The 251,953-nt window shown below is 47.3% G+C and overlaps 1 protein-coding gene across 3 annotated transcripts; it reads right to left on the reverse strand.

The window, feature by feature from the left end:
• Positions 1-20,379: 20,379 nt before the first annotated feature.
• Positions 20,380-237,824, reverse strand: LOC119403096 (transcriptional enhancer factor TEF-1-like). 3 transcript variants are annotated; one of them, XM_049418800.1, is made up of 13 exons: positions 236,948-237,824; positions 151,959-152,010; positions 115,765-115,924; positions 58,237-58,533; positions 39,480-39,607; positions 34,317-34,394; positions 31,135-31,175; positions 29,930-30,128; positions 27,596-27,658; positions 24,910-25,076; positions 24,109-24,190; positions 23,071-23,223; positions 20,380-21,701 (listed from the first exon to the last, which is right to left on the reverse strand). In XM_049418800.1, the coding sequence occupies exons 4-13, from the start codon at positions 58,349-58,351 to the stop codon at positions 21,588-21,590; spliced, it is 1,140 nt and encodes a 379-aa protein (XP_049274757.1). In that variant the 5' UTR covers positions 58,352-58,533; positions 115,765-115,924; positions 151,959-152,010; positions 236,948-237,824; the 3' UTR covers positions 20,380-21,587. The 3 variants fall into 3 exon arrangements, with proteins under 3 accessions (XP_049274757.1, XP_049274755.1, XP_049274756.1); XM_049418798.1 differs by having other exon boundaries at positions 34,317-34,451; positions 236,948-237,823; XM_049418799.1 differs by lacking the exons at positions 115,765-115,924; positions 151,959-152,010; positions 236,948-237,824 and adding an exon at positions 99,426-99,526 and having other exon boundaries at positions 34,317-34,451.
• Between the last annotated feature and the right edge of the window lie 14,129 nt (positions 237,825-251,953).

Raw genomic sequence — 251,953 nt, forward strand, 5'->3', positions numbered from 1 at the left:
GAACTTGACACAAAAACAAAAGGCACGAACAAGCACCGCGTCTTCTGTTGAGTTCGCGCTGCAAGCAGTTGTTTCTTTGCTCAGAAACCACATCCTGTGGAAAGCAGACACCACTATGAAAAGCTCAGCCAAGCCTTGCAGTCATGCGCAACAAGGAGAGATTAGAAGTGGAGCGTGAAGTTGCCATTTTCACAGGCACCCTCTTTTCATACAGGGGGGCTGTGCTCACTCTCTTCGCAGCTGTCGGCACCTGCTGTTTGACATTGAACAACACATAGCAGGCCAATATCCCACATAAATAAAGAGCGGCATTTGGATAAGATACGTTTCTTGCCACCCAGGTGCTGCCACACGCTGGCCCTGTGCTCTATAGTAGCCACACTCATGCACAGGAATGACAGCAGAGAGCAATCGTGTTTCATTACGAATGCTCAAGCTCATGACGTGAATTCTTTCCTCTATGCCATCCCTCCATGTGTACCTTCAAGCAAGCTGAGAGAAGAGGGGAAGCACTGAAAGCGTGTGACAATCCCTGTAACTCTATTCGTTCTTGACGAATTCAAGAAATTTTTGCGGCAATCGATTCGTGAGGCCCGATACTGAGGTCATTCGATGATTACTTGGAAAAGTGGTTGAGGAGCCCTTAAAGAATGAAGTAGTGGAACACTGCAAATTGTAATGGTAACTGCCCGCTTTCTTACAACTGTGCAAGCTGCTTTACACCAGAATGATATGTGCTTTGAGCAAGTTTCTAAAGGAAGTGATATCAACCATTGCAGTCAGTGTTCTTTGAAATCTGTTGCATCTAAAGGTAAACCATAGCGATTAAAGTGTGTATGTGTGCATGCTATTCACAGTTTTAATCACAGTTGTACGTGGGCTGTTTGAACCAGGTGGCGTCTTTGCTAGGACAAAACCAAGGGAAACGACAGCTGTAATAATAGTGCAGCTGGTCTACCAGAAATACAGCAACTGGGTGCTTGTGCCAGTCAAAATTTTGCAGGTAGTCAGATTCTAACGCAACAATATCTGGCAATGCAGAATTTACAGCACCACTACACAGAGCTTGTAATGCGGAGAAGTGGCCATTTCCAGCTTAATTTTCTGCTTTGCCTTGGCTGATGCAGCAAATTATTCTAGCATTCTACACAAACCAGACAAATGGCACATTTGTCAGCAGCGCCCAAGGTCACAGGGAATACCTAAACTTTGCACAAAGTTCCAATGTGCACTGTCCTATGTGTTGTCTTGCCTATACAAATTGATGGTAGGACTGCATTACATCAAACGTGCTGCAATTGTTATGCCTGTGCCCCGTGCTGCGAAGAAGCACAGGGCTGTGAAGAAGCACACTTGCAGCGAAGTGAGGTACGTAATAAAAATGGTACAATTAGCGCTAGACAGTTGCACTGAGAACCATGTAATGTATTGGACAGATGGTAGCGTCGACCATCTACACGTGAAGTGTATCATGACATATCAAATGGAACGACACGGACATGTAGTACAAAACAGTAACTCTATTACATTGAAGCCTCCCTCCAGCAAAATAGCTGCACCGATCAGAAGCTGCAGTAACAGTAACATAATTGCACCAAATCAAGTTTCGGGACTGAGGCCGTAGCGTCACGTAAATAATGAATTGTTGAATGCAGTTCCACCTCGACTACAACCGAGCTCGAGCTAAGCACTTGTACTGTGGTGTAATCATATACTCTGACTGGCCCATGCTCACACAGGGTGCAAATTCACAAAGGTAGAGTTCGAAGGCGAACGGCACACAAACACAACACACCAGGCAGAAGGCCTGGCCCGTTTAACTCATTTGCTCCGTCGCGCGGTAGAAAACACCGCAGGACAGCGAATGCAAAAACTTACTTTGGCGTTGGTTGACACCGGCGTGAAGCGCGCATGGCCGGCATGGCTTATGGCTGCCGATCAAGATAGGGACAAGTGGAGCTAGGGGCGTTCTTCTCCTCAGTACCTAGGCCAGTGGCCGTCTTCAGGGAGAAAAAGTGCCTAAAACAGGCGTTTCAGGCTCTACCGAATGGCGGCGCTGCGGTCGCTCCCTGTAGCGGCCACGAAAACAAATGTCGCATAGCTAACATTAGCGGGCGGGCCCGCGTCCTGTCGAGGTTACGTTGTAGAACACTGTAGTTGTAGGCACAGTACGGCCTACTCTGTAAGGCCCGTTCTTGCCTTTTCCGCTTGGACGAAGGAAAACGTTGCTGGAGCCAGGGTTGCGACCGCGGAGCGATGCCCTATGCCTTATTCTATGCTATAGTCTTATCATCCACCATTCTCGGCCGTCTGATCCCGTAGATAATGGGGATGGACAATAGAGTTTTCTACAATATTTACTAGAGGGAACTCTGGCGCTATTATTTATGGGAGCTGCAACGCATGGCTCTCCAGCCAGCATGGGAATGATGGGTAGTACACGGATTCGTCTAAACTTCGTTCTTTCGGCTCCGTTTGGCTCCGCGTCGCCTGCATCCGCTTTGTCGCAAAACGAAGTTCAGCAAAAGTCAGCACTTCCACTTCACCACTTTAATCTTTTTTAGGCTCACCATTTCAAACCTGGTCACGAAGTTCACAACGGTCTCTTCTTTTATCCGAAACGGAGGCCAAAACAAAGCAATAAATAAAGTCACATGTGCGTTGGAAACCGTAAGCACGAAGATTAGGCAAATCCGTGTACTACCCATCATTCTTATCCTTCCCATGGTGGCTCAACGATCGCAGCGCTATAGTTCCCTCTAGGTTATTGTAGGAAACTCTATGGCTCTGACTACTGGCCAAGCGTGAAAAGCACGAGAAACAGAAACACAGCCAGAATTTCTTTTTTCCTTTATTTTTTTTCGGGGTGGGGGGGGGGGGCGGTCCCACCCTACAATGTATGTTCGTGCCTGCATTTATATGTGTGCGTGTGTATACATAGCTTGCAAGTGACGTCAGTTCCTGTCTTCTGTCCGCCATCACCGAGCACATACGTCTCAGTGACCGCGCTGTGTTTACGTTCGTGCGCGGATCGTTCGGCGTAGTGCGCGTGTATTGATCATTTGCCTTGCGCTTATGACGAACGAGAATCGTTCAGGCCATTATGCAGCCTGCTGTGTCAATGATGACGCACGTAATGGTTGAAACAACTTCGCACGAGTCACCTACAGCGGCGCTCTTCGCCGCCTGCATTTTGCGGCGCTCAAACTGCATAGATTTCGTCGCTGATTGCTGCATAAAACAATGGCCCAATAACATGTTTGGCGCCCAGTCCGGGTTCGTCACCGAAGAGCTATAGGAGGACCTCCCGAAAACCAAGGCGCGATCGCTGTGTTCCATTCGGTGCTTCACGTTTCTACAAAAATTGACCTTGCGCATAACTCCGTGGTGATACACTCGGCGAAAAGGTGAGGAGATTCGGAAGCATAACTTGCCTGTTATAAGTGACACCCGTACATACAAACGTTGTGCAACGTCTGAGGTCCTTGCTGTTTACGCGCGCATAAGCCATGTGCTCCGCTTCTCGGACAGCCCTTTCGTGCGGTGGCACAAGTTTGTGATCACGTTTGGCAAACAGTACGTCCCCGCGTCTGGTTTTTCTTTTTATTATTGATTTACACTTCTCGTGGAGCAGCAAAATATCGCACAAATCACCGTTGCGATGTGCAGCGTTGACGGGAAAGACGAGAGCCGCACAGCTTGAGTCGGTGTCGTCTGCTGCCATGTGCTCGGTAATGGCTGCGCATGCCGCGAAATCGTATCCCAGAGTACCGCGGTGCGACATAGTTGCAAGTTAAGTATATACCAGGCCCGTAGCCGGGGGAGGGGGGGGGAGCTGCTATATACACACGCACCGAAATTTAGGTGAAGCAGGTGTTCTTACCAAAAATAAATACTGAAAATAGGTGTTTTTCTCAAATAGTCAAGGGGTTCAGGAAGTGCCCCCCCCCCCCCCACGAAAAAAAATTTCTGGCTACGGGTCTGGTATATACACACGCAAAATTAAAAAGTTTCTGGGTGGGGGCGGGAGCCCCCCTCCCTCCTCTCCGGCTACGCCACTGACAAGATGCATTGGCATCGCAAAAGGCAACGCTCCGCGACTGCACCCCCAAAAGTAGCAATGGTTGAACACGTGATCGCTACGTCAGAGAGCGCGGACGAAGCTGCGCCACAGAATTCCACAATCTATACTAAAAAATGGCAGAAGTTCAGGGAAAGGTGGAAGCTTGAAGAGATGAAAAACTCGTGAACACGGGTTGTCGCTGGAAGCGACGTTTCGACCAGGCGGGCTTGTCTTCTTCAAGGCTGCAACTGTTGCTGCAACTGTATGGCTGCAACTGCAGCTGCAACATTTGCAGCCTTGCGGAAGACAAGTCCGATTGTCGGCCTCAGCGACCCCCCGCGTTCACAAATTTTTTATCTCTTCAAGAAATCCTAGTGATTTGCGGATATCAGTGACATATGGAGAGAGAAGCAAACTTAGAGAGAATATCACGTCACGCATTTAGCCTTTGCGAGCGAACTCTGGAACGAAGGCAACCCCTCCGCTTCTTCCCGCTCAGTATCGCCCTAACAACTGACCTCCTTGAGAAAGAACTTATTGGCCTTGACTGTACACGATAGGTATCGTTGCGCTGGACGAGCGCAGTGCAGTGTTGCCAACCGCAAGGTAATTACCCTACTTGTAGCGTATTTTCGGAATTTTCCAGGCAGCGTGGGGTAGTAGGGCGGTAATGCGATATTCTTATCAGATGTAGGGCAAATTACACTTTTCGCTCGTCATCGAGGGAAAACTAGTCATCTATAAGCGAAATATGCAGACGATGGATTTGACCTCTCCGAGGGTGACACCCGAAAACTAAATCTTTCTGCGAATAAAATTGGAACTGTTTTAATTCACATGTAACCAGCACAAGGCAGAGACGAAAGATAATACGTCACACATCCCTGTGCTAGCATGGTATTTTTCCTCTCCGTCGTCTTTCATTCGTTCATTTCGGGGAGGCCCTAAATTGTTGCCACGGCGGTCGGTTCGAGTTATGTGGGCGAAAGCCTCACATGCCTCATCAACTATACGAAAAGTGACCGGCGGGGTCAGCAAAAGTGATGCAAAAAATCATCATCATATAATGACATGACCTCATGACGTCATGGTGAAGTCTCAGATCGCCACAATTTGTGACGTCACTGTGACATCACGTAACGTGAAGTCACATGATGACGTGATCACATGACATCGTCCCTTAGTCATAGGCGGGCGGGCGGATTTCCGATGCTGGTGAGCTGCAGAAAGCTTGCAATGCCTCTGATCCCGGAGGTAATGGAAAAGCACGCTAAGTGCAGAAATCTTTTGAGGACTGGGAGATCAATATGACTGAGGCATGGCATATCTGTTGTCCATGCGTGAGACAACCGTCGATTAACTTGCATAAAGAAGTAATCAAATGTCTTAACAGTTATTCTTCACATAGACCCCCACGCGTGCCGGATTGATAGGTTCGCCTGTTGTCTGGGCATGGGCAGAGAAGTTTTCGTGCCTTCTTTCTCTTACGCCGTTGTGCGCATTTGCAGTTGTTAGTCGGTGTTTAAGGTGTCTTCTTTCTTGTGTTCGTGTTTGCACGCTCTGCGTTTTAGAATGAATACTTACCAACTAGCTCAGCTCTCTGTTATTCTAAAGGATCAAAACGATCGACTGAGAAGAAATGAAGATGGCTTTCACCTTCGAGTCAGGCGAGTTCGGACAATGCGAGTTGTTTTTTTTTACGATAGTGTATGGATAGATGCTAGAACGTTCCCTGTATAACGACGCTCTGGCCAGCGTTTCACCAAGCTTTATTATTATTATTATTATTATTATTATTATTATTATTATTATTATTATTATTATTATTATTATTATTATTATTATTATTATTATTATTATTATTATTATTATTATTTATGTTTCTATTTACCGCCCAGCATGTCCCCTGCCTCTTTTCATGATGCCATGTCTTCCATTGAACTTGTGGTATCTTCTCATAGTGGGCACAGAATTATTGTTCTTGGGGATTTCAATGCACCTGGAATTGACTGGAGCACGCTTACTTTTTCTCATTACAATCATTTCATAGAGAAAAAGTGCAGCCTGCTCTTGGACTTTCTGGCGTTTAATTCCCTACTGCAACATAACTCAGTCGTCAATTCCAGTGGCAACGTCTTAGACCTGTGTGTGTCAAACGATCAACCCCTTGAAGTTTCCCGCTCCGACATCTCTCTTGTACGTCCGGACAAATTCCACCCACCACTTAACGTAAGATTATCCGCATCAGCCGAAACAACGAGATTCAGCAGTTACGCAAACAAATCTCCGAGATTTGCCTTCAAGCGAGGTGATTACACGGGCCTCTATCATCACTTGTCTACCGTTGAGTGGTCACAGGTTACTGACAAACCAAATGTTGATGAGCAGGTTGATCGGTTTACGGAGCTTGTACTGAGCAGCATGCGTAATTTTATTCCCCAATATACACCTAAACAACGTAAATATCCCCACTGGTTCTCATCTGAACTTATCAGTGCACTGAAGCATAAAGATCACGCACACAGGAAATCTAAATGTTCTCCATCCAGCAAGTGGAAGGAAGAGTTCAGCTTCTTTCGAACTCTCTCTAAACGCCTATATAAACGGGATCATAGTTCGTATATTGAATTCTTAGAAAAAAGCGCCTCTGACAGGCCGGCTGAGTTTTGGAAGTATGTACGTAAACGGTCCAGCAAAAGCGGAGAGTCCTTCAGACTACTGGACTCAAATGGGGTAGAAGTGCAGGCAGTCGCTGACTGTTTTGCCACGCATTTCTCATCCGTTTATAAGGCCTCAGACTCTATCACTGATATCAGACAACAGCCCAAGGCGGTTAGCTCATCCAGTGCTTTGTCGCTGGATGAAAATCTCATCTGCGAATGCATTAAGCGCTTAAAACCATCCTTATCATGTGGGCCAGATGGCATCCCCTCCGCCATACTAAAAGCTTATGGTAGTATATTTGTCCCAGTACTGACTACGATATTTAATAACTGCCTGGACACTTCCACATTTCCTTGCATGTGGAAAACTGCTCGTGTTTTTCCAGTATTTAAGTCGGGCTCTAAAACAAATGCTTCTAATTATCGTCCGATTTCTCTACTATGTGCCACATCAAAGATCTTCGAGCTGGCTCTTCACAACATATTGTCGTCTAGTGTGAAGAACTCATTGATTCCTAATCAACATGGTTTTCTCGCTGGCCGCTCAACTACCACAAATCTTGCTAGTTTCATGACGCAGATCTCCACACCTATTTCTCAAAGAGGACAGGTTGACGTAATTTACTGTAACCTGAGCAAGGCTTTTGACGTAGTCAGCCACACACTGATTATGGTTAAACTTGCGCACTTTGATGTTGACTTGTCAGTTGTGAATCTCCTGCAGAGCTATCTGCTCAATAGATATTGTTATGTAGCCGTAAATGGCCAAACGTCTTCTTTGTATAAAGTGACTAGTGGGGTCCCTCAAGGGTCGGTATTAGGCCCACTCCTATTTTTAATTTACGTTAATGATGTTTCTTTTGCCATTCGTACTTCTTCTTTCCTCTTGTATGCCGATGACATCAAGATTTTTAAGGAAATTCATTCAGTTAACGACTGTCGCTTGCTGCAGTCAGACTTGCGCTCTTTTTCCGAATGGTGCAACTGTAATAACCTTTCTCTGAATACCTCGAAGACAAAATTCATGTCTATCGCTCGCAAAACATCTAGCGTGTCATTTCAATACTCTGTCAATTCTGTGCCGTTATGCAAGGTTTATGAAATCAATGATCTTGGTGTTGTTGTTGACAGCGCATTAAACTTCTCTTCTCACGTTAAGCGTGCTGCTATGCGGGGCCTTCGTTCTCTCGGATGTGTTTGTAGAATATCTCGAGAATTCCGGTCTCCCATGGCCCTACACAAATTGTACACGGCAATATGTCTTCCGCAACTTGAGTATGCGTCCGTGATATGGAATGGCATTGCTCAATCCAGCGGTAACACGAGTCCAGAACAAATTCCTCAGCATATATAACCATCGCTTTGCTAAAAATGACTCTGGATCTCGTTCAAATACTGCTGAATTATTATCACTGCCATCACTTCACTGCCGATGAAATCGCTCTGATCTCTTATTTCTTTACAAGCTAGTCCACGGTATCATATCCTGCCCTGTACTTCTCAATTGTGTAAATTTTCGAATTCCGCGTAAGTTAACCAGAGAGAACAGACCGTTTCATGTACCCGCCTGCTTCTTCCAACACTCTACCGTTCACAGAATACAAAGTCTCTATATTGTTAATTTTCTTGATCTTGACGTTTTCATAGCCACAATCATTGTTTTTATCCGAGCTTTGCACTGTTTTGACATAGTGTGGCACAATGTACAAAGTCTTCCCTTCTCAGTCTTTCCACATAGTTGTATATATGCAATCTAATTTTTTTATTCCCCGTCAATATTTCTCGTGTTGTCTTATTTTACTCCTCCCCTTTTGTGTTCATTTCTCTTGTCTACGTGTTTTTGCTCTTTTTATTTCTGAAAACTGTCTGTATTGTATTGTTTATTTTTATTGTTTTTTTTGCGTGCGCCAGCACAAAGACCTAGGTTGTTCCTGGGCACGTTAAATAAATGATTGATTGATTATTATTATTAATTATTATTATTATTATTATTATTATTATTATTATTATTATTATTATTATTATTATTATTGAGAGAATAGACCGTTTCATGTACCCGCCTGCTTCCCCCAACAGTCTACCGTTCACAGAATACAAAGTCTATAATGTTAATTTTCTTGATCTTGACGTTTTTCATAGTCCACAGTCATTGTTTTTATCCGAGCCTTACACTGCCTTGACGTAGTATGATACAATGTACGAAGTCTTCCATTCTCCGTCTTTCTGCATACATGTATATGCGCAATCTAATTTTTTATTCCCCTTCAAATTTCTCGTGTTCTCTTATTAAATGCGAAGCATTTCTTAGCGAACCTTTGGCACTTTGAGCGTATCTATCTATCTATCTATCTATCTATCTATCTATCTATCTATCTATCTATCTATCTATCTATCTATCTATCTATCTATCTATCTATCTATCTATCTATCTATCTATCTATCTTATCTATCTATCTATCTATCTATCTATCTATCTATCTATCTATCTATCTATCTATCTATCTAGCCGCCTACGTCTGGGTGCTCTCATGATCGCCTCCTTAACTTGGTGTAGACCAAAATTGTCATGGGAAGGTAAGAGGATTTGACGAATATGAGTGTCGGGTCATATTCGTCAAACCCTTTCTTCCAGACACGTGTGGCACATACCCGTTTACCAAGGGCCATTGTGTACGGACATAGGCGTGCGCAGAGGAGGGGGGGGGCAGGGAGGCGGCCTCCCCCCCCCCTAGTCACATAAGAATAGGGGGGCGCAAAGTCTGCCCCATATATTGACCTAATAAAGGGGGGGGGTGCGCGATGAACCTCGCCCCTCCCCCTGAAGGGGAACCCTGCGCACGCCTATGTGTACGGGTATGCGCCAAAGGTGATTGACAGATCTACCTATGAACGGCGAGAACAGAGATTGGCAATATATGTGCGAGAGCGTCAAGCAAAATCGACATCGGCAGCGTTGACCCGACGAATGGAAATAATAAAAATTAGGATCCCAGTAGGAATCCAAACTAAGCATTCTGCGTGGCAATAGGTATTCTACCACAGAGCCACGCCAGATCTATGACCTCGTTTGGAGGAAGAGCCTAATAATAATAATATCTGGGGTTTAACGTCCCAAAACCACCATATGATTATGAGAGACGCCGTAGTGGTGGGCTCCGGAAATTTTGACCACCTGGGGTTCTTTAACGTGCACCTAAATCTAAGTACACGGGCCTCAGACATTTTCGCCTCCATCGAAAATGCAGCCGCTGCGGCCGGGATTCGATCCCGCGACCTTCGGGTCAGCAGTCGAGCGCCATAACCACTAGACCACCGTGGCGGGGCATGGAGGAAGAGCCTATGCAGGCATAATGGCGGTGCAACGTCAAATGTGGTTGTGGTGCTGGCCATCTAATGTTACAAGAAAGCAATAAACACTACATATGTACTCCTACGATGCAGGAGTCATATCAGAATAACGTTTGTGGTTCCAGTGCTGGCTCCCCTTTTATAGCAGTCTAATAGACATCACATTTGTATTCCTATGATTCAACAAGCTATATGGAAGCATTGTTCGACCGCGCAGGAATACATGAACGAAAGTAAAGTATGATATTCGCATGATTGCACCATAAAGTGCACCTATAGTTTTGATAATACTGATGTATGTACTCTAACGTGAGGGTCGACGTTATGTCGCACTGTAAGTTACCCTTTAAACGCCAGTGTTGTCCACGTGCCCGGTAAGCCCAGGATGTGCACACAGCTACTACACTTACAAAAACACTTCGATCCACCTCGTAACGCTTGGCTCAAAACCCAAAATACAGCATAGAACTACTGAGTGACTGCTTCGCATGAAATCGATTCCCACAATGCGTGGGATCTGCCGAATTTTTTTACTCATCCCCTTTTTTGTTCATTTCTCTTTGTCTACGCGTTTTTGCTCTTGTTATTTCTGAAGACTGCCTGTATTGCATTGCTAACTTTTATTGTTTTATTTTTGCGTGTGCCTGCATGCACAAAGACCTTACGGTTGTTCCTGGGCACGCTAAATAGATAGATAGATAGATAGATAGATAGATAGATAGATAGATAGATAGATAGATAGATAGATAGATAGATAGATAGATAGATAGATAGATAGATAGATAGATAGATAGATAGATAGATAGATAGATAGATAGATAGATAGATAGATAGATAGATTGATTGATTGATTGATTGATTGATTGATACTACTACAATTGGGGCTGGTATCTTGCCTAGCAGTATCGAGGTGCTCTTCCTATAAAAAGCCTTATAAATTCACAGCCCAACTTTCTGCGCTTAACGCATCTTAACCTTAGTTTTCCTGCTTTTTTTTGCTTTCTGCCTCTGTGAGTCGCAGTTTTTCGTCCATCGTCTTTGAAGTTTGCGCTAAAGTCGCATAAATGAATTACCAACTAGTTATAACTTTCTGCCTACTTTTTCGTCACTAGTCCTCCAGTCATCTTTTACTTTTAGCTGTCTGTTTACCTCTCCTTTGCTGTCCCTAAAACTCAAGGCTTCTTGTAGGCTACTGGCCTAACATACGACCGAGTGTGTATCGTCACATTCAATTCAAGCATGTTCCATCGTTTCTTTACCTTCCCCACGCATGTGAATTTTCCTTCTTTACTGAATCTCGCTTTATAACTTCGCGTTCCAAGGCAACCCGACCTCGCTTCAAACAGCAAAGCGCTTCCCCCTGAATTATCAGAAAATGTGCCCTTGCTTATTACCCTTTCGGTAGTTACCCACAGCCGGTTTTCTTTCCTCCGCTGCTATCCAATAAATCTTTTCCGCCTCTCTGACTGTTTATGAATAAAGCTCTTTGTGACAATATTGCTTACACTGCCAGCTGTATACTTGCTGATGATGAGACTCCTAGTTCTTTTTCTGAACTAAAAGTCAACGCTCTTCTCATACACACAGAGGAACGTTTTATCTTCCCATATGCTGTCTTTCGTGGTCCTTGTGCCATCTTCGACAAATAGCACCGGTGCGCACCGGGCTGCCCAGGCACTATGATGCTTGAACGAAACTGCACACCTTGGTGGGCACCGGTGAGATTTGAAGAAGATGCCATTAGTCTCTCCTCGAAACATCTTAAAAACTAATTTTCAAACTGCCGACTTGAGCGCCACCGCACGTCCGCATGTCATACAGTGAAGTGTAGTCTGAAGCGTATTACGAAGTAAAGTCTGTACTGTAGGAGTAGGGTAAAATGTAGGGTAATGAAAAAAATCGTGTAGGGTAAAGTAGGGTAATTTTGACCGTGACGTAGGGTATTTTCTGGAAACTGGTTGACAACACTGGCGCAGTGACGTGAGATCAAGAGCTGGGCCACTTCGCAACTCCAGAATCGGCTGCTTGTGTTGGTAATACTGTTCAAATAAACAAAGATGGCTACGATATACCAAAGGCCACGGCGGCACTTTCGCTTGGCGCATGTGCTGTGGTTTCTGGATTGTGGTGTTGAATGGCAGTGTTTCGGCTGTGCTTGCTACCACAGATTGTGCTATCGCGAGTGCTCGCTGTCAAGGGTGTTAACTGCCAATCACCTTATATTAATCTGTCTGAAGGATTTCAGAAGCGAAAGAATGGAAATAGTTCCGTTGTGTGTGTAAGCGCCCAGCGTGTTCAGCGAGCCGCATAGCGTTTTTCTGCTTCTTTTTTTTTAAGATAAAGAGCCTTTCAGGTGAGCCGGTTGTTCAAAGGGGCCGAGCGAAATTAAGCAGGTCGTGTCTACCGCCTCCTCTGTTACCGTGGGATGCGGCTATATCGTGATGCGAGAAAGAACGCCGAAAACAAAGCAGTTATTTATCATTTTATTTGAACGGAGAAACCACCTTCTGCTTTCTGCTCAGACTACAGCTACACAGAACGGCAATTCTTACATCGGAAGTGGCGGTTGGTCATGTGTATTGAAACGAAAAACAGTGCGAGAAGACACCGACGGAAGGTGATTCCCAAGTGCACCATTGGGCAGATTCGAAAAGAAGCCAGAACGTAAACAAAAAGTAGCCAGAAGGAGCCATACCATTATTCTTATCACCAAATCTGTAGCGAAACGTAACAGAAGCTTATTATTAATAGACTAAGAATAAATAATGTTAGCTAAAACACAGGATAGAATGCACTTTTTTTTTCAGTCGTGCTAGATCATTAAGTCCCACCTCACTTTCTCGTACATAAATAAATTTTTACAAGTTCAGAGCATTTGCCTATAGCTCAACTATAAGAGAGATACTCCTTGCCAGTATAATATTGGAACACGCTATTGGAACACGCTAAGATCATTCCAAGAGATCATATGATCTCTTGGAATGATCTTGGAATGGTCTTGGAATGAAACGTCTTGGAGTGACCTTGGAATAACATGAAGCAATGGGTGTGCTTTGGTTTTTGAGGGAGAGGAAAAAAAGGGTCTGGAAATTTTCTTTGCGCATGCACCGTTCGGCTGGGTGATGCATGTATGTATGTTTTACTTCTGATTAAAGAAGCTTAGTTGAAAGTCAGCGCTTGTTCTTCTCATTCCTGCCTGTGTGCGTCGTCTTGCTTTTCGCGCTGCTTACTGCCATAGGAAGCTTTTGTTTCTGAGAAACCCTAATGGATTCCCCAGTAGCTTTGTACTACATACGGGCGGATGCCTATTTTCCCTTTCAATATCCTTCCTCCTCCTTGTGGGATTATGTAGAACTGATTTGTCATACAGAGCCCTTTTTACATGTTTCACTTTGGAAACCTTCAGAATGATAGTAGTACATTATAATGTCCCTAGCGTCCACATCCCGCGGACGACGGCTGCTTCGCCTAGGCTAGCCATACGTGTCCTACTACGGTGTCTACTAATATTATCGTGTTTTTGCCACATTAAATCCAAACAATTACATTTTTAGGTAATGGGTACTGTGGCCACCGACCGCAGGGATTATTTATTGCATGCGCTCATTGCCGAGTAAGGTTATTATCTGAGACATCCTCCATGCAATGTTTTGTTTTACAACAGAAAAGCATGTGACTTAGCGCTATATTGAATTACAAGACGGCCGCCTATATTTTCCTCTTATGTGGCTCATTGAATTCGGAGAAAAATAAAAACCTACATATGAAGCAATGAGATCATCTGTATTTAAAAATACCATATGACACATTTCCAATAATCTCCTATGACAATGTGGGAAGCCGTATCATTCGTGTGCTCTCATATAACTAAATGAGTTACTGGACACGTGGAATATGCACATCACGCGAGAGTATTTGCTAAGGATTGCATTACCTGCTATATCCTAAATAGAGCATGAAAAATCCATGGCAAATTGTTCTCCTGTTTAACTTGCTGCGTTTAGTTCCCGTGGATGTTTCTAAAACGTCTGGTCACAGCATGCATAATTTCTCGCTCTATTTAGCAGTAAGCAGCATACTACCACATGGAACCATGCTGCCACCACCAACGTTGGCCACCACTACCCATCCCAAGGAAGCGAACAGACAATGCCAAGATCTGCAGGGTTCTTTTTATTCGCCCTACGCCGTCATACATATATATAAATCTATATACAACCGTATATATATTTATATATATGTACATATAAAACACAATTGGCAAATACTTTGCTTCATCACAAATGTGCCACATGTTCATCGCCTCTAATTAATATTAAATAAGCACTCCACAAAAAATGCACATCATATAATGACGCAAATGGATGCATACAAATGCAACTCAGCAGGGGAAATAAAGAAGACGGGCAAGCATATATAATATGTTTCACTGACGCAAGACATGCGGTACTAGTATCTACACTCCAGCATTTGAAAAGGCATTATGTTCTGCACTTTGCCTGTTCTGTTTGGCATGAAACATTAAAAAAAAGGGGGAAAGCTCTTTGGGTGATGCAGTTTCTGCCTTGTGGAAGAGTTTATTGCTCATTGAAAACCATGTAACGATACCAGGCACCTCGATTTAGACCATGTCCAAGAAATGTTTGCGGTATCGAACGATTTGATTACATTAAGAAAATGTCTCGGGCAACAGGCTAGCAAAGCGCGCTTCGCTCCATCCAAATCTTGGCAGAAACAAAGGCCAAGCAGTGACACTGACAGCATGTGCACTCAAAATAGACAAACACTGCCAAGGCAGTCTATCTCACGTCGACGTCAACAAGATGCCAGGCACCAAAAGCAGCAAAAGAAATTTCCCATTTCTCTGTGCAGAAAGATGACAATGAGAGAAAGCTGCAAAATCTGCGCCATCGTTCAGGCATGTATATAAAAGCAGCACGATTAAAAGTAAGGTAACCCACGGATCATGATGAGCTATTCTTAAACATATGGATCAAGCGTATGAACATGCCATATCTGCCACGCATCGAACAAAACTTCCATCACTTGAGCAGCGAGTGTATGTAATGACAACGCGACTTTTAGGACATGGAAACCATTTTCCTCAAACTATCGACGTACTAGTGCTTAGTTCAAGCCACGCCCTGCAGCTAATACGTTAAGCACAACGAGTTGTAGCTGCCATGAGAGCTGATGCCTAATACAATAAAATTAGCTGCCTAACATGCCTAAGTTAAATGCAACGTTATGCAGTCCTTCAACAGGCCGTGAAGCTGATTGCCATGAAGAGATCATAGAAGAAGGTTGACTGTCACTTAAAAGATTTGGAAAGACTCCTAGGCTTAAGCCCTAAAAAATGGACACCCTTCTTCATCATTGCGTAAAGAGAGAGCTTACACTGGTGAGGTCAAAGAAAGAAGTGCTTAACCCGTGGCATACCTGAAAACCCTATGAAATATTAAGCTCAGTACTATGTGTTTCAGATGCACCCTGGCCACCCTTAACACTGTGTACATTAACATATACATAAACATAAAATGAAGAATGAAGTACGTCTTTAAGTATAAGTACACTTAACTCACAACCTGATCTACCTCAATATTGCAAGATCTCTCATCGTGAAACCGCATAGAAGACAGTTTTGTGGATAATAAAAATTAATTCTGCCACATTTCATGCCTACACAAACCACTACGGTTACACCAGTTTCACTACTCCTAACAGAAACTGAGTTGACAATCTGATTCATCTTTTTCGATAATAAGCTTTAATTATATGTATGCAAGCTTGTTGTAGATGAGAAGTGTTCAAGATTCACGACATGTCCTTAGGACTCATTGTAGTTCTTTCCATTACATTGCCTTGCCCAGGCGGACTACACTTGGTCCTTAGCATATCTCTCATTTAGTGCACTGTGCTCATTTGATAACGTGCTACATAAACTGGCTATCAATTAGTCCATGACATTACGATCGTAGTTGTAAGTTGTGTACTGCATACATTGCCTCAACATCAGAATTCAGCAAATTGCTCAGCATGAATGTGCTCTACACAGTGCTTGGGCCACACAGAAACATGCAACAGCTTTTCGAAATTAGTTTTTGTGCAGGGAATTCTGCGTACAGCTACACAAAAGATTTATTGGCATGATACATGTGGTACTCTCATTTTATTTTTTCATAGCTCACAAACGTTTCCGAAACTAAAACTGCCCTTTGAAATGATTCTCGAATTTCTGCTAACTAGAAATTAATAGCTATCCTGGTCTTTCTGTAAAATGGCAAGATTGCCTATTAAAAAAATTTAGAATGTCAACAGTGATTGCAACTAAGGCAACAAGCCACCTGCTCCGTTTAATTTTCATTTGATCGCTTCCAAATGCAATATATAAGAAACAATATCCTTACTGTGTGAATACATATAAACGTTATGCAAGTTTGAATACTAAACTGGTATGCCCTGTTCAGAGTGAACTATACTGTGCACTGTCAAGTGAATGTTGCTGGCATGCATGAATGAAGTAAATTAGTGCCACGTATCCTGCCCTTCAAATCATTGTCTGAAGTGTGCAATTTCTCCCTTTCTATTATGAACGAAATGCTCAGTATTCAAGTTGAGAATAACAAAAACATCTCAACTTGAGGATGGAAATTTAAGCGTGTTTGTTGTGCACATTCTATGGTGAAAGGTGCAAAAATGACTACACACAAGAGAAACACACATGTCATTCTCATGTATGTCATCATCACAGCGTCTATCACCTCAGAATTTTCAACGTACATTGTTCCAAATGTAAAAACAAGGTCAAACAGGAACTGTTACAAAGCATACCAGAGATATTAAATACTCGTTCACCCTACATCACTGTGAAACGTCTTCAGTGAAATGTGTTGCAGAATAATTTCAATGCCAACATAATGCATGGAATACACCTCCATACCTCTCTCATTGTCAGCTCTCGACTATAATTTTCAGTGTAGATCATTTTTAATAAATTAGAAGCATCATCTAAAAACTCACAAACAAAAAGCATCCGTTGGTTTAAATGATTCGTAATTAGCATTGCTACGGCCGGAGTTGCCCAGAATGTACATATAGCTCATTCACGCTTCTGTTAGATAGCACTTTACCTTGTGTAAAGGCTGCGCAGTACATTTTTCTTAAGGAATCAAAAGGAACACGCACTAATTAAACACAGTATCAGTACATATGTGCAACTCAGGCTGACGGCAGCTAAAAAGCATGACAGTGCTAGTAAATATTACGATCTATGTTCGAAACGTGCAAAAGCTGCAAGGTTGTTGAATGAAAAGCACCACAGCAATGTCGCAAGACTTGGCTTAGTTCTCGTGCACGATGGAAAAAATGCGCGTAACAATGGTCCAGAATAAGAGTTGAGTTTTTTTTTTGCATAAATGGCACTCGGATACGCTGCGTGACATTAGAAAAATGAAAAAAAAAGTGATGGAAGCTACCTCTGGGAGCACCCCTTTGGCAAACGGTGTGCCCCAAGGGAAAAAAACAAATACTTCAAAACAACACCCTAAGTGTTACTGATGATTGTGGGCGCTCTCTTCAAGGGTGCCCAGTGTCACAGTAAATGGCATTTATCACGAAGATGCGCTGAAACAAGCCGGCAGCGGCCGACGCGGCAAGCCATCTGAGCTTTTGGGCACCCATTTGGCAACGTAACAAACCGTAACACAGAAAAAAAAAACATGACTTGAGATCATACAACGTCACATATCAAAACCTGCTGTGTTATATCAACTACAAAAACATACCAAGCTGCTTTTCTGCTTTGTAGTGCAGCATTATCTTATTAATGCAGCGACTCTGCATTTATATCGTGATGCAACAAAGCCATAACTTTTAGGAGTTTGTCAGTACAACGAATACAACTGCGTGCCGTTATTTCACTGAAATTCACATTGGAGCCGGCTTAAGTTACAGCACAGACACAGCTGGCTGCAATAAAAGTATTCCGTCATACCACACCTTATTATCAAACCGCACTAAACACGTGACTCGTGCATTTCAATTTTGCTAGGCTAACTTATAAATTATAGTTAAGGTTCGAAAACTCTTTCTGTGTCATCCAGTGGATTCCGAGCTTCGTCAAGAGCCTAGTTAGCAGTTGCTCTTAGCTTTAATAGAAGTCAAGCCATATAGATAAAAATTCGAGACACTTGTTTCCAGTATTGATGGCATAAAAATTATACAGCAATTCATGGTAGTAAAATATTTCACATTATGTACTGCACCTAACCTAAAGCTTTCTTCACCTCACAGGCTCTTGCACTACCTCCAGGATCGGCCCACCTTTGACGTCACCACATGGCATCACTCTTTAAATCATTGATGACGTCACAAATTACATTATGGATGCAATCGCCTGATGTAATTTTCGAACCATTCGCTTTGTCAATACCGGGCGCTGGCTTTTCCTACTCATGAGACAACCCTTTCGCCCTAATAATCATGCCGCTACGGGTTTTTTCATGGCTTCGTCATGCGTTTTCTCGCAAAGCAGAATTTGCATAGATTAAAATGGCAACGGCAGACTCTGCTGCATCAAATAATGCTGCACCACGCTTAGGGACAAAAGAACGAAATATGTAAACAATGAGCACAAATATCAACACTTTGCTTTAAAACAATAAAATGCACTCCTAGTGAAACTGAATATACTGCGGAGAGTAGAGCCAGACCATGAAAAGAATCCCAAGTGCAAAGTCTGCAAGGACATATTGCCACTACAAATAAAAGTAGTAATAAAAAGGTGCCACTGCAACACGCGTATGTTGTACAAGTTGAACCACACACACAAACCTCTGTTCCACATTTCAGCATGTATTATGCTGAAGTTTACAGGCAATCTTTACATGAAAAAGAAAGTATAAATAAAAATTGTTGCATCATTATGATGTGAAGATATATTTTTAAAGGTACCACATAGAAGAAAATGATTGCAGCAGTGTTCGGTAAAACTGCAACATTACCATCCAATTGCCTTTCTAAAAAAATCTGCCACGAAAGATAATGCATATATTATTGCTTGTCATCTGTATCCATCATATTATTGACAACAAAATTTTGATATGAAAATAAAGTTTTCACCACAAAGGTTCAGCCACCTTCTACTTTCTCTCGTTTCATAAAGTGCAGCTGTGTGATAATTGACAACTCATTTGTCTCTTTGACGGAAACGTCAATCTACACCTAACAAAACAACAGTGTAGCATATATTTTTGACGTTCGCATTAATTTCGCTGCATTGCTATTACAGTGGTGGAACAGCCATATATCTCCTCGCGCAGTTCCTGACACAGAAGAAGATAGAATTGTCCGCAACCTAGCACCGCTCTGCAAAATATGCAACTGTGTCATATCGCTTTTTCAAAACTGTTAGATACCTGTTAAAGCGTTGACGACAGAGGCACCGTTCTAATGCTTCATGTTTCCATTTACTTAACAAACAATAAGAGCAAGGATCGAGGGGCCCATTTCTTTATTAGCCACAAGCTACTGAAGTCAACCGATGTTGACGCCAGGGTGTCGGAACGAAATGTTTTTCCTTTCGGTTTTAGTTTCGTTTCACCACAAAAAGTTCCGTTTCGTCTCTGTTCCGAAACGAGAAAAAAAAACGTTCTGTAACGGTTTTTTTAATGCAAAAATTTGAAGTTAACGTAATCATAAAAACATTGGATTTGTGATATAGTTACTTGCCCTCCTCTTAATTAAGAAGTGGGATAGTGGCATATACATTTTGTGCGTTTCTTCTGAGAATAAACCAGTTGCGAGTGACGCTCTTTCCCTGTGCTGTTCGTCCTTTTTTCGGTGTTTTAGGCGTCTAGTTCTTTCCCTCATTAGATGAACCAACTAGCCAAGCAACAAGTACTTCTAAGTTACATCTGAGAGGCATTATGTGCACTTTGTGCTGTGGCTAATGACGATGAATTATGGCTGAGCCCTTTGTAACGGGTTGAAAGCATTCAACGACTCACTCCTTGAGCAATTCGCATTTTGTGACGCCAGGTTGCTATTTTACTTTTCTGCCACGCTATATAACATATCTTAACACGACTGCTTGCCCGACATGACGCCTGTATAGAGTATTTTTGCGAAGAAGTTACAAGCACCAGCGTGACACTGTGGTGGAATACTCGACTGCCACGCACAGCTAGGCGCGAGTTAAAATTCCATCCGATCCTACAAATATGTTTCTCATTTCGTTTTTTTATATTTCACGCGATAACGGTTACGGACACCGGCGGCGGACAACTATGGCGCCGAAATCGGCTGTTGTGATCTCATAACAGCTTTTGTTGTAACAAACTTCGGTGCCGACAATGCCCTCTCCACGCTGGCCTGCGTGACAGGCGCGCAGAAGTCCACTTGCGTTAATATAAACATCTCTGGTTGCCACTGTTTTCGTTTTTCGCACAATTTCAACATATCTTTGCGTTGGAATTCCTGCCTGAGGTACGCGCTAATACTGTACTCTGAGATGTGCATAATTGCTCGCGTTGCATGACCTCAGTTGTTCCGGATTGCCAAGTTTTCTCGTGAACCGAAAAATGATTTTAAAAATTTCGGTTTCACTCCGGGACAAAATAATAAAGTTTCGGTTACGTTCTTGTTCCCGTCAAAAATATCGTTTTTTCCGTTTTTCGTTTTTGGTTTTCGTTCCGTTCCGACACACTGGTTGACGTCAATGAAAGCATAAGGGGCATTACTTGTAGTCTTTAACTCAAGAGCAGTACCTTATGCGAAATCAGTTAAAGTGGGCAAGAACGATTTGCCACCTTTGAAGACCCAGTCCACAACCTTCGAATTACATGAAATTCATTCTTATGCTTCATTTAGCACTGACATGGGACGATTTTCCACTAAAATGATAGCACAAGTGCATTCTTTGCCAAACTGGCTGGCCATTCAACCACTGTATGCAAAAAGGATGGCCAATTTTCTTTTCTCTTCACATTTGCATCAATCGTCATTAATACAGCATTAAAACATTTTTAAAATGACAAGCAGAACTTCCTGCCACATTAACCAAGGAGTGGGGCGATTGAAAAAGACGCGCCGGGAAAGCATTAACCAAGAAAGTCGTCAATGTGTAACAAAAATTTGCAGGTAAGTGCAGAAGCATCAGAAAATACAATCGGGCGGCACTCGCACTCATATCGCAGAAATGACAAGCAAAATAAAAGTGCTCGAAAGCCGGGGAAGTAAAACAAAAAAGGGTTGCGAAGGCCCGACACTCGCGCACCGATAAAAGGAAGGCATAAGAAAGCACCAACACGAATTGCGGAAGGCTGAACCGAGGTCGAATCATCGCGGTGGCACTGCTATTTACAGATGATGCACTTTTTTTCTTTTATTTCTCTTCATGTCCCGACCACACAGGCACCTTCTTGTTTTTTCCATCTCTTATGTGGCGTCTGTGGGCGGGAGGCTGTGGTGGATGTGAGGCACTGAAAAACTGGCGAGGAGGTGCACCGAGGCACTCAGTCTTTGACGAGACGATAGATGTGATGCTGGGCTCCGTGAACACTGGTGGAGACCTCAAACACGTATGCGATGCACAGAAGCGTCTCCTGGGAGTCTCGATTGGTCACGACCTGTAACATGAATCGTTGGTGAAGTCCAAATCATGCATATAACGCTTGCAAATGCTCCGATTATAATAATATTATAACAATAATTTATTTTTATCACTATAGTGATGGAGGAGAGCTGTGGGTAAAAGCTGCTCTTCATAGGGGTCCTTTGGTTTAACAGCCTGGTTCTCGATTTTGAATTATTTATTTTTATTCAACTTTTTCATTTTGTAAGCATTTTTGTCGAGGAAAGCATAGCGAGACATTTTGTATAAACACATGTATAGTCGTGGCCGATATATTTCCTATTGTGTGTTGTGTCTCTCTATCAAGAAACAAAGGACACAGTTAACCACACTGAAATTACCCAAGCAAGCTGCAAAACTATTTCATTTAGATCTTTCCATGAATCAGCCATCCTGTTTCATGAGGGCATCACTTCTACCAAAACTGCACTATCTTCATGTGGTGCCTTAAGCACAGAGAAATTGTTCTTGGCAGTTTTGATAGACATGAAATCAATAGGAACGTGCTCTATCTTTCTGATTACACAAACTGCATAGAAAGCAAGTGCAGCCTATTTTTTGATATTTCAGGCTCTCATAGCCTTGAACAGCAGGATTTAATCATGTATTGCTAGCACAACATCTTAGACGTGAAATGTTCAAGTTGTTTGAGTCTCACATGGCGACTATTTTCTTTTGCATCCTCACAAGTTTCATCCTTCAAAAAAGCCAGCACAGCATGTATCAGCCATGAAGCAGAGCTCCTCCAGTGACATCAATGAATTCCCTATGATAATATGCATGCCGTGGCAGTTGATGCATGTGCGTGTGCATAGATTATATATATATATATATATACATATATATATATATATATATATATATATATATATATATATATATATATATATATATATACATATATATGTTGAGAGAGAGAGAGACGGAAGCTTTTCATTAGAGCAGCTGCTAGTGCACTCCAAATTGTTATTGTATCTGCCTTACTAAGTCACTGTCTTCAAAAGTGGCCCTGCTGTGAGGTATCTTATTAGATGCCACTGTCACTCGGAACACCCTCTAATTTTCTTGTGCAAGATTCACTGGCACTGTAAACCTATATTACATGTTTTCACACATGGTACCCGTCATAGCTAATGAGAAGACAGCCTCTGATGAAAGCTGAGTTCTCATAGTATGCATGTTTTTCTCGAATAAAATACCCTGCTGTGCCGGATAAATAGCTATGTCATTCTGTACGTTGCGAGCAAAGCACAGGGACAGTCTTGTCTGTTTAGTCTGAATAGCAAGTCAACACTGTTGAAAATATAACAACAAATTTTCATAAAACCAAGGTTTTCAGCCATGCAAAGTTCTTTGCTTCTTACCTGTAGTATTGTGAAGTTCTCGAGGACACTGTTCATCATGTACTTCTCAGGCAAATGCTTCAACTTGTGAATGAAGTTGATCATGTATTCGCACATTGGTGATCGATGAATTCTATACACGAAACGGCCATTCTCAAACCTTGCATACTCAGTCTGCAAAAAAGAAAGGACGAAGGAAAATTGCAAACAGCTTGTACAAACCATCCTGGCTACGTTATACAAACAATATTTTAAATAAAAATTATCTCACTTCGTCAAAGTGTGTGACGGAATACAAATGAAATGTTGTCAAATGTGTCAAAGTGCTAGCATGAGCACTATTGACTGCTAGTATTTAATACAAATTCTTTGTGTACCAGCTATATTTTAGTACATACAGCCTACACCTTCGTATAGTTTGTTTCACCAGTTAAAGTACTCAAACATATGAAAGGTTGAGCCACAAAAGTAATTGCATGCAATGCTCATATTTACCCAATTCCATGCAGCACTTGAATCTTATTTACTGAATCTGGTAAGAATGGTAAAGTATAAAGCAGCAGAAGCAGCAGTCTCCAGGAAGATTTCTTTCCTTTTACTGTTTGCTTTCGTATCACTCAGTGTCCTGAAGTTTGGCATGGCTTCACAGTAATAAATATTGAATTCATTAAGTAAAATTTCGTCTATAAAAGTAGCTTCAGGGCAAAATTAAGGGATACTGCGGTGAAGCCTGACAAACATTCTTTTCGACCACATGTAGCTGAATTAGTCAAGCCTGCCGTGTGAGGTATCTGTTGCTAGGGAATGTCTTAAAGGCAACTAAATGTTGTTGCTCAACAAAGCTGTCTGGACTAAATACTAGAATTTCAATCAGTCATTCATTGATTGAAAAAAACACATTTACAAATCGGCAGTTGTGGGCCTGCACTGTCATAAAACAGACCAGATCATGGTGTGCAACAAAACAAAAACCTGATCAGATTCATACTTTTAATAATTTACATGCACAATAATGTTCATGAAAAATAAAGTGTTACCAGTTGCAATAGCCATACGTACCTCAACTTTCTCAACAACCTGCTTCCCAAAGGAGCAAACCTTTGTGGAGCAAGTTATTGTCATGTTGTCATTACTTTCATATCTGCAAAAGAAATCGTAAAAATGTTATTAGGAATACTGTCTCATAGAAATGTATATATGCAGGAGACTGACAAGAAAAGCCCACCAAACATAATGAAACTGTTTTTCTGCATCCTGTAATAGACGTGTACTGCAGTTTCCCATGCGTTATATTACTACGGAACTGCGCACATTTTATAAGTACAATTCATGACTTTTGGAAAAACAGAAGACAGAAATAAGATTTAAGAAAGAAGCATTGTGTATGTTCCGGGCGTACATCCCATTCCTGTACTGTTTACACACAAGTGCTATCAATGATTCACTTCGGGGCAATTTATTTCAAAGATTTCGAGCATTTGTTTCAGGCAGCCCAACACATTGCGTTCAGGGCGTACAATTGTCTTTTTTGTGATATATATGTGCCTGGGCATTGAGGTTAAAGATGATATGTTGCCCAAGAAAACCCCACTCCCATGCTTTGCTAACAGCTGCTAAGAGCCAATGATCTACTATATAAACAAATACAGCAAATCAATGAAAACCTTCCTTGCTAAATAGTAGCAGCATAACTTTGTTTTCTTAGCCGTGTTTGTTTCACTATTCTTGAGGATTAATGTGTATCAACAGTTCGCCAAAATAATGACATTCCAAGCTGCATTGCAACAGTTGGCGATTCCATCAATGTTAATTGCTATGCGGCAAGCTGGTGTACGGGATGGAGCAACACCTGGTACTCACTGACTAGTGACGCCGTAGAAGACGCCAGCTTCGTCCTGAATGCTTGTGTTGAGATCGGCCCAGAACTTGACCAAAAAGAAGGCATCCTGGGGACCCTTGTCATACAGTTCCTTAAGGCCCCCCTTCTTTTCGGGAAACTTGTCATAAATTTGCCGTATGTCCACCGCCTTTGGGATACAGTAAAAAAGCAACCGTTGACAATGCAGAAAAGGACGAATGGAAAGAGGGGCACATTGCCATTAATATAAGGCTTCTTCGTGAATCTTAAAATGCTACAACGTTAAACGTGACCTTAAACACCTTCCTCATACTCAGTGTTGTAATACTCGTACATATTCATACTACAGCGAAATACACTCAATGCATTTCCTGTCGATATTGGATGATTTCTGCACAATCAGTGTCAATGCAGTGCTGACAGCATGCAAACAATTCTAAATTTCATATACTTTTTATACGATCGCTAATATATAGTACTATGCGATTCGTCTCATCACATGACATTTACGTGCTGGCTTGCCTATTACAGGCTACAGAATTAGCAACAGCAAAGAACACCAGAGGGAACAGAAGAATAAAAAGAACCCTCTGATGTCCCCTCCGGTGTTCTTGCACTGTGGCTAATCCTTAGAATGTTGTGCCAATGCACTCAGTCCTACACTCGGTCTGTTATAGACTATCCAAGCCAAGCCGATACAATGTTCCAAGTTGTGTATTGCTCTTCCAGAATATGAACGTTTCAGCGGATGTTATATGTATGTTGAGAAAGTTGTGTGTGTGTGTGTGTGTGTGTGTCAGAAAGACAGTGCAGAATTAAACAATGAACACCATTACATCATTTCACTGCGGCACCTTGCCTTGTCCATTCAGTATCCACGCGCGTATATGTGATGGAAATAACATTACTTTCAGTGTGGTCCATGCTTTGAAGGAGTGGTGACACAAAAATTCGGACACAATTTGACTTGCATCACATTAATGGGTGCATATAGGTGCTATCTGTACAATATGAGCGACAAATACAGCCTAAAAAGTATTTTAATTGAGTTTTGAAGTTCGTGAAAGTGCCGAATCGGAAATAGAAGCAAAAAGCGATGATGTCACCGTGCGGGACCTTTTTGTAAACAACATACGTCACGAGTTCTGGCCGGGTTATCGGAGGCGTGTACGAGACTGAAAACGCTGGTGGCGACACCTGATGATGCATAGCCTAACCAGAGACCTACAAATTAATATAGCAATGACTTACCCGCTTAGTGACTGTGTAAAGCATTAGCAGGGAGATAATCAGCAACTGACAGTATTCTCATTGCTTTTTTTGCGACAAGAACAGTAATGCGACGGATGTCGCGTTACTGTTCGCGTTACTGTCGCGTTGCTGTACACCACAAGATCTCGCTACCGGTTCCGCGGCTGCTGCTACTACTGCAGCCGTCAACAACACCGGTAACCAGGTATGCGCAAACGTTAGGAAGTCCAAAGAAACTAAAGCTCTCTGTTGCAGGGATCGTATTGCATAGTGGACAGATAACTGCTTCGGCATTCCAACGTGCGTACGTGGCATTGATATGCCTCGAGAACGCAGTGTTGCCCAATCTAAATACGAGTCAGTAAAGCGTACATCACGTCACTTGCATGTTATACATAAACATGTTAAAGGGACAGGGCGTGCAAACACGGACACAAGAGAGAAGTCAAAACATCACAAACGGCGTTTGTGGTGTCTTCTTTCTTGTGTCAATGTTTGCACGCCCTGTCTCTTTAACATGAATACTTATCAACTAGCTCAACTCTCTTATTTTAAACACATAAACACTGTTACAGGGCGACAATGTTGCGATTTCACTTCTTCGTTCGTCACTTCTCAACCTGCTACTTTACAAATGATCGAAGCGAAAATGTTTCAGCAGGTCTAATGCGGCGGCTGCTCCAAGCCTCAAGGAAAACGTCGCCTTAGTTGGACGACAACGACAAGAACAACATCGCAGCCACCGGCGAGATTTGCGAAGTGAATCGAGCTTTTCTGAGTGTTTTTTATACTCCTCCCAGCTCTTTCGTCCATCGCCGCACTAGGTAAGCAACGTTGTTTGACGATTCAGTAAACAAGCACTCGCAACGCCCAACGCAGCAGACGAAACAGCAGCGCTGACAAAACGGCAGAAGCTGGCCAGTGACGTCACTGGCTCTCGCGGTCACCTGATAGTATTTGTTAACGAGCAGGCCGACTACGTCACGGGGCCACCGAGTGTTCTTAGAAATTGAAACTGCTTCCGGTCTTAACATACGAACACATAATTAAACATTCGTCTCGCGCTGGGGCAAATGAGTTTCGTTGCCGCTATTATCGAGTCGGTAGCCACTGATTAAGAGCAAAAAACAAAGGTTCACAAGTTTTCAGTCACCACTCCTTTAACAAAAGCTTCAAGAAAACACATCAGTGAGTGACTTTGGCTTTCCTAGCATTACAGTTGGAGTGCTGGTTTAAGCTTGTGAACACAGCATGTAAGGGTGCTGAAAGATGGCATCGTCACCGACAAGAGGTCATCTGGAAAGCTGGACACTTCCATTACTAAAAAAGATAAGATAAATATATTTGCACGCAGTTTGTGCTCACTCATTCCCCACTGTACAACCAACTTGCCCAACTGTATACAATATTATAGCAAACACCTATAAGATGGCTCACCTCCAGAAGTGGATCTGTGTAGGTAGGTGGGCCACCAATGTGCACGAACAGATGTTTGTTACACTGCAATGGAAAGAATGACAACTTGTAAATGTGAAGGCAAGAGCTGCACACATTTCACATTAATAATGGAGAGCGTTGATAGAAAGCATTAATAAGCAAGGTTACCCTAGCAACTTATTTTTTTATAATATTTGTAATACATAAATCTGTCCAAATAACTTACTATATGGAAACTATGTGGGCACTTCTTTAAATTTTGCATGTCAGCTGCATCCCCAGTTGCATTGCTGTTATGTTTAGTTGTTTGATTATTAATTTAAGGTATCTTTCAGGCCCTTAGGGCATCAAGTAAGGCAGGTCATTATCAGCTCAGTGGTGTCCATCTTGCTAAAGAGGCAATCTGAAATTTCTCAAGTATCCCACCGGAGTATCATTTAACTAGATTGGAACTGCAACCTGCCCCAGAGCTGCTTGTGAGTATGGTGAGCAGCCCTGCCATGAATATCAAATTGTGTGAAACCTGCAGCGAAACCGCCGCGCTTCACCACACAGCTTCGCTGCTCTTCTATCTCCACAACATGGATTGACTCTGATTTTTTTTTTATTGTGACTGCAAATATATGGACACTCTTGGCGGATTTCCTCCCTTGCCGTCGTGTTCCTTATAAAATTCAAATCGATAGGATCACCCCGCGCGTCGCGTAGTCCACCTGCGAGTAAAAGCGCGCGAGCGCTGCCGACGAACACGGCTAGAGCAGAGCCAAAACGCGCCGGTCATCTCCGCCGCACGAAGGGTGCATGCGATAACATCACCCCGCGTGCGACCGGCTGCCGTCGATGGCTCCTCAAGTAGAAGAAACACCCCTCCCATCTTTCGTCGCACGAAAGGCGCACGGAGATATGAGCCGGAGGGGGAGCTGCATGTCTCCAAAATAAAATGTGTACTTTGACTTACATGCATGGTCGCGCGCGGCCGAGCGCACCGGATATTTCTAGAAGGGATCGGTAGACGCCTTAGAACTTTGCACGTACTGTGTTTTCACAGCTTCGCGTTCAAGCGACAGACAGCACGAGAAGAGATTCGCTCGCTGGAGCGGCCGTATATTCTTTTACGCCAGCGTTTTGAAGAGTCACGCCAGATAGGATGCTAAAAGAGTTAGTTGCTAGCGTTACTTCGTATACCATTCCAATTTATTGCTGTCGCATTCGTTGCTTCGTCCTTGCAGCGAAAGCGACTTTTTTTGTGCATTAACGCAATTTTTCCACATCCCGAAAGAGTTTTTGTAAAATTTAGTCCGCATACCAAACGCACCCCCCAAGTTTGCTTCTGTTTTTCGGGGAAAAAAAGAAGGTGCGTTCATTATGCGAGTAAATGCTCTAGACTTGCCGTCTGCGCTGTATTGGGCTGGAAAAAAACGTTTTAGTCTGTCCGCAAACTTTTTGCGTTAGATACCGTAGCCGTAAACGCGAGAGGCCGGATAGGTGGTGTCATCTGGCGTAGCCGAGATGAGCTATGGAAGCACAGAATTGTTATTGCAGAAACTTAGTGCTTTCTACTTTTCTGCTTGTGTAAAATAAAGCATGTCTATAAATATCGCTGCACGAAGCATCACAAGGTGTCGATACCATCGTCCGGTAACCCGATATTAGCGTTTCTTAGTCTGTTCGGTATACCGGTAACGCAAAGGTGTAGCGTAAAGCGGGGGACAGACGGGTCCGATTTTCCATGCGATCCGACGGCCGACGCCGCGGTGGGGGAGAGGGAATGGTGGCTGTACGATGCTATGAAAGGTCACCATTCCGGTTTCCCCTCCGCCGTGTCGGACGTCGAATCGCATGAAAAATCGTACCGTCTGTCTCGCCCTTAATACCAGATAGCGTGTGCCGTAAATGACACCACGTCAAGTGACGCCACCTATGGAGGATAGAAAACAACTAACAAACACGTAATCTATATCCTCAGAGATTCCAGGAGCGCCAATCACTATGCCTACAGCATCGATTATTTGAGTATCTTGAAAACGGTGCTGAAACGACACAAACAGTTTGCTGTCGAAGCTTCAAGACATTAATCGAAAGCAAATAAAAGCACCTGTTCACAGCTAGCGAGCTACAGTGTGCACGACGGTCATTTGATAGATTGAGGTGGACAGCAACCGCTTTCGCCAGCGCGGCCCTGTTTAACGGACGCGCGCACGCGCAGTTTTCCCGGACAGACTAAAAACCTCTATTCTGTAAATCCCTTTGCGTAGAAACCTCTAATTAATGTGCAAGGCCTTACGGATCTCCACAGCAGAGCAAAGAGGGACGTTATGTGGACATGTGAATTACCGTATCAGTGTCCTGCTGCAATTCCATGAAGGCGGAGAACTCGACGAGGCGCAGCTTGTGGGTGGCGATGGAGCGGCCCTCCCATGAGGGCGTCATGCCGCCATGCGGGGGAGGCAGCAGGTCAACGCCCGCACCGGCGCTGCCGGGGGGAGCCTTGGGGCTCTGCAGAGCATAGGGCTGCGACGCGAACGGCTTGACGCTGCGACAGCAATGGCGGGTAGAGTTTACATGTGAAGGACAGAGGTGTAAACATGCACCATGATTGCTTTTCTTTTAGCCTTTGTTTACTTTTAGTTGAGACAGATTAATAAATACCTCTTGAAGCATTAAACTATTCGGCTTCCTTCGATGGAGTACCAGATAAGGGAAGTGCACATAACTCGCGCTAAAAATTGTAATGCACAGGAGGCCAAGTAGACAAGATTCATTATAATAACATCTAATTCATTCAGTTCAGCATAGGCCTGAAATACTGAATTTTAAACCCGACAGTGGCGATATCACCTGCTTAGATTTAACCATAAAGCTAAGACCACTTAAATTATGCTGCAGTGTAACTTGACCTTGCAGTTAGGCGGTACCCAAGAGCCTACTTTTCGCAGTTAGAAACAGTATAATAACTGCAACACCAGCGGCACTGCACACATTTTGTAGCACAATGTGGAAACACACAGCTAAAACAAGGTACTTGGTCTAGGCTTTCAGGCATGCATTTTACTGCTGCAAGTAAAGCTTAATTGAAACACTTAATGAAAAACTCAATCAATAAATCTTTCTTGGCTCGTTAGATGTTTAATCCTGATTCACAATTTCCTAGTCTTCTACCAATCCGCCTTCGGAGACAGAACATAGCTAAGTTTTACAGATAAGCACTGGAGCTCGTTTCGAACACGAGTTCAGTAATGAAAAAAAAAATGTGGGCCTTGCAAAGTGTAATACTCCACTACAAAGTGAAATACGAAAGTATGACATGCAGACTCATAGATGGTTACCCGTTCTGTATCCAACTTAGATTGTGGGGAAATAAAAGCAGATACCAGCTAAGGTGGTACTGAATTTAAAGCTGTTAAGACTTTCTAGTTAAACAAAGGCTTTCAAAGCCATTCCGGGAACTCCTCATGTGGTCAGCTTATGCATGAACATCCCACGTTCTTACCCCCTTCTCTCTTAAATTGTAATGATAGGTAAATAATAAAAATTCTTACTCTTCAGAGGTTCCAGGCTGGCCAATTGTTGGCTGCCAAAACTGGAAATGAAATGGTAGTTGTTAATCTCAAGTTTATGCACCGCACAAAACACTGTTCCACCAACTACAGCAAAACCTCGGTGATACGATCGCGGCTGGTACGAATTTCGGGGTGATACGAACTTTTTTGTGGTCCCGGCCAAGTTCCATTAGCCTGCAATGTATTGGAGTACGGTTGTTGCGAACCGATTTTCACCCCGCGACGTTTGATACGAACGTACGCTAGTCCACAGGTGCGAACAGGTGCTGCCCGCGCTGTCGGGGAAGGCACGGCATCAGGCGCGGGCGCGGGCATGCGCGCTGCGCGACCATCAACGGTGCGTCGTTGCCTCTGAGATAGTTCGCGCGCATCTTGGATTCTTTTATGCTCCCTCGCGTTTAGGTTACAGATGACGTTGACGTCGCGTTTTTTTTTCCCCGACACGTTGACGCGTGCTCCTGTGCTCGAAGCAGCAGCGTCTTTGTACTGTGTGAACGAGTGTCTGCCACGTCGATGCAAGCCATGTCCACGCAATCAGACGTTCTATGAAACAAGACTGAAACTTGGGCTGCGGGTCTGTCGTGAAGTCTCATGAGAGGAGGACGAAGACCGCAAGACACGAAACGGACGGTCTCGTTCAAGGAGCTAGGCCTCGCAACATACGCGCACACATGCCAACTCTCCGATTTGCACGGGAGGCTCCCGAATTTTGAGCAAACGTCCCTATCGTGTGGGCAGGGCCATAAATCTTCCGAAAAGCACCCCCAACACCACCGCGATAAGAAAATAACAGCATCAAATGACAGCGATTCTAAAATTTTCTTTCCTTCATCTATCGCGTGCAAAGCGCTTCTTAGGTCACTTTCGCTGCAGTACTCCGGTGTCATGCAGAAAAGCGTGGTATGCTTAGGAAGGGGATATTAACGGTCACGGGTCACAACACATACGGTTCATTAATTACACACGCGCGCATGCACCGTATATTTACGAGTACAAGTATGATCGTTGACGTCTAAAAACTTTACTGGCAGTCATTCAGAGCTGTTCATGACGTCGCTGCGGCCTTGAGAAACACTGAATCATCTTTCCTTTGTCGCATACTAATTTTTCATGTTTTCTGGTGATACGAATTTCGGATGATACGAATATTTTTGGTCACCCCGCGAGATTCGTATCACCGAGGTTTTACTGTATATTGAATGAGGCTTTGATGTTTTAGCTCAGAAATGGAGCTGGAAGTGTAAACAATACACTATAGTAGTTAGCAATTCCTTTCAATGCACACAGCAAATAAGTTCCGTGAATATAACTCATGCCGTGATAGCATCACAAAACTGCATCCTTGCTGGCGAGTCTGATGTTGAATGAAGCTTACAATGGATAAGCTAATAGTGAGTACGATGATCGGTTACACTAAATTAAATGTATATTAACTAAAGCGTAGTACAGACAGATCTCAATTATTACACCATTTATTGCAAGTTAGGCACATGAAATGCTCTTCTTGTACTCACAGTGTCCCAATAAAGGCTCTAGATGCTTGAAATGTGCAAGCAATGTGTACATACAATATACATGCAGACTAGACGGCCATAGATGCTTTGCATGAGATACAACTAGTGTGAATGAGCACACTTTTAAGTAGCTTTTCTGAAGTCGACCTGAGACACCTAATTCAGAAGCGTGTTATTTGCAAGGTGTTTAGAAAGAAGTTATATGCTCAACTAAGCATTCATTAATTCATATTGCATTCATTTACAATTTACATCTTTCAGCACCTAAGAACACTGGAAAAGGTATACAATGTTTGAAAGAACACTGAGGTGAAACGATAAGTTTAGACAAATACATTATTCTCTGAAAACCCTATTGTATTCATTTCATCATCATAACCATATTATTAGAAGTTGAAGTGAGAGCCAAAGTTCTATTCTTGAATTCGGCGTCGAAATCTCAGCCCCTGAATGCAGTGCGACATTGCACGTTTGAAAGCCTTTTTTGTATTTTTCGCCATACTAGCTTGGTAAAATTTCTTGCAACTCGATATGTATAGTCTCCAGCTTGCTTAGAGCACAACGTAATCAATTTTTACCAATGAACAATTACATAGGGTTCAAGACACCACATAATCTATTACATCATGGGGAGTTGATGCTCGAACCTCAAGGCGGTGGCGCCCCCTGTGTTATTTTTGCACGTAGTGATCTTGGTATTGTGAGGGGGTAATTTTTATTGATGCGAGAGTAATATTTTTTTTTTCATTCACGACGTTCATTACATGATGAAGTCACCTCTTCTCCCCGGCATGTATCATCACGCATTGATCACCGACGTAAGGTAGCCGTTTCTTTTAGTAGAAGTTCGACTTTTAATAACTCATTTTTTTACTAGGCCTTGTGATGACTGGAACCACCTTACTGCTCTCATTGCTGACATTATTGATCATCAAAGTTTCCAGAGCACTTTAACAAACAATAAAATAACAATAACAATAACTAACAATAAGTGTTTAATACCAGTCCTCTGTAATGCTTTGGCCCTGAGGATACAATAAATGAAATCAACTAATCTAAGGCTTTTTCGAGTATATGACAGGGGCGTAGCCAGGGGGGGGGGGGGGGTCGGGAGGGTTCAACCCCCCCCCCGAAATTTTGCAGTTTTGCTTGCGCACATAGGCACGCACACATACAAACGCACGCACGAACATACAGTAAGTATGGTTGAATCCCCCCCCCCCGAAAAAAATTTCTGGCTACGCCCCTGGTATATGAGCAAGCATTTGAGCGAGTTGGTACAGATACATGGTCAAAACTCAAACGCCGACAACCGGAAGAACAAATAAGCAGAACACAAGCGTTGTTTCAACTACATTTTTTATTTAAAACGCAACATAAATAAGGTTACCTTACCATGGGAACAATATCTAAAACACGTGAACATAAGCCAGTTTTCACAGTCTGCACATGAAGGGCTTTTTTTTGTTGTTGTTGTACATACAGTCATCGCTTGTGTTCTGCCTATTTGTTGTTACTGTTTGGATTTCTCTAGGGATGTTTTAATTTCTATCAAGTTTTCCCGAATGCCTCGTGGGCAACGTCCTTTCGCACTCCAAAGCGCGCTCGCCTCAATGCCAGCCGAGAGCGATAAACACAGGCACTCACCGGCGCCCCTGTGTAGCTCACGGGCGGCACAAGGGAGGCTAGCCCGGCCTTGTTCTGCATGGCCGTGGCCGACACAATCTGCGCCGAAGACAGCGACGTCAGAGACTGAAGCGCTTTCTCCTTCGCCGCCGTATCCTGAAACGCCCGCAAGACAGCAAAATAATAAAAAAGGACGCCGCCGCAGCAAAGAGAGTGCTCTGGCGAAGATATACCTTTTGAAATAAAAGACGATCCTCACAAGATAGGGGCTGCGCGAAAGGCCATCGTGCGTGCTAAAGCATGGGAGACAACGCAAGAAGTTTTTTTTTTTTTTTACTGGCACCAGCAAATAGCGACACTTGTGTTCATAGGCGTGCGCAGAGTTCCCCATCAGGGGGGGCGAAGGTTCATCGCAGCGACACCCCCCCCCCCCTACTAAGCCAACGTTCGAGGCAACTTTTGCGGCCCCCTCCTCCTCTTAGGTGACAAGGGGGGTCAATGTAAGGGATCAGATTTCGCGCCCCCCTCTTAGGTGATTAGGGGGGGCGGCCGCCCCCCCCCTGCCCCCCCTGTGCGCACGCCTATGCTTGTGTTCCTCTTCCAAACACTTCCGGTCGAGCACTTACTTCCTGTTTTACTAATAATGAGAAAATGTGTCTTAAAAATAAAACTTAAAAACTCGATTGTTCTGGTTCAAGCCAAGAGTTAGATTGGAGACATGTGACATCGGAGAATTAGTTTACCTAAGATAAGGGCCAGTTAACTTCCTGGATAATTAATGATAAGTAATCGAACGACTTCACTGAAAGAGCAGACGCTTTTCTCGAGAGCAGCTGTGGTCGCTGCGGCACTTGGAATAGCAGATCTCAACCGCGCGGTGGTTGAGATCCGCTTCGGCAGCGCGACAAAACACAAGTTAGTCCAAGGAATGCATCACGGCACAAGACTGCCACTACCATGGGCCTAAATCAAGGATTAGGGTCGCTTCAATTTTTTTTTTCTGTTTCAGAGCCACAAACAGAAGCTACACCACCCCCCACCCTTCAGATAAGTCTGCCACAGGGGCGTAGCCAGAAATTTTTTTTCGGGGGGGGGGGGGGGGGTTCAACCATACTTTATGTATGTTCGTGCGTGCGTTTGTATGTGTGCGTGCCTATATACGCAAGCAAAATTGAAAAATTTCGGGGGGGGGGTTGAACCCCCCCAACCCCCCCCCCCCTTGGCTACGCCCCTGGTCTGCCACGAAGGTGCTGTATACAGAATGTATACACTATATCGCCGGTTGGCATGAGACTTAATACAGAAGTTTTATTGGGCGTGTGCGAGATGTATTTCTATTTGCGGAGAACCGCAACGCCGTAGTAGTCAGCGCCGGTAGCGCCACCTTGTGATTCCTCTACAATTGGAGCATCTTAGAGAAGTTCTTATGCTGCCTCAGCGCTCACAAAGGAAAAAAAAAAACAAATGCAGCACACACTCTTAATTGTTGTCGCCAATATTACAGCGATACCAAGCATAGCCACATAGTCAAAGCAATCGTGTAGTTTTTCCATTCAAACATGCTCTAGTTACCGTCATTGCCACGAGGTGGCGCCACCATCACTACTGCGCTTTGTCCCTCTATTTTATCGTCTGCGATTCAATTGAGAAAGGACGAAATATTCGATAAGTATTAGAGACCACTAGACTCTAGAGTGCGCACGAAGGTACGACATGACAACACAAACCTTCACACGGGGCATAGATGTAGTCAGGGAGCAGGGATACATTATAGGTGATTGGCACGTTCGCAAAATGAAATCCTGCCTATGCGCGTGACGCGGTGTTATTTACACCAATGCCATGCCTTGCGCCCGATATTCTTGAACACGTTGTGTCGCTGGAGACAACGTTTTGGCAAGTGGTCTTGTCTTCCTCAAGAGCTGCTGCCTTGAAGAAGCCAAGACCAGTAGTCAAAAACGTTGGTTCCAGCAACACCCCGTGTTCAAGAATATTCCATCTTTTCAAAGTCTCCACCTTCTCGTGAACTTCTCTCTTGTTTAGATTGCCGCCGACAAATTCCTCTTCCGCGCATGCGCATCTGCGACGTCGCAGTGTCATTGTGCCTCCGTTTAATGGTTATTTTTCGTCAACCGCATTCAAGTACAGCTTTCAAAAAGTGGCGATAAGCTAAAAGCTCCTCAAAGAGGATGGAAAACACGGGTGCCACAGTAAGCAGGCACGTGAGAGAATATTTACGACCAACAAAAAATAAGGCTCTGCTGTGACGTTGTTCGTATGCTAGTAAATATACTTGAGTATTTTTTTCTAATCTTTTCGGTTCACTTTCTTAGCTGCACACTTTGCGAAAAGCCTACCGAGAGGTGAGTTATTGGAAGTGGCTGTAAATAACAGCTTGCGATAGGCTGCCAACAGATCCTCACACTTCGTGTTTACGTTCTTTTTTTTTTTAAGGCTTCTTTTTTTAAGTGATGGTCTGTTTGAAGGTGCAAAAATGAAAAGGCGAAAAAACAGACAAAAAGTAACGGTGACAGGCGGTGACACGTGCCTTTAGCCTTGAGACCGAGTATGAATGATGTCGACCGTGCCAGGCGAGTCGTGTATGTAGTAAAAAGCCCCCACCGAGCGAACAAGGCGACGTAAAAAGGAATAAAAGAAAGCTTTAAAAAACTGGAGCTAGTGATCAGCGCGAACGAAGCGGTGCGTTCGTTGAGAGAACGCGCCCAAGTTTTGTCACGGCACGAAGCCAACTGGCAAATGCGTGAAGCTTGCTCGAATGAGAAGCAGCAAACAAAACCAAAATGAAGGTACAGCAGGGTGGGGTTAGGGTCTACTTACTGTTAGCGTTCTAATTCCAGGCGCAAAGAATAAAAAAAGGTTTCCGCGTAAACTCCAAAGTATTTCGAACAAACGCTCAAAACGAGTGCTTTGTTTCTGCGTTCGTGAAGAAAAATATGAGCAGTCTTTTCAAGGCTCCTTGAACTTAAAGGGACCGTCAACTGATTTTTCTCGACCCAGTTTTTTACAGCGCGACAGGAAGCTTACCCTTCGTAGCGTTTGTAGCTGCAGTGGTTTATCCTAAAAGCACGTAGTTATTTTATAAGCAGTATTTTTCGATCTGAAATGCTCCAAACACGCATGAAGGCTTGCTCCAACAACGCTGAGAATTGATAGCGATGCCGCTAGTCCTTGTGAAAGCTGTCGTTATTCTGCTTTCGCAGAAGTTACTGTAGCTATGCTTAACCACCTTTATTTTGAGCTTTCCAACCATTTTTGAAAATAGCAAGCTGTTACAATGAGATGATGTGGCTTTATACACCTTCTCAGTATTTGTACAGCGTTGTATGCGCTTGCACCCAAGGTAGCCTGCGCCTGTGTCATGGATGGTTTGCCCCGGCATGGGATCATTACGCCAAGCGAAGGCAGCGCCACTTTGTTGCATACAACTAACGCAGGCCTACATGTACATTTTTATGGAGTTATGCCTTTTAATATAAAGAAATGAACAATATTTCAGTACTAACAGAAAAGTCATTGAACGCATACACCATCAACGGTCACGTGACCGGCTTCATCGGACCGTTTATGATTTTGCCACCAGAGGCGCCAAATGTCATTTTTCGCGACTTTCAATGAAGAAATAAAAATATAAATCCACCTCTCACGAGATAAACAGGGTTGGTTTGAGTCAATGCGACGGACAATCTTTCCATCAGTGCAGTCATCTCATTTCATGTTCTGGGCAGTTGTCGGTCCCTTTAAAGGCGTTGAACAAGAACTTACCAAGAAAAAAAAAAATGCTGCTGCGTAGAAGACGTCGGGAATTTCGAAACACAAGCTTTTTGTTTCTTTCTTTCTTTCTTTCTTCTTTCTTTCTTTCTTTCTTTCTTTCTTTCTTTCTTTCATTAATTTATTTCTTCAGTTATTGCCCCTTTCAACAAGTGTTTTCAAGGCTGACTGGGTAGTAAATATGTCTTCTACTTTATTGAATTGCATTTCAGAAGTTTTTCCAGAAATTCTACTACTCCATTTCGTGGTGACACGAAAAATACGTAAATGTGTTTTTATCAGCATAATCTCGACTATGAAAACAACGAAACAAGCGTGCCGTGGAAGGATGGTTACTGAAAGCGTGCAGCCTGTCACCCCCCGAGGCTTAGCTTCGTGCCTGCCATATTTATAGAAAGCGGGTGGTTTGCCAGACACTTGCTTAGCACGGATGATCGACTGCTCCGCGGTACTCACCCAGCTGTACGGAAAAAAGCGGCGTGCTACAGACAGAGGCAGCCGAAACAGTTCTTTTTTTTCTTCGTTCTTGTGAGCCAGCTTTCTCTTATTCGTTCCGAGAGGCACTAACTAAGAAGTTTTCGTTCGCGAGTTTCACTGGAAGCGGTTCAACCGACCGTAAGGCTTAAGCGGTACTTTGAACAAAGCTGATTGTTCGACCGGCGAATGCGCACGTGCACTATAAAGAAGCGTTGAAATTGTTTGGACCTTACTAATAAATGAGGGGATTTTACGCGCAAAAATCACTACATGATTACGAGGCATATCGTAGAGGCGGGATCCGGAAATTTCGACCATCTGGTGTTCTTAACGTTCACTGATATCAGTGAACGGGCCTCTGGCATATCGCCTCCATCGAAATGCGGCCGCCGCGATCGAACCCACGACCTTCGCGTCAGCAGCCGAGCACTGGAACCACTGTGCTACCGCGGCGGAACTTGTTTGGAAATTCGCGTTCGTCTAAACTAAGTAACTGGACATTTCAGATATAGTCTGCTTACCCGACCGGCATTCGAAAACCATCTCTTGCAGTGTAAAATTGAGCACGAAAAAAAAAAAAAAAAGGAACCAGAAAGGAAAAGACGACAAATTTTCTTTGAACGAAGTAAAATCATACGCCGACTTATTCTGGCTTCTTCGATCATTTTCGCATGCGCCAGTGATTCAGGAACCCCATGCAGCTACCCATTCGCAAACTAGGTTAGGGTCGCCCCTAAGTGCTGTGCATTGCACCATAAGTGAGCCATGAGATCCTTCCGTTTCTTTCGTCTCTTCTTCTGGTGGTAGTTCGACGTCCACACTAATCACAAGCTTCGTGAAGACTGTATCAATGCCATTTCGATTTAATACAGTCTTCGAGGCAAGCACGCACAGACATCACGCATAGTTGGGACTCACCTTTAACTTGGATTGTATCTCCCGTGCTTTTCTCCTGGCCAGGACCTGAATGTGGCTGGACACCTGCTTCCGCGTCCGCGTCTTTCCCGTGCGCAGCTTGATGTACCTGGCGATGAGCTCATTGCGCCCTGCAGCAGAAGGTACCAAGATACTTTTACAAAAAATGAATCGCAGCTCACTCGTGTTTCGGCAGACAGCCCAACAAAACACATGTCTGTTGGTTACTGTTAACTTTTATTTTATTTATTTATTTACTAATTTATTACAGCGAGGCCGTCTCGAAGCGTCTGCAATAACTTGTCGTCATCGCAGTAATAGCAGTATAGTCACGCAGGTCACGTGACCAGAGGGAGAGTGAAGAAATATGATATGATGATGCTATATGATAATGATGACGATGGTGCACGTGATCTCGCTAGCCAATCACATACAGTCGCGCGCTTAAGTTTCGCTGTTCGACACTTTTCACGGTGTGGAACTGGCCGAAGTCTTAATTTATTGATTTTATATCGACGAGGAGACCTTTTCACAGTGCACTGACAAAGACAATTCGCCCTTTCGAGACTATGAGTTCAGTCTCAGGCTCATTTTGTTCAATAAGATTAAGAAACTGATTTTTTTTTCTTTTTTGGCTAAGCTGAACCAATTTAGTAAGCAGCTATGAAGTGTCAGATGGCCAATGTGGAACACACGTTGTTCGCACACATAAAAACGCAATGTCACGCAAGCTGTACTAAATTGAGCAGCTCTGAAGAGTTAAGGGCGAATATGAAGCAGCAGACGGTGTTCGCATGTATTAAGAGAAACGTAATTGCATGCTAGGTTGACACACAAAATATTTTGCAATCGACGCACAACATTGTACACTGCAAAGGAAACAGCACGGTTGAAACGTCGAATAAGCCTTTCCTCACTTATTCCTGTTACCGAAGCTCTTCTGCTTATTTCCATATATATATATATATATATATATATATATATATATATATATATATATATATATATATATATATATATATACGCGCTTCAGGCGCGTATTATGATGCACTGTCTGCAAATGCGTCAAATTCGCTTGGCATAAAGCAATCAGTAATACATTCCAAGGAAGAAAATGAAGGAATGTGTTGTTGTGTGCGAGTTTCAGTAATTAATATTATTTAGCGTGTAACTAAATACCTAATTATTCTGCAATCAGTCAGCTTCAATCCTTGCATCAAAAGAATCAAATATTAGGCCCAAAATGCATGCACTGTTTGTTTTTTAGTTGTAATTGTTTTTCTTTGAGCAACGAAAAAAAAAAATCCTCTTGACGTTGGCCCTGGAACACGGCTCGCCGAACGATCGTCGAACATGGTAGTGTCTCCCGCAAAGTGATACATACACTCCAGCAATAAGCAGCACAATGAAGTTAAATTACAGCTAGTTGTCCACTCAAGAAGCCTGCACGAATGTGCACACTGCGTTTCAAGTCATTTGAAGAAACACGCGGTGCATAACGTGCCGCCGAAGTTGATGTGCACAACTGTATGCACCGTCGCTGAAGATATATATATATATATATATATATATATGTTGCGTTAGCATGTGCGTCGAAGCATCGGAATATCGTATTATGAAGCCGCGTATACGGCGGCTCCAGTGACATCTTGTGTCTCGAGTTTTGGATAGCGCGACGAGCGGCGTACGCCCTCCTGCTCTCTCTGCGTAGTCACTCTTTTCTTCGAATGAAAGAGGATTCTTTTCCAGCTGGAGCTATTCGCGACTTCTGTCCTGAACCGTCGCTCCTGTTCTTTCTTTCTCAGGGTCCCCCTCATCTGATACGACGCGAGTCTAGTTGCGTCCTCTTGCTCTTCTCCTTACAGTCATTGCTATGAGCGTCATACTCCCTGCCTTCTCTTTCGATACGCCTTACAACTTGCGAGCACGCCGAGCGACTGTCTCCTCCGCATCTTCTTCTTCTCTTGCTGTTGCTGCGTCTGGAAGGAGCAACGCCATCCGCTTTGATCCTTCCTCATCCTTCCCTCCTCCCTCCTGTCTCCTCCGTTGACTGCAGTCCCTTCTATAGACGGCATCGTAGCGGCAGCATCCGTTTCCAAGGGATCGCCCGCGTTCCACGCATTCCACAGCCGGTCGTCGCGCCGCGAAAGCGTATCCACTCGCCGACGCGGCTCGCCTTCTTTTCCTTTCCGTCCGCAGCAAGGGGGCGTGCGCCATCCCGTCCTCTCGCGCCACGCTCCCCGCGTCCCTTTCGAGTCTCTGTCTCTTGCCGATCACTTCGCGCCTTTTTCGTATTCGTTGTCTGAATGTTTCTGTACGTACGGGAAGGGACTTGTACATTGACGCGCAGACGTCAGACCAACACAGAGGCTGCATGCGCGCCCACATGATGCGTATTTACGGCGCTTCTTCGTAGCGACATTGTCTAGCGTCGTTGGCGTGCGCATTTGGCGCGCACCACTCGCCTTTGCGAAGCGGTTTGCTTTTCTTTCTGACCGACCACTGCACCGCATGGTGGCGAAAGCTGATTTGAAATGTAGTGCAAACAAACCCACTGTCGTGCTAGCTGTCGATCGGCGTTGTGCGGGAAAGGCGCCGTTACATGCGCTCCATGTGGTTGTGTTGTTCGTTCTACGTACGTGCAACAGTAGCTATACGCCATGCAATCTACGGCCGGTCGTCGCGCCGCGAAAGCATATCCGCTCGTCGTCGCGACGCACCTTCTTTTCCTTTCCGCCCACAGCAAGCAGACGCCGGACAAAACACATAGGCTGCATGCGCGCCCACGACCGGCCTTTGACCAATGTTATTCTGTATCACGAATACGCCGCACAATATATATATATATATATATATATATATATATATATATATATAGGTGACGTATGAAGCCATGGTAGGAGAAGCCGAGGATGAAGAAATGCGCGTGCAATAGCATAAAAGCATGGCGTCTGTGCCTGTCTCATTCATTGTATTACATAATTGCTGGGGTTTTTCGTGCCCAACCCACGATATGATCATAGGCACCGCGCAGTAGGGTTTACCAGTCAGACTACAGCGCCAGAAGCGGATAAACGAAGCAATTTTGCGACGGGCCCGGTCGAAATGGAACACGATGCTCGCGTCTCTTTACGTATACTATCATGCCCCGTGCAAGACGCAAGCTTGGGGACTGTCCGCGGCTACTATAGCGTAATTGTCCGCGCTTCAGCTCGTTATCACTAATTAGGCGTCTTGCCCTTCTGCCTCGAGGTGAAACGCATGACCGGCAGACACCGTCGTGGGTTGTGCGCATGCGCAAACCAACGTCGATTGTCACGCCTCGGCTGTTCCGACTTTTCTAACATTCCACTTTCCCTCTTCTCTCTGGCTCTGTAAATGAGGCAACATTATTTAGCGTGGCGCTTGAATTTGCATAATGTCTGTAGGTAAGCACTCGTGAAGGTGAGCGCGAAATTAAACAGAATAATTACCGTCTAGGTGTATCCATGTCAGCGCGTAGACTGCGCGTGCCTTAGGTATTCTTGCAACACAAATTCGTCATTGCCGGTGGCTGCTAGGTAACATCCTCGGAAAACAAACCCTACCGAAATTACCGAGCAATACGTGCGCTACAATTGTGGCTGCGGATAATGGAATGCCAGCAATACCCGTGGAAGGCCTCGATCATTCAAAGGCTCCAGCTGTGAAAGCGGAAGGAAGTATTAATTTGTCAGCGGCTGAGATAAGAGAGAGATACTTGGAGTACTGGTAGAAAGAAAAAAAAAAACATGGCGTATAGACTTATAAAACCGCGGCGGTTACCCCATCCCCCCGAACTTTTGTTTTTAATTTCGCGAGTGCATACATACAAACACGCGCACGAACATACATAAAGGGTAGTTGACCTCCCAACCCCGAAAAAAATTTCTGGACATGCCCCTACACGTCGCTTTCTTTAGGCAATCGGTTCACGCCGAAGCCTACGGACAATATAGTGCGACGACTGCAAGAACAACTTCGGGGCCAGGTGTCACGTGATACCATGCGGTCGCCCTCGCTATCTAACCGAGCGAAGACAGCTGCGCGATGGCCTGGACTGCACTTCACAATCCGTAGTCTTATTTTTGTGCCTACCACGCAAGAAGTGAAATTGTTCACAATGCCGAAAGCACCTGGAGCCGTTTCAATTAAAATTCCACAGCTAGTCCTCGCAGAGATTTAACGCTCTGATATAGTTCCCCGTCGAAAAAAATGTCAATGAACAAAAAAAAAACGCTAGGTCTGCGCGGAAAGCGCAGCACAGTCAACAGCGAAAGCTGGAACAACGACATTTCTAGAGCCCGTTGTAAACTCTATTGGGGCTACTAATACAAGTGCAATAGCAAGGTACCCACTACGCCATAAATCGTAACTTTTGTGAAGTTTGGAAGCACCCACTACGCCGTTATTCGTCGTTCTGGACAGAAGCGAGGTGCCAGCTACACATCTGTAAGGCATTATGTGCACTTTGTTAATGCGACGGCTGATGAGGACGAAGAATGATGGCTGATACCTTTGTAATAGGTTGGAAGCTTTAAACGAGCCACTAGTTACGTAATTCGCTTTCTGTGACGACCGGTCGTTATTTTACTCTCCCACCACGCTATATAACATACGTGAACGTTAGAAAGAGAGAGAGAAAGGGAAAGAACTTTATTAAGAACTTGAGGAAATGGATCATGGGAGCCTTATGGGCTCCCTTGGCAACTGGGTTCCTCGCAAGTGCAACAATTGCACTTGCGAGGAACCCACCATGTTACAAATCGCCATAATTTTTGTGAAGTAGGGAAGCAGCCACTATGACATTTTTCGTCATTATGCGGAGAACCATGCTACCCGCTAAATACCTGTAAGGCATTATGTGCACTTTCTTGATGCTGTGCCTGATGACGATGAAGAACTATGGCAGAGCCCTTTGTAATGGGTTGGAAGCATTCAACAACCCACCCATTGCTCAATTCGCATTCTGCGACGCCTGGTTACAGAATTCGCGCTGTGTGACGCCTGGTTGTTATTTTACTCTTCTACCACGCTATATTACATACGTAAATATGGTTCCTTCCAGACATGGAGCCTGCATAGGGTCTTTTTGCAACGGAGTGTCAAGCCCCGGCATGGCTCTGTGGTATAACACTGGGCTACCACGCAGAGGGCCCAGGTTCGAACCCCGTTCCATCCTGGATATTTTTTCTCTTATTTCGCGCGATAGGGGTACGGATACCTGCGCCGGCGGACAACTACAGCGCCAAAAACGGCCGTTGTGAGCTCATAACGGCTTTCGCTGTAAAACTGGCATGTTATTCCGCGATTAATTATAAACCATATGTTAGAACGAGGAAATGCGCAGTTCGCGGAATGATAATCGGAAAATGGCACGGGCCCCGGCACTGAGAATTTAAGGACAGCATGTTGAAAGCACTTCCGGCGGCGTAATGTCAAGCTTATGTACTTAGCCTGTCGCTCACGCGGGAATGGCTCCGACAGGACCTTTAATGCATTACTGTAACAGACAGCGCACATACATTTTGCTATTATAGCACTTAGTAAGCGTAAGGTGGCGATAAGGGACGCGGACAGAAGAAGCAAACGACGAAACATCTACTAATGCAGGGGCGGCGCCAAAGGGGCCACGGGCTCTCCCCCAGAATTTTCTCCCGAGAGAAAGCATAGTAAAAACACAAGGCATAAGTTCCGACCGCGATAGTTTCATCAACCTAGGGTTCTTGGACGTGCATTTTAGCGAATTTGCATAAACGCTTTGCAGGAATGGTGCGAGGATCTTGAAAAGCTACGCCTAAGTAAAGCGATTACACTGAACGGTCTGAGTGAGAAGCTCGAAAAAATGAAGTAATTAACACAGCTCAGTAACTCCCACTAGCTATAACTGCTGCGAAGGGAGTCAGTGAAACAGTCGCCTCGTCGCACGAGAAAAAAAAAAAAAGAAGAAAGCAGGGTAGTCAGGGGATCGTGTAGAAACGGACACGATGAAAAGACCCGATAAGCAAGGAGCTCGCAAAAAAAAAAAAAAGTAAAGACCTGTAGATAGACAACGCCCTTGGTGCAAGCAGCGCGTGTTTCTCATCAACGTTACCGAGTACATGCCATACGAACACACAAGGCAAAGATAGGCGCGCAGCACATAAACAAGGAGAGAAGGACAAGCCCAAGAAGACAACGGCGTACAGTTCTCGCATTCAGGCGTGTCCGCGCGGCTCGAGACGCGAGCCATATGGTGCCTCAAACGACGTGGTTTGTTGAGGCCCTTTATAACTGCGGGAAGCATAGCACGGAATGTCGGCCGCAGACAGATCTGCTGCCCTCCCACTTTCCCTCGCTTCTTCAGTCTCTGCTCTTTTCGAGCGTATCGGGTGTCGCTGTTCGAAGGCCGCATAACATGCCACCAAGTAGGCACGGATAAAACGAAAAAAAAAAGATATATAAGAAAAGATCCCGTGCAGTGCATGTATCACGCAGCCTATAGGAAATCCCGATGGCGCCCTGCGACAACACACAAGCAGCGTGCGCGCCCAACCGACCGAAAAGGACTCGGTTTGTGCGAAGGATCCCGAGACGGCGGAACTTGCGCGCTCTGAACGCACGAGATGGTACCGGGAATTGAGGAAGTCAAAGACATTCATTGTAGGCACCGCTCACCGGTTCATTTATTTGATTACATTTTCTTTTTCTCTCACAATTGTACGACAAGCGCGTAGTGCTACTGGGGAGAAAGTGCGGCATTGTGAGTTTGTTTATTTTTTTTTTTTTGTGAAGTGACTTTACACCGCCATACAAATCACCTGTATACGAAGGCGCCTCTGAGCAAGTGTGACGCTCAGGAAATGAGATAAAATACCTTATTTTGACAATCACGCCGATTTTCGCATGGCGCACCTACTGAAATCGACACTAGCGTGACGTCAGGTTGCAATATCACAAAATGCACTATGGTGATGATGATGATATATGGTGTTTATGGCGCAAGGGCCAGTGATGGCCAAAGGGCGCCAAATTCCAGTATCTAGAGTACCACAAAGTTTGAGTCTATTTGCCTTTCCGGTAACACTGCATCGTTGTTGCTGTCAGGACACCACTCTCTCTCTGATTACCATTACTTTCACCAATACGGTGGTGCTTTGGCCGCCATTGGTGTCCAATATTGCGCCAACGCACTTTTAGGGGTAGCAAGAAACTAAACGCCAATGCAGGACCAATAATTATGCCAATATATGCCAACGTTGGGGCAATATCGGTCCAATGTCGGCATGCTCCATAGGTACCACCTCCCGAAGGGAACAGAATGAACAAACGTCCACTTCGTTTTTTGTCTAACAGAGACGTCATTAGAGGGTGAGACTGGCATCATTCCGAAGGCCACAATGGAAAAAGTTCAGCGAACGGACTCGATAACGAGGTAGCGCTGTGCTTAAACCGGCAACCGTCGCTTAGTTCTATACCGATGTCACCGAGTCCGCGATGAGGCGCTGCACCGGAATTCCTCGCAGACGGAGAGACAGCCAACAGTGTCTTAGATGAGTAATCATGAGAAGTTAGATGTGTCGCAACACTCGACGACAAACAACGGAGTCCTATAGCAGTGGTGTTTGAGGATGCACGCAAAAAGAATTACGTGATAAAACGAACGCGTACATTAAATCCAGCAGGAGTTAGCCCATAATCGCAAGAGCCCCTCGACGGCCTTCCCAAATGTTCCGGCAAGACTGGGGAAAACAGAGTTGTCGGCCCTCTGGTGGCGAAAGCCGGAAGCAAAGCCATCAGGGGACGAAGAATTGAGAACGACACAATCCCCCTCGCCCCCATCTACAGCGTTTGGCACAATGAAGGCAACGAACAGCCCGAACCCCGCGAAAAGCTACGAAGAGACACGGGAGCGCCCCGTACCCTCCCTAACTTCCCCCGCCACCAAGAGCAACGCGAGGGTCCAAACCCGAGCCCACGCCGGATGAAAGCCACGAGAGAACAAAGAAAGTCAGAGAATGGGAAAGGCGCCGGCTTTGGGGGCTGAGCCCTCCCCCTTTCTTTCCTATGATGGCTGTAGCCCAGTCCAGGTTTGCAGGCGAGCACTTCGTTCTTCTCTTAACGGTACACCCACCATCTCATCTCCTTGTGACGCTTCCTTCAATCTCTTTCCCTTAACGGTACCCTCTCAAAGCTGGGGTGCGCGGTCGGAGCCGCTCACGACCGAGCCAAGAGTGTGTCACGTAGTCACCAGGGGTCCCTCTCGGCGCTTCCTGCTCATGACGTCGACGCCGCCGTTGAAGAGGAGGAGGAGAAAGGGTGTGGGGAGGTACTCGACTGTACGACGCGCGCTGGCGCGACGGCGCTACCGCCGGAACAGCGTGGAATGCGAGGAATGTGCAATTACGCTCCGGCGCTGCTCACCGTAGGACGGCGCTGCGGCGCTAGTCCCGGGTTCTGCGCTCATCAAGGAGGACTCGCTCGCTCGCTGGCTTTGCCGGTTGCTGCGCGCGCGCGCGGGAAGCGGCCTATAGCCCTGGGACTCAGGAATGCGTGGAATGTCCGCCTGGCTCGATCACCAAAGCTCCGGACGGCGAAATATACGCAGCCCTGAGGGGTGGATGGGTTTCGCAAAAGAAGGGATAGAGGAGGGGGGGGGGGGGCGAAGAGAACCGCCCCGCGAAACGGTAGTACTAGGCACGCCGGACGCGAGTGTTATACGAGACGACGGTGATGAAAGTTTTTTTGCTTGCTGCAATATTATGTGTGTTTTTATTCGTTGCTTCTTCCTCTTTACGGGCATATCATTCGTCTCGACTTTCTTTTTTTGTCTCCTTTCCTTTTTTTTCTTTCTTGCTTGCGTGTCCTCAGTCTATGGTGCACCGTTTTCATTCCGGGAAAAGCTTCCGATTTGCTCGTTCTTTTTTTAACCTCAACCAATCGCTGTTTTTTTTTTTTTTTTTGCTATTTGTGAATCTTTTCGTTTATATGTCTCTCTCGCTTTCTTTGTTTTTATTGTTACCACTGCCGCGTTCGCATCTCGGACGACTTCTTCTGTTATAGAATTTTTTTTTTCTTTTCTACACTTTTCATTGCCGTCGCGCTTTGGAGCCGCCGACACCCACCGCCGTCTGGCGGCGCCTACACTCGGCATTGTTTCCATCTCTCCCGCTCCCTCTCATTTCTTTGTGCGCGCTCGACGTAAACCTCGTTCGCGTTTTGTTATCTCCGATTTCTATTATTCCTCCTCATTCTATCCTACTCTCTCTCTCTCTCACTCTCGGTGCTTTGGCGTATCTCCCTTGTACACCTTTGTCATCGCTTTTTATTTATTATATTTTTTTTTTTTTGCCTGCTGATGCCTTTCGAAGCTCTTCTTTCAGCGCCAGCGCGATGTCTTCCTTTCGGTCTAGCTTGTTTACAATACGGCGCTTTATTCGTTCGCTTTTTTGCCGTTTCGTTCATTTATTCCGGCGAGGTATTCGGTCTTCCAAAGCCCGCTGTGTTATCTAGTGATGCAGAACTATCGGTAAATTGACTATCGATAGTATCGATAGTTTTTTTTTTTTTTTGAAACTATCGATAGTGTAAACAAACTATCGATAGTGCTACTATCGACAAACTGTCGATAGTGCGATCTTTATTATTACTAGCGATATTACTGCCACGCGTGTTTATTGCTTTGTTTTGACGTATTCGTGTTCAGTTACCCACAAAGACTGTTAGCAACGTTTGACGCAGACCGTTATTTCAAGTATTTCAAGACCGTGCCGTAATGTTTGAGAAGCTTCACAATTTTTTTAGATAATTCTGTTAAGACTACGCGCCAAACACGTATAGTCAAGTTTATTCGAGAGCTTACTTGAGCAACAGCAATAAAGCTGGAAGGTTCGATGACTGATATATAAAGGACGACGTGTTCCACCGATGATCAGATTACTCAGAGGCTGACGACTGCTCCTGCCACTATTAGTGCGCAGCATGTATCGCTTGTATTTTGAGTTTTGATTTTCTGGGCACAAGTTCGCCCAAATAAAGAGCTCCGTATTTCCCGGTCTTGCTGCAGCATTCTCCACAGTCACAACCACTTGACAATACTATCGATAGTGGTGTGAATAATGATGATGTTGCTGGCCGACCATATTGCCAAAATATTTGCGATAACCTACTACTACCTTCGCTTAATTTGTGAGCAATTTTTGGCAAAGAAATTAATTATTTCCTCCGTAAAAATGGCGGAATATATGCATCAATAAACTCGTATCCAAAAGCAACCAGTTACACCTTACAATTAACTTCATGATATTTTTTTTATTTTGAAATCACGAAATGCAATATCAATTTGAAGCCGCGCAGTCCCACCACATGTAAAGGCTTCCTTTCCGCTACAGCTGAACAGTTTGACTTTATGATCATGTGTCAGCAAAGCACTCTGGTGAAGAACGCAATGATGTCAACTTTCTTGCCCTTCGGCCTGCTCCTCCGGCTCCACTATGTACCACGCGCGCGGAAAACCAAGTTTATTCTGCAGTGAGTCCGCGCTGTTGATTTTATACTATCGATAGTACCATCAAATTTTTTACTATCGATAGCGCTATCGATAGTATTTTTCACCATCGATAGTTCGATAGTGACTCAGCTATCGATAGTATCGATAGTACCATCGATAGCTCTGCATCACTAGTGTTATCGCGTTAAGCGCGGCCTTTTATTTCGTGCATGCTGCTAACTTAAAGAGTACTCTTTCTTTCCTTCGCCCTGTTCGCTTTATTCACTGCAGCCGTCGCCTGCGCCCTCTCACGTCCTTCCTAGCTTACCACTCTACCGCTCTTCTATTTAAGCTGGACTCCTGAGACTTGCTGACTGCGTCTACGGCTTCATGCTAGGCTTGTCTTCGTTTCAGGCTTCGTCCTGTCGCAATTCTGTCGTCCCGTTTCATCGCCCATTTTCCCTCTCTGTTTAGCGGTTCGGTCCTGCAAGCGACCGTAAATACATGTGTGTGTGTGTGTGTGTGTGTGTGTGTGTGTGTGTGTGTGTGTGTGTGTGTGTGTGTGTGTGTGTGTGTGTGTGTGTGTGTGTGTGTGTGTGTGTGTGTGTGCGCGTGCGTGCGTGCGTGCGTGTGTGTGTGTGTGTGTGTGTGTGTGTGTGTGTGTGTGTGTGTGTGTGTGTGTGTGTGTGTGTGTGTGTGTGTGTGTGTGTGTGTGTGTGTGTGTGTGTGTGTGTGTGTGTGTGTGTGTGTGTGTGTGTGTGTGTGGAAGGAAGGGGAGGGGGGTGCGCTTTTTTTGCAGGCGCTAATTTCGCAACATTTTCCCAAGATCTCGAGCCGGACAACTGATGATCGTGTTACCATTCGGAGGTTCACCATGCACACGCGGAATTGCATTACGTATGTCCTAATCGAACAGCACGATTTTTAAAAAAAGTAATAAGCATGAAAACAAAACGGAAGAAGCGCATTTACTGTGCGAGGCGTCGCAGGACAAACCCCGAAGTGTCGGCAGTGAAGATGGTGCAAGCTACGGACAAACTAAATGTAATTTTAGTTTGTCCAGAGAACTGCTCGCCGTTTGGTGCCCTACGACTTACCGAAGAAGCATGCGGGAGGCGCAATGCGGTAACGAGATCTTGGAGTTATTGCGCATGCTCATATAGAGTAACTACGAAATCTCATAATGCAATGCCCCCTGTCAGAGACACCAAAAGCTTATATTACCGTTAGCTACATATTCTAGTAAACTGCTGGACCACTGGCGCATAACACTGGCTGCGAAGTAATCGTGAATTCTCGCATTGCCTTCACAATTTTCTTTCGACAATAACATTGACGCGACACAGGAGTTATTCACGTGTATTCTAGTTGGACGAAACTCCGCAAGACGTCTCTACCAGCTATGCCACCGCCGTCAACGGCGCCGGAAATCCGTAAAAAATCACACCATCTCCCGCTAAAGGGGACCATGAGGCGATGCGAAACAGCGTATCGGCATGTCGAGCCCGCGTTTCAGAGGGGAAGTGGAGAGTGGGAGTGTAGAGGGTTTGCGCATGCGCAGTATGGGTGGTCACGCCGCACACCACCACCAGCACCCGTTTGAACTCCGCCATAAGATGCTTCGCATCTAAAACGAAAACTGTAGGAAGCCTAATTGAGTTATCTAATAAAGTTCTCTAATGCAAAGGGAAGGGCGTCAAACGAGAACGGCACCACAGGGTCGGCCCGCGGTGGACTTACACCGGACGCAGGAGGTCAAAGGGGAGAGGGAGACTCAAAGATGGGTCGGAACAGGCACGCATACTCGACCAGCGCACGATAAACCGAGGGATTAAGCGCCACGCGCGCGCACCGCAAGGCGTGTTTCGATAACCTTAGCTCCGCGGGTGCGGCGATCTGCGCAGCTTGTCTTGGGAGGCCTGTAAGACCCGGCCAACACAGAAAACCGGCGCCATAACACGCAGCACGCGAACGAGAGAGCATCCATAGCTGTTTTTTTTTTCTTTTTTTCGCGTTTTTGTGTTGGCGCGGGGAGCGGTCGTAGTTTCGTATCACGTCCAGCCATCGCATGCACGCGCCTGCCTATATCCTCGAGAGGCCGTTAAGAAAAACACGACACGTGCCTTGCGCGCGCGCGCGTGCGCACGCACACACACGCACACATCGCGGAAGCAACATCGCAAGCAAACCAGATCGGGACAATACACTGTAAAGCGTGCCAGCGGTGCTTGCTGCACGCTAGGACAGCGTATACTTTTGATTTTGCCGGAGGTACGTACACCCCGCCCATAGGCAACTGGTGCAAAAACACGTTGTCTTTCGGTCCCTTTGCAAATGGGGCTGCTGTGAGGAGGCCGAGTTAGACAGTACCTCGGAAACTACATTTCTCGATGTCACGTGCACTGAAAATAACATACAATGATCAATTAAATGCGCGCGCGATAATGGGATAACGTCGCGCACTGTGATCACGATAATGCCGAGGGCACCATCTTTAAGACAGCTCATGCGCGATGAACTGTCTTTGTGTAGTGTTAATAATATAACTGTCGGGGTTTTATGTCGCAAAGCCACGATATGATTAAGAGAGACGCCGTAGTGGAGGGCTCCCGAAATTTCGACCACATGGGGTTCTTTGACAAGCACTTAAATCTAAGCACATGGGCCTCTTATCATTTCGCCTCCACCGAAATGTGGCCACCGCGGTCGGGATTCGATCTCGCGACCCTCGGGAAATAGAACGACTATGGGGACGCAAGTGGATTCAGGACAACATTCACTGTGATATGCAGTCATATGCATCAAAGAGTTTGAGCAACCAAACAACGGCAGTTATATATATGAGAACACCAAATAAACGAGCAAACAAACAGTGTGCGAGGTAAATAATAATAATAATATCTGGGGCTTAACGTCCCAAAACCACGATATGATTATGAGAGACGCCGTAGTGGAGAGGGCTCCGGAAATTTCGACCACCTGGGGTTCTTTAACGTGCACCTAAATCTAAGTACACGGGCCTCAAACATTTTCGCCTCCATCGAAAATGCAGCCGCCGCGGCCGGGATTCGATCCCGCGACCTTCGGGTCAGCAGCCGAGCGCCATAACCACTAGACCACCGTGGCGGGGCTGTGCGAGGTAAAGGCCACATATCAGGATAAGAGGGCACCTACGGAACCGTTCCACAAAAGGCTGTCGAGGGGTCCGTCGCTCGCGCTCCTTTGTTTCGGCGCCGGCAAGCGCGAAGCCTGTGAAAAGCACGCGCGACCCTCCAAATCGACAATAAACCCCATCGACACCAGGCGGTGGGAAGAGGGAATATTTGACATTACATATGGACGCAGCATGTTGGTACCCATCAATGAGGATGGCAATGTGGGATTGTTGGTCTTGTATAATACTTGATGGTACGCTGTGTTGTGTGGAGTATGCCTTTCTTTGTCCTTGTCCTTAGTCTGCGCTACCATCAGATACCCATCATCCCGTAGCCAGAAATTCTTTTTTTTTTTTTTCAGAAATTGGTGCGGAGGGATCAACAATCCTTTATGTATGTATGTATGTTGCGTGCGTTTGAATCTATGCGTGCATATATAAACAAGCAAAACCCAAATTTTCGGGGGTGCTTTGAACCCCCAGCCCCTGCTACGCCAGCGCTAGCCATTCCCCCTCAGAGCGTAATAATTATACGCCAGCGTCAAACCTCGGCTCACCCGGCGTATTGCGGCCACTATATTTAAACAAAAAATAATGAACCTACAAACAACAGCCTGAGAGTGCGTGCAGTATGTATGTACTATTAGGTAGCTCGCCTTTTTCAACCGATGCACCCCTGCCCCCCTCCCTCGTAAAAGAATGGCATCACGTAGCGCCCTCGTGTAGTCACGTGATTACAGGCACCCAGTGACAAGCTAAACCGTGTTCGGTGTCCCTTTGTCCCTATTATGTGTCCCTACATATGCTAGCCCTTCCCTGGCTGGGAAATGTGCGTTTCAAAAAAAAAAAAAAGATACGGGTAGGGAGAGGGTTTGATGGCAATGCGGTACCACAGCGCGTGTCTCAGTGCAGCGGGACGCCAACGTCGAAGCACCCTATAGTTCTCTATTATTGCTGAGAACTTGTATTGAGAGTGAACTGCGGTTTCAGACACGCCTTTCAAGTCAGCGTAAAGAACAAATACATTTCGGAGCGAAAACTGGGGCAAAAAAAATTTTTAGTTGTGTAACGTAGGACAGAAGCTACATGATAAAAACTTTACTTGGGAAAATACGAAGTACAGGTGAGGACTGGGGGCTGGAAGAACAATGGATTATATACACGAACCATCTGAACAGAAATAAGTGTTTGACAAAGTGGCTTTTATTTGGGGGGCTAGTTGGTTAAATGCATCAAACGGTATCGCATCGCTAGAAGACACGGACGAGAGACGACTTCGGGCGCGCGCTGTGTCTGTTGTGTCTTTCTTGTCCGTGTTTGCTTGCGCTACGTTACCTTTGAAGGAACAAGTGCCTCAGAAAGGCTGGCCGACGTTTCATTATCTGAGCTATCTTCGCCACAGGCGGCCTCATCATACTTGGCGTGTTAGTTTTGAAAGGGTAAGTAGGTGACGTCATGTCACGTGGTGTCGCTGTCAGTGCTTCGTCACCGAACTAACCGTTTCAAAACTAACACACCAAAATGATGAGGCCGCCTTTGACGAAGATAGGTTCACATACTGAAACGACGGCCAGGCTTTCTCAGGCAATTATTTGCTGTTCAAACAACTCGTGGATCCTACAATCAAGAAAAAATACATAGTGGAACATTATTTTGAAGACAACCGCATACATGTTTGTATGAAGCCTTCACTGGTACCAAACCAGCGCTGCCTGGCTCTTGGATAGAGCTGGCTATCCGCTGTGGTAGCAATGGAACATCAGAGGTGTAATACTATGGCTCCGCCTGCTGAGACAGAAAAAGGTCCGGAAGGTGACTGAATAGGCATGTCACTCAGGCATAGCCTAGCCAACTATCAAGTATTGTTATCAAATGGTTCCATCCTTCTTGTACCTCCCTTTTTCTGCTTGTGGTAGAAATGTCAAGGACATCGCCGGAGCAGCCCGCCTCCGTTTCTTCCCACATCTACGTGACCTTTAGAACTTTTTTTTTTACAATGAGACGCGAGTAAAACGGTCTATTGCCACTTATTTATATTTATTTTACTCATATGCGTAACTGTTCTTTGGTGTACACTGCCAGCTTTGAAATCGTTCAATTGCGAGCATGGCTAGCCAGGATAACGTTATCTTAGAATCAGTAAAATCCAAAGTGATCAAATGCGCTCAATAGTAAAACGAAAAAAAAAAAAGCCTTTGAAGCCAGGGACTCAAAAAGGAGAAAGTCGGGTCGCACGCGTTGCGAAACACGAAGACAAGCCGCGACTACAGCACAAGACCGTCGACCTCTTTAGCGGGGAACCGCAAATATTCCGAGACCGCAAAGCGCGTCACCGATGCCGCGGGTTGACTGTTGGGCGTAATACACGAACAGGGACGAGACAGGAACGCGCTACGCGAGAACCTAGCCGACACACGCACACAAACACACGCGTACACAATCTCGATATAAGCATACTGCACACGGCGAACGATTCGGCTTCTGCGATCACGCCGCGCAAGTGCGTTAAACATGAAGGCAGAAGAGGGAGATGGGGAAAAGAATTCCCGATTTGCTCGCTCGGAACGCCAAGCGGGTGCCGAAGACTCGTGCGTAGTATATACACGGGCATCGGGACATATGCTCCGCGCCCGAGATGTTTCCGTTCCCTCTTTAGGGATCGGGGCCGCGGGAAAATGGCGGGAGAGAGGCCGGCTCCGCGGGTAGCGTTCCTCGATTTTGTTTTTCTGGGAGAAAGGGATCGGGGATGCCGAGGGAGTCCTTACGGAGCGTGTAGGCCGTATAGGTGTGCGTGCTCGAGGCGAGGGGGCAGCGCGTAGATGTGTATACTGTAGCCAGAGACCCCCCTCGTAGCGTAGTATCGATTCGGTCGTTGGGAACTCAGCGTCCCGTTTGGTTTCGCCCAATCCCAGGCGCGCCCGCCTCTCCGGTTCGATTGAGGTGTGCGGCTCCGATTGGCCCACGATTCCAGACTGACTGTCCAATGGGAAGACAGCGGGGGAGGAGCCCTCTGAGGAATGCTTTAGGTAAATTTCTTTTGTTTAACTTTTTTCTTGTATCTCCCTCCTGCCGGACAGCTATGGCCTCTTGTTCTTGTTTCATGCGACGACGCCTTCTGCTAGAATCGTTCCGGGTTACGAAACTGTGTTCAAGTGCGTTGGGTTACTAGTGTAGCTGTCATGCAATTTTTCCGTTTTTTTGTTCGTCGTCTCGTGTGTGGTTTCATGAGACACACGCAGTTTTACATCGGACATTATCAAGCTATCACAGCTTAGCGTGAACGTGAGCTCCAATATGCATTAAGAAGCTGGTTATTGGACCCACGTCGGTCCCTAAGCTCATAAAGCTCATGCAACACCCAAAGAGGGAGCAGCGGCGCTCCGCGTACGGAGCGAATATTCACAACCGGATGAGCCGTCCGTCCACTTCCAGAATATTCCGGAAACTGCTGAAGATATTGTAATGGAATTCCCGGACGTTCACCCAAGACGACTCATGGAACAGCCGTTTGGAATAAAGGTGCCTAAGGAAAGAAGGAAAGAGTGTGACTGACAGAACCATAGTCGTTACAAGCGGAGAGACCAGTTCATCATAGAAATGAAGACGTAAATCATAGAAAATATGGCGTCATTTCTTCCTGGGCATCTCATCCTTTTTTGCGAGCACGGTTAGGGCAACCATTAAGTTTCACAGACGAATGTTGGCACTTCTACGTTGCCTTCTACGAAGCACTTTTTTTATTTTAGAACATGTGCTCCTAATGTTGTTCTGGAGGAGAAGTGTAACATTCAGGGGCCGCACCACCTGACGACAGCGTGACTTTGTGGTCACGTGGTGTGCCACCATACTAGTGCGTGGAGAGGCAGGTTTTTCCTCCGTTTTGATACCAAGCGGGTTTGTAGACCAGGGCTAGTTGATACGGTCACATATAAGGCAGATGAAGCGCAAAAGACACTGAGACATGAAAAACGCTTAGTGTTTCTACTGCAAAACGGATCTGAGAAATCCCACAAAAGTGGCTGAAAGCAACTTGACCACCACCCGTATGTAGCACGAAGCCACAAGGAAATCCATACGGCTCTCTCAGACAGAGAGTTCCTTAACCGAAAAATCTGTTCTGATCCGGGAATCGAACCCCGGACCAACGCCTTTCCGGGGCGGTCTCTACCAATTGAGCTAACCAGGAAAATGGCAATTGGCAGCGAGATGGCGAATCAATCGAGTACTCGAAGTGCATGAAGACAGAATACTGCAGTTCTGCCGAATCCCGCAAGGTGGCCTAAGGGTTAAAGGGGTACTGACACAAAATTTCGCGGCCGAGATAGCCTGCTGGATCGATTCCCGTGTACGTGCGTGTACCATCTGCAAAATACCCACAGCGAATAAAGCTTGGAAGGTATTTTATATAAATTTTGAAGTTCGCGAGCGCGATCCAGCATTATAGGCCGCACCTGGTGCATTGACACCCTCGGAGGTGACCCGAGGTGACCCCCCTACTTCCCCTACGTAAACGTTTCAGCCGGTACAAGTTAAGATGACGTCGTAGCCGCCATTGCTGTTTTGACGCGCTTCCCGACGAATCGCTCCTCGCCAGTGGGTCAAACCTGAAGTGATTCGCCACGTCGAAAATTCCTTCCATCCCCGCCGCAAGAAAATCGTCGCCATCAGACGACAATGAGCCCGACGACGACAGAGCGCGCGGAAATGCGTCACTGTTCTGTGTGCTCACGTGACCGAGCGTTTCACTCGCTAGGTGGTGATAGTTGCACCCGGCGGCTTGTCGTTTTTGGAGCTGTGAAACCGAAACTGAGGCTGTGTCGGTAATTAGGAGCTTGTAATTATCTGTCGCGCGCTGCAGGAAACAATGTGCCGTTTTATGACTTACAGGCCCCCAGCAACACATTGCAGCAAAAAAAAAACGCGGGGCGAAAATTTTTGTGTCAGGACTCCTTTAAGAAAAGGAAAACTGACAACCGATTGGCAATTTACGAGCACCCGTTTGTTGTATCTCTCTGTCTCCTTATCGTCCGTGCTGTTCGCGCTTCACATGCCTTAACTATGTCAACGGATTTCGATTTAAGCGTGAAAAGGGAGGGAACACACGTGCTGTAGCAACTCACCATACATCTTGCCTTCGTCCGAGAGGATGATCTTGCGCCTTCCGCATGGCGGGTAAAATGGCGAGGGCCTCCTGGAAGCTCTGCTCGATGTCGGGGCTCCAGACGCCTTCGGCATCCGAGTTGGAGACGTCGTTGGCCCCTCGGCCCCCGCCGGACGACGGGCCGTCCTTGGAGTTGGAGTCGTCTGAGCCGGCGTCCGACAGGGGCGCCTGGGGCGGAGGAGGGGCGCCCCCGCCCGTCAGGCCGGGCCCGGAGTTCCAGGGGGACGAAATCTTGAACACCGATATGGGCGCCACACTGCGGTTGAGAAAGGAAAGAAACAACAGCACACAAAGCTCAGTATGGTCTGGTTCATTAAACTGATATATAATAAAATTGTCATGGCATTTAGAAGACTGTAGGATTGGACGTGCTGGTTCTTTTCTGCAATGATGTTGACAACATGAAAATAAAGTGGAGGAATCTGAAAATGTCCCGTTCTAGTAGAAGTGAAACATAGAACAACTCAAAGAAATTTCGCCATTTGGTACGTTTCGCATTTTGGTACGTTAAGCCTCTGGCCTCGTGGAATGACAACGTACTTCATTTTTAGCGATTAGGAACTATGTAGGTCACCGTCAAAATCTATGACATCACAGCGAGTCGGTGCGGGAGCATCAATATAACGTCACCGCCTGCGTTTCCTATTGGCGCGCTTCCTCGCTTTCCAGGCGTCTTCTCGCGGCAAGATATGTGTATTTAATACCATGAAAGGGTAGTGTACTAATACGAGAATCCCTCTTCACCGCAGACGTCCGTCAGTCGCTGCAAATGATACTTGTTGTCAACCATTAATACTGTGTCATCGGGCTTGCAGCCATACTGTCACCTCTTACGGCTTTCGGTTCAGGAACATACAGTAGCAGCGACGCTGCTAAAGACGTCTGAAGATGTAGAGTCTAACCACAAACACGTACAGCTACTGCAGCAGCTCCCATATTCTTAAAATGAACGGCGATGTGGGCGCGTTGTTTTGAAGAGTTTGCAGTGCAAGCACCTAGGTGCTGAAAGAAAAGTGACGCAGTGAGTAAGGAAAGCAAGGAGAAACGCACACGAGCGCGTCTTTGCTTCCCGAACATCACTCTGTCGCTGTTCTTTCAGCACTTACGGGCTTGCGCTGCAAACTCCTTTCAATTGCATGCTCTGCTTGACTAATGGCATGAAGCATTGATAACAGAGATAATCACCAACTTGAACCGCTTTCACGGTTTTGCACTTACAAGACCAGTGCAACGACACGGATTTTTTTTCCTTTTTCTCTCAAACAAATCGTAGTTGAACGAAACGCCACATGGTAGTTGAAGCATCGTAGTTGAACAATATGCCACAAAACACCACCAGCCTTGTTATTGCAGTACGCGATTTCGGTAGGCGGCAATCTGTGAACTTAAGATGTTTACAGACAAACTAAAGACCATGGGGGGGGGGGGCTCGGGGGACTAACGGCGCCCGATAGTACGAGGGCCACGAAAACTACACAGCGAACGATAGCAAGGCGCTGCAAAATTCTCTGGCTGGCTCAAAACCACGGGCGTCACTCGAGAACTGTCGCTGCTCAAAAAAGCCCCACGAATTTGAGAAATCAATCAATAAATGGGACAAGACGTGAGCGTGGATCTTGTTACTATGCATTAACTTTCCTAAGGCCCAAATAAATTTCGAAAAAAAAAAGAACTAAAGAAGAACGCATGTTTCTTGATGCACATCGAGCCGCGTGCAGCGATATGCACGTGACTCCTCGCACGTGCATATCACAGCAAGAGGTTGCGTCTGATGAGGCGATGCTTTGACGCACGTGATGAACCGACGAAGTCCCGAAGCTGCATGAAGTCGCCATCACGAAGTCAAGGAAACAACAAAAACAACAACAACAACGACAACAACAAAAGATATGAGCCACACGAACCGTGATTTCGATGACGCGGGACGAAAACTGCTTGCGTTTGCCCTGCAGCTCCCGCAAACAGAACGCTGTGTAACTGATCAACAGAACGCTAATCACTGTCGTCGAACACGTCCATGCGACGAACCATTCCACGTGCTTTCCTGTTCTTGCTCAATGACGCAATCTTGCGAGTCAGTCCGGTAGGTAACTTCATCCACTGACCGTGAAAATCTCTGTCTCTCTCTCTCTTTATGAACTCGACGTGACTTTTGAGAAAGATGGCTTCTAAAATGAACCTCCGAACCAGCAGCTCCTACCGACGCCTTTCTTCTTCAGCACTTTTTGCAGACATGAATCGTGCACTCAGCATACTGGTGACAACCAGTCTGAACTTGTCCAAACATGGCTACGACGCGTCGAAGAGAAGACGACCTGGCGTCATCACGGTAGAAGGTGTCGATTGGTCGACGAGAAGCGATTGTAACCATTGTGACCACAAAAGCCGAAAATGAGGAGGTGGTTGCAAATGGCTCCCCTACAGTGCTCCGCCGACCCTTCTGCGACTTCTGTCTGCACCTAGCTGTGGCTAAGCAGGCGATTGAGCTTAAGGACGCGTGTCAAATTTCCTTCGCTTTAACAGTCGGTCTAGGATTTCCTTTCACGTAGCTTTCGTCTATTGTCAGCGCGACAAAGTGTACACTATGAACAACCAACTGGCCCTTACCCTGTCCTGGGTCTTCGACCCCTTCCAGCTGTTGGGGAGTGATTCTATTTCTTTGAAAAAGCCAGGAACGACGGTCTTCTTTTCTCAAAGTGACAAGGACTTGCAGACCCAGACTTCTTTTATTAATAATTTCAGTGAAAAAAAAAAAAGACTCTTATTCTTAGGCATATTTTTAAATGAAGTGTGCAGAATATCAGCGCCCCTCTTCGTGATCTCTGTGTCCTTATAAAAAAAAAAAAAGAAATCTGACGAAAGAGAGTTACCGCTCGTGGAAGCCGAAACAACAACCCCCGCATCGCGCGTGCGCAACCATTCCTCTAAACGACAGCGCCTGCAGGATTCAAGCCGAGGCAGGTGCGAAAGCAAAAAGTAGACGTAGAGCGTCCCGTCTGGTGACCGAGTACAATGGAGTTTTCCAGGAATGACTACCGTGGCGCTTATTTACGGATCCCTAACAGCAACGGCAAGCGGGGAGACCAGGGAGACGCGTCACGTCCTTTTAGGACTGGCAATTGTCATGTGTTTCCCTCGCGTGGCGAATGTGACTGACTGCTGTGAACCATTTCGAATTTTCGACGACGGTTTGCAATACACGAGTCGTCAGCTGCCGGGCATTGCCCTGCAATGGAAACCCAGAGAAAAGTTAACCGTCTTTCATTCCTTCACAGTTGCCTTACAGGCAAGATCAGTCTAGCTCTCTCAGCATCTGTTAAGCGTCTCAGCACGAGGAAAACACGGCACAGTCATCAACAATCGTTGGCACCAATCTTCGCTCGCACAAAAGCGTTTCAGTACAGTTTCTTCCCTCGTACGGTCGCGGATTGGAATTCTTTGCCAAAGTCCATATTTGCATCCGATAATTTTTTTAACGAAATGCTAGAGTCACGTTTTGAATATATAGAGTTCTTAGTTCCTACTTATATTGTTCCTATGATATGCGTGTTTTTTGTTGTTGTTTTTTTTTTCGTTCCATTTGATGGCCCTATCTGGAAAACGATTTTCACTCTTTTTATATTGTGGCCTGTGTTCATTTTTGCGTTGTTTGTATATTCACTTTTGCATTGTATGTAACGCCCATCCTGCTTGAGCCAATCTATAGGCTTGCAGTATTCCAAATAAGTAGATGTGGCTTCGGTAGGCCCATTATTGTAGTTTGTACGAGATATTGATTGATTGCTTTATAATATCCCCAGAAGAGAAAGTGTTGCTAGAGTTACGGTTCATTAAGGTGGCTTGTTGGGCAAGCTGAGAGAGAGAGAGAGATGCACTATCTTTAATGGGCAAGCTGGTACAAAGTTCTAGGTAATGAGAATGCCAGTAGCATCACGAAAAAAGCTGGAAACCCCGAGGCAAGAAAAGAGAGACAGGAACGGAAGGGATCTCTGTTTTCTAGCCTCGGTTTTCTCCTGCTTTCTTTTGGTGCTGCTGGCATTCTCTTTAGCTAGAGCATAGCCTCCTCTATACTTTAGCCTCCTCTAGTATTGAGGAGGCTATGGCTAGAGTTATAACTAGCACGTGACGTCAGTTTTGTGTACGTCATCATCCAGCACACACGTGTCAGTGACCGCGCCGTGTTCACGTTCGTGCGGCGGACCGTTTGGTGTAATGTGCGTGTTTTGATCGTTTGCCTTGCGCTTATGGCGACGGAGAATCCTTCAGGACATTGTCCTGCATACTTTGACGAACTTGCAGGATCAACGCGGGCCGGATACAAAGAAAAAATCGCCCTGTGCGCCGGTGTGCATTCCTGTCAGCCACCCGTTGGTGCGCAAGCCGCTGTTGATGCAAGCCTGCTGCCGACGGTTACCAATGTCGACATTACAAATTACCTGGTATTACCGACAAATCATGTTTCACTGGACCAAACGAAGGCCTATAAGTCACTGGACTCACACAATTACTTTACTAGTGGATGGCGCATTAAGAGTTTGGGTCATAACAAAGCTCTGTTGGCGTCAGTAAAATTGCAACCTGCAATGAAGCAGCATTGACTCAGGAACTCGGATCCGCGGATGACGTAGTTGCAAGTTATGTATTCTCCCTAGGTGTTGCATACGGGGAGACGAGCGGAAACGTCTTTTAAATGAAGTTATTTATACCTTGGCAGGAACTGTCGGTTCCTCGTTTCTTTCATTTCTTCTATTTTGTGTGTGTGTGTGTGTGTGTGTGTGTGTGTGTGTGTGTGTGTGTGTGTGTGTGTGTGTGTGTGTGTGTGTGTGTGTGTGTGTGTGTGTGTGTGTGTGTGTGTGTGTGTGTCAGGAAGCCCCTTTGCTATACTATCGCCTTGTAAGAGTCCTTCAATGCTTCGGCTATATCTTCCTACATCCCTGAGCGCAACACGTTGCGTCACCTTGCGTGGAGCGGTCCGTGTGTGTATGTGTGTGTGTGCTACCTGTTCGGCACACCGGTTACGAGCCAGATTGCGCTCGAGATAGGAGAGGCGCGATAGCCCTGAAGGCGCCGTACGTACGCGGCGTGCGGCTGCGGCAAGGGCGGGAAGGAGAGCCGTGCCGCGTCGGTCTGAGTGGTAGCGCGGGAAACGTAACTACGTCGGACGGCTCCGAACATTGGAGACATCAAATAACCCATGACGTCTGAAGTGTGTCATTTGTGCAAGGCGGCGCCCGTTTCCGAACCACTCCTTTCGCAGCCGCACCGGCCGTCTTTCGCTTCCACCGTTGCTCGTCAAATCGTACGAGAAAACGCGCACGCCATCAGCGTCCGTGTTGGTAAAAATAAGTGCTCGACGATCAGCTCGCGCTTGATCGCGAAGCGACACGTCCGCCTTGCTAGGCCTACGCTCGGTGTCGTGGCAGGCCTACTCTCGGAGTCGCGAGTGAATGCGGGCTGTTGAGATGTTTGTCGCTTGCGAAGGCGTAGCGGCAATGGTAATAATGGCAATGGTATTGGTAAGGTTGTTTGTTTTGCAGTCAACGAAGAGGATGCGATGTCTTCCGAGCGTGCAAGCAGCCTGCGCACTGATTGCTCGTTCGCCCCCATGTGTCCTGAATCGCCGTATACCGCGTGCGGCGTCGCACGCGGATCGGATGCCGAATCGCAGTGTCTAGCGCCGCCGTACGCGCTGCGGCTGCGGCAAGGGCGGGAAGGAGAGGTAGTTGGTCAAACGGAGCTAAACCCTCCTCCTTTCCCTCCATCCCAGTTTCGATGCAGTGGCGACGCCACTCCAAAGAAAAAGACATAACAATACCGAGGAGACGGCGGTGAGTCACGCGAGCGACGCACAAACTGGTTTTTCTCTCAGCACCGGCAGCCGCCGTGCGCTCGGAGAAGCCGACGCTCGTCGCTGCCGCCTAGCTGTCTTGTCGTCCTCGGGACATCAGTTGCGCGCAGTGCGGCTGAATAGCGCTTTCAAATGCCTCATGAAACGCGAAAATTGACACTCGGCGTGGGCGTCAAACCGCTTGATGCAAAAAATCGCCATCGCATGATGACGTCGAATCCCAACAGTTGTGACGTCACAAAGGTACCGATCACGGAGGCAACGCAAAACCACGTGAGGTGCAGAGAGCTTTCAGACGGGGGCAAGGAAGGATCAGTAGATTGACTGAGAAGAAAAAGAAAAGAAGATGGCTTTCGCCTTTCTAGTCGTCTGTGAGTTTTCTTGCCCTCGACTTGTAATCTTATCGAAGTAGCGCCGTTGCTTGCAGCGATAAGCCGCCTCCAGTAAAACCGTTTCACCGATAAGTTTCCATGTCATGTGCAGTTTCGCGTCGGCTCTGCCAATTGTCATGCCCTTCGCCGTCTGAGATAAAAACAGCGGCACCTATACTCTGTTTCAAACATCAGGTGAAATGCTGTAGAAGCTATGCAAGGAGTATGTTCAGGAAAATGTACAAGTCAGCGCGTCTCGCGATTGGATTTCACCGCTGTAAAACGTGGCCTCCGTGAGCGGTTCCGCGTGCGCGTTACCGGGACTAATCGTGGAGGCCACGATACGAAAACAGAGACGCTTAGCGACCGAAAACAACGGGCTTTGTTTATTTCCAAGCTAAAGAGCCTCTTTATCTACTATTGAGTAAAAAAAAAAATCACATCACGGGTGGTACATTCATTCATTCATTTAAGTATTCCTTGGCGCGAACGCATCTACAGCGAGATGTCTCGTTAGCTTCCATAGCGTTGTACGCGATGACGGAGTATATAGATGGAGCTTATTTTGAGCGTCACTTTGGCGGACTTTCGTTACCCGGCGTCGCGTTTGGAGTCTTGTGTTGATGAGCGCGCTCCGAATACAAGCGAGTACGAATATACCGGCTTTAACTAAATCAGAAGTGTCAAGATGCGAATGTTCATTGCCGTAGTAGCATCGTTGTCGTCCCCCAGTTCAGTGCGGAGGTGCTAACGCCGGAAATACGTCGAAGATATGTAGTTGACGCTTGGAAGATGAAGTTGTTTCACTTTATCATTTGTATGTTTCAGCTGTAGTATATAGTGATTATGACGTAACTCTGACGTAAATTATGACGTAAATTTTATGACGTAAATTGAAAGGAATCACAGAGGATGAACCATCAAGTTGCCGCAGGTAGGGACCGAACCTACGAACTTCGGAAACGTAATACCCCATAAAATGAACTGGAAAGCCACCGCCGCTGTAGCTGAATTGGTATGAGCAACGGACGCGTTATCCGAAGGTTGTAGGTTCGGTCCCTGCCTGCGGAAAGTTGATCTTCCTCATACACGTTACTTCCTTTCGATTTATGTCATAATTATTACACTACGGTTAAAACACACAGGCAATGTCTCCTACACCTGCCTTAGTTTCACTGTCCGTTTCATTAAGGTATGTCTAACAAGAAGAAGTGAGCCCTCGATCGATCCCCACTCTTTCTTTCACTCTTGGTGATGGGTATCTGATCAGCGTGAGTATATACGTTCGCCCCTGAGGAGTCTCCGTGGCTACTGAGTCACTTTCGGTCACCTTTAATACGATTGCCGCACATCAATTACGAGACAACAATTAGCGTGTTACGCTCCCCCTCGGCTTCAAAATCCCTTGATTTCGTATGTTTGCGTGTGCTACCAAGCAACCAGTTTCATAGTGCGGCGTGGGAAAGGCAATCTAGGTCGTACCGAAGTGTCATGGGCTCATAGATCGTAAACTTAGTCCCCCAAAGTAATTAAACTGCATTACTAATTACTTTCTAACTTTATCTAAAAATAAATAAATTGCATTACAAACTACAACTGGCCGAAAGTAATGACATGACATTACTATTACTTTTGAAAATGAATGAAGTTACTTTAAAATTAATTGAACTAGAAATCCACGCTCGTGCACTAACTCATGTACACTTTATTAACAGCACGTTCCTCGAGGTTTGTTGCACAGATTAACTTGGTCCTTGTTATTTTTCTCTCCTTCTTTTGATCAATTCGTTAAGCCACAAAGGAAACGGACTGCTGCATTTTATTCAAAAGTAACTGGGAAGGTAATGAGTAATTCCTCTTCAAATTACAAGCTCGATTTAGCGCGAAAAATTAACACACGCTAGAAGAAAACACGAACAGACGAGGACGAGCGCTAGATTCACTAAATTACCAGTCCACAAAAGTAATTCATTACACTGCTCCTTGCAGCGTTAAACAGTTTAATTACTGCCAAGCCTGCATGCGCTGCACGCAACTTTGGAGAGAAGGGACGGCGTCCGCACACACACGTGTGCGGGGAAGACGGCGCACACCCGTTCCGAGCCATCACGAACGCCCCGTCCCGGCATCGACCCGCTGACCTCTGGTGAGCGGAGGCGAGAGTGGAAGACAGCCGCGGCACCCATACAGACCGGCTCTTTTTGTCTACCGCTGGAACAGTACTACGTACTACGAGTGCTGCTGTTCCTGCTTCTGCTGCGGGAGCCGCAAGCACCCACAGCTTACGCGATCAACGCGAAGTGGTTCGACGCTCACGGGTTCGCGTGATGCGGGAGGGAGGACTGTTTCTCTCTCTCTCTCTAAGTCTGTGCAGCAAATCGAAAGTTCGCGGGCTACTGTCAATCAAGTCAGCGAGGATAAAAATTCAGGAGCACCCTACCCTATCGGGAAAATGGGGGCAAGCGAAGCTTGCCGTGTCCGTGCCTGATGTACTACCTTTCTTTCTTTCTTTCTTTCTTTCTTTCTTTCTTTCTTTCCTTCTTTCTTTTTTTCTTTCTTTCTTTCACATTGCGCAATGCTCCCTCCTAACTGCTTCCATCCTCCATGCCGGGAAAAAGACCTTCGTCTACGTAGGATAGAATACTGGGCGAGTTGGCACATCCACATATTTAGCAACGCGACACTTCGGTTTGTACAGGCAACAATGAAATGTGGCAACGTGAAATGACAAGTCACCACGATAAAAGATCCGCTTGTCATATCAGAGAAAAGTGATCGTCGACAAGTACACGATCGAGAGAGCGTCAATTATTGAGAAACGGCGCATACAAACACGCAGGTGAATGGCGCACCTTTGAGGGCCCCATTTGAGCACACCTGCATTTCTGTGCACTAACCTGTGCCAGGTTTTTCACAAACTACGCTGCCGCCACCGCCGAAATTTGTAACTCACAGAAGCCTCGCATAAAGGTTGCCAGCTCTGAGGGGGACTGGTCTATCGTGGGCGAGTATTTCTCTCTCTCCGTTCCACGCCGTCGCATCGCACGCGCTAGACGCCTTCCGACGCGCCTTCAACGCGAATGCTAGCGCCGCAAAAGAAAGAGTGAATGAGAGAAAAGCGGGGGGGAGGGGGGTGTAGTGAGCGCAAACCGCGGACAAAACACTCCATCACAATCCAGCACTTCCAGGGCACCCAGCCACATTGCGCTGCTGACGCCGGCGCTGGTGTGCAACAACGCTAACGGCACGCTCTGTTGCCTCTCCGACGCAAGGGTGTGAGCTCGTCTCTGTGTAGGTTGACTTGAAGGGGAGAGGGAAATGATGAGAGAGGGAGAAACCGCAGTCGCTAAGCAACAGCGAGATGAGGGAGAGGAGAAAGCAGCCGAGATTTGAAAAGGGAGAGAGAGACATGACGGACTGAGGAAGTGTTTCGCCCACGCGGGGCACAGGCTTCCTTCCTCGCCGATGAAAAACCCGCGGTCGCTGGAAATCAACCAACCAGAGCCGGATGGGATCACGGCGGGGTGCCTGTCTTCTTGAGACCGTTGTAGACAAAGCCCACACTTGCTAAGCGAGCGCCCTTCGCGGACGAGGCAGAATGACACGTCTTGCTCCAGCGCGCCACCAATCGCGTCCAGGTCCAACTTCCCAATGGACATTCGCCTATTATACACACCAGGCACGTAGCCAGAGGGGGGGGGGGGGCGAAATTTTTATGATACGTGGTGTTTTACCGAAAATAAATAATGAAAATAGGCGTTTTTCTCAAATAGTCAAGGCTTTCAGCAAGTGGGGCCCCCCGAAAAAAATTCCTAGCTACGGGCCTGATACACACACACACACACAGTGATAGTCGTATGCAGGTATACAGCCAGTTTTTTTTTTTTTCATTGCGAAGGTTTGATTGTAATTACCCAACCTTTTATTGTAAGCAGCCTCAAATAACTTGAGAATCGAGCATTTATTTTGGGATGAAATCTACCTGGTCCTTTTTTTTTTTTTCAAGAAAAAACGAACAGCGCGCGAAACACTCCAAACATGAAATAGCCTTGACTCTGTTGTCAAAGCGAGTTTCGTTAGAAGAGTAAGATATGTGCAGGTCATGCTTCTACCCTAAAACAAATCATCCGTCAATTCCTCCATGTGACAATCATGGCTGCCTTGACATCCTGTAACCAGAATCGCGAACTCCTGCAACCGGAATCATGAACTTACGGCTCCACCACAATTTGGCTCGTACGAAATGTAACCAGTGTAGAAAACAAAAAACAAATGCAGAGCAGAGGCTATGTTATGTCTTACAAAAGCGAACACGCAGCAGTGCTGAGCGTTCAGACTACAGGAGCCGTGTGCCTTACGATGATCCACTGACCAGGAGACGCGATGTGGAAGAAACTGAGATAAGAGACGCAGCATGCGCAGCAGGACATTAAACTGCAGTGGGCGCTAGTAGGCACAGTCTATACAAGCTGCTGAAGTGAAAGACTCCGGAGGAGAGAGGGAAAGGATTGAAGAACTGGTATCTGGGGTTTTCGCGTGTCAAAACCACGATCTGGTTATAAGGCACGCCGCAGTGGAGGGCTCAGAAAATTTTGACCATTAGGTGCTCTTCAAGCTGCACTGACATCGCGCAGTACTCGGGCCTCGAGCATTCCGCCTAGATCGAAATACGACCGCTGCGACCGGAATAGAACCCGCGGCTTTCGGGTCAGGAGCCGAGCGCCGTAATCACTGTACCACTGCGGCGTTCGAAAGGAAGAAATGAGGCCAGTGATTGTAAGCGCAGTATGAATAGATCACACCATGCCTCAGAGAACGTTGGATTTCAAAGAAAAGAAGGAAGGAAGCTGTATACAAGCAATGAAATTTGTACAGCGATTCTTTAAATCAACTACAGGAAAATAGGTGAAAAATTCGTGAACCCCGGATGGCGCCGGAGACGATGTTTCGACAAACGGACTTGTCTTCTTCAAGGCTGCAAGCTTAAAGCAGAGAAGTCCGCTGGTAGATACGTCGGCTCCAGCGAAACCCCGTGTTCACGAATTTTTCATATCTTCAAACTTCCATTTTCCCCTGAACTTCTAGCCTTTTTTTACAGGAGAACAGAAAAGACCATTGGAGGTACAGTAGGCGGGACGGTCTAACTGAAGACGTAGGGTGTGCCTTTTCGAAAGAAGCGAAGGGTCCGGGACACCAACGCTCAGTAAAAAGAGCGTGCCCACTCAAGCTGCCCTCCGACCATGCAACGCAACGGCGGAAGCCGGCCAGTCAGCCCAGCAGCCAAGTCCCTCTGCCATCCCGACGCCCCAGCTAGAGCGGAGGACCAAACCGCGCTAGAGGGAAGCCAGTCCGTTGTTGGCTGCCGTCCGCCGCCCCGGTGTGACCCCCAGTTCAGGGACCTTCGAGACCTGCCCGCCCGCTTGGCGCTGAGGAACTGGAAGCGGCGGACGACGCTCAGGCGAGGGAAAGCGAGGACAAGACAAAAAGAAAATAATAATAAAGGCAGGAGTCGGCCGCAAAACCAGAAGAGAGCCGACGCACCCGCCCGCCCGCTTGCTAGCCGAGTCGACGCCAAGCCGGGCTGAGCTCATCGAGGCGGTAGATTGCCACCGTGGTTCCTCCTCTCCTATTTTGCTGCCAACCTCCTCCATCTCGTTTTACGCTTCCTCTTTTTCTTGGCTCAGACTGCACTGCTTGTGGGCACCGAACACAAAAACACAGAACCACCGCCTGAAACCCTCAACTCTTTGCCCGCTGCCCTCGCCATCTCTCTCTCTCTCTCTCCACACTCAGCCCGGCGGCGCAGCCAAAACTGGTTTTTATGGCAGTGATTTATCTTGCGAGGAAGTGAAAGAACACGATAGGAAGAGCAAGGAGGGAAGCGAGAGATGATAGAAGGAACAAGGGAGGGCAAGTGGAGACATGATAGGAGAACAAGCGCAATGGAGAGATGATAGGACAAGGAGGTTAGGAAGACAGGCAGTGGAGAAGATGCAGAGCGCTAGAGGAGTCACGTGCTGTGCATCTTTTTTTTCTCTCTCTCCCGCCCTCTTGATGTTGTGGCGTCTGCCTTGCGCTGTACCTGCATACGAGCGCGGACAATGGCACGGGGGTGAGGGTGTTGCCGTCATAAAGGCAGGGGAGGCGTCCCCAGACAAAAGGAGGCAAAGCGAGACAAATAGACAGACAACACGTGGCCCTCTATTGACGAATGGCATAGAGTGAAGCAGAACGAGGGGCAGAAAGAAAGAGGTAGTGGGGAGAGGCCAACGTGGCGGTTAAACCCCGACATCCAGAAGACGATGCCTTACCGCAGATACTATGAGGTAAACATTTTTGGTGAGCCCGCTATGTGGTAAACCCTTGGCCTACAAACAGCGGGTGGGCTGTTTAGGGGAAGAGTGCCGTCAACTTCCACGAGTCAGGATGGAGCGGTGCATTTCCACTATCGCAACATTAAGAAAGGGAAAATGAGCAACCACCCGTTTGTAGCACGAATCCATAAGGAAATCCATACGTATTCCTCAGAAAGAAAGCTTCTTTGTTGGCGAAAAATTCGCCTTGGTGCGGGGATCGAACTCGGGACCAACGCTCTTCCAGAGCAGTCGCTCTACCAATTGAGCTAACCAAGAAGCTAGCGATGACCGCGCGAGGGCGAATTCATCGACAACTCGGATCACATGGACACATGAACACAAAGCCCGGGTTTCATTCCCGGACCAGGACGACTAAGAAGCTTTCTGAGAAATCCGTACGTATTTCATTGTGGTATCGTTTTATAATCGGGTGGTTGCCCCTTTCCTTTCCTTAGCCCATCCGCCACCTTACGGGACTCCGCAGAAGTGATTTGTGATAACCGTAACGCTGTGTGCATTGTCGAGGGCATGTAAAGGTGTCGTATGAGAGCACGAGTCAGACATTTTGGACGTTGCAGGCTTCGGTCACGATCAAGCCGACGTCTGTTGGAGCTTGTACGTTCCATCTTCGAAACAGATCCAGCCACGTTCAAAGCCAAGGTTCATCGCCTGCAAGCCGTAGCCAGAGAAGCCCACAGGCGGTCACCCAGGCCCGAAACGTGGTTGGTGCCAGGGGCGCTCGTCCATTTCTTTTTGCGCAAGATTCTCAAAGCAATAATGTCATATCAACTAGCCCAACAAGCAGTCCTTCTTTGGTCCCAAGAGGACATCTTTACGGTACTTCATGTTCAAGGGTTTTCAAGCATTTCAATGAGAACTTCTGTCCCTGACGCCGCACAGCAAATTTGTGCGTGCAAAAGGTGCTAAAAGCACATTTTACGTGCACAACGGAAACGTGCAGACGGTGTTACACTCGTTCGACATAAAAGAAAAAAAAAAGAGCAGGAAAAAAGGAACAGGGATGCTAACGCCGTCAAAAAAATAAACCGTTCACGCGCGCAAAACCGGATGCAAGTGCTGGAGGGGCGACCCCCAGGCGGCCTCGGAATTTCCCGCTTCGTTGGAGACGAAACCAAAAGTCCGCAGCCGGTGCTGCAGGTGGCTTTGCGGAAGACGCAGGTGTCAGACAGAAAAGCTAGCCTTTTTCTTTTTTTTATTTACTTAACTGGGTGCATAGTTCCCGCTGGCGTGCAGCAGAGCGAGATCGCTAAGCGGAGAATGTGGGCAGCGCGTAACCACTTCATGCACTAGAGGCGTTTCCGTGCACGTGCGCCTTATCACTATAAGCAGCCGCGACACCAAACGCAGCACTACGAAAAACTATCTTGTTTAGGCGCTTGTGTTTCATTGACATGTATGTGAGCATTCCGAAACCTAGTTTGTCTCGCAGCTAACCTGCCTGACCTCAGGGCATTCCGAACTGTTCCAAGGTAAATGACCGAAAAAGGCTGTTGAATGAATGAATATGCTATGTGTTGTGAAATTTATGAACGGACACTGAAGAAAAACAACGTGGAGAGCGACGTCGTGGCAACGCGAAACTACGCAGCTCAGCAATGAATGAATGAATGAATGAATGAATGAATGAATGAATGAATGAATGAATGAATGAATGAATGAATGAGTGAGTGCGCAATTCAGCACACCGCACGACTAGTAGCTGAGAAACCACATCAAACACATTTTCAGTTTCTTCAAATAGGTCAGAACAGGGGGGGGGGGGGCAGCGGCGTAGGTAGACATTGTTTTCGTCCGGGGGCGCGGGCACCTCCTTGATCCGACATTGGGTCTGGGCAGATAAGTGAGGTCGAGTTTCATTTTGTGCTCTGTATCCCATGGGAAAAAAAAATTCTCGGGGGAGGGGGGGGGGGAGGGAGGACAGGCTCGGTGTGCCTCCCCCCTGGCTACGCCGCTGGGGGGGACCCACGCTCACCATTTATTTTATTTCAAAAAATTTTGGAATTTTTTGTATACGTAAAAAAACACCTATATTCATAAAAACAAAACGGCCGCCGTGACGAGATGCGTGTACCCCCTTGTGATTTTTCTGGCTTTACGCCACTGATCAAGACCATAGCTCGGTTGTCAGCTCTGTTACATCGGAAACTACCGGAAACCAAGTCATACCGATAACGAGTGTGTAGCCGATTTCTGAAGTCAACTGTTGTATCAACTTTATGCACCTTCGCGAGGAAAAGGGAACGAAAGCGAAGAAGGGGAGGCGGCTTCTCGGAGAAATTTCGCTCGGCGAAACCTGGCTGCATGACGTCATTTCCACCCCTTAGTCTATTTTCTTTCTTTTTCGCCTTTCCTCCATCTCTCTTAGGTCATCGGTTCCGAGAATTCGAGAAGCAAGACGACAAGGAGCGGCGGGCAGATGGGGCACATCATCGCCCAAAGGCAACAGCACCTACGTGGATGGGGAGGGGAAGACCCTGAGGCAAGCAAGAAACGCTCGTGCACGCGGCCAGTAGCGGGGAAAGAAACGCTCCGCGGCGGTGGTCACGGAAAAGCGGCCACCGCCGCCGCAGCACTCCTGCAGCCGAGGGCTCTGCCGCCGCCGTCAAAAGAAAAACACGCCCACAAGTGGAAGGGCGCACCTTGGGGCACACTCTTCGCTATCGGGCGCACTCTTGCAGGGCTGTGCGTCACCACTTCCATTAGTTCCGTGCAGCAGGAATAAATCGCGGCGTAGTAGAAACACAAGAACACGGAACTATGCATCCTTTCAACGAAGGCTCCATGGATGCCACCATAATCTCCACTGTCCTGTTGTGAATATGTGCGAACGGCCAAAAATGTACGGCCCAGGCTGTGACGTCGGCCTCTGTACTCATGAGCAAGAGTCCAGAAAGGAGGTGCTCCCTATCACCGTTGAAAAGGTCTACAGATGCGGGTGCACAGAGCGGCCGTAGGTGGCGGTGGCTAACACACCCTGGAGTTCACTTTTGCTGACCAGCACTACCTAAACAACGCTTTCTGCGTAACACTCCTGAACCCTGGTAACATGGTAACAGCCATGGTAACAGTCAGCGGTTAATACCCGTGTCACACGGGCGTTTCGAAGGCCATTGAACCAATGGTCCATTGACTCAACGGGGATGCACGCGCTGCCACACGGGCAGTTTCGAAGGCTATTGAATCAGTGGCCCATCGAGTCAACGGAGCACTCGAAGACACCACTGAAACTTCGATGGCCATCGAGCGGCGGAAGCGGAAACAGCGTCGCCACGCCCTCTCGTTCCCAGTGTGCTCATACTCATGATTAGAAAAGGGAAAATTTACCGAGTATACATTAAAAGTAGTGTGTTTGGGCGTTCTAACTCATTTACTAAAGTATTTGTGTCATTTGGAATGTAGGAATTGTGCATGCTCGCGATAACAGCAGCAGCTCATCCTCGGTTGCGTCGGCTTCCTCTTTCGCCGCTTCGATCCCAGCATCAAGCTGCTCGATCGCAGCCATGTAGAACACCACAGCGGCCTTGTCATATGCTTCGCGGTCCCTCATGACGGCGGAACAAGCACGTTATGAAACGAAATGAGTACACGCAACCGCAAAACCAGGCAAAACTACGTACTACGTGGCAAACCCAGAAAAGCGGCCGGACGCGTAAAGCGGTTGTAACGTAGCCACAGTTTCGCTGTTCAACAAACTTATAACCAACTCTGCTTATAACCAATAATGCACTTATAATTGTGTATAAACAATGTTTTTGATATTTTAGAACAAAGCAACGCACAAATGTGTGCTTTTAAGTGGATTTATTTTAGTTCACTTACGATGACATGAAAACGAAAATAAGATTAGCAGCGCCACAAAAATTTTGCGAGAAACACCTGAATCACTCAACGGCCGTTGAAAACCGTTGTATGGCAACGCGAGCACTCCATCGAGTTCAATGGAGTTGTAGCGTTTCGATGGCCATCGACTCAATGGCCTTTCAAACATGCCCGTGTGTCACTGGTATAACACATAATCTTCAGCACTCCTTAGCTAACACTCCCTGGTTAACAGTACTTTGCTAACACTTCTTCGTTGTCAGCGCACCCCTTTGGCATACCTTGGTAACAATCCCTGATTAATCCTACATGGTCAACGATTGCTCTTTAGCGCTACCTCGTCAGAGCTTCTGAGCTCCCTGGCTACCACTTCCCCGCTAACACTGTTTCAAGCAGGCTAGTCTGTGTTAATATTTCATGCCTCCCCGTTTCGTAGGGGACGTCAAGAGAAGTTAACATGGAACAAATTTACAAAACGCACGGCGATGCCCAAGAAGGCCGATGGGAGGAGAGCGACAGTAGCTCGAGTTAACAGAAATATGCGTGCGGCTTTTCTTTCATTTCCATTTCAAGCCTCAAGATGACGTCACAGGTTTCTGCGATCAGTGACGCCGAGGTGAAGTCACATGCTGACGTCATGATGTGACGTCATCGCTTCGTCGGATAATGTCGCTGTAACTCTTCTGTTTTAACCACAACAGTTAAGTTCGCCTTTACAACTTCTGTAAAGAAAGGCGATGCACAGGCTTCGAATAAGCGGTTCAGTAAACAAATAAAACGCAGCCTTTCGGCCGGCCAAGAGAAGGAAAGACGGCGCTACCGGTGGGCGGACGTCAAGAACCAACGGCCGGGACAAGCCTTATTTTCTCTTGCTGCAAAGACGCTGTCACGGCGTCCACTTCTGAGACGTCACTCGCGTGGGTAGTTAGTTACGCGGTCAGAGGCCGAACGACAGCTGCCTCTTCATTTGTATTTTGTTTTCACTTTTTAATGGTTCCTTTAGTAGCGCAACACTCAATTTCTCCCCAGTATCCTACATTCATTTTTGCACGATGTCTTGACGCGGTAAAAGCATACAGACACCACCCACCGCCACTCAATTTTTTTTTCTTCTCATTTAAGGGTCACGGCTGTCAACGGTTGACCCGATATCCCCGCGGGACACGAAAAGGTGCAGTACTTAGTCATCACTGAGTTAAGTGCAATGACCGCATCTGCTGCGATCAACGCCGATTTTCGATCAGCGTTACTTGACAAGTGTGACACTGTTTCGATACAAAGGCCACACCTCCTCTATTCAAAGCATCCCCACTTGCTTCCTCGCACGGAGATGTCTATATGGAGGCCACTTTATGCGCAATTAGAATTTTAAACCATCCCCAAAAAGGCTGTCTAGTATATATATATATATATATATATATATATATATATATATATATATATATATATATATATATATATATATATATATGAGAACTGTTTACAGTCTACCCGTACATGGCGAGCTGTGCCTTTCGTGGGGTTGCACGGGGTTTTTTTGTTTGTTTGTTTGTTTTCTCCACAAAATGGAGTACACGAAAGACAGCTATTGCGATTGCTCCTAGCCGCTTGAAATGGCGAGGAAAAAAAAAATAATAATAACCTAGGAAGGATAACCGCTGAGCATTGGGGCCACATTTGAAAACTGGATTACAGCGGGGGTGCTCGGTAGGAGGGGTGAAATAGAGCTACAAAGTAGGAATAAGTCAACTATAAAAAAGGTAAAGAAAAGGCCGAGTGCGCGCGCTCTGGGTGTCGGAGAAACACCTGTTGCCTCATGCATCTCCCCGAAGTTCCGGGCCATTTTCGGCGCGGTGCCGCCGTCCGATCGGGAAACACGTGCTACGGCGCGCCGTTTCTTGCGCGATACAAAGTAGTCCGGGATACATACATTCGCAGGCGTGGAACCTGCATGGACGCTCGGGTAGGACTGATAGTCAATGAACTGAAATTTGTTTGAGGGATGAGAACATACGGAACAGCAGTCGCTTTATTCTGGTGAACTCTTTCTGCGAGATTCGAATATGCGTGTGGCACCGGCGTAGACGGGAAGGGGGCGTTACACCCGTGTAACGCTAACGTAAAGAAGTTTGCGGACGAACTAAACCTCTGCGCAGTCGTTCAACGCGGAAATGACCGAAGACAGCCCTTCCATCTGTCAACTAACCTTGCTTGCGCCACTGCGCCTCACGGTGCACGCAACTAACGGAGCAGAAGCCAGCAGGAGGTTTGCCCCCAGAGGCTACCCCCATGCTGAGGGGCCGCCGTTACGATGTGGTCACCCTCCTACCAGCACAAACAGCGACCCTCCATTTCCCGTCGATGCACGGGAGCACTCTAGGTCAGAGGTGAGGGAGAGTGAGAGATACGATTCGCGTGGTGCAGCGTCAGAACGTCGCGAAGTACAAACTACACGAACGAACAAAACAGCGAAGCCGGGGAAGACGGCCCGGAGAAAGAGCGAGTGAATCCTCCTCCTTTCCTCTTCATCGCACAGCCGTTGACGTCGTCTCTGTAATTCTGTGCAGCACTCTTTCAATCATGGGTCCAATTGACCAATCGGCACTAGTCTAGCGTAACGGCAAGATGTGCGAATCTTCGCGCTGAATTATTTTAGGAGCCGTCCAGGCCTGTTTTATCAGCGACGACGCTGATAGATAAGCGTATATTCAATGAAGCCATAGCGCTGAAAACACAGGGAGCAAGGAAGACAGGACGTGCGCTTAATCTATCCGCTGTCGCCCTGTCCGCAGCGGACGTCTTGTCCTCTTCCTTAGTCCCTGTATTCTCAGCGATGTGGCTTCATTGAACGTACCGAACTAACTAGCCCAAAAGTCTGTACTCTCGGAAATCAGCGTAGTTTGGCAGCAGAGCTACCCTGACCGCTGATTTTGTTATAGATGGTCGTCAAGGTGCCCTTCAGACATCCTTGTAAGATCTTCGCTATGACTTTCAAAACTTTCGACAATCAAAGAACCTCCAATCTAGACAAAGGCGAAACGTGAACAAAAGGGCAATACTTGTGAAATGCATACAGCTCAAGAAACCGATTGATCACTATGTTGTTCGATTTCTCCGACCGTATTCATATCTACTAGTCACCCACCGACATGGAAGTACTCCGATTCCGATGACCTTGCTGTCCTTGTGAATGCAAACCCGCCCTTGTCATTAGGTCTACGGTATTACACAGTAACCGCCCAGGGCAGTTGTTTCTGACAGCTAAAACCTCCTTCTCCGACAGGCTACAATATTATGCTACCCCAGCGGAGATGAGGGAACACAGGAAGTGAGGCGAACTAGTTCCGGTTGCCTCCTAACCAAAGTACTGCGCAACGACACGGGGAACGGTAGATCAACGCAGTGATCCACCTAGTCACTTTCCGTCCTTACGTCAGTTGGTCACAACTGCATTAACATAAACATAACTTCGTTTATGCGCCAAATCAAAGTGGACAAAATGTATTGTGTCAAATCAAAATGTATTTTCGTTTTTCTGGACAAAGTGGAGTTTCGCCTTTTTGCGTCCGTGTCCACTTCGAGTTGGCGCAAAAACGAAGTTATGAATCACCTACACAAGACCAGACCAAGGTCACACCCTACCAACGTAAACAGTGGAATCCTCAATCTCTGCCTCTCCTTTTCTCCTACTCCAGTGTGGGGTAGTCTCCTAATCCAGTGTGCCTCCCCTTTCTCTTACTCCAGGTTAACGTCTCCGCTTTTCATTTATGCTTCTCTCTCTCTGAACGGTGTTACACTGTCAGCCAACCCGCCCAATCACGCAGACCATTTTCCCTGCAGAACGCTTCGCAAGCTTTTGCCCACACTGCACCGTTCTAGCGGAACAGATTCACTCTCTTTCCCTCTCCACTGTCTCCTTGGCGACGACGGTGCTGCCCCCACTCGTGATGCGGGCGAAACTGCGGCGGCGGCGGCCCTGATTGTTCTGCTTCCTCCTTCAACAAATATCGAAGCCGATCGGCGCAAACTGGTTTTCCTGCCGCCCCCCACCGTGCCTCCGCCACTTTATTCCGAGCGGGACAGGCCGGCCGCTCTCCTTGTTGTTGCATCTAAAGCGACGCTGATTCACACGCACATCGAGAGTGCGTGTACTCCACGAGGCAGGGGCACACGACCCGTTTGATGTGCGCTGCAGAAGACAAAGGCAGCCGCTGTGGTGATAGCACAGGGTCGAGATAGCCGCGCCGATAGCAAAGGCCACTGCAGTACAGTGTGTCTATCGCACCTGCCTAGAGCGATCGAATGCGCGGCGGCTGTGGACGCCTGCGCCGTCCACAGCTGCTACCTCGCGTTAGCTACAAGCTTCCGTTATTGCTCGAATTATGGCACAAGAACCTAGTATGCGGTGCGACTATGCTTGGCATCATTAAAGCGTCGGTCTCGGTATATTGTTGCGCAAAATGGTGGCTAGAGTGGCCGCCTGGCCGCTCTAGACAAGTGTGATTCCGACTGCACTATCACCGTATGGAGCATTCAGCCTTCATCACACATCTAGCAGTAGGTATACCACTCGCAGTTACCGTTGTCGGTATTGCTACTGATCGTGCGTGTGTTTATTTGTGTACATATGAATGCGTGTCTTGGCTGCGTTATTGTTCTGCTATCACATTAAACATACCATCCAGGAAGTACAGGAGAACGAGTCAAGTGTAATAGACGTGTAGCACGTTGTTAAGCGGGTCAACGCACTGTATGTCTGCAGATCGTAATGGATATCTGATAAGCGAACATTTCTACGTTAGTGGAGTGAAGTGGATTCGTCTATGTGTGTGTGAGAGAGTGCGTGTGTGTGTGTATGTGTGAGTGAGTGAGTGAGTGAGTGAGTGAGTGAGTGAGTGAGTGAGTGAGTGAGTGAGTGAGTGAGTGAGTGAGTGAGTGAGTGAGTGAGTGAGTGAGTGAGTGAGTGAGTGAGTGAGTGAGTGAGTGAGTGAGTGAGTGAGTGAGTGAGTGAGTGAGCAACTTTGGTCAGCGACAGTATCTTCCGGGTATGTACTTTCCAAAAGCCCTTTTGGTTCAGAGACAGCACCGATTTTAACAATGCCACAAGTGACGACTCTGACAGCAGTCATGACTGAGTAGTACTGAGACTAATCTTGAATCAGTAACGCTATCAAGAACGGTCCGCGATCCGCGATAGCCGAAGTTATTATTAATGCTTTCGGAGCAGATATCGCAATAGCGGGTCATGTCTCAACGTGCATGTTAGATAATTTCGGGACAACAACGGCAGCAGACGACATGACGATTTATAATTTCTTATCTGTGCGTCCATGGCCAGTGGACACCGAACTGTTCACAGTGATAACCTGGGCTGCGTCTTAAATATTTGCCGAGAAATTATCAGGCAACGCAAGCGGGCAGTTCCGGTCTAGTTCCTAAAGCGTCCGTGACCAAGCGAGGTGGCTAACTGGAAACGGGATTTAAAAAAAAAACAACAAAAAAAGAAAGAAAGAAAAACGCCGAAGTGTTTGCCTTCGCGAATTCGTCGGCCTATTGCTGTACGCTACTCCGCTGCGCAAGTTAAAAGGCTTCACGCTGCATTTTCCAAAGCCAACGTCGTAATCAGACCGTTGCACCTTTTGTTTGCGCATAAAAAAGAAAAAGTAATGAAACACAATGAGGTCGCGCTTAAACCTGCCGGGGTAAAAGAAACAGCAAGACCCGGCCCTCTAAAAGTCATTGCTCCGAACACAATGAAACCGCTAACGGCGCCTACCGTGCGCCTTGGGCACTTTCGGTTATTCCACGAGATGTGTGCGGCGAAGGCAACCTGCAATTGCGAGGCGGGGAGAGACGGGAGTAGCCTGAGGGAACGGAGCCGCCTCAACAACGTGAAGCGTATATACGGGCCCTATAAGTATACTCGGTGCGTGCTCTAATAGCTATCGCAGGGAGCCGAGTAATAAACAAAAGACTTCAAGATCGGGCCATTTCGAATGGTTCACTGAACTGCGACTAACCATTCTTTTTGCTGCCTGTGCGCTACATCAGTGACCTCATCCGCAATAAAGATTTCTTACGCTGGAAATGAACGTATAGAGGAAACGCTAGCCTGTCCTATAAGGGTAGTCACTGCGAAGAAAGTCGATCATTTAATGGGCAAGGATAACTGAGAAATAAAATCTGCATAACTTTGGCCATCCACGGTTAACGCTAAAAGATTAGCTGCGCTAATATTTATGTTAATGACATAATGCCGCTCAACTACTGGCCTAATAAAATGGCAACCATCGAAGCGGCTTCCGACTGCGATGTTGGCCTACTGGCCTGACACAACATTAAACTGACGTGCTGTCAATATAACGTATAGATAAAACAAAGAAAGCTGCATTTCCTCATGTCATACGCCGGTTGTGTTGGTGATGCAGGGAGCATGAGTATCGATGCTAAAACACTTGGCTACATGCCCAAAAGTAGACAAGGACGCAGAAATGGCATGCGCGGGAACTGGTCCATAACTGCCTACAGCTGAATTACCTATGAGTTTGTTACGACAATTATTCGCAGAGCAAGCCGAAGAAAAAGGATAACAGCGGTGACGTGGACCGAAGAATATAATATACACGACAACATAGACGTCCGACAAATAGCCTACCAGCTTTGCTGCTGCACTGCCAGTGTTGCCAAGGTATTACCGTTTTGCACTGTGATCAAACAAGTGTTGCACGACGACCAATCATGTATATAAGGACTATAAGCACTTTGGTGTGCGCTTACATAAGCGGCGCGGCACTCCGTTCCGGCCCAGAGGGCGCCTTATCGACGATCTCCACATTTAAACGTCGCCGCGGCCCGTATTTACGTATTAGGTGCAGCGTATCGCTCTTTAAAGAGAAGGGATTCGATTAAGCAAACGAAAACAAAGAAGTCGATTGAAGCTATCAAAAACAAACAAGACGTGTCTCTGGCGCCGGATTAACCCATCAAAAAAAGGGGGGAAAAAAAAACCGGACGGGGTCGACCGGATATTAGGATGTGTTTCACAGCATTGCAACATGTCGGCGTCGCATTCAATATTCCGCCACAGGAACAGCCCCGAGTTGCCCACCAGATCCGTGAGAAAACGACCGTTCCTGACCGTTCCACCGGGAGATTAAAAAGCCGAAGCTGTTAAGAGCAGAGAGCAGCGCAGAAAAGAAAAATAAAAGGATCAACACTGAGCCTAGTGTGTGTCCACAAAACTGTACCCCCCAGCACGCACACGCGCAGACACAAGAACCCAGTGTTTCTTTCTCTACGCTTCCCCGACATCCAGGCTGCAGAAGTGTTGGTCTGGCCACCAGTGTGCAAGCCCGGGGGGCAATTTTCGGTCGCCGCCCGCTAACGACACCGAATCGTTTGAACGTAGTAGTTTACCCTCGCTGTTGCGATCGCCCATACCTGCCTGATTTCTGTACGCAGAGCACGCCCGGCACCATCCACAACATGACCCCCCATCCCCCTTCCTTGCACACCCTTTGCTACCGCCATTTAGAACTTCCTACTCAAAGCTCCTGTTAAGGCGTGTGACGCATCGACGTAGATGTGAGGTTCGATTTCCAGGATGCACCGTGTCCAGAATCAGTCCCATCTCTCTTTTCCCTTTCCCCTCTTTTTTTTCTTTCTCTCTACACCATCAACACGAAACCCCTTCTTTCAACTCAAGCAGGACGGTCGTCGCGGCGTTCAAAACAAATGGACGACAAAAGGACACGAGCGGAGAAGCAAAGCGACGCCACGGCGACGACGGTGCAAGAAAAAAAAAAACAACAACCGACGACGAGTGAACCAAAGAGAGATGCAGAGACAAGAGGCCCGCCGGACTTCCTAGTGCGATTCTGGGGCCCCCGTTCCCACACCCGTGCTCGCTCGGCGCCTGCGGGGGCAACGCCGATGAAGATGGGCCCCCAGCGCTCTGCCAATGCCCTCCTCTCCACAATTTCACTTCTTGCCGACGACGACGAACGACATCCTCCTCTAACCTTCGGTCCCGTCTCCGCCGAATGCCCCGTCGCCGTAATCACGTTTCAAATTACCGCCCCTTCCCCGCTTCCTCCTCTACCCAAAAGGTACAGAGCACAGTGGATGCGGGTAGGTCTGGTAGGCAAGGGCCGTGATTGCGATGGCCGGACGATGGCGCTTGTCCCGTGTCTTGTGCGGTAGTCCTCCATGGAGGCCGATGGGAACATGTGGGTGCGGTGCCCCCATAGCGGAGACGTCGCCGCCACGTCTTCGGGGACGCCGAAAGAGGTTTCTTTGTGTTGTTTTCGTTTTCTTCATTCTAAACTTCGGATCGTATGTGGATTACCAGGTTGCTGGAACCGTGGACGGCAGATTCAAAGCCGGTAACTGCTGACGCATCCCCTTTCCAGCGGACGCAAGTGCGTGGCTAAGCATAACTACGATGAATGGGGCTAGTTGGTTCATGGTCATGGTAGGGTAACACAAACCACAAAGGACACACAGGACATAGTTTAACAGGACGAGCGCTCTTCCTGTTATACTGTGTCCTGTGTATTCTTTGTAGTGTGTGTTGCGCCCTACCATAAGCGCGTCGCTAAGCCATAAGCAAAAAAAAAAAAAAACCCAAAAAAGGACGTTCCGATGACAACCTGCTCCCACGAGCTCAGGTAGCGCCTACTGACGACAATGCACAATACGACGTCAGAGTATACCGCTAAGCATTCGCGCTAGCTAGCCTCAAAGCATATACCACTGGCGACACAGGCAAGAATTGCCGCTGATGCAGGCAACAAACTCACATGGGCTCGCAAAACAAAGTAATCGTCAGTAAGAACCAGAGATGAGGCTGCAATTCTGACTGCTTGAAGAACTGTCAAATTCATAAGAGAAATCCAGCACTTCCGGCCTTATCGCGGGGCGCTCCACTGTCGACATCGCCCCAATCCTCCTTCCCAGAATCATTCCTACTATAGGTCGTTCTGCTTTCTCAGCTCACTCAGAGCGCCGCTGTCAGCCGTGGGAAACCCGAGGCCTTCCGATGGGGCGCCTGTACACGAAGACAAACCTGAACAGCGTGCGCCGCGTACCTTCGGCGGCCCGTTCGGTTTTCTTCGCCCCACAACAGCTATTGCAACTTGTTGCCGAGACCGTCCGAAACCGCAACTCGACGCTGACGTTGATGTAGCGGGCTCGGGCATTGTAGAGCGGCTACAAACTGAAAGTATATAGTGTCCACTTACTAGAAGCTCCCTCCTTATTTGTAAATATAAAACGACATTGGCCGCCTGCACTCGGAATCAGAGGTATCGTGGTAGCTAGCGCAGAAACGTCTGGCTGTCGGTGTCGCGAGAAGTTCGGGGTATGCACCATGTCCTTTTCCATTGTTAACGTCCGTCGTGCCGATCGGACGATCACGACGTTTCGGCAGCGTCAAAGCCAAATAAGAGTGAATAGAAAAACATTTTTGACGGGTCGTTAACAAAACTAAGAATACCACAAAAACAATATCTGTAGTATTACATACAACGAATGAAACAGGCGCTACCGGTAAAAAATCGAATACCAACAAAAGTCAAAGAGAATAGAACCAGGGAACTCGGACTCGCCCCAAACTGCCCTAGCCGTTGGGTCATACCGGTGGTACCCCAGTGTACTCTTAAAAGTGCACTGAGTGCAGTTCCTGAGTAGTGCACTTTCACACTCTGAAAACACACTTTCACAGAACCTTGTGTCAAGATTGCACTGGGTCCTTCTGTAATCCCATTGGTACACGTGCCGTATCTTTTGAAAGATTCGCTTTGACGATTGCCTTCAACCCGCTGCACGAAAACAGCCTTCGGCAAAGTACGGCAGCTTTGTCACGTTCGATCTGCACGGGCATACACCGCGTGCATTTATCGAGAAGCGAAGTGACTGGACGCCGGAGGCGGCCAACAAAATAAACGGACGAGAAAAGCGGAGTCCCTCAGATACCTCGTCGTTAGACCACCGCGATACCAAGGTTGATGGAGAGAAAGCGTGCCTGATCACTTTGCGAAGCTAAGCCTCTTTTCGCTGCAGACGCTGATTGTGAGCCATGCGCATAGACGCTTTTCATCGCTAATACTGTGCAGCAAAGTGGAAGCCAGTGGTCGTTCATAGGCCGTTCCAGAAGACCGGTGAGAAGGCACTGCACTCAAGAACAACGTTCTGTTGCATTGAACGGAAAACTGCAGAGGCAAGGCTCGTGCACGAATATTACTACACTCTAAGAAAAAAAACAAAGAGTCATTTGACTCTTTTGTGAGCTCTGACTTGCCACGTATGACTCTCTTTAAAGAGACACGTGAACTCTCTTTGGAGATCTTTTTACTCTCGTCGGAGATTCGTGGGAACCAAACGAGAGTTAAAGTGTCTCTTTAAAGAAGAGTACTAATTTGGAAAGTCAGGACTCCAAAAAAAGAGTCACACATGTCCTTTTTTTTTTCATTTCTTAGAGTGTAGTCAGGTTGGATGAAATAGCGCTTTCTGTTTCTCCACCCGGAAACCGAGCGCTATAACATTCGAAAAAATTGTCAGAACGCGCACAATATCGTCGATTTCGCCATCTTGTCAGGATCGATTGGTTGAAAATGCTGTCAGGGCCACACTGGATTGGCTGAAGGCCACAAACATGGCGGAAACTCACAGAGTCGAGAGGGTTCCAGACACGGGAGACACTGCTAGCGGGGCCGAAAAATCGACGCCGAAAAATCGACGTTCCCATCGTGACAAAGTTATTGCAACTGTACGCACAGCTGCATATTGGCAACAGCCCAGAGGAGGATTATGGCGGGACGCAGGGAGCCTTCGTTGAAAACGTATATACCACCTAACCATATTGTTCACGAATAAGGCGATATAAACTTGAGGTGCAGTGATCGTCCACCGCAAGTCACCACCCCTACCTTTGGCAACTACTGTACGGATGAGTGTAGACATGCCCGAAGATGCTATCCTGCAAACAAAGTAAACGGCGGACATTGCTATCGCTTGACGGACGCTGAGTTCTACAACCTTCCGCGACGCCGTACCGCTTTAATGAGACCGGGAGAGAGTGGCGGCCTCCGAAGTGGTTTTGTCGATACTATCGCTCCGTCTCGGAAGACCTCTCTCCGCAAATGCGGCGTCTAGCTCAGCGGCTAACAGCCACGCAAATCCGCCGATCTTCTCGTGTTTCTTTTCTCTTTATCTTTTTTCTTTAAGCGGCAATGCGGTAACGCTCAGAAGGCCAGGCGAGGGATTGTTCATGATGTCGTTATCCTTGGAAGCGACGGTAATAGCCTCCGCGGCTTCCACCGTTATGTTCGCGCACGCCGCTGTATCATGGCCACCTAACTTCGTTCGCTATAGAGGCAGTGCTCGGGTAAGTTGATCGCGCTAGTTCTGTGAGAGCCCTAACGACTGACTTTCTATTTGGTGCCTTGGGACCACAAAATTGGAACCATAAGAAAGAAAGAAAGAAAGAAAGAAAGAAAGAAAGAAAGAAAGAAAGAAAGAAAGAAAGAAAGAAAGAAAGAAAGAAAGAAAGAAAGAAAGAAAGAAAGAAAGAAAGAAAGAAAGAAAGAAAGAAAGAAAGAAAGAAAGAAAGAAAGAAAGAACGGTTTCACTAACACCTTCAGTTGTGCGTCCCGAGTGACGCCTATGTGTGCTCTTTATTTTGTAGTCTCTACTTAACAGAACTTTTCGAAGGCCATTTGTCTTCGTCAAGCTGATTCTTGCAGTAAGCGTGATTTGTATGAATCTGCAACTTCATGTCAAGTTCTTAGAATGTTTGCAAAGTGTACGCAGTGTATCTTTAAGACAATGGAGGTGCAAAAGCTTGCGATTCTTTTTAAGGAAGTAATGAATAAACTGTGAGAGCCGATAGCAGAGGTGGGCGGCGTCTCTTGTCCGCGATGCCATAAGTCATAAGCTTATAGACCTGTTCACCGGGTGATCCTGATCTTAAAGACTTAAGCTCGTCACATGTGCCTTCCACTGCATGATGTTCTATCCCTTGATAGGTAGGGTATGGATGGGTTGCGCCCATAAGATAGAGGGTATTGTTTGCAGCGAAGAATGTATTGTAGTTAGATTAGGTTGCGTGCATAATACATGGAGTTCAAGAGGGCAGCGTGAGTCAATGCGCCGGTCTGAAGTTTCTGGAAGCTGCTATTCTTTTTACACTTTGCTCTCCGATGTCTTGTTTATCTCTAGCTACAACTTCGGGAAATTAGGCTTTTCAGCAGAGAAACTGCCCACATTGATTGGCGCTGCTCAGAATTAACACACATTTCCCACGAATCTTCGGCAGCTCATGGTCACTGTGACCACCGCGTCAAACGCGCAGCGCGCCACGGCGTGCAGTGACGTGTCCGCCACAGTCGGCGGCGGCTGCGGGGGTCAACCTTGACCACCAACGGGGCGAAGCAAAAGTACAGCAAAAGCCTTCGTCTGCTGCTGCAGCGGTGGTGGTGGCTTGGCGCACACAAAGCCGCGTTGTGACGCTTGCAAATGAAACCGCGCGGCAAGCAAATGGCGGCAGCGTTCGTTCGTATACCTACCCTCCCTTTCTTCCTTCGCCGACACACCAAGGGCGATTACGGTGCGAGGCGCCGCGAAGCTGACGGCATCGCCGGCTCGGCAACTGCTCAGGCGACGGAAGTGGGTCAGGGGCGACGCGGCGTCGGTGAAAGAAAGAAAGAAAGAAAGAAAGAAAGAAAGAAAGAAAGAAAGAAAGAAAGAAAGAAAGAAAGAAAGAAAGAAAGAAAGAAAGAAAGAAAGAAAGAAAACCGGTAGCTGAGCCGATTGTCTATCCCCCACACCGTCATGCGCGTGCTTGTAGCATGCGGGCTTTGCCCGCCACTGCCGGCACTATCCACCATCGGTTTCTGCTGTCAAGTCGAGGCCGCGCCAGAGTCGAGGGCGCTTTGTGTGCGATGATACACGTAGAGCCGACGATACACCGTGATCGTTCGCGTGAATCAGGTGGCAAAATTACTAAGTAAAATGTAATTAACTTATGTTACAAATTATAGCTGGCCGAAAGTAATGACACCCACTAACGTTACTTTTGAAACGTAGCGAAATTACTTCCAAGTTAGTTAAAAAACTAAGTCATTCAAGCAACTTTATTCAAAGCCTCGCGAGTTCGGATGCTACGTTCCAGCGCTTGAGGCTAGGTACTCAGATTAACTTTTCATTATTTCTTATTTCCTGTTTCGGTAAACTTTTGTACATCAGTCAAGCGGACATGCTATATTTTCGTCAGAAGTAATTACGAAAGTAATGAATAATCTTTTTTGAAATTGCTCCCTAGAGGTAATTGCTTACATTACTCATTACTGCGAGAAGTAATTTAATTACAGTAGTTTTATTACAGTAACTTCATTGCTGTCAAATCTGATACGAATAGGTGACGAATCAACGTAGAGAGACAACACTATACTGAAAACTAGTGTTTAACATGCGCATATTACTTCACACGCGCTAAGCTGCACGGAATTTGATGAAGACGTAACAAAAAAAAAAAAAAAAGAGGGGGATGGTGGTCTTAGTTGGACGTGTTGCTGGGTTAGTTGCTTCATACCTGCAGAACACAGAATCTCGCATCTTCGAACAGGATGGTGATGTTCAGACGCAAGGAATGCCCGTTTCGCAGTCTTCTGAACCGTCCCCGTCCTATATGCTCTGCCCTTATCTACACCAGAATTTTCAAAAATAAAAGAAATGTTCTGGGAGAATGTGGGCAGAACAATGTATGACATGGGAAAGGACACATAGCTATTGTGACACGCCAGCAGCGCGGTATCCTAGGCTGTATTTAGTATAACAAAACAAAGCTGTAACGAGACTCTTGGCAAATATCTCTGCCAGCCGCCAACAACTAATAACAGTGGAGGACGCACATGCCAGTCCAAAGAAACTCCTTTCAAAGGAGTTCCAACAGAGTCTGCACAGCCTGCGGAATGTTCAATAAAGTTATGTTTTGTAACTACCGCTGGCTGCTGTTGAGCCCCGTTAAGGTTGTAGTTAGGCTTCCCATCAGAAACTTAAATCATCTTTCCATGCGATTTCTCCCGCCTGCACTGCATGGTGAACACTGTGACGTCAGAGCTCTTTATCACAGTGGTTATTATTAAGTTATACATGTCAGGTCATGCTGCTGTACACGTCCGCTACTATACGTGGAGTAAAGAGAGGAATACACAGAACGCCAGTGTGCGGCGAGCGTGCTATCGAGGAAGCGCCGCTTATATCGACGGGTGCAGGCGAGAAAAACAGAGGTCAGACGTCTAGGCTCTACCACGCGCCGAGCATGTGTTCAGTGCGCCGTGAACGGCGTGAAGCAGCGTCAGCCTTCTTCGTCCACTTCTCTCTATGGCGCAGTTTGTGAGTGTGTGTGGTGTGTGCGTGAGTGAGTGAGTGAGTGAGTGAGTGAGTGAGTGAGTGAGTGAGTGAGTGAGTGAGTGAGTGAGTGAGTGAGTGAGTGAGTGAGTGAGTGAGTGAGTGAGTGAGTGAGTGAGTGAGTGAGTGAGTGAGTGAGTGAGTGAGTGAGTGAGTGAGTGAGTGAGTGAGTGAGTGAGCGCGTGCATGCGTGTGTTCATACTATTTGCGATTGAGTGATGTGTGTTCTTGTACATATTCATAGGATCCTGCATCTGCATGAAAGTGCATGTGTATCATGTGCCAACTGGCCCAACTCTCGACATTGTATGTAACTGTGTTCGTGTAAATGTGCTTCCGTAGATGCGTTTGTTCTGATGTGTTCGTTTATATGCGTTTATGCAGGAGCGCCTATGAAGACGCGGTTATGTAGTTGTGCTTATGTGCATGCACTCATGTGGATGTGCTTAATGGAGATATGTTCGTGCAGCAGTGTTTGTGACTGTAAATGTGCTTGCGGCGACGACCCGCAATGATCCGAGCCGCTCACAAGAAAAATTGCGGGCGGTTCGCACTAAGTCCCGTAAAGATTGGCTCAGCGAAGCACGGAACCGTCGCCGCTCGCACTCCCAGTCGACCGACACGTCTAGCTTCGAGATGCGCGGCTTCCTCCTCGGGAGTACGCAGCCAGGCTATGCACTATAGAGCGGCGGTTGCGCGCGATGTCTCTGTCGGTGGGCGTGGTTTAGCTACTGCGCACGCGCAACTTGGCCAGGTGGTGCAGTATCTGGTCGCTAGAGACGCGATGCTTGCTTTCTCTTTTTATCTTTTATTCGCTCTCTACTTCTTTCTCTCTTTCGCGTTGATGTTCTCTCTCCCTCTTTTTTTTCTTCCTGCATTTCTTTCCCTCTATCTCTCTATTTTTTTCTGTGCTACGCTTTACTCTCTCCCCTCCTCCTCCTCACCACCACATCTCTTCTCACGCTCACTTCCCTTTGCCACCCCCTTGCTAAACTATACTATACAAGGCTATGCTCTGCTAACGTGCCTGGATAGCCGAGTGGTCAGGACGCTCACCTTCGGATCGAGGATACGGCCGTTCTAATCCCGCCTCGTGAAGAATTTTTTTTCGGCAAGAATTTCTCTCTTCTCTGTATCCTTATTTCCGTCTCTTTGTTTGTTTGTTTCTTTTTCTCTCTTTGCCCTCACTCTGAGGTAGCCGCATAGTGGCACACACCCGTTAAGATGACGATAGTTTACTGCGATCGACTCGCAAGGAATGGTTTGCTAAACAGCTGCAGTGTTAAAAACTGTGACCTCACGCGTTATGTATCCAGACATGAACACTACAAACGGATGCAGATCGTGTGGCGAGGTTTCCACGCTTAGTCACATGCTGTGGGAGTGTCGGGGCTCAACAGACAATTCGAACAGTGCCGATCCCTCAGTCTCTCTCACCGCCAGCCTCCGCTCGCGCTGGAAGACCGCACTGATCAGCGCGAACCTGGAAACAGAACTCAGGGCCGTCCAGCGTGCCGAGGAAGCCGCTTCGAGACAAGGTATCGGTACCGCGTCCACGGCGGGAGCCCAGACACACTGAAAGACGCGGGGTTCGAATCCTATTGATTCAGCAATAAAGTTTACGTTCTTCATCGATCAGTGATCGCATTCAATTAATTTTCATGAATTATTCTGACAGTTACTTGATCCGCCATCTTGAGTAAACTTCTGCTACGGTATCATACGTATCCAATATTATTTTTAACTCGAATCACAACCATCGATTTCGTACCAGTTTTATTTTTACGAGACTTTTTTTCTGAACATTCGGAAAACCGAAAGCGAGTACTCGACCGGAAGTGCTCGGAAGGGAAACAAGAGTGTCATTCGGTGGTCGTGTCACTAATAGAAAGAGTGAGCGCGCATCAGTTGTCACAAGACGAGCGGCCGAAGACGAATCCAAAGACCCAGCCAACATACGGCTTCGGGAAGACGGAGGGAGACGGCCGATGTCGCAACGCCGGAGCAGAAAGCAGCGTTGCGCCGTCTCTGTAAACAAACACGGGTGTTTGCAAAACAAACATGCTTGCGCAAAAGACGATACCCGGAACGCTTTTCGGGGGAAAAAAACGGGGCTGGGATAGTGAGGGGCAACGTTGTGCATACGCTGTGGAAAACAAACAGGAAGCGCGTAGCGACGGTGCCTTCGAAAACCACCTGTGGAAACCCCAGCGGATGATGAGCCTCGGTGAAGGTGGTGAAGTCGCATCTATCGCGAGCGGAGTGCGTACGAACGCTGCACGGGTTTCAGTATTTCGAGTTCCAATTGAAGTACCGACAAGCGTTTCGAAGTACGAGTGCATCTTTATCGTGTTTGACGTACACGTGGCTGGTAAGCATAAATTCCGTTCACGTTTACCGCCATTACATAGAACATGACTCTGAAACACGCGGACCTTCGATCAGAACCGGCGTCCATATTTTATAGTCATTCCGGATAACAATAATCGTAGTTTTACGAGTCCTGACGCCAAATCCCCTTCAGGACTGGTCCATACATAATATGAGAAATGCCTTCTTGCAAGCGGAGACGTTTATTGAGATTTCCATCAAGCCCCGCTCCTGCACTGCGTTACTGCGGCCCGCCAGCTGAGGACAATTTCAGACACCTAATATAGAAGCTCCTATAGCAATATCTACAGGTATCTGCACTTCTGTCATACTTTCCTATTCATCTAGTGTAGGGTAGCAAACCGGATGTTTCAATTTCGGTTAACCTCCCTATATATATATATAGAGTGTGCGTAAGTTGCTCCCACGTGCATACATTTTAATAATTAATTAATTGTAGGCGTTTAACGTCCCAGAACCACGATATCATTATGAGAGACGCCGTAGTGGAGGGCTCCCGAAATTTGGACCGCCTGGTGTTTTTCAACGGGCACCTAAATCAATCTAAGCACACGGGTCTCTAGCATATTTTTTCTCCATCGAAATGTGGCCGCCACAGCCGGGATTCGATCCCGCGACCTTCGGATCAGCAGTCGAGCACCATAACCGCAAGACCACCGTGGCGGCGGGTGGCCCCACGTGCATTGTTTCCATAATGCAAACAACCAGTACTTTCCAGATTTCCTCACCCCTCCCCCACTTTTTATTCTTTCTAATTCGGCAAGGTCCATCCTTACCCATAACATCTCGTAACAACAGGTCATCGCCACACACCGCAGAGCTTGGCGTGACGTTCGGCGCAAGTGCGTGGTAGCGCCACATCTTGCCCCTAGTGGCGCGTGGGAGAACCGAAATTCCCACGATTACGCAAAGCAGTGAGGATTGCGAAAGGAATTCAGGTCGCGGCGCCGCATCCAAGCAAAGGACGAATCGAGGCACTCCCCGTCCTATGCATCTACCCATAACCGCACGCTCGCGAAACTTTATGTACACATGCGTACACAGGAAGTTGATAGAGCGCATATAATAACTACCCACGCAGCCCGGGGTAATTCCTTCAAACACAGCCGTGTCACTCTCTTCCAGGCGGCACCCGCCGGGGTGGTCTAGAGCTTATGGTGCTCGACTACTATAGCTGACCCGAAGGTCGCGTGATCGAATCCCGGCTGCGGCGGCCACATTTCGACGGAGGGAAAATGCTAGAGGTCCGTGTGCTTAGATTTAGGTGCCTGTTAAAAAACACAAGGCGGTTTAAATTTCCGGAGCCCTCCACTACTGCGTCTCTAATGCACATATCGTAGTTCTCGGGTGTAAAATCCCAACAATTACTATTATCTTTCTCAGCCCCAACCCTCCTCCCCTTCAATTCCCGTCTATTGCATATAATTGTCGCGCAGTCAAAGATGGGTATTTTTTCCTTTTCTCTCGGAAAACAAGTCCAGCACTTAATAATTTTTCTTTGTTTGCGAAGGGGTTTCCCCTAAAGCGAGACGCACACAAGCGGTGCTCCTTCTAAGAATACCTAATAACTTTAGCTTCATGTCGCCATGCCTTGCTGGTTAGTCGTGAGTGCGTAGCTGTAAGACATTGACAAACCACCGTAATTCATGATCGAACATACACAGATACACTATATGTATAAGGAAGATAAGACAATTAACCACCGCTGAACAATCTTGTTTGACCACTTACCAACAACCCCCCCCCCCTTGTGACGCTTATCCCTTCCCAAAAATGCAAGCGCATGACATTCAAATGCGTCATCAGCTGACATCCTATCGAAGAAAACAGAAATTCAATACAAACATCGTACAGCATATTATACTAAATTATATGCACATGCTGCTACAACATGTGTACGCTAACGACAAATCCTGCAACGAACAGCCGCCACGTTCCTCAGTTGTGGGCTATAGTTAAAAATCACAGCGTGTTGCAAGCGCAGAGATTATACCGCCAATGCCGTGTCACGGCGCAGTACGGCAATAAAGCGTTGCATGGGCGGCACCCTTTACACAATCTTGTACAGGATACACACTTCGTGCATCGGCAAAGGGATCAACCGCACGTTTGTGAGGTCACGTGTTTCGCTTCACCCTCCCTATATGTTTTGTTTGCAAAAACAAGTAATACTCTTCGACTTCCAGCCCACCAATTCCAAAGTGCGGAGGCGCCCCCATCTCCACCAAACGCTGCAAAAGAACCACCCTCCAGCTTTAAGGTCTAGAGGATATGGCGTGTTGAGCGTCGGCTTATCGCTGCTACGGGTCAGCGGATTGCAACTGTATTTTTCTCTCTTTTTTCTAGCGCGCTATCTTTGTGTCGTTTTCATTTTTCCGTTTTGTTATCTTTCTGCGCGCGCGCGCAACCTACACCACGAAGCCGCGCCGCGAAGTCAGCGGATTCGACAAGGGCCGAGGGCCCGGGAGCAGCGGATAGGTGCAGCCGTCCTCCGAACGAGGGTTAAAAACAACCGACTGCACTTATATATATGCACAGATCTTGAAATGTGCGCCTAGTTAACACAGACACAGTACAGAACGAATAAAATACAAACGCTGTACATGTACTGTGTCTGTGTTAAAGGGACACTAAAGAGCAAAATGATTTTTCTCATATTAGTAAAGTACTCTTTCACGATACCAAAAACACCCCGCTTGCTGCGAGAAGACGCTTAGTAAGCGAGAAAACGCGCAAAAACAAAATGTGGTTGGCGGCGCCACCTTGAAGTTTCCGCACCATTCTCCGTGACGTCACATGTTTTGACGGCGCCTATGAGGGACTACGTGTACAGTTCCTAATCGGTAAAAAAGAAGTACATTGTCCTCTGAGGGGGCCATAGACTTAACATACCTAGTTTGGGGTAATGTTGTTGACCCAATGGCGCTAAAATACGATAAATACACTTTGAAATCCGTGACGTCACGCGGGGAAATTTCGGCGCGAAATTTAAAAATGAAATGTTGAACTTGATTTTCTCCTCTGTTAATAAAGGTTAATAAACCTGTGATGGCAAAATTAACCACAGAGTTCTCTGAGCACAATTTATCGATCTAGGTCGATTCACTGTTTCTCTTTAGTGTCCCTTTAACTAAGCGCACCTTTGAAGGTGAATGAACACCAACTAGCCCACCTTGTAGCTCTCCTTTATGCATAGAGTTTCATAATAGTATGCACTACAGGAAAATCAGGCGCTAATGTCTATTGTGGCTGCAACGCATGACGCTTCAGCCAGCATGGTAATTATAGATAGTACATGGATTTGCCTATGGCTTCGTTCTTACGGCTCCGTGTGGCTTCGTATGGCATGTAGCCGCTTTGTCGCAAGACGAAGTTCACCAGAAGTTCCGCAGTCCCACTTCACTACCTTGGCCCCTTTTAGGCTCACCAATTCAAATCAGCTCACGAGGTTTCACAACGAGCCGTTCTTTTATACGAAAGGAAAGTCAAAACACAACAATAAACAAAGCCACAAGTGCGTTCTAATCCACAAGCACGAAGACTAACCAAATCCTTGTACTACCCGTCATTCCTATAGTGGCTGAACGATCGCAACGCCACGGTTCAAACATTCTAGGAAACTTTATGCCTTTATGGACTGCGAAAAAAGAAAGCTTTGGCTCCGAAGGCCGATGTCTGGCGACGGCGAAATAACACACGTTCGCGAAGGCCTTCCATAGAAAAAATGGCCTCGTATAGCCGAACAGCCATATCTTTTTCTACGGAAATGACACTTGAGCCGCGCTTGCGCGTGTGAATACACGGTACTCAATTACATCTTAATGGAAAGCCAACCTGAGGCAACGAGAAGTTAATGTAGACACTACAAAAGTTTGTAATGACTTTTGTATTCCTGAGAAAACGATGCTCACTGCCCTTGCAAATCCGAACAAACCATAGAGTCTCCTACAATATTTACTAGAGGAACTGTGGCGCAGCGATCATTCAGCCATCATGGGAATGGTGGGTATTACATGGATTTGCCTTGTGTTTTTCAGACGTTTTTCTAATGATATCGGTGAATCATATTTTCTTGTTCCAAATTCAAGCTCCGGACCTCGAGAACCCGTACAAAACAACAAAATCTCGCAAGGCTTGGAGCACGTGACGTCATCAGCTACAGCGTATTTTATACAAATCATATCCGCTTTCGTTTAAGCAGCTATCAACATAAAAAGAAAATTAACGTTCGATCCTATATGGCATGTTCATCGCCAGATCACCGCCGGCCCATTGGACGTTTGCGTCGCGCTATTTCGAAATAAAATAGCACACATTTAACTGTTCGTGAAACAGGTACACATATTTATGCATGCTCCAGTATCAAGACGACATCACAATTACGACCTCGCCTCAACGCCACGACTGATATGAGCCAAGTCGGCAGAAGCCAAAAAGACCCTGCGCGTGGGGACCATTCCCGATCTATCTGTCTCTCTCTCTCTTGAACACACACACACACATTCTCTCTCTCTCTCTCAGTCTCAAACTCCGTTACAACCTAGTCGAGGCATTATGTTGTTCATGGCGGCTTTTTTTTTTTTTATGCCGCACGTGATAGCGCGCATTTTGTTTTCACAGCCTGTTTGCTTGACCTCTTATACACGCTTCATCCCAGTCCTCTTTTTTTGCTTTTCCCCCACAGCGTCCGTGTGTTTGTGCTTGCGCGCTGCGTTTTTCCGGGGCTGTTTGTTTTATCGCCAAGAGAAGCCCGCAAACCCGATCTGCCGGACGGAGAGCTCCAGCGGAGGGCGGCGTACTCCAAACAAGTGACGTAATTCGCACGTGACCTCCGACGGCCAAGCCATCTGGCCACCCTGCAGCCGTGACCCATACTCTTTCACAAAACGGAAATACCCATGTGTACGTAAAACCATGCAGCGAGTGTTCAAGCTACGGACAGTGCCGGCACGCTTACGAGTTTCACAACCTGGCGCAACTGTCTGTCGGAGCTGAAACGCATGACGCTGTAGCTCTACCAGAAATGTTCCAATATGTTCTCTTTTACGGGCGTGTGAAGCCGTTCAAATGTTAGTTCTCAATCCTACGCGCACGCCACTTTAACAAACAAAACAATTAGCAATTCACCTTATTAAACGAGCCGGAGCGGCTAAGGAGGAGGAAGCGAAATCGTCGACGCGATATCAACACTCAACGCGTTCCACACAACCCGCAATGCTACGGCCAGATATGAACAAAAGAAGAGGCACTTTCCAAGTGTGGTCGCCAAAGCCGGTGAAGAATGCCGCCCGAGCGGCGAACAGGGGGCGCCACGTGCCGTTCCTCACGTTCACGCAATATACGAGACGCGTGAGAGGCCCGATGACAAACCCCTCAGGGCCGCCCTCATAATATATATATATATATATATATATATCGCTCCCAGCGCAGCAGTAGCGCGACCAGCTGGAGCGATGCCACGACCCGATAATAACGTCGTTCGCGCCCTCGTCTTGACAGATGAGTTTGCCGACTCCCGCGTTCGCAGCCGCATACATACATCACCAGCACCGTGCACAACGAGGGGGCGCTCTCAGCTGTGACGTATCGAAGGAGGGGCATCGCTGGCGCGCAATATGCGTACATTATATACTACGACCGATCCTCGATTGTCGCCAGGTGTACGCAAATACGTCTCTCATTTTTTTTAATTAGTTTTACAGCGAACCTATATCTTAGCCATGCTAAATAATTAAGCTCGAAATACCGCGTGATACGACGTGATCTCGCTAGCCAATCACGCAACACCACGCGTTTACGGCTTCGCTGTCGTAGAACTGGTTGTTTCTTTCTTTTTTTCTTTTAAGGCAATTAGCTTCCGGGGCCTTTTCCCTCTGCGAGTTCTCTTACAAGGTATGTGACGATGGACGAATTTCTGAACGAAATATACGCGAAAGCAAATTTTCGAAAGAAAACTCCTTCAATATTTCGGTATTGTACAAGGAAGAAATTCAGGAGAAGATCGAGGCTGGAGGAGACGAATATCCTTGAACAGGGGGTGTGTCACCGGGGCCGACGTTTCGGCAAGTGGTCTTGTCTTCTTGCTGCTTTGAAGAAGGGAAGACCACTTGTCGAAACGTACAGTACGTCGCCTCAATATTCAGAAGACAGGCCCACCTATCGAAACGTCGGCTGCAGCGACACCCGTTCAGGAACATAAAGAAGACAAGATCACCTGTAGTAGCATTGGCTGTAGCGATCGATACCCCTTGTTCGAGAATACTGAGAACACCACATGCCGAAACGTCGGCTACGCGCCACCCCCTTTTCAAGAATATACTTAATGACAGCTGTTTATGCTGGCTGGCAATGGCTAAATTTGCCTGATGTTGGCTTAACTGCAGACTAGCGTTATACGGCTCATGGCACCAGAAGCTCGACGATATATATATTTAGTCTATAGAGATTAATTTTAATAACTCGATGGTGGAGAGCAAAAAAATCACGTTCGAAACTAAGAACGAAACGTAAGCGTCGTTTAAGGTAGCTACTCGAGCACTTTACAGAAAATGCACGTCAGCACCGTCTCTTAGAAAGTGGTCCTCGACAACTCCGTCAAGGCATTAACGTCCACCGTTAAATACATTCACAGTGTACCGTCTAATTAAGGAGGTGGATAAAGAAAATCAAACACTATAAAGCATGGAGTGAAGAGGCGACAGTGTTGAAATCTTTATTATTGTAGGGACTAATCTATTCGAAGCTTTTATAAACGTAAGCTGCTATCCTCGCCAACGAGAAATTACTTGCTCATGCAGCAAACGCACGGCGCCGGCTGGGAAATAACTACTCGCTTAATACATCATCAGCGCACGCTCGCTTCACTTAATGGAATCCGCACGCTTCCCAGTCATCGCGACGACGGGCGCGTTTTCAACTTAGTGAGTCGGAGGCTTGTTTTCCGGTTCGTGACGATGCGAAATGAAGTCGTCCGCAGTCGCAGTTGTATACATGCATATATACATAAATAAAACTGCGCAACACTAATGGCCTAAAGTTGTGCCTGTCGTCGCAATCACAAACGCTGTTTCCCTAAGTGGCTGAACTGAAGAAGTTGGTGGTTGTCGTGAGCAACGCGATCTTTTATTTCAATTTGAAATGAAAGTATAATAAGAAGGAGGGGCAATTAATCACCTTACAGCGGCGGCGGCGCTGCATACATATGCGAAAAGTAAAGACAGAAAAAAAAAATAAACAGGCAAACACAAAGGTAAGGGTGGAGGAAAATGGATGTTGCCGCAGCATCATGAACAGCGAACGATGCCCGGAATATATAAGTTGTTTCAATTTGTTGCTGCCTTGCGATTGCCTTGCGCATTGCGGTGTGACAACAAGATGCCTAATATCGCTATATAAATATTCGGTTGCCCGCTGTGGCTGGGAATCGAACCCGCATCCTAGAGCACTTTACCAGCTGAGCTACAACGGCGGGTCAGCGAGCCATACGATTATTGTGACGTGACGGACACATTATACCCGAATGGTGCAATTGCTTTTACAGTTAAGATTTCGGTCCTGCTCCAGCGTGTTCACGATGCCTGAGGCCAACGTGGCGCCGATAGATCCACCGAAAAACAGGCGTCCAGAAATTACGACACAACTGGTGCTCTTTAACGTGCACTGACGTCACAGAGTAAAAGGGCCTCAAGCATTCGGCCTACATCGAAATGCGAACGCCGCTGCCGGGATCGAACCGGCGACCTTCGGGTCAACAGCCGAGCACCGCAACTACTGTACCACCGCGGCGGGGATAGTTGAGCTCAGCAAGCACGCGTACGGTATTGCATTTAACTAAGGTTTCGGAGTAGCGGCGCTTAAAGGCCTTTCATTGCAGCCACTACAACGTTTAACTGCGATGTTCTGTTATAAATATGCGAAAGTTGCGTGCACTCACCGACACAGATGGCAACACTAAGAGTCCATAGAAGCTCTCCAGACACTAGACTTGAGCAAGGCTTTTTTTTTATCACCAATGCGCGAGTGACGGTGAGCATGGCAAGTGCACGCGAAAAGTGATGTCGCTGATGATGGTAGATCACACGAAGTTCGAATTATCAGTTTTCTTGAATATATTTTTTTTTCGAGGCAGCTGGAAAACACCCTGTGGTCCCTAAGAACGTTATAGGCAAACAAAAGAAAAAAAATCATGATTTGCCTTTTCTTTATTGAGCAACTGAGGCAGACATCAAATGGCTGATCATCTTACTACAGCATATAAACCCGAATTTTCATCGGTTGTGTAGGGCTCAGCCATTTTTAGCCACGGGTTCGCATCAAGTGGGTCCAGCGAACTCGATAACATGCGACCTGTCATTGGACATCAGCCCCTAGACCCGCGCAGTGTGTCACTATTTCGTTCTGTAAAGTGTTTCTCTTTCTCGTGTTTTCAGCTGAGTCAAATACGCATTAATCGTAATCGATAATTAGTTTCAATCGCTGCTTAGCTTCGTGACCATTCTGTGTGTTCACCTTAGCCACGTATCTAACTTTCGTCGAGCACATGTCAAGGGTATAGTTCCGCCGAGTGTAAAGCTTTGTAAGGTATGTAAGCACTGCCAAGACGAGAGACGATGCACGTTAGCTCACATGCTCTGGCAATGCACGGTGCTGCGCGATGGCGAGCATCTCAGCACAGAGGACGCCTGGAGGATGGAAACCACCAGCTCGGACCGGGAGGTCCAAATCCGGGCTGTCCAGAGGGCCCGCAATTTGGCGGAGGGGCTCGCTCTTTCCGTCCCCACGTGGGTGCGGCCCGAGCCAACCCTCTCTCTTGAGGGGAATCGGCTCCTCAGGACAATTTATAAAAGTTCAGTCACTCACTCACCGACCGACCGACCGACCGACTGACAAGCTTTCGCATTGTCAAGCGGCAAGTACATAAGTGTCAGGTGTCAAGAACTGTATACAGCACAGCCGATGATGACGATGTGGTAGTGTTATTACCGCAAAGCCAAGGGTTGAAAGGCTTTTTTCAAATAATTTATATTCCTTTCGACACAAATCGAAAGCGGAGTCTGACATACGCTGTGCAGCCAATAGATTCGATTCAACACGATCGCAACCGAGCGCGACTTGAAGAAATTTATAAGACAGCTAAAAAGAAGGTAAAGATGACGTGATGAGATATCTCATGCGTGAGCAAACGGGGCGTGTCAGATAGATGACAATCGTTTACGTCAACAGTGAGGTGTACGCTATAGCAGTACCCCAGATCTTGAGCCATTGTTTCTAGAGAAAAATAAAGACGATAAAGAGAGAGTGTCGCAGGCAACGCGTTTCAATGGCTAATTTTATTATTTTTTTTCTTATATAGGCAAATCAAGGAAACATGTGTGAACGATTTCCAGGACATCTACCGCAAGTGCAATAACGAGGCTGCGGAGTCAGACATTTATACGAAGGTGCAAAATAGGAGTTTGTAACGCAGAGGGCCATAATCATTACGCCAGATGATGCACGTGTATAGCCTGGCTGGGCATATAAATACACCCGGTGTCACGCCGAGGAGTGACGACAGCTGCAGCGAGCTGCCGGCTATCGCTACGCTATGTTCTAAAGTTCGTGACCGATACATATATAGCTCTATATATACGCCTACACTACAAGGCGAAATGGCGCCAGCTGACTCGTGACAAGCCACTTGCGACGCAGGGCTGCAGAATTCAGACCCCCGGTAAAATGACTCCCCCTTTCCTCCCTGCAATAACACCACCCCCTCCCCCTCGCTTTTTTAACGTCCCTATGTAACTCCTCCACCAACACCACAACACGTACCCGTTTGCTCGCCTGCGAACACTATAACGAACTGTTAAGGCACAAAGAGCTCCGTGCTCGTAACATTTGTTCACTATGCAACAAGTTGCGACGACACGCCCTCACTAGTACTACCTCCACATCTGCTGCAACCAACTCCTACCCCTCTTTTACCCCTGGCGTCTGAGATGCGCATTGCAAGCACCGCCACCCCAGAGGCCAAAAAAAAACATATATAGAAGCAGCTGTCGGGAATAGAGATACAGGTTACAGCGCTCTTTCTCAGAGGCCTTAGAGCACGGCCCACATTTCACTCGTCTTATTCGTGTTTTCTTATGCGCGAGAGTACATCTCAGCGACCCCCCCCCCCCTCTTCTCCCATGATTTGTGAACGGTTTGGTGGTCTTAGCAGTCTTAGTGCACCGAAATGACTCGACTACAACCAGCATTGGTCCTGTTGTTCCTTGTTCCTTCTTACGATGTTACCGTACGCACATGCTACGGCTTCCGGTTCACGCTTTCTTACTATACAGTCCTTAAATATGATAAGATAAGATAAGATAAGATAAAATAAGATAGATAGATAGATAGATAGATAGATAGATAGATAGATAGATAGATAGATAGATAGATAGATAGATAGATAGATAGATAGATAGATAGATAGAATAGATAGATAGATAGATAGATAGATAGATAGATAGACAGATAGACAGACAGACAGACAGACAGACAGACAGACAGACAGACAGATAGATAGATAGATAGATAGATAGATAGATAGATAGATAGATAGATAGATAGATAGATAGATAGATAGATAGATAGATAGATAGATAGATAGATAGATAGATAGATAGATAGATAGATAGATCATTTCCTTTACGATGGCAATCTCCTCACCGAAACCCCAACTCGATTGTTCGAGTCGAGGTTGGTTGTGTACAGGCGTGTCTATCTAAAGGCCTAAATCTGAGTCGCGGCGACACAAGAAATGATCCGGGCACGCGCCTTTGCCGTTGCTATTATTATGTCGCTCCCCCCTCCTTTTCACTCGACGCGCGGATGCAGGAGCGATTTGCGTGACTCGCGCAACGAAACCGCCGACGCCGCCTCGCGACACCTGCTTTCGCTCGTCTCGTACAATCGCGCTGAGCCGCGGCGTATGCGTGAAAAACGAGAAAGCTTCGCAGGCACGTGAGACGAGCGTAGTTGCGAGGCCCTAAACAACCTCCGAAAACCCAAAGCACGAGCGCGTTCTTCTCTCCCGGCGTTTCCAGTCTCACCGGCAAAATTTGTGACGCCACCAGTCTGTTGACGTGACGTCACGAGGAAACAAGCTCTCGATTGGTCCATATACGAGGGACATCAGTTGCTAATTGTCTCCTACCCTGCTTCGCCCTGCATTCACACGCCCGCTCTGCCTCGTCTCGCATGACTATCGTGCGCCGAGCAACTGATTTCACTTCGTTTTTTTTTTTGCGTTTTCGACTGCGCAAGCGGAGGTAACAGCGTGTAGCCTAAAAGTGCGAAATCCTGATACGCTGATCGCTTTGTGCTGACATTTTTGACGTGTTTTACGAGGAAATAAGTGGCCTAGGGGGAGATGGCGCCTGTAATAATAATATCTGGGGTTTAACGTCCCAAAAGAGATGGCGCCTGTAGGAAGGGTCGTAAAGGCAAGAAAGAAGCCATTCTTTCGTCTTGGAACTCAGAGTTGTTTAGGGACCCTTTAAATACTATAAGGCAGTGTTCCTAGAAAGGTAGCGGAACCCTTCTTCTGTATACCTGACCTCTACTTTATTCGCTTTTCATCTGAATATTAAATGACACACCAAAGTGAAACACTGAATCAGTTTGAACTCATCAAATATCCTGTATCCAACAAAGCCTGGAAGCGTATACTCTGTTAGGATACCAGCATATTGTGCATATCGTGTCTCTTCTCAATGCAGTTCTCGAAGAGCAACATTGCATCGATTGCATAACTACCAAGGACGTTTCCAGCACTGATTTCCTGACGTAACCTAACTTTCTTTTCCTACGCAAAGCGGTGGGCACACGAGCCATATGTGTCGGCTTCGATTCGAGGATGAATTTCCGTGGAAGGCGGTTGGGGGATCGTCTTCAATCGAATTGCATGGATAGGCAAGGCACAAGCATCGATGTTATATATTTAACGTGTTCGATACAATGCGGGATTCTGCCATCACGTAGAATGCTGACCGCGGGAATCGAACCCGCGTCCTCGTGCTCACGCGGCTTAGGTTCGAATAAGAGCGGCGAACAAACACCCATAGACAGCGTGTCTACAGGGTGAGGCCGCGGACAAGCCTGCGAGACAAAAAGTGCTCCACCCACGACCAACGCGCAACATAAATTGCCGGGTTGCAAGCAGCGACAAGCGTGTGGTGAGGGACGCCCCAAAACGCCGGAACAGGGCTGGCTAGCTCCATCATGCAGGACGCCCACACACTTTCAAACGCGCACGGCCGGTGACGCTGTATACGCGCGCAGGCGGTCATTTCAATGGGCCGTCTCGCACCACTGAGACCCTCAACTGTACAGTCGCGAGCGAAATCCTACAGACAACTGGAGTGCGTGCCAAACTTCGAGAGCGTGTAATGCACACGCGTGTCCTTTTCTATCTTGCAATCTGCTCGGTCGCTCGTTTCAATCGGGCTAACATTTAAAGTACCCCAGGTGGTCCGAAATTTCCGGAGTCCTCCATGGCGTCTCTCATAATCCTATCGTGGTTTCGGGACGTAAGATCCCAACAATTATTGTTATTATAAATTATTTCTTTCCTGCACGTCCCTTGTACGATAGTGCGGCCTGTTCACGAATGCGCGCAGGTTGGTGAGAGTGCTTCGGCGGTGTGCATCCACGGTTGTTAGGCGTAAAAAACAGGAGCCGCGTAGAAGGACGTCGTAGGCATCCGGCCATTGTGAACGGGAGACGTGGCGGGCAAATCAATAGACAGGAGCCCGCGTCGTACGGCGTCGACCGAAACGCGCTGCTCGCCTAAACCCAATACACCGCGGCGCTAAAGAGCCCACGCTCGTCGTCAGTGTCTGCCGCGTGCCATTGTATCGCCGGCGCCGGCGCGCGCGTTGCTAAGGGCAGGCCCGACGATGACGACTGTACGGCACGTTCGGCCGGATGCCCGACAGGCCTGCTTCGACACTTAGGCGCCGAAGCGGTCCTGAGCGGGCCCGCACTTAGGCTGCGAAATTTAGGCTAAGACATTCACCGCGGGAAAACCTACAGCACAACACAGTTGCAATAAACAGTGGATGAGGAGGACACAAGCGCTCCTCTCCTACTGTCTGCATTATAACTCTTTGTAACTCACCTAGATTGAAGCGCCCTCGAGCCCCACCTGAGCAGGCAAAGGCGAGTTTCTTTCTGCATTGTAACTGTACCTGCCAGGTTCTTTTTTCTTTTTAGATTTATGTTACGATTTTTATTATTGTGAGCGCTGCGATTGTTCATTTGTGGTCACTTTAGGGTGAGATTTGACTTCAAGAGACGAGTGATCGAAAGGTGACAAGCGGGGCACAGTCACGAAGATATGCTGGGCGCAGGTTAAGAAACAACTGGAGTTGATTCACTGGTACTATTAGGTTTGTAGTCTCGCCTGTAACATTACACAGCACATCATAGCAGCACGTACAATCATACCGCTACACAGAGCATCACAACAGGAAAACACAGACACACGAGCGCTTAAATTTTGCTTGAGACACATAGTGACGTCCTGTACACTTCTCGAATTTTTGACAGTCACCGCTTTCTGATCCGATTATCGCCGTTGTCAATATATGTCGCTCGGGGTTTGCTAAAACGCGCTTGTCGTGCTGTGGCATTGCATAATTACGCACCTTCTCGACGTCATAGTACCCCAAGGTGGCGACCAGAATGACGTCAATGTAAACCACCTTCTTATTCTAACGAAACCGGACACTTCATTAGCGAGTCATCACCGGGCAGTCATTCACCTCCTAATTGGAACGGCGGTGGACCGACACCTGGTCTACGTTGTCACTCGGGTTTGAGGCAAGCTCTCATCTTTCCATTAGCGGTTTGACGTATTAGCAGCAGCAGAAAAAAAAACAAAAAAAAAAAACCGGGAGTGCTTGCAAAGTAGAGAGGACCGGCGCTACTTCCTATGGATATCAAACACTGCGCTTTCCCTCATCACTCATTTTCAAGCTCATCTCGAGTTATACGGAGGTCACCCTCCACGTACGTACCACCAAGATCCTCCCATCTCCCAGAGACTGATCACGTTTGTCCTCCATTAGACGTCTGTCGACGCTTGTTCAATCTGTGGCCTCCGAGATGTACTATCTCGGACCACAGTTATCACGCGTGACAGCTCATCGTAATACACAGGACGTTATCGTATAAGCTCTAGATTAATGACCACGCAAGAGCACGCTAAAACAGTCGATATCAGACCAAGCGCCTAGTCGCGATTAATGCCTTCCTCCTTCAACACTGTGCAGCGTGTAGTTTGACGCAATTTCCAGCGAAGCAAACCGCCATGTAGGACTAAGCTGTGTGACCCGAATGAAGACCCCTTTATAAGTGACATTCATGCGACCCCTGACGCCTTAATACAGCAACAGGGGGCGCGTGCGCCTAATTGCACACGTCACACAGGGAGCTGCAGGCCACCGCAAGGCTGCGCATGCGCAGTTGTCCGCATAGGCTTCTTCCTTCAGCGTGGAAGCGGTGAACGCAAAGAAAAAAAAAAAGGACATGTAAAGAAACAAGTACGCGGCGTGCCACAAGCAAAGCAGCAAGAATAACCCTAAGGTGTTTCAAATCGAAGTAGTCCTGTCGTCACCTGTCTAATCTATACGAATCTGCACCAATAGGGGCAGCCCACCTTTCGGAGCGCGATGCGGTTACTAAGGTCGATTCACTCACGGTAGCGACGATAGTGCTCAGCCTCCGCGGGCACAGAGGCCGGAAGCTTAAATAAATAAACAAACAACAAAGCAAACAAAGACGCACGAAGAAAGGCCGTAGCGCATACGTTTAGCCATGGCAAGACGGCGCCATGAAGGTCCTGTCAATAGCGCAGCGCGACATGATGCGTGTTGCAAAGGGCGATGAAAGAAATTAATGACCTAGAATGGCGGCTAGAGAGAGAGAATGAAAGAGTTTGTTCCAATACCACGCTCCGAAGTCGCTTAAGAGATCGGCTGTTCATCTCTATGGAGTTTTGTCAGTGTGTGCTTGTTAGTTCGTTTGTTTGCGCATGCGTGTGTGTATGTGTGTTATATCAACCGTGTGCGTTTTATAGAAACTGTGTGTGTACAGTACCTGTGTGCTCCATAGCAACTGTGTGTGTGTTACATATGTACTGTGTGCTACAATGTACGAAAGAAGGGGAAATTTATGGGCTCGTTTTCTTTTGCTGGACACAGCATTAATTAGAACTAACAGTCAAGAAAGCCAAGGAAAGTACAGGGGATGTTATTTGTAGTAATTATGACGTAAACGCGAAGAAATTAAAGCGGACGAAAATTTAACTTGCCGCCGACAGGGACCGAACCCGCGAACTTCGAATAATGCATCCGATGCTCTACCGAGCTATACGGCGGCGGTCATCCCCCGTCCGTCCACTTTACGGGGTATATATGTGCACTTAAACCTCGGAGTGTTAGTCAGCGCCGCTAGTAACCACGACGGCGAGTGGGGATCAACCTTTTTCTGCCTGCTGGCGTCGTGACGCCAGCATGTGCTACAAAGTGTGTTATGCAACAGCTGCGTGTGTCATACAGCAAGTGTGTGTTATATACAGCCACTGTTTGTGTGTTTATAGAAAGTGTGTGCTACACAGCAAGTGCGTCTTTACAGCAACTGTGCGTCGTAGCGACTGTATTTATTATATAGCAAGCGTGTGTACAACAACTGACGTGTGCTGTGCGTGAAGAAGCCACTCCTTTCAATTCTAGCCTGTCCCGAGTGAGGCGACGCTATACACTGGAAATATGACAGCATACCTATAGGGCCGAGCAAAGCCTACGCACTGTCAGGGATCATCAGAACGCGAAGCACGCAACAGCTGAAAGTGGGGCCCATGCCAGCGACCGCGCCTACAGGACCGGATGAAGGATGCAAACGATAATGAATTATATATATATATATATATATATATATATATTTTAAAAGGACTGAGTGTTGGGCGAGTTGGTACTCCATTACTACGAAAAAACTGCTGCGCGAAATAAACAGGGACAAGTGAGACACACGCACAAGCGCAGTGCGTGTGTCACACGCACAAGCGCAGACTGCGCTTGTGCGTGTGTCTCACTTGTCCCTGTTTATTTCGCGCAGTTTTTTCGTAGTATATATATATATATATATATATATATATATATATATATATATATATATATACAGAATAAAATTTTATAGTGTACCGATAGCTTCATGTTCGCCTATACCTGCAGAGCCTTTGCGGCTGACAAAAATATTTGAGAGGCTGTGAAAAAAATAAATAAGAAAAAAACCCTAGAAAGAGCCTTCCAATAACTGATCGACAGGTATCGATCAACCTGGGAGGTTCGGCTTTGATATGTACGCGATGTCGACAAGCGAGGCGCGGTCGCCCGTTGAGCTACATCCTGGTTAATGACAGCAGCAATACGGCAATGACGTCACTGCACAACGACAAAATCAACAATAACAACAACGGCTATGCTGAGGAACAAGAAAAAAAAAAGACAATGTCATAAGCTGATACGCCACTAAAAAAAAAAAAAAACTAAGTTCAGCGAGAAACAGGTGTGGCATCGTGTCTATAGCAATATTAGCAATTGCGAGAGACGCCGTAGTGGAGGGCTCCGGAAATTTCGACCACTTGGGGTTCTTCAACGTGCACCTAAATGTGTGGCATCATGTCCTCTAAATAGTTTGTTAACAACGTTCGCTAAAATTTTCACGTCGAAATAAGTTTTTATCACTCACAGTGCCTCACAGGAGATTAGAGGTTCAAATGTATTAGGATGAAAACTCTACCACCTCATCTCCCAGCTACGACTAATCTAATCGACGCGACAGTACTTCAAGGACAAAAACACCCGTCAGAACAATTAACACTGCGTTTTTTTTTTCTTTTCTCCCCAGAAATTACAACTCTTCCATTAAACCAAGATAAAACAAAATTTCCCAAATATGCACTGACATGGTCACAAATTCTATAGTCGGTGACAACCAGAGTTGCCAGTTCCCGCTGATAATAAGCGGACTTGGGCTTCTTTTTTTTCGCCGAGTTACTTGCAGAATTTTTCAGTCGCTTGTTGCGTTTTTCGGACTTATTCGCATTTTCCCAACAACTATAGTTAGTTTAGTGATCCTAACGTTCATCAATAGCCCGTTTGTCGTTCACTCATAGCGCGTTTGTCGATGACTTTGAGTAGTTGACTGTTGAAACATACGCTGTGGGATTCAACAAGTGACGTTAATCATTCCCTGTCAAACGTGCATTCAACCGAATGGAGACTACCCTGGAGACAATGTTCAAAGTAAATATGTGCTTTCGTTCATAGTTGCAGATATTTTCGCTGTACAAAATAATTATAAAGTGATTTTTTCAACTCCCCTTCGTTTATGAGTGACATCGTTTTTTTTTTTTAAGATTAATTCAAAATGTTTTCAAGGATGGGAAAATTCATTAAACTTCCAATTCTTTTGGGCTTCTTCGCCAAAGTCGCGTCGCTTTTTTTTTTTTGTCTTCTTTTGTGATGAATATTTGCCCGTTAGCTCAGTAGAATCTGGCAACGATGGTACAACCTAAAAATAATTGCAAGCTGCGTCCACAGCCGTCGTGTTCCACCGAGAAGTAATTTGCATAGGTGTCCTAGCCAATCGCATGTGCTCATTTACGTGACGTCAGGCACCTTTCGCGTACTTCAGGTAGCGATTTTCCCATACAGACACATCTTCGTGTCGCTGGTTTCCGGTCGAAATCTCGAACTTCCACCCAAATTTCAGCAAAGATTGCGACATCGCTGCTCAGAAAACCATAATATCTTAAGTAGGGACGACGAACTTTCAATTCCTAATGTGCGCAGTATTCACATTAGCAGCGAGAACGTACTTACGGTCAGAACGGAAACCACCTAGCCCGACTCTCTTGCTCAGATAAATGGCATGCGCGCCACAAACCTCGGGGCGGAGCTCGAATTTTTTCTAGGTTGGAACCGACTACAGGAAGACATCATTCTAAAAAAAAAAAAAAGAAAGCACCAGAGGCGCGCGTTTTAATCCCATATTAAAGTGCGCTCAAATCAGCATATACGAAAGAGCTACGAACAATTTGGTCAGCGATACCTTGATCCCTATTTCGCAGAGGTTGCCTTTGCAGAAACGACTTGAGAGCGCGCCTCGAAAAAAAAAGAAAGAAAGAAAGAAAGAAAGAAAGAAAGAAAGAAAGAAAGAAAGAAAGAAAGAAAGAAAGAAAGAAAGAAAGGCGGCTCGTTATGAAACTCATCTCTGAACTGCCCACGCCCGTTTCGCAATTCCGAAAAGTCCATAGGAAAAAAAAAAAAACGAACGAAAAAAGTTAAAGGTCAACCAACCCTTGCCGCCCACGATAGGAGGCAGTGGTATGGGGGAGGACGCTACAGACACGAAACGTTGTAATAATAATAATTGTTCCGGTTTTAACGTCTCAAAACCACGATATGATTATGAGAGACGCCGTAGTGGAGGGCTCCGGAAATTTTGATCACGGGTGTTCTTTAACATGCGCCTAAATCAAAAGCACACGGGCCTCAAACATATCGCGTCCATCGCAATGCGGCTGGCGCGGCCGGGATTCGATACCGCGACCTTGGGGCCAGGAGTCGAGCACCCTAACCACTAGACCACCGTGGCGTGTAGAGGCAGCTTAGTTCAAACAAGTACGTACAAACACGCGTGACCTGTAAAGGGTGACCAAGAAGCGTAGAGATTGTGTCAATCGAACAACGACAAAGACCTACGGACATAAAGGCGTGCGCGAAGTCCTACTTCAAGGAGAGGGGGAAGGGGGGGGGGTGGCTACTCCTTTCTAACGACACTTAACTCTTTGACACGCTATGTGCACAATTGTGTGCACCACTTTTTTTGCTATTTATAACGACTATAAGGGCTAAGAAAAAGCAACATACATTGAGCCTTCGATCAAATGGACCCACTGCATAATGAATTTATCAAATGTAACTTCCTCGTGTGCACTGTTGCATATGATCACATTGCTTAAGGCACTAACATATTCGACGAGTCACTCGACGTGCCGCTTTCCGCCACCCACATCAAAAGTATAACTTTTCTTTACGCAAGAGCGACCGACTGATTCTGTGTGTGCAGTGTCATGTGCTATCTTTCTCTCTCTCTCTCTCTTTCCTCTCCATCTTTAATCTCCCCCACCCTGTCCCCATGTGTAGGGTAGCAAACCGGTTGTCCTATACTGATTAACCTCCCTGCCTTTCCTTCTCTATTATTTCTTCTCTCTCTCTTCTCTTTGCTCAACACGGACGTAACCGAAAACGAATTGGCACTACATTCTAGCCTGAGATTTCATTCTATTTATGCAAACACGGAGCACGAATGGCTTCAGAATAAATATCTATTTAATTACAAAGCAATTACGAATGGTTACTATAACACATAAATTAACGTATTACGACCTTATTTTTGTTGCAATAAAATATCGAGTGCCTTGAAATAACGTCGAATCGATTTGACGCATTTGCAGACAGTTCCTTCATAGGTGGCGTCTGAAAAGGTTAAGTTCGCAGGCCCAAAACGGAATCGGATCGTACAAGACAGTGTATATTTCAAATCATTGGGAGATGCCTCGCTCCAGAATCGGGAATTAAATAGGCTGATTATGACTACGACGATGAGGTGGAGATATTTTCTCGACTATAAAAAAAAAAGAAGAAAGTAAGATAATATCCAGAATCGACGCGGTTGAGAAAGAGTGCCTTCTGTCTCTTGCTCTTTGAAGGTCGTAGTTCGTGGAATACTCTTCCGAGGTCCCGCGTGGAAGCTTCCGTGTTCGGACCAACAACCAAGATTGCACAAACGGAACCTTCTCTCCACCTCTCTCATCGTCGCAAACCCCCTCCCCCGCTCCTCCTCTCCACTCGGGCTTCGCAGCTTCTCGCCACGAAAGCGTGCGTAGGTGAATAACGAAGAAGCTGCGGGACGTCCAACGTGGGAAGACGACCTTTTTGTCTGCGGTCTCTTATTTCGCCTTTTCAAGATACACCGGTCGCCGTAGAAAAAAAAAAAAAAAAGGCTGCATTTACCCGCAACGTGGTTGAAAACATTCGTCACACGCCCACTCACTCGGAAGATGGGACGCACTATGGAAGTGCAGTGCGAATGCTACGCCGTTATAGAAGTTCACGAACAGTATAAGGCTCCCGTTTCGTCAATTTTAAGCCTTACTGCAGGGGCAGGGTCATTCGCAAGACGAATAAGCGTTACGAAATTAAGGCTGATTATTTCGCACGACCACTATTGTGTCCAATCGTTTGACAGCGCGTGGCTTTGTCGTAGTTATTTTTACAGTGAGACTGAGTACAGTGAGTACCGTCGCCCTCCCAGTAGTAGTAGTAGTAGTAGTAGTAGTAGTAGTAGTGGCAGTAGGCGTCACGCAGGTCACGTGACCAGAGCTTCGAAGACGACCTTTTTGTCTACGGTATTTAGCCTTTTCAAGATACAGTGGTGGCTTTGATCAGAACAACAACAAAAAAAAATTCGGTAGTTACTCACAACGTGGTTGAAAAGATTCGTCGCGCGCCCACTCACTCGAAAAATCTGAGAGAGCGAGTAAGTGCAGCGCGAATGCTACGCCGTTATGAAAGTTCGCGATCAGTATGGCTCGCATTTCGTCAATTTTAAGCGTTAGTCTTGCTTCCGGGGCGAACCCTTCCGTGGGACGAATAAACGTTACGAAATTAAGGCAGTTTCTCTTGCACGCCCACTGTCGCGCCCACTCGTCTGACAGCGCGTGGTTTCGTCGTAGTGAGTTTTGTTTTCGGTTTCCCAATGTCACTGCACGTTATATATTAGGAACCCCAATTGGTCGAGATTATCCGAAGCCTTCCACTACAGCATCTCTGATTCCCAAATAGTTTTGCATTGTTGAACCCCACAAACCAATCAACCATCAATAATAATAATATTTATTATTATTATTATTATGATGTGAGATCAATGATCTAGGTGTTCTTTTTGATAGCACCTTACACTTTTCTGCTCACGCTAAGCGTGTTGCTTTGCGGGGTCTTCGCACCCTAGGCTGTGTTTGCAGAATGTCTAGAGAATTCCGTTCTCCTGTGCCCTTCCGAAAATTGTACACCGCGCTATGTCTTCCTCAACTAGAGTATGCATCTGTGATCTGGAATGGCATTCCTAATTCCAGCAGCAACGCCATTGAGCGAGTCCAGAAAAAATTCCTAAGCATTTACAACCATCGTTTCGCTAGAAATGACTCTGGATCTCGTTCTAACGCTGCTGGATTATTATCATTGCCATCACTTTGCTGCCGACGAAATCGCGCTGATCTGTTCTTTCTTTACAAGCTTGTGCATGGTATCATATCCTGCCCTGTACTGCTCAACTGTCTTGAATTTCCGAATTCCACGTAAGCTGACCAGAGAGAATAGACCTTTTCATGTAACCGCCTGCCTCTGTGAACATTCGACCATTGGCAGGATACACGTCTTTACAATGCTTACTTTTTGGAGCTCGATGTTTTTCACAGCTCCCAGTCGTTGTTCTGCTCGGAGCTTTGCACTGTACTTACATAGCCTTGTACACTGTTGATATTTTTTTTCTGCCTGCGCATAGTTGTATATGTGCAATTTTGTAACGTTTTTTATCCCTGATATTTTATTATGAATGTTTCCTTTGTTTTTTTTTGTTTTTTTTTTTTGTTTTGTTTGTGTGCGCCAGTACAAAGACCTTACGGTTGTTCCTGGGCACATTAAATAAACGTTGTATTGATTATTATTATTATTATTATTATTATTATTATTATTATTATTATTATTATTATTATTATTATTATTATTATTATTGGCGTTCTACGCCCAAACTCACGATATCATTATGAAAGACGCCGTAGTGGAGGGCTCCGGAAATTTCGACCCCCTGGGGTTTGGAGTAGTCGAAGGGAGACTGCTTGGGGTCTGTTGAGGTTAGGGTGCGGAGGAGGGTAAACCCTTCGCGCCAGGTAAAAGAATTTAGTGGTGGGAGACGCTTCTACGCAGTCCCGCTCCCAATGATCAGCTCACGGCGGTCCAGCGGGCCCGCGAGGTGGCCGGCAGGCTCGGCTTGCCGGTCCCTACGTGGGACTGAGCCGGGTGCGCGACCCAGTCGCGTTCTGCAGGACGCAATAAAGTTATTTTCCTTCCTTCCTTCCTTCCCCCTGGGGTTGTTTAACATGCGCTAAATCCAAGTACCTCATGTTTCGCCTCTATCGAAATTTTAACATGCGCTAAATCCAAGTACCTCATGTTTCGCCTCTATCGAAAATGCAGCCGGGGGATTCGATCCCGCAACTTTCTTGTCAGCAGTCGTTCACCATAACCACTAGACCGCCACGGCGGGTAAACCACTCATTACTGGCTATAAGCCCGAACAGGTATTGCATATTAGATATGTTTAGTATGAATTTTTCGCCCGCTCAATCGAATCGAACTGAAAACGACACAGTCGAAAGAGCTCACGTGCTGGTGCATTCAGTCCTGCCTGAAGCGCCATAGACGCAAGCCAGGACAACATACAAAAGGCTCTACGACGCGAAATAGAAAATACAGAGCCCCCCACCACAGGCTTTCTTCTTTTTTTTTTTTTTTAGAACACCACAGCTCTTCGCCACACGCGTCTGAACGCACCAATGCACTCGCTACGCAAACGCGACGCCGGCCCTTTTGAGAAAAGGCTTGTTGTTCCAGTCGACTAGTCGCATATGCATGCATACGCTCGGTCAAGTTTGTCCGCGCCGCCGATGGTTCCGCTTCAACTGCGCTAGCTGGCGGCTTATTGCCAATTTAAAGTATCGGGAAGAGAGAGAGAGGTACAGCTGAAAGAAATAAAAGAAAAACGCAGCCCCTTCACGGCGTCTTGCACAATGGCGCATGGGCACAGCGGGAAGTCCGTTCTTGCTTTGTTTTCAATTTTTTTTTCCCTACAGACCGCCCTGCCGGAACCCAGAAGGTCGATGCCACGGAAAAGAGTGAGGTCGTGGCTATGTCACGAAGAGGTATACGTCTTTAATCTGACTTTATCATATATATATATAAATTGTAACGGAGAGGAAGTACTCTGGCGCAGAGGCAGCATCATCGAGTGTGCAGCAGAGGCTCGAGCTAGCGAACTGCTCTCGGTGCATTGCGCGACCAGCGACCAGCTACACACTCAATAAATCGCCTTTATCATATATATATATATAATATATATATAATATATATATATATATATATATATATATATATTATATATATAGTGCGTTCAGTTTTTTGTGCCACTGTGACGTCATCACGCGAGAAAACCACAAAATCCCCCAACGTCAGAAGCCAGGCACAAGATTTCATTTCATTTTATTTACCCTCAAGACCTGGAGTATTACAGAGGGGAGTGGTAAACAATATATACAAAAGTAAAACAAAACAATATATACAAAAGATGTCCGTGAACCGAACGCGAAATCGTCTAAGCACGGCTAGCGAATTCGATATGGAAGTGATTAGACGATATGGGTACTTAGTATATAGCTACACATAGTATATAGCTTAGACAATAGACAGTTATAGCTTAGCGGGCTTAGCGGAATAACCGGGATCGATATGCGCATGCGCAGCCCACTAAACGACCCGTAGCGTTTACCGTACTCATGCTATTTTTTTTAGATTTAGCGTTACCGTGTTTGCGTGGTTAACGTATATATAGTATAAGTATAAAACATGGCGACGGTTTTGGACGTCCGCTTCGAACTAAATTTAGCGTTGATGTGGAGCGATTCACTTCTTTCGCAGCAAAGGACTGTGTAAAATAGCTTCGCTTGCCTTCAGCCAGATTCGACGACCAAATATTACCGATAACTTAGCGGAGTTTTTTTTTAGATCGCTTCCCACTTCGAACGTTTCTATATAGACCTAACAAGAAAATAGATCTAAACAAATCTGCAACACCTGAATTTTCGCTTTTGGTGCGCGGTTCATATTTATTTACTTTTATCATAGCTAAAAAAGTAGTAACATTGCAGCATACCGGGGTAGGGGTGAGCGTAATCCGCTAGCTGACGCCACCGTCACAGCCTGGGCACGTAAACGCTATCCCGCTATACTAAAACGCGCTGTCTGCAACGAACATTTGCGGCACGGTAACGCTGTTACGCTAACGCTAAACTTAAGTTGTCTAATATGGGTGCTTATAGTGTACAGCGAGCGAGTTCTCACCTGCAGGTCTACAGGAAAACCGTGGAAGCTGCCGTTTCCGCCGCCCAGACCTCGATGAGGCAGCAGCCGTAGTCCTCAGAGCAAAGGCATGGACGGCCAAGGAAGCTGCCAGATGCGCCCGTTGTCACAACACTGCCAGCGCTACTGGACGCTCGTGCGCCTGCGCACAACACGAGGCAAACACGACATATAGTACGTACCATGATGAGATAACAGCATCATGTATACCTCGTACCAATTTTAGCTCTTTTTTAGAACAGTTCCTGCATGTTATCGTGGTGATTATTTAAGCTTTTTCTTTATTCTGGGAGGTTCCCACGAATCCTTAATGGCTATGCTGACGCTCGTGCGTTTGCGCAGAACACAGGGCAAACACACGCACGACTATCGTATACATACCGTGATGATGTAACAACACGAGTACACTTTATACCAACTTTAGCGCTGTTGTAGTGCAGTTCATGCACGTCATCATGACTTACGGTTTTTCTTTTTTTTTATGCTGCAATGTCCCCACGAATCCTTAAGGTCTTAGCGCCGCGCCGGACACTCGTGCGCTCGCACAAGCGTGCCCGTTGCAGCGATATGACCTTCGTAGCCACCAACAACATTCCACAAATTCCGCCATATCATCAATTTCTATCTCAAACATCGAAAAAATATGGACGTTGCGCCTCAAGCGGATAGAAGCATCGTACTCACGCCAGAAAAGCATCAATGTCGCCGGCGACAGGAAGCAGGGAACAAAAGATGGACGCTGAACTATCGGTCCTCCAATCCTACAGAAGTCTCCGGAGAAACAAACTCTTCTTCAAGATGACGTTAGAAGCACCTGTCAAGCGGATGACACCCTCTAACCTATATAACGCATCTAACTTCACTCAATTTAACGTTCGCAACAAACCAGATGTCAAACGGTCCCCACACAATGCTCGCAATCCTGAGGTAACTCCCTGCAACGCAGTCCAGTCGCCGACTAAGTGAATGCGCGACTAACGCAAGAGACGCGAGCGCTCGGCTCTCGGAGAACGTCTGGAACGCTACTACGACGCCCGACCGTATCCCATTCACAGCGACGCGGCCGCCGGTGAGCGTACTACTAAGCAAAGAGTAATAAAATGAGGAACCAGTATAAGAAAGATGATACAAGCGAAAGGGAATCCGAAGGGGAGACGCCACCACCACCAATATCGCCTTCCCAACGGCATCAATGAACGCGTAGCTCTCCTTTCGTAGTAAAAAAAAAAAAAAAAAAAAAAATCGTAGTAGTATTTGTAAGAACGGCACATCGTACCCGCAGCAGCTGCTCCAGGGTTGCTCGAACACGACTACGCACCGTTTAGTGGAATGGGCGAATGAAGTTGGGCGAGAAGGGTATTTCCGTGCACCCAGCGCGATCTCCAAAAACACCCTTCCCGTTACTCCTCAACTTCCTGTGTTCCCAGGAGACTACCCCTTTTCTCACAGGCAGTCCGCTAGGTGGCGGCCTCGTCTCTAACCCAGCTCTTCCCTCTCTCCCCTCAGGATCGTGAAACCGGCTTCTAGCTTCAAACCTTCTGCCCGTTCTAAATTTTTTTTTTCGGCATATCGATGATGCACTTGCGATGTGGATGGCATTTAACAATGAAAGAAAGCATGTGTGCGTCTGGGTTGAGCGGCGGTGCAGGAAAGGGGGCAGAGGGGAGGGAAATGGGGGAACACCTTCCTTTAGCGTGTGACACAAAAACTCAACTAAGAAAATAATACGAAGTTCAGAAATGAAGACGCCGGAAGGAATCTGTTCGGCAGGTTGTCGAAAATCCCGTGCGCGTGCAACCTGGTGGCGAGTCCTTTCTTCTTCACTTCCGGTGCACCCCCTCCTCCACCCCGACCGGAAGTTGCGCCGGAAGTAGCCTTGAATCGGGACCTCCCCTCTTGATTTTCAAGGCCCGCAGTCTACACTTCGCAATGCAATGAAGAAAAAGCGGGAAAAAGGTGGAGACACGGTGCCCAAGATTTCTCTGCACCGAGTCGTCTATGAAGGGAAGAAGCAAAACACGAAGAAAGGCTACAGCGCAACAAGGTTAAGGCTGGGGTGACGTAGCTAAGCGCGAAGGTATGAGAAACATCGAAATGCTGGCGGTGGTACGGAAGGCCACGTGTGAGGCCGTGAAAAAAGAAAGAAAGAAACGCTCGACGAGGCTCAATGCGATTTCCCCATTGCGGGATGAGAAGTTAAAGGGTGAAAAAATCGCGCGCTTCGTTCTCGAGGGAAACATTGGGGGAAGGGCGGATAAGAGGGGGGGGGGGTCAGTTCCGAGGCTGGCTTGGGAGCCTCGACTTGGAAACACAGCTGCTCCCGAGGCCAATTTCCGGTTGAGTAAATGTTACGTGAACGCGACGACCCAGACGTTCACGCGGCGGTTTCTATTATATGAGTGCCGGTGCTTCGCATATGCCTGTCGATTTCCTCGGTTATGTGTAACTTCTAAACAACTTTATTAGTGGCACGAGCCAAGAGTGACACTGTAGTTCCTCTTCCAAGCACTTCCGGTAGAGCACTTCCTTCCGGTTTCACGAACATTCTGAAGACGTCAAGGGGGATAATTGACACCCACCCGTTTGTAGCATGAAGCCACGTTATCCCTGTCACAAACCGTCCGCCACCTTGCGGCATCCCGTAGAACTCACTTGCAGAACTCAAAATGTGTTTTGAAGAATAGAATAGAAATCGTAAAATTGTTCGCGAATGCGCGAACGCCAATTTTTATAGCGAGCGACTGGCGACAAATTTAGAGGGGCTAGCCATTTACAGTGCACACGCATTTATGTGAAACAAATTGCTCGGGACCACCAAAATGCATCGCTGTACGCGATAGTTCGTTGTACAGGCCACGCAATGCAACTCTCTCAATGTATCATGATCAAAAGGAGTCCTCCGTTATAAAGGCCATTTAGTTGTACAGGCATTCGACTATACAGCAAACCATAATACGCCCTTTCACGATCGTCTCTACGTATCTCTGAATATACATCGATAAACATCAAACAACGCCTTTGTGTTCCTGACAACTACGGCCATGTCTCAAGCCGTGCATTCGTATCGACTGCTGCTTTGCATTTCGGTATCACTCGTGAACGGTCTGGTGAATAAACATTGCACGAGGTTACACTTCGCGTGGCACGACGACAAGATACCGGTACTCATCCCTGCTGCGTCGTATGTTATGTAATCGACCGCTTCACAAAGGCTTCGCTTTGCAGTGATTCCGTAGCGTTCGCGTTGAATGTGTGCCATTTCTGCAGACAGTATCTACATGAGTTCTTCCACCCGTATTGTGTAACAGCGTATGACGAATATTTCTGACCGAATTCGACTACCGCGTTTAATCGCAGCAGTGATTAGCAGTGGCTAGTTGGCTAAATTATTGCAGATACAGTTTAAATGTTTTCCTAATGTCGTCATTATGGGTCATTCAGCTATTTGAACATCGTACCGTATGCATTCAATTGGACCGATTTGCATACCTTATTGAGGAGAAAGTCTTAAATGTGCCGCTGCTCTGCCCCTTGGCAGGCGAATGAAGTGATACAAAACGCCACTTGATCTAAGTCACCGATGACGTCATGCACAACGTCACAGTTCGTATAAATTTAGTGCCGTTATCATGAAGTCACACGATGAAGTCATCGCAAGGCATCGTTGCTTGGTCAAAGGTGCGCCGATCCCGGAAGCCGGGAGGACGTGGTCGTCCACGTAAGGTGCTGAAGACTTCAGCGGACGGGGTTGGCAAAGCAACACACTTAATTTAATGCGTGTCTCAGCACACTGAGGTTCGTTACGTCTTGAAAGAAGTCTGGTCTCGGATTGTGTAACTCAATGCATTACAAAGTGGGCAGCGGGCTTTCAGCTTCAAGTGTTAGTGTAACATGCAGCACAATTTTTTTAATTTTTTTTTTTTGCGTGCCTTGCTTGCAGCATTAAACGCAACATTCCTCTACAGGGCCCATTTACAAAGTACAGATATAAGCTCTGGCAGAAACGGGACGAAAGTGAAATGAACTTCGTTTCGATTGTAAGTCCATCGCTGTACACCGTGATACCTGCCCAACGCCAGTTCACTCACCGGGAACTGGCATTGTTTCGACGGTGACCGTGGAGCGAGTTTTCTGTTACAAAAGGCAGTCGCCGCCCGCATTCTGACACTGCGTGCCGAAGCCGCCCTTGTCCCCTTTATGTCACCCCCCCCCCCCCCCCCCCCCCCCCCGCAACACACCCCTCACACTGAACCCATTCATGAGACAGAAGCACCCTGCTTCCTATGCAATAGTGCGCGCCCCGCCACTCAACGCCTCCGGCAACAATGGGTCCCGACAGGCTGCTGAGAGCGGAACTGATGGCAGCAAAGAGATGGGAGGATGTGACTCCCGTTACAATAATAAAAAACAAAAAGCGAACTGTCACGCAAAGCGGCTGGCTTTCGGAAAAAAACGAAGGCGCTCCGGAGTGTTCCAATAAACGCCTTAAGTGACACAAAACGGCGATATGTTGATTTCGGTGGTTTAGAGGTAGTGTGACGATGGAGCGTTGTAGCTTGAGCGTAAACGCGTTAGCGGAATACTCGACTGCCGAAGATTCATGCTGAGTATTGTTTCTTTTATCACGGGCTTTTACGCGAATGATTTCTCTTTTTTGTATGTCGTGAAGTCTCGTACCTTTCTTTTCTGTTTACATCCATTGTCACGTATATACATAATCTAGTATTAGAACCACGTTCTCTTGCATTCTCTCAGGGTAAATACACCTCAGTACTACTTCAATAAGGTCTTTTAGCGGTGCCAGTTTACGGTAGGTACGAAAATGCTGTACTGCAGTGGTCGGCACGTCACAATTTGAATATGTAAGATCACCTCAACTCTCATCATCATCGTCTATTTGAGTCATCTCATCATGCTACCGTTCTAATCTAGTAAATGGAGAAGTTAAAAGCGCTTTTTGACCGTGCCTGCTACAACACTCTAATAGAGCGTTTCGGCAACGCCGGTTTACCGAACGGTAAGTAACGAAATACCGCACCATAGTAATTGACACGTAGATTGCTAGCCTTGCTAGCCGCGCGAGTTTCTGATCGTTTACGGTAACTTGACGAGATTATCAATCGGGTTAACAGAGGTCTTGCAGACTGAAAAACTTACGTGCCGACCACGACGGTACGATGCTTCCGTACTTACCGAACGGTAAACCGGCGATGCTGTAAAAAATATGCGTCTCGCGCCTACAATAGCGTATAGTTCGAAGTTTCCAAGTAAAAGCCTGTGCCGCTACATCACGTGTTCTTTATAACCAGAAAGGCCGCATCAGATATCGTGGACAGTTCGCCGAATAATGTAGCTCCGCCATCTGGGTTGCCCCGCAACGTAACACAAAACTACGCACGGGAAGGGGAGAGTTGGGGGGGGGGGGGGGGCAGCAGCTACTTTAAGAGCACCGCGGTCCCATAGTGATACGCTGTTCCCCTTCCCCTTTCCAGCATGACACGAACTCCCCACCCACAATCACCATTCCGAAAGTCCTCCCTTTCACTGGGGCGCCATTGTGCCACAAGACTGACTGACTCCGATGCCCCAAGCAAAGTTTCATAAAGGGGGGGGGGGGGGTGTCACAGAATGGAGGGGTTGGGTCCGCGGCAGAAGATTGTACGCACTGTGACGCTCCTCCCTCCGCCTGCTCTCATTGTCACAGATCAGAATGGCCACGTTTGGGGGTGCGGGGGTTGACATGAACTTGTCCCCATTTTGAACAGAGCTTTGCTCTCTATTTTCAGCACGCACCACCTTCTCGCCCTCTTTCTGAACGTGTATGAATGTCGCGCTCACATAAGCCCCAGGACATACACACCAATATTGCCTCCCTCGCCCGCCAGGTGGCGGGACTTGACATCCCGCACGGGGCGGCCCGTTCGCGACATTCGACTGGATGCACGGCTTTCGTTACTCCGGCTGCAGAACAGCGTGGTGAGGCGGAGAGATAAGGTGACGATAAAAATAGAAGACAGAAACGAAACGAAAGCGTCGGGGAGAGGAGGCGAGGAATGTCTAGATGAGGGAGGGGGAAAATTCCCTAAAGTAAACATCGTCGATCAAGCCACGCGTGTTTCCGCTTCGCGCGGCTTACGTTACCAGCCTGAGCCCCGTTCAACCCCTGTATTCCTTTTAAAACGCGACACTAGGCGCGCATTTTCTTTTTGTTTTTTGTTTTTTTTTGAGAAAGAAAGGCCCTTGCTGTGCAACCGTACGCCATGCATGCGCAAGCGATCCGGCCAGTGAGGAGGGGTTGGCATTCTAACGGTTTCGGGGGAGGGAGGGTTGATTTGAGCCGCCAGCGCTGAACAACAGCGGCGTCCCCTCGCAATGTACGTGAAAAACAGCTGCTTCGCATTCCACGTGCTATGACTCCCGCTGGCTTACTGCTAGTGCGCGCTTTATTTTTTTTATGACGTCACACATTCAGGTAGGGGAGAATCAACGGTGAGTACATCCCGAACAGCTGCTTGATGGGAGCAGGCGGCGCGTTGCGTGGGGCAGCGTAGATGCTTACGCTACGGGGGACTCGGAAGTCGAGGAACATGGCTGCTACACTAAATAGTAATATCTGGGGTTCTACGTGCCAAAACCACGATATGGTTATGAGGCACGCACGTAGTGAAGAGCTCCGGAAATATCGACCGTCAGTTTTTCTGTATCGTGCGCCGACATCGCACAGTACACGGGCCTCTTGCATTTCGGCTCTATCCGAAATGCGACAGCCGTGGCCGGGGTTGAAACCGCGACCTTCGGGTCAGCAGCCAAGCGCCGTAACCACTGTACCACCGTGGCGGGCTAGCTGATATACTAAAGGCGCCTTGTTGTTCCAGTGTGTCGGTGCACTGCGGGCACGGTGTGGTTGAAGCTTAATGTCAATTCTGAGTGTACATAGTGCCTTTGCGAATAGCTCAGCTTGAGCCGAAAAAGGAAACGATGGGCACAGGCAGCACTTTTGGGAGAGACGTGGAGATCAGAGTTTTGTTTCTGGTGTCACCCACGCTGAAAGTTAGCCCTGATTCACACACAGAATTCCTGGAATGACGGACAGTGCTGCGTGCGATCTTCTCGGAAGCGAAAGGAAAGAGCGAGCATTTCTTCTGCTGATGTCCCCTGTTTGAATAACGAGACAAATTGTTTCCAACTGGTAGATCCGCCGCCTTCTCTGTAGGCACTACTTGAATCCCGTCCCCATCGTTCCGGCTCCCAATGCAGTGAATTTGAGAACGGCTTTGCCTGAATGGAGTGATGCCGTCCGCTCGCGCGAATACGAGGCATTCTCTGCTTGACACCCCTTCACTCATGTCTCTATTTCCTTTAACATTCACCCTAAGTGGGGTACACAACCACACGCTCTTCTTGTAAAGCTGCCTTCCTGCCAAATTGATTATTGTTTTGTTCGAAAGAACTGGAAGTTGGGTTAAGTGACACTTGTACTTCTACATGAAAAACAAATTGCGGGGTACCCAGGACGAATCCCTTCTTTGGAGCACCATGAAAAGGAACATCCAGGAAGTTATTATACAAGAGATGCGCTGAGCGTGATGTCCATCTGATCAGTGAAAGTGCGGTGATGCAGCAGCGTTAGAAGCAAAGCGCACAGGACGTGACACGTACCGCAGATGCGAAACATTGTACACGAGCAAGGAAGTCGCAATGCAATGACAACGCCAGATGTTCATCGTGTTATCCAAAGACTGGATGGTTAATGCGTATCTTTTTTTTTTACTTGCAACATAGAAGTCCTTCACAATTTGAAACACTTGACAGATATATGATTAAGCCAATAATGTAGGCAGCCTGACATGAGAAGCGGTAATGAGGAAGCCTACACTGACGCAACAGCATCATCAAGAACAAAAATTAAAATAAAATATATATCCGCAGCACTATATACGTACAAAACATAGCCTGCGATCATGAAGGCTGCACATATCCAGCGGCAAAGGGAAAAAAATTAGATATTACATAATTTTTTTGTAGTAATGATATGCATAGAGGAGCAGGGATGACTTCAGCAAAACTCTCTTTCATCAGACTAAGCGACAACACCGCAGCAACGATAACTTTGTATGAGCAACCTGCTAGAATGATTGGTATACTCAAAGAAGAAATTAGACTACCAATTATTTTCGTTTTTTACCCGATTTCACCAGTACTAAAGAGCTGTAAAGTTTTCGTGGATTCTTCGACCGAAACGAGGAGAACGTCACCAGTGCGCATGCGCAGTTTCCAGCGTCCCATATAAAGCCAGATTCCCTCGATCGGACAGTTCAACGCGAGCTCCGAATTCCCGCAATACCTCGACGAGATTCCCTAGACAAAAATGTAGTCACGCACTCGTGCCATCCCATTAGCAGAATTCCGGGAACTCGCCACATAGGGAGGCCGACCTTGAACCTACATCGACGACCCAGTTATCCGAGACCACAGAAAGACACCATGATAGCGCTCGCGACACACACGCACACACACAAACGCGAACGGGAGCAGCAGAGGTCTTAGCGCTGGGAAAGACCAACGCAATGCCCGTGGCGGAGAGGGTGGGAGTGATGTCAGCAACGACGATAACAAGAACGCGGCCTCTGCACAACAACAGGTCGTCCGCCAGCTGCCCTCCGAACGACCACAAACATCGCCAATGTAAGGAATGAAATACATACCAAGCAGTAGCGCATACGACGAACCACAAAAGCCGTGGGCTTTCGAGGAAAGGCCCCACTCCCAGGAAGAGGGCACGCACGCACGGAATCGCGACCCGACCCCTACGCACAACGATGCACACAGGACACAGACAAGCCAGCCGCCGCCATATGGCACGCCAGCCGTCCCAAACTGCCCAAACGCGCGCGCAAGCGCGCGTCTCAACCCGCTTTCCCATTCACGGTCACTGCGGGGGGAAAACAGGGAGAGAGGGAAAAGAGCGCGCCGGCGCAAAATCGCGGGGAACGCCAAAAACGCGGATTCCGAGCGTCCAAAAATTCGGATATCGCGAGCAGCGCCCCCCCCCCCCCCCTTTTTTTTTCTCTGGGTAGAAAGGAAAGCTGAGATGGGAAAGAAGGATACCGCATTCACCAGATTCAAGGTGTAGAGGAGAGAGTGAAAGAGGGTGGAGCAGGGGAGAGTAATGCGAAAGCAGCTACGTCGGCGAAACGATCAGCGCTGGTGGAGAGTGGAGGGCAGGAATGAATAGCGAAGGAATGGAAAGGGAAATAATGGGAGTGGGGAAATGGGGGACGGCATTCAGAGTTGGGCGGAAGCACTGCAACGGTTTTAGGGGAGAGGAGAACCGCGGTACACTGTCGTGAGTTCGGGGTTGCGGCCAGTGTAAAACTGTGGCGCCCGGCCGACTTGCTGGGGCGGCACAGAATCCGGGCGTTCCGAAAACCACCTGGCGTTCCCGAAATCGGTGAAAGGAAATGCGTCCGCGTCTAAAGAAAAAAAAAAAATCAGGAAAAAAAAAATCGGGGGACACGAAAGAAATAAAGGAGGTGAGGGTTACGGGGGGGACTGAAGCACGGCTTTTCTCCCCCCCCCTCCCCCCCCAATTCCCCCCGTCAAAGAGGTGCGGCTTCGTACAGAGGGGCGCTCGCTCACTCAGTGCATAGTACACACCCGTACAGCGGCGGCCGAGAGCAGTCGTGATCGGCTCCGAAAACAGCGAGGAAAAAGCGCCCTTACAGCCTGCCGGATTGTCGTATATGTGCCAGAAAGCCGGCGCACAGACCTACGGTCTTTTCCCGCAGCTCTTTGTAGTAAAGAGACGTGGAGAACGATTTCTCGCCGGTGACCCCGGTTTCTGTACTTCTACCACTTTTGGATTTATTTGTTTCTTTATAGCGATAACATAGAGCCCAATTCGCCCTTCAGTAAGTGCAGCGTTCGCAGTCCTCCCGGCCGTGACTGGGGCCCATTTCCGGCCACCTCTCTTGGACTTCCTAAGTTCCGGGAAGAATAGGAGCCTACTTCCACCTGTCCATTGCTATTCTTTTTTTTTTTTCCTTCGATTCGTTCTGTGCCGACGGTGACCTTCACAGCTTGTTCATTGTGTTCCGGAAGAATGCGCGCTTGGCTTTGACCTGCGGACCCTGCAGTGTACGCATTTTTGATGCGTGGTGTTTCAGTAGTAGGTTTGGGTTCAACCAAAGACAAAAAAAAAAAAAGTAGGTGTAAAGCGAGAGAGGTGAAATCAATTGGGACCTGGAATCAATCATATTAAAGAGCATTTACCGAAAGCCGATACCCAAAATTTAATCTTGCAAGAAATTAATATGAGAAATGCTTAGAACTTTCTAAATATGTGAAGGCCAAAGCCTACTTGGACCCATAGCGACGTGGAATGAAGCTCTGATAAGATGCATGCTTGGCAGAGTCAACGTAGCGGGCCCCGTGAAGTGCACGCCTCCCACCCTTCTTCACGGCCTTATATGTGCTGCTGCCCGCACGAACGGCACAAAGACGAAGTGGACGAAGTAGAAGCCTAGCTCACGCGCTCACTAGCCTTTTTTTTATTTTTTTACTAACGCGACGCTGTACAGACGATGTACACGAGCAGATCGAACGCTCGCTTTTCTTGTACCACATTTTCCGTACTCGACACAACCTTGAAACATGTACGTTTAAGGCTAAAGCCTTAAAACTTCCATCGGGAAGCCGCTAACTGCGGACGTTAATTGTCTGAAAGCGCTGATCGTCTAAAACCAGGGCTAGTGTTGGCTACAGTTGGTTTTGTGTTGCTAGTACATGAAATTCCTCAAGGGGAACTGTCCTGCATGATTCGCATACAGAACCCCAGTTCCCCTTGAGGAATTTCGCGGAACCTTTTTTTTTTTCGTTTGCTTGAAGAAATTTATAATGAAATTAGAATCTTTCCTCTTCACGAATTTTTATAATTGTACGACGAAATCTTTGTTTCCAAGATGACACGTTACTCCTACTGCACGGAGAATTTCTCTCTAGGTACACCTGCACGGCGTATAGTGCTGGAATAGGATGAAATATTGTTTTTTTTTTTTTTTACGAGTTGCGGCGTTCGCACGCTTATTTTGGTAGCTAGCTTGGATAAACGAATCGACCACAACTCAAACAACAGAGTCGTCAGAGGCAGCGCGCGATATTGACCTCGAATTCGGAATAATGTTCGCCGCTACGAAGCATATCCGGGAGTTCGGTGCCAGAGGCCGGCATTTAAAAGCGACAGTCACAATGGCTTCGCGCCAACGAATGGGTCGGAAGACAAAGATGGCTGACTTCGGTATCAACGCCGGGACTTGGCAACCCCCTCGTGTCTCGTGTTGAGCCGCCAGATGCTGGGTTGCAAGCAGAGCGTCCGAGCCGCAAGGTCCACTCAAGCTCTCAAAGACTAATACCCCTGTCACACGGCACGTGTAATGACATTCGCAGTAAATTACATTCATACTGAATGTCACTGCGGTCTTGCGTTCCGCTATACGCAAGGCGCTTTGAGTAGAGCGGAATAGTGGACAAGCTAAATACCTCTGCTCAATCCGCCAAGGTGGTCTAGTGTTTACGATGCTCGCCGGCTGACCCGAAGGTCGCGGGATCGAATCCCGGCCGCGGCGGCCGCATTTCGATGGAGGCGAAATACTAGAGGCCTGTGTACTTAGATTTAGGTGCACGTTAAAGAACCCCAGGTGGTCGAAATTTCCGGAGCCCTCCGCTACGGCGTCCCTCATAATCATATCGTGGTTTTAGGACGTTAAACCCCAACAATTACAAAAACCTCTATTGCGTTAAGAAATTCCCGGAGTGGCTCGTTAATGAGCCAGGACTACGTGCTGCCGAAGTTTAGAGTCCATGTATGTTCCAACAACGGCATTTGCATTATCACAATGGAAAGAGTGCGAGTCTAAGCAATCGAAAAACGCCGCACGCTGGTGCAGTCGCTGTTCTGGCACGTCCGACAGGGCAGTGTGCTCTTCTCGCGACGCCGTACACGTGCCTGACACTGGTGCATTCTTCTTTTGAAAAGCCTGCACGGAAAGGGAGGTATATACGAACGCGGCACCGATTGCGTCACCGTCAACGCCGACACACAAAAGCGCCAAGCTGGTTCGATGAAGCCTGTTTGCTCAATGGGCGTGCGGCGCTCGCCGCTCGATATCCGTGGGCCCCGTCAACGGTGCCCGGAAATTACCCGGCCGTTCAGCCAATGGAGACGGCAACGTGTCCGCAGGGATGTTAGAAATATATATCGACGGTGACAACGGCCTGGACTTGTAATGGACTGTTTTGGAGCTCCGCTTTTGTCTCCCACGCGGTGATCAATCCATTGCGAAACTGTCAGTTCAATTCGCTCATCTAATTTATATACTAATAAATTTTTAAGTCGAAAGCCTTTAGATGCCGCGTCGAACGCGAAAATTGACCGTCGGGGTCAACACAAGTGATGGAAAAAATCAGCATTCCGTGATGACGTCGCCATATGACATCATCATGACGTCACAGATAGCCACAATTTGTGACGTCACCATCACGTCATATGGTGGCGTCATCATACGATATCGCCGCTTGGTGAAAGGTGAGCCGATCACGGAGGCAGTGCAAAACCAGGTGAGGTTTAGAAAGCTTGCAATGTCTCAGATTCTGGAGGCCGTGCAGAATCACGTTACGTGCAGAAAGCTCTCGGAAGGGGGCGGGGGGATCAATACATCGACTGAGCAGAAAAAGAAGAAAAGAGCTTTCGCCTTTCACCCACCTTAGGCGAATGCATAAGAAACCCTGTTAATTTTTTCTTTCGTTTCCTTTTTTTGTGTACATTCTAAGGCCGCGGACAGCGCTGACTGTGTCGTTCGGCTGCTGATCACGAAGTCATTAGTTCACCTCGACGAATACACGGTCTCATTTACATTGGAACGCTGAAATACATTTTATCTATCTATCTATCTATCTATCTATCTATCTATCTATCTATCTATCTATCTATCTATCTATCTATCTATCTATCTATCTATCTATCTATCTATCTATCTATCTATCTACCTATCTATCTATCTATCTATCCATCTATCCATCCATCTATCTATCTATCTATCTATCTATCTATCTATCTATCTATCTATCTATCTATCTCGACTTCAAACAGATAATGTCGCTGCAGCCAACGTCCCTTAATAAACGAGTCCTGGCGCGATTTTAGGACATCGCAAAAGGGACATTTTACGTTTCCTTGGTAAGCACTGCACTGTCAACATTCTCCACACGTCGCAGTCAGACAGCAGGTATTGAATATTTTACTTTGATCTTAAAGTTTTCGCTACTTAGCATCTGCAAGCCAGCCCCACCGAAGTGGACATTATCCTGGCGACGAGCCAACACAGTTCCACTGAGTTTGCGAATTCTGTGTCCTGCATGCAGCCTATACGGCAGAAATCACTGTCGGGGTCGCTGGACGTCAGTTCCCTACTCGTTGATTACGTGCGACCCGAGCAGGTGACACATCTGTCGCTAGTACGTCGCGAGTTGCTGTCTCCCCGTGACGTCACACTGCAATGACACGTCACTGCGAAGCCGCCCCCTCAACATCGAAACCGAAAGTGTTTTTTCTGTGTGTGTGTGTGTGGTAGCGGTATTAAAAATATATTCGATGCATTCTCAGGCACCACAATACTCCGTTTAGGGTTCTCGACGCCAGTGTTTTTGTTTAGCGCGACTATCCGAGAATATTTAGCATTCGTGTCGGTGCTCCTTTTAACCCAAGAATACAAACAAAAGAAACAGCCGCCATGTATAACGCTGTCGTTGCTTCATGACTAACTGATAAGGAAACAACAAAGAAAAATCCCGTTTACTGAATCAGAACAGTTTTACTAATTTGCGTTGTGAGAATCAGGCTATGTTTGAGTGGCAGGTTTTCAGGCAGCAATGTGAGCATGAAATATCAAGCCAGGCCTTCGATGGCTAATTTTCATCCCACGCAATATCAGGCATACGGTGGTCAAATCAACAGTGTCCTTCAAAATCCATTCCATTAGCCTTTTAAAAAGGTTCTTTAATTTTGGCTGTCATTAAATGTCAACGTACCGAATCCACCTGCAGACTAATTCACATGAACTAAAAAAAAATATCCAAGAAAAAAATTCGGGTGGACGGCTTAAGAGAATTAAAGAAGACTGGAACGCCTCCGCATGGCTCTGATTAAATTTTTCTTTTGCTGATATCGCTTCCTGCGACGCCCAACTTCACAGACCTCCCACATGCTTGAAGTTATATTTGTATACCGTGCCGACTTCAAATTCTACGCTCTGTGTTTTTATGTTTTTCTTACCGGCTTGACTGTTTTTTTTTTCTTCTTTTCGTGGTAAAACCTTTATTTTTGTTTTGTTTTTTAAAAGTCATAGAGGCGTATGTATACACACACACTGCAGGTGATGGCGTTGACCTTTAAAATCGGCGGGGGGTTAGGGGGGGTGTGGGTGTTACCACGGAGGCGCCGACGCTGTGGAGTGTATGTACAGCCGCGGCCGCAGGCGCCTACGCGCAATAGCGCGAGAGGATTTCGCGTCCGCAAGGTCCTCACCGTGTGTATCGCATAAGCTCGCGTATAGCCTAGCGAGGTAGTCGCCATACTCCCTACTTTCGCAATAATAATAATAATAATAATAATAATAATAATAATAATAATAATAATAATAATAATAATAATAATAATAATAAGACAAGATCACGCGGTTCCTGATGCATTTGCCTAAGACGACTCGAAGGCGAAAGCCTTAAGGCTTGAACACACGTACGCGTTGACGCGCTGCAACGCGTTCGGATGCTCTACCAAATGCGAAAATTGACCGGCGGCGTCGGCGTCCCACGTCGGCGGCGTCAACACGAGCGATGCAAAAAAAAAAAGGATCATCACATTGTGACGCCATCACATGGCATCGTCGCTTGGTCAAAGGTGGGCCAACCATGGAGGCAGTGCAAAACCACGTTAGGTGCATAAGGCTTTTGGGGTGCGGTGGGCAGGATCAATACATCGGCTGAGAAGGAAAGGGAGGTGGCTTTTGCCTTCGAGTCATCTTGGGCAAATGCAGTTAGTTTGTTCTTCTCACTCGATTGTGTTCATAAATACCCCCCTTCGCCCCCCCCCCTCCCTCCTCGAAAGCTTTCTGCATTTTAAAAGGACTTGTTGTTGGGCTAGTTGGTCACTTGTCATTTTGAAGAAAATCTGCGCAACTTGGCATTCACTCGAAACACGCTCACATTCACGCACGCATCCACTCAGTAAAACACCCCGCACACGGCGCTCACTACCAACTGTTTATTGTGCGTGACCGATCATCCTATATATCTACAGTACGATGCGCAAGAGCAATGGACAACAACGATGCGCATGTGCAATGATCTACGAAGTGAAGCGAGATCCAGCAACACCTAAGAAAACAACAAAGAAAACAGTAAAAAGAAAAAGTAAGCAGAGTCTGCATTTAACGTGTTTTGCACTGCCTCCGGAATCGGCCTGTACCATTGACCAGTCGATGATGCCATGAGATGACGTCGGAAATTCCGGTGACCTGGGGCGTCACGATGACGTCGTATAGTGCCGTCATCACATGATGATAACTTTTTTTTTCATCATTCGTGCTGACGCCGACGGTCCCTTATCGCGTTTGATGAGGCATCTAAGGCTTTCGTCTTAACAAAAACACTTCGGTATCGGCGCACGCGTGTGTCACCCTCGGTCGCTCCCCCGCTTAATTCCCGCAGTGCCCTTCGAATTGACACATGAACAGCAATGCTGCCATTTCAAGAGTGCGGCTAATAGGCGAGCCGCTGCGGTAGGGAGACGCGCGCGCAACGCCCAACACGATGAGAGGCGATGGTGTCTGCGCCGGCGGTGCCCATGAATAAAAAGGTCAGGCGTGCAGCGCCTTAGTGGGGAGAGAAGGACGCACTGCTGGGCGAGGAAGGCAACAGGGGTAAAGGAGAGGGAGGGTTCGTCCTCCGCTTCTTGATTACGAAGGCATAAAAATGAAGCGGCGCATGAGTCATGGGCGCCGTACGCAGATTTTGATTGATTACGTGTGACGTACCAAAGGTCAGTTGAGAAGCAAAATGAATTGCGCAACTGCAGCGATGGAGCTATAGATAGATGTAATGTAATAGAAGTACGTTTTTTTTTTTTTTTTAACTGCATGTTGTTTAGGAGATGTTAGCGCTTTCATATAGCGCCGGCTGCTCCTTTTCACCGATAGTGGGATACGTTACGTGAAAATCACAGCAATGAATAAAAATTACATAAATGAGCGCATGGGGACAGTTCATGTAGGAATTATGTTACATTACTGCGAGAGACGCCCCAATGGAGAGCTCCGCAAACTACGACCAGTCTGGGGTGTATTTAGCGGGGGCCTAAATCTAAGCACACGGGCCTCTAGCATTTTGCCTCCATTGAAATGCAGCAGCCGCGGCCGGGATTCGATCCCGCGACCTTCGGGTCAGCAGCCGAGCTTCATCCGCCATTAGACCAACGCATGGGGCAGTAAGGGGGTTAAGGTCATAGGGACATTAAAGAAAAATGAAAACAAAAGAACGAATTGGCAGGCTACTCAATCATGATATTGAGATTGTGTGGAGACAATGGTGCGTGCTATCAATAAAATCAATCAATCAATCAATCAATCAATCATAGCTTATTTCACCAGAGAAATAGATAGCATTCGGGGCTAATAGCTGCTCTAGGCAGCCTGACTGTGTCCCTACTCGCCTCGGTGGTACAGTTGTTACGGCGCTCGTCTGCTGACCCAAAGGTCCCGCGTTCTATCCCGGCCTCGGCGGTCGCATTTCGGTGGATGCGAAATGCTGGATGCCGGCCTACTGTGCGATGTCAGTGCACGCTAAAGAACACCAGATGGTCCGAAATTTCCGGAGCCCTCCGTTACGGCGTCATATCGTGGTTTTGGGACCGTTAAACCCCAACATTTATTATTATTACAAATTGTAAGGCGGTGGTATGATGTCATGCTTCTGCCCATGTCACGTGACCCCCACTTGTTTAGCTGCAAATATACACTCCCGTGTCAAGGAAAGGGCAAAAACATTATCTTAAAAGAAGAGGCCGGTTCGACAAGTGGGTTGCTTGTGAATTCTGCGCGCGATCTTTCTGATCTGGCCGCACGAAGACTATTTTCGCAACGGATTTTCTATAACGCCCAGCGCCTCGACAGAAGAGAGTCACTATAAAAGGAAAAATCACGTAGGCAAGGTTGCGGGAAAAGCAAACACTGCCCAAGGCGATTCCGACGCGCACGATCTAATCAGCGCAATCTGTGTTCCCGTTGCCACCGAAAGGCAATGATTAAGGGCAACTGAAACACAAGCACGCGCGCCGCTCACACATACAGACGGCACATACACATACACGCGCACATATACAAGCACACGAACAAAACACAGGTCAAAAGAAAAGTCATAGTAACCGGATCCAGTTTTACACATGAAGCAGCGACGCAATATCACTCGCGAGGCCATGAGCTGCTAATTTCTTTTTCTTTTTTGTCATCCTACAAGCAAGCAGTCAGACGGGCGAAACCTATTTCGAGTTGCGCTGACGGTCGGCGAAGACGCACGGCGAAACGAGACCAGCGTTAGCAGCTTTAAACGACTGCGCGTAGCGAAAAACAGCGCCCCGGGTACCGAACCATGGCCCCTTCTCCGCGTGTCTTACAGACGGACAGACATCAGGCACACGGCACGCTTCAAACAAGGCTAAACAGAAATAGCTGGAAGGACTGAGCGACGTTCTAGGTGCTTGTGCACGCGAAGACCTTCGAGCGTCTTTTGAAACGAGCCCGCGGAACGATAGCGTTAATGTCGACAAGCGCAGCTGGTCAACGTCCTAGAAAATTCGGCATGCAGCTTATGCGGCTGTGAGGGGACGGCTGAGCACATTCTACGCCACTGCCCACCATACCATACTAAGGCATGATCTAAAAGCCGAAATCCGCGGTCTTGATGCAAGACCACTACCAGAAAGCAAGATCCTGGGACCTTGGACCACTGTCTCGTGCACGCACAAGGCCACGAAAGCCCTACTGTGCTACACCTGAAGAAGACCTGTACTTCACGAGCGTCCTGTGAACTACCAGCGCGAGTTCGGGTTGTGTGTGTTCACACTAACTGTTCATTTCTTCATTTTCTTACCCTTGTTCGTTCTTCTCTATCCTATCTATTATTACCCCTTTCCCTCCCCCCACGTGTAGGGCAGCCAACCCCAGCCCAAAGCTTGGTTAACCTATGTGCCTCTCCCCTTCGTTTCTCTCCCCCTCTCTCTCTTCCATCACGTAATGCTGCGACAAACGGCGAAGAGTAAAGTTGATTGATTGATTCGATCGATCGATTGATTGATTGATTGATTGATTGATTGATTGATTGATTGATTGATTGATTGATTGACTGATTGATTGGTCGAATGATTAGACGATTGGTCTATTAAACATGCTGGATCAACAAAGAAGTTACGAGAGTAAGCTAAGGTAGTGGGCTAGTTGGTTTTCCATAATTGTTAAACTGTGCTAAGGTTACAGGGTCCTCCCTGACTTAGTGTATCCTGTAAATTTAGTGCGATTTAACAATTAAGCTATGAGAGACACGGTATGTTAATGGAGGCTTCTGGGTTAACTTTGGTCTCTCGGGCTCTCTTATAAAAGGGACACTATGACACTAAGTTGGTTTGCCTGGTAATCCGTACATATTTTTTATGTTACTTTCCCTTTAAGAAGGCTAAAAGGCGTTGTGACCAGGCGAAGCACTCGGCTGCAGACTACATAGCCGCCCGCTAGAAAGGGAGCAGCCATAATACAATCACCACTTTCACGATCAACCTAGCACGACCCAACTCCATTTCGTACACACGACACGCTAAAGCCGCACTGGTCCAGCTAGGCAGCCGTCCTTTCACAGGGAACGACGTCCTAGGGCACTGGCCTACCCGGCCTTCAGCACGAGCCACTCTGAGGGCGCTGTTGCAATTACTTCGACAAACCGAACTGAATGACAAATTAGTGACTGTTCACAGGCAACGTTGGTGTGTAGTACTTGGACGGTGCTATAGTCATGACTTTGTAGTGTGGTCACAGAATCATCTTCTCTTTCATTCTTTTGCACCCCCTTTCATCTTCCTAAGTACAGGGTAACGAACCGGAGACTTCCTATGGTTACCCTCTCCTGCATGTCTTTTATCTTTATCTCACTCTCTCTAAAACGCTCCAATTAGGAGGCGCAGTTTACAGGAAAGAGCGGTCAGCATGCAGAACAAAGAAACTTCGTCAGCCTCTGTCCCCCGCTTCTCCGCTCACGTCTCTGACTGGAGCCGCGAAAAGTGGTGAACTGAGACGAAACACTAGGACTTCAACAACATGGAATAAAACAAACAAAAAAAAAACAACAAAGAGACAATCGACTCGCTGTGCTAAAAGTGAAAGACAGCGGAGCACCGGGGAGGGGTTGCAGGTCGCCACGAGTAAGAGCCTCCGGTCCGCAGAAATAAGACTAGCCTCGGCAGTTTTCCACACGCCCGCGCCAATCCACCCCGTGAGACCACCCCCTTTTCCACCTCTATACACCACCTACACGAAGGCTCGTAGCTGGCAGCGGGTGCGGCTATATCCGTCAAGGCCTGTCGAGACTGCGCGTCTCGGCTCCCTTCAACTCTTCAGGCACAAAAGCCATGGAGCTACGGCCTCAGTTTGTGAATTCCTGCGCATCTGTCTGTGTGCAGCAGCCAACGTGTGTTTGAATATGCATTGTCGTGTGTGTGTGTGTGTGTGTGTGTGTGTGTGTGTGTGTGTGTGTGTGTGTGTGTGTGTGTGTGTGTGTGTGTGTGTGTGTGTGTGTGTGTGTGGTGTGTGTGTGTGTGTGTGTGTGTGTGTGTGTGTGTGTGTGTGTGTGTGTGTGTGTGTGTGTGTTTTTGTGTGTGTCTTTTTGTGTGCGTGTCTGTAAGTATGTGTGTGTACTCGTATCTGTAAGCTTGAAAGTGTGCGCCTCTGTGCGCGTGTGTACGTGTATGTATGTTTGTGTCTGCTTCAATGTGATGTCTGCGTGCTTGTGTGCAGGGCACTTGAATATACTGTGCTTGTGCCTGTGAGCTTAAAATCGTACGTATATTTGCGTGTGTGTATGTGCGCTAATGGGTGCTTGAATGTACACGTGTTTGTGTCTTTAAGCTTAAAAGTGTGCGTCTCTGTGTGCGTTTCCATGTGTGTCTGTGTCTGCTTCAATGTGTATGTATGTGTGTTTGTGCGTATGACACTTGAATGTACCCGTGCTTGTGCCTGTGATCTTCAAAGTGTACGTCCGTGTGTGTTTGTGCATGCTCGAATGTGTATGTGTGAATGTTTTTCTGCATTCGTGGGCGCTTGAGTGTATGTTTGCGCGTACTTGAACGCGTTTGCCTGACGGCAGTGGATGTGCATAACTGCATGTGTCTTTGTAAAAGCCTGAAAGCATCAGTGGTTGCGCCTGTGTGTATGTGCATACTTGAATGTGTCTAGGCGCACATGAATGCATGCAGTTGTGTGTCTGCACGTGTAAACGAATGTGTTGCTCGTGTCCGCGGGCGTCTCGAATACATGGCGTATACCTCCAATGTAACTGCGTCTCTGTGTTACTATTCGTTCCCTACGATGGCAGGAAGTAGATGGCATGAATGTTGGAGCCGTCCAGCCCATATATACGCATGAATGAATGAATGAATGAATGAATGAATGAATGAATGAATGAATGAATGAATGAATGAATGAAACACTTATTGCAAAATTACATGTACCGTAGTTATCAGGCTGTGGATCGGCGATACCAAAATCGTGCCGACCAAGTCTTTCGGTTGCCTAGGGAACAGACGAGCGCCGTTCCCCATGGCAACTAGAAATCGAATGCCTGTAGGTAAACTAGCATTTAAAAACGGTACAGTCATATATCTGGCCGGAAACTACACGGACTATCGGTGCAGCAAATTTAGATCACATCCTGCCTGTTCCCATGGTAACGGTAATCTTCAAAAACATTGTACCACATTTCTTTAAAATCGCCGGCGCTACAGTGAGACGAGTTTCCACGATAATTTTCGTTCTTCACCCGCCGTGGCTCACGAGAACGTCTCCTTAGTCGAGCCCACGTTAGGTCGCGGGTTCGTACTCAGAGACGTTTGCGCAGAGTCGCCTTTTGCTCGATAACGGTCGGCCGCCGCTTGCTGTTTGATCTTGAAAGTTACAGCGCGAATGCGTACGCACACCAGGTACAGTAAAGCTTTGTAGTTACTGACATCCAACCATATCATTTGCCGCGGAAGTCCGCATGACTTTACCTATTAAAAAAGACAGAAAGTAACAAAAATTACGCGCAAACACATGAGCGAAAACTTGAAATTAAAAACGCCACAAGACGTATAAAAAAACTTCGCTTTACAGTCAATATCATACGCCTTCACACAGTAGCAAAGAACATTAGTGATAGTAAGTTCTGTAACAACTAATCTGCTGTAACTTTCCATCGACAGTTGGACGGGTTCCAACAAACAACAGCTTCGATTTGGACGACAGCGCCATTAACGCGTATTTTTATAGCATCGAACGCGTACTTTTATAACAGCGATGTGCGGTAAGCCGATGCGATGTCTTTCCATGATACAAGCAGTGAGTTGATATTTCCTCCCAAACACGAGAACGGTCGTTCAATATGAAAACGACATACCCTAAGAATCACACAACGAACTTTCCATTTTTTTTTTTGTTCGCAGTAAAGACCACCCACCTGGTATCTATGACGACACAACGGCAAGGAAACACACGATAAGGAACCAAACAAAGTGACAAAAGGGACGAATCGATGTAGTTTCAGGACACGCGCTCAGTAAACAACGAAACTTTGAGGAGGCGGCCGGCTCCGAAGAAAAGCAAACTTCCAAGCGAACCCGCCACGATCGGCACTAATTGTCCGGAACCAGACCGTTCTCAGGAGGGGGGCGTGTCTAAAGCCCGTTGTGTTGCAAATCGAAAACGAGCCGCAACTCTCCAAACGCCCCCCCACTCGAGCCATTTGCACATTGATTTCGAATTCGTCCCCACTTAAGCGAGAAAAAGGAAGAGCGAGCCGCCTCCGGCAATTTGTGCGCGGAGCGTAGGTACATCTATAACTCCGCACTTCTCAAATCTGTTGTTGTACTACGTACCCATGTTGCATGTTATCGACCGTCGCACGCCCTCAGTAACATCCCCTAGATGGCGCTTGATATACGTTCCCCAGCCGCTCCAACCAATCACGCCCCGTCGTTCGCTGATTGAAGTAGCCGAAGTACGGAGTAGCAGACGACGCGCCGGAGCTTGGTTGTTTGGGCTGGGGATTATACTGCTGAATATTCGGCGGTGGACTAATCACTCTGAGGACTACTGAAGTCCGCGGCGCGTGCGGTGGGGGTTGAGGCGAGGACAACAATAAAGGATATAAATGAGAAGCCTTAATGAGTGTTTTGCTGCCGGCCGTAGGGGCCATTTTCCGAAACAGGCTCCTGTTCGTGCTAGACCAGAAAGGCAAACAAAGCGATCCCTCCGCCCTCTGGAGATAATAATCTCGGGCACGCGGGGTCGCTTATCTTTCTTTCTTTCTTTCTTTCTTTCTTTCTTTCTTTCTTTCTTTCTTTCTTTCTTTCTTTCTTTCTTTCTTTCTTTCTTTCTTTCTTTCTTTCTTTCTTTCTTTCTTTCTTTCTTTCTAGATCTGCATTTGGGATCGAGTGCATTTCAACCTGAACGTAGAATAGAAACATGTACAAGTCGTTTCAGCGTAAGAGATGCTACTGTTTGAAAAGTGTCGACGCTTATCGAAACTTGCGATAAAGAAGTTTGTACAAGCTTTCCAATAAGCTGATGTCTCATCGTTCGCAGCAAAATACGATTTGTTTGCCTACATTTTCTTCCATTCGCATGAGCGCCTGTCCTGCGCGACGACATTAAAAATGCTTTATTTCTCATTAGTGTAATACTTAAGCGCGCTTACCCATGGGGAGAATTACATTAACGTAAAAATCAAGTATGCAATTAGTGTGCACAGAAAAGAAAAGAGAATACGATCAACATTTGTCTAAATTTAAGGAACAAACTTGTTGAATCCACGAACAGCTAGAGCGCTCGGGGACATAGTTTAATATATGAGTGTGTCAAAACAATACCTCCGGATTTAAAAGCCGATTAATGAAGTTCTGACGTTTTGTCACCTGATGCTGGCCCCCCTTGAGATCCACCTCAAGCGACCGGAGCCACGTTCCCGCAGGGATCGTACCCACGACGACACAAGCCAGAAACAACGCATTCTTCCTCCACCATTATAGGAGTTTGTAGTTAGTTACGCTTAAAGGTCACCAGTATTCGGCGGCGCATTCAACAGCGACGTAAGATTCTAGGTTTCGCGGATGTGAGAGCCGGTATGAATGAATGAATGAATGAATGAATGAATGAATGAATGAATGAATGAATGAATGAATGAATGAATGAATGAAGGGCGACGACCACTCGACGCTGACTCAACAAAACACTGCAGCCGCAATCTGCTGCAAGAGGTAGCTTATAATCAGTAAAAAAAAAAAACAATGAACGAATGAACAGCGACTATCGCTCGTATAACCTAGCAATAACTAGGTTTACCACCTACTAACCACCTAGGACCACCGAGGTCCTAGGTCATAACTAGGACTTACGTCCTAGTTAAAATCTAGAAAAAACTAGGCAGCGTAACGACGGCAGCGTAACACAGTTCGCTGGCTCGCAACCTCCCACGGCTTGCCCTGAACTCTGCGCCAACATGGGCAACAAATTTAACGAATGCTTTATTCAAAAGCATTACGCTTTTGACCTCTGCACCATGAACGGAAACCATAACCGTTACGAATCTTGGTTCCGATTTCAAGCTCTCGGCTTCGATTTATTTGTATGTATTTTGCTTTTGACTAATTTGTTGTGTTTTTTTTATACATCCATAGAATCCCTTCCAATCTATCATGACAGACATGATGGTGCCTCAATAAAAACGGTAGTATTTTTTGGTTGGCTTCCGGCGTTCAAAGCGACCGGAAGTGAGCAGTGAGGCGTATTCGAACACACACACACACACACACACACACACACACCACACACACACACACACACACACACACACACACCACACACACACACACACACACACAGACAGACAGATAGATAGATAGATAGATAGATAGATAGATAGATAGATAGATAGATAGATAGATAGATAGATAGATAGATAGATAGATAGATAGATAGATAGATAGATAGATAGATAGATAGATAGATAGATAGATAGATAGATAGATAGATAGATAGATAGATAGATAGATAGATAGATAGATAGATAGATAGATAGATAGATAGATAGAAAAACATTGGAAGTGAGATTAGAGAAGGTCGAGGAGTGGTGCGTTGCTGGGAAGCCTGACATCGAAATAAACACGCGTGGAGCAAACGCTTATATTCCCGCTGCGTGGAACTAACGTACAAACCAAACAAAACAAGCGAGGGGAACGGTCAACGGATAAAACTGAGTTGAGTGCAGCGACTGAAAGATGTAGATAGATAAATAAAAAGCGTAAAATTACGTCCTTGGTAAACTCGATCGTCGGGGGTCTCCGAGGGAGAGAGAAGATGCTCCCGGTCCATTGAGTGGCTGGGAACAGCAGTTCCGGTTGTTGAGCTCTCGTGACTCGCCTCTAACTTCCGGTCGCAGCGAAATGTCTTACGATTCTCTCTCTCTCTCTCTCTTCTTTTTTTTTTCTTTTTTCTTTGCGCTGGCTCATCGGTGTTTACGACTGCCTCCAGCCTCTGCTGCCTTTATCATTTTGTTTACTTTTCTACGCTACTCAGGTACTTCGCTTCTTTCTTTTTGTTTTTGTTTTTCACTGACAGCAGAAATTACGTTTTATAATGTCTGGCCATTCCCGGCTTCTTATTACTAAGAACCTAAAATCGAGATGAGACCAGTGAGCCTTCTGTCGTATGTGTTCCTGTGTTCCTGTGCGTCGAATGCGTCTTTGTCCCGTCCGCTGTGAGGACAGTCTGCAAAATGAACCCACCCAGTTTAGGGTATTGCATAAAAGTAGATGTCATGCTCAAGTATGACGTGAACCAAGTGTCACATCGTGCCTCATGCATTCGACTAAGACCAATCGAAGGTGAAAGCCATCTTATTCTTCTTCTTCTTCTCAGTGGATTCTACTGATCGCCCCCTCCCCCTAAATTTTTCTGTCCCCCAACGTGGTTTTGCACTGCCTCTCAGATCCGAGGCATTCGAAGCTTTCTGCGCCTCACGTGGTTTTGCAGTGCCTCCGTGATCGACCCACCTTTGACCAGGCGACTATGCCACGTGATGACTTCATCACGTGACATCACGCTATATCAGTAGGTCTCGATATCTTGACTGCTCTCAAAACACGTGATGTACGCGCATGCAGAAACGCCTGGAAGACGGTTACACTGCATTGACGCAGCGGTCGCTGAGGTTCTGCCTCGTAATCCAAAACAGGAACGTTTGAGTGTGTAGCTTTTTAAAATAACAAGTTTTATTATTTTTTTTTGTCGGAATGGCTGATAATGTTTTCCAGAAAAAATGCATTGCCTGTCTATAGTCCTTCATCGCTGATTCATTGTTTTCTAACACATCATAATCACTTTTACTCCCGAAAATAGAAGCTTTAGCACTGATCACGCGCTCGAAGGACCCCGGGCAGCTTTCCGGCACCGTACATTACGCCCGCGAAGCGAGATAAACAAATGCTCCATCTTGCGAAAGAATCCAGCTAGGCGGGAGGTATGCAACAACGCTAGTGAATGAAAAAAAAAAACTAAACGAATAAAAATAGCGTCAGTAAGCGCGTACCGCGTTAGCGTCGGCGCTGTGGGAACCCATCACCGTCAACGCGAACAATGCCCCACGTCGACGACGTGAAAAGCACGGCGCGCGCGTTCAAAGCACGTGCGGGCAGCACACGTACGAGCGTGCAAGCGTAAACATGCATATAAGCCAGCACACAGAAGAGAGACGGCAGCTGAAGGTTCTCTGCAGACAGAGGTTTGTTGGTTTTAGTATGTGGAGCCTGCATGCATGGCTTCCGAGATTGTGGCGCTGCGTACTGTACACCCTAAAATAAAAAAAGAGAGTCATTTGACTCTCTTTTTCTACATATGTGACTCTTACATGTATAACTCTCTCTAGAGGGACACGTTGACTATCTTCAGAAGAGTCGTAGATTGTACGACTCTCCAAACAAGAGTCAACTTGCCTCCTTAAAGAGACTCTATGCATGTGAGAGTCACATGTGTAGGAAAAAGAGAGTCAAAGGACTCCTCTTTTTCTTCTTTTTTTTGTGTAGGACACCACGCTCTGCCCGATCTCTGAGTATAGCCAGCAGACAGCAGGTACATGGCCACTGAAGGTCTCTGTAGGGCAATGGTTCGTTGGTTTTAGTATGTGGCACCTACATGCATGGCTTCCCAGATTCGGGCACCACGTACTGTAGACACCGCGCTTCACCCGATCTCAGAGCGTAAACAGCAGAGGGAACGGCCGCGGAACGTTTCTGTCGACAAAGGTTTGTTAATTTTAGTATGTGGAGCCCGTCATGCATGGCTTCCGATATCCGGGCGCCGCGTACTCTAGACACCGCGCTCTGGCCGATCTCGGAGGCTATGCTTCACGCATGGAATTTCCTACAAAGGCGGCACGTTTGAGAAATTATTACATTGACTCTGTACCCATCTAATGCGCATTCTGAGACAAATTGGAAGATCGCGATCTCATTTCAACTCTTGACTGGCTCGAAAGGCTGCTGCGGCCTCCCTGATTGGTTTAAAATGCTGCCGTTAAGGCATTGAAAAACGCCAGGGGGCGCCGACTAATGCGGACGTCTAAACATCGGCTCCCGCTTGTTCAAAAGCTTTCCGTCGGTAATTTAGCTATGTGCTTGGTGCCTTTTGCTCCAGTGGACGCCTAAAGACGTGAGGACCACGTGGATACCAAAATTGTGACGGTGGGTGGACCTTTTACCGACTTTTGGAGGAACTTTTCGCTCGACCAGGCCTCGGCTTGTTAAGCCTAAGTTAGGTTTAGCTAAGCCTAACGTTAGGCTTAGCTTGTTTGTGCGACTCAAGATGGCTATGCAAGTCACTGTGCAAGGGGAGGACATTTCGCCCGAAGAATTTCAGTGTGCTGGGTGGACAACGGCGCTTTCGAAGCGCAAGTCAACTAAAGAGTCTCCGCCTGCGGCGGGCGTTCCAGTTACCGGCCCGCCATATGGCAAGAACGTCGGCTTCCAATCTCCCGCCAACGTGAAGAAACGCCTCGCCGACGCGTCGAGGCTGCCTCGCCTGCCAAGGGAGCATTTTCGAGTCATCGTTCGACCCCGGGGAGGCCTAAACGTTAAGAATACCAGTAACCTCAGGATTGCTCAAGCCCTCACGACGGCGGCTGGTCTTTCTGCTGCGGATACCACGGAAGACATCATTTGTCCTAATGCTATGCAAAACATTGTTGTGATTAGCACGCCATCGCCAGCCAACGCCAGGGCCTACGCAAGTTTGGAGGCCATCACCGTTGGTCAAACAGGTTACGATGTCAGCTCATACATCGCTGCGCCCGACAACACATGCAAGGGCATCATCAGAAACATCGATATGGAGTTTGATCACGAAGAGCTCAGAAGACTGATTATTCAGCCAAGGAATCCCAATGTTCTCGAAGTGAGGCGAATCAAGAATTCCACCACGGTCGTTATTCTTTTCGAAGGCCTTAAAGTCCCGAATTACATCATGTGTGGTCCCAGCATGATCAGGTGCACCCTCTACCGAAGGCAGACGGACGTCTGCTATGCCTGTGGTCGACCCGGCCACAGAGCCGACGTGTGCCCCACTCCGGAGAATGCGATCTGCCGGGGTTGCGGAATCAGCTCCCCTGGCGACCAGCACGTTTGCTCGCCAAAGTGCGCCTTCTGTGGAGGGCCTCATCCCACGGCCGACAGAAGCTGTAGGCAGAGATTCGAAGTGCCTTATATCGTCAGACAGAGAAGAAGGGAGCGACGCGACTTCGAGAAGAACTTTCCTCCGAAAGGTGGGCCGTCCGAACCGGCAGACAAGCCCAGGTCTAGAAGCACATCCCGAGGCACCAATGGAGGTGCGGCCAGGGGCTGTTCCCGGTCCAAAAGCCGTTCTCGGTCCAGGAGCCGTTCCCGGTCCAGGGGCCCGGCCGTTCGTATCCAGAAGCCTGCTGCCACGGAGACCGAGTGGGCCGACCGCGTCAAGGGATCCTCGAAAAAGGTAACGGGGGGCACGCCGCCAGAGCAAAACAATGATAGAATAATTCAGTTGGAAAGAGAGAACGCCGCACTAAAGCGGCAATCGAACAACTTCGGGCAGAGATGGCTGAACTTAGGAAGGCTAATAATGCTAAGAGCGAGGTTCCTCAACCTCCTCAAGTCACTAGCGTGGAAACACCCATGGAAGTCCCTATGGAGGCGCCGTGTCCTGTTCGTCCAGCCAAAAAGAGGGCTTTGACGAGGCTCGCGCATGACGAGGGGCTAGACAGTTTTACGACGGAGATCAGAGATATGTTCAAATCGCTTCGCGACACAGTAGCAATGGTTAATGTTAAGGTCGATAGCTTGGCTGACAAGTTCAACGCTCTGGACGCTAAGGTCACTGCGTTGGACGTTAACTTCTGTACACTGGACGCTAAGATCAACGCGCTCGAAACCAAGTGCGCGTCTTTCGAGCCTAGCCATGGCGGGTCAGCCTAAAGAGTTCAGGATTTGGCAGTGGAACTGCTGGGGGTTCCACCGCAAGAGGGCGGTCCTTCAGCAGTTCATTCGTTCTCACTCTGAGAAGCCACACGTCATTTTGCTTCAGGAGACGCTTTCGGATTCGGTTGTTCTACCGGGTTACAAATCGCACGCTGTTTATGGAGACGGACGGAGAGGCATTTGCACGCTCGTCTCTAAGGGATGCACCTTCGTCACGCATGATCTTTCTATGGACACCAGTAAGGTGGAACACTCGCTCGTCGAAATTATTCCGGGGGGTCAGTTAAAGTGTAGCGTTTTCATCCTTCACATTTATAGTTCGCCAAGGGACTCGAGACAGAGGTTCGCGACGCTCTTGAGTAGGGCTGCCGGCAGGGCCGGTGTCTCCCCGCTTGTGGTCGCTGGTGACTTCCAACGCTCCTCATCAAGCGTGGGGTTATCTGCGGTCCTCCCGTAAAGGCGACGACTTGTGGCAAGTAACGGCTAACCTGAACCTCACCCTCGCCACCGACCCAGCCTTCCCAACCAGGATGGGTAACTCTTGCGCGAGGGACACCACGCCAGATCTTACCTTTGTTAAAAATGTTGAATCTGCTGCTTGGCACAACTTGCACGTGGATCTGGGGAGCGATCATAATATCCTAGCTACTCACATCATCGTAAAGGGTAAACCCCTAAAAGAATTTGTTGTCACGGATTGGGATCACTTCCGGAATATTAGAAAAGAACGGGCACAAGCTCAAGACTCACCCCCCAGCCTGGACCAATGGGCCGCACAGCTCAAGGGAGACGTGAATGAGGCGACAAAAAAGGTCCACACGGATTTGAAAACTGACAGGATGGACAGCCGCCTCGCGCACCTCCTAGAGGCCAAGAAATCGTTACTCAATAGGTGGAAGGCGCAGAGGCTTAATCGTCGCCTCCGCAAGAAGATTGCAGAACTTAACCGTTCTATCGAGGACCACTGCCAGACCCTCGCCAGACAGCAGTGGGATGAGGTGTGCAATTCTGTCGATGGCCAAATGCGAATAGGTGGCAAGTGGAATTTGCTTAAACATCTTTTGAACGAGTCGAATTCCAAGACCAATCAACGGCAAGCCATTGCTAAAATTCTCCATGTGGCCAGACAGTCTGAATCTGAAGACGCCATACTGGACGGATTGGCTCGCAGATACCTACCTGTTGGCTCCTCGAGCTGTTCTGACTATCCGTCCTACACAGGGCTCCCTTGCCCTGAGCTCGGTGAGCCCTTTAACGCCAATGAGGTCTGGGAGGTTCTTCAAAACCTTAATGGAAGATCGGCTCCAGGGCCGGATGGCATCTCTAACAGAGCCCTCAGGAATCTGGAAGACGAATCCATCAAGTTCCTTACTGATGAAATAAATCGGATATGGGAGCAGGGTTCTGTTCCAGACTCCTGGAAAATGGCCTCGGTCGTCTTAATCCCCAAACCGGGGCGCCCTCTGGGTCTAGCCAGTCTTAGGCCCATATCCCTCACGTCCTGCGTCGGCAAGGTGGCGGAACACGTCATTCACAACCGCATCTCTAAGTACATCGAGAAGAAGGGTCTTTTCCCCTACAACATGGTTGGGTTTCGTCCGTCCTTGTCGACGCAGGACACGATGAAGCTGATCAAACATCAGATCATAGACGTGAACACGAGAGATGTTAGGGGCATCCTAGGTCTTGATTTGGAAAAGGCATTTGATAACATCTCTCACGCGCACATCCTAAACTCCATTTCAGAGCTTGGGCTGGGAGAAACTTTTCACAGATACGTCAGCTCCTTTCTCGAATCCAGGAAGGCCACGCTCAATATCGGGGACCTCAAGTCCGCTCCCTTCGCACTGGGCCCCAAAGGCACGCCGCAAGGGGCGGTGATATCACCGCTCCTCTTTAACATTGCCATGTGCAAGTTGTCCAAACTACTATGTCAAGTCAAGGGCATCAGCCACACGCTTTACGCTGATGACATTACCATCTGGTGTCCCGGAGGCAGCGAAGGAGAGGTCGAGACTGCCCTCCAAGAAGCAATTGATCAGACGGAGCTCTTTCTCGCCGGCACAGGGCTAAGATGCTCTTCGAATAAATCGGAACTGCTTTTATACAGGCCCAACAGAAAGGGAGCTAAGCCGAAGGACTGGAAGCCTTTATCAGAGGTGGACATAGTACTTCACACTGGCAGTGGCGCCCCCATTCCCAGGGTGGATGCTATTAGAGTGCTGGGCATGGTAATTGAGTCCAACGGGTACAATGGGCGGACCATTGCCAAGATTTCCACCAAGACCGAGAACATGATCAGGTTGATTAATAGGGTTTCGAACAGAAGGGGGGGACTCAGAGAGGACAATCTCCTGAGGCTCTTTCACGCATTCCTGATGAGTGATATTACGTATGTTGCTGCCATGCACGCATGGTACGGATTCGAAAAGAAGAAGCTGGAAACGTTGATCAGGAAGAGCATAAAGAGGGTGCTGGGCATCCCCGAGCGGACCAGCACTGAACGGCTCATGCAGCTGGGTGTCCACAACACCCTAGAGGAGATCATTGAAGCCCAACAAACTGCACAGCTGGTGCGTCTGTCATCTACGCCGGCTGGTAGGCAGATTCTGTCCGTCCTAGGTATCAGTCCTGCGCTTGTAGAGGAGCGCCGTCTTCAGCTTCCGGATGAACAGCGTACTGCCATTCAAGTTTCTCCCTTCCCACGGAACGTCCATCCACAGCACAACGTAGGCAGGCGCAGGGCGAGAGCCATCACGCTTCTTAAGAACATCAGGAACGATTCTAGTTCAGTGTGTTTTGTCGACGCCGCTCAGTACGGTCACTCGGCTAGGTTTTCTGTTGTCTCCGTCAATCACATGGGTTCTACTATAAATGCTGCATCGCTTAGGGACTCTACTCCCTCGAGAGCCGAGCAGGTGGCAATAGCCCTTGCCCTTTTGGACGACAGTAGGTCGCAAATCTTCACCGACTCCAGGTCGGCGGTCAGGGCTTTTGCCTCGGGTTCAATCTCTGCCGAAGCATTCAAAATACTTGAAAATAGGACACTTTCCCCACATACCATTACTTGGTTTCCTGCACATCTCGAACCCCGACTGGACTCCCTCGCAAACCTCAACGACATTGCTCACTCCCGGGCGCGCGCACTAACCCTCCGCGCTGGGGTGGACGTAGGTCCGCAGGTTGACTGTGGGGTGTTTAGGGACGCTTTACTTACATTCAATGAAGTCACTAAACACTACCAGTTGAGTAGGCGGTCTTTTCCTCCTCCACACCGCAAGTTGTCTAGACCTCAGGCCATCACGTTTAGAATGCTACAGACTAGGTCTTATCCTAGTCTATCTTTCCTCAGCATCGTCTCTTCAGAGGCTTTCGAGTCTAGCTGCCCTGACTGCGGGGAGATCAGTAACGTTGAACATATGCTCTGGCGGTGCCCCTCGTTACGGGGCCTAAGTCGGCTCACAGAACAGGATTGGGACTCTGCCTTACGAAGTGCAGAGTTTTTGCCACAATTACGGGCTGTCCAGAGAGCCCATGATGCGGCGGTGAGGCTAGGCCTCCCCGTCCCCACGTGGGAGCGGCCCGCGGCGTTGCTCTAAGAGTAGCGTTTCTCAGGACCCAATAAAGTTCTATGTCTGTCTGTCTGTCTGTCTGTTAAGGCATTCCGCAATCTGGCGGAGTTTCACAGGGTCGGGGATGCGACCAGACTTGACAGCAATGACATTACAGTAATGAAATCACACTAACCAAGTTACCTTTTGCTGTAGTGGATAACGCAATGAGTTATTTCACGCCAGTAACTTCAAGCAAGTTGCTCATGACTTTCCCAATCACTTTTGACTAAAATACATCATGTCTGCGTCCCCTTATGGCATAATAAATAGACCCCCCCCCAAGAAAAAGGAAAAAAAAAAACAACAAAGACAAGTTCATCTGAGTGCCAAACCACAAGCGTGGGAAGCTGCACAAAGATATGAGATTTCAATGCTGTGTACATGAATTGAGCATGAATGATGAACATTTGCTGAAGTAATTTCAAAGCAATTTCAATACTTTTCAAAAGTAATCGCAATGCAATGTCATTACTTTCGGCCAGCTGTAATTTGTATTGTAATTCAATTACACTTTAACGAATATTAAAAAAATGATTACTAATGAAATTTAATTACTATTTATGGGTAATCCTATCAGATCTGACGACGATGTACAGAAACGCGCTAGTGGCTTGCAAAGTGCATGTCTGCCGCTCGATACCCTCTCCAGGCGAGCCGTTTTGAAGGTCAAACCCCGGCGGCGCATCGGAATCGCGTTAAGCGAGAGAGTGTGGAGAGAGAGTTTACACGGCGCGCCGGGTGACGGCAACCTCACTGGGGAGGAAGATACGGCGTCGTCGACTCCTTTCGCGCTCGCAGCAGAGAAGCATTTCCGGACACCGCGTCGCAGACTGGGCAACAACGCGGTGGCGGCGACGGCTTTTCGCCGAAAGCCTCCGCCCGATTTCGCTCTCTCTCTCTCTCACTCTATCCTTTATTCGCCGCTGCCAAGGAAATTCGGTGCAGTAGCTTGCAGGTGGAGAAAGGAAATTTAACAAAATGAAGGCAGCTTCGCACTAGTGGTTCCACGTGTGAAGGAAGTGCGGAGCTTGGCGGCCTTCTTTGTTTCTTACTATTTTGTAGCGTTAGCTGCACTTGCCTAGCCTGAGCCGATTTCGCGTGGAGCGTCATGAGCCGTGCTGCGCAAGCGCGAGGATCAGTGATGTCACACAGCTGGGTCACCGGAGCTGGCATCTCACGCGCTCTCCGACACCGCCGCGCGCGGCTCGCCGCTGCTGGTCTGCGCGTTCGGGAGGAGTGTCGTCGTAGGCGCGGCAGACAGGCTGGCGCCGGCGCGCGCGCAGACTCCGCCACCGCCGCGCGCGGCTCGCCGCATTCGAGAGGAGTGACGTCGTAGCCATACACACAGTGGCGCCGGGGCGCGCGCAGCTGTTCGCCTTCGCTGTGCAGTCGCCGTCTGACGCTGCGCTGGGGCCGCTTGATAACGCCTCTGACTGGCGTTTGCAGGTGGGTAACGCCATGGAGAACGAGAGCGCAAATGCTGCTCGACGGCGCAGAATAGCCGAGAAGCTTATCTTATCGGATCCCGAAGTAGTTGCCTGGCAATTAGTGGTTCAGCGTACGAAGAATGAACAGAAGAAGGCTAATAATCCTCGACAATCTGGAAAGCTAAGAATAATCAGCCGAACCTTTGCTAACGCTACGTATATCCTGGCATAGCCGAGCTAAGCCACTGCAATTTTTTTCTGTTTCTTTTTTACTCTCTTTCTTCTTCTCTTTGTTTTTTCATCTCTTTTGTCTCCGTCTCCTTTTTCCTTCTTTCTTTCTGTCTCGCTCTCACTATCGATCTTCTTTTTGCTCTGTCTAATTCTCTCCTCCTCTTTCTTTCTGTCTACTTCTCTCTTTTTCTTTCTCTCACTCTGTTTGATTCTCCCTTTCTGTCTCTGCCTTTCAATCTTTACCTGTCTTTCTTCCCTTTCTTTCTCTCTCTCTCTCTCTTCATTTCTATCTTTCTCTCTCTCTCTCTGCACTCATTATCTCGTCCATCACAGTTATTGCATCCCACGCCGGACAAATCGGCGCACGTGTTCTGAGAGCGAAGGAGATAGATGAAGGAGAGGGCTAAAAGAACACGTGCCGGTTCACGATGATGACAATTTGTGTTTGCGACTATAACAGAGTTTCTCCGAGCTTGGAACAGTTCCGCTGTTAAGACCCCAGGGTCGCTTATGCATTCACCTAAGACGATTCCAAGGTGAAAGCCATCTCCTTTTAGATGCGAAGTACCTTATGGCAGAATTCAATCCGGTGGTGGTGGTGTGCGGCGTGACCACCCTTACTGCGCATGCGCATACCCTCTCCACTCACCCTCTCCCCTCCCCTTATCCACTTTCCATCTCCCCCTCCCCACTTTCCCTCTCCACTTTCTCTCTCCCCTCCCCCTTTCCACTCTTTCTCTGAAACGCGGGCTAGATATGCCGAAATTCTCTCTGCGCAACACCGCGATGAGCACCAGCGCATGCGCGTCCCCTGCCCCTCTCTCTCCTCTCCTACGCTGCCCCCCTCTTGCACGCCTGTCGACCGCAATCCCCGCTCGCCCTGTGAGAATTAACAGCCAGGCTAAAGGGAAGACAAGACGCGCGTAGCGTTCCCCTTCGCGTTCCACGACGCGAGGTTGGTAGCATGCCCAACGAACGCCAACGGAACGCGATCGTGCAAGTGCTCCGGCTTCGCATCGCCTCATGGTCCCGTTTAGCGGGAAATGGTGTAATTTTTTTCCTCTCAGCTGTTGCATTGATGAGTGCGCGGCAAAATTATTCCCTCCCCTTCCAATCATCCTGCACCCTTTCCGCACCAAAGAGCTGAGGGTCGGCCAGGCCTTGGTTCAACGGGCCCGTATCGTCGGCGAGATCATTATAGGGACTCCGTACTAGGGTTCCCTCCCACTTGCTCGGTATATATGTATATTTTTAATAAAATGTTTTTTTTCTCTCTCTCTCCCGTCCCGTTCGAAAGCTTTATGCACCTAACGTAGATTTTCACTGCCTCCAGGATCAAAGGTATTGGAAGCTTTCTTCGCCGAAGATTTAGGCGCAGGTTGCAACTTAATGTACACCTCCTATTTGGGCGCAATTTCTACACCAGATGGTAGAAAATTCCGCAACCCCTTTACTACGGCGTCCCTCATATCGTGGTTTTGGGACGTAAAACAACAACAATTATTAGTTTTTAATATGGTGGAAGTGTAGTTAACAAATAGAGCTCAAAGAACTTATTATTTATTGACCCTTTACGAGGGCACCAGAGATAAACAATCAGCTTACAGTGGCACATTAGTCCCTCAGTAGTCTATTAACGCTCATTCAACTTTTAATTATTACATTAGAAACCCAAGATGCCATTCTTTGTCACGCCGATTTAATGTGTGTGACAAATGTGTTACATGCAGATTTAGAACAAGGTCCCAGCCGAGAGAATAAACTGTGCAGACGTAGAGTCGCGAGGGACTTATCAGCAGAAGCCCTGAATCACGTGAACCACTTATAAAGCAGTAATTGTATAAAATTGTATCATAAAAAGGCTCCGTCTTCCACAAGCCGCGTTCCTCGTAAAACCGAACGCATTCTGTAAGACACCGATTCCAAATGCCTGTTTCATTTTGTACAGAATAATTTTTCCCGATAATTTCTGTTTCCGTTCAGAGAACTTCACGCATGATTTTTTTTCGCAAATTTAACGAAGCAGAAAAGGCTGGGCGAAATGGCCTTAATACGTACGTTTCAGCGAACCAGCAACGACAGTTTTTCCAATGCGTCCACGATGCCGGAACTGTCAACGAAAGAAAAGAGGAAAACGCGGTGTCACATATAAACATTATTGGTTCAAGAAACGTACATTGTAGGAAGATTTCTTCAGTAAAACAAAACAGGACAAAATTACCAACAACAAACAGCCGCACAACAGTAACGCAATGAGAAGTGGCGCCAAAAGAAGCTACTCCAGGAATATTTATTAAAGACAATATCAAACAAAAAGTGAGTGAGTGAGTGAGTGAGTGAGTGAGTGAGTGAGTGAGTGAGTGAGTGAGTGAGTGAGTGAGTGAGTGAGTGAGTGAGTGAGTGAGTGAGTGAGTGAGTGAGTGAGTGAGTGAGTGAGTGAGTGAAACAACTTTATTCGGTCCACAACAGACGCGAGTGAACTCAACGTCATAGGCCCACTCGGGGACCATCAGGTTAAACCTGACGGGCCTCGCGCGGGCCCTCTGGACGGCCAATTGAGGCAAAGGAGCAAAGCATGCAGTCCCAAACAAAAACTAGGTTCTTACACCAGAGCTGTTAAGCCTTTCGTTGTGCCGTGTGGCGACACCAGAAAACTATCATCATCATGTGCCGGCACGCACTCTCTTCATCGTCTTCTTCGTCTTCTGCTTCGCTCCTAAAACACGTTTGCCGGCTTCTCCGGCATGAGATGCAATAACTTTGATTTACGAGAGACCGAGTTCAGAAAGAGAGAGAGAAATAAAGAGGAAGAAAGGAAACAGAGGAAGATAGAGAAATACAGAAAAATACAGAGAAAGAAATAGACAGAGAGAGAAAGGGATAGAAAGAAATAGACAAAAAAAAGAGATAGAAAAAAGAGAGAGCAAGCAAAACCATGTTGTAGTATAATATAGAAAGGAGTGGGAAAGGAAAGTGAGGTTGAGGAGGATGGAAATGAGGAGGTGAGAGGGTTAAACATAGCATAGTCTTGTATAGCATAGTATAGTAAGGGGGTGAGAAAGGGAAGTGGAGTTGAGGAAGCGCGATAGGAGGAGGGCAACAACACCAGCTCAGCTGCTTCCTCGGTCTTCGTACCGCGAGTGCGTACCTGCCCCATTTTTTTTTGACGGAAACATGAAATAACTATGAATAAAAAAACAAAGTTTGGGTTAACATTCCTAATCCTGCTGCATACGAGAAAAGAGAAGCGGAAGAAAGCATAAATGAGTTCAATTTCCTTCAATTTGATACCAAAAAAAGATAACCTCATCGCTAAATATGACACCATGATAGAATTAACAATTAATTTCATTTCAATCAACTTTTAACACATCTACACTGCATATTTTATCCGTAGCTTCATGTGATGTTTCTTCCAGTGACTCTGCATACTGTCTTCTGATCATAGGTCTGGAAAACGAAAAAAACGAAACTTAACTAAGACTCGCTCACTAACTATCATTACAATTAGGGCTCAGTCTGACCCGTACGACAACGCACCCTTTAGCCTAGGCTTGTTCCCTTTCAGTTACTGCAGCGTGACTTTTAGCGAATGTTCATATCGCACTCCATGGTGGTTACCCAAACCACTTCACGCCTCGAGAAGAACCACCGACAACTTATTATTTTTTTTTTACCGCTTTTCTCGCGTTAAAGCCCTGACGTGACCGCGGATCCCGACTGCTTGAAAAGACCTGTTAACGAAACTTCGTTTTCTCACGCGAAAACTCCACGTGCGGCGCCGGTCAGGGCCCGCTGCACACAACTATATGGCCGTGCTAGCGAACGCCGGCGGAGTGCCCTGATGGCCTCGTCGCTGCTTATTTTATTGTGCATTATTTTATTCGCTTTCTTTCTTTATCGCGTTCGCAAAAGCGATTTCGTCTGGGTAATGGCGGCTTCTTTGTGCCTTCATTTTCACTTTTGCGGCGATTTCGCCCCTCTCTCCTCCCCACGACTTTCCTCCTCCCCTCCTTCTCCCCCGCCATTTCTTTTGTGATCGCGTGCGATGTTGCACGCAGAACACATCATCACCGCTGCGGTGATGCTCGAAACAGACAAAATGAGGAGAGAGATAAATACGTCAAAAGGACAAAAATACAGATCCCCAGAAAGCGCATCGCCGGGATATTTTTGTTATTGGCCGCATAGCTACGCTTTCTTTCTTTCTTCCTTTCTTTCTCTCTTTCTTTCTTTCTTTCTTTCTTTCTCTCTCTCTTTCTTTCTTTCAAACTTTCTTTCTTTTCTTTATCTCTCTCTTATTTTGCCGAATCTATCGACTGCGGTGAACCGAGGCGCGTCCGTAAACAACCGGATGCGATAAATTATCCCGAGTATGCATCTATAGCTCCGAGCGCCTAAACTTTTCGCGATGTACGGAAAATAACAGGGACAACCACGTAGAAGGGGTCAGAAGCGGCCACTGTATGCATGAGACGTAAACGGCGGTGTTCTGCACAAATGACGACTTCGAGGCCGGAATTGAATTTCTTGTTTCGCGTCGGGACGAAGGAAGCCGACCCAATGTGACCAGCCGCTGCTGACAACATAAGAGACGCAGCTATTAAGAATAACTAGAAAAAAAGTATGTCGCGCGGATACAACCCGCCTGCATTCGGAAATACCCATGCAGGGAACTTCTAGTAAGGATGGTAACTAACAATACACAATTAAACGTGATGCGCACAACTGTGTAGCAATGCTCATCCTATCCAACGTGCAACTGATGCAGTCATAGGCGTGTGCAGTGTTAGCCATGATAATACTATCTGGGGTTTTCCTTGCCAGAACCACGATACAATTATGAGACACGCAGTAGTGGAGGACTCCGGAAATATAGACCACCTGGTGTTCTTTAACGGGCACTGACATCGCGCAGTACACGGGCCTCCAGCATTTCACCTCTATCGAAATGCGACCGCCGCGGCCGGGATCGGGCCCACGACCTTCGCGCCAGCAAGCCGAGCACCGTACATACTAATATCAACGAGGCGGACTGTTCCCCATGAGTGCGGAGGGGGCAAGAGAGAGAGAGAAATAGATGAAAAGGAAGAGGCAGGGAGGTTAACACGGTGCGAGTGACCGGTTTGCTACCCTGCACAGGGGTGTTGATATAGGGGTCGGAAAGAGGACAGAGAGAGAGTGAGATAAAAAACACACACACACACACACGCATGCACACACATGCAGGACGTCCTATCAGAGCCGTTCTGAAAGACCGGTTGAACGCAGAAAGCGCATTAGCGCCTGCACAGCCTTCTTCTGTGACCTGTCGGTGGCGCAGGATTCTTTCTTCCGAAAGAGTTCGGTCGTCCAGTTTATCAAGCGCGTTGCAAAGCGTCTGTCTCTGCGAACAGTACTGTGGACAGTCGCACAGAATATGCTGAATCGTTTCATCACTTCCGCAGTGGTCACAAGCTGCGGTTGCTGGAAGTGCGGCTCGTTCCACTGAGACGTGGTGCGTTGGCGAGCAAGCACGTGGAGCTTCCGTGCAGCGTCAGTTCTGGAGAGCGGTATTAAGAGTTGATTGTTTTCAGTATGGGCGGAACGGGCAGCTTGATCGGCCCGTTCATTCCCGATAATCCCACAGTGACTTGGAAGCCACTGTAAAGTTATTTCGTGCCCTTTCTCAGTTAAATGGTGCGTCTCTTCTGCAATCTCAAATACTAGTTGTTCGTGCGGGCCGCGTCGTAGAGGTGACAGAAGAGACTGCAGTGCCACCTTCGAGTCACTGAACATAGTCCATTTTTGTGCCCGTTCATCACTAATGAAATGTAATGCGACGCGAAGCGCTGCGAGCTCTGCAAAGTTAAAAGACAACATGGGGCCTGACACATGGGGCACGGTTGAGTTGTCTAATGCAGCAGGCTGGGGAGCGACGGGTCGATGGTTCGAATCCCCGGTCGGGTGCTTGGGAATTTCTTTTCTTCAGCTTTATTTTTATTTTCTTCGTGCCTTTTTATATATATACATACATATACATATTTGGGACATGACGGCGACGGCAAAAATTAGCCGAGAGTGTCCATATGCTATCGCAATAAGAATTGAAGTGAAGCGATGTCCTGCTTCTCACAACGGCCTGCCTTTGGTCCCTGGCTTTCCGGGAGTAAAGATGGGAAGCAAGCAGCTCTCGGAATGCAACATTAGGGGCCTTTGGCCGCCATTATCGTCAAATAACCTGCGCGGCCAGAACCTTGCTCTTCAAATGATGACGGGACAGGTCCGAATGACTAAACGTATGGGGCAGACTTTTGCGACTATTCAAGTTTATTGCGTTTCTCAACTTCATTATCAAAAGCAGACCACAGAAAAATACTAACTCATGAACACTTATCTCGGAAGCAACAGACTCCGTTCACGAAGCTCGTGCTATGGGGTGACGCCCCGATTTCGTGCCGCAGCAAGAGGGCCGAGGCTCAACTGCCCATGATGCGTGCGCAGCTAAATAAGGGTAAGCCTAAAGCGGTGTATGATAAGCAAGAGGAGGCGTACATCAGCGCCAACTTGTGCAAAAGAGAGCGATAGCTCGCGCGCGAGAGAGAGAGCACGGAAGGGAAAGACAGGGAGGTCAGCAAGCGAACTTTCGGTTCGCTACCCTGCACTGGGTGTGTGAGAATGAGGAGAAAGAGGATATGAGAGCGAGAAAGTGAGCACCGTACGAGCACAGAAGGACTACGATTGGTCACTGAGACCTATCTTTCCCTGAGACTGCAGTGCAAGAGCAGCAATAGCTTTCCGCCCCATCGGCGAATGCGGACCACGATCAAAGAACCACAGAAAATGTTTCGCTAGACTACAATCAGCTCGCATGGTGCGGTCTGCAACGAAACGCACATGCAAAGAGAAGATGCAGGAGTGCTCGACAATTTCTTTAGATCTCACATGCAGAGGCGTGTGCACAGGGATGGGGCGGGGACAGGGTGGGCGGCCGCTTCATGTTCGCACTGCATTCTAATCGTGAAGGCCTCGTGTAGGAGGTTGCGAAGAGGGTTTGCGGCGCTTCGGTGAAGCATCACACACATCGCCCCCCCTACCCCTCTCCCCAACAGGGAACCCTGCCAACGCTTATGCAAGCATGACTGGGCAAGCAGGACCCTAAATTTCAATCTCTAAGTCATCGGCTCCCAAACCCGGCGGCTCTGTGCCAAGAGTCGTTCATAATTGCTTTCAAAATCGAAATCAAATTTGTTGTGTAAACTCGCGTAAACCATACCGTAAGCGGTAAACACGTGGGCTGCCGCGGTGGCCAGCGGTCAGCGATGGTTTTATAAGGCCTTTCAAAAGCCACTTGCATAACGTTTAATTACGCCCAACCCCGTAAAAGCTCCAGTTCTGTAGAGCGCGCCGCCCCGAAAACAACAGTACAACACCAAAAAGTCGCGCAGGAAAAAAAGAAACACCAAGAATAATCATGAGGCAAGCTGACCGGGTCGCTTGTGTACGCCCCGGTAACCACGCCGTCCAGACAAGACCCACACTTTCTTTTTTTTGTTTTTGGAATAGGTGAGTGGCGACGCCCTAGCGCGCCAGGTAAACCACCCGCGTCCGGGTACGCATAACAGGAAATGCAGGACTGGGTGCTTGTTGCAAAAAGAAAAAAGAAAAAATAGAAATTTTTCTTAAACGAGGCTGTGTTTGCTTGTGTGTCTACGCAAACATTGCCCACTTAATGTGCCCACCGAGAACCATTTAGAGTGCATGTGTACAATTCGTCGCCCACTTAGTGGCAAGAAAAGAAGAATCGCGCAATTAAAGACACGAAACGCAGGCGCACAGCAGAGACATGTGAGTCGTAGAAACTCTCGCGTTTTATGTTTCTTATATGTTCTTTCAAAGCGAGGCTTTCTTTGCGTAGCACAGACGTTGCGCCAGGGGTATACGAGTTTGGACGCGCAGGCGCCGGAAATGCGTCGGAAATACGCTCCATGTAGCTGCGCGCTAAGTGGGCTCGTTCTTCCAACGCATAGTTGTGGAAGTCAGGCAAGCGCATCTTATGAAACTGCGCTGCCGAGCTACAGTGAGCCCGCACGTGGCGTGCGAACATTCATACGAGCTTTCCATCTGTTTCAAAAATTTCTACAAATATATATAATTAAAAAAAATGATTGCAAGAATAACATGAGGAGGACACTTGTGCGTTATGCAATGACAGCGATACGCGCCACGGAACAGGCGTACTGTCAACGTTTCCGCGTGCTATGCACGTGTTACTGAATGATACTTTGTACCATTAGATGACTTCCTGTATCAAAACGATTTTTCGTTACCCACTATAGGAGAGCTTCAGACGGAGTGAAGGTAAGTGACAGATGATCGGCAGACCTTTACCCTGTATCACAAATGTCTGTGTTCATATTAATGTCGCCTTTTCCCCCCCCTATTGGACTCACGCATTTCTACGACACTGCCTTCCATAATGTAAAAATCATGAGGGTAATGCAAAAAACGTTACTGTCGAGTTTTAAGGCATGTATGTGTGCTTATATGTCTCACGACTCAAGAAATTTTCGAGATTTGGCGAGACTGGACGATAAACGCGAGACCTTGTTGGCGGAGGCATCAACACGATTGATGAAACCAACAACAACAGCAACAACCACAACAACCACAACTAAGTAATCAAAATCGGTCAGAATTAAGTGACGTGGTGATGAAGTGCATGTATGTGTGCCGACAGCGTACCAAAAGTCACATGACGTCATCCTGTGACGCCACAGATGCCAGAATTTGTGACGTCCTCATGACGTCACATGATGAAGTCATCGCGCGACATCGTCGCGTGGTCAAAAGTGGGCCGGTCCCGGAAGCAGTGCTACATTAAAGTAGCTGACTAGGCTAATTGGTTACTCATACTGACAATAAACAGAGCGAAAAAATTCACCGACGATTACGATACTGCCTAATTCGAATTCCGAGCGCAGCTTCATGTAGGGCCAACGCCAACTGTGTTTGAAGTTTCGGCTATCGGCAGTTGTAACAGTGTAACATTCGTTACATAATGCCACAGGAACTGCTAGCGCTCGAGTGCTACGCACGCCACTCTGTGCATTGCAGGCGTCGCGAAGCAAGCGAAACGCTGACAGCCCCGTTACGACAAGCGAATCCATGCAGCCTGTGTTCGTCCTGTACTTCTTTGTCCACTTTTGTTTCGGCGTTATGCTACAAGCCAGCCGAGAGTGCACGTGCCAGCCCTGCATGCGCACGAGCTCCGACCGAGGGGCCAGCGCGCGGGACGGAGGAAGAAAGCGAGGTTAGAGAGCAGTGGCTCGTGATATCGACAGACCCAGTGCTCACTCTCTTTCGTCTTCGTTCGCTCTATCGGTTACGCCACCGACGCCAACGGCGACGCCACTCAACGCAGGAAAGGGCGTCTAAGAGCTGAGCTCTAAATTGCAAGGTTATGAAAAGGAAACGCACAGGACAGGCGCTAAAGCAGTGTTAAACCAGTGCTAAACCATGTGAGATCAGAAATCCTGTAATGCCGTTAATCTCAGAGGCAATGCAAAACCACGTTAGGTGCATAACTATTTCGGGGGGGGGGGGGGGGGGGGGTGATCAACACAATCGAGCCAAATGACTGAAAAAGAAAGAGAAAAAGAAGGCTTTTTCGCCGTCGAGTCGAATGCAAAAGGAGGGTGTGACTTTTTTTTTTTTTTTTTTCACGCTTTAAACAGAATTTCGCCACAGTTTAAACAAGAAAGTCTCGGAAATTGCACATAAATAAGCAGGAATGAGAAAAGGTCGCCATCAGTAGCATGTTACACGGCCTCGCTGAACCGACAGCCGCCTTAATAGTCGCGCGACGGAATGAATCCCCTTTAAAACCTATATAACTTCTTATCGACACGTGTTGCGTGGGCTGTCGCGTTTCCATGGCTATAAATACCACCGACTTCTTATTGACTCGACGCGAGAATTCGTTCACTGATCAGAAACCGCACGAACGCGAGACGGGGATCGCGCACGTGCAGCGTCGGCGCCGGCAGCAGCAGCAGCCGTGGCGTTTGTAACCCGATAGAACTGGTTTTAGCCATGCACCGGTGCATTCATTTCCGGTCTTCCGCGAATCGGCTTGGCGTCGCGTCGCGCAGCGCGCGTGTCTGTAGCGCTCTTCTCTCCTCCTTCGCCTCTCGCGGGTACTGCGCCTCTCGTTTAGCGATCGCTTTTGTTTTTTGCTTCGCATCTGATCCGTTATTTTTGTTTGCTTGCAAGGTTCTCTCTCGCCCCCTCTCGCTCACGAGCGTCGCTCACCCGGGCGTGCATACATACAGCCTGTCCGTACAGAGTATACTCACGCGTTTGAAGCGATGATGGCGGAACGTGGTGGGTGACCCCCCGATGTGTTTAGCATCGAGGCGTCGGAGCGTAGGCAACCATGACGCGCCGGCGGTGACGTCAGTTTGCGGCGCTCTTGTCGTCGGTCGACGTTGTTTTGTTGTCCGTGCTCTCGTCAAACACAGTGCTATCCTGCGCCATCTTTCTGCCCACATTTTTGACACGCTGTACGATGAACACGGCCGACCGACTTAAACTACCGTATTTACTCGGTTACTACCGGCACTGGTTAGTACTGGCTGCTGTCGACTGACGTGATATGGCTAATGTCAGCTAGTGTTTGCATAATGGTGAATATTGACGTTGTAACAATGTCTTGATTTTACTGCGTCGTCTACCAATTCATAACTGCACTGCAAGCTCTCAGGCGGGCACCAAGCTGGCATAAAGGAAAGAGAAAGTCACGAGGGAGAGCACTCTGCCAAACACGATTGAAACTACACAGAGGAGAAGGAGGAGGAGGAAATGGAGGAAAGGCAGGGAGGTTTTGAAAGTGACGCCGTAACCTCTAGTAGGATTTAACCCGTCTTTTTCATTTTCCTGTGCTGCCTTCTGCCGTTTCGGTGTAGGGGACGGATGTTCGCGTGGTGATCCGGGGACAACCGGGCTCAACAAAACAAAAGCCTCCGAGATCGGAGACCCTACCAAAGATTTTCGCGACTTTCCCGCCAGGGAAAGGACGCATGCGCTGTGGCACCATGAGAAAGCCGTATTAAAGACTATATGCCCTTCACCCCCCCCCCCCCCCCCCCCCCCCCACTGGCTCTTGGCCGACACCCCTGACTTGGGAGATATTTGTGTCCTGTTCGCTACCCTACTCTGTGCCTGAAAGATATTAAGTAATGCTTGTTCGAATACGCTGCTTGCAGTGCACTATGATGTAGCGATCACGCGTTAATCTCTCGCTTCAATCATGTTGCGCCGTGCTCTCTCCTAAAGGGTTTCTTCCTCCATGCTTTCAGGGTGGTCCTTCGAGGAAAGAAGCTTGCCGGAGCTACCAGAAGGTCTGCTTGATTGAGCTCACTGTATTAGGCAAGCAGGCGACGTGTTACTCACGCGAGGCGCCATATGCGTACGTACAAGTGGCAGTGCCTCCCGGAAGCAAACGGAGTAGCGGGGAAAATTGCGGAGAATGAGCGTGATGTAATCCGGCCCCAGTAGATTACGTATTTCCCAGCGTGATATGCGATATGCGTTTGCGTAACAGCCGCCAACCACCGCATGCTCAGTTGTCGGCCACGACAATTAAATGCCAATTTACCACGCCATTCAACTTTTCTGCGTACCACGTTGGAGCACATTGTTCTAAGGCTTCGCAAGCAGGTCAGCGATGCCGGAAAGAATTGAATGAAACTGCGTTAGCGGCAATAGCGTTCGTATACCCACTAACAAAATATTACTGATAACACCCGAAATGAAGTTTGGAATCACCATTTCGCGACGGCCGAACGCAGTTTAATACGGCTGGGCACTGTATCACAGGTAGGCGGAAAAAAACGTTCCTATCTATCACGGAACAAATACTTTCGAAATCTACTGCGAACTGCGCCTGGATGGTCACCGTGTTGCAGGATGCATCAGTGACGCAATTGCAGGCAATGGGAAAATGTGAGGCGCTTTCACAAGCAAGCTTGCAAAGCAGTCAAGACGGTGAAATAGCGTTTGCATGAATAGCATGGTATGGTAAATAGCATGGTATGATGCCGTGCTTTTTTTACTACGAAGTTGTGTATGGCTAAACGGTGCGAAAGTGTGGTGGTCCGTCAGTGCGCGGAAAATATAACGAAGAAGCAGTGCTAGCATAAGCTACCTGGAAAGTTCTCCACGCTGGCACTAGTTCTTCAGCACATGACACCCGACCGCGGCACGAATCGATACCAATAAAACAATTTAGGTGTTCTGAATATCCTTTAAGCTATAACGTCATCAAATGCAGCGTTTGAATCACGCATTTCTTCAATGCGGCGATAGAGAAATGAAAAAGTTACAGCAGAAGACGCTTCGACAGATCCCCGCTCGTGATAAAACACCAGGTTCGTACGTTTCAGCTTCGCTGGTTATTCATCAGTACGGACTGCTTACCCGCCGTGGTAGTCTATATATTGGTTAGGGTGCTCGAATGCTGACCCGAAGTTCGCGGGATGGTCACTGCGGTCGCATTTTCCATGGAGGCGAAAATTATGGAAGCCCGTGTACTTAGATTTAGGTGCCCATTAAAGAACCCCAGGTGGTCGAAATTTCCGGAGCCCTCCATTACGGCGTCCCTCATACTCATATCGTGGTTTCGGGACGTTAAGCACCTACAATTATTATATTGCACCGAGTGTTTAGCGGCGATTATTTTTTCTGTATACGTGTGTGACGTCGGTTGCCCTGCTCATGAGCGGGCCGCAGCATTTCTCGATTCTTCATTCTCCAAATCCAACGCTATGCAAGAAAAAAAAAGAGGATAAAGAAATAGAAGAAAGCAAACGAATAAACGGAAAGGAATCGGAAACAGGAAGTGATCTGGCGGAAACGAGAAAGAAAGAGTAAGTGAAACGTCCACTTAGAAAGTGCTCAGAATTGCGAATTTCCGAGGAAATAAAATAAAAGTCAAACAGGGAGCGAAAGTCACAAGAGGGACTGAGTTAAGAGAGGAAAACTTAATACCGGTGGATAGTCATTACAACACGCGGAAAACGCATTTCCGGCGCGGAAGTGAGTTGACGGTATAATTACGCGAACGCTATAGAGCCGGAGCGCTTTGAAGTCGCGTTAGTGCAGAATATTGTTTATTACACGCGCCACACGCCGTGCAACGTTAAACGTGTCAGCGTAACCACACGATTTCTGTTTTTTTTTCCAGCAGGTGTGCATGCAATACACGCACGTGCATGTGTGTATGTGTGCGTAAACTTACACAGCGCGTGCGTCCGTGCGAGCGCGCAAGCGCGTTTATGTGTGCGCGCGCGTGTGTGTGTGCACACGCTTTGGATCTTTCTGAAGATCTTCTGGCACTTTACTCATTCAATGCTTACCAGCAGCCTCATAGAGGACGCGACCATCTTTTCAAGAAACACGACACCCTATCACGGCCGATGTGCTGCTTCTGGTATTGTGAAAAGGTAGTTCTCTAATACAGAGAAAAAGCTTTTAAAGCGAACCTGTACATGATAGGAGAAGGAAAAAAAATTAAAGCCAGTTCTCCGCCTGTGAAATCTCCGCAGGTGGTGGAGCTGGCAAGCAAGCTCCACCACCTGCGAACGCAAATCGAGTTCTGTCTTCACCATTTCCTTCCTCCTTTACTTTCTCCTAACCCCCACTTCTCTTTCCCATGCCCTTATATACTATGCAAGACTATGCTATGCTCCTTGATAAACTATACTATACAAGGACATGCCCCGTATTACCCTCTCCCCTCCTCCTTTCCTTCCTCCTCACCTTCACATCACTCCTCACCCTCACTTCCCTTTCCCACCCCCTTGCTACATCATACTATGCACCCTATGCTAGGATCTGCTTGGCACGTACCCGCTTGCTGTGGCGCATACCCGCGGAGTTTTCTGAAACTACGGCTGGCACAACCTCAAGCTTAAACATCTCCTATGTTAAAATGTGGCGACCCTTGAGTCCGTGAGTGCGCAGAAACGATAGCGAAGGAGCAACGCTAGCATACGATACCTCAAAGGATCTCTAGGGTCTCTCAAAGGGTCTCCACCTCATAGGGTCCCTAATGTCTCTCAAAGGTTCTCTACCACAAACGGTCTCTAGGGTCTCGGGTCTCTCAAAGGGTGGCCTCCACCTCAAAGGGTCTCTAGGGTCTTTCAAAGGGTCTCTCAAAAGGTCTCTACCACAAAGGGTCTCGAGGGTCTCTCAAAGGGACTCTACCTCAAAGGGTCTCAGGGTCTTTCAAAGGGTCTCTACCTCAAAGGGTCTCTCAAAGGGACTCCACCTCAAAGGGTCTCCAGGGTCTCTCAAAAGGTCTCTACCACAAAGGGTCTCTAGGGTCTCTCAAAGAGTATCTACCTCAAAGGGCCACTAGTTTCTCTTCAGGTTTTGTCAGTGTGTATAGCAAGGGGTGATACCCGTCGCAGCATGAATCACCACTAGAATCCTTTAGGTGTTAATATCCTTTAAGCTAAAGTCACCAAAATCAAATTTTGCAGCATGCATCTCTCAAATGTGGTGACCGAGAAATAAAAAAACTACGACAGAAGACCGATCAATCCCAGCTCGCGATAAACACCGGGGCCGCACGTTTCAGCCATCCATACGTAGTGCGTAGGCGGAGATCTTTTTTTTTTTTCTATTAACGTTATTAAGACTGTTATTTTATCTGACAATATTGCTCCGCTGCGCGGTCATTCACTCCTTCTCAGGCTTTTTGTTAACCATCAAGCTTCTGTCACATAACTTTACGCCAATACAACAGCAAGTTACGCCTTTTTCCTCAGCAGCAACTTACAAATACAACTTAATATCCCCCGTCTGACGTCACGCATCTCGTGTGCGTGCGAAACAGCGCAGATGTTCGCGAATAAGTTCGTAAGTAACAGGTCGAGGAAGTCGCGAGATTGGATTGAAAGCGGGAGGGAAGTCCAGCCATCCTGATTAAGACACGGCGTGGGCACGGCCCGCCTCGCATCTTTTCCCCTGTATATAGTATAATGCTCGCAGGCAGCCATACGGGCTGCCAACGACACGCCAAGAACCATTCAAGTCAGCTAAGTGCGGTCAGTCAACGACACTCGTGAAGTCTGGAAACTCTTGCGCGGTAGAAGAGGCGAGCACGCGTACGTGGCTTTAAAAAGTGGCTGCAGCGGACGCGGCAGCGCTCTACACTGGCACGCCATTGCCGCATCAATCACAGATATCGCAGGCCTTTCCCGAAAGACGCCCACAGTCAGTCACGAAAGTCAGAAGAACATCAAGAATTTCGAGCGCACGAAAGTAGTATATCAAATATATACTGTTCGAGTTTTAGTGTCGTCACGTCAGCGGAAGTGACGTACAACGATCTTGGAGGAGATATGCAGACTACACGAATGTGTCGTGTGTGTCAGGGGCATAGGTGGGGGGAGGGGGGTTCAAATTAACCGAAATTTTTCAATTTTGCGTGTGTATTTATATACACGCACAAATGCAAACGCACGCGCGAACATACCATGTATTACTGTTAGGGGGATTGCAATTGTGCCTGCTACGTGGAGGACAGCGTGCAAAATCCACCTGCAATTAGTGCGCAAATATGAGAGATGCCCCCGAAAAAAAATTTGTGGCTACGCCCACAGTATATGTGCGTGTTGTGTGTGTTGTGAGTGTAAGGGGCACACACATTCACACGCATTGCATTCACTTGCATTGTTGCCCTGTTCCTCAAGTTCACTTGTGATTTCATTGTAACCGACCTTCCTCAATGTATTCGGGCCTGTAAGGGTATTTTTCAGTAAATAAATAAATAAACAAATAAATACCGAAAACTGCTCCTGAATTCAGGTCCACTTCTCGCAGAATGATTCACGTCGGGAAAATAAAAAGGAGAAAAAGAAAACCATCGAGGAGAAGGCTTTGGCAAAGCGTACGGGACGAGATTAATCTACCGCCGGCCGCCGCTCAGCCTGGAACTGAGGAAGCGAAAAGACCAAAGACAAGGAGAAGCCAATCCGTTGATCCGTGCCGAAGCCAAAGCCGTCAGCTCACCACATGGCCACCACTCCGCCGCGAATCCATTTGGCCGCGAGAGACCGCTATAGATGCAATCGGAGCAGCAAGCGATGCGTTGGGTACATAAAAGCCCAGGCATCGCCGGCTGAAATCCCCGTTCCGCCGGCAGCTGCGAAGTGGGCTCGCTCGATTACGCTCAATATCTTCCACTGGGTTCTTCTTTCTTTCTTCGCTTCCCTATTTTGTTTACTCCTTCCCTTCCTTTCTTCCTTTTGTTCCTTCTTTCTTTCTTTCTTTCTTTCTTCCATTGGAGCGGCACCACTCGCTGTGGCATTCCTGGCACTCTGATCTATGTTCTGCGGGAAACAGATGAAAGCGAGCGGTTTGAGGAGAGGAAAAAACGCCAGGCCTGCGCGGAAAGCGCAGCACAGTCACTGCGAAGTCTCGAAGAGCGGCATTTCTAGAGCCCGTTATAAACTCTCTTGTGGCTAGTAATACAACTATACTAGCAACGTACCCACTACGCCACAAATCATAATTTTTGTGGAGTTGGGAAGCACCCGCCACGACATTACTAGTCATTCTGCGGAGAAGCGAGGTACCGTCTGTAAGGCATTACGTGCATTTTGTTGATGCGACGGCTGATGACGATGAAGAATTATGGCTGAGCATCTTCTAATGGGTTGGAAGCTTCAATTTACCCACTAGTTACGTAATTCGCATTGTGTGACGCCCGGTCGTTATTTCACTCTCCCACCTCGCTATATAACATACGCTAACGTGAGAAAGAGATAGAGAGAGGGAATTAACTTTGTTGAGACCCTGAGGAAATGGATCATGGGAGCCTAATGGGCTTCCTTGGCAACCAATAGAAGTGCACTTGCGAGGAACCCACTGCGCTATAAATCATAATTTTTGTGAAGTAGGGAAGCCGCCACTACGCAATTTTTCGTCATTCTGCGCAGAACCGTGGTACCTGCTAAACACCTGTAAGGCATTATGTGCACTTTGTTGATGCTGTGGCTAATGAAGAATTATGGCAGAGCACTTTGTCATGGGTTGGAAGCATTCAACAACCTCCTCGTTGCGCAATTCGCATTGTGTGACGCCTGGTTACAGAATTCGCGTTGTGTGACGCTTGGTTGTTATTTTACTCTTCTACCACGCTACATTACATATCATATGTAAATGTGGTTCCTTCCCGACATGAAGCCTGTACAGGGTCTTTTTGCAAAGCAGTTTCAAGCACCGACATGGCTCTGAGGTATAATACTGGGCTCCCACGCAGAGGGCCCAGGTTCGAACCTCGTTCCATCCTGGAATTTTTTTCTTATAGTGGTTACGGACACCGCTGGCGGCGGCGGACAACTACGGCACCAAAAACGGCCCTTGTTGGGATCTCATAACAGCTTTCGCTCTAAAACGCTCATTTCTACAACCCAGAAAGCAAGCACAGCGCAGCGTCGTTGAGGGAGGAGACAGGGCAGTGGAAGAAGAAAGCGGAAAGGAAAGGCCACCTTCACGTGAAATGCGTGCCCACAGCACCGAGCGCAAGGCAAGACCCATTAGAAAAAAAAAAAATATGGTAATCGAACTCAGAACCTCCGGGATTGGATGCGGACGCTCGATCGTCGCTGCAGTGATATCAGATGTAAGCTTCATCTACTGGCCTATACAGTCTATACAGGATTTTATTTTCGATTCATGGGCGCCGCCATCTTGGGCTGATAAGCGAGTATTTTGCCGGCTTTCTACGTCGTAATATGAAACGATCATGGTCATGAAACGTTGAACGTACCAGCCCAAGCGTTTTCGTGGGTGCTAGTTCACATCTACCCCCAACACCCCCACCCCAGGAAGATCCCCACACTCCCCCAGAAATTATTCCAAGCCAAACTTGCTCTCACTCCTCTTTGAGAGGCAGGCTCCGTCCGCTCCATTCGTCCGTCCCATGTGCGCAAAAACTACTGTAGAGAGCACGTGCCACGGAAAGTAGGCAAGGCCCAAGGCCCACTACTGACCAATGGTCCATTAAAAAGGAAGTCGTCCGCGGGCAAAAACATGTGCCATAGAAATTGGGCAAATCCCACTACTGACCACTGGCCCTCTAAAAATGAAGAAGGGAATTCACGAGCAGCGGGCACCTATTTAGATATATGGAAAGATTCAACCCATAATTGAGAAAGCCTTTAATGAACCGTCCGTATTAACTCAATCATAAACACCGGGGCGGCACGTTCCAGCTTCGTTGGTAAACCGTCTGTACGGAGACCTTGGGCTCTCTACTTTAATACTTGGAACGATGATTAAGAGCTCCCATGCAGTTTTTTCGGGACTATTTCCTTATTCAATCGCAGCCACATCTGCGTAAACGTATACACACACATCGGTCTTCCGTACACGTAGTTTCGAGGCGGCGTGTGCGTCCCGGTTCTCCGCGAGCGGGTTTTTTTGTTGTTTTTTTTTTTCTCTCCCGATAAATCAGGGTTTCCGCTCGGCCTAATCGCTCGGGTCCTTCCATTCGAACAAGACGAGGGCGGTAATGGGCAAAAGGCGCCGGCCGCATTACGCGAAATAGCGCACCGCCAATCGATCCGAGACGGTCGCGGCTGTAGGCGCGGGTTCCCGGGCAACGCTGCCGATCAACAGGGCAGCAGCTCCGCTAGCGGCCGGGGAAAGGCGTTTGTTGAGGCCCGAAGCGCTGCTGAAGCGAGCCCCGTGTGTGGTTTGTGCGAGTGTGTGCACTGTACACTGTAAATCACTTTGTACCTTTAAGGGACACTAAAGGGAAACAATGAATCGGTTCATATTTATAAATTGTACTCCGTAAACTCTAATGTCCTTATTTTCACAATCATAGGTTTATTAATAGAGAAGAAAATCAAGGTAAAACTCACTTTTAAAAGGACACTAAAGAGGAACAATGAATCGGCCTAGATCGATAAATTGTGCTCTGAAATCTGTAATGTCGTTAATTTCGCCATCATAGGTTTATTAATAGAGGAGAAAATCAAGTTCAAAGTTTCATTTTTAAATTTCGCGCCGAAATCTCCCCGCGCGACGTCACCGATTTCAAAGTGTACTTATCGTATTTTGGCGCTATTGGCTCAACAAAATTATCCAAAACTTGGTATGATAAGTCTATGGCCCCCTCAGAGGACAATGTACTTCATTTTTACCGATTAGGAACTACGTAGTCCCTGGCAGGCGCCGTCAAAACATGTGACGTCACGTCGAATGGTGCGGAAACTTCAAGGTGGCGTCGCCACCCACATTTTGTTTTGGCGCGTTTTCTCGCTTACTAAGCGTCTTCTCGCAGCAAGCATGGTGTTTTTTGTATCCCGAAAGAGTACTGATATGAGAAAAATCGTTTTGCTCTTTAGTGTCCCTTTAATGCTTAAGCACTGGGCGTGCAAACACGGACGCAAGATAGAAGTCAAGACACCACAAGACACCACCTGTTGCGTCCGTGTTTGAACGACCAATCTGTTAACATGAATATGTATCAACTAGCTCAGCTCTCTGTAATTCTAAGTTGCATATTTAAATTTCGCGCCGAAGTCTCGGCGCGGACGCCACGGATTTCAAGGTGCATTTTTCGTATTTTGGTGGCACTGCCGCAACGAAATTTCCTAAAACTTGGTATGTTAAAGGCCAACGCCGGCGATTTTTTTGGCCATGTCAAAGTAATGGTGCTTTTATGTTCCTGAGACGCTCCTGTTACCGCGCCCGATAGCAGAAATACTCGGCAAATTGGAGAATAATTTTAAATAAGCAAAAAAGCGCAGCACCGAAACCGAAACCCAACCGAGTGTACTGTCTACGTATGACGTAGACGTTGTTACGAACGAACCGGAAGTCGTACGAGGCATGCCGGTCACGCCGGCGCGGAGTATGAAAACTGTGACAGCCGGGACGACCAGCGAAGTGCCGGCCAAACCAACGCTGTCTGTCGCCTTGTGCACAGCAGACGCTCGCTGTAGCGGCCGAAGCGCCGAAGTTAGCGGTGCCCTCGGCTGCGTCCCTTCCGCCGCCTTCCCAATACTGACGTCACAGACGCAATGTTGCCAATAATTGTGGGAAGCCAGGAGGGCGTTTGCAGACAATCTTTAAAATTCATTTGCAAACAATCTGGGCATGTTTCAAGCCTGTAATTTGGCATAAATGACGGAAACGTGCAAAGGAACGTACCCAGCGAATTTCATTGAGATCCATCGACCACGAAAAATCGCCGGAGTTCGCCTTTTAAGTCTGTGGCCCCCTCAGAGAACAATGTACTTCATTTTTGCTGGTTGGCAGCTACGTAAGACCTAGTAGACGCCGTAAAAATTAATACATCACGTCATGGCGTTTGGTGCGAGAATTTCAGGGTGGCGTCGGCCCCCGCATTTTCTTTTGACACGTTTTCTCGCTTACCAAGCGTCTTCTCGCGGCGAGCGTAGTAATTTGGGAATCTGGAAAGAGTAATTAACTAAAATAAGAAAATTAGTTTTTATGTTTAGTCTCGCTTTAAAATGGCTTCGAGCACCCAAAAAACTCCTTTGCCAAGCAAGAATTTGTGCAAATGGGGGGTGTAAGGTTGTCATGCTTCCCCAAGTACAGCCTTTTGTTTTGCGCAAGGGTTATTTGATGTCTTACTTCAAGCTTATCTTAGGAGCCAAGTGTGTGCCCCATAGTGCGAGCTGATAGTTCGAATCCTCTAGTTAAAATTTCTTCCAGACTAGACGGGTTCAGATTAAGGAATCTCTGTTTTAGGGCTACGCATTCTTATTTTGTTGTTCCTCATTTTACCACGAATATACAGAGAAATGCCAACATCGAGGTCGGACAAAGAACAGCTGTAGCATTCAGACAACACGGGTCGGTCTTTCAGGCATGTCAGAACCTGTACTTCACCGCCCCATACCTTCTACTATGTTTACGTATGCAACTTACACCCCCCCCCCCTCCCCAACGAGCTTGATTTTTCTATTTAACATCTGTCTTCCTTCGATTGCATCGTCGGTTACGTTTATCGCCGCGTTTGAAACATTTTTCTTCTCGTTCGCCTATTGGACCGTCGCTCACGTGCACAATGGGAGATTGGCCAACATTTTTCTTGTATTTCCCCATTTCTTCAAAGAATACAGTGGGTCCGGCAGGTTTCCTTAACTTAGTTTAGATTGTACGCTCACAGTCTGTGAAGCGAGATCGTGCACCGAAAGGCACCTGCGTCAAACGTGAAGAGAAATAAAGACGAACAAAGAAAGCATTAAAAACTACAGGAAAAAGAAGCAGTTTACTCGCAGTCCACCTCGGGCACAGAACACCAGTAAAACCCAGGTTCAACTGAACACAACCCATATATATATATATATATATATATATATATATATATATATATATATATATATATATATATATATATATATATATACACACACAATGAAAAGCCCGCATCATTCATCTCGCTGCTTTTGCTTTTACAGCAGCGCCTCCGGTCTGCGGTCACAACATCCACGACGACCTTGCCAAGCGGCAGTCTTGAATGGGACTGCCCCCGTACCTTTTAGATGCTGGCGATGGGTGGGTATAGCTGGGGTGTCGAAGAGATGTCGGGGCAGCAGAGGGTTTGGGGGCGCAGAAAAGGCCACAGGTTGAATTGAAAGCGGGCGCGCAGGAGTACGAAGGATGCATGCTAAATGGGAGCACAGTCCGAAAAAAGGGCGGCAGTCGACCTTCTGGACAGAGAGCACAGAGGCATACGGGGTCTTCGGTTGTCGTCGTGTTATCCCATGGACTCTACATCTGTCCTTGTGACCCAATTTTGCAGGTAACTCGAAGACAAGAAAGAAACAAAATAAACAGAAGCCAAAGAGCCTCTTGACGCGACCATCACGACCGCATGCAAGTAGTGGGTGCAACTGCCGAAACATCGTCGACAACTAAACGACTCGGACTCGAAACAATGGGAGTAAGACTGGGTGAGACCGCTTAATGACTTATTCTTTTCGGCCTATCTTCATTGAAGTCGTTCATGGGAGGCTTGGAGCAGGAGAAGGCGGAAAGGGGGGCGGGGGGGGGGGGTGCTGGCGACGTAGCGATCACTGTATGGCAGCCGCGAAGCCCACTAAAAGTGGATATGGAACGTCGTTACGGGCGAAGGTCTGAATTGCGCGAATGTCGTGATCGACTCGTTTCGGCTTGCTCCACTGGTCCACAAGGGAAGTGAACAATGCACGAAGTCCGTGCCCCGGTAACGTTCCCGGAGAAACTCGGTAGTATTGTACGGGCGACGCAATGTGACATTTTGTTTAAACGGAGCGCTATTGTTAAGAGTGTTGTTAAACGCTTTTGGTGGCACCATATGAACTCGGTGAAGTGTGACGGAATAATATTAAAACGAATGAAGTGTTAATCATAAACAAGGTGTGAGAGAACAAGTGTTTGTCTATCTGTGCATGAAAATTATTTGCCCATACTCTATCCGATGTAATGTGACTGACATTCACTGTGTATGTTTCACACCCTACCCACAGAGATATTCTTTGTAAGCTGGTGAACATATGTGACACAGTGCTTTTGATTGCTGCTTTCTCTCGTTTGTTAATTCAACATCAATTTCGCGCTGTACGGATGGCCGGCTCCTAGCACAGCCTACTTTCCAATGTTTTCAAATATAAATTTTTAAAATGTAATAACAAATTCACACTATGCCCGGCTGGAGATATTTGTATATGTAATCGCAAAATACGAACGAGGAAAAAAGGAAATAAATAACTAAACAGGACTGAGCGCTGGGCGAGTTGGTACTCCATTACTACGAAAAACTACGCAAGATAAACAGGGAAAGGGAAGACACACGCACTAGCAGCCAAATAAATACAGTCCCGTCGTAGGATTTGATACTATCCGTTGAGTGCCACAACGACAGGAAGCGAATAGCCTCAGTAGTACGGTCACGCATAGGATCTGCACCAAGCATTTTATCAACGTTTTATTGAAGCCAGGCCTTGACCGTAGACTGTTGATAACCGTACATAAGAGTAAAAATACGCCCCTTCATACGAACGGAGTCACGTTTACTTTACTAACGTAAACCGTAACCGGATAGATTGGCGTCAAATTAAGTGTTGCCAGACAGAACGTATACAGCGCTTCACACGCCACCAACAAGCTGGCGACAGCAGAAATATCGTCTCAAGACAAAAAAGACGGCCTCGCCATTGTGCCAAGACGGTGGCGCGAAGAAGACGGGAATGAAGGTTGCATCCTCAGGAAAAAGAAAAAGCGGATGCAACAAAAACGAGATGAATGCTGTCCACACACAAGCGAGCCAACGCGGGCCCAGAAAGCAATAAAGAGGGGGGGGGGGGGAGTAAATCGGGAGTAAACAGGTAAAAAAAAAACTAAAGCGAAGGGGAGAAAGTTCTTCCTCCCTCCACGAAGCGCACCGTCCCATCCCGGACAGAGAGCGAAGGGCGGAGAAAATGCGAGGCATGCCGCCTCGTCTCTCGCTTCGCTGGGAAGTGAGTCGGGGAAAGAAGGGAGCAGCGAAAACGTGGGAGAGGGTGCGGTAGGGAGTTCGGGAAAGTGAAAATCGGGACGCCGGGTCAGGAAAGGAGAGAGGAGGCGAGGCTCCGCGAACGGTAGGAAGGCCGAGCGAGTCGGTGGCGTCGGCGTGGAGCGTCGTCACCGAGCCTGGGCTGAGAGGGGGATGAAAGAAGGCACTGTGCCGCCTTCAGCGTCGCTGGCGTCGGCGACGGCAGCGGCTAATGGCAAATCGATGCAGCATCAATCCGCGTCGCACCGCGCCGCTCGGTCCGGCGGGTCCCGGGCAGTCAGGCGCCTGCGAGCGTCGGGACAAGACGACGCCAGCCCAGCGCTGCGTCGTGCGTCGTCGTCAACGCTTTCTCCCGTTTTTTTTTTCTTGCGGCGTTGTCGCCGCGGCAAGGAAGATGAGGGTACGGCAGTGCGACGCCGCTGGTCCGGCACCAGCGACGGTGGCGCAAGGCAACGCGCTTGTAAGCGCACGCGTGCGGACTTCCCAAAGCGTTACAAGAGAGCAAGGTTCGGGACTCGGGCAAGAGAGCGACCTGTACCCGGCAATCAATTACAAACCCCCTCTGCAGTCTTGCGTAACTGCGCCGTACGGACGTGGACCTTTCTCGGTAGCTCGATCGGGCCGGGACCGTTACATTTGTGCGGGGAGTCGTTTGTTAAAGTGCGCCTCCTCTCTGTTACACTTCTCCCGCCACGAAAACGGTGAAGTGCGTCGCCATTCCTTTTATCTGATTTTTTTTTTTTTCAGTTCTTCGTCGTAATCTCGACGTTCGCCCTCCGGAATTCCTGGAGTTGGTGCAAGTGTTTCGTAACGCGTCGAGGAGAGTGGTGTATAGCGCCAACTCGAAGCGGGACATACCCCTTCGCAAGAAGACTTGAATGGCTTTTGTGCAACAAATGCGACCGCGCGCTATGCCTTGCCTCGCTTGGCAACCCTTGAAATAGGCTCGTCGACCATTCGATAGGATGTTCGGACGTTACACACTGAAATAGATAGAGGCGGTAAATCAATGGCCCGACTAGAGCGATAAATCAATTGCTTGCTTCGCCACGGCGTATTCTTTTAGACTAAGTGGCTGTCACTGCAAATAAACATATTGTCGTTTGGAAACGTTAGAAAGTTGCGATTGCTGCCCGACGATTCATTCTAGCCCACCCCCTACTGTAGCAATTCGTTTACTTGCTTCTGTAATGCTTTCTATTTCCACGAACACAGACACTTAACATGTGGGTCGAGTGCATGATGTGCGTACGGTGCATAGTGCTGCATTGCTACCGTCATCTCATATATATTCTGCGATACAGTCAAAAATAGACGCCTCCTTTGCCATCATACGTAATCGGGAAATGATAGCGCCATTGTCATTCTATAAGAACGATGGAGATTTTAGAAAAGATTCTCATTAACAGACTCTGCACAGCTAAGCCACGTCGCTGTGCCAAAGTAACACTTCGATGAAGAACAAAAAGAAAGAATCGCCGAAAGATCCAGCCGAAGAAAAAAAAAAAGTAAGCATCGCGTGAGGCAGCTATAACATGTCGGCTTTAAATGCTTCATTACCGATCATTCTCAATTCAAATTAGTACATTATTTAAATATCGTATCTAGTAGTGTAGCACTTAGAACTTATTGGAAAAATCCACCCACTACTTGGTCCCTGCATTGGGTGTTAGCCATCGTCTGAGATCAAGAAGAATACATAAATTTCGAGGGAAAGAGGGACGAAACAATGGAGTTAGCCTTTCATGATGACAAGCGTATTGCGTAGACGAAGTCTTCTTTGCTTCTCTTTACAGCCTGTCAGTATTACAGCCGGAGTCCTGGACTCGGGCTCGGGGGTTTCGACACCGGGTTCCCTGGTCACGCCCGTCTCGAGTGTTGTTACGACAATTGACGAGCCCGTGGCCGCGACGCGACAGTTGTTGCGACACACTCGCGAGGCTAAAAAGGGTTGGCGCTTCGCTTAAAGTAGTGACCCAAGGTTTCCATGCAAGAGAGGGAGTATCACTGCGATTAAAGGGACACTAAAGGCAAATAACAATTTATGTCAGAGTGAAAGCCCAATGTATGACAACTTCTAAAACGGCAATATTATCAACAGCAGTGCCCTACTTACCGAGAAATTAAGCTAAATGTATCACATGATGAGCGCCACGAGTGGGACATTTTCGAAGTGATCCCGATGACGTAGGGAAGTCGGCCTACAATAAATCACTAGTAATCAAACTAGCAGCAGTAAAAAAAGAACATTCCGAGCATCAAAAGACGTAATAAAATGCTGTTTGTTCGTTTCCGCTTGATTCATGGAAAACAAAACCTCCGTGGCGTTGCCATGGGGAACGGCGCGCGTGGTTCAAAGGTTCCGTTTTCGTCGAACTGCGCCTCGCCCGTCTCAGTGGTAGTTTCGGGATCGCGTACTGCCGTGCGTGTTTTGCGCGCTCGTGAAAGTCGCTCTGACAGGAAGTTCGACAAAATGCTGCATGCGTGTGATACTGCCGGATGCCCGAATGGTGCACAACGCCAGCGCTGCAGCAAGGAAACCGGTGTGTCTTTTCACTGGGTGCCGCGGAATGAACCCTTACGCTCGAAGTGGCTCAGTGTCATGCCATTGCGCCAGTGTGCTAAACAGTCAAAACCTCTGCGTGTGTGCTCGCTGCACTTTCGTACTGAGGATTACGAGACCAACCGCAACTTGGTTACGGCTTTGAATGTGCCCATCCGAGCAAGTCTTTGCCGCAGCGCCGTTGTTGCTACTGTGGGTCCCGCTACTTCCGCTCGGCTGCTACTAGTGTCGGCGGCCGCGCAGTAAAAGCGGGCAACGTTGGGCACGGCAGCAGTGACGTATGAGAGTCGTATTTTCAGGCGGGAGATTTGAAGAGCGCTAACGCGATGCGGACCACTAAAAAACGTGATTTTATTTCAAAATAGCACTTACCTTGGCACAAAAGCAGCACTACGAGGTTTCTGGACCGCTATTTCAACAATCACGTCGACTTAATATTTGCCTTTAGTGTCCCTTTAAGCTGCGTCAGTGTAGAGCAAGCGATTGCGTGGTTGCTGGTGCACGCCAGCATGCGTCAGCTGGAGATAGATAGATAGATAGATAGATAGATAGATAGATAGATAGATAGAGGATTAGATGATAGATAGTAGATAGAGAGATAGATAGATAGATAGTAGATAGATAGATAGATAGATAGATAGATAGATAAGATAGATAGATAGATAGATAGATAGATAGATAGATAGATAGATAGATAGATAGATAGAGATAGACAGATAGATAGACAGACAGACAGACAGATAGATAGATAGATAGATAGATAGATAGATAGATAGATAGATAGATAGATAGATAGATAGATAGATAGATAGATAGATAGATAGATAGATAGATAGATAGATAGATAGATAGATAGATAGATAGATAGATAGATAGATAGATAGATAGTCACTGCAGGCGCCTGGCAACAAAGCCTGAGCTGGTCATTCGTTTTTTTTTCTCATTGTAAGGGCGGTCGCACTGCTCTCTTGAATTTAAACCGTGCTGCGTGATTTGTCAAGCGTGAGTATAATCACTCTGCAGGCGAAATAAAGTAAGTGTAAGCCATAGAAAAGCTTAAGAGATGTGCTCATGTTCACGATGAATATCATTATTGAGTAAAGTGTTTACGTCTATTGGTCTGTTAGCCTGCAGTGTGACATGAGCTGTGCGTTTTGTTCTTGGTAGCACCGAGTACAACAGCTGTCACATGTATCGCGAAACAAACAGTTGAGAATGTAGCGCCACACCAGTCACCCGTCCCTTCCTTATCTTTTGTTTGGCTCATTCTTTCTGTGTTGCGGTGATTCATGAAAAAGTTATGCAACAATCATGTTTGCGTTACGCGTCCGTGTTGCATATCTCCACAGGAATGGCGTGTGCAAGAGGCGGCGGAATTCTTAAAGGGGGGGGGGGGGGGTCACCATCGTGGCAAGCGTTCCATACACACGCGTGAATCACTCCGCCGCGCAGCTCTGGAAGAATAAGAAAGCCGCAATAAGGGACGAGTGGAAGGGGGATTACAGGAAAGGCGAGATAAGAGAATTCCAGGTAATGATTTCCCGGCGCCTTATCTTTCACCCTGTCCAAGAGTAATACGACTCCGTCGGCTATCTCAAGTTATGGCTTCTGAGATTCCGCCCGCTTTATCTTCTTTTTTCTCTGCCGGTCGTTCAGAAACGACATCTTCAGACATAAAATTGATATCTCTCCCGAGACAGACGCGGCGACCCTTTCCCTGGTTTTGAACGGCCGAATCGCCGAAAGCGTGAAAGACAGGGGCGTAGCCAAGGGGGGGGGTTGGGGGGGTTCAAACCCCCCCCGAAATTTTTCAGTTTTGCTTGCGTATATAGGCACGCACACATACAAACGCACGCGCGAACATACATAAAGTATGGTTGAACCCCCCCCCGAAAAAAATTTCTGGCTACGTCCCTGGTGAAAGACGCGCGAAGTTGCGGTGAATATGCAAGCAGATCGGACGTGATGACAGATGCCAACATCTAGAAGAGCCACCTTCGAAAACTTCCAGCAGCAACACACAATGCTCGTTCACACCTTCAAATGGCACCGGTCGCGCGACCAAGTGAGTCGCAATGCGACTGGTGGCAAATATTCGCAAACGGCCACACTGGTCGCAAAGGACGTCAGAACAGGACGTAAGCTTATTTTGCGGGCAATATCAATGCAAGCAGACGTGAACTGCGTGTGGCACGCAGGTGTGAACATCGTGCCGCACAGGTGTGAAAAGGTGTGAACATCGGTCGCCTTGAGTCGATTTTGGATCGCCAGTCGCAAGTGGTCGCGCTTACCAGTGTTGGTCCCAGGTGTGATTGAGGCTATACAGTGCTCAGGAATTGAAACGTGGCATCAAAACTTTTAAGTGAAGCTTTCAAAACTCGCAGATTTCGGCGCCGTACGCAAAAAACACCTCGCGCCGCCGAGCGTACAGACATCAGGCCCTCGAAGATGCTCCGATCACCAGCGTACGCGCCGTTTCCCAGTAACTGAGGCTCTCTGGATCGTGGGCTTCTTGGCGATCAGTCGTTTCTGGTGTGGCAATGTGATCTTTTATCGAGGTCACTCGTCACTTCACATTGTCATATTTCAATGCTACCTGGATATGAACGCATGACCGTAGTTGCTGCCTGCAGCAACTGAAGTGTTCAGCTGCTAGATACACGGATGAAGGTCCCATTGCGGGCGTGGAGAAAGGAAAAAGTTAGGAGGGAGCATTGCGCAATGTGAAGAAAGAAAGAAAGAAAGAAAGAAAGAAAGAAAGAAAGAAAGAAAGAAAGAAAGAAAGAAAGAAGGAAAGAAAGAAAAAAAGAAAGAAAAAAAGAAAGAAAGAAAGAGAGAAAGAAAGAGAGAAAGAAAGAAAGAAAGAAAGAAGGAAAGAAAGAAAGAAAGAAAGAAAGAAAGAAAGAAAGAAAGAAAGAAAGAAAGAAAGAAAGAAAGAAAGAAAGAAAGAAAGAAAGAATGGCCGCGTATCTGCGTGCTTCGCTGCAAACGTCGTCGAAGACGATAGTCCTCTGCCGGCCGTACTATATGAGTCACTGGTCTCATCCGCGGCCCCCCGTGATGCTGTTCTGAGGGCCACTGCCAGGTGGCAGCACCATATCGCCGGCAGAGCTTTTTCCTGCATAGCATCGCATTTTCAGCGCCGCCTAAGAAACACTAGGGTCTTTAGAATTACATATCTATGTATTTTCTAGTAAAGGAACACACCACCTAATACTGACGTATTGATGTTGCGCCTCAGATATGCGCAATATTTGTTTTTTGATCGACAATGTTCACAAGTATCAACGCAGCTACCAGTTCAAGATGGCTGGGCGTTCAGCAAGAGCTTAAACTTTGGCCGGGTGGCTGAATCGTGTGACAGACAGACAGTAAGACAGACAGACCAAAATTTCTGCGTTCAAGTATCCCAAGAAAGACTATCTTCTTTAAAAGTAGCACGTCAGGCACGCAAACGCCAAGCTTCGCTTGCCCCCACTTCCTCATAAGACGAGGGCTCCTGAAATTTTTTGTCTCCATTTTCACAGGTGAAGCGTACATCTTCGCACCAGCAGTGTTTCATTGAATGACTGCAATGCCACCATACTTATTGCCGTCGACAGGTGAACGCGATCCATTAAGACCGTGATAAGGCAGCAAGTGCTGACGCACGTGTGACATTCTTGTCAGTGTACATGAGTGGCGATGGTCACGCGCACTTGAAAGCTGCCGCTCAAGTTAGTCACCTGCGTGACTCACTTCTGTCGCTTGCGTATTTAGTGAAGTCGGCGAAGGATAGCTCTGCAAGTCGGAAATTTGCTTCTGGAATTTAAAAGCAGTGTCATTTCTGCCGAGTCGTCTTCCTGCATTCGTCTGAGGTCACGTATATCAGTTAAATCATTCCAACGCCTCAAGTATATTCGTGTCGTCATTACGCTTCCGAGCCAACGGGAACGAACTAATCTGATGACTGTGCGCAACCTTAGCAGTAATCAGAATATTTGTTTAATTGACCCGAAGAAACGTCGAGGTCTTTTCTGTGACTAGAGAAGAGATAACCACCGAATTAAAGCTGTTTTCATAGTAATAGTATTCGAATTGTACAGTCTTACATCTTAACCATAGGAAATCTAATCTAACGAATCTAATCAGTGATGAATCACCACTACGCGATATTCCTGACAGGGTGTGAAGGTGATGGGCAGGTAACGTAACTGCAGCACAAGATAAACGGCATTCGTTAATATTACCTGCAAGGAAGTATGACGAACGGTGACCAACGGTCCTCAGTATATAATATTAGCGGGTTTCGTTTGACGCAAGCCAGCGGCAGAACAGCCTGACAGAGACACACAGTTCTGGTAGTCATCCCGCCAGACTGCGACATGACCTTTGGGATACGGTTTGGTAGCCGATCTCCGAGCCCATACAGATTCTCCGTTACGACGGCGAGACAGTTGACAACGTGACTTTTGCATGGCAGTACTGGTCCCAGGTCATCGGGTCACCGTCTTCGTCCGGGGGTGAAGGAGGCTATGCGGCCTTCGAGATGCGGTTTGTTAACAGATCTCAGAGCCAATACACTTTCTTCATATCGGCACCGAGACGGATAACGTGACTTGTAGATCGCGTGAAGAATGGAGGGCGTTGTCGCCGTGTTCGTTCGGCGTTGGAGGAGGTTTCACGGCCTCCGAGATGCTGTTAGTTAATAGATCTCGGAGCCCATACAAGTTCTTAACATCGGTGCCGATAACGCGTGACTTGTAGATCGTGTGGAGCATGCCAGCTAGGAGCATCAGTTGCGTGTAAGAAGGCAGGAAAGAGGTGGATGGGTTTCTTTATCACATCTCGTTCTGTCCGCGGCGAGGGTTGTCCGTAATTGCTTCACGCGGAGAGCAGCGAGGGGTTCTGGGGCGCGCTTTGCTAATCACCACTTTCCGGCTTAGCGCGCGTGCAATTAAAGCCTCTTCCCAACCGCCTCCAAAAGGCGTACGATGCGAATATGCGTGAGCATCCGGTTTACGTAAATGAGCGCTGAACTTGGCTATAAGCCTACCCCACGGCTCTCTCACTCTCAGCCATGCACGGACTGAGGACTGACCACACGGCTAGCCGCGTAATTCTATAGCATACGGGCGGGCGTGATTAAGTGCTCATTTCGAGGTGTTCTTCATATTTATCTTTTTTTTTTACGGTCGCTCTCGAATTACTCAAGAAGCCTGAAACCGTAAGCACAAGAACTACGCACGAAAAGTGTATTCGAATCACGTGGCCTCCGCCGTTTCCTACGAACACGCGCTCGTTCTCTCACTCGGAACGAGAAGACGCGAGACATTCTTGCGAAGGGGGAAAAAAAAAAAAAAGAACGCCGGGACGCTCATTCAGTCTATTGTTGTGGATCATACCTGTATAATCCGCTCCCAATTATGAAGGACATCTGCAGGTGGTATGTTGCAGCGACTGTGTACGGCATTGAGATGCTATGCAAGAGGACGAGGGTTCTATTCCCGGCCACGGGGGCCGCGTTTCAATGTGTTAGAAGACAGGAGACACAGATAGACACAGACAAGTACTCCTCTGTGTCCATCTGTGTATCCGTCTAAGCCGCGCTACATTCCTCCGATTATAAAAACATGCCTTGCGGGTAAAACTATGTAATTGCACATATAAATCAAGCAAACAAATCAACACAAAATGCACGGAGGCTGAGAAGCCGGGTTGCTTCAGTGTAAATGCGAGAAAATCACTGAACTTCTAAATTGAATGAGAACGATGTTGCTTTCATAACAGCAGATGGCCTGCACTGGCGGACACTAGCTAACCTTATATTATTATGTAGCCAAACTTAGCCGATGATTAGACATCAGCAACCATTCAGCCATATTTGGCTGGCACAAGATGTCCTTAGCCATTTGGCGTGGACATCGGCCATCGCTGCGCCATCACTAACAAGAATAATATAGGAGGTGATAACCAGTGCGAATGCTCACCAGTACTGGTTGTATTCGAGCAAATGCGGCATTCTGGGAAAACAGCGCGTACCGTTTCCCATTCAGACACCGCGGCGGGGATGAGTGCTAAGGTGTGCTTTCGCATACAAAACGAAATAATATCAGTTACAGGGTAATAAGAGACGAGACGTTAATGCTGATAGCAGAACACGCACGACGAACAGCATTACGATCTCAACAGCCCCGTATTGCGTTCCCTGAAAGCTCGTCTCTGCCCGCGCGTTGCAGACGTAGACAAGCCCGTTCTCTCTCGCCCCGCTCTTACGCAGCCCCGCGTGCGGAGACGTTTCAACCGGCAGAATAACCATCGACGCCGAAACAGTCAAAGAAAAAAAAAACAAATGAAGCAAAACTGTGCGAGCAAGACCAACACCGAAGCGCGCTTGCTCTAAACGCGTCCACCTAATACGCGCGTCCGTTGGGAGGCGGCGATCGGCCGCGCAGCGGAGCGAGGAGAAACAGCCGGAAACCCTTGACCCAGTTTGAGCCTCAGGAGAGAAAGAGCCGAGCAGCGCCTTTGCGCTAGACCGCTCTCGCGGTCCTCTATGTTGCGTGTATAGTTGTCTGGCGCGACTCAGTGCGGCGCTCACGTAGCTGGACTCGCACGACACCCGAGACCGAGATGAGACAGAGAGAAAGAGGGAGCGAGTGAAAAAGAGTATAAGCTGGTTGGAGAGAAGCATGCGCCCTCGGTGGTCAGTTGTTGGAAGTAAGGAGCTGGTTACCGCGTCTGTTGTTCGACGTCCTTTATCGCCCAACGTCCCAACAATGGCGGATCCATAGGCTGAGGGGGCATTGCTCCATCCCACTACGAAATCACAATCATATTGTGATTTCTTTGTGTTATTGTTATGACTGTGAATTCCACAATTATCACCCAGCACTCGGTGTAGCTTGCCAGGCGAACCAGCCAGGATAACGTTTACAGCCTGTCATTATAATTTCAACGCTGTCTTATTTCGTAGAAAATCCAAAAAAGGCAGAAGTTCAGGAGAAGATTGAGGCTTGGAGAAATGACAAATCGTTGAACAGGGGGTGTTCGCTGGAGCCAAACGTTTCGACAAGTGGTCTTGTCTTCTTCAAGGCAGCAACCGTCTTCTTCAAGGCAACCAGTTGCCAAGGGTTTTTTTTAAAAGTTTCGAATATTGATAACCGAAGCGATTCGATTATCAGCATAAAATAACTCGTCTTCCACATCGTTGCAAGGAGCGATAAACATCGTAAGTACACGGAGGCACGATCTCTGCCTGCCCGACGAGCGCCCCATCGTATGATTTATTGCTGGTGCATCTCGACGTGCAGCACTGTTGGCGATCGTGTACCGTACATTTTCAACATTATGCGGCCGTGCCGTACTACCACTCGTTCTGCGGGACCACTTTGAAGAAAGGCAGTTCATGACTGGTGGCGGATGCACCTTCAGTCTGGCAAAGCTTTGCCCATGTCTCTTCCAGTCACTTCTGTTCCAAGCGAGGTGCCTTTTCAGTGGCAGGGGGGGGGGTGTCTCTGTTAGAAGGGAGCCCTGCATGCCTGATATGTGGAGCGCATCCAGAAAATGTGCATATTTGCGTTGTGATGTGCGACAGTGTTCTGGAGATAGCAGTGTATGTTGTGTTGCCAGTCAGGCGTTAATCTCGTAATGTTACTTATTGCCCTGGCGATCCAAGCCCCTTCCCCCCGTCCCCATCTCCACTCTGCTTTCCTTTTTTCATGAATGCGTAAATCGTCTCTTCCTTCAAGGCCAAACCCCATATACGCGAAAATGCACGCGACAGCGACGAGCGACGCGACGTAGATCGTCGTCGCGCAAGCGGTCGCTGGGATGGGCAAACCCCATTCACGCGACGGCTTCAGCGAGCGATCTCCACTGTTGCTGGCATGAGGGCGTTTACTCGTGCCAAAAGTGGCCCGTAGTCAGCGGTATGCAATGTAAAATACGATGTTTTGTTGCTTAAAGGTACATAAAATGTTTATCATTGTCTTGCAGCATTTTTTTCGATCCCATCACTGCTGCTACGTGCCGCCAAGCCGCGTCACAGACGGCGCGGGACTTGTAGTTCCCGTCCCTCAGGGCACGTTCGCGTTCAACAACGTCAACGTTGCGCTCGTCGCCGTTGGCCATGTTGATGAACGTTGTTGTTGATGCGCGTCGATAAGAAAGCGGCGGCAATCAGCAGTACGTCACTGGTGCATCTTGTTCCGGTGTTTTGCTATTGGCTGCTTGAGCACAGCACTTCCGGGCGACGAGCGACGGATTCCAAATCTGAAAAACCGAGCGATCGCGCGAAATCGACCACGCGACACGTCGCGCGAACGGCTCGTTTCGTCGCTCATAGCATCGCTCGTCGCTGTCGCGTGCATTTCCGCGCATATGGGGTTTGGGCTTAACTCTACAGCTCAAACTAAAAAAAAAAAAAAAAAAGCGAAAGCAGCGCTCCCCAACGACCACGTACGACGCCACCGTAGGGGTTATCCGTCGCGCGTGGCGGGTTACGACCGTTCACAGCGTGGCGCTGCTCTCTCTCTCTCTCTCTACGCTACATGAGTTACGCGAATGAAAGCTGTAGACTGCTCTTGCTGCTCTTGGTTGGACGAGGGTGGCACATAAGTAGCCTGTGAAGCCAGCGAAGTGACACGCAGAGTACATAAACATGAGCAATGCCAACTCGAGGCGCAGCGGGAATCGGTACGAACGCGCCACGTGCGAAAGCGTGGCTTCCGAGATGGCGTGCACGCCACAACTCCGTCGCAATCCCGGAGGTCACAAAATACTACACGCATTTCGTCGACTTGCCTACAGGAACCGTTAAAAATAACTGCTTTGAGCTGGAATAGATTGGATGACACTTGATGTATTACCTGAGCAACGCCCGTGTAACACCTGGTCATCACGACGTAGTAACACCGAAGTAACACCTGGTCATCATCATCACGATACACCAGCTGCTAATGAATGGAGAAATACTTGACCTGAGTTCGTACGCGCTGAAGAAGCAGGAGTAGCTAAAGAAAAGTATCGAGCCATCCAGCGTCAGCGCCTCTTAGCATGCGAAAATTGGTCTGTGAATCAATCAATCAGCTAATTATTACGAATTCAGTCAATGAAATCAGCGATAGCGCAGATAAGTCATGGATGACGCCGTTGGTTTTGGAAGTTTTCAACAAGAAGTCTGGTGAAAAAAAAAATGCGAACAGACCTTTTTTTTTAATAGTTTGCCAACACTAACATATACAAAAACGTCAGTAAACGAAAAATGTTATTGGTCTGGGATTTTGTAAGAGTCAGGAACCTAAACCAGCTCACAGTTAATAACTTCGTTTCTGCTTATCTATTATTCGTAGCAAAACGAACGGCTTGTGAACTTCCTCCAACGGCTCAACTAGCTTACGTTGCGTCACAGCTAACCTTACTAAACGTATACAGCCACCGAAGCAATGAAACCAGAGAAACTTGGGAAATTTACGACAAGTTATTATCCGCAGTCTGGAAACCTTTAGCGGGGACCACCCTCAGTCACCGCCTTCCAACATCGCAGCCATCTCCATTTTTTTTTAACATCCGCTACAGAGTACAAGATGTGCACCGCGTACGGGTGTAACCTGCATGTCGCTTTCGGTTTTCCGGTTGCCGGTGATCCGATGCAGTCGGCACGGCGACAAAATGTCTCCATCGCACGTACACTCCGCTTTGCACCAGGGGAGAAGATTTGAATTTCGACTCCTCACGAGAGAACATGGAGAGAGCAACACCATGTCTGAAAGCCCTAGGAAGCATAACCCTTTGAAAAGAAAATCTGAGACAAGAAAAAAAAAACTAAAATAAAAAGCACTCCCGTCACGCCACGCCAGGCACGGTGGTATAATGTGCCAGTTCGCCAAGCAAGCTCGAGGACGCTTGAGTTGTTGGCTCGACGCCTCGATTTCATCTTTGCAAGTTTTGCCGGCCGGGAACGGAACGGGGTGTGAGGCAAGCCGACTTGTCTACGGCCAAGGCAGCGAAGACGGGGTGTGGTGAGTGTCTAAGGTGTCGGTGGGCATTGGAGCGTGTGGCTTCCGCAGAAGCCAACTCCTCCACCTCTGATGTCATGCAACTTTCTCCTGCGTCTGCACTACCGGTGGCGCAAACAAAAACACACAAGCACCCACCATGTCACTACGGAAGGACGAGAACTTATACACGCATCGTATTTGCAACCGGCCATCTTTTCCCACGTTGCAGCACTTATCAGATTGTTGGGATGGCCGGAGCAAACGAAGTGCTACAGTATGGGGGAAGCGGAAGTGTACGGCGGGGCACTCGCAGTGACTATGCGATGCCGACTACAGTTCTCGCCCGTGTACCAGGATTGTACATGCCACTGGACCCCCACTCATAGTTCACGGTGCCCCTTAATCGAGGCTTGCCTCCTGATCGGAGCAGTGACTTTATGGCTGTGTTCCAACTCTGAACAGCATCGTAGACAGTCTACACTGACAGCTTAGAAGACAGCCTCGAACCCGAGTCGTCAGAGTAATGGAACCTGTCTGGATGACGTCTGTGCGACGTGACGCCTCCTCGCGTCAACAAGAGAAATTTTTAAAAAAAGAATTCGAATTGTTTTTTCTTTAATTCTTTTCGTGTAAAAATCCAACAAGAACATTACGTGGCTTAAACATAGTGCCCCCCCCCCCCCAAAAAAAAAAGCTCCTACTTGTGGGTAGACGTCCATACCGCCAAGATTCGAGAATTCTGCTGAGCCGCCATCTTGTCTGGACGGTAAAGTAGCCTGCGTCTCGTATTTGGCCGGCTAGGTGAGAATTGGAATGGGACTTAAAACGGCCGCTGTCCGCTCGGCTGCCCATTTAGCCGTCTGCGGTCAGTATTGGAACACACCCTATGTACTCAGTCTCTTCCGACAGAAATCTAAGCTAGACTTTTATATGGACATGCCACAACTCTATAAAAGCGACAGACGGTGCAAATAGTGTTTTAGCTTTGTTCGCCGTCTCTTTTGTTTAGAATTTGGTCCAGGTGTTTTGCCGTTTGCTTGAACAGACCACTCGACCATCTCCGTTTGTCCATTCAACTCGTTCGCAATTGCTGCTCGGTTGTTATGACATCCCTGAGAGCACAGACTCTGCTTCCAGCAACCTATATAATACGCCAGCAGCGCGAGGCACTGTAGAACAGCAAAGCTAGCAAGCCGGACGCGTGTTCCTGTTATGTACGGTCGACATTGCTCGGAACCGTGGCAGGAGAAGCCTATATAAGTTTGTCTGACCACACGACGGTCAAAGCTTGCTTGCAAACTGGGCTTCTAGGAGGTATTCCCCATTCGTCAGTGGTGACGTTCGAAAGCAGAGCACTCCGAGAGATCTTTCTACTGACGACGAACCTCGCTCTGCGATCCCTCTAAGTGTTTGCTGAACGTGGTTATTGCTGCTACTGCCTTTTCGAATACCTCACACACACCACCGTTTTGCAAAGATCTGTAAGATGGCTTTCCTGCAAGTTCACAGAATACTTCTCTCGGTGTAAGTGCGTTCACCCCTCATCATTCGTGCGAGAGGTTCCCGAGCACCACAAAGGTTCGTCAGTATTACTGAGTGAATGTCACGCCTCACAGCGTACAGAGAGAAAGGGAGAAACGAAATAGAGCAAAAAGAGGGGCTAGGGTTTACTGGGAAAATATTTTGCGCTGCTAGTCTGTCGTCGAGGCTGTTTGGTTGGGAAAATATACTTGCTCGCCCAAGCGGGGCAACATTTTTGCAAAGTGTGTCTCAAGTGTCCCCGGGTTGACTCAGACCCCGTTCTATTAGCGCAATGTAACAATGCCCTAACCATAGGGTCCCAGTCGTATGCACGCCTCTCTCGCGACAATGTCAGTAATGGCTGGAGGGTGTAGGGGATAGGAGCTAATAAGGCTGCAAAGGGATATTGGTACGTCTTCATCTTGTAATGCGATGACAGGTATAACACGATCCGAAGAAAAAGAAAGACATCACCCTGTGTTGTCTTTCGTTTTCTTCGGTCCGCGTCCATACCTGGAAGCGCAATACAAGATGAAAGGGATGGGAGGTTGCCTTAGCGTAGCAGGGGTCAAGAACAAGCGCATGAGAGAACATGTACACGGGCTCCAGCGTCCATTAGGGCAAAGAGCACAGGAAAGCTACTGGCGAAAACAAGTCAACTGACCTCACTGCATTTCGCTGTCACGGTCCCTTTGCGTACATTCTTCACCACTGTTCAAAGAGCAACGATCATACATAGTGACTATACCCTTGACGTACTTGTGCGTCGACGTCACTTAGTGTGCGTACGCACAACCTCCTGCTTGCCCTTTCATAAGCGAGGAGTCCTACCTACGCGTTATAAGGCTAGCTCACTACAGACAGTGTGCAAAGAATCGGAAACGTGGTTACCGTTGAGTGCGATTATTCTACTCGGCCCTCAACACAGCAGTGACGTTTACACAGGGTTGTACACCCTGATGTATATACGGTATGACAGAGCATACAATGTATCACAGTCTGAGACTGAACGAAAGAAGGGATATTGACCAAGGGCTCGTTTTCTTTGTTAGACACAACCTAATGAAACAAACAGAAAATGAAGCCAAATGAAAATTTGTATTCTTTTAACTGTATACTGTGGTAATTATGACATAAATGCCAAGAAATTAAAGTCGACGGAAAGATAACTTGACGCTGATAGTGACCGAGCCTACAACCTTCGGATAACGCGTCCAATTCTCTACCAATTCTCTACCAGAGCTCCGTCGACTGCCTTCCGCCCGCCGACTTTATTGGTATTACTGCGCATCTAAACTTGGGGGTGTTAGCCAGCGCCGCTCGCAGCCATGACGGTCACTTTGCATTAATCCGCTGTGTGGCAGGCACTCAGCGGATAAATCCTAAGTGTTTTTTTCCTTTTTTGCCTAAGAGGCCAAGCCATAGTTCGTGAAAGCGAGCATGTCATTTCATAGTACTTCACAAGTGCATCGGTGCTTTTTAAGAGGGTTGGATGCCGCATTTAACATATTTATGACGTCGATAAACGAAACGAATACTAAGCGCATCAGAGGATTCCACATTGTATATGAAAAATATGCAAATTGAAGTCCCAGAATGTCTTACCAGACGCAAGTGCTTCGCGTTCTTTAAACCCCTAGTCCTTGCATATTCCAGGTAGCGCGCACCCGCTTCAAAAGATGCCCAAATTTAAATAAATGCGAGCTACGAGACCTAGCGATGCAACCATCGACGTCGAAATCCAAGAAAATGATGACTCGGTCGGCACGAGAGACTAAACGGATCAAGTGACGCGTCATTCCGTGCCTTAGTGGGTACGGTGTGCATACAAAGCGTCCAACATATATATACAGACGTACATGTAAACAACACAGATACTTCTAATACAAACAGGAGGCCGAGATAATGCACGACTTATGCTCGTTTTTCCATAGACACCGTCAACAAAACTTGCACTTCATAAGCCGCTATATCCAGTGATCTTGCCACAGGTTGTTGCGCGAAGCAGTGCGTGCGTGCGTGTGTGCGTGTGCGTGCGTGCGTGCGTGTGTGTGTGCATGTGTGTGTGTGTGTGTTCACTTTGACGAAAAGGTGCTCCTCATTGGAATGTGAAGCGTTCTTGGGTTCATGCATTTCGCGACTCTGAGTGAATTTGAATCGCTTTTAAAAAGCAGTACACTATACGGATGATTTGCAATCGCTTAGACGGCTTGCCTTGTTGACATGAAGGAATGTACCTGCCCCTCCTGTGTGTGTCTATATGTATATATATATATATATATATATATATATATATATATATATTTCAGGTTTATGCATGTTGCGAGTTTTCCAGAAGGGCAAGCTTACCTGGAGTTCCATCTAAAACGAGACGAGTTGCCCGGGACGAGCTGGTGAAATGTAGAAGTAAATACGATAGCTGAAGCCACGTGACTTTGAAAGAAGTTCTGTTGCAATGTGTGGCGTTTGAGATCGGCGCGGTATTTTCAGTCAGAAATGAGATCCCATTACAGAACGTGCGTAAGATAAGTTACAGTGGGCATTTTCTTTATTCAGCTAGAGGGGGGAAGGGGGGAAAGGTTGCGGTGGGATGAGAGGCGGCGCGCCTGAACTGCGAAGTGCAAGTGCCCGTTAAAGGCTGTGTACCCGCTTGACTGCGATTTGAATTACCGTCTTCCTATCTTTCGGAGATTTGGCTAGTCATCTGGTGTTGAATATTATCAACGTAACAAAGAAAAAATGGTAAAGATTGCTTCATTTGCTGCTTTCTTAGCGATAATTTGACGGCTGTGATACGACCTTTCTACGCCTCAAAGCGCGGCACTGTTCAAAGTGAGAAAGAGAGAAAACTACTTTGTAATCTGAAGTCACCGAAAACACTGCATGAATAACGAATCCATTGTTCCGTTACGTGAAGTCTCAGAGGCAATGCCGGCAGTGTAACTGATTATGCGTTTTCAAGAGGCGCAGCCCAATTTTGAAGCCCTCACAGTGACTACCATCTAATTTTACCATGATACGTACTTTGTAAAGCAGTCCCCTAGTCTCCGCTAAGGACATTGGTGAATGACCCGTGTCGCACATGCATCGCCCAGAACGCCATGTCATTGCAATAAGCACATACGATATTATGAATCGTGTCATAATCCATAGCCCTGAAACGCAATCGAACCTTCATAGTTTATCGTGAGAGATGACTCCTTAGGCATTCATTATTTTTAGGGGCGAAGCTCCTTTGGGTGTGGGTCTGTCCCTCCTCTGTAGTATGCAGTAGTTGTAGGTAGCCACCTCTAGTTCTTGGAGTGTTCACTAGATGCAGCAGTCGTAGCCACCTCTAGTTCTCAGAAAGATCCCTAGATGGCGCGGAGGCGCTCGCTGCGTTGCAGATGCGTGCTCTAGTTTCCCCCCCCCCCTCTCCCGCCTCGCGACGCCGACGCAGGCAGCGTCTGCTAGCGAGTTTCTTGATTGAAAAAAACCGACCGCTCGCGCTGCACAACCGTTCACTGACCACCCCGTATATATAGGCACTGGATTTTGACCTCCAAGGTAGTGCCTGTGTGAGATTTCTCCTGTGCGTGATTAAACAATAAAAATCCACAGCGTACATGTCAAATTAAAGTGAGCTGCAAGTCGCCATGACTCTCATCGACCCTTTAGTATAAACGCGCCCGATCTCACGTCGTTGATGATGTACTGGGCAGAATTCACGGAAGATTCACATATGGCGCGTGTCATTGGTGGAAGGCAATCGTTCGATTTAGTGTGGCGACGTACGTTCGGGGGACCGTTGTAATGAAGGGACCACGTAAACCAACAGTACAATAAAAAGTTTGATGTTTAATATATACATGGCGTTTCTCACGTGTTTACTTGATCATATACTGGGCGAATTACTCGGAGTATTCACGGTTTACCGATGACTCCCTCCGGAGCTTCGCCCCACTCATGATCATTCACCTCGTGGAGATGTTGTGGATTTTTTTTTTAAACAGAGCAATGATGTGGATAATAAGAGCGAGATCAAGTGGAAGAAGAAAGGGGCAGGCGGAATAAAAAAATGCGCGACTGAAAAGCGAATCGGGGAAATAAAGAAAAAAGAGTTAGCCCTGAGAACAATAGCTGGGAGTCGCGGGCAACAGCTGTTTTATATCGCTCGCGTTCCAACGAAGCCAAATATTTTTAGATTAACGCGTCATACCGGCGAAGGGCACTTATATGTTGTAAAAAGAAATATAAAACAAACCGCGCCGTTCCGATATGCACGGCGATTACTCACACGTGGCATTGTTTCCTACAGGCGCCAGGTCTCCCAGACGCGTGTACTTATTTTTCAAGGGGATCGCACAAACAAGCACATGCTTCTTAGACGTTAACTGCACGTGCTCCAAGGCTCCTCTAGCTGCGGGAACGCAATTACAATAGGAAGCGTCTGAAGCGCGGAACGTTTCCATAACGAGGATTGTAAAGAAAGTTAGTACATCTCAACATAGGAATTATGGAAATAATACAAGATCCAATGTACACAGGCTGCTTCAGCTAACTTGCGCAAAGTATAAAACAAACAAACATATGCGCTACGCGTGTCGAATTGGTCCAGTATTTTTCTGAGCCGTATGTAGCATCTTCTGATGTTTCCTCCAATCTGCCATGCAGGGTAATTATCAAAGGTTGCCCAATTAACATTTAAAATAGTAATTCTAGCGAAAAATCTTCCAGCACAGTAGTTTTTGTTGAGAAAACACGGATTACCTGTTCTACGCTAGCATAACCACCAATTCGCCTTACGGGGTAATTAACAAATATCGCTTAATTAAATTTTAAAATAGTAATTCTAGCGAAAAATATTTACAACAAGAGTTCTAGCGCTTGTTCATAAATGTCGCATTATTTCATATGTGCGAAGATAACTGCCCTGTTTAACCTCTTTTCAGTTTTTCTTTAATGAGCACGAAATTAAAAAAGAAAAATACTTGGCGCGAGCTAACGGAAACACACTGTATACATATAACACGCGGTAACTAAAACTGTTATACGAACCCATACACAATGATAATTTTACATGCATATGATAATATGATACTATAATGAAATTACATACACCGTACATATGGCAATTACAGTACAGTGACAATTTTTAATGATAGACATTGCATCATTTTCAGCGATATAATACGTGAATATGACCAAGTTGAGATTCATGAAGTCTTCCTGAATCCGGATGGACGTGGTTTAGGGTTAATATCCACGGCTGAATCGCAGCACTCGCAGCTCTCGCAGGATCAACGTAGCATCCGAAGTTATTCCCCTAGTAATTTCTTCTTGTAGCAAAAACCAATAACAAGCCGAGGAGGATGTGAATAGAGTCGTGGGAGAGAGATAGAGAGAGAGAGAGAGAACGTAGACATGCTGCGAGCTTGCCGTGACGTGTTAAGCGACCGCAGAACGCAGAGCATGGGCGAACTGACACGCTGCGCAGGCATCGCAGTATAGGCAAGCGAGGGGTGCGCTCAGCGATGCACAGCTGTTTCGCGCGAGAGTCGAAGCTACATATGTCAGGTCTCTGCCTGGCGGCGTATAGCGAAGCCGCGCGTACGTTTTTTTTTTTTTTTTTTGCTTGCCTCACGACTCCAGCCCTGGAGAGGAGGGGGGTCAGTGCACTTTGCCGTCCTCAGTTCACGTTCTATCGGGATCTATTGAATAGTGTGCTCTCTTGAAAAGTAACACGAACAGCGAGCACTTGCTAAAAACACGGCCGTTAGATTTGCAGTGAACGAAGACGACGTTACAACAGCACAAAGCCAGAAGTAGCCAACAGCTGGAGAGTATTCGCCGTCATTTAGCCGACGCTAGACAGCACCACAGAAAGCGTTTGTCAATTTAACAGTTGGTCAACCTTGAGCAGCACTAGCGAGCATTAGCCCACGTTAGCGGCGACTAGTCAGCGTTAGCAATAATATAGCCAAAAGTAACCAACGCTGACCAGTAAGTGCTGGTAGAACGCAAGCAAATGCGGTAGTTATATTCAGTCAGAAGTATTCATCTTTTCCCTTTGCGGAGTGTAGGTGGAAGCGTCTTCAAAACAGAGGCGCTGTGGTCTAAACTATATAGAACGGTAACGACCTCAGTATACAGGGGTTAGCGACACGATTTCATCGTGTCGCTGTCCGTATGCAAAAACACCTCGTGCAATCTAGGAAGCAGTAGAAGTACTAACTTTAAAGGGACACTAAAGAGCAAAACGCTTTTTCTCGCATTAGTAAAGTAGTCTTCCACGATACCAAAAACACCACGCTTGCTGCGAGAAGGCGCTTAATAAGCGAGAAAACGCGCAAAAAGAAAATACAGGTGGCGACGTCCACCTTGGAATTCCCGCACCATTTGCCGTGACGTCACATATTTTCGACGGCGCCTGTTTGGGCCTACGTAGTTCCTGATCGGTTAAATCGAAGTACATTGTCCTCTGAGGGGGCAGAGACTTGACATAACGAGTTTGTGGAAATTTCGTCGAGCCAGTGGCGCCCAAATACGTTAAATGCTCTTTGAAACTTTTTACGTCCCGAATTACAAAGTTCGGCGCGAAATTTAAAAATGAAACTTTGAACTTGGTTTTCTCCTCTAATAATAAACCTATGGTGGTGAAATAAACTACACAGGAGTTCTCCGAGCACACTTTATCAATCTAAACCAATTCATTGTTTCTCTTTAGTGTCTCTTTAATGCAGTAGTTCTTCCACCAATGCATAGAGGGTGCTAGATGTTTTATCATTTTAATGTTTCAAATGTGTGTGCGAGGGAAGTTTGCGTAGATGAAACAGCCAATAAAAGCGGCCCATTTCCGTGAAGTACGTCACAGCGGAGGCGCCAGTATGGGCGTCAGTCGAAAAACTACACTCCAAACATTGTCGAATTCCCCATCGTGTCTGTTCTATTTGGTCTAGAGGAATGCTGCTAGCACGCCCTCTCCGACTGGATCACATTGCCGACATAACAAAACTTTGACAACATGGCATAGTTCCTAATGTCCAGCGGAATACACCAATCTTGGCCACCGGGCACCGACATGGAGCGAGCGCTGGGCAAAGCCTACAAGAAAGGGGCCGCAGTGAGATTTGGTTTAAGAGAGTAAGTTTTCGTCGCAGGGACTTCACAAACACCGACCATATCTCCGCGTAGATCTTGCGTTACGTCACGCAGGACCGCTCGACGCTTTTCTTCAGAAATGTGCTGACACAGCGGTGCGCCGCAAGACGAGGACTGCGAGGGTGTCCGCGAGACAACACCCAAAAGTGAAGCCCAAGCACAACAGCTAGAGACAGCTGCAAAGCGAAAAGTAGAATTTGAAAAGGAAAATACAAGAAACGCGGAGAGCTGAAGACGACGCTATCCCCGCACAGAGTCCAGCGACGTCAGCGAGAGCGAAGATAGACGATAAGACACAGCGGGAGTCGCACGTCATGCAGAAGAAGGGCGCCGCAAAGATGGCGTATGCCGATGAAGAACAGATAACCTTCCCTCTGCCATTGCTCTCTCTCCTACCCGCGTCTGAGAAGAAACACTGCGTGCGGACCATGCAATGGCCTCCGGTCCTGCCGGTGAAATAGCGTTCCGAAAAAAACAAATTAAACACAACAAACACAAGCACGAGGAGGAGCAGACGACGCGCTAGGAGCGCCAGGGACGGACAGACGGTGTAGGCCTAGCGGCCAGCAGGCCCGACAAGCCACCGTTGCAGTTCCTTCGCCAGTCGATCTGACGGCTAGGCAAGGCGAGTTATTTTCGGGGCGGCGAGGCTCAGACCTTGGCTCCGTTCCCGGACCTGGCTTGCCACCGCACGGGTTGAAGGAGCTAAAGACCGAGCTCTTTATTGCTTTCTCCGCATTTCTTTCTATCGCTGTTTTTCTTTCCTTTTTTTTTTTTTTGCACACCAGCTTCCTCTACGAGGGCAGACTAGTCCGTTGGCTCGCGACGACTGAAGCTTCAAGAGGTGGTGGTGGTGTCTTTGAGGGTATTTTATGCGGGGCGTCGTAGGGTGGGTGGCTTTTTTTCTGCAGACAAGTGTCCCCAGGTAGCAGGGTTCGGGCTGTATTTCTGGGATGACGTATGAAACGGGATCTCGACGGCTCGTCGAGCTGGCGAGCTGGCTTACGAGCAGTGCGTGGCTTCGGAAAGCCGGCCGAGAAGTGTTCGTCCTTCTTCTTCTACTAGGGGTGAAGTGTGCGTGTCTGTTGAGGGGCTACTGCAGCCATGAATCGTTGACACTCCGTGGTGGGAAGAAGTTCCACCTTCCTCCCCCCCTTACCCATTTCATCTCTCTCTCTCCATTTTATTGCAAGCCGGCTGTCAGAGCATGCCGACGCTGGGGTCCTGTCCTTATCGGTTTGTTCGAAAGCAACTGTACAGTATGAGGGCAGTTTGAGACAGAACATCCAGTTCGTTTTGAATCAATGATTACATGCGTACGAACGCTGTCGAATCTAACATCTGATGAAAAGGTAACTGCCGTCTAATGTTTAGTTGGCGATTACCCCTTCAAGCACGGGAAATGTGAAGATCGACAATCGGGCCTTTTGAAAGCAATTAAGGTTGTTCTTTTCGCATCGCTAGATGGCATAATACGGGTGCCGTAAAGAAATACAGCGTCACTTTGGAGGTCCAGTGGGCTGCCCTCAGTGACCTATATGGCCTCAGATTTCTTTCCAGTATTAGACTCAATGAAGAAGGAACTTCCCCCGATGCCTAGCTGAAGTGTTATGTCCTTATGTCCGTGTGAATGACAGTGGTGTCTTTGCACCCTAACCAGTGTCTTTACTTGCACACCGATAGCTTATCGAGAATGTGTCTGAAGCTGCTATGCTGCACCGGCTCTTGAGTATACAGCGTGCAACTAGATACTACTCACCCTTCTAGAAAAAACTATACGCGAAAGTACATAAGGAACTCTTCCTGCCTCCAAGATAGGGAGAAGCCGGTACCGTATTCACTTACAAACAAAATCTTCAGCGACTTATTCTGCGCCGCATTCGTTCGCCAATGATATTAACCTCGGCGACTTATTCAGCATTAACGATTTCCCAGTGACGGGCAAATCACAAAAGCACAAGGGGAAAAATAAAGCAACGACGCGAATGATCGTACAAGCTGTACTTTACTAATGTCTGTCGTCACTGAACACGTGATGCTGCGATTGACGGGTTGGCGCTGGTCTATACAGAGCATACGTAGATCACTACATCTCGTCATCGTTCCCTTAAGCCTTTGAGACACAATGTAAACAATTGTGTACATTAGTTGTTTTTGCTATTTGTCTCGACCAGGGGCTACGAAAGAGCACGATATATTGAGCTTTGGATGAATTGAAGCATTTGCATAATAAATTGTCTTCATTTAACTTCATTTTGCAGTGTACTCTTGCATACGATCACTTTGCTGAAGGCACTACCATATTCGACGAGTCATTCAACGTGGCGCTTCCCGCGACCCACGTCAAAAGTATAAATTTTCTTTGTTCGACACGTACATAACCGAAAACGTATTTGCACTATATTTCTGGCTTGAGATTTCATTCTATTTATGCAAGAAGCAGAGTATGAATGGCTTCAGAATGAATAGCATATTTAATTACAGAATAATTAGGAATGATTACTATAACACGCATAAACGAACGTATTACGACATTATTTTTGCTGGAATGTAATATCGAGTGCCTTGAAATAACATTGTATCGATTGACGCATTTACAGACAGTTCTTCATAGGTGGCGTCTGAAAGGGTTAAGCGACGGCATTTCAGCGGTTCATAGCCGTCGCTTGAGGTAAATGTCATTTTCGGTCATTCCTTGCATTCGTGCAGTGTTTTATGCGCCTATGACTTTTCCAACTTCGGATGCAAATTCGAAACGTGAGTCCTCGTGACGTTTCGAACTGACGTGGGATCGTCGTTACTGCGCAGCGAGGACCTCAACGCAGTGGCGTATGAGGCTGTTTAAAACATGTTTTCTTTGAAGACGTCTTCGAGCCAGCGTGATTACGCCGTCGCAAGACGCAAATGCACAATTTCGGCAGCCGCGACTTGGCCATATCGGTGCATACGGAGACATCGACATTTGCTATAAACAAAACTCGCCACGTCCGGATCTTTTAAAATGGAGAAAGCCTCGACAAGAAGTTAACGCGAGCGTCACAAGGCCACGAACGTCGCGATGACGTCACGTGTGGGTTCAACGCTAACGTAAATAGAACGTTTCTGACGTTTTTCTTGATTTTTCTATCCGGCAGCGTTAATGAGGGCGCTCGAAGTTACAAAGGAATTCAACGGCAGTATACAAGAACTAACGTTTGAATGACGCATAATGAATTGTTTGCGAGAGCTGCAAAGAAACACCATGGCCGAAGAGCAATTTTTATGCGCGTCGGTGCTGGGCATAGAGCGGATTAGAATAAATGATAAGCTTGGCCAAGAAAAAAAAAAGAAGGTGTTGTATACGTAACACGTAAGCGCATGCAGTTTCTTTCTACGCAAGAGAGAACAATGGTGCACGCACGCTATACTCAACGCGTATTCTTGTCGCCAAGAAAGGACAGCGAACTATTTTTCGATTACTTTCCATTTCGCTTCCTTTCCCGTATTTTCACGACGAAGAACGCACCTCATTAAGCCATGAAAAGACTCTTGTAACATGCGTTGACGCATCTTCCACGACACCTCGTGCACGCGAAAATTCTATTAATACCGCTACAACGGTGCTTTGGAAACACCTTTCTCAATTATCTTCTTTTTTTCTTTGCTTCGTCGCAAAAAAAAACCACAGTATTCTGTGTCGGGAACGTGGCAAGTTCAACTGAGCTTTACGTTAAAAAAAATATGACGGTATGATTTTGAGGCACGCCGTGTATCGGAGGGGGGGGGGGGGGGGCTCCGAATTCCAATGACCGTCTATCATTCCTTAAGGCAGGGCCGTACCCAGGAATTTTTTTCGGGGGGTGTTTGTGTGCAGAACGGCTAACTTTGGCAACTGGTGGTCCCTGCGAAGGCGTGAAAGTATTTTGGTGCCACCCAAAAAGTTAAAGCATGAAAAAATTTCGGGGGGTGTCAGAACCCCCTCAACCCTCCTTAGTTACGGCCCTGCCTTAAGGTGCATCTAAATGGAAATATATACACGGGTGTTGTTTCTTATTTAGTGGCACGACCACCAAGTGACGCTCCTGTATATCTTCCAAGCACTTCCGGTCGAGCACTTACATCCGGTTTTCCGAATATTCAGAAAGGTCTTGTAAAAAAAAATTAAACTGGTACGAAATCGACGGTTCTCGTTCAAGTTAAGAGTTATATTGGATACATATGGTATCGGAGCATAAGTTTACTAACATAGAGGCCAAGTAACTGCCCGGACAATTAATTAAAATTAATTTAATGAGTTAATTGAAAGGGCACACGGTTTTCCTGTCAGTAGCTGCGATCGTTGCGGCACTTGAAGGTGATAAGCTTAGCATGCAACTCCAGATATCTCTGACGAAGTTTATATAGACCAAAATTTTCATCGCTTGTAAGGGGCAGCCATGTTTGGTGGCGTCTTGAGGGTCAATTGTATAAAGGGCGACCATGATAGCATCAGGCCTGTCATAATACCAAGCTGCGCGCTAGTGTTAGCGCGCCATCAGTTGTCACGTAACCACATACGCCACCCATACGCTACCAGCGCCGACAGATGATAACTGGAGTGGAGATTACGTATGCTTGCTCTAAACGTGGATGCGATAGTAAAGATATAAGCTTGTCTATAGTGATAAACCCTTTGCGAAACAGGTGCAGAAGGTACAAAAACACTCAACATGCAACGATATCATCGCGTGTCACGCCCTTCAAAGGACTAGGGATTAACACTGTGGGCTTCTTAACACTGTGAACAGCGCACGTTTTTTTTTTAATTTTATTTATTTCTGCCTCCACCGAAATGCGGCCGATCCGCGACCTGACATTGAGAAGCGCCACGCCTTATCTGCTAAGCTATACACCACAGGCGGGTGACACATCGACGTTGCACCCGCTGGGTTTATGGAACACCGTGCGCTGGGCGAGGCACGAACACGTGTTGGGCCGGCTCACTCGGCTTTAAATTGCGTTGCGACATCCTCCTTCGCAGTTCTTTCCTTCGCAACGTGCACAAAAACACGCGTCCACGTACACAGCGAGATGGTAAACACACAACACATACACAAAACACACACCACTGCCGAGAGGCCGTCGCCTCGGGGCAACACATCGCGTTGGAGGACAGCACCCGTTATAGCCGAGGTTGGCCGAGGTTGCGACAAGCGTTACCGAGAACGAAGGAAGGGGATATGGGTGGCGAGAGGGTGTTGGACGGGAGTGACAGCAATTCCACGGCGGTCGCTACTAACTCGGAGGAGGGTAAAGAGGGAGTAGAGTGGATGGCGAGAGGGAGTTGGAGGAGAGTGGACAGGGGAGTGACTGATGCCACAGCAGTCCTGCTCACAAGGAGGAGAGTAAAGAGGGTGTAGAATGGGTGGCGAGAGGGAGCTCAGTGGGGGGGAGGAGGTGACTGACTACAGCGACCGCTGCTTAAAGGAGGAGAGTAAAGAGGGACTGCGTTGCAGAGGGAGTTCTAGGAGAGCGGGGGAGGGAGGTGACAGCGATGCCAAGATCACAAGAAGGGGGAGTGAAAAGGGGGAGTAAGGCCCGGACAAGTCGCTCGCCTTGGCAGGGAGTCAGCGGAGGGCGATGAGCGATGCAAGACTCGAAACGGTCCATATAATAGATTCGACGCACGCAAACAGCGCGCCGTTCGAGCCAGCACGACTCTACGCAACTCTGGCATTGGACCCGCGATGACACAGTAGTGAATTGCGCTCGGGCTGCAAGAACTTGTTCCACTTCTTATCGGCATGCTGTCGTCTCTGTCAGCGCCGGAAGGCGGGAGAGGGGTGCCCTTGCAACGTGAATCACCGAACGTTCAGTTGTATAATTCTTTTTTGTCCCCTTATAAGACTTTCCTTTCTGCTGTGTAGGGCTGTGCAGTGTCCAAAGAGCAAGATAATCATGCGGTTACGATAACACGCTACTGTGGCAACATTTGCAAGTGTGACCTATCAGGTTCAGGAGAAATCCGCGTGGTTGACGTAGTTTGCCCCCATAAAATTTATCCACCTGTCTAGCACAAAGAGATCACCGTAATCATTATGACGATTTCCTCGGTCTAACTTTCCATAACAATTTATCCCCAACACGAGATTTCAGGTGAGCTCGACAGCCTTGCGAGCTGTCGTTGTCACGTCATCATCCACGCGATGCTGTCGTCACGGGTTCACAAATTGACTAAAAAAAAGAAATCACCGCCGAAGCACTTCGCACAGGTGGTCAACTAGCGAAGCTGAAACGCGCTCACGAGCTGGGATCTATCGAAGAGACTGCCTTCGGTTGTAGCTTGATTTCTCTGTCACCATATTTAAGAGATGCGTGCTTCAGACCTTACGTTTGGTGACGTTAACATAACGGATATTAAGAACACCTAACGGATTTCATGCGTAGCGATATATGCTGCCACAGGCATCATATATTGCTACATGTTCTGAAAAAAAAAAAAACGTGAAGATAAACTATTGCAAGCGCGGAGACCCTTCGCGGTAGCTTATGCTAGCTAGCATTGCTTCTTCATAGTTTTCGCGCCCTCATGGACCGCCACTTTTCTCCACCACTTAGCCACACACAGCTTCGGTTTAGAAATAGAAAACTGTAAGCACCACCAACAATGTTGCATGACACGAGGCGTAGCTCACGGATATCTGCCAAGTTGCCTTTCGTAAATGGTTTCTTCGGTGGTGACCACAAAGCTGTATACCTACACCGATAAGGAAATGTGAACCAACACGAAATGTCGACGCAAACGACACGTCAATCTATGTCACAGTTTCTCGCAAAGACAGCGTTTTTCACGGCAAGCAGAAATCCCGGTTTCGAGATAAGAAAGAAGCACACGCGTTTCGGCAACTCCTCGACAATAGCAATCGTGACGCCTTATCTTTCCTATCTGTCGTCGGGAGACGAGCTTCGCTATCGTGGTGCTTATCTATGTCTGTTGGGGTCGTTTTTAGACGCCCTCGGGCGAGCTGATATACGGTGAGCCACAACGCTGACAGTGTCTGAAAATATGTTTAAAAATATTTTACATCATGGAATACGGCATACAACACAGCTCAGCTGTCGCCCAAGCGTCGTTTTCGCTATTTAAGGGGACACTAAAGTGAAACAATGAATCACTTTAGATTGATATAGTGTACTCTCAAAACTCTGACGTCGTTCGTTTCACCGTCATAAGTTTATTAATGGAGCAGAAAATCAAGGTCAAAATCTTATTTTTTTTTTTAAATTTCGCGTCGAAATCTACGTGCGTGACGTCATGGGTTACAAAGTGTACTTGTCGTCTTTTGGCGGCATTGGCTCGTCGAAATTTCCCGAAGCTTGGTCGATTATGTATCTGACCCCCTTCATAGCGCAATGTACTTGTTTTCTACCAATGATGAACGACGTAGGGCCTAGTAGACGCCGTCAAAATCTGTGACGTCACGACGTTTGGTGCAGGACCTTCAACGTGGCGTCGCCACCCGCATTTTCTTTTTTCGCGCGTCTTCTCGCGGTAAGCGTGGTGATGTTGGTATTGTTAAAGAGTAATTTACTAATGCAAGATAAATCGGTGTTCTCTTTAGTGTCCCTTTAACACCGTCATTTGTAACATATGATAATTTCTAACATTTTCGCATCGGAGGGAGAAGGGGGATCAGTACATCGACTGCGAACAAAAAGAAGATGGATTTTGCCTTCAAATCGCCTTAGGCGAGTCCATTAGGAACCCGTGAGTTTTTGATCCCCATGCTTGCAGCGTTGTATTCATCAGCTCTGCTTGAAGTCGACGCCCCAAGACGACACCAAAAGTGCGCGTGGCCGTTGGCGCCTACGTGTATGATATTTCTGTGTTCCGTAAACTGTAATACGTTTATAGAGAATAATTCCGAAATGGCCGAGTCACCGGGAGAGGCCATTGATCCTCCGTGTATACCCGGTTTATACGCAATTACTGGAGCAAGCTTTAAAAAACGTTGGTTCTCGCCAAGAAGTAGTCCTTCCTGATCACTTTTTTTTTTTCCAGCCTCTCTGCAAGCGCAATTTGGGAACTTAATGGTAGGCTTTTTCTTTAGGGAGAAGAGAGAAAAAAAAAGAGCACGTTTTGCAGTAAACGGGGGCTAGCTGCAGCTCTTCCGCGAATCAAAATTGATGGATGAGGATGCTAGCCGAACAGTGTACGCGAGAGAAGCATCACGTACGGATAGGTTAGGTTAGGTGATTGCTGGTGGAGTTATTGGCGTCTTTGCACATGCAGAGGTGTGTGTCTGTGGGGGGGATGTTTAGAAGGAAGATGAAAAACTGGGTTGCCTGTCAAATTGAGCGTGAAAAAAAAAATAGTCACGCGTTCAAAATCGGTGGTATCGTGCTTAGATTGAATGCGGCGCACTAAAATTTTAACGCGAAGCGTTATACGGGAAATTAATCTGCTGGTTTCCGAAGAAGTTTTCTGCGCCCCACCTAAAACACCATTTTCAGAGTTAAAATTGAGAAAAGAAACCATTAGCGAAACATAGGAGGACATCAAGAACTACGATGCGAACCTATAATCAAGACGGCATTTAAGCTACCAGATTAAATAATTTTGAAAGAAAACTCCATTTGCGCGGGAAGTCCTTACGGTTTTGAGACTTGAAGCAAGTTGTTCAAGGCTCCGCCGCGGGGCCCGCCTCAAGCCAAAACGAGCCAAGACAAACCAGGCCATTAAGTCGCATGCAAAAATAAGAACACCCTCCACTTCCCTCACGTTAAGGCGATATAGCGGCCTCCGTCTACAACGATGCAAGCTGCTCAACAAACGGTGCCTCGCTCTCTATTATAATATGCGTATACCGTATCTTCTCTACACAATGAAGTTTCTGCTTCTAGCAGCAACGAGCACATTCGCAGGGCTACCGCGGACCAACACACACCCCTCCCCCCTTTATTTTTTATATCTTTCATGTATTCTCGCACGCAACAAAACTGCTGAGCCTATAGCGGTCGTTGTACAACATTCACAGTGCTACCGGTGGATATCTTTCAATCGCACATTTCACGCTCCTGCGAACATTTGGGGCGAGCACAACTACGACTAACCGGGGAAGAAGAGTAAGAAAAAGAAAGAAAGAAAGAAAGAAAGAAAGAAAGAAAGAAAGAAAGAAAGAAAGAAAGAAAGAAAGAAAGAAAGAAAGAAAGAAAGAAAGACCAAGAAGGACAGAAACAATCAGCCTCATTTTTTTCTCGCAAGGGGAAACCCGTTCGGTTCGGCGGCTTTGATTTCCCCAAGGCACCGGAGGCCAGTCAGCAAGAAGCAAGAAGAAAAAAAATGTAAAATAAAAAATAATAAACAGCGCAAAGCACGTCGTGCTCAGTTTTTACGAGCGCGCGTGCGTTGCCCAGCAAGGTACTATAATCTGACTGTTCGAGAAAATAGTGAGAAAAAAAAATGAACACATCAAACTTCCTGATAACGCTCGAACAGTTGCTTGAACGATTACCCCAACCCGACCAATCATATATACCCAGAAAGGCACGTCGTCCAGTTTCTCCGCACCTGTCATTACAACGCATCTGTGGCTCAGTTTTTAATTGCAACGATTGTTTAGCTTGAGATAAGGGGCTGTAGTCCGCTAAGAGTCTGGATTTGGTTCGTGGAGCGTGCCGCTTGTCTGAAGCCTCTTGTTGCGGCGTCATATGCGCCACTAGGACCGGTGGTACGGAATTTCAGAGACAACGGCCAAAGACGAGATGACGCTAATGCTTCGTCTCAAAAGCCGAAAACACATGACAAGGCGCAAAGAAGGCAAGCAAGAATCGTACTTCCATTAATGTTTACCGAGGAAAACACACCCCGCTTGTAATAATTTATGGGGTTTTACGCGCCAAAACTACGGCATGATTACAAGGCACGACGTAGGGGAGGGCTCCGGAAATTTCGACCACCTGGAATTCTTTATGGTGCAGAAACATCATTCATTCATTCATTCATTCATTCATTCATTCATTCATTCATTCATTCATTGAGTTGTAGTACCACAGGGCCGAAGCATTATAGAGAGGTGTGACATGGTACAGTACACGGGCCTCTAGCATTTCGCCTCCATCGAAATGCGACCTTCGCGGCCGGGATCTAACCCGCGTCTTTCGGGTCAGCAGCCGAGCAGCGTAGTGAGCGATGCTTTTGACATCGTGAAAAAGTGATGTCTTAATGCGAGAGGAATCGTCTCTCTCTCTCTCGCTTTAGTGTGCCTTCAAAGCGATGCTGCCATTCTGGTAGATCGCGTCGAGTTTGCAGAGGACTACATTCAATTCGGGACCCTGGGATCCCACCTTCTATATACATCGGATCGCAAGTCCCGCTCCTTCCCTTCGTATTACAGGCAACAGGTACAAGCCTCGACTTGAGGTTGTTGGGAATGTCGAAACGTTCTTGTACGCGCTCGCAGCGTACACTGTGCCCCGCTGTACTGCCCCCGAGTGTGCATGTGACCGTCGACGACTCGCGCGCTGAAGGGCAATCTAGAACTACTTGCGCAAGGGTGCAAAAATCGCAAGGACACTTTCCCGTTGCACAAGGCAGGAGGATGAAGCAACGCAAAGCGCAGTTCATCCTCCACGTCGGAAGACGATAAAAGTGACGATAGATTCTCGGTGATGGCAATGGACACTTCAAAAAACAGTTCCCACCCTTTGACGAGTCTTTTTTATTTGTCCCACAACAATAGACGGCACTCGGCATTATGGGCGTCGGCAGGGGGTGCAACGGAGCCACTCGGCCTCACAGCCCCCCCTCCCCCGCCTCCTCCAATCCACACCAGCACCTGCCCATCAAGCTATGCAACAAGGGTTCGCACCCCCCAAGGCAACCTCCTGCCAAAGTGATTTGCTCAGGCATGGCATGCTTGAATTTCCTTTCTTGAAAACTCGGCCCTCAACACTTTCCAATGAAGAATGCTATGTCACGTTGAAAGCGTGCACGAGGGGTGCTTACAGGTCTTCGTGTTATACACCAGACGAATTTTAATACAACGGCATTGTCAGGGACTTGTCGGCAGAAGCGTCTGATCAGGACAATTGCGATATATTTTCTTGCTCGTGCTAAATACAAAGTCTACAAATAAATAATACGGGAGACGTAATGTCAAATATTGTGCGAGTTTTAGAATGTACCATAAAATCAACAGGTCACAAGCACTGACTATCAATAATGTCAGACGCTATTAAAGCTCAGCACCAATCTCTTCAGTCGCTTAGTTAACCGGCTTGATAGGTTTAAACCTTCAAGGAAAGTTCAGCAGCATATGTTACACTCTTCGTAACACTTGGCGGAGGCCTGCTGCGCACTTGTTAATGCATTCAGCTGCACCTCTCAGTCGATTTCATTGTTTGCAATGCACACAAGAGATTGCATTGCACACAAACCTAAGCAAATATGCTTACATTCCATCGATCTTGATTCATGCAGTGTGAAGGCTGTGAACACTATACATGCCACAGCCAAAGGCTCAATGCTTGAGCTTTTTTGCTCATCACCCCGTTAAATTTCAGTTGCAGCGGTGGTTAATCGAACCCACAAACTCTCGCTCAATATCAAACGTCACTCAGCGAAACGCAGCTACCGTTCCCATTCTATCGAGCGTTGTTTGCCTCAATTCGATAGAACAGAATCAACGTTTGTAGATAAACTCAATTTCTAATGTAAGGTGATAAGTAAATATTGGCACACGCTGCCGTAGTTCTGCCTGAGCAAAGCAAGGGACCTTCTCCTGTCAACTTGGTCGCGCTAAACAGACATACCGCACGCACGCTGTCCGCTGCTCGCACAGCGTTTAAAACAAAAGGACCACTCTTTCTTTTTTCACCGCAGCCCTTTTCTTTTTATTGTGTTCAGCTTTCTCTCGCTTCGTCGCCTCGTAAGTTATGTTTATTCGCTTAGCTTTTTTTAGGGCTAAGGTTAAAGAGCGCGAAGCGAACAATGCGTCGGACACGGCTGACGCGTCGTCGCGCGAGCAACAGTTTCAGGGCCGCTGCCGACCCGACAATGGCGGCGCCGGAGGCAGCGCCCCCTGGCTTCGTGCACCCAGCGAGAGCTACGGGGGGGGAAGCTAACGCAGCGCCACCGCGTGGTTCACGCCGACGGCACCGCCGGAAAGAACGAGGCTTAACGTCCCGGTTGTCTTTACTGCTTTTGTTTTTTCGACATCGCAGGGATCTCCCGTTATCTGCCTCGCAAAACAATGGACAACGGATACGGCCGTGGAACAAAAAGAGGATGAACGCGAAGTGTGACGGGCCGAACAAGATATAACAAGACAAAAAACGAACCAGAGCCGAGCGTTTGAAGGAGGAAAAAAAAAGAGATAAACATGCCAGCACAAACGCGAGCAGAGGTCACGTCAAAGCTTCGTTGATGTGAACAGTTTCGCTGAGCCGGAGTCATTTTAAGCGAGCGCGAAAAGAGGAGATGTTGTCTAGTTCGATGACGTAACGGACAGTCCAAGGTCTCGCGACGCTCCACTTTCCTCGACCCACCTATCTTTCGTATTTTGATTTTCGCTCTTTCTCGTCCGTTTCTTTGTTTTCTGCGTTTTCTTTATTTTCATTCTGCTTTCTGCTCTGACGGGTGCTGAAAAACAGAGCACGTTCCGCAGGATACCATTTCGGCGTCGAATTTAGAGAAGGAAAAGTTCGAAGCTGCCAACTGCCACGATCGCTTGCTCAATACACAGTGATAGATTATCCCGATACGCGCGTGTGCGTTGCAGTTATTACGAAATGCCCTTTGCGAGCGATACCCGAGGTGAATGTTGAGGTAAATTAACGAGTACCGGTACCCTCCTTAAAGGAGTACTGACATGAATTTTTAAATTTTCCGGGTTGTTGCTCTAAATGAAAGCACGGGTGTCGAGAACCCTAAAAAGAGTGTCGTGGTGCCTGGGGATGCATTGCATATATTTTTAATACCGCTTCTTTCAACCAGCAGTTTCGGTTTCGGTTTCGAGAGGGCGGCTTCATAGTGACGTGTCAAATCTGCCCGTGACGTCACGGGCAGACTGCAACCCACGAAATATGCACCTGCTGTCCTTTGCTGTCAGTCGAACGTGGTTCATGATGAGTGAACTGTCGTCCAGTGCCTACGACAGCGATTTCTGTGATTTAGGCTGCATGCAGAACCCAGATTTCGCAAACCAAGTGAGCTGACTTGAAACGTCATAGGGCTCTCCATGCGGTGAAGCTGCCTTGCAGATGTTGGGAGATGAAAACTTTAAAATCAAACTTAAATATTTATACGTGTTTCCCGGATGCGGTGTGGGGAGAGTGTTAACACTACATGCCAAGGAAAACAAAAAACGTCCGTTTTGCTGCACTTCAAAATCGTGTCAGTACTCCTTTAAAGGAGTACTGACGCGATGTTGAGGCATCCAAAAAAGGGTAAATTTGTTTTCTTTTCTTGGCATACATTGTTAAAGCTCCCCGCACACCGGAGCCAGGAAATACGTGAAAAATATTTTAGTTTCGTCTTGTAGTTTTCGTCGCACAGTATCTGCAAGCAAGCCCCACCGCTATGGAGATTATTATGTCAAGTCCACACAGCTTGCTGGGTTTGCGAAGTCTGCGTCCTGCATGCTGCCAAAATTGGGGTCAAACTAGGAGCAGGAATGAAACTGTGAATAACCGCACAATCGTCATCACCTACGGCAGCATAATTGGGTTGAATGTTAAAATAGAGGCCTCTGCCAGAGATCTCATATTGCGCCTGGTCGTATAGCCCAGGTTTAACCTCTTCACTGGAGCTCCGCGCTTTCCAGCTTTTGCCGCTCTTATTTATACAAGAAAAGTTCCGAATTCCAAAATCGGTAGGCCTTCCTGAGGCTACTACTGTCTCACACATATACCAGCCCAATCACCACCATCATCAGTAACAGCAGCCGAATTAAGCCCGTCGCAGAACGACAACTTCTGCGGCCGATTATATCTGGGCATAATGGTTTAGGGTTAGAACCTTCAATGCATTTGGTACATACACCCCGACTTTTGAAAGCCCATTTGGACAAAAGAAAACTGCCGACTCGCATGACCTGCCAGCCTCCCTAAGGCCCTGCTATCCTGTTTGATCCCTCTTTATCCGTTGTGTTGTTCCGCCCGTAGACCACGGTATACACCTCGGCTTAATGTAGAACAATGTCAGCATCGGGTTTCATGCTCGAGTCCTTAATCCTTCTCCCAGCAGCGGCGGCGAACTGACCGAGAGACGCGTATTACAATCGTTTTCTTAATGCGTCCCAGAGAAAACGTCTCTCGCTTAGAAAAACGTGTCGGGCAGTCAACCGAGTACGCGACTGCAGCGCGAAAGAAGCGCTGCTCGAGGATTCCGAGCACGTCCCGAACGAACGAGGTTGTCCTCGCTTTGCACTCCAGGGTGGTGTCACGCTCAGCAGGTGCAGCACGGGAGCACACGTCGAGACTTCTTTTTGTTTCTTACGTCTCACGACTGCTAAACGGCCTCCGGTGGCACTGCCTGCCCCTTTCGCGGAAAAATCTCACTCAGTCACAGTAGCCTCTCCAGTGCGTCTTGAATACCGAAATTCGGCTTGCTCTCATTTATATATCCTCCAAGTATTGCGTCAACTGATTTTTCTGTATACACTACAGCCCCACTCTAATGGGAGCTGCTGCGCATGATAGTGATCGTTCATAGCATTCCCATTAAGCAGGAGAGTCAACATATATAGTGACTAAAGCTGCGTCCGCCACGGCGGGTGAAAACTTGGAGGTAGGACGTAATAAATGTAACAACAGCGCAACATACAAGGACTAGCACGTGTATTTTCTTGGATAGTCCTTGTCTGATGCACGATCTCACATTTATGCCGCGTCAGCTACTTCTGCAATACCGTACCGTTCATCTTCTATATACTTTATCTTGTCAAGCTACCTAAAACTTGGATAACATCGCATGGCCATCTCAAATCTGTAATATTTTTTTCGCCGGTAAGTTAATCGTGTTTTATTTATCTCTTACGATTTCGAGTCAATGCTCCCATTAGCTCCGAACACCGGATCTAATGGGAGCTTGTGTAATCAGCTTGTGAAAGCTAGTGATAATAATATCTGGCGTTTTACGTGCCAAAATACCGACATGATTATGAGGCACCCCATAGTGGAGGGCTCCGCAAATTTCAACCATCTGGCGTTCTGCAACGTGCCCTGACATCGCACAGCACACGGGCCTCTGTAGCGCATTTCGCCTCCGTCGAAACGCAACCACCGCGACGAGGAGCGCAGCCGAAAACCGTAACTGTACCACCGCGGCGGCCAACTAGGCCAACACGAACGCGAAAGAGATGTTAGCGCTGTAGCGATAACCCATCTACGTAGAGTTACTGGAACTCCGTACCGCAAACAAGCCGCCGACACCGTTCGCAAAGCACGAGGAGTCGATTTCGGGAAGCGCGCCCTCAACAGGAGCGCGCGCTCGCGACACTCGCTGAGTCGCTGTCCCCGATCGAGCGCTCACTTGAGTTCATTACTCGAGCTTCAGCGCACGCGTTTCCCTTCAAGCACTCCCGGGCACCCGCCACGTCATCGCGAGATTCCCCGGGCGTCTCAAACGTTCAAGTTCCTTTCCCACACAGACTAGAAAGAAGTAAAAATGAGCGAGGGCCGTATTTGCATGTCAACAGGTTTCTCGCAAGAAGTTACCCGAGAAGAGTTGTAACTCCCCTCGAGTGAATATGAGAAGGAGTCGACCGCAGACCAGGAAAAGTGGACCGGGAAATGAAAAGAACGAGCATTTACAACGAAACTCGAGCTCTCGATGAAAAAAAAAAAAAAAAAACTGGGTGTCTGAACAATAACAACATCCCCTTTTTGTGGATCCCATTTTCCCCACAACCAAAAGTGGCCATCTCGGGAATGGGGAGAGAAACAAGAGAGCACGACGAATGGAGGAATAAACCAGCGGTGTAACGTACACTCTTTTTCTACAAACTCCGCATACTTACGATGCGGAAGAGAAAAAATAAAAGGGGGAGATAACTTACAACAATGCCTGCACAGAACCCGTACTCCAACTCCCGATTAAGAAAGCGCGCACGCGCGCCGAGTCCCTAAAGGGGAAGTCTTGTGGGGAAGAAGTGGATAAAAGCGTTGTAAACACGTCTTTCAATGCAACAGCCCATCGTCGACTGCCTCATAACAATCGTCGACGCGCGGGATAAGGAAGCCGTATCCCCTATAACACCCCCCCCCCCTTTCCGTGTTCCCCAAGCGCAAGAAAACAGAGCCGCAGGAGTGGTCAAGAGCTGCACCCAGGAGAACGCGAACTATGGGTCTCCTTATTATTGTATTTTTTTTTTCGGTCGCGGAAATGCCGGCAGTGGTAACATTAGAAACCTCCTCGTAACAATGTGAAAAAAAAAAAAACGGCTCCCGCTCCAATCTCGGGATGTACACAACTTGCGCTCGCTCGCTATGATAGAAACAAGTAATAATGGAGGGCGGGTCCTTTTAGGAAGAGAAAGCATGAAAGAGGAAAAAGGCACGCTTCTCACGGCTCGATTGCTGGTCGCGTGGAGACTGCGGTGGATGAAAACCGGAACGCCAACCAACACTGAATCCAGGAGCTGACAGTATTTGTGTATCAATGGTGCATTCACTTTTCAGTACCGTCATTTATTCAGCAGATAGCCCCGTTCTTGCCCACTGAAGAGCTTTTTCCTTGCCTGAAAGTATGTGTTTTATCCGTCTTCTAAGCTAAATCTCTAATAGAATGCCATGCTGGGCGAGTTGGTTCATGGTGATAAAATAAATGAAGAGCCAAAAAGGAAGGTTCGTATAGAAAGATTGACAGAACATAACAATAGAAGGGATACTCTTTTGGGCACTGTCGTATTCCTCCATGTTGTCAAATTCCGCCACGTTGTCACTCTGATTGGCCCAGAGGACTGCTAGGGCCTCTATGATTTGCTGAATATGCCGCCATTACTGAATTTCACAATATGGCGGAATTTGACACTTTCCAGAATACCACCCAAGAAGACGGAACGTCTTCGTCTTCAGCTCTTCATCTTCTGCTCTTTAGTCCTACGTCTTCAGCTCTAGTCTTCGCTGAACAAAACTGTGGAATTAACTAATGTTTTCGAACATTTAACTTTGGCATGGCCGACAGCAATCATAGTCGGGTACCGGAAAGGCGAAGCAACTAGCATAAAATGGCAGTTGAAGACAGCTCGACAGAGTATAGAACAAAGAGCCGGTCGCAATTTGTCCACTTAGCACACAATGGTCTGCCGAGACGCGGTCAAGAGACCGGCGTTTAGCGGAAGCGCGAAAACCCGATCCTGTGTTCCATCTACACAGGGACGTGCGCCTTTTTCGGGAACGCTCGGTCGAAGGAAACACTCTGTAGAGACATCTCGATTTCCAACTACGTTTTGCAATTTCCGACTTCCTCCGAGTAATTGTCAGTAAGATAATTTTGCAGGCATCAAGTGCATCTTTTCGTTTAATTGAAATGTTTCTTGTTTAACCGAGGAGAAGAAAATGCGTGAAGAGGTGGTGTCGCTGCAGCCAGAGCTTCGACAACTGGTGTTGTCTATATCATGGCAGAACCTTGTCAGCAAGGCAGCAAGACAAGACCATTTGCCGAAACATTGTCTTCAGCAACACCTCCTGTTTAAGAATGTTATCTCATTATAATAATTATTGGGTTCCTACGTCCCAAAACCACGATATCATTATGAGAGACGCTGTAGTGGAGGGCTCCGGTAATTTTAACCACCTGGGGTTCTTCAACGTGCATCTAAGCACACGGGACTCTAGCATTTTGCATGCATCGAAATGCGGCCACCGCGGCCGGGATTCGATCCCGCGACCTTCGGACCAGCAGTCAAGAACAATAAAAACAAACAAGACGGGTGAATATGCGTCTCTTCAAGTCTCTATCTTCTCCAGAACTTCTGCTTTGTTGAAATGAAGATTTGTTTGCACTCGCGGGCGCCAGTTTTTGTGTTGTTTTTGGTCACACCTCGCCACCGACACTTGTGAGGCAATACAAGATTTTCTTGAAACAACAACGCTGCTTGTAGTGTTGACTTCGAGCCTACCTTCGATGGCTCTGTTATCTGTTTCGCTCCGGTGCAGGTGCATTAGGGACCCAACAAAAGTGTGTTTGCGTGACGTTTTCTAAGAAGCGATGGCTCGCACGTGCGGTACACGTCCAAAAAAAAAAAAAAGAAAGGGGGGGGGGGCAATAAAAGGCTTCATGACACGTAGTCCTGGGGGCCTTAACTATTTTCCCTCCCAGCACTCTACGCGAATTACCCCCTCAGAGAAGTTTCCTGTTGCGCATCATAACCGAAGAATAGGAAAGACACGTGCCGGTATATGCCGTGTTCTTAACGCATTTTTCATACACGTCAACTAACTTGGCGTCACAGCCTCGACACCTTTTCCAAGGTGCGGAGGCCCTGACGCCATGCGTTTATTCCAACGACGAAGCGGGACCCGAATCGTCATGCGGTTGCGAAATTGAATAGAACAAAGCGTCGGCGTACGCAAACCGATATTTCATTGCTGTTGCAACAAGGAATGCACGTACACATCGTTCGTCGCATAGGAAAATACGCCGTTGCGGGCTAATTTAACCCGCATAACACGCTTCCGCTGTTAGGAGCCAAAGTCAAGCACCGCTACGCCTTTACACACAGTCTAAGAAAAAATCGACTATTTGGAGAGTATTTCTGCCACACAACTGTAATCGCCATCTGGCTGGCTGGCGCTTCATTTACCCAGCCATTGTCACTTCCCTATAAAGAATGCTATATTACGCTGATAGCGCGCCCCGTTCGTGACCGGGAAATGCCGGGACCGCGGTGATAACGCAATGAAGGTATGCGAGGTATAGGTGACAATTATAGTTGTGTGACAGAGATACTCCCCAAATACTGGAAGTTTTTAAAGTGCACTCTAAAGAAAAGAAAACGAAAGGGTGTATTTAGGGTGTCTTTACGTGCTCCTACAAAAATCGTCATCTGGCCTGCTTCCGTTCTTGACAACTCGGCGCTTGCCAATTTCCTATCAAGAGTGCTATGTCACGCTGATAACACGCACGCCCTTCGTGACCTCGAAGTGCCGGGTCAAAGAGACGAAGATTATTGCTGTGGGACACAAAGACGCCCCTAGTACACCCTTTGTCTTTAGGGTGTAAGCGTGGAGTGATTTGGTACCCGCGCGGACTCGCGGAGCCTGCCCCACCGTTAGCGTCAGACTCCGGGATTCGAGGCCGCAGCGGGAGCGCAGCTGAGGAGCGGGACTCTCTCCCAGGGAGTATCTCGTGTACTCCTTTTCACTCGCTGTTTTTTTTTCTGTAGTTTTTACTCCTTCTTTCGCTCCCTTCGTGTCTCCCGGTCGTGGAGCGCACGCAGTGCCGCTCGCACACCTGGACCTAGTGAGAAGGGTGGGGAAGGGGGAGGAGAATTGATGGGGGAGATGGTGCAGAGTGATGGAGGAGGGCAACAAACGACTGCCGCTGATCTTCGAGGAGCGGAGGAGCTGGGAGGGGGAAGCCCAGAGGGGGGGGGGGGGGGTAGTAGTAGGTTTTGCTCCCGAAACCGGACCGGGCAGCGTACTACTACACGCCCCGGCAGAAACCAGTTTACGCTTCGAACAGCAATAGAAAGCGGCGGAGACGGTGGTGGGGCGACCGCCGGGCGCCATCCGTCCGTCCCGGCCTCTGGTTTGAGCTGCTTTACATACGACCACGCCAGGCTTCTTAAAAGCTCTCTCTCTTCCTTAGCCTGATCCTGGGAGGCTGGTCTTGCTCCTTTATATATATATATATATATATATATATATATATATATATACGTACAGCATATACCTATCCCAGAGCATTTCGCACGATCTATTCTCTAGTTCCCTTATTAAGGTGCTGTCCCGCGCGTGCGAGTTCTTTCTTCGCAGGCCGCTCAAGGAATACCTGTTTCCAATGGAACCGCATTCATCTCTCTATTATTGGGGCCAGATTGGTTTCTTTCAGCTTCCTATTACAACTTCAAAGGCTTCTCTGTCCGTCCAGATCTCAATCGAGGACCGAAACCTCTTTTCTTTTTTCATTGTCCGGTTATAAAAAGCCATTGGAGGTCTTGACCACGACGAAGGGCGATTTTTCCCTCCGAAGCCGTATCGAGGAACCCGTTAGTGACGCCAGGTTACAGGGTTCCCACGACGGAAAACTGTTAGCGAAGTCACGGGCCGAAGCGAAGAAAAAGCAGCAGTTGGAAAAAGTTGCGGATCAATGGGAACCGACAGCGGACAGGTTTTTTGGGGAGCGATTGACGATCTCGGACCGGAATCTTCTCTCACTCTCAGTGATGGCCTCTTAGCTCTTTTCTGTCACTTTGTTCGCAGCCTGTAACTTCTCTCTGCCACCCCCCCCCCCCGGGAGGTGGCTATTATTTCAGGCTGACCACTTCCAAGAGAGCTGGTCTCTCTCTCTATCGGACTCGGTCAGTAATGAATGTCAGCGTGCGCTTCGGGTTCTTCAAGATGGAGTTTGGAGAGCGGTCCTGGCCGCTTGACTGGTCAGAGGGATAAAGAAGAGGTCAATGGGGTGCTGAGAACCACGAGGGAAGGCTTGATTTTTTGGGCGACGGTTGCGTTGGAAAGCGTGTGATATAACCGATTAAAGGTTCTCGCGTCGGGCAAGAGCTTGTCCTGTGGGAAACGGAACTGGAAGGCAAGCGTACGGATCACGGGAAATGAGAAAGATCCAATGCTTCGACGGCATCTATTGGCGTGGTGGTCTCGCAACCGAGGTCGGACAAGAGCTGCCCATTGATCCACACCTTCGACGATCAATGGTTCTGGTTCAGAAGCGAATATTCCGGTTTAATTCCAAGCAGGTTGACGATTCGAAGTCCGTTGGAACTCTGTGGGAACGTGAGGACGACGTTATGAATCGTTATGGACCATGGGAATCACACTTGCAAACGTGTCTCTGCAAAAGCGGACAAATCCAAGGCGGGGCTTTTCTCAAAGGTCAGCGTCTAGCAGATCAAGAAGAAATACAGACGGAAGCAGCGAGATGCACGAGTTTGAGAAGATATGCAAAAGCAAGGGAATGGACGATTCGAATGCCTGGTCTTCTTTCTGCCTAACTATATACGACTGGTATACATGTCACAAGCGTTACCCGTATAACCGTCAGTCGAATTTCTTGAAAAGCGAGCCCAATTAGTTCCCTGACAAGACTGTCATTTTGCATTATTTATCTGTGTTCTATGACAGTAAGGAATCGCGCAATAAATAATTACTGTCCCAGCAATCAGGTTTCAATAACAAACATGCGTTTCTCTTGCAAAACAAAATGTATCTCGTACAACAACCTAGTGCTGTTTGTCTTATGTTGCGTGCCATGTACTCCCCCTCCCCCTCAATGCCTTGTGTCGATGCAATTAAGTTGTAAATAAACAAAATAAAGGCGAAATCAGTAAGCCTTATTTATAAGGAACGATTAGTTGACCATGATGTTGTAGATTGGATTATCGACCGCTCACGGCTGGGAATCAAACCCGAAACCTCCGGTTTAGCATATCTTTCCTCTTAAACTAAGTTTACCCACAACTCGTGCTAAGCAGCAGAGCGACACAAGCTGAGCAAAACAGAGTCAAGGCTACGCACGTACGTTTTGTGCAATAATCGAAAGCCTAGACAACGTCGTCCCCACATTCAACGAGCGGCGAGACCGCCCAAGGCAGTCACCCACAACACTCCGTAAAAGCCCGGATAAAGAAGCGATACAAAGGTAACGCTAGCGGAAGGTGGCCGGCCGATAATGTGAGATACTATAAACAATAACTCGAGCCATCAGTGCTAGCGCAGGACACCGATAAGTCTTATTATTTTTTTTTTTCGAGGACGTGGCGGCCCATACAGCCCGGGGCGATTCTGGCTCCAGGACAGACAATGGCGGACGTGTTCGGCAGGGAGTGGGAGGGGGCGTTGGAACGATTGCCCGGGTGCTCAAAGTGGGGGACCATACGGCCGCGAACAATGGAGCAGGCGGAAGCCCTATACGACACGCGTACGCGTGCAATCTATCGGGAACGCCAACACACACGGACCACTCAACACAAGCGCGCCTACTCGGTGTGCTCGCCTCTCGCGATCCGCGCCTGGAATGCATGGACGCGCCCGCTAAAATGCGAAACTCTCGGCAGGCAGTGAACGTGGAAAGTGCACTAACCACACAAAAGAAGCTAGCGCCGTTGTCAAGAAACGCGCATGCACAACTGGAGCAAGTTTCTAGCAAGGCGCTTGATAGTGTTTTAGTTGTTTCCACAGGCGCGCGCAAGGTTCTCGATTAGAGTGGGAGGGGGGGGGGGGGAAGTATCGCGGAGACTTGTGTCAGACAAATCCCCTAGAGCCCATTGTCACGCACGCTCCGAAGCTGGGCATTGATTTTTCCGAATCTTCGAAGTTGAGGAGCTTCATCTAAGCAAACGAAGGGGAAAAAAAGGGGGATTGATCATCGGTACTGGCTAAGTACTTCACGCTAAGCAGTTCACACTGGCGTTCATACACTTGTGCCGTAGTCGGAAGTCCACATCGACTCTACTAGACAATAATGACAGGTCTTCAAAGAAAGCTGCAACAAGCTTTCACATTGGTTTCCACGTTCTATATGGTAGGTAGGTAATAAAGCTTTATTTAGAGTCCAACGAGGAATCACTGGCCCGGGCTAGGCCTCCAGGAGCCGTCGTCCGGAAACATCATGGCTATCAACCTATTATTTAATGGGGCAATCCCTGCCGAATCCACGACAATGATAAGTCGGCACAACCACGCGCTGTATAACTGAAGTAACTTACTACTTACTGAACGGACGAAAGAAGACGGGGGCTATCCGTGACCCACTAACAAATAATATAATGATAGTTGCTGTGGTTTTACGTCCCAAAACCGCGATATGATGATGAGAGACGCCGTAGTAACGGGCTCAAAAAATTTCGAACACCTTGTGTTCTTTAACGCGCACCTAAATCTAAGCACACGGGCACCTAGCATTCTGCCTCCATCGAAATGCGGCCGCCGCGGCCGGGAGTCGATCCCGCGACCTTCGGGGTCAGCAGTCGAGCACAATAACCACTAGACCACCGCGGCGGGTGACCTGTCAACAAACTATAGCCCGAGCTTCTACAGTGCTATGCAGGAACTGGGTGAGCACCGACGCCACAACAACAGCCAAGCTACGTTTCTTAAACTTCGGCGTCCGAAAAAAAAAAAAAAAGGTAACCTCCCAAACGAATCGCAACACACGCGACATCCAAACCGCCTTCGCAAGCTCCAGCGCACATTTCCGATACAAACGATGGGGGACAGAGGTAAACGAGTCGTTTGCCCAATGCTTTTTCTCCGTCATCTTCCCTTTCATTTGAATTCCCTTTCCCACCGCCACCACCAACAACCTTCCCCACTTCCGTCACCATCTTCGCCCTGGTATCTTTCGCCTGCATCGCTGGCGACCGGCCGCCCTCCCGCGACGTTTCTCTCGCAACTCCTTCTATACTTTTTTGTTTGAGCTGTTGTTTCTTTGCTTTTCCTTTCATCCTTTCACTCTTCTCCGTTTTCCGAACAAGAACGCACGAAAAGCAAGAACCAAAGCAAGCGCCCACCAAGCATCATGACTCAAACGTTTGTTGCAACGGGCGCCGAAATTACTTCCTCGAATCCTCCTTTCAGTTTCTGCTTTTCTCTCCCTCTCTCTCTCTCTCTCTCTCGCCATGAAAGCGCGGTGCTGCGGACACGGAGGGATCCGCCCATTGCGCCAGTACTAATGGCGTACAGCAGCAAGCAGCAACGCAGCGCCAAAGGCTTTGGACGCGTGAGAGCGCGCTCGCTGCCAAAGCTTTCACTGACGCAAGATGAGCATGCCTCATCTTCGTCCCAAACTCGATGTCTTCGCTTCATTATCCATCTTCTCGCTCAACACACACATGCACACACGCACGCAAAAGAGTGACGTCAAAAGGATCGGTGGTGTGCCGGCTACGGCTGGAAATTGGTGTCGACACAGCGAGCGCACACCGTTCGAGCATCATCTGTTACGCTATATATGTTGGAAAGAAGTAGCGAGCTGGTAGCTACTCATAACACACCTCAAGTCACCATCAGTATCACGCACAAAAAGTACTTTCTTACTTTAATAATTTCTGGGGCTTTACGTCCCAAAACAACCTTATGATCACGAGGCACATGGTAGTGGGAAGTTCCTGATTCATCATGACCACGTGCACTCAAATCTAAGTGCACGGCTCTTGTCGCATTTTTAACCCCATCTAAATGCGGCCGCCGTGGAGAGGAATCGAACCCGCGTTCTCGAACTTAGGAGGAGCGTGACACCTTATCTGCAAAGCCACCATTGGCAGGTAGCCTACACACACCCCCCCCCTCAATTTTCAAAAAGTCTCACTTTACGGAGAAAGTTGCTGGCAAATGCTTTCCACATATATACCCGTAAATTAAAAACATTAACTTATTATATTTTTTTAGGAAGAAGTTGTGCAATTTTTTCCCCCGCTTTACACCTTAATGTAACTTCGGTGTCGACGCACTCCGAAAAAGCAGAAAAAAACAACAGAGTGCAAGACACTAAAGCAGGGGGGTGGGGGGAGATAAACATGGGTAATGACGCGCGACACCAATTAGCAGAGATTTAAGGGCTGGTTGAGAAAGCCGTGGAGCGGGTGTAAAGAAACGCGCGAGTGCGCAGCCGTACAACCATCGCAGCGCCCATGCCTATATATCAAGTTTGCCTCAGCGTTAACCTCAAGCTAACAAACTTTAGTTTTCTTTCTTTTTTCGATGTGTGCGAATGCGCGTCACATCACACACACATCTGATGGCGACGCCGCTGCATATATGTAGCTCTGACAGCAAATCATATCGTATGGACAGTGTCCTTTTTTTTTCACTGTATTTGCGAAACTCTGCTGGCGTGATATCCCTCTGCGGGCAAGGTTTAAAAATCACACCATCTCCCGCTAAAGGGGACCATGAGGCGATGCGAAGCAGTGTTTCGGCATGTAGAGCCCGCGTTTCAGAGGTGGAGAGGGGAAGTGGAGAGGGGAAAGGGAGATGGGGAGGGAGAGGGAGGGGGAAAGTCGAGGGGAGAGGGGGGAAATGGGAGGGGAGATGGGGAAGGGGATGGGAGAGAAAAGGGGCAGGGGAAGTGGAGAGGGTATGCGCATGCGCAGTAAGGGTGGTCACGCCGCACACTACCACCACCACCACCGGACTGAACTCCGCTATAGATGCTTCACATCGAAAAAAGTAAGGTACGGCAAACTTAATTTACAACGTACACTGTTACATGCGGCGAACCGCGAAAAGTGAAACATCAAAATACAGTCTATCGCTGTTTTGGCGTGCACTGCTGTAGCTGCGTGTTCGCAAACGTGCACTGTGTTTGTATTTTACGCGTGGGGCTACATCGCACTAGGTTAAAAGGAGAGAGATGAAAAGAAAGGAAAGTTCGGTGCATTAACCAGAATAACTTGCTACGATTTGCCACCCTACACTGGCAGCTGTTGAGGAGGTTAGAAGGATAATTTAGTGAGGAAGATAGAGATATAACAAAGGAAGGAAGGAACAGGACAGAAAGGAAGGACAGGGGTGTTAACCAGTCTAGAAGGACTGGACACTGGCTAGCAGTATCAGGGACTGATGCTGCTAGCCAACTTCGAGTGGCCGCACAAGAAATCGCTCTCTCCACTCGGAATACAGCAAGTAGACTGCACAACCAGCACCGCCACTGCTCGAACACTTTACGTCTTGAGACACCTACTGGACTACGCCGAAAAGATGCCACAGTGCTATGCCGTTGCTGAGTGGGTTTCACGCAGTCATTCTCCTTTCAAATCGAAATGTCTGACAACCCTTTTTGTGAATCTGATGGTGCTTAGGAGCTTATTTCTATTTTCAACCAAATGTGCTCAATCGTCACCACTACGTCAAACGAAGTTGACATTTACACTGAAATGATTTATCTCAAGTGTAGTAGAACTGATTAACGTCTCGCTTAAACTTGGTCGTACAACTACTACGTTGGATTTCGCATTTCTTTGCTGTTGTTGTCGTTGTTCCTTGAATCGATGTTTTTTGTTGTTTTTTCACTTCACGAGGATCGGGATCTGGCAAGCGGAGCCATCAGAGCTGTAAAAGATCCACCGCCAAAAAAAAAAAAATTAAACCTGGTCAACGACAAGAGAGAGATATACAAATGGGAGAAAGACGGGGAGGGAGAGGAAATAAACTTTATTTCATGATGAGAGTCTATGGTTACTCCCCGGGTGGAGCTCTCTTGCTCGCCGGGCCTGGTCTAGGCTCACCAGTTAGCTCCCCATTGCCAGCTCGGAAAGCCGTGCCTACCAAGGCCACGTTGCGAAGTACTTGTCGCGAACGCAGCAACCTAGATACTGCATACTACACTAGGTGGATCGCAAAAATAAGGACGGAGAGTAGAAACGCAGACGAGCAAAAAACATAGCCTTTGGTACAGCGCGCGGAAAACCACAAGCACGTTCGTGAGCCGCGACCTTTTACGAGACATGTTGACATGCGCACATCAATGATTCAGAATGCGGAGAATGAGGCACGTTCCCAACGTGCGCTACGTCAATGTGCCCCGCAGCACGCGACTTCCTAGAACATCTTTGTAAGCAACATCATAAGCGACGTCATTACAAGCAGCGCAATATGCCCAATGAACAAGGTAATTGGCATTGCGATTCACTGCCCAAGAAAACTACACTGTGTCACGGGCCGCTGGCCGGAAAATTTAAACAAAAGATCATAATCATCATCATCGTCAGCCCGACTAGCCCACTGCAGGGCAAAAGCATCTCTCATGTTTCGCCGATCAACTCGGTCCTGTGCTTTCTGCTGCCACGTTATCCCCGTAAACTTATTAAATCTCATCTGCCCCCCTAACTTTCTGCCTCCCCTTCCCTCCCTGGCCTTATCTTGGAATCTGTTACTTTTAAAGGGACACTAAAGAGCAGAACGATTTCATCATATTAGTAACGTAATCCTTCACGATACCAAAAACACCCCGCTTGCTGCGAGAGGACGCTTAGTAAGCGAGAAAACGCGCAAAAACAAAATGTGGGTGGCGACGCCACCTTGAAGTTTCCGCACCATTCGCCACGACGTCGCATGTTTTGGCGGTGCCTACTAGGGACTACGTAGTTCCTAATCGGTAAAAAAGAGTACATTTTCCTTTGAAGGGGCCATAGACTTAACACACCAAGTTTGGGGTAATTTTGTTGAGCCAATGGCACCAAAATACGATAAGCACACTTTGAAATCCGTGACGACACGGAGGGAGATTTCGGCGCGAAATTTAAAAATGAAATTTTGAACTTTATTTTCTCCTCTAGTAATAAACCTATGATGGCGAAATTAGGACATTAGCTGTTGTCAGAGCACAATTTATCGATCTAAACCGATTCATTTTTTTCTGTTTAGTGTCCCTTTAATGACCAACGCGTATCTTGTCTTCGAGCTATATGGCCTGCCATGTCTTCTTGATTTCGACTATGATGTCCTTAACCCCCGAAACACCAATCATGAAACCTACCACCACTCTAGAGTTGCCAGTCCCGATTGTACGTAATAAGCGGATTTGGGATTATTTTTTTCATCGATTCACTTGTAGAATCTTCCAGTCGCTTGTCGCGTTTCTTTTTTTTTTTTTGGGGGGGGGGGGGGGGGGGGGGGGGCTTAGTAGTCTTTTTTAGGCAAGGATAGTTATTTTACTGCTGGTCACGTTCATTACTAGCGCGTTTAGTCGATGACGTTGTGTTAGTATAGAGCGTTGAAATTAATCGTTGGGGGCGTCAGCAAGTAACGTTATTCAGGCAAATGACAAGCGTGCAACGAACGGAGTGAACACTACCCTTCAGACTATGTTAAATGTAAATATGGGCTTGAGCATATATGTCAGCTGCACAAAATAATTAATGTTACTTTTTTCACTCTGGCTTCGTATTTTAACGACTTTTTTATTACAATTAAACATAGATTTTCAAAAATGAGAAAACTTCCTAAACTCCCGCTTCTTTAAGGCTCGTTGTGTTGGGATTGTTTTGTACTCATTCGCTTCTTTTTGCTTGTTAGCTCGGCGACCCGTGGCAACTCTGTACCGCTTCCGTTCGAAACGTTTGCACTAATCTCTCGTTCATTCATCGCTGACGCACGAGTCATTTGGTAATCACCGTTTGCGTCGTACAAGGAAGAGAGTGCATTCCTTGAATTGCTCACGTATATAAGCTGTTGCTAGTACACTCTTTTTTTTCGTGTACGCCAACGACGTTACTCCTGCACTCACGTACACAAAGTCAAGGGAGTGCGGCGTTTACGCGCCTTTGTAATGCACCGTTCGTTGCAAAACGTCCGAATTCATTTTGGTCTAACGGATTCAAGAGCCGTATGGAAGTGTCAGATGGAATGCGGAAAAGAAAAGGAAGCACTTGGACCAGGCGTTCTTTTATAGACCGCGCGTTCTTTTATATCAGGGGTCTAATAATATAATAATAATTATTATTATTATTCTAGGGGTTTACGTGCCATCATCACGATATGATTGTGAAAGACGCCGTAGTGGAGGGCTCCGGAAATTTTTAACGTGCACCTAAATCTAAGCACGCGGGTCCTCTAGCACTTCCCCCTCATCAAAATGCGGCCACGGCTGCAGGGATTCGATCCCGCGACCTTCAGGCCAGCAGTCGAGTACCAAAGCCACTAGGATACCGTGGCGGGTCGAAAATTGTACCAGGGGTCTCGAGATCACCTCAGCTATAGCGGGCCGCCGTCACGAAATTTAGTCTCCCCTGCAAGGGCCAGGACTGTGAATAATGTTGGAGCGGAGGGAACAGTTTGAAAAAAAAACCAAACAAAACAAATTGTCAGCTAACGTCGCCATTTGAAAGGCCTTTCCCGTATATCATGAATGAATAATTTCTGAAGGGTATTTGACGTCAGCAATCGAGAAACATATCGATAATGCTCTCCGGAATGGTTGAAATCTGGACGCCCGATTCTGAAATATAGAGTTTTTGTTCCCCGGTTACGTCTGACATATGGTGACCGCATGGAGTGCCTTACGAACCATTTTTATATTAGAGAATATATATATATATATATACACACGAAAACAAGACGGTGCACGTACGAGAAAGCAATACTTTATGAATGTTTCGGCCGTGCCACGGCCGAAACGTCTAACATATATATATATATATATATGGGACGAAGGCAGTCATGTTGGAGCCGGTCCGCATGTTTGAGACACCTGTTTTATACAGCTTTCGTGTAATGAATGAACTTTTCATTAAGCTGCCAGCATTCGCAATTGTACACATTCGCAATGGTATACATTAAACTTTGTTCGCTTGCCGTTGTGCGAGACAGCGTTCGTTTACAGTATCCGGTTCGCGACCAATAACAAACGTGTCGATCGATCTTGCGCAATGACCACAACGTCAGCAAAGCCACGTGACAGATAACGCGCTTGACGACGCGCCTGCCCCATTGGTGGCATTGGTGGCAACGGTGGGGGAACGTTACACTGCAGACAACTTCACACGCTGCGCCGTCTCGTGCGACTACTTCTTCAGCTGTGAACATAAAGCGGGAGTTAAGAGAGAAGGCAGCGCCGCCGACGCTACAGTTGCGCGCAGCGTGTGTGACACCTGCACTGTATATCTCTCTCTCTCTATTAGGAATCAAGCGAATTTCGCTTTGACAATGTCCTCGTATCACTACAGGGTCACGCGGGGCACACGTGACAAATGCGGAGTCGAGGATCGTCTCTCGACACACGCAAAACTAAAAAAAGAAAGAAAGAAAAACAATGGAACACGGTGCTTGATACATAAGGTCGAAAACCCCACTTCGATGACGTGGCCCGAGGACTCGATATTTTCTCGTTTCTGGAACTTATTCTTAATTGTCCTCGTATCGTCATAGTCGTTTTATAATGTCGGCAGCTACCTCGACACTTGGTATTTGACTGCGTGCCAGCCGAATGAATATCGAAGGCAAAAAAAAAAAAATAATACTATTAATGCATTAGAAAGATGTGACAGCAGTTGTTCGCCGCCACACACACAGTTCGCCCGTCGAAACACAGCAGTATAAAGGATGTTTCACATGCCGCGATTGCGGCGATAAAAATCGCTCCGTTCGCTGTGTTCACAACCGCCGCTAATGGCGGTTTCGTTTCACATGGGCTGCGATTTTTGCTCTGCTATTGGCGCAGCGCGCAAGGTTGCGTGCTGCCGTTCTTTGTGGCGGAGGCATGCATAAATTTTAATATGTAACGTAAAGATATGTGCGTTATGATATTGTTAAGTTTTGATGACCCTTAGCATAGGGCACGAGTGTTTTTTTTTTTTTTTCATTTAAAAACACCTTTCAACTAAATTCAATTCGAAGTGCCCAAAAGCGGCAGTAACCAAAACAAACACGTCGACGCAACTTTGACGGGTCCAGACTAAAAAAAAAAAAAAAGATCACTAAAAAGAAGATCAAATGTTTCCAATATGTTGGTCGCTCGCGCCTGACCGTCAACAATTGCCGCGAGGGCGAGCGGTCGTTTTTTCGCTGCTAGCGAATTCGCAGCCTGAAAATCGCTGTGTTTTGCGTCATGTGAAACGGTCTCAAGGGCACCGTACCTTTTGCTTAGTCATTGTAATGCTCTAACGAAGAAAAAGATGGTAAAGCTTATGAAGCCGAGGGAATAAAGCTCCATAGCTTTACGTAAGTGGCTACAAAGTCGCGCTGCGTCCTGTCCGCCGTCTTTACCTCGTCCTTTGTGTTTTTCGCGCTAGTAGATATGTCCGCAGTTAATACGCACCAACTAGCCCAACTCCCTTCTCTAGTACCGCTAATCAGTCATTGATCCTTTTAAGAAGCAGCGTTTTACTGAAAAGGCATGGGCGTTACCTATTAGCGGACAGATTTTTACCCGCAAAGCAGTTCAGGGGTGCACGGATTTTCAACAGACGCCTCGCGAAACGCTAAAGCATCTCAAAACTCAAATGTCGCAATCAAGGAATAAGAAGAACAGCCTTTTCCACCGACCTCGCATGGTGGACGTAAAGACACTTCACTCGAAACGTGACGTACATAACTTTGTCTTTTGCAAAAAAAATTGATAAGAGACAAGAAACACATTACCAAAATGATGACGCCAAGGAATACATTATGGACAACAAATAAGATTTTTTAAAAGGTGGCAGGGAGAAGGCAAGAACAAGAGAAAGGATTGGTTAGTCATCTCCCCGTGACGCTTGGCAGATATCAGCTGTATAGAGTCAGTCTCGGCTAGCTATTGTATACAATTAACCATGTCGCATCATTCTACTAAAATATTATTATCGCGTCATTCCTGCGTAAAGCCGACCGACAAAAATCGACTAGTTGGACACCGTTGCGGTGGGACACGCTGACCGTAACACAGGAATCAATTATTATTATTATTATTATTATTATTATTATTATTATTATTATTATTATTATTATTATTATTATTATTTGATAAGCGTACACAAATACACAGAGGAAACAGGGAAAGAACAGGCTGACAACTGCCACCAAGAGGGGCACAAGGCCTGCCTACTCCTTCGGAAGGAAAGGTAGAGGAAAGGATAGAGCACTGCACGGGCCCGGGCCGGACCGGGTAAGGGATTGTTGGATCGGGCCCGGGCCGGGCTCGGGCCCGTGATCTTCGGGCTCGGGTCGGGTTCGGGCCTGAGCCAGGCCCGTATTAGGCCCGGGTCTCATACGTATCTGTATAATCACGCTCCGGACACCCGACAAGTCACGTCGACGGGGATCGCTAAAGAGGCCGCCGGCTGGTTCACTTCGGCGCTCTAATAGACAGTTGTTTTGGAAGCCCTTAGTCCAGGTCTCGCTTTAAAGGCATAACATTTTCAAAGATCGAAGGTGGTCACACGAAGACGACGAGACAGCCATCTTCAGGGAACAGCGAGGACGGTGGCTCGCTCTCTAACGGGTGTGCCTCGCTTTGACAGATCTATGGCACTGCGGTGGCGGTGACTCGGGGAAGAAGGGTGGGACAAAGAATGTTCTTGTCTTGAAGACGAAAACGTTGTGTACGTTGGGTGCAGTTGCCTGCCGAGGAGTCAACACGACAGCTTTAATTTATGTAGCGCTGCCCAGCCTGGTGTATTCCTACCAGAAGCAGCTAGAGCACGTTTTTTTTTTTTTTTTTCATTGCATTGTGCAATAGATGAAGTTTGCAGACTTGCTACTTTTACTCAAGAGCCCTAGCTCGTATGCAATTGATGTAAAACTTAAACTAAAAATGTCTGCCATGTTTTTTTTTTTTTTTCAGTTTATGGAGGTATATTTTGTAGTCGTTCTTTGAAATGCAAAAATAAGATTGCGTGGTTAGCACTGAGTGCGTACATGAAACAGCCAGCTATGACTCCAATTATATTTTATATTGCCCTGCAATTATTTCGCAAGAGTGTTACGGGCGTAATTAACCGAAAGTATACACAGTACCAGTGACAGTCGTGACACTGAAAGAAGTTCCCAAAACAATCTCTAGAAAATATCTTGTGTGTGGCAGGTATCTTCACAATAACCGAAGGTTAGACAGTGCCTCTTTTATGCTTAAGGCATAACTAGCTGAAACGGGTCGGGTCGGGCCGGGCCGGGCCCTAACCTTTCGGGCCCGGGCCGGGTACGGGCCACATTTAAGAACACCGGGCCGGGCTCGGGCGGGCCGGAGCATGGCGTTTTCGGGCCGGGCCGGGCCCGGGCCGGAAAAATCGGCCCTGTGCAGTGCTCTAGAAGACAGCAAAGTAAAGAAAAAATGACGAAGACAAAAATGAGTAAAAACACGAGAAAAAAAAACGTCTATAAACGGGTTGCCAGATCCGTTCGGTCCATAAAAAGTCGACAGAGCTCGAGGGGCCTGGTCGCGTAGAGCAGCTAAGAAGAACAATTCACGCACAAGGTTTTGTTAGTACAACGCACAAGCACAAGGTTATCATTAGTACAACGGCGTCGCTCGCTCCCAATTAGTCCCAGCTTCAGAGGATATTCGATTGGACACGATCTAAACAGCAAGCAATCTAAGCTTAGCGGCACTATGAATTACCCTGTTACCTTGTGTTCTCGTGGACGCGAAAGTCGTGCCTTTAATCGGGCTTTCGAGAGATGTCTCATTTGCAAATGCCCTATAACGTTTATACTACGTGAACATTTGTTGTTTCTGTGTATGCGTCATTTAAAAGCTATGTCCATACGGGTGCGTGTGTATGCGTTTTCCTACTGACGTATGACAGCCAGTAGGATAAAAGAACGAATGTTCGCCCAGCACTGTTTTAAATATTTACACATCTCAGATGCATTGTATGAAGCTCAGAGTCGGTGTTCAGTAAAGACGAGTAAGCGATCCCCGCTTAACAATCAATAAAAGTTGTTCCAGGAAAAAATTTTTTGCGTATGGGAAAAGCCAACCTGAAAAAACATCAACGTGAGAATGAGCACGCTTAGTCACTGTGAATGTGGCTGTATTTTTTGCTATGGTTAGTTTAGAAGACCAATGATAATCATCAAGATTGACTTCAGCTCACTGACTATTTCTTTATAGTGCTGCGTTTAAAAGGTTAATAACAGACAAGAAATTGATGGAGAATTTCTCTGAGTGACCCTAAGGGCATTTTATAGAGGGAGTTCGCGTAGTGCTTTTACAGGTGTCCTTAGTTAATTGAATGCCTGATTTATGGGGCAAACTTAAAAAGGTTGGAGTATGATATTTTGTATATAATAATTTGCCCGCGCAGTGACCACCTTAATTCCGCTCTTCTGTGTAACGAGTGGCGCGTGAATGCGTTTTTTATCGAGATTAGATCAAGTGAAATCCACAGACCATTAGACCACGGAAGGCATAGGCGACATTAATTTATTGTCTTCAAATGTAGCGAAGTAACAATGACGTAATAAATGAAGTCCACATTGGAAGAGCCAGAAAGGTAAACAACAGCAATTTGCGCCATGATTATTACACTACAGTTAAGGGCAACAATTATTGGCATTTACGCTTCCCCTGGCCAAACTTTATTGAATTGATCTGGGTGTGTCTAACAAAAAAAGAAAAGAAACGAGCCCCTGGAAAACAAATTCCCCTTCTCTCGTTAATAGAGATGAGGTAGCTCTCGAAAAAACTTCGCATTAAGAAGAACTGACGTTTCGGTGAGTTGGTACTGATTAACCATTGAACACGCAACACTAGATAAGTACTAAGAAGAGACTGAAACAACACGATTGCAAACTGTCTCTCTCTTCTTCGTCCTTTTCGATAGTGTTGCGCATAGAATGATGAATTCACATTAAAAGTTTTTCGCATTACTAAGCAAAGTTTGGTTGGCAACAGCGCCCCATCGTCGAGCAAGACCAGCCCTAGAGGCAGTTGTGGAAAGGAGGACGAAAAGAGAGGACGAGAGAAAGTCCCGCGCGCGGAGAGAAGGAGGAGAGGGCGAACGTAGCGCCCCCTTGCAGTGCAGCGGGAGCGTCGCGTCGCCAGGGCCCTGCAACTTGCAAGCCGAGAGATGCACCTCCGCCTCATCCTCTGACGGGACGTCCGGCGGCGGGATCCACCTTCCAACAAGTGTCGCGAACACCCCCCCCCCCCCCAACGCCTTCTCTTTCTCTCTCTCCTCCCTCTTCTTTCTTGTCTCGGCAACAGCGCCACCCCCCCCCCTTTTTTTTTTCTTGCACCGCGCCAAGCCAGACACCACAGACGCGGAGAGACCTACGCTACCCCCTCATTCTCCCTGAATCCAAGATGGCGCTTAAGCGTTCCCGCCGCCGGCGGCGGCGGCGGTCAACACGCGTACACCGACGATCACGACGGTCGGTCAGCGCAAATAAAGAACAAGAGGGGGGGGAGGGAGGAGGATATGTCTGCGTAGATACGCGTGGCGTAGCGACTACGGTGTGGCGCTGCAGAGCACGAGGTTGCGGGTTCGGTTCCCGATGAATCCAGAATACTAGCGAGCACACACTACAGACTACAGAGAACGACACACATTTCAGTTACAGTTCACTTGAAGTCTATCAGTCGTCCTGCGTAATCTGTAGTGTGTGTTCGCTGGTATTATGAATTCGCCAAAAATCAAGTCAATGCCAAGTAGTCCAGGTAAATGCACTATCAATTCCCGGCCAAGGCGGCAGCATCTCTATGCGAGCCACATGCAAGAAGAGCCTCGTCTTTTTTTCTTTTTGCTTTTTTTTCAGCGCCTGTGTTTTCTCTATTATTCTGCGTCATCCGTGTTTGGATGTGAGCTGCACTATTACATCATGACTAAGCAACTATCCGACCAGTACTTATTAAGCAATATAAACCCTGTACTTCTATATTTCAGTGCACGAGTTAAAATAAAAGAATACCAGGTGGCCTAAATTAATCCGCAGTCCCTCTTTATCCGCCTGACTCATAATCACATCGCAGTTTTAGCAAGGAAAACACCGTAATTGTTTTACGGGCGTCGCTGGCTGGCACGCCTGAAACTGGACTGGCTTCCGAGATTAAACGTTTCCAATCTCTGAGGCAACGCTTCTTCCGCCTACTGAGTGTAAAAAATTTATACCCGGCGACTCGGGGGAGCCGGTGCGTCAGCGAGGTTTTTCCAGGTCGCCACAAAAGTGTGTGAATGGGGGGTAAGCCGAGTTTCCCAGCAGCGTTTTTATCGGCGTTCATAAGCCGTGTCCGCCGGTTTTCCTTTCTTCTTCTTCTTTTTTTTTACTGCGAGCGCGTTACACACAAATACAACCTACTTTGAATGGCGTCTACGCCGAATAAAGAAGGCCGATAAAGATTCCCTGAGGAAACGCATAGTATAATGTGCGAGGAGGAACCCACACTGATAAGGACACGCAATGCTCGATTGCGGCGACAAATTGATGGCGCTCGCAACGCAGGGTCGATACCAGAGGCAGCTCGCAATCAGAAACACCAGTTGGCGTACCGTGATAACGCTGTACACTTACATTTACACGCACGTGTACCTTGATAACGCGGCGTTCGTTCTCTCTCTGCATACAAGAAAACGAAATTAGGTGCAGTAAGGTGTAATGAGTAGAGGTTTATGTTTCAGTCGTTAATTCGTTGGCGTTTAATAAAAGCGCATAAAGTTAGTTTCGACTGACGACGCGGCGGTAAGCTCGAAGGTGCGGGTTCGATTCCCCCGCCACTCTAGCTGCGTTTATGTTCGTCGAACATCGCTGCTGATTTGATGTGCCGCACTAAATTGGACCGTCACTAGCGTAGCTCACGCGAAGTCCATGCGAGTGCTATAAATCAGAGGCCCCAGTAATGCGCATGCGTAGAACACCAGAGAGAGTTTTGCGGGCAATTACGAACGTAGGCAGGCAAGGGCGTCCGCAGAACTTTTTGCAAGGGGTGCATACGCAAGGGGGGGGGGGGCATTCAGCACTGGCAGCCTTTCTTTCACTGCCGTGACATGACAGGCAAGATTAGTCAGTAGTTTGTAACGCGCGACAGTCAACGGCAAACCTGAAGGCCAGGACCTGAGTGTGCTAATTAAGCTGTGTAGCTTATCGCAACTGCATAGAAAAATATTATCCGCAATTCCAAGAGGAGGGGGGGGGGCAGCCCCCCCCCCCCCCTTGCACCCCCCTCCGGACGCCCATGTATAATGCAGGCTATATTGTTCCGCCGCATATATCTCTGCAGAGAAAAGATTCGATGACAAATAAGTTCATCGGAATCTACGAGACATGTCACGTGGCCTTTATGAAGCAGCTAATCACTCCACTTCCAAGAATAATCCCCCCCCCCTCTCTCATTTTCCATACTGAGCACCCTGTAGCAACACAACTGCAATGAGCAAGCATGCAGATTCCTCCGCAGTGAGCATGAATCACTAACTCATGCGCGAGTTGAATGACATCAACGGGACATATGCCTCAAGATCCCTTAGTGTAACTGCGTCCAGAGCCGTTGCTACAGGTGCAGGCTTAATGCGATCAAATGCATTTATGACAATACTGCGCACTGACGACACAGCATCTGGGCGCGAGATTAGTAAAAGAAAAAAAGAATAAAAATGAAACAAGGGACCTCGCGATAAAGAGACCGCGGGTCGTTATCGCAGGTGTGAGTGACTGACTACGAGCTACTCGCCGCGGTGGTCTTGTGGTTGTGGTGCTCGACTGCTGAATCAAAGGTCGCGGGATCGAATACCGCTCGCATTTCGATGGAGGCGAAATGCTAGAGGCCCCTGTGCTTATGTTTAAGAGCACGTTACAGACTTCAAAACCCAACAATTTTATTGTTATTATTGATTATTATGTTAAAACACTTACAAAATCGTATATATATATATATATATATATATATATATATATATATATATATATATATATATATATAAAAGCTATGAGGACGGGCATGCAACTACTATAATACAACCTTGAAACGCTCTAGTTCCTCATGTTTGGATAACGCACGGCAAGCCCACCACTCGAAGATATACGGATAGCTATCGCGAGACAATCGAAACAAAAATAAACTCCGCATAATTCTACAAAACAAAGAATATAACATGTGATAGTGCGTCACTGCAGTAACAAATTATGATTCACAAATCCTGTTAGGACGAAAGACAATCCCGTACTTACAGAACCGCCGTCCTGGTATCATAACAACGCTTATGGATTTGTTCTACCAATGGTGCTCTTAGATAAGTTCTGAGTGATCATAACATAAAATAAATAAATAAATAAATAAATAAATAAATAAATAAATAAATAAATAAAACGTTGTTAACTGCCAATTCCTGTTCACGTGGTCGCGTAGTGATAATCAAGGCATTACACATCATAGTATAGGACAATCGCGGTTGAACAACTAAGAAAACTACATAATGAAGGTGCGAAGGTCACTGCGCCCCGCAATCTTGCGCCCCAAGTCATAATGCAGGCCTCCGCTGGGCTCGCCAAGGATTGGCATCGCTGGAGACAACGCAGACATATATATCGTGCAACGGAACAATAGCTAGCCCGCCTTATCTAATGGTACATCGATGTCAAGTGCACTTCCTGAGCGGGTGTTTCCAATAGCGGTGCCACGCTAAGGTGCTGAAGCAGTATTCAATGGCACTTAAAAAATAAAAATTGAGCGAAACCTAGAAAGCTGCTCGGTCGTTCAGGAGCTGTTCGTCCTAGAGTCACTGTATATGCTACCTTTAGGTAGCAGAGTAGCGCATAGGTCCGGCTAGCAACCACAGCTATGCGGTGAAGTCGCACTCCATTTTTGCAGGCGACATGCCTACCGCGTCGCCGATAAACATGTCTGGCGTGTCGAAGGCCGGCGATAAACATTGGCTGTCGATAACTAGTGTTAATTGAGTGAGCTGCAGCGGCGGCGTCGAGAAATACAAAAATTGGCCCGAGCGTCAGCTTCTCCGCAATGCATGGTTGCTAGCGGCGTTGGAAAACAGATGCGCAACTCTGCTACCTAAAGGTAGCATATGCAGTAATTCTAGTTCGTCCTAGGCTTGACCAACGGTAGCGAAAGTAAAATGCGCTTATTCCTTAATGTGAAATGGCGACTGTGCTAATTAGTATTGCACCGCGGGGTGATACCTGTGCGAACTTTAAACGTATACGCTAAGAAAGGAATACGCGAGGACAAACTTTTGTTGTACTGTAAACGGTAACGTTGACGAGATCAGGTGACCTATTAATATTGCAGTACAGTCCAACCCCCCCCTCCTCCCGCACGCACACACACACCTACCCCCACCACTATGCAAGTCTGTGAAATGAACATAACATAGCAAGCCATAAGACATCCCTAATGAAACCACTAGACAATTACGTGAAGGAAAACTTAGGGGACATTAGTTGCTGTTTCAGTAACTGTAGTCTGATGTTTTTTACCTAAACTGAAAGGAATTAATGTGGACGAAAAATCACCCCTGCCGTCGGTTTAATCTGAAGCCGTTCTGGGTTCAGTCCGCTTTAAGTCCTTTCAATTTAGGTCAATATCATTACACTGCAGTAAAAAAAAGGAAAAAAAAAACAAATAATGTCCCTAACGCTTTCCTTGGTTTAATTGTCTATTAATGTCATTTAGTATTGTGAAACAAAGGAACGATCCCCTCGAACAATGCCCCTTCATTCGTAAAGTCAAGCTATAAGTGAGTTGCGACTTACCATGCGCACATCCCTGCGCACGGCATCTTGGTGCAGCGTGTGGGCACCACCGCTGGATATATCTGTGCTTCCTTTGCAATAAACCATGTTGTTGAAAGTAGCCCACGTGCTCTGTCTCTCCCTATTTGCCCTTGTGTTGCTTTGAGCGAAATAAAATCATATCTTGAATATTAGAAGACTGATTTCTCGCTGGCTGATGCCGTTCATTGCGACAACAATTCAGTTCCTCCTCTTATTTTACATAATGCCCTTGGAAATAATGTAAAAGGAAAACAAGTCATTATTCCTCCAACAAGCATTTGCACTGCTTCGCCGCAACTGCGTCAGAGAAAGAACTAGGAGTAGGATACTGGGCGAGTTGGTTGATGCGCATGGTACTTGAACAACAGCGCAAGAGAAGGGACCAAGAAGGACAAGACACACAACGCTGTTAGCATTGTATGTGTCTTGTCCGGACACTGTCACTGAAGGCAGAGTTACAGGGCTTCCACGAGACAACTTCGAACCACTGCCAGAATAAACAAGTGCTGGCAGCGGTGCTGCGGTGGGATGAAGATTGGAACCTCATGGCAAGTGCAACAAGAGCTAGCAGCGATATCGTAACCGTCAACGACCGCTTTAGAACACGAGATTGTGCTTTCGACTCCGGATGCGCTGAGGGTCCATTCCGATGTTGAGTGAATGAAAATATATATTCTGGAGTATAACGCAAGACAGGCACATCGATATGGACACAGTAACGTAACTGCCTTCGGCTTAGGCGTGCCTCTTTTAAACGAAACCCCGAAACAATCACTGAGTTACTAGTGGAAAACTTGTTCTTGGCCTGATTGGAGTGTGTTTGAAGGTATATTTGCCGCTAAAAGGACGTACACAGAAGAAGAAACGGACGTCGACACGGGAAGCTGTGTCGTCGTCCTCTTCTGTGTGTCTTTTTAGCAGCAAGTATGTGCTCCCACTGAGTTTGTATAATGACCACAAGTGGAACGCAAACGACAACACTGAGCAATCCTGATCGGGTATCGAAGGCCGATAACGCCGCAAGACATAAAACACCCACATGCACACTTGTGAAGACCTCCTCAAAGGTACGGTCCCGAAAGCCTACTTGCCATCTTCCACAAGTCGTCCGCGAGGGTTCAAGCAACCGGGAACACAAACCCGCCAGAAAAAAAAAGGGGGGGGGGGGCAGCCCAGCTGGAAAGCAAACAGAGGCAACAAGAAAGAACTCAACGCGCACTGCACGCGAAACGTATGCAAAAAGAACGAAAAACGAAGCGTGGCTAAAGTGAGCGTGTCCCGCGCAGAGCAGTGCGGGCAGCCTGAGAGAGGCGCTTTCTCGCAACCGCGCCAGCGCAGCTGCCGAGGCAGTTGGGTTTGCGTGGGTGCAGACGGCAGCAGACTCGTCCCTCCTCTTTCCACAACCTCCTCTCCACCGGTGCCCTCAGCCTAGTCGCCAACGGACGTTGGGGAAAGGGCCAGCCATAAAGACAGCACGTCGGGCGGGCGGCGGACTGGGGCTGGCAGCGCAGATAGTCATCGCCCACGGTTGCCAGGCAACGGGTCAACAAACAACCCAACCGAGAGGCGACGGAGTCGCCTGCCAGCGACACACACACACGGAGTCCCGTAGGTCAAGATACCTTTTTTTTTGTGCGTACACTAGTGACCCGCCGTTTTCGGAAAACAAAGATGTCAACAATGCTCTGACCACGTCCGATACGAGTGTATGACGCTCGAAACAAGTGCGGCGTACTTCGCGAGTTTCGCTGTCAGCGCGAAATGAAAGATCGCGCTAAAGTTCTTCGCATATCCCAAAGTCAGGACAAATGTCGCGAATAAAATGATCAAAGGTGGTTGCTTTGAGCGACAAAGAACCTCTCTAAATGGCTATCTCAGGAGGGTCCCATGCAAGTAAGTCCCCTTTCAACAAACACGGCGTTCCTGCTGCAACGTACATAGACGTGGGCTATCTGTAGCGATTCCTTTTGACGAACACTTATCAACCGCCGCTTACAACCGGTCGATCGCGGTGATAACGCAAGCGTCCTAGTGACGAATCCCGGAATGATCGGGATAGAATTGTTGCATTATTGCTTTCTTGTCATCGCTACCTTAGCCTACCTGGCAAACATCTGCGCAAGCATTCTCCAGCTCACGCAACAAAGGCGTTCAACTCCGTCTTTTTAGAGACAGTTTCGGGCAGCGCAACGCATAGATCAGGGTTAAGAGATAACGACCGTTGGGCTACGTCCCGTTCGAGGCACAGACACTCCACGCTGACGACGCGCCGTTCAAAACGTGAGGCGGTCGAACAGAAGCATTGCATACTGGGACCGATAGCAACTCCCTCCGTAAGCAATTTTCACCCCCCGTCGCAAAATATAAACACCCTCTCCCCAGATTTGCGGCGTTAGGCATCGCAGGCACGAGGAACCGGAACTTTAGTCAAGGTCTACGTCTCTTTCCACCGCCGCCGACTCGTCGCTTTTTCAAACTCTCTCCCGATTACCCGTATCGCGCAAACTGTTCGCACTGTGCTGCCCCTGCTGGCAACCGACGGGAGAGTGATGTCACGGCCGCCGAGTGGTTATCGCACCATTGTAACCGCAAGCGCGCACGGGAGACAACCAATCGCACAGAGGGAGAGAGGGGATGTAGGGGGGGGGGGTGGCAAGCGACAAAAATAAACAGCCGACGACGGCAACACGCTCCAACCAAGCAAGCCTTTCAGTGTTTCAGTCTGCGCAGACTCCGGCGCAAAACCTCCCCGCAGCGCTTGCGCCGCTAGCAGACGCCACAGGGCCCGCGTTTCTTTTTTTTTTAGCAGACGACCAAACGGGGCAGGGATTCGATCTAAGGACCTCCATGGCTTTGTTGAATCGTACGAGTATCTGCAACGGTCTTTCGAACGTAGTCGTTGAAGGTAAGGGTAAGCCCGACTGCGGCCCCGTGTATGTTCCCCGAGTTTTGAGAGCGGGATTCGAAAATAAAGTGAACCGTCGTGGGGACTCACCTCAATGAGCGTAGGCACGAAACTCCGGTAAACAGAGAAGGTCCGGTCCTGTTTCGCTGTGCGACACGGCGACGAAAAAGAGTGGCAGCACACCGAGACGATGACGAGGCTGTGGTGATAACAGTCGAGGCTTGGTAGATCCAGTAGAGCACAAAAAACTCACGGAGCGTATAACGACGAACACAGGAGCAAAATTGAGAGAAAACAAAGCCAGGCGGCCACTGCGAACTGAACAACAATCAACTACGGAGTGAGTGGGATCAGAGCAAAATAGAACTTGGTAAAGGCGATAAAAAACGGCAGCGTCAACACTCAATTGAAAGAACGGCCAAAGTTGTCGTCGATGGACCACGTAGTAAAGTCCACCGGTCGGTCCGTCTATAATTTTCTCTCTTGCTTTTTCGAGTGGCAGAGAAAAACGCGCGTGCACACACAGCACAAGACCTTTCTTTCTCTCTCTCTCTCTTTATCACTGTTTCCCGCTTTTGCTTTCGTCAACGGTGGCCCCGCACACACACAAACACACAAACTTCTCTTTCAGATGCGGCGGCCGTAGAAGAAGAAATCGACGGCCGCAAGAAAAACTGGGACGTACGAGCGGTCGGCCGGTCGACGGTTCAGGCAAGGGAAAGCCGAGCGAGCGGCTGCGGCAGCTAGCGACGTCAAGAAAATTCCACGCACACAAGCGAAGCGCGCACGGCCCGGCGCTCCTCGCACACGCTCCGGCACAGGCGGCAGCTGCTCCCGCAGGCTTGGAATGCGAAGTATGGCACAAAGAATCCCCAAAACGCGGACGGCGGGCGCCCCTAGTGCGCAGCGGCGCACGCGCATGGGTGGGGCGTAGTGCGTCACTTCCGCCCCTGACGTCACGGCATCAGATGCCGGTAGTTCTTTGCAACGTTCCGCGCGTACATTCGCGGCGTCGCTCGCATTTCTGGCTCCAGGAGGCCAAGAGCACCCGCCGTCGCGACGGGAGAGGAGGACGCAGCGGGCTCTGTCCAATCAGAGAAAAAGAGAGAGAGCGCGGGAAAAAAAAAATGGCGGCATGGAGAGCGGGTGACCAGGGTGGGCAGACTGAGAGTGGAAAAACCGGCTGGCGTCTGCTGCCGCTCTACGGGCGCCGGCTGCGCCGCGTGGGCCGGTGAGAGCAGTTAGGGTTCACTTAGCGCTGCAAATAGCGCGAGATGTCGTTACTACCTGATTCTTGACAGCGCTACAAGTTGCGGTTCAGCAGTCTGTCGATTCTTCAAGGTATGCCCAACACAGTGGAAGGTGTGTAACCGTAAGGTCACGCTCGATACGCCAATGATCTGTGACTCCCAGACTTTCGGCTGTGAGTCGTTGCAAGGATCTGCCGAGGTATTGTAGCCTTAAAATATGCCTTTGCGGATTGTTCGAACTTAATGCGTTTAAGGGACAAATTGTTAACTTGATCCACTTTATTTACAGGACGACAACCACTTGTGGTAGTTTTGAGCAATGGAGGGCCTATCCGGTGGTAACGCGGGAACCGTAAACATTTGAAGGTTTTTCGTCGCAGCGATATCAGTTATAGCCAGCTTCAAACAGGGAGGGAGCCGATAGCGATTTGCATGGTGAACGTTATGCCCTACAGTAGAAAGGCATAGTAAGTTTGCAAAGCGCGGTGCCGCTATACTGGTTCTAGCTATATTATTTACAATAGTTAAGCGTTTTTTGGTAGAAGTACTTTGCCGTACACAGGTGCTTATCCATTTTAGCATCCAGCAAGCTTCGAAACGAACGAGTACCCAGCAGTGAGTTCAGAATGTAGAATCCCACAGAACAGAAGTCTATTTTGCAGCAAGCGCAACTCGCGTGCTCTCTTCAATCCGATACGACGGAAGTCATCGCGGAAACGCCCCGGACGCCCGCGCATGCGCCGGCTCGTTTGCTGGAAGCCCGAAAGGCGCTCTCTGCTTACTTCTTTACTTAGAACAAAGGGAATGACAATACTCATATTCAATTTCACCCCGTTTGTGCTTTAAAGCATAATACGTACAACAAGTGTTAACTAATCGTTGGTTCTGAGCTCGCCTGCTGCGCGTACCGGTTTTCACTTTTAACGCGATTTAAATATATCCACGAAAAGTATTCTATCGTTATAGTCAGGCTTTCATTCTCCAGGATGAACACCCTTTGGCAGTGTCGTCCTTTAAGGTCACCTTCGTCTTCGGCAGGATAGCAGTAGAGCTAGTCTACAAACCGATGACCTCTAGCGCAGTACAGAATATATGGACGAATGAAATAGCTCAAATAAAACTGCAACTCCCGTTACAATTAGTCGTGTGTGTCTTTCTTGGTTTGACCTCTTGCGATAAGACCAGGTTCTGCGACACATCTACGCACTCGTTTGCATTCGGACTTATCCCAGTTGTTCCGGCGGCAAACGTAAAGTGTCACATTCAACGAAATACTTGTTTGTTTGTTTGTTTGTTTTTAATTCGGACAAGTGTCGAAGTCGCTGCTACAACGTATTTGCAAAGAGCAGCTGGAAAGTTTTCGCGGGTGCCTGCATCTACGAAAACTTCTTAAGCATATAAAGTGTCTCTACGCTCCATTTACATATGTAAAAAAATGTCATTTTGGCGTTCAAAGTGCAAAGCACTGGTTGCGATTTTCTCCGGCGAGCACATTTGCTCAAGCGAAGCAAGCGACATATTCATCGCTTGTCGCCAGCATATCACAACCGCTTTGAGACGTACTGCTGTGACATTCCTTCAGGACAGCTGTGCCTCCGGCCATTGTGTTTGTCGCGCACGCGTTTTGAAGGTTGAAAGCATTAGCGTCATCACTTCAATAAACGCTTATTTCACTCCTCGAAGAAGAGTCTTTTTTTTTTTTCGTTATGTGTTTCACACTACGTTGAAAACGGCTGGGAAGCAGTCGGTGTCTTCTTAGTGCGTAGAATTTCCGAATATTTCGAAGAAAATGTTGCTCCGTGATAGAGACAGTTCTTACGTTATATCGTTGACGCACATTTGCCTTGCTGACGTCATAAGCTTTTAACGAACTTAGTAGCGTGAGGCGGGTCGCTACACTTTCATGTATCAAAACTTCTGAAGAAAAACTACAGTCAGACTCCACTTGACTATGCCTGAGATATTAAAAAAAAGCAATTGAATGCGTTTCAAAACTACGACATGATCGCGAGGCACGCCATAGTGTGTGACTGTTTAGTAATTTCGAGCAACCGGGGTTCTTTGTACCTGTAAGTAAATCTGGTACGGCTTTTTTTTTTTTTTTTTGCCTTTCCATCTCATTGAATGTGGCTGGGTGTTGAACCTGCATCCTCGAGCTTAGCAGTGCAACAGCTAAGCTTCTGATCTACTATGTCAGGTCCACGACTTGTCAGGCTTTGAAACAGCGCCGACCTTGCCTTATTATCTGGGTAGTGATGGCATTCAAAAACTCACAATGTTATAGTTATACATTATTTTCCTTATTCAAAAATTTTACTTTGTTTCATGCTTATTCGTATTTGCATTACCTGAGGCAAAGAGTGTATTAGTGAATCCTAGCAGGGGCATGCATATGTACTGGCTTCACTGAGAAGGCACTCAGCAATGCCCATCTGAGCAAGAGATGTATCACTCGTTTTCTTTACTAGACGCAGGCCTTCCTTTTTGGCACCGAGCACATAATTCGACCCGTTCGCTTAAAGTATTATTTCTTAAAGCCATAAGAGACTGCAAGTGACAAAAGATCGTAACGCAAGGTTCTCAACAAGTCTTGAAATGCATCTGCTGCTATGATGCTTACTTACACATATAGTCCTTTCTGATCAACTGAGTTCTTCCTACATGGACCTTGTCAATACTTCTTGTTCGGTTTAGACTGCACAGTAAATCTTTTGTATGACATCGGAGCACCTATAAATAAATAATTCTACTTATGTTTCATTAACTTAGGTCACACTTTGCCATCCTAGACATTAAGCAGGCTTCACATCCATTATATTCTCTAATGAAAAGTTCAGTTCTGCTTTCATTCGGCCTCTCTACAACATATCTGCACCTAGTCGATGTGGTATACAGGAGGACCTTCATTTCTCCACTTCTGTCTCATGAGAAGGACTAGCAATTCACAGTGGTTTGTGGGTGCAGTGAACGCGAGACGCCAAAATTGGTGGGACTCACTTACAAACTACATATTTTGTTTGTAATTACTCGGATGCACACTCACCAAGATTTCACTCAGACGGGCTTACACAAGGTCACGAAAAGTCTACTGATCTGGGATCGCTTAGACTAATCCGATTTCTACTCAGCCGGCATCACTATGAGCTACAGGGTTTCGACTCAGCTAGGCCAAGATGGACCCAGACTTCTACACAGCTGAGCTAACTCCTACTCACTAAATATTTACTCAATTGCACTTAGGCTTACCAAAATTCTGCTCTGCCAAAGCCTCACTCCAACACAGACGAACCGGAAACCTACTCAGCTGCACTCATTCAGGCTCAGAGTAACCAAAGTTCTCCTTATCCGATATCACTAAGAATCACGAGTTTTTATATTCAGCGGAGCTCATTCGAACACACTGCACAGCCAGGTCCCACTCATACTCATAAGAACTCATAAGAATTCTTCTCATCCTGGCGTAATCACACTCCGCCACACTCTGCATCAATGACTCAAATCAAACCTTTATTCCCACCAAGTATGCATTCAAGGATGGAGGACAACGAAAGAAAAGTTCACCGCCACACGTACTGTTTGGCGTTTGGGCAAAAGCAATGAAAAACATTTCATAAACAAAACAAGTAAAACATTTTATCAGTGCAGAATAAAAGTAACAGACGAAAGTCTAAAAAGGAAACAAAGAAAAACACAACAGGATAGGTGAAATCAGCTTTCTTCTAAAAGCACGGATATAAGTTTAGCGGGCGAACAAATAAATAGATCAAAATAATAAGCTGAGATAGTTTAACGATGTTGGCGAATAATAACACAAGCGTTCCATAACAGCATTCGAACGGGTTGTGACAACTATCCATACACTTTATGTATACCTCTGTAATCATGTGCTCATTAGTTTCTGAATGTGATGGAATTTATGTATATGACGTCTGACTTCATATTCAGATATACTACCCCTAAGTCGAATCATGGCGGCGTCTATCGACCTATGGCAATAAACGATTGTACTTCTCTGCGATATCCATCCCCTAAACCAGCTATGTACATCGCTCAATCGCGTAAGACTAGGTTAACACTTGTCCACTCTAGGAAACTAATATGCTTAGATATCGGTCTTTGCAATGCCATCAGCGCGAACGGCCATAATGGTGCTGCTACGCATTCCGTGAGTGGACGACAGGACACTGTGTGACGTATGTTTCTATGTGTGCGAGCACACAGTTTATGAACGTGTGACACACTGAAACACAACAGCAGGACGCCAGCTAAAATGATGTCTAAATAACTGACGTTCTGTACACAATACTTCAATATGAAACGACTTATCGACTTATGTCACTCACGTATTCCTTTCATTTAGGCTATGTGCAGTGTTGGCGGTAACGCGTTACATGTAACGGCGTTACCGGTAACGCTTACTTTTTTCGGTAACTTAGTAACGTACCCGTTACAATTCAGAAACTGTAACGGGTAACGTACTTAAGTTAACATTTTTCGTAACGTGTGGTGTCATATCGTTACTTTTTCATCCTGGGGGTGCTTTTCTCAGATCCCACGACAAATTCTTTTGCCGCACGTCGGACTGCTGTCGGCCTGCCAGGCATTGACCAAGAAAGCGCGGGCGGAATCGCTTTTCTTTTGTATTTGGGGACCAATTTTCGTACTTCATTTCGCGTTTGCTCAAGTGGATGTAGCGGTGGATTGCACCTGCGCCTTTTCGTGCCCACAGGCCGGCCGAAGAGAAAGCGCAGGGGCTGGTTTACTCCATACCACGGCGACGTGAAATTTTGTACGTGGGGGAAACAAAGAACTCCCCCGAAAGGCGCGACATAAAAACGATGCCCGCAAGTTCGCGTGAAAAGGAGTCACTCGTGAGCATAGCATGGTAAACGACCACCGCATGAATTCGCAACTCCCACGTCGTCGATTAAGCGGCTTCTGTGAAATCTGGCCGATCCAGGCGACAGCCGGTAACGTCAACCGGTCTACAGGTGCGCTGCCGATCAGGCGCCTTATTGTGGAATTGGCGTGACCCCCGGCTGGAAGAAAACCCTAAAAAGAGAGCGAGCGGGACGCGAAACATAGAACTTTTTCTTGAACGAAAAGAATCTTTTTTTTTTACTCATATCTTAATATCGCTGTCAACGAACAGCCTACGCGGTTGACACGGTTCTAACCACGCTTGCATACCGCAGTGGCTGTTCATGCCACGAGAGATGGGGAAAATAATATTTTAAGTTTGATTATTTTGTACTTTATGCGCGTGAATATTAATGCATGAGGGAAAATATCAAACATATTCAATGCGGCGGGACCAATCTATGTCGTTCTCGAGTTCACGGGTAAAACACAACAATAAACATTGTTTGAAACAGCACGGAAAAATATCAACGCATTTTATAGTAGCTACAAAGTTGTAAGGCTTACCAACTTTGTTTTAAAAATAAATATTGCTTTTTCTATCTGCAACTGCAAAAGTTTCTGGTTATTGAACCCTGACGAGTGAGGCTGATCTTGAACACCCTCACATAAACGCTCGCAATTTTTGCGGTAATTATACAGGTTAAAGTGAACAAAAAATGTTTATGCACAGATTTTTTTACTAACTGCCCGTTTAAGCATTTCTTTATTACTACAAAATTCGCGCATTTTTTGCTAGAGAAGCACGCCATCAGAATTATTGTAAATTTCTTGAGATTTCATGATGCTTTCTTTGCGAATGCGTGGATGATTGAATCTCATATTCTGTATATGTCACATTGACAAAAACGGCTTCACCAGTGTCAGGTAGAAGCCATATACGTAACTCTAAAGGCAACTTAAGCCACTATACCATTGCTGAGGTCCGGTAATTTGTGCAGTAATACTCGTTAGTCAGAATTTTGGGTATATTCGTTGTTTGGGTTAGAAGTTTTATGTGAAACATAAATTTCAGGTTTAAATTATTGTATGGGGTTCGTGCACAAAGAAACATCATTATAATTTATGATTGCGGAGTAACGGCAGAGGTAACGTCCTTACTTTTTTTCGTAACGGTAACGGTAACGCGTTACATTTTTTTGCAGGTAACGTAGGGCGTAACGCGTCCTTTTTTTATAGTTAACGGGTAACGTATTTAGTTACTTTTTTCAGTAACGCCTACAACACTGGCTATGTGACACCTGGCAAACCTTGTGAGAGTGCTTGCACGTGTAAATATAGTGCGTCCTTACGTTGCTCTTCTTTTTCTTTTGTATTTTTTTCGTACTTCATTTCGCGTTTCTCAACGCAACTCAGGCGACAAACATGCGACATAAAGCGAATCGTTAATGTGCATTTATCGTTCTATCTCTAGTGGGATAAGGCATAATTTCATATCTGAGACAATGGAAATACGTTGACATTCTGCTTGCATATGGCTTTCATGCAGTGGGGAACTTCGCGTCAATATTAATTGCTCTAAGGGGCACAAAATTAAACATCAGCACGGCACGCAGGACAGGTTGAAAAAATCATTCCTGAATGTCACTGTCATTCTACAATGCATTTGGATTTGGATATGCGATGTCACATATATCAAAATAAGCAGGTATATTATGTTAATACCAAAAGATGTCACCCAAGTATGGGACGACCATATATATCCTTAGTATATTTTTGTCACGTCCATTTTGCTGGCATTCCTGGTCAACGTGAGCATTACGCGAAAAAGGATACATGCCTCATTTTTCACAATTTTCTAAACAAAGGACGTTGTCATAATGACAGTAGTAATGACATCATCAAGACCTGTTCTATCGTCTCTCTTATCACTATGTTTTGTTAAAGGCGACCTGGTTAAAATGGTTACGGCGCAGTCCATGGCTAAAAGAGTTCAGGAGAGGAAGGAGCGTAACTTGCAATTAGATTTGTTACTTTGTCCTGCACGAAATGCTGGAGCACTTCCTGAATTGGACGTCCACTATGGTGTTGCTGCTCCCGAAACACATGTAGCATCTATCCATCGCACGCGGCAACATTACATAACTTTATATGTGGTACTGGCAAGCAGTAGTCTTGTAGTGTATATTATTTTATATACAACCAATTTACCTTTTCATATCTGGTTTGTCATTTTTTTTTTTGCAGAAGTCTGTTGCTGAATTCTTCGGGCTAGAAATATTCTAAAAGTATTCGATTGGATTCGCACTTTAATGGAGAGCCTTGCCATAATCTGAGAAGAAAGGCAAAGGGGAGTTCGTGATACTTGTGCCGCCGCAATAGCCGATCAAAGTTTACACCATTTTTAAGTATTTCTTGGCAACTTTAATAAGCAATCCTGTCCTAAACGCCATGATTTAGTTCATTTCACCCATTGTACTTATTTGAATTCACTTCGAAGTTGAAAATTTTATATTCCCCCCCTAGTTTTTACCGGTTGCCGCAGAAATATACGTTATAGGCAACGCTGGTAGCGGCACCTGATGATGCAGAACTTGACCAGAGACACATAAAACTAACATTGCAGTGACATACATGCTTTACTTAACTGCGTGTGTATAAAGCACTGCGAGCTAGTAATTACTAATAAGTAACTCACCGTACTTGCTTATTTTTGACGAGAACACTGACGCGGCTGAAAATTTTTGCAAACGTACGCTGTAGCAAAGGTATTGTAGTTGGACGAAACGCCACAAGATGTCGCTATCAGCTCTGACATCCCCTTCAGAGGCACCGGTAACCTTAAAATCGTAGACTGCAAGAATTTTACGAGCAAAATAAGGTTCTGTATTGTGCAATCTGCCTACAAAACGAAGAAGTGTGTTCTGGCTTTCAAGAGCTTAGCTACACTTGGCAGAAGCCTTGTCTTCTAATGACCAAATCAGATTAGCAGGAAATTACGAAAGGTCATAGTGACGATTGTTATGAATACTATAATGAACATTAACGTAGTAAAGATTGAACACTTCAGTAAACATGAACAGGACCGTAGGCTTGATAAATTAATGACAGGATATACCGTTTATTTAAAGAACAGGATGGTTAAGAGGGTACAATGGGTGAAAGTGAACTAATGTCATGGCGTATTAGGACTAGGATTGCTTATAAAAGTTGCCAAGAAATACTTAAAAATGGTGTAAACTTTGAATCGGCTAGTTGCGGCGGCACAAAGTAGTCACGAACTCCCCTTTGCCTTTCTTCTCAGATTATGGCATAGGCTCTCGCATTAAAGAATAATTACTCATATAGTCAATTTGTAAAAATTACAGAGCTTGCCAGATTGCTAATGATAAAGTAAATGCACTTAATTCAGGAGTTACGTTTACTCCGAATTTGCATAATTGGAGATGACTGTACGATGTGAGGTCATAACTCTGGAAAATTAAATCATATGTGAAGTTCACGCAGCTGCTCTTGCGAGAAGGATCGAGTATCTGAGACCCCTTTTTAGTGGTAGTGAAGTGTTTGGAATCTTCCAAACACTTCAGGAAGAGCGCTTACTTTCGGTTTCCCGAATATTCAGAAAAAGTCTCGCAAGAAATAAAACTGGTACGAAATGGATGGTCTTGGTTCCAGTTAGGAGTTACATTGGATGCATGTGCTATAGGGGCATGTTTTTACTTAAAATAAGGGCCAATTAAATGCCAGGAAAATTAATGAAAATTACATTTAACGTATTCATTGAAAGCGCAAACGGTTTTTTCGCAAGCTGCTGTGATCGTTGCGGCACCTTGCGAAGCAGGTTTTTGCCACGCACTTCTTTCTACGGGGCCGCTGACTGATTTTTCCAGAGACGCATTGGCACGATTTATCTGGAAAAGAAATACAGCAATTACAAAATCCATGACGATGACAGCTTCTACTGACGGCGAGATAATTACCTAATATAATATCTGCATTTATTGCCATAAGAAATATATAAAATTAAAGTATGATGGTGTCCCGGTACCACACAGAATAAGAATGTATATATATATATATATATATATATATATATATATATATATATATATATATATATATATATATATATATATATATATATTATATATATATATATATATATATATATATATCGTGAAAAACTTCGTCTACAATATAGGACACAAAAATATTTATTTTATCTTAACAGTTACGGGCTGGCAGTCCAGCTTTCTTCGGAGGATCCTCCGAAGAAAGCTGGACCGCCATCCCGAAACTGTTAGGATAAAATAAATATTTGTTTCGTTTCCTAGATTGCAGTACGAAGTTTTTCACAATTTTTGTTACGGTAGCCAGAAGTTCTCTTTATCCCTATGTATATATATATATATATATATATATATATATATATATATATATATATATATCTATATATATATATATATATATATATATGTATATATATATATCCAGGCCCGTAGCCAGGAATTTTTTCGGGGGGGGGGGGGGGGGGGCTAGGCCCCCCCCCCTGGCTACGGGCCTGATATATATGTTCAATATAACAGAGACGTTTATTATTAGGTACACAACATGTCTAAGCACGTGTTGCGTCCCTCCTTTTTTTTGCCCTTGTGTTCCCAACGAGGCCTTATTTCCACCTCTACCACTGAGATCTCGCACGTCCCAATCAACGACCCAGAGAGAAAAGTGACTCGCAGCCGGTCTCATCTGGACATAATCTAAATGAACCATAACATCGTTGGCATGATTGTCGTGAACCGTGCGTCCACCGAAGCAATCGACCGCGTAGTTCCCTCCGTGTTGCAGGCGCAGTAGGTTATCAGGTTATCGAAGTTATCGAATGCGTTACATAAAGCGGCGGTCGGCGCGCCACGCCGCGTATACAAGGGACTCGTGAATACAGTTTAACCGCGAAGGAACGACCGGGCGACGAAAGAACTTCGCCGTCGCCACGAGTGTTGCGAGCGTTGTAATAAAGGTCCTGGGCGTGAAACATGAAAACAGAAACAATGGACCGGATTATAGGCGCGCAAAATAACCCTTGACCTCCGTCCCATTGCACGCGTAACAAAAAACAACGATAGCATGCAACGGTTTCGTGACTCATAAAAAACCATGATAGGCGCGCGCGTCTATGCATCGCCGAACAATGGTTTCAGCGGGCACGTCGAGGGGACATCACAAAGGGGAGGACTTGGAGAGAGAGAGAGAAAAAAAAAGTTGCGGGCATCTCATTCGAGATGTGAGGAGTGGGTAAGGGTGCAAGTACGGCCGACGGTGCGTGTACGAAATAAAGGAAAATAAGGCACTCTACGGCAACAAAAAGACGTGTTCAACCTGCCGCGAAGTGCAAATGCGGGGGGAAGCAACGGGTAGCCACAAATCACGCCGCTCCAAAATCAGCCACCCCCCGTGCCTCTCCCCCCTCCCTCCCCAACTACACCCTCCAACCTCAGATTATAGGGAGCTTTCACAAGCGCCGGAGGCGCTGTGCATTGTGGGTAGTCCGCCATTTTGATGTCATAGTCAACCAAGCCGGGAAGCGCGCGCGTGCGGCAGCTCCGAGTAAACAAACAGACGTGCCGGCGCGATTGCGCATGTTGTTATTGTGAGGAGTACCGAGCATTAACTACGAAGTCAGCGAAGACCAGAACTTACGCATCCACGTTCTCCCTTAAACACCGCGAGTGATACAACGAGAAAATCCAACTATCCGGAGTGCATCTCTTCACGCTGCAGGCAGCCGACTGTGAATTTGTGACCACTCGTCGATGCCTCGGACATTCGTGAATTTGTGGTCTTACGGATGTGTTTTGTTACGCGGCAGCGGCTCAAAGGAAGGGAGACCGTTGGTGGCCACAACTTCGTGAGAAGCGGCTGGGTAAGCGAGCCGCGAATGAAGCAAATTGCTGCCGATAGCAGGATCATCATGACACAGGTAAGCTTGTAAGGACGTTTTAGATATTTATCTTTTGCATTCTTTTGTAAGGTGACAAGCCTCAAGTCGAAGTGTGGTTCCTGGGGAAGGGTGACGGAGAAATCCTTGCCGCGCACGGCCTAAAACGGCGAGCGTGTTCCCACATTGCAGCGCTCCTCTTTTACGTGGAGTACGGCCTGCGAGCGCGTGAAGAGCGCTCGTGCATAGATGGCTCCAAGAGCTGGTTCCCTCCTGCCATGAAAAAACTTGAGGTGCGGCCCGTTGCCGAAATGGGCTTGTCGTCATCGGCGACGAAGAAGTGGCGCATCGACACTGCAACAAGCGCAACTTGTGCACCGCAGCGTTGACCGCAACCAGTTTCTCGGCGTACTGATTGCAGCTGAGTATCGACCTGCATTAGCGAGCACTTATGTGTCGTCGGTGAGAAGCAGCAAAGGTGCCGATTAGCATCAGCTCTTCGAGGAAAGTGCAATAAGTTTAAGTTTTCATGAACTTTTGGCAAAATATGCCAAGGTGTACAGCACGCTGCACAAGACCGCTGCAATGTGCGAGCACGCCCTCGCCGTTTCCGGCCATGCACGAGCAGTGCGCAGCAAGGATTTCTCCGTCACCCTTCCCCAGGAACCACACTTCGACGGGAGGCTTGATGCGGGCCTGCGATTGGGTCACCTAACAAAAGAGTAGAAAAGATAAATATCTAAAACGTCCTTACAAGCTTACCTGTGTCATGACGATCCCGCTATCGGCAGCAACTTGCTTCATTCGCGGCTCGCTTACCGGCCGCTTGTCACGAAGTTGTGGCCGCCAACGGCCTTCCTTCCTTTGAGCTGCTGTCTCGTTACAAAACACGTCCGCAAGACCACAAATTCGCGAATGTCGGAGGCATCGACGAGCGTCACAAGTTCACCTCCACTATGCAGTCGGCAGCCTTCAGCGTGAACGGTTCCACTCCGGATAGTTGGATTTCTCGTTTTATCACTCGCGGTGTTTTGGGGAGAGCGTCGATGCGTACATTCTGGTCTTCGCTGACTTCGTAGTTATTGCGCCGTACTCCTCACAAGAACAACAAGCGTGATTGCACCGGCACGTCTGTTTGTTTCCTCGCTCGGTGCTGCCACACGCGCGCGCTTCCCGGCTCGGTTGTCTATGACTTCAAAATGGCGGACTACCCACAATGCACAGCGCCTCCGCCGCTTGTGAAAGCTCTCTATAGGATGTCGCGGTGTGCGTATCACGCGTCTTCGGTCTGCCTCTAGCTGCTCGTTTCGTGTTACACGGCACGCACCGCGATCAGAGCCTCTGCTGAGCTTCATAGTCAAGGTTACAATGGTTCTCCATCAGGGCTAAGCAAAACAACAGCAGCGCCACATTATCACACTTTCTCATGCGACCGACTGTGGAGAACGCGGGTACTTCGCTTACCCAACACGCTCGCAACGGCCCGTATCCAGCGCTCTCGCCTTTCTTCTTCGTACGACAACTATGGAAATCGGTAAAACTGAACGTTGTTATTCAGTCTTTTACGTCCGTGGCAATACACAATGCAACTGTAGCGTCGATTGCGGCGTTTCTTCGTAGCGTGCGGAGCGGGTCTCGTCTACTGTTGTTTCGCCGTCGTTTTGGCGAGTGATCCAGCAAGCACTTCATGGCGGTTCGGTGACGCGTCCGACCAGCGGAGAGAAAACTCGCAGCTCTCTTTCTGAGCGTTAAATGCGCAAACACACACCATGTTAAGCTCAATCGTTTCGCACTCGCCAGTTGCACCTGGTCCCACAGCAAACTGTGTGAGGCAGTCGGTCTTTGTACTACCCAATACTGCTCCGACAGGTGGCGCCACGCATCTCGCAAAACTCCAGAGTGTGACGTCTATCCAGAAGAAATATTAAAACCAGGAAAAGTGAATCACAGAAGCAAATGAACTGCGAGGAGAATAAACTGTAAGTGTAAGAAGGAATACAGTACTTGTCTCACTATTTTTTCCTAATTGCGAACCCAGGGCCACGTAATATATTTTGCACCCGCGAATATTTGGTCGGCATTAAATTTGAGTAAAAAAGGTGATTTTTTTTTCTTGGACGGTATCGGAGAGTCGTCATACGGTGCAAGGTCGGCGTAAAATTGCGTTGTATAACTGAGGTTCTTAATACATCGTTTCTACGGGGGTTTTGCCGGGATCAATCTGATTCATCGTAAAATGCGAGTCGTCGCAAACCGGGGGACGTATAATTAAGGTTCCACTGTATATATGCATGCCAATATATACGTAAACATGTCAATAAAGATTTAGTTGAAATAAGCACTTGTTTTCATTTCTCTACTGCATCGCTGCGTTAGTGCACTGTGAATGACAAAATTTATTTTGTTGAAGTTTCTGATGGCATTGTCTAGCCACTGGTCAATTTAATGACCAATTAAGCAATTTAATGCACAACATGTGCGGTTCTGAATGGATTAGGCCACATTCAGGAAGAATTGAGAACCCAAGTGCATCACAGATCACCAAAGGCCTGCACACGATATGGTTGTTCATAACTTTAATTAATATACACTTGATCGACAGTATCAAGAATGCCATTTTTTGGGAATCTGCGGGTGAAACGGGCTAAATTTCGTAAAGAGGCGGTTATGACCATTTATAACTGCTGGCTATAATCTTTAAAAATACACATTTTTGCTGTGGCACTTTCACAGTCTAATTGCAACATAGTAAATATGGTATTACCTGGGGATGCCAGTAGCCAGCTCCCCTACAAAAATAAATTTAGACAGTCTATAGAATGTGTAAACCCATTTTTAGAACGTCTATAGACTGTCTACATACATTTTTGTAAGGGAGCTATCCCAGCCCTTGATATTTTTTACCAGTAGAGACTGAGGCACATATAAGAAGCATGTGCAAGTGAAAAAGAGTTTCAGTTCGCGGCCGACAGCTATCATAAACGTCTACCAAGCTTGTGTGTGCAATGTCTAGACACAAGAGGTCACATGGGCGTTTGCAGCTCAACA

This window comes from Rhipicephalus sanguineus, chromosome 8, assembly GCF_013339695.2.
Source record: "Rhipicephalus sanguineus isolate Rsan-2018 chromosome 8, BIME_Rsan_1.4, whole genome shotgun sequence".
Lineage (NCBI taxonomy): Eukaryota > Metazoa > Arthropoda > Arachnida > Ixodida > Ixodidae > Rhipicephalus > Rhipicephalus sanguineus.

Coding starts and splice junctions, on each gene's coding strand:
- LOC119403096 (XM_049418798.1), bottom strand. CDS start 58,351: ATGCCGAAGGCGTCTGGAGCCCCGACATCGAGCAGAGCTTCCAGGAGG. Junction 24,191..24,909: donor TTCTACGGCGTCACTAGTCA/GTGAGTACCAGG, acceptor TTTCTTTTGCAG/ATATGAAAGTAATGACAACA. Junction 23,224..24,108: donor AGGTTGTTGAGAAAGTTGAG/GTACGTATGGCT, acceptor TCTTTTTTGCAG/ACTGAGTATGCAAGGTTTGA.